The 255,883-nt window shown below is 52.9% G+C and overlaps 6 protein-coding genes across 8 annotated transcripts; 2 read left to right on the top strand and 4 right to left on the bottom strand.

Annotated features, from left to right (window-relative positions):
• The first annotated feature begins 1,482 nt into the window (after window positions 1–1,482).
• On the top strand, window positions 1,483–16,288 carry IL10RA (interleukin 10 receptor subunit alpha). The gene is made up of 4 exons (XM_075604224.1): window positions 1,483–1,685; window positions 7,635–7,779; window positions 8,387–8,514; window positions 15,306–16,288. Exons 1-4 carry the CDS (start codon window positions 1,557–1,559, stop codon window positions 15,993–15,995), a joined length of 1,092 nt encoding a protein of 363 aa, XP_075460339.1. The 5' UTR covers window positions 1,483–1,556; the 3' UTR covers window positions 15,996–16,288.
• An 18,680-nt stretch (window positions 16,289–34,968) lies between these two features.
• SMIM35 (small integral membrane protein 35) lies at window positions 34,969–91,305 on the bottom strand. Its single transcript, XM_075604223.1, has 4 exons — window positions 91,223–91,305; window positions 37,394–37,504; window positions 36,604–36,637; window positions 34,969–35,144 (listed from the first exon to the last, which is right to left on the bottom strand). Exons 2-4 carry the CDS (start codon window positions 37,500–37,502, stop codon window positions 35,027–35,029), a joined length of 261 nt encoding a protein of 86 aa, XP_075460338.1. The 5' UTR covers window positions 37,503–37,504; window positions 91,223–91,305; the 3' UTR covers window positions 34,969–35,026.
• Window positions 84,583–136,827, top strand: LOC142497007 (transmembrane protease serine 4-like). Its single transcript, XM_075604213.1, has 13 exons — window positions 84,583–84,840; window positions 104,304–104,352; window positions 106,205–106,588; window positions 106,997–107,149; window positions 111,346–111,475; window positions 114,789–114,899; window positions 116,593–116,633; window positions 126,313–126,475; window positions 127,633–127,796; window positions 129,421–129,519; window positions 130,347–130,480; window positions 131,412–131,567; window positions 136,177–136,827. The coding sequence occupies exons 1-13, from the start codon at window positions 84,838–84,840 to the stop codon at window positions 136,186–136,188; spliced, it is 1,599 nt and encodes a 532-aa protein (XP_075460328.1). The 5' UTR covers window positions 84,583–84,837; the 3' UTR covers window positions 136,189–136,827.
• On the bottom strand, window positions 135,517–220,051 carry SCN2B (sodium voltage-gated channel beta subunit 2). Of its 2 annotated transcripts, none has more exons than XM_075604216.1 (5): window positions 219,826–220,051; window positions 213,737–213,897; window positions 212,874–213,084; window positions 211,107–211,303; window positions 135,517–135,628 (listed from the first exon to the last, which is right to left on the bottom strand). In XM_075604216.1, the coding sequence occupies exons 1-5, from the start codon at window positions 219,890–219,892 to the stop codon at window positions 135,611–135,613; spliced, it is 654 nt and encodes a 217-aa protein (XP_075460331.1). In that variant the 5' UTR covers window positions 219,893–220,051; the 3' UTR covers window positions 135,517–135,610. The 2 variants fall into 2 exon arrangements, with proteins under 2 accessions (XP_075460331.1, XP_075460329.1); XM_075604214.1 differs by lacking the exon at window positions 135,517–135,628 and adding an exon at window positions 203,763–203,902 and having other exon boundaries at window positions 219,826–220,049.
• On the bottom strand, window positions 147,159–173,847 carry SCN4B (sodium voltage-gated channel beta subunit 4). 2 transcript variants are annotated; one of them, XM_075604196.1, is made up of 6 exons: window positions 173,748–173,847; window positions 172,460–172,608; window positions 152,186–152,358; window positions 151,210–151,438; window positions 149,540–149,669; window positions 147,159–148,740 (listed from the first exon to the last, which is right to left on the bottom strand). In XM_075604196.1, the coding sequence occupies exons 1-6, from the start codon at window positions 173,816–173,818 to the stop codon at window positions 148,656–148,658; spliced, it is 837 nt and encodes a 278-aa protein (XP_075460311.1). In that variant the 5' UTR covers window positions 173,819–173,847; the 3' UTR covers window positions 147,159–148,655. The 2 variants fall into 2 exon arrangements, with proteins under 2 accessions (XP_075460311.1, XP_075460313.1); XM_075604198.1 differs by lacking the exon at window positions 173,748–173,847 and adding an exon at window positions 173,146–173,310.
• Window positions 220,052–247,460: 27,409 nt separating the features above from the next.
• LOC142497009 (myelin protein zero-like protein 3) lies at window positions 247,461–253,020 on the bottom strand. Its single transcript, XM_075604217.1, has 5 exons — window positions 252,834–253,020; window positions 250,334–250,544; window positions 249,903–250,065; window positions 248,731–248,827; window positions 247,461–248,380 (listed from the first exon to the last, which is right to left on the bottom strand). The coding sequence occupies exons 1-5, from the start codon at window positions 252,978–252,980 to the stop codon at window positions 248,363–248,365; spliced, it is 636 nt and encodes a 211-aa protein (XP_075460332.1). The 5' UTR covers window positions 252,981–253,020; the 3' UTR covers window positions 247,461–248,362.
• Between the last annotated feature and the right edge of the window lie 2,863 nt (window positions 253,021–255,883).

The following is a 255,883-nucleotide window of genomic DNA, read 5'->3' as shown; positions in this document are numbered from 1 at the left end:
GGTAGTGATGGCACAGCGACACTGCTCGTGGCTGTGCAGCGTGGGTACTGATGGCACAGTGACACTGCTCGTGGCTGTGCAGCGTGGGTACTGATGGCACAGTGACACAGCTCGTGGCTGTGCAGCGTGGGTAGTGATGGCACAGTGACACTGCTCGTGGCTGTGCAGCGTGGGTAGTGATGGCACAGTGACACTGCTCGTGGCTGTGCAGCGTGGGTAGTGATGGCACAGTGACACTGCTCGTGGCTGTGCAGCGTGGGTACTGATGGCACAGTGACACTGCTCGTGGCTGTGCAGCGTGGGTAGTGATGGCACAGTGACACTGCGCGTGGCTGTGCAGCGTGGGTAGTGATGGCACAGTGACACTGCTCGTGGCTGTTCAGCGTGGGTAGTGATGGCACAGTGACACTGCTCGTGGCTGTTCAGCGTGGGTAGTGATGGCACAGTGACACTGCTCGTGGCTGTGCAGCGTGGGTAGTGATGGCACAGTGACACTGCTCGTGGCTGTGCAGCGTGGGTACTGATGGCACAGTGACACTGCTCGTGGCTGTGCAGCGTGGGTAGTGATGGCACAGTGACACAGCTCGTGGCTGTGCAGCGTGGGTAGTGATGGCACAGTGACACTGCTCGTGGCTGTGCAGCGTGGGTAGTGATGGCACAGTGACACTGCTCGTGGCTGTGCAGCGTGGGTAGTGATGGCACAGTGACACTGCTCGTGGCTGTGCAGCGTGGGTACTGATGGCACAGTGACACTGCTCGTGGCTGTGCAGCGTGGGTAGTGATGGCACAGTGACACTGCTCGTGGCTGTGCAGCGTGGGTACTGATGGCACAGCTCGTGGCTGTGCAGCGTGGGTAGTGATGGCACAGTGACACTGCTCATGGCTGTGCAGCGTGGGTGCTGATGGCACAGTGACACTGCTCGTGGCTGTGCAGCATGGGTAGTGATGGCACAGTGACACTGCTCGTGGCTGTGCAGCGTGGGTACTGATGGCACAGTGACACTGCTCGTGGGTACTGATGGCACAGTGACACTGCTCGTGGCTGTGCAGCGTGGGTACTGATGGCACAGTGACACTGCTCGTGGCTGTGCAGCGTGGGTACTGATGGCACAGTGACACTGCTCGTGGGTACTGATGGAACAGTGACACTGCTCGTGGCTGTGCAGCGTGGGTACTGATGGCACAGTGACACTGCTCGTGGGTACTGATGGAACAGTGACACTGCTCGTGGCTGTGCAGCGTGGGTACTGATGGCACAGTGACACTGCTCGTGGGTACTGATGGAACAGTGACACTGCTCGTGGCTGTGCAGCGTGGGTACTGATGGCACAGTGACACTGCTCGTGGCTGTGCAGCGTGGGTACTGATGGCACAGTGACACTGCTCGTGGCTGTGCAGCGTGGGTACTGATGGCACAGTGACACTGCTCGTGGCTGTGCAGCGTGGGTACTGATGGCACAGTGACACTGCTCGTGGCTGTGCAGCGTGGATACTGATGACACTTTTCCCTCATAGTGACCCTGCCATCACCCTCTCTTTCGCTCCACGTGGATGGAATGGCCCTCATCGTTCAGCTCCAACTGCCCCAGATCTATACGTGGAACCGCACCCTGCGATACGAAGACGTCTTCCCCTATAACCGCGTGTACCTGGCACGCGTACGCAGGACGGCAGATAACCTCACCGTGAGTGTGTGTGTGTGTGTGTGTGGGGGTACCTGGCACATGTGTGCAGGACGACAGATAACCTCACCGTGAGTGTGTGTGCGCGTGTATGTGTACCTGGCACATGTGTGCAGGACGACAGATAACCTCACCGTGAGTGTGTGTGCGCGTGTATGTGTACCTGGCACATGTGTGCAGGACGACAGATAACCTTACCATGTGTGTGTGTGTGTGTGTGTGTGTGTGTGGGTACCTGGCACACATGTGCAGGACGACAGATAACCTCATCGTGAGTGTGTGTGTGTACGTGTGCTTACCTGGTACGCGTACGCAGGGCGGCAGATAACCTCACTGTGCGTGTATGTGGGTGTGTATCTGGCACGCATGCGCAGGGCGCCAGATAACCTCACTGTGAGTGTGTGTGACTGGGGAGTGTGCGTTTGTGTACCTGGCACGCGTATACAGGGCGTTAAGTAACCGCACCATGAGTGTGTGTAACTGGGGTGTGTGTGCGTGTGTGTGTACCTGGCACGCATGCGCAGTGGCAGCAGATAAACTCACTCTGATTGCGTGTAACTGGGGAGTGTGTGCTGTGTTTTTGTGTGTGTGTGTGTGTGTGTGTGTGTGTGTGTGTTTATATATACACACATATACATATATACACACACACACTGTTTGTGCGTGTGTATCTGTGTATACAATAAAGTGTGTATAGGGTGCCAGGTGTCCAGTATTGAACCGGACTGTTCTGTATTTTTATTATATGTCCAGTAAACAATTAGAGGTGATACTGGACATGTGGCCGGTATTACCTCTCTAGGCGTGTGTGTGTATACCGGTATTACCTCTCTGGGCGTGTATGTGTATACCAGTATTACCTCTCTGGGTGTGTATGTGTATACCGGTATTACCTCTCTGGGCGTGTATGTGTATACCGGTATTACCTCTCTGGGCGTGTATGTGTATACCGGTATTACCTCTCTGGGCGTGTATGTGTATACCGGTATTACCTCTCTGGGCGTGTATGTGTATACCGGTATCACCTCTCTGGGCGTGTACGTGTATACCGGTATTACCTCTCTGGGCGTGTATGTGTATACCGGTATTACCTCTCTGGGCGTGTATGTGTATACCGGTATCACCTCTCTGGGCGTGTACGTGTATACCGGTATTACCTCTCTGGGTGTGTATGTGTATACCGGTATTACCTCTCTGGGCGTGTATGTGTATACCGGTATTACCTCTCTGGGTGTGTATGTGTATACCGGTATTATCTCTCTGGGCGTGTATGTGTATACCGGTATTACCTCTCTGGGCGTGTATGTGTATATCGGTATTACCTCTCTGGGCGTGTGTGTGTATACCGGTATTACCTCTCTGGGCGTGTATGTGTATACCGGTATTACCTCTCTAGGCGTGTGTATACCGGTATTACCTCTCTGGGCGTGTGTGTGTATACCGGTATTACCTCTCTGGGCGTGTGTGTATACCGGTATTACCTCTCTGGGCGTGTATGTGTATACCGGTATTACCTCTCTGGGCGTGTGTGTGTACTGCTGCGGCTGAGTTTAATCGAGCATTTGCCCGTTCTCGGCCGCAGCAGTTACCTGGCGCGCGCCGAAGCAGCGGAGGAGAGGCCCGCCGATCGCGGCTTCCCCCTCTCCTCTCCGGGTCCGCCGGGTCCCCCGGAACCCCCTGCCGCCGTCCCTCACATCGCGGGACACCAGGGCTCCCTCGGGGAGCCCTGGACGTGCGTGCAGGGGGCGCAGGCACCCGATGACGCGTGACCGCGCATCGGAGACGCGCGGCACGCCGAGGGGCTGCCACTTGCAAGCCGGGAAATCTCCCGGCTTGCGGTACTGGCCACACTGCAATAAAGTGTGTCGCCAGTGTATACCGGTATTACCTCTCTGGGCGTGGATGTGTATACCGGTATTACCTCTCTGGGTGTGGATGTGTATACCGGTATTACCTCTCTGGGCGTGTGTGTGTATACCGGTATTACCTCTCTGGGCGTGGATGTGTATACCGGTATTACCTCTCTGGGTGTGTATGTGTATACCGGTATTACCTCTCTGGGCGTGGATGTGTATACCGGTATTACCTCTCTGGGCGTGTATGTGTATACTGGTATTACCTCTCTTGGCGTGTTTGTGTATACCGGTATTACCTCTCTGGGCGTGTACGTGTATACCGGTATTACCTCTCTGGGCGTGTACGTGTATACCAGTATTACCTCTCTGGGCGTGTACGTGTATACCGGTATTACCTCTCTGGGAGTGTATGTGTATACCGGTATTACCTCTCTGGGCGTGGATGTGTATACCGGTATTACCTCTCTGGGAGTGTATGTGTATACCGGTATTACCTCTCTGGGCGTGTATGTGTATACCGGTATTACCTCTCTGGGCGTGTATGTGTATACCGGTATTACCTCTCTGGGCGTGTACGTGTATACCGGTATTACCTTTCTGGGCGTGGATGTGTATACCGGTATTACCTCTCTGGGCGTGGATGTGTATACCGGTATTACCTCTCTGGGCGTGTATGTGTATACCGGTATTACCTCTCTGGGCGTGGATGTGTATACCGGTATTACCTCTCTGGGCGTGGATGTGTATACCGGTATTACCTCTCTGGGAGTGTATGTGTATACCGGTATTACATCTCTGGGCGTGGATGTGTATACCGGTATTACCTCTCTGGGAGTGTATGTGTATACTGGTATTACCTCTCTGGACGTGTATGTATATACCGGTATTACCTCTCTGGGTGTGTATGTGTATACCGGTATTACCTCTCTGGGCGTGGATGTGTATACCGGTATTACCTCTCTGGGCGTGGATGTGTATACCGGTATTACCTTTCTGGGCGTGGATGTGTATACCGGTATTACCTTTCTGGGTGTGTATGTGTATACCGGTATTACCTCTCTGGGCGTGGATGTGTATACCGGTATTACCTCTCTGGGCGTGGATGTGTATACCGGTATTACCTCTCTGGGCGTGGATGTGTATACCGGTATTACCTCTCTGGGCGTGTATGTGTATACCGGTATTACCTCTCTGGGCGTGTATGTGTATACCGGTATTATCTCTCTGGGAGTGTATGTGTATACCGGTATTACCTCTCTGGGCGTGTATGTGTATACCGGTATTACCTCTCTGGGTGTGTGTGTGTATACCGGTATTACCTCTCTGGGCGTGGATGTGTATACCGGTATTACCTCTCTGGGTGTGTATGTATATACCAGTATTACCTCTCTGGGCATGTACATATATACCGGTATTACCTCTCTGGGCGTGTATGTGTATACCGGTATTACCTCTCTGGGAGTGTATGTGTATACCGGTATTACCTCTCTAGGCGTGGATGTGTATACCGGTATTACCTCTCTGGGTGTGTATGTACACTACCGACACACTTTATTGAAGTGTGGTCGGTACCGCAAGCCGGGAAATCTCCCGGCTTGCTAGTGGCCGCCCCTCGGCGTGCCGCGCGTCATAGACGCGCGGTCACGCGTCATCGGGAGCATGCGCCCGCTGCACGCGTGTCCAGGGGCTCCCCGAGGGAGCCCTGGTGTCCCGCGATCGCGGGACAGCGGCAGGGGGTTCCGGGGGACCCGGCGGACCCTGCAGCGGTAGGGAGAGCGCCCCGATCGGAGGGCGCTCTTCCGCTGCTTCGGCGTGCGCCCGTCACACTCGGGCGCACGCCAGGCTACTGCTGCGGCACAGAACGGGCAAATGCTCGAATAAACTGTGCCGCAGCAGTATATACCAGTATTACCTCTCTGGGCCTGTACATATATACCGGTATTACCTCTCTGGGTGTGTATGTGTATGCCGGTATTACCTCTCTGGGCGTGTATGTGTATATCGGTATTACCTCTCTGGGCGTGTATGTGTATACCGGTATTACCTCTCTGGGCGTGTGTGTGTATACCGGTATTACCTCTCTGGGCGTGTGTGTGTATACCGGTATTACCTCTCTGGGTGTGTGTATGTGTATACCGGTATTACCTCTCTGGGCATGTATGTGTATACCGGTATTACCTCTCTGGGCGTGGATGTGTATACCGGTATTACCTCTCTGGGCGTGTGTGTGTATACCGGTATCACCTCTCTGGGTGTGTATGTGTATACCGGTATTACCTCTCTGGGTGTGTATGTGTATACCGGTATTACCTCTCTGGGCGTGTATGTGTATACCGGTATTACCTCTCTGGGCATGTATGTGTATACCGGTATTACCTCTCTGGGTGTGTATGTATATACCGGTATTAGCTCTCTGGGCGTGTACGTGTATACCGGTATTACCTCTCTGGGCGTGTATGTGTATACCGGTATTACCTCTCTGGGTGTGTATGTATATACCGGTATTAGCTCTCTGGGCGTGTACGTGTATACAGGTATTACCTCTCTGGGCGTGGATGTGTATACCGGTATTACCTCTCTGGGTGTGTACGTGTATACCGGTATTACCTCTCTGGGTGTGTATGTGTATACCGGTATTACCTCTCTGGGTGTGTATGTGTATACCGGTATTACCTCTCTGGGTGTGTATGTGTATACTGGTATTACCTCTCTGGGCGTGTATGTGTATACCGGTATTACCTCTCTGGGCGTGTATGTGTATACCGGTATTACCTCTCTGGGCGTGGATGTGTATACCGGTATTACCTCTCTGGGCGTGTGTGTGTATACCGGTATTACCTCTCTGGGCGTGTGTGTGTATACCGGTATTACCTCTCTGGGTGTGTGTATGTGTATTCCGGTATTACCTCTCTGGGCGTGTATGTGTATACCGGTATTACCTCTCTGGGCGTGTGTGTGTATACCGGTATTACCTCTCTGGGTGTGTGTATGTGTATACCGGTATTACCTCTCTGGGTGTGTATGTGTATACCGGTATTACCTCTCTGGGTGTGTGTATACCGGTATTACCTCTCTGGGTGTGTGTATGTGTATACCGGTATTACCTCTCTGGGCGTGGATGTGTATACCGGTATTACCTCTCTGGGCGTGGATGTGTATACCGGTATTACCTCTCTGGGTGTGTACGTGTATACCGGTATTACCTCTCTGGGTGTGTATGTGTATACCGGTATTACCTCTCTGGGCGTGGATGTGTATACCGGTATTACCTCTCTGGGCGTGGATGTGTATACCGGTATTAGCTCTCTGGGCGTGTACGTGTGTACCGGTATTACCTCTCTGGGCGTGTATGTGTATACTGGTATTACCTCTCTGGGTGTGTACGTGTATACCGGTATTACCTCTCTGGGTGTGTATGTGTATACCGGTATTACCTCTCTGGGCGTGGATGTGTATACCGGTATTACCTCTCTGGGCGTGGATGTGTATACCGGTATTACCTCTCTGGACATAGTGACCTGACCGGCTGGGGGGGGGGGGGGGGCGGGGGCGGCAGCGGGATTTCCCTTAGCAGGGCTGTTGCTAGGGGGCTGGGCAGCTTCCTCCATCCTGATTGGCTGTTGCTGGGTAATGCAGCAAATCAGGAGGGGTTGTCAGGAGCCTGGGGGTGGGGCCAAGGAGAGGAGGAAACAGCATAGAGCGGTGATAGGTGAGTGTGTGTGACGAGTGTGTGGCACCTTTCACCATTGTGTCCAGTATTTTTAGAGAAGCCACCTGGCACCCCTAGTGTGTATGTGTGTACACACGTTTGTATAGATGTAGTTGGCAGTGTGTGCATGCTGTACATTTGTGGATTGTGTACGTGTGTATAATGTGTATGTACAGTCGGGAATTGTGTGTATACTTTGTATGTCTGTGTTTAGTGTGTGTATACATACAGTACATAGGTCGTGCACTGTATGCACTGTCACAAATGTAATTGCTTACACACTAATAACAGGGAAGTAAATTGACCCTCCTGTGCCTGCATGTGCAGCGCAGTGCACACTGTCAGTGTGTGTATAACCAGTTACTCAGGGACCCGCTCTCTCCTCAGTTCCTGCACATGGCGGATACCCTGAGGTTTCGTATTCCTGATCTGCACAAGGGGAAGGAATACTGTGTGTCTGTACAGCCCGCCATCACCACCCGCGGGAACCTCGGCATCCCCTCTCCAGAGGGCTGTGCCCACCTGCCAGAGGGTAAGACAGGCAGAACCAGTCCTGTCTGATACTAACTCTATATATATATACTATATATACACCCAGGACTGTGTGATCCTGTCCCTGATACTCTGCAGTCAGGTCACTCTACATTACATATACACCCAGGACTGTGTGAGCCTGTCCCTGTAACTCTGAAGTCAGGAGGTCACCCTACATTACATACACCCAGGACTGTGTGAGCCTGTCCCTGATACTCTGCAGTCAGGTCACCCTACATTATATATACACCCAGGACTGTGTGATCCTGTCCCTGATACTCTGCAGTCAGGAGGTCACCCTACATTACATATACACCCAGGACTGTGTGATCTTGTCCCTGATACTCTGCAGTCAGGTCACACTACATTATATATACACCCAGGACTGTGTGATCCTGTCCCTGATACTCTGCTGTCAGGAGGTCACCCCACATTACATATACACCCAGGACTGTGTGATCCTGTCCCTGATACTCTGCAGTTAGGAGGTCACTCTACATTACATATACACCCAGGACTGTTGTGGAGCATTGTTTGTGTCACAGTGTGTAATAGTGTGTGGCACTGTATGTGGCAGGGTGTGACAGTGTGTTTGTGTCCCGCAGGACTGCGCAGTAACGTTATTCTCCTGATGGCAGCAACCGGTATTCTTTCTCTCTTGGCGTTCATGATTTGTGCCAACCTCTGTATCTGTCTGTATATCCGGGGCACCGGGAAGACCCCAAAAGCGTTGGTGAGTTATCTACAGACAATATATGAACTATATATAATACATACTGCAAATACGTCAATGTACACACAGCACAGGTACAGCGCAGGCAGCGGCTGCGCCAGCCTCTCCCTCTCACAGGCAGGGGAGGAGCTGTGAGCCAAGATGGGGGCAGACCCTGGAGGAGGGAGAGGAGTTGGAACCAGGGCTCATGCAAATCTGTGGATAAGAAAGTTTCCCTGGAGGATAAAGTGCAGAAACTTTTTGCAAAAGAAAGAATCAGAAAATGTGGAAAAAGAGATGAATGAAAATGTTGGGCAGAAAGAAGCTGAAATGGAGAATACTGAAAGTCCAGCTCAGAACCAGACGGGTAAGAGAACTGCAGCTAAAACCAGCTCAGGGCCTAATGAAAATAGGAGTAAAAGGCAGGCAGAACATGAGAAAAGGAGACTTGGGATCACAGAATTTGTTATCCAACAAATTAGTAAGGAGATTCACACTAATGCACAGGCAACTGCAGCTATACCTGAGATAGAGACCCTGCATACAGCTGCACCGGAAACAGAGACCCTGTATACAACTGTACCTGACACAGAGACCCTGCATGCAGCTGCACCGGAAACAGAGACCCTGTATACAACTGTATCTGACAGAGACCCTGCAAGCAGCTGAGGGTAGCAGACAGGTGCAGGAATTAGCAGCCACACCCAAGGCAGACACACTGCAAACAGCCCAAGCTGAGAACCTGAATAATGCTGGAAATACACCTGAGACAGACCAGCAATCAGCCCAAGCACAGGAAGAAGTGTCTGAAATGGAAATGGCTGAAGCTGTGGAGAACGCAGCAAAACCAACAGGAGCGGCTGAGCCAGCTCTCCCCAGCAGTCAGCATGGAGTACAAGACGCCCAGGTACATCTTATATGTCCTTTGATGATGCCAGAAAGCGCAGGAATGTAGTCAGACTGCATTATTGTGGAGATATGGTTCCTATACCGGACAGATTTGTTGTAGGAAAGGACTTGATCAAAGTTTCTCTTGGCTTCCAACCCAGTGAGGTTTATGCTTTGTTACATGCCCCTAATAGCAGGAACTATGAAGTCAGCTTTAAGACACCAGAAGGGCTAGAAAAATTCTGGTTTCACTACAAAGAAGTGAAGGATAATCCAGAATGGGAATTTTTTTAAGTTATCCAAGTATCTCGCCTTGTGACCGTGGAAGTGAATATTATCTTTGTGTAACGGGTTTTCTGACCTGGCCTGACCCACCCAATCTCACATTGGCCCCTGTGGTCTAACCAGTCCCCATTACAGTGTGATGTCTGGTGGTGCACCTGTTGGCAACAGGACTCCTGAGTCTCCCGCATAATGGTGTATGGGGATTTGCCAACCCATACAGGCAGCTGAGGTAGTGTGCATGAGTCCTACCTAGATCCAGTGCAGCGCCTCCACCTCATCAGGATCCCGGCGTCCACTTGGGGATGATTCTGATGAGGAACTCCTCTGTGGTGCTTCTCTCTGTGCAATGACTCCACACTTACACACGAGAGTGTCTTTGATCAGATGCATCTTTATTAGTACGGTGGGCCAGCTGCCCTCCACAATGGGGTGTATTTAGCCCTCCATTGTTCACCGTACTTCCCTTTGAAAGGTATATTCCTCCTTAATTAGGGATTCCCTATCCCCGCAGGGATATCTATTCTGTGCCAGGTCCCTGGTCACAGTCTCATTATTCAGCCGCTTATACGTAAGTACTCTTCAGTCCTTCCAGTGCTGGGAAGAAACTACTACCTAATCCTCCAACCACTTAGCAACAACTACTCACTCTTTTTAACTTTTTGATCAGTGCTGTGCCTTATGTATCCTCTGGGGGCTGGCACAACTCTGACATCACTAACCATGGAGTCAGAGCCTGTGACCACTCCCATCCATACATAGGGCACCTCACCAGGGTGTGAGGGCAAACCTCCATGATTACTGCTGGAATCCCCATAACTTACCAGGCCTTACTGTCAGCAGGAGAGATGACTGCAGCCATTTTACAGCATGGTTACATTTGATATTGAGACTGTAGCGGTAGAAGATATACGTTTTTGGCTACAATGGCAGTGTGATGTTGTCTGGTCCAGTTAAAAACATGGATGCTGAAGGTTTCTGGAATGGGGGCTACAAGTTTAAAGTTAAGCTCAGGTACACACACAATGTGGCATGTCACCTCCCAAACGCCATATATATTGGAAGGGAACGCGGGCAATGTTTTTATTGGGGACAGCCTAAAAAGTGTTTTAAATGTGATTTCCCCAGGCACTTAAGCTCAGCATGTGATAAAATCAGGTGCACTTTATGTGGTTCAATTGGTCATCACAGCTGAGTGTGACAAGGACATAGTCTGCAACCTGTGCTATAAATATGGTCATTCCTTTAAAGATTGCCCAGAAGCCAAGCACAACCATTGGAGGCAGAAGGAAATATCTAGTGTACAGAATACAGTATCTCAGTGATAAAAAGAAGAAAGCAGAGTGATCAGAAAGTCTTCAACGTATACCTGTAGAAGAGGTTTTAAAGTCTCTGGGTCTGACATATATACCTCCAGCCCAAAGGGGGTCAGAGGGAGAGCACAGGATCTGAGTTTTGTACCAAACACAGAATTCTACTCAGGAAGGTGATGTATCCCACAAAGATGGCGGCGAACCCTGCAAAGATGGTGTGTGGCGAAAATGGGGGTAATCAGCGCATTAATAAAGGCAGTGTTCTCAGCTGGCTACCCCTATTTCATATTGGGGATGAAGGGGTTAATTTGGTATGCTGTTCCCATGTACCATTCTCCCCTCTATACATTGTTGTCCCTACCTGCAGTGCTAAATAACAGGAGCCGTTCCATTAAGACTGCTAATTTAGGAACGGAGTGAGCCAGCACCCTGATTTTTGGTGTGCAGCCTCAGTGTAACCCCCCAAGAACACATATATTAAAAATATAACTTTGTCATAAGTGAAACATATATTTTTGATGAAGTGCCTTTCTGTTGCAGTTTTAAAATGTACCGGCAGGATGCTATTTTTTTTCTGCCTGCCTTTGTAATGCCTTAAGGAACAAATGTTATGCATACATGAGCCCCCTGGTGGGAGATGCCGATGGGTCTAGAATCGAAGCCGCTGTACTTAGATCTTATCCGCTTGAAGAAATCAGGTAACAACAGCAACAACAACAACACAGGAATGAGGGTTACAGGCCTTTTTAAGGACAAGGGCCTGTGAAGTGTTACATTAGCCTCATCCCATTGGCAAGGAATTATCTTCCTCCTATCAGAACCTGCCATGTCACATGAGCAAATCCTACAGCCAGCCCAGGTAACTCTGAGCATGCTCAGTAAGCAGCTTGGTAGCACTGCTAAGTAAAAAGGGGCCACTCATTTCTGGGGACGCAATGTCTGGAGTTTGGTCCCAAGGTGTGAAATATCCAGGATGAGTAACAGGATCTGCTACTCAGAAACATCCTGATTAAGTGACACTTTAAGACTCTGGGGTCTTTCATCCCCCCCACACGTCCCTAGACCCATCGGCATCTCCCACCAGGGGGCTCATGTATGCATAACATTTGTTCCTTAATGCATTACAAAGGCAGGCAGAAAAAAAATAGCATCCTGCCGGTACATTTTAAAACTGCAACAGAAAGGCACTTCATCAAAAATATATGTTTCACTTATGACAAAGTTATATTTTTAATATATGTGTTCTTGGGAGGGGTTACACTGAGGCTGCAAACCAAAAATCAGGGTGCTGGCTCACTCCGTTCCTAAATTAGCAGTCTTAATGGAACGGCTCCTGTTATTCAGCACTGCAGGTAGGGACAACAATGCATAGAGGGGAGAATGGTACATGGGAACAGCATATAAAATTAACCCCTTCATCCCCAATACGAAATAGGGGAAACCAGCTGAGCACACTGCCTTTATTAATGCGCTGATTACCCCCATTTTCGTCACATGGTGGCGAACCTCAAAGAGATGGTGGCGAACCTCGCAAAGATGGCAATAATGAATGGGAAACAATAACAAATAAAAACAAGACTGCCCAAACTAGCTCAGCTGGAAAGAAAACTACAAAAACTGGAGATAAAGAAACTGTCCAAGAAGAGATCTCGCTGCACAATACATATGAGGTATTAGAGGAACAGAGTTGGGGCGAAAAGATGGATGACTCAGACCCCGATATGTCGGACAGTTAGACCCCACAGCAGTCTGGTCTATTCAGGACATTGAGATGGCCGGACCATCAAATAAGAGAAATCTGCCATCAGAGAGTTCCCCCGGGAGAAAGAAAATGATCAAAAAGAAAAATGGTACTACAAGGGGAAAAAAAGGGCAGTGATTTATTCACTAAATATGCCAAAGTGCCCCTCTCCGCTGAAAGTGGCAACTATTAATGCGATTAGTATCAAGACAAAAAAGACCCGGACCGAAGCCTTTTCTATTCTAAAGGACTTTAATAATGAGGTTTTCTTTTTGCAGGAAACTCGCTTGACCACTACAAGTGAAGTTTTTGTGTGTAGAAGTGTAAGGAATCCGCTTCTGGCTTTGATTCTAGCCTTGCAGACCTCTGCAGTTTACAATATCTCCATCTGGCAATCAATGGCACATGTGCTGCCTCTCATTGCAGCTTCAGTCCTGTGCTCTGTCATTGGAGGAATGCTCACACACCTCCCTCTTGTGATTGGCTCGCCGCCCTTTATATGCTGGGCTCTGGCACTAATTCAGTGCTGAGCATAATCCTACTCTGGATGTTACGGTGTTCTGCCACAAGCCCCCTGGCTTGCCTTGTTCCTGTTTCCTGTGACCTGCTGCTACTGTCCACACAGAGGTCTGTGTACCTGTTTCCTGAGGCTTGCTGCACGATCCCTTCTGCAGAGGCCTACTTTGGACTCCTGTGCTGAAGCACTGGTTTTTCCCTGGCACTGCCCTGCGGTGTTCTTCGGCCAGCCTGCCGTCTCCTCCTCCTACTGAGACCGGCATCATGGGCCATTCCCGCTCCTCGCGCAAGCCCGCTCTCGCTCCTACGCTGAAGTAGAGAGCACCTGTCTACCCATTGCCGAACTCCTGCCTGAACCACGACGATGCTGCCTTCTCCGATCCCGACCCTGGCTTCTCCTCAGACTACGCTGCCTTCTCCAGTCCGGACCCCGGCTTGTTTGACCATGAACTTCGCACTCCGGATCCGGCTCCGAGGCCTAAGGTCGGTGATTATGCAACCCCACCTCAGTCTCGCGGTCCGGTCCCGGTTTGTGGCGAGCACGTCCGTGACAAGAAGGGACTGGATTTGGGGCCCCTGTTTCTGGTCCTTTGGACCAGATAAATGTGATGGTGTAGGCATTGTTTTCAAAGGGATTTCCATTATATGCAGCAAATTAGTTGATATCGTGGTTGAAAACTCTATGACAAAGCTGAGGGGAAACCAATTGTAAATGGCTGGATTGGATCCTGCTTTCGTATTAGATCAGGAGTACGTCAAGGATGTCCACTCAGCCCCTTACTATATGTGTTTACTATAGACCCTTTTTTACATATGATAGAATGTAATCGAGTCATCCAGCCAATACCAAAGATTTGTATAAAATGTATTGCGTATGCAGATGATGCATCTATTCTAATAACATCAAGAAAATGTTATGAAAGTGTACTTTCTGAATTTAAAAAATACTCTGACATCTCAGATTCCCAGATAAATAAAAGTAAGTCCATTGCACTGTGGATAGGAATAAAAGAAAATAAATGTGAGCTCCCATCTGGAATAAAGTACGAGCCTGAAAATATTCACATTTTGGGGATCAAATTTAATAGTCCGGTTTCTGGTGAGCAAAACTTGGAAGAAAAACTTGGCATATGCAAAGCCAAAGTTACCAGGTGGAAACATTGGACATTTCTTTTGAGAGCAGAATCAGGATTGTTAAAACTTTTTCACTGTCTATTTTCATCTATTTAAGTTTTGTATTTCCCCCGCCTGAGAAAGTTGTGGTTTCTTTAAATAATTGTTTTTTTCAGATGCTGTGGGGAAACAGACCCAATTTAGTGAGCAGACACATCACTTGCAGGCCTAGAAATAAGGGAGGCCTTAATATGGTGAACCCAGAGTTATTTTTTAATTTAGTATTCCTATGTTTTAATTTTCAGGGGATTTTCTCACAAAGTATATGGAGAAATTCTTTTAAGGAATGGTTGTCACCAATGTTTGACAAATGGTTTGAGGGGGGAAATATCAAAATAATGACTCAAAATATTGGATATTTACCGGCATATATTATTCGGATGGTTAAAATTATTAGAAAGTCACAAATAACTAGGACTGAAATTGAACAGCTGTCAAGGAAGCAGCTCTATAAAGTATTCGAGGGAGAACTCCCCCAATAAGCCTGGATCTGAGACAATGCCCTGAGACCAGCCATGATGTGGTATTAAAGCAACTTGTTGATCCCAGATTACCGCAGAAAATGAGTTATGTCTCGTGGTTATTATTTCACAGTAAAATGTATGTCAGGCAAAATGTAAAATACAGGAATGTTGATGATAGGAATTGTCTGCGGGAAAACTAATGTTTTAAAAACCATGGAACACTTTTTATTGGAATGTCCATTTTCTATATTTTTATGGGAAATTGGAAGTCATCTAAAAATCCCTAGATAAAGATAAAATGTAATGTTTATGTGATTTTCTGGATGCTGTTCTGAAGTATTGTGTGTTTTTGTAAATAATTGTTTTTTGTATTTAAATTTAAAAAAACGTTTCCCCTCACACACGCACTGACATGTTGCTTCTACTTGTCCCCAGAAATCACTCATTAAGAGGAGTTGGTCCTGGATGGATAAACCCCCGACGCCTACGTCTGACGAGGGCACGTTGCGCTGGGAGAGCGACCTGATTGGTCAGTTCTTGGTGGAGACCAGGTATGCCCCCTCACGCAGCAGCACAGACAGCGGATTCGGCAGCCAGATGTTCAGCGAGAGGCTCTCGCACCTCCCCCCTGCGTCCTCGGACCCCCTGAGAGATGACAGCGGTATCAGCGTCCCAAGCTCAGACACCATCAAAAAGCAAAACCCCTCAGGCTTGGGGGAGGACAGCGGGATCAGCTTGTCCACGGGCTCCCCGTGTCCTGGACGCAGCAGTGTGGGGACCCCGTATGGAGGGAACACGGGTGGTGGCTGCAGTGGGATTCCGGAGGTTGCAAGTCCGGGATATCTGAAGCAAGCTGGACCCGTGGAGGCCCCAAGCTGCGCAGAAGAGGGGGCCCCCGAGCAGACATTGCAGCCGTTATCCAAGGACTATTTCACACAGGGGACACGCTTGGGACACGGGGACACTGACCCCCTGGGGGGCTTCCAGGGGCCGTGGGCTCAGGTGGCTGAGGGCTCCATCTCTGTGCTCCCAGCAGCATTCAGCCCATTTAGCCGGGTGCTGTTGGATTTTGGGTTCATGGCCCCCTCTTTGGGGGATGTGGAAATCATGAACTGTGAGTCCTAACGGGGGGGGGGCGGAAGGGGGCGCGGAGCCCCCGCATCGTGGTCTCGGACACTGAGCAGGGTGGGAGGAGGGGGCCTTGAGCCCCCACATCGTGGCCTCGAACGCTGGGTGGTGGTTGGGGGGGAGTCTGGAATCTTAGGGACCAGTCTCTTTATACTCACGTGTCTCATTTCTCTGCTTCCGGCTGAATGATGCCACGGACGCGCCACGTGTGTAACTCGAACATCGGACAGATTTATTTGTACAGATCCTGCTGATTTATTTATTTTTTGGATAAAGTTTTTTTGTTTTTAGGTTTCTCGTCGGGTATTTTTTATTTAGAAAGAAAAGACTCAAGATTCACAACATTTCATATATGTGAATCTTTCCGGGTCCTCTCGTGCTGGCACTGTGCGCTGGCAGTATGTGCTCACGCTCGCAGTGTGCGCTCACGCTCACAGTGTATACTCCTGATCAGTGTGCGCTCACGCTCGCAGTGTTCACTTCCGATCACAGTGCGAGCACACGCTTAGTGTATGCTCACACTCGCAGTGTACACTCCCGATCACAGTGCGAGCACACGCTTGGTGTATGCTCACGCTCGCAGTGTACACTCCCGATCACAGTGCGAGCTCACGCTTGGTGTACGCTCACGCTCGCAGTGTACACTCCCGATCACAGTGCGAGCTCACGGTTGGTGTACGATAACGCTCGCAGTGTACACTCCTGATCCCAGTCCGAGCTCACGCTTAGTGTATGCTCACGCTCGCAGTCTACACTCCCGATCCCAGTGCGAGCTCACGCTTAGTGTATGCTCAAGCTCGCAGTGTACACTCCCGATCCCAGTGCGAGCTCATGCTTGGTGTATGCTCACACTCAGTGTACACTCCCGATCACAGTGCGAGGTCATGCTTGGTTTATACTCACGCTCGCAGTGTACAGTGCGAGCTCACATTTGGTGTACGCTCACGCTTGGTGTCTGCTCACATTCGCAGTGTACACTCCCGATCACAGTGCGAGGTCATGCTTGGTCTATGCTCGCAGTGTACACACCCGATCACAGTGTGAGCTTACGCTTGGTGTACACTCACGCTCAGTGTACACTCCCAATCATAGTGCACGCTCACGCTTGGTGTATGCTCACACTCGCAGTGTACACTCCTGATCACAGTGCGAGCTCACGCTTGGTGTACTCTCATGCTTGGTGTATGCTCACACTCACAGTGTACACTTCGATCACAGTATGAGCACACGCTTGGTGTATGCTCACACTCGCAATGTACACTCCCGATCACAGTGCGAGCACACGCTTGGTGTACGCTCACGCTTGCAGTGTACACTCCTGATCACAGTGCGAGCTCACGCTTGGTGTACGCTCATGCTTGGTGTATGCTCACACTCGCAGTGTACACTTCCGATCACAGTGCGAGGTCATGCTTGGTGTACGCTCACGCTCGCAGTGTACACTCCCGATCACAGTGCGAGCTCACGCTAGGTGTACGCTCACATTCGCAGTGTACACTCCCGATCACAGTGCGAGGTCATGCTTGGTCTATGCTCGCAGTGTACACTCCGATCACAGTGCGAGGTCATGCTTGGTGTACGCTCACGCCCGCAGTGTACACTCCCGATCACAGTGCGAGCTCACGCTAGGTGTACGCTCACATTCGCAGTGTACACTCCCGATCACAGTGCGAGGTCATGCTTGGTCTATGCTCGCAGTGTACACTCCGATCACAGTGCGAGCTCACGCTTGGTGTACACTCAAGCTCACAGTGTACACTCCCAATCATAGTGCACGCTCACGCTTGGTGTATGCTCACGCTCGCAGTGTACACACCCGATCACAGAGCGAGCTCACGCTTGTAGTGTGAGGGCAGTTTCCTCTGGCCTAGCACATGTGAAATCAAACTCAGGTTATCATTTGTTGGGGGTGGTCCGGGCAGGCTCTAGCAGCCTGGCGCTCGGAGGGGTTCTCATAAACCAAGCACAGAGCAGGAGTAGCTGCAGGGCACAGGTTTTTACCCAGCTGTACAGCACCTTGTTGCACTTCGTATCCCTTTTTATGCCAGAGAAGCCTGCAGGGTGTTTCTGGTCTGTGCAGAACAGCGTTTTTCAACCAGGGGTTCCCGGGGATTCCTTAACAGCCTAGAGTGCCTACCGCGTGGTTTGCCTCCCCACCATACAAACTTAGACGACACAGTTTTTTGTGGAAGTAAAAATGGTCACAGCTTTAGTGTTTAACAATACTACCAAATAACTGTCAGCCATAAACTTAGTCCTTTGTCGTCCCTATTCTCGGTATCTTCCGGCGGGAGGAGCCCTCCTCCGCCCGCCCTATTCTACCGTCAACCCGGGAGACACACTCTCCGCCGTGATGGACACTCTCGCCCCTTACTCACGGCCCCGTCATCCGTTCACCCTGGGTCCCCCTTTTCATGGCCGTCTGGGCCTACCCGCATAGGATAGAGCCCAGCTACCTAAGATTGGTGCCAGGGGTACAGCGACCGACCGCCTGCGTCGGCGCCTCCAGCCCGCACGATCTTTTCAGGGGGACCGTTACCTGGCGGCCCATCCGCATCGGGTGGAGCCCCATTTCGGGTATTTACGGTGTCCCTACGATGACTGGCCTGACAGTTCCGCCAACGCTGTAACGATGGATCTGCTAACAGATTCATAAGAAATGGTTATACACAACACAACATTCTTCATGGGATGGGTGGGTGGGAAAAACAAGATTAATGGACGCTGCCTACCCGCGACGGGTTTAAATAGCCCGCCCTCCTCCCCTCCCCTTGCTGCGCGCGCAACTCCACGCTGCCTCGTGGTGCGGGGGAGGGGAGGGGGCAGCTAATCCCTGCAAACCCTGGAGGTCACGGCGGCCATTATGAGGGCGCCGGGCCCATTTTGGATCCTCTGCCCTTTTAAAGAGCTCCCTGCAATTTTCAGGTCATGAGGGCCGGGGTTCCTTAAACTGCATCTGATCTCAGACGCGCTATTAGAGAGGGTTGGGGTTCCTTAAACTGCATCTGATCTCAGACATGCTATTACAGAGGGTTGGGGTTCCTTACAATGCATCTGATCTCAGACACGCTATCAGAGAGGGTTGGGGTTCCTTACAATGCATCTGATCTCAGACACGCTATCAGAGAGGGTTGGGGTTCCTTACAATGCATCTGATCTCAGACACGCTATCAGAGAGGGTTGGGGTTCCTTACAATGCATCTGATCTCAGACGCGCTATTAGTGATCGTTGGGGTTCCTTACAATGCATTTGATCTCAGACGTGCTCACGTATGGATGTGACCCGTGTATTCTGCCCACGCTCACGTATGGGTATGAACTGTGCATCCTGCCCATGCTCTCATATGGATGTTGTGGAAATATATTTTTAATATTATTAATATATGTATAACTATATAAAAAGCCTTGTTTTGTGTTAGTGTATTAACGCTAGCAGTGAAGCAGTAGAATAGACATTTGAAATAAGTTTTTCTTCTCTGAACTTTCTGTCACCTTATAATAGCCGACTCTGTGCTTATTTTCCTGAGGTGGGACCCTCGAGTTCCTATCTGTTAATTGTCTCTTTGTAGAGTTAGTCAAGAGCTATACAGCTGTTAGCCTTGAAGAGGGAAGATGAGATTGTCAGGCACCACAAGTATTTCTTTGTGTTTAGTCTGCTAAAATATATAGCAAATGTATAACCAATAATGACATCATATAAGACGAGGACTGAGACACCAAATGAAATGATGCATGCCCGCCCCCTGTTTGGGTATAAGTTAGACTGCTTGGGACTATCTCGGCAGTGCCTTTATGTTAGTCAGACAGCAACGTTTGATTTGTATTAAATGCGCTCTTGCATACAGCTGTTTGCAATACAAGTTCTCTACCAAATCGCTTACAGGAAAAGTGACAAGTGTGGACTCAATTTTTCCACGACAATGTGAAACTCGGACCCTAAATGTGAGGCTGTGGAGTATACCATGTAATATTGTGTAACCCTCTTTCCCCTGGCTAAAGAGACTACCAGCACTGCCGTTATACCTGTTGGCTCACAGAAGGCCTGAGGCTCCGCTACTGGGAGCCTGGGGTGACATATCAAACCTCCACCTGCGAGGGATCCCGGCGTAGTGGGAGGAGCCCCTCACAGGAACCAATCTTAATAGTAAACACACACAGTGTATAATAACAACCTTTACTGAACATATATCACAGTACCCTGTACCACACAGTATATATATATGACACGGCATACAGTATACCAATGGAGTGTCCCCAAAGTACATAGGGTGCCAGGCACCAATACCCTGATGTTCTTCTCCCAATGTCAGGCCCACCCAAAAGTGTTGGAGATAGCGCTATCCCGTGAAGTGTTGGTGCACTTAGTTGGATACCTGCCGAGTACTCCAATACTCGGTGCGGCTGACTTGGCGATGGGGATCAGCTGATCCAGCGACGTCACCATTCGCAATGGCGTCTACCTCTGCGTTGGGTGGTCTCTGGTAGGAGGGCCCCACCTTTAAGAGTCTCTCTACTTGGTGGTGATCTGGTCCCAGACCACAGGCCGCAATCACCTGTGCCGGGTCTGCTTGCCATTCCGGTGGCACCCGACACCTCTCTGCAGCGCGCCCGGCAGCTGCAGCAACCTCCCCCTTCGCCCGGATCGGAGGTAAGGGGGGGGGCAAGGGGGACACGGCTACAATTGGTACCTGAGATACAGAGAGATAAAGTGGCTTAGCCAATGCCACAAGGAGACCGGACACTGGGATGTGAACCACACTTCCCTGCTACAAAGTCTGTGTCATGGTTTGGCCAGTGTCGCTGTGTCAGCCAAACTACCAACCTCTCCTCTAACTCGCATCCAGATGGAAAAAGATTGTTTTCACTTGTAGTGGAACTTAAGCAGCCATTTAAATAACCCGTGGGTTGTCTCCACCCTGAGATTTTCTTGTACTCTCCTTTGCACTATTAATGTAATCATGTTAAAGGGAGTTTGCAGAAGTGACTGATCTTATCAATCCATATGAATGTGGTATAATCTCCTGCAGGGTTTGGGGAGACTGAGTGTTCCCGAGTGTACAGGAAACCTCAGAGGTTTGTGTACTGAACCCACCACGTCCTGTGATGTATGAGCAACACCTGACAGCAAGAAGCACAGACCTATTACAACCCACTCGGACACCTACCCCCCCCCCCCCCCCACACACACACAAACACTGAATGAGAGCAGTGTGCAGTGTTAGCAGAGGGAGAGGGGAGCACAGGGCGCAGTGTTAGTAGAGAGAGGGGGGCGCAGTGTGCAGTGTTAGCAGAGGGAGAGGGAAGCGCAGGGCGCAGTGTTAGTAGAGAGAGAAGGGAGCGCAGGGTGCAGTGTTGGGAGAGGGGAGCGCAGGGTGCAGTGTTAGCAGAGGGAGGGGGGGCGCAGTGTGCAGTTCTAGCAGAGGAAGAGGGGAGCGCAGGGTGCAGTGTTAGCAGAGGGAGAGGGGAGCGCAGGGTGCAGTATTAGCAGAGGGAGAGGGGAGCGCAGGGTGCAGTGTTAGCAGAGGGAGAGGGGAGCGCAGGGTGCAGTGTTAGCAGAGGAAGAGGGGAGTGCAGGGTGCAGTGCTGGGAGAGGGGAGCGCAGGGCGCAGTGTTAGCAGAGAGAGAGGGGAGGGCAGGGTGCAGTGTTGGCAGAGGGAGAGGGGAGCGCAGGGCGCAGTGTTGGCAGAGAGAGAGGGGAGCGCAGGGCGCAGTGTTGGCAGAGAGAGGGGGGAGCGCAGGGCGCAGTGTTAGCAGAGGGAGAGGGGAGCGCAGGGCGCAGTGTTAGCAGAGGGAGAGGGGAGCGCAGGGCGCAGTGTTAGCAGAGGGAGAGGGGAGCGCAGGGTGCAGTGTTAGCAGAGGGAGAGGGGAGCGCAGGGCGAAGTGTTAGCAGAGGGAGAGGGGAGCGCAGGGCGCAGTATTAGCAGAGGGAGAGGGGAGCGCAGGGCGCAGTATTAGCAGAGGGAGAGGGGAGCGCAGGGCGCAGTATTAGCAGAGGGAGAGGGGAGCGCAGGGCGCAGTGTTAGCAGAGGGAGAGGGGAGCGCAGGGCGCAGTGTTAGCAGAGGGAGAGGGGAGCGCAGGGTGCAGTGTTAGCAGAGAGAGGGGAGCGCAGGGTGCAGTGTTAGCAGAGGGAGAGGGGAGCGCAGGGCGCAGTGTTAGCAGAGGGAGAGGGGAGCGCAGGGTGCAGTGTTAGCAGAGGGAGAGGGGAGCGCAGGGCGCAGTGTTAGCAGAGGGAGAGGGGAGCGCAGGGTGCAGTGTTAGCAGAGAGAGGGGAGCGCAGGGCGCAGAGTTAGCAGAGGGAGAGGGGAGCGCAGGGCGCAGTGTTAGCAGAGGGAGAGGGGGCGCAGGGTGCAGTGTTAGCAGAGGAAGAGGGGAGCGCAGGGCGCAGTGTTAGCAGAGAGAGAGGGGAGCGCAGGGTGCAGTGTTAGCAGAGGGAGAGGGGAGCGCAGGGCGCAGTGTTAGCAGAGGGAGAGGGGAGCGCAGGGTGTAGTGTTAGCAGAGGGAGAGGGGAGCGCAGGGCGCAGTGTTAGCAGAGGGAGAGGGGAGCGCAGGGCGCAGTGTTAGCAGAGATAGAGGGGAGCGCAGGGTGTAGTGTTAGCAGAGGCAGAGGGGAGCGCAGGGTGCAGTATTAGCGCAGAGCGCGCAGGGTGCAATGTTAGCGCAGGGCGCGCAGGGTGCAGTGTTAGCACAGGGCGCGCAGGGTGCAGTGTTAGGACAGGGCGCAGTGTTAGGACAGGGTGCAGTGTTAGCGCAGGGTGCAGTGTTAGCGCAGGGTGCAGTGTTAGCGCAGGGTGCAGTGTTAGCGCAGGGTGCAGTGTTAGCGCAGGGTGCAGTGTTAGCGCAGGGTGTAGTGTTAGGACAGGGCAGGGGTTAGCACAGGGTGCAGTGTTCCATCTTTGGGCCTCAGCGTAATTTTAATACAATATTTTGACTGAGAACAGGAAGAGAAACTTGGGTTAAAAGAAGACGGATTGAATTTCACAGAAATGGGAAGTGTACTGTACAGGATGTTCCTGGGTGAGAGGACGCAATGTTCTCGTACATACGAGTAGTGCTACTTAACCCCTTAATACTCTCCCACTGATACTATGAGATTTGTTTGGTTCGAATGGAATTATATATAATGTAGAGTGACCTGACTGCAGAGTATCAGGGACAGGCGCACACAGTCCTGGGTGTATATGTAATGTAGGGTGACCTGACTGCAGAGTACCAGGGACAGGCTCACACAGTCCTGGGTCTATATGTAATGTAGGGTGACCTGACTGCAGAGTATCAGGGACAGGCTCACACAGTCCTGGGTGTATATATAATGTAGGGTGACCCCTGACTACAGAGTATCAGGGACAGGATCACACAGTCCTGGGTGTATATGTAATGTAGGGTGACCTGACTGCAGAGTATCAGGGACAGGCGCACACAGTCCTGGGTGTATATGTAATGTAGGGTATTTTTTATTTATAAAAAAACAAAACATATTTACAACATATCAATACAAAAGCAACAAACTTAAATTAAAATGTACATTTTTTTCAGAATATTTACACTGTATACAGAAAATATTTACACACTTATATCTGACACCCGCCCATCTTCTCTCCCAGGACTTTATATCCCACCTGTCTCTCTCCCCCTGCTTTATTTTCTTTACCTGCTCTATAACCTGTTCCCCTGCACAGGTTACAGGCACGAGATCCCGCTCTGTGGGGAGAAGACTGCGGGTGATCCACAGCCTGTATTTCACAAGTGCATTGATTAACACCCCTGTGCTACCGCTGTAACCCTGCAAGTGATCCCTAAACACACCGTACACTTAATTCACAATAGTTTTGACCCTTTAAATCTGGCATCCGTAATGAGGCAGCCATGTCCTCCCACATCTCCACTGCGTAGGGGCACTCCAGGAGGAGGTGCTCCATCGTCTCCAAGATCCCAGCACAGGAACCTCGGGGGCAGTTCCTATCCGCTATGTTTTTATATTTTACATTTGCTCTTACATAAAGACGCCCACGGAAAGTCACCCAGACGGGATCCTGAACCCCAAGAAGCCCATATTCTGCTCAGTACTACCCAGTACAATGTATTCCTGGGAACAGAAGTAATTTCCAGAGCAGTTATTTTACATATATTTAAGATTTTGTACATAATCCTCATATATTCTAGCATATATACACCTTTTACAATAATTCTTTTAACATGTTTGCCATCTAGTCAGTTTTTAAGGGGGGACACCCACTTCCTAAAATATATATGCCAAAACTGGTCATCTCTGTTGAGAAAATTCTGCAAATTAAAACATTCAAAAATGAGAGAGAAAAAATAATTCAGGGTTCACCATTCCCAAACCGCTTTCTCTCTCGGCAAATAAGTAATGTCTCGCTTTAACACGTTCAAACGATTTCCCCAGAGCAATTGGAAAAAAAAGGCTATATAAAGTAACAGTAATTTCCGCAGGGGGAGGAAATACAAAACTTAAATACACAAAAATAGGTATCAAAAAAACCTTAATCATTTTAACTTTTTCTCTAAAAGAGAATTTCCACTTCTTCCACCGTTCTACCTTTACCTTACAGATGTTCAGCTTCTCCTTCCAGTTGTGAACACCAGAATTCTCTTTTCCAAAATAAATCCCTAAAACTTTAAAAGAGGCATTGTCTATCTGAATATCCTCAGGTAGACTAAAGGGGGTTTCCTCTTTTCCTAACCAGCAGGCCACAGACTTATCCTGATTCACCAGGGAGTTGGAAACATTTGAGTATTTATTTATTTCCTCGTTAACACCTTCAAATGAACTTTTTGAGGCAACATAAATACAAACGTCGTCTGCATACGCCTGGCACTTAACTCGCCCCTCGTGTTGGGAACCCTCACAGGGTACGGCTTGGATGAGACTGTTCTGCTCCAGGTGTCTTAACAAGGGGTCTATGGAGAAGATATATAATAGGGGGCTCAGCGGGCAGCCCTGTCTAACACCCGACTTTATGGGAAAAGATTCCCCTACCCAGCCATTAATGACCGGTCTTCCATAAGCTCATTCATACAGCAGAGCCAGTTTCTCCACAAAGGTATCTGGGAAACCATATCTTTCCAGAGTTTTAAAAAGATAGTCATGATCCACCCTATCGAAGGCTTTGGCCTGGTCAAGATTTAACAGGTACCCCGATAGACCTCCATTCCTGCCCATCTCAAACATCTCCCTGATGTTAATTAAGTTATTAGCGATGTTCCTTCCCTTAATGGCACAGGATTGGGAACTCGTTATCATCTTCTCAGCGATGTTACTCATCCGATTTATAAGGATCTTCGCTAAGATTTTATAATCACTGTTTAGTAAGGCTATTGTCGCCAACTTTTTAATTCTTTCGGATCCCCTTTCTTATATAATAAGGTTAACAGGGATTCCCGCTGAGAGTGAGAGAGACCTATCCCCCCCAGAGAAGCATTATAAACGTTTGACAATATTTCAGCTAAAACCTCACGGAAAACTTTATAAAATTCAGCAGTGATTCCATCTGCCCCGGGGGTTTTATTACCTGAGAGGGTCTTAATTGCGTTAGACACGTCCCTTGCTGTGATTGGGGAGTCTAAGCCTATCAGGTCATCCTCAGAAACTGATGGGACGTTAATAGATCCCAGATAATTGCCCATTTCTACAGGATCAATAGGTTTTTTGCTAAAAAAAAACTCTGCATAGTATTCAGAGACAACGTTAAGCATCTCATCTTTACTAGTTACACACACACCCTGTGCATCTTTTAGGCCACATATAACCTTCTTTTTAGTTCTGGTTTTACAATTTTCAAAGGGATCTGGTGAATAAATCCCACAGCCACCAAAATCCTTCTCGTTTGTTAAAGAGGATAACCGTTCATATTGTAATAACCTCATACTTTCCTTAACACACCTATACTGCTCAGAATTCACTTCTTGGCCATTCTGCATTCCCGTATATAATTGAAGCAATTTAGAATGGAGGACCAAATATTTCTTGTACCTCGCCTGGTTTGTTAGACCTGAAGTTTTCTTAAAAAATCTTTTAATGTCTTTTTTAGTGACCTCCCACCAATGCACTATATTGGGATACAGAACTTGTGTGGATACACAGTCCTTGAAGAACTGTAGGAAACCTTCTCTTACAGTCTCCTCCTGTAACATGGAGGAGTTCAGCTTCCAAACACTGCGGCCTAGAATCACAGAGGAGTCTAAGTGTAGGGTTATCCGTAGAATAGCATGGTCAGAATATTCTACAGGTGACAATCTGCAGCTGGCAGTATCTACATTACTCCTAACATATAACCTGTCTATTCTGGTTTTTCTCTCCCCACATACATATGTGTATCCTGGAGTATTTGGGTTGTGAAATCTATAAACATCACTTAAATTAGCCTGTTTACACATATCATTTAGGAACACTATATCATATTCCAATACTTCTCTACCGCTGCCACGGTCTAGATTCGAGGTCACACAATTAAAATCACCCCCTAGAACGAGACATTTGGATGTAAATAAAAAAGGTTTAACCAAACCAAACAAATCCCTTCTTTGTTTTTTCGTTTGGTAGCCATACACATTAATTAATCTGTGCTTGACATTCTGGAATGACACATCTAGGATAAGACATCGGCCTGGGCTCAGGTCAATCACTTTTTCACACTGGAAGTCATATCCCTTGAATAGAAACCCCACCCCATCACACAGGTCTGGGCCTTAGGACCAAAAAGATGCACCGCTTGTCCATTCCGTGGAAACTGCCGAAATTTCCCTAAGGGACGAGACTCTGGTTTCCTGCAGGAATAAAATGTCAAAATCAAGGTCCTTGAAGGCGTTATATGCCAGCGATCGTCTCTTCCTGGTTTTTATGGAATTGACATTTGAAGACCCTACTTTTAAAGGGGTGAGGGAGGGATGTGTCATTCTGAGTTGATATTGTTACAGTCCACATGTCCTCTATTTGTGCTTTTTCGTTTTCCCTTTGCCAGGCGATGACCCTCTTTTGTTGGAAGGCGGCCTCATCTCCACGTCCTGTGAAGCTATAGGTTTTTCACTTTTACTGTCTGTTTTTTGGGTAATGGTTGTACCTATGACAGTGGATCCTGTGGGGGCTTCCACCTCCATTCTGTTGATATTTTGAGGAGATGGTGCCTCATGGGAATTCTTAGTTTCTTCTGCATCTGGTGCTTCGTGGGTACTCGGTTCCCGTTCCCAGCTGTTCCTCTTCTTCCTGATCATCCACCCTATCAGACCAGAACTTTTGTAGTGGCTGAAACATGTTACGTATCTTTAGGCGGTCAATCACTGCAGTAAGGTAACTTTTTTGAATTCTTGGACAAGCTCAGCTGTACAAGGTTTGTCCTTACTTGCTGACTTTGCAGCTGTGGGATTTTTCTTCCGGGACTTCTGAACTTCCCATGTGGATCCTCCTGCTTCCTCACCATCAGCCTCTGCTTCTAGATGTTCTGGAGCAGGGAGTGCCTTCTGGCTTTGTTCTATTTTATTTTCAAGAGGCAGTTCCATCTCCCGTTCCCTCCTGGGTTACTGTTCCCTCTTGGGAGTCTTTGTTCAGTGTGGTCTGAGAAGAGAGGGGATTACTTCTTGTGTCCTCTCTTTCTACTGTGATTTGACTGCGAAGTTCCTTTAAAACCTCCTCAATCAGGCGCAAACCCATGGAGTCCCTCCTCTCTGCAGCTGGCATCTTTGCCTCGGAGTGCAGGTCTCTATCCACCTCTGTTGTAGGGTGCTGCAGAACATACTCCTGTGCTTGATTGTGTTGGGCATGGAGACACACATTGTATGAATGCCCACTTCTTGAGCATAAGTTGCACAAAATGTTGTTCTTACATTCATTTCGGTGATGCCCCAAATCTTTGCATAGGCTGCATCTGATCTCGTTACACCCTGATGAAGTGTGATCTTGATCCGCACTTAAAGCAACATTTGAGCTGCCCACGGTAGAAACACCTTCCTCTTTCATTTCCAATGTATAGGAAGTTTGGTAAGTGTGTCACAGTGTTGTCTGCACACACCAGTTTCACCTCAAACTGATATCCTCCATTCCAGTATTCACCATTGTACAGCTTCCTTGGTCCTTTGAGGATGTCACACTGGCGCTTCAGCCAGTACTCAATGTCAGCCACTGGGATAGATTCGCGGTCAAAGATGATATTCACCATCACAGTCCCAGGCGTAGATATCGCTCCTAGTGGGAGCTCAACAAGACACAGCCTCTCTCTGCAAGGGTGACCTCCTGACTGAAGAGTATCAGGGACAGACTCAGACAGTCCTGGGTGTGTATATATATATATATATATATATATATATATATATATATATATACATATATACCTTGTGATGAGATGACGGTTCGGTATTTCTAGCTGTTTTCTGTTACAGAACAGCAATGTATTGAAATGGAATTAACAGAACAATGGGGAGAAAGCTCCACCGTAGACCCCTCCCCCGTAACCCCCCTCTCCCGTAACCCCCCTGTCCCTCTCTCCGTACTCCCACGCTCTCCCCTCCCCATACTCCCACCCTCTCCCCTCCCCCGTACTCCCACCCTCTCCCCTCCCCCGTACTCCCACCCTCTCCCCTCCCCCATACTCCCACCCTCTCCCCTCCCCCGTACTCCCACCTTCTCCCCTCCCACATTCTCCCTCCCCCGTACTCCCACCTTCTCCCCTCCCGGTACTCCCACCCTCTCCCCTCCTACGTACTCCCACCCTCTCCCCTCCTACGCACTCCCACCCTCTCCCCTCCTACGTACTCCCACCCTCTCCCCTCCTACGTACTCCCACCCTCTTCCCTCCTACGTACTCCCACCCTCTCCCCTCCCCCGTACTCCCACCCTCTCCCCTCCCCCGTACTCCCACCCTCTCACCTCCCACGTACTGCACCGACACACTTTATTCGAGCAAATACCCGGTATGTACCTGGCAGATACCTGGAATGCGCCGCTCCTCACCTCTGACAAGCCCCGTTGCATTTGCCTTCCCAGCCTGGGTTCATGCCTGGCTGATCTGTTAAATGATAATGATTAGGATTTAATAGGCTGCAATGCTTCGCGTGTCTACCAGATGGCATAAATTCATGAATTGTAATGCAGTATATATATATGTACTGTGCAGTATTGCAGCCAGCGGGAATAAAATGCTTCAATCCCTGCCGGAAAATAACTCAATGCACTCGGGCAGAAAACAGTCACAAACCTCAATACACCCGGGTATACCCGAATTCGTGGGACTAGCCGAGCTCGAATAAAGTGTGTCGCCAGTGTACTCCCACCCTCCCCTCACCCACGTACTCCCACCCTCTCCCCTCACCCGTACTCCCACCTTCTCCCCTCCCCCGTACTCCCACCTTCTCCCCTCTCCCGTATCCCACCTTCTCCCCTCCCCCGTACTCCCACCTTCTCCCCTCCTACGTACTACCACCCTCTCCCCTCCTACGTACTCCCACCCTCCTCCCTCCCCCGTACTCCCACCCTCTCCCCTCCCCCGTACACCCAAACTCCCCTCTCCCACGTACTCCCACCCTCTCCCCTCCCCCATACTCCCACCTTCTCCCCTCCCCCGTACTCCCACCTTCTCCCCTCTCCCTTATCCCACCTTCTCCCCTCCCCCGTACTCCCACCCTCTCCCCTCCAACGTACTCCACCTTCTCCCCTCCCCCGTACTCTCACCTCCCACCCTCTCCCCTCCCCCGTACTCCCACCCTCTCCCCTCCCCCGTACTCCCACCCTCTCCCCTCCCCCGTACTTCCACCCTTTCCCCTCCCCCGTACTTCCACCCTCTCCCCTCCCCCGTACTCCCACCTTCTCCCCTCCCACGTACTCCCACCCTCCCACGTACTCCCACCTCCCACCCTCTCCCCTCCCACATACTCCCACCCTCTCCCCTCCCCCGTACTCCCACCTTCTCCCCTCCCCCGTACTCCCACCCTCTCCCCTCCCCCGTACTCCCACCCTCTCCCCTCCCCCGTACTCCCACCTTCTCCCCTCCTCTGTACTCCCACCTTCTCCCCTCCCCCGTACTCCCACCTTCTCCCCTCACCAGTACTCCCACCTTCTCCCCTCCTCCGTACTCCCACCTTCTCCCCTCCCCCATACTCCCACCCTCTCCCCTCCCCCGTACTCCCACCCTCTCCCCTCCCCCGTACTCCCACCCTCTCACCTCCCACGTACTCCCACCCTCCCCTCACCCACGTACTCCCACCCTCTCCCCTCATCCGTACTCCCACCTTCTCCCCTCCCCCGTACTCCCACCTCCCACCCTCTCCCCTCCCACGTACTCCCACCCTCTCCCCTCCCCCGTACTCCCACCCTCTCCCCTACCCCGTACTCCCACCCTCTCCCCTCCCCCGTACTTCCACCCTTTCCCCTCCCCCGTACTTCCACCCTCTCCCCTCCCCCGTACTCCCACCCTCTCCCCTCCCCCGTACTCCCACCCACACCCCTCCCACATACTCCCACCCTCTCCCCTCCCCCGTACTCCCACCCTCTCCCCTCCTACGTACTCCCACGCTCTCCCCTCCTACGTACTCCCACCCTCTCCCCTCCTGCGTACTCCCACCCTCTCCCCTCCTACGTACTCCCACCCTCTCCCCTCCCCCGTACTCCCACCCTCTCCCCTCCCCAGTACACCCAACCTCCCCTCTCCCATGTACTCCCACCCTCTCCCCTCCCCCGTACTCCCACCTTCTCCCCTCCCCCATACTCCCACCTTCTCCCCTCTCCCTTATCCCACCTTCTCCCCTCCCCTGTACTCCCACCCTCTCCCCTCCCACGTACTCCCACCTTCTCCCCTCCCCCGTACTCTCACCTCCCACCCTCTCCCCTCCCCCGTACTCCCACCCTCTCCCCTCCCCCGTATTCCCACCCTCTGCCCTCCCCCGTATTCCCACCCTCTGCACTCCCCCGTACTCCACCCTCTCCCCTCCCCCATACTTCCACCCTCTCCCCTCCCCCGTACTTCCACCCTCTCCCCTCCCCCGTACTCCCACCCTCTCCCCTCCCCCGTACTCCCACCCTCTCCCCTCCCCCGTACTCCCACCTTCTCCCCTCCCCCGTACTCCACCTTCTCCCCTCCCCCGTACTCCCACCTTCTCCCCTCCCCCGTACTCCCAACTTCTCCCCTCCCCGTACTCCCACCTTCTCCCCTCCCCAGTACTCCCACCTTCTCCCCTCCCCCGTACTCCCACCCTCTCCCCTCCCCCGTACTCCCACCCTCTCCCCCGTACTCCCACCCTCTCCGCTCCCCCGTACACCCGCCCTCTCACCTCCCACATACTCCCACCCTCTCACCTCCCACATACTCCCACCCTCTCCCTCTCCCCGTACTCCCACCTTCTCCCCCCCCCCGTACTCCCGCCTTCTCCCCTCCCATGTACTCCCACCCTCCCACGTACTCCCACCTCCCACCCCCTCCCCTCCACCGTACTCACACCTTCTCCCCTCCCCCGTACTCCCACCTTCTCCCCTCCCCCATACTCCCACCTTCTCCCCTCCCCCGTACTCCCACCTTCTCCCCTCCCCAGTACTCCCACCTTCTCCCCTCCCCCGTACTCCCACCCTCTCCCCTCCCCCGTACTCCCACCCTCTCCCCCGTACTCCCACCCTCTCCCCTCCCCAGTACTCCCACCTTCTCCCCTCCCCCGTACTCCCACCTTCTCCACTCCCGTACTCCCACCTTCTCCCCTCCCCCGTACTCCCACCTTCTCCCCTCCCCCGTACTCCCACCTTCTCCCCTCCCCCGTACTCCCACCTTCTCCCCTCCTACGTACTACCACCCTCTCCCCTCCTACGTACTCCCACCCTCCTCCCTCCCCCGTACTCCCACCCTCTCCCCTCCCCCGTACACCCAAACTCCCCTCTCCCACGTACTCCCACCCTCTCCCCTCCCCCATACTCCCACCTTCTCCCCTCCCCCGTACTCCCACCTTCTCCCCTCTCCCTTATCCCACCCTCTCCCCTCCCCCTTACTCTCACCTCCCACCCTCTCCCCTCCCCCGTACTCCCACCCTCTCCCCTCCCCCGTATTCCCACCCTCTGCCCTCCCCCGTATTCCCACCCTCTCCCCTCCCCCGTACTCCCACCCTCTCCCCTCCCCCGTACTCCCACCCTCTCCCCTCCCCCATACTTCCACCCTCTCCCCTCCCCCGTACTTCCACCCTCTCCCCTCCCCCGTACTTCCACCCTCTCCCCTCCCCCGTACTCCCACCCTCTCCCCTCCCCCGTACTCCCACCCTCTCCCCTCCCCCGTACTCCCACCTTCTCCCCTCCCCCGTACTCCCACCTTCTCCCCTCCCCCGTACTCCCAACTTCTCCCCTCCCCCGTACTCCCACCTTCTCCCCTCCCCAGTACTCCCACCTTCTCCCCTCCCCCGTACTCCCACCCTCTCCCCTCCCCCGTACTCCCACCCTCTCCCCCGTACTCCCACCCTCTCCGCTCCCCCGTACACCCACCCTCTCACCTCCCACATACTCCCACCCTCTCACCTCCCACATACTCCCACCCTCTCCCTTTCCCCGTACTCCCACCTTCTCCCCTCCCCCGTACTCCCGCCTTCTTCCCTCCCATGTACTCCCACCCTCCCACGTACTCCCACCTCCCACCCCCTCCCCTCCACTGTACTCACACCTTCTCCCCTCCCCCGTACTCCCACCTTCTCCCCTCCCCCGTACTCCCACCTTCTCCCCTCCCCCATACTCCCACCTTCTCCCCTCTCCCTTATCCCACCTTCTCCCCTCCCCCGTACTCCCACCCTCTCCCCTCCCACGTACTCCCACCTTCTCCCCTCCCCCGTACTCTCACCTCCCACCCTCTCCCCTCCCCCGTACTCCCACCCTCTCCCCTCCCCCGTATTCCCACCCTCTGCCCTCCCCCGTATTCCCACCCTCTGCCCTCCCCCGTACTCCCACCCTCTCCCCTCCCCATACTTCCACCCTCTCCCCTCCCCCGTACTTCCACCCTCTCCCCTCCCCCGTACTCCCACCCTCTCCCCTCCCCCGTACTCCCACCCTCTCCCCTCCCCCGTACTCCCACCTTCTCCCCTCCCCCGTACTCCCACCTTCTCCCCTCCCCCGTACTCCCAACTTCTCCCCTCCCCCGTACTCCCACCTTCTCCCCTCCCCAGTACTCCCACCTTCTCCCCTCCCCCGTACTCCCACCCTCTCCCCTCCCCCGTACTCCCACCCTCTCCCCCGTACTCCCACCCTCTCCGCTCCCCCGTACACCCGCCCTCTCACCTCCCACATACTCCCACCCTCTCACCTCCCACATACTCCCACCCTCTCCCTTTCCCCGTACTCCCACCTTCTCCCCCCCCCGTACTCCCGCCTTCTCCCCTCCCATGTACTCCCACCCTCCCACGTACTCCCACCTCCCACCCCCTCCCCTCCACCGTACTCACACCTTCTCCCCTCCCCTGTACTCCCACCTTCTCCCCTCCCCCATACTCCCACCTTCTCCCCTCCCCCGTACTCCCACCTTCTCCCCTCCCCAGTACTCCCACCTTCTCCCCTCCCCCGTACTCCCACCCTCTCCCCTCCCCCGTACTCCCACCCTCTCCCCCGTACTCCCACCCTCTCCCCTCCCCAGTACTCCCACCTTCTCCCCTCCCCCGTACTCCCACCTTCTCCCCTCCCGTACTCCCACCTTCTCTCCTCCCCCGTACTCCCACCTTCTCCCCTCCCCCGTACTCCCACCTTCTCCCCTCCCCCGTACTCCCACCTTCTCCCCTCCCCCGTACTCCCACCCTCTCCCCTCCCCAGTACTCCCACCTTATCCTCTCCCATGTACTCCCACCCTCTCCCCTCCCCGGTACTCCCACCCTCTCCCCTCCCCCGTACTCCCACCCTCTCCCCTCCCCCGTACTCCCACCCTCTCCCCTCCCCCATACTCCCACCCTCTCCCCTCCCCCGTACACCCGCCCTCTCACCTCCCACATACTCCCACAATCTCACCTCCCACATACTCCCACCCTCTCCCTTTCCCCGTACTCCCACCTTCTCCCCTCCCCCGTACTCCCACCTTCTCCCCTCCCCCGTACTCCCACCCTCTCCCCCGTACTCCCACCCTCTCCCCTCCCACGTACTCCCACCTTCTCCCCTCCCCCGTTCTCCCACCCTCTCCCCTCCCCCGTACTCCCACCTTCTCCCCTCCCCGTACTCCCACCTTCTTACCTCCGCCGTACTCCCACCTTGTCCCCTCCCCCGTACTCCCACCTTGTCCCCTCCCCCGTACTCCCACCTTCTCCCCTCCCCCGTACTCCCACCCTCTCCCCTCCCCAGTACTCCCACCTCCTCCCCTCCCACGTACTCCCACCCTCTCTCCTCCCCCGTACTCCCACCCTCTCCCCTCCCCCGTACTCCCACCCTCTCCCCCGTACTCCCACCCTCTCCCCTCCCACGTACTCCCACCTTCTCCCCTCCCCCGTTCTCCCACCCTCTCCCCTCCCCCGTACTCCCACCTTCTCCCCTCCCCGTACTCCCACCTTCTTACCTCCGCCGTACTCCCACCTTGTCCCCTCCCCCGTACTCCCACCTTGTCCCCTCCCCCGTACTCCCACCTTCTCCCCTCCCCCGTACTCCCACCCTCTCCCCTCCCCAGTACTCCCACCTCCTCCCCTCCCACGTACTCCCACCCTCTCCCCTCCCCCATACTCCCACCCTCTCCCCTCCCCTGTACTCCCGCCCTCTCTCCTCCCCCGTACTCCCGGCCTCTCACCTCCCACATACTCCCACCCTCTCACCTCCCACATACTCCCACCCTCTCACCTCCCACATACTCCCACCCTCTCACCTCCCACATACTCCCACCCTCTCACCTCCCACATACTCCCACCCTCTCACCTCCCACATACTCCCGCCCTCTCACATACTCCCACCCTCTCACCTCCCACATACTCCCACCCTCTCCCTTCCCCCATACTCACACCTTCTCCCCTCCCCCCCGTATTTTCACAAGTGCCCTATTGACCAGGATACTGGGTGCTTTGGCTCCCATGGTCTCCTCTCTCTCCCCCCATCATATCACACCCCACTGTCGTGGAACTGGGAGTAACGGTACCCAGACAGAGACCCCGGGCCCCGCATGGAGCCGCTCACTGTGAAGGGGGGAGCCAGTTCCGTATCTAGGGACTTCATATGCCTGCAGGCGAGAGAGGGAAAGAGAGTGAGGGGGGGGGGGCGAGGAGGAGGTGGGGGAACGAGGAGGAGGTAGGGGAACGAGGAGGGGGTGGGGGAAAGAGAGTGAGGGGGGAACGAGGAGGAGGTAGGGGAACGAGGAGGGGGTGGGGGAAAGAGAGTGAGGGGGGGACGAGGAGGAGGTGGGGGAAAGAGAGTGAGGGGGGGGCGAGGAGGAGGTGGGGGAACGAGGAGGAGGTGGGGGACGAGGAGGAGGTGGGGGAACGAGGAGGAGGTGGGGGACGAGGAGGAGGTGGGGGAATGAGGAGGAGGTGGGGGACGAGGAGGAGGTGGGGGGCGAGGAGGAGGTGGAGGGCGAGGAGGAGGTAGGGGGCGAGGAGGAGGTAGGGGGCGAGGAGGAGGTGGGGGCGAGGAGGAGGTGGGGGGCGAGGAGGAGGTGGGGGATGAGGAGGAGGTGGGGGATGAGGAGGAGGTGGGGGGCGAGGAGGAGGTGGAGGGCAAGGAGGAGGTGGGGGCGAGGAGGAGGTGGGGGGCGAGGAGGAGGTGGGGGATGAGGAGGAGGTGGGGGGCGAGGAGGAGGTGGGGGGCGAGGAGGAGGTGGGGGACGAGGAGGAGGTGGGGGACGAGGAGGAGGTGGGGGACGAGGAGGAGGAGGGGGACGAGGAGGTGGGGGGGAGAGGAGGTGGGGGGGAGAGGAGGTGGGGGACGAGGAGGAGGTGGGGGACGGGGAGGAGGTGGGGGACGAGGAGGTGGTGGGGAACGAGGAGGAGGTGGGGGAAAGAGAGTGAGGGGGGGGCGAGGAGGAGGTGGGGGAACGAGGAGGAGGTGGGGGACGAGGAGGAGGTGGGGGGCGAGGAGGAGGGTGAGGAGGAGGTGGAGGGCGAGGAGGAGGTGGGGGACGAGGAGGAGGTGGGGGACGAGGAGGAGGTGGGGGACGAGGAGGTGGGGGGGAGAGGAGGTGGGGGACGAGGAGGTGGTGGGGGACGAGGAGGAGGTGGGGGACGAGGAGGTGGTGGGGGACGAGGAGGTGGTGGGGGATGAGGAGGAGGTGGGGGATGAGGAGGAGGTGGGGGATGAGGAGGAGTGGGGAGGGAGAGGGGGGGGAGGTAGAGGGTGAGGAGGGAGGAAGAGGGAGAGGAGGGAGGTAGAGGCAGAGGAGGGGGGGAAGAGAAGGGGGGTGGGGGGGAGAGGAGAAGGGGGTGGGGGGGAGAGAGAAGGGGGTGGGGGGGAGAGAGGAGAAGGGGGTGGGGGGGAGAGAGAAGGGGGGAGAGAGGAGAAAGGGGGGAGATAGGGGGGAGTGAGGAGTGGGGGAGAGGATGGGGGGAGAGGGGGAGAGAGGATGGGGGAGAGGGGGAGAGAGGATGGGGGGACAGAGGAGGGTGGAGAGAGGAGGGGGGAGAGAGGAGAAAGATAGACGTGATATAGAAATATAAACCTCCCCCCACCCCCCACCCCCCACTCACCGGATGTTGTACAGATTGAAAACAAAACTTGTCTCTAAAAATGAAAGACAGAGAAGGAATTAGTGACAAGCCGGAGTTACCCCTTCACTGCCGGAGGCGCCGGCGAGGATTTCCATCATTGGGAGTAAACCCAATGTCATTTATCTACTAAAAGGAACCCACATGTGGGATGTATTTGCAGTTCTGGCCCCCAGGGCATCATCAGTGTGCCACACTCGCCCCATCCCACTGCCACACTCGCCCCATCCCACTGCCACACTCGCCCCATCCCACTGCCACACTCGCCCCATCCCACTGCCACACTCGCCCCATCCCACTGCCACACTCGCCCCATCCCACTGCCACACTCGCCCCATCCCACTGCCACACTCGCCCCACCCCACTGCCACACGCACCCCATCCCACTGCCACACACCCCATCCCACTGCCACACGCACCACAACAACTGCCACACGCACCCCATCCCACTGCCACACGCACCCCATCCCACTGCCACACGCACCCCATCCCACTGCCACACGCACCCCATCCCACTGCCACACGCACCCCATCCCACTGCCACACGCACCCCATCCCAGTGCCACGCACCCCATCCCACTGCCACACTCACCCTATCCACTGCCACACTCACCCATCCCACTGCCACACACACCCCATCCCACTGCCACACGCACCCCATCCCACTGCCACGCACCCCATCCCAGTGCCACGCACCCCATCCCACTGCCACACTCACCCTATCCACTGCCACACTCACCCATCCCACTGCCACACACCCCGGGGTGCTTACCGTAGCAGCAGTGTCCGCTCTGGTACCAGCGGATCAGGACGTAGAGACCAGTGACTCCGAGCATCACTGTCAGACTGCTGCCCAGCACAATGCCAAGAGCGTCCACCATAACTGTGAGAGGAGAGGGGACAGGGACTCAGCGGGCAAATAGAGAGGGCTCTGCCCATATATACAGTACAGACAGAGTACTGCCCATATACACAGACAGGGTACTTCCCATATACACAGACAGGGTACTGCCCATATACACAGACAGGGTACTGCCCATGTACACAGACAGGGTACTACCCATATACACAGACAGGGTACTGCCCCATATATACAGACAGGGTACTACCCATATACACAGACAGGGTACTGCACATATACACAGACAGAGTACTACCCATATACACAGACAGGGTACTACCCATATACACAGACAGGGTACTACCCACCCATATACACAGACAGGGCACTACCCATATACACAGACAGGGTACTGCCCATATACACAGACAGGGTACTGCCCATATACACAGACAGTGTACTGCCCATATACACAGACGGGGTACTGCCCATGTACACAGACAGGGTACTGCCTACACAGACAGGGTACTGCCCCATATATACAGACAGGGTGCTACCCATATACACAGACAGGGTACTGACCATATACACAGACAGGGTACTGACCATATACACAGACAGAGTACTACCCATATACACAGACAGGGTACTACCCATATACACAGACAGGGTACTACCCATATACACAGACAGGGCACTACCCATATACACAGACAGGGTACTGCCCATATACACAGACAGGGTACTGCCCATATACACAGACAGTGTACTGCCCATATACACAGACGGGGTACTGCCCATGTACACAGACAGGGTACTGCCCATATACACAGACAGGGTACTGCCCCATATATACAGACAGGGTACTGCCCATATACACAGACAGGGTACTACCCATATACACAGACAGGGTACTGCCCATATACACAGACAGGGTACTGCCCATATACACAGACAGGGTACTGCCCCATATATACAGACAGGGTACTACCCATATACACAGAGAGGGCGCTACCCATATACACAGACAGGGTACTACCCATATACACAGACAGGGTACTGCCCCATATATACAGACAGGGTGCTACCCATATACACAGAGAGGGCACTACCCATATACACAGAGAGGGCACTGCCCATATACACAGAGAGGGCACTACCCATATACACAGAGAGGGCGCTACCCATATACACAGACAGGGGTACTACCCATATACACAGACAGGGTACTGCCCATATATACAGACAGGGTACTGCCCATATACACAGACAGGGTACTGCCCATATACACAGACAGGGTACTGCCCATATACACAGACAGGGTACTACCCATATACACAGACAGGGTACTGCCCCATATATACAGACAGGGTACTACCCATATACACAGACAGGGTACTGCCCATATACACAGACAGGTTACTTACCATATACACAGACAGGGTACTACCCATATACACAGACAGGGTACTGCCCATATACACAGACAGGGTACTGACCATGTACACAGACAGGGTACTGCCCATATACACAGACAGGGTACTGCCCATATATACAAACAGGGCACTACCCATATATACAGAGAGGGCACTGCCCATATTCACTGACAGGGTACTACCCCATATATATACACAGACAAGGTACTACCCAATATATATATGTAGCCATGCTGTAAAATGGTCTGCAGTTTCCTCTCCTGCTGGCAGTAAGCCTGGTAAGTTACAGGGATGCCAGCAGTAATCATGGAGGTTTGCCCTCACACCCTGGTGAGGTGCCCTATGTATGGATGGGAGTGGCTACATACTCTGAGTCCACCGTTAGTGACATCAGAGATGTGCCTGCCCCCTGAGGGATATAAGGCACAGCACTGCTCAAAGTGAGTGTGTTGGAGTGTGTTGGAGTAAGGAGCAAGTCTGCGTTGAGACTTGGGAATCGGTGGCACACTAGTGCTTTAACTAGTGGCCCTATGTTATGTTAAGTAACATCTAGCTGACAAAACCATACTGTGTCCAGGGACCTGGCACAGGTGTGATCTCCCTGAGGGGAGAGGGGATCCCACTCCATTGGGAGGGCGTACCTTTGAAAGGATAACACAGCAAGATGTGTGGCTAAGAGAAACTCACTGTAAGGGGCAGTTGGCCCGCACCGTAAGCCACAATAAAGCAACCTTGATTCAAGACATCTTCATGTGTGAGTCTGCACTTACTCTACATATGATGGCACCACGGAGGAGTTCCTCATCAGAATCATCCCCACGCAGACGCAGGGATCCTGATGAGGTGGAGGCGCTGCACAGGATATAGGTAGGACTCGCACACACTACCTCAGCTGCCTGTCTGGGTTGGCAAATCCCCACACAACATCATGCGGGAGACTCAGGAGTCCTGTTGCCAACAGGTGCACCACCAGACACAACCATGTAATGGGGACTGGTTAGACCACAGGGGCCAATGTGAGATTGGATGGGTCAGGCTAGGCCAGAAAATCCGTTACATTTGGAGGCGCTGCTGAGAGATGTAGACCTGTCAACAGGACAGGCTTTTGCTAGGCACACTTGGAAACAGGGAGAGTGTATGCTGCCACTTTGTGCTGTGTTGGGACGGAGCCTAGGGGTAGTCAGGGGGCTGATGGAGTATTGTCAGCTCGCAGGGACGACCTAGGGGCCTGAAAGGAGTGGGGGCGAAAGCTGTGGCCGTGCCGTTTCTGTCCTGTCTGGGACCTAGGGGTACTACCCCTGAGGACATTGAGGAGGACATTACAGTAATGTGTGGAGAACATGAGGAATTTGCTTGTCAGTCGGCATACAAACAGTCAAAAGCTACCTCAACCGTCAAAGAGACTGACAGTGCAAACCAAAATGGTGGCTCCCGCTTCCCTGGGGGACCGCGTGGACTAGTTGCAGAAAATTCTGCAAATGCGGGACTTGCAGAGAGTTGGCCAGGAGTGGCACCAACAGGAAAACCCCACCCTGATGGGGGTATTGGGTGAAAGCTGCAGCCGCACCCTCATGGACAATGAATAACTCAGCCCCAGTACTGGGTCACCCGATCAACTTATGGGACCTCCCCCTAATCTCCACCAGTGGGAGTGGTTTCCAACTATGCCCAGTGGGAACGGTTTCAGCTGAGCGAGGAGTTGGTGAACCGTCCGCACCCTTACAGAAAGTAGTTCCTGTAATTAATGCCACATGTGGAGGAAAAGACAAAGATAGAATTTGGCCGGGGATGGCACCAAATAAGGAGTGGTGCTCCGGGAGTGGTGGCGCGAAACCAGAAGCCGCACCCCCCAGGACTGTGAAAAGTTCAGCACTAATTCCGGGACATCCTATAAAATTGTGGGACCCTCCCCTAATCTCCACCAGTGGGGGTGGTTTCCAGCTTTGCCAGATGAGGGTGGAGCTAGCAAAGGGAGGGGTTGGCAACTCAACGCCTGCTCGTCAGTCACGAGGAGCCGGTACGCAGATCAGACCACTGCTGCGAGTGCCTCCCACAGTGACTATGGCCTGTAAGCAGGAAGAAGGATCTATGGTGTCCACTCAACCTTACTCGGCACCAGGAGGCTTCTTAGTGATTCGAGTGGCAGGCACTGAGACGGTGGCATGTCTCTGCCTACAGTGCAGACTACCCGGTGGCGCCGTGGGTACAGCTGCACGCTGCCCGCTGCCCGCAATGTGGCCTCCAATACATGTGGCCCATGCCCACTTTTGTGCCAGTCCAGGCCGTCGAGGTAGCGGGAGACGCGGCCATGCTATCGGCGGAGCTCCCCGGCGCGCTCTGGAGGGAAGCTGCGGATCCCGGAGAATGGGGATCGGGGCCGGTTGTCAAAACCGAGCCCGAGGAAAAAGACACTATCGGCCGTAGTGCCGGGCGAGAGCCTAAGCGGCGGTCACCCAGTGGAGTGTTTCTAACAAAGTCGGGATTGGATTCCTCCGATGAGGAACCCGTGGTGTCGTCGGCAGAGGTGACCCGGCAGCCAACGAACTCCTGTGGCGGTAACGGGAGAAAGGTGCCACTTACTGGTGTCGTCTGTGAGAAGAGCCGAGTGTCACCGGTGCAGCGGAAAATGGAGAGGCGGAGTCCCCCGGTTCCGGGGGCCGGCGGTTCCAGTGGCGAGGGCAGATCCACACCGATTCCACGGAGTGGTAAGAGCAGTCCTTGTTCCTACCAGGCTCCGAAGGTGGCATCGGCGGAGGAAGGGCGATGCCAGGCCCAGGCGGTGCGGCAGAAACAAGCTGAACTTCCGGATGTCGTGGTGGAGGAAGAGGTCCCGCTTGGGGGCCCAACCCAAGATGGCGGAGCATCCGGCGCAATCAAGGGCGTCACTTCCGGTGGCCGTGGCAGAGTAACCGGAGAGATGACCGCGCCTCACCGATCGGGCAGCGTTTCCCGATCGCCCGGACCAAAGAAGAGCTGGCAGACCTTGAGGAAAGTCGAGAGCGGTGAGACCCGACCAACGGAGAGCCCTTGTGGCAACTCCGGACAATGTAGCGATAGAGAGCAGGTCGGAACCCCGCGGATACCAACCGTCCGCCCTTATGCCCAACCCCAGGCCCTAGGTAAAGCCCCAGTCCCGGTCACGTGTTCCCATGGGTAGTCCTCAAGTTTGGGAATGTCTGGAGGGTCCCAGGGCACCTCCGAAGAACGGACTGGGGAGAGACTGGAATGTTTCACTTCCGATGACGGGTCGGTGGGTGGAGGGTACTCTCGGGGAGTGTCTGTATCTAGCGACTGCCCTAGCATAGTGAGCGTGACCCTTGCAACTAGGCCCAAGAGGGTGGGGTGGCCTAATTCCCGGTCTACCGGGACATCAGGGGTGTCCTCCTGGGGGGAACCGGAAGGGGATTCCATAGAGTCCGCAAAGGAGGAGGTCAGGGAGACCCGGTGGTGGGCCGCCTTATTTGAGGGTTACGAGGCCTGGCTGGACCGTACTAGGTTCCTGTTGGAAAGAGAGGGTGTGGTAGATTACTGGTGGGCTAGTGGGGAGTCTACTGAAGAAGAACAGGTGAAGGCCTTACAGGAACGGTGGTACCAGATCCGTCACGATATAATAGAACCCATGGGTCCCAGTAAATTGACGGATCCGGTGGAACCCGATGAACCCCTATCATGGGTGCTACCAGGGAAAGCGGGCAACACAAGGTTGATCCGGGCCAGTAGAGCAGAGAGGGCCATCATAACGAAGTGCAAGAACTCCCATGGGCTGGAGTATCCCTATGTCCCTGAACCCCTCATGCAGGAGATCGAGGATAACAGGGACAGGTGGTTGCGGGAAACCATTGAGCATTATATGGTCAACAAAGGGGGCGCGATCACGGGGCGCAAGGCGGAGGAAAGCATTGCGCAACTCATGAGGATATGGGTGGTCGGGAGGTTAAGAAACCCGACCCCCGTCACTACTATTAGGAGAAAACAGAATAGATGTTGCGCGAGTTAGTGCCCTGCTGGTCAGAGAGTGCTTTGTGTGATGCAAATACTGTGAACTCAATAATGTTGTACTAATTATGTTGCATTTTACAGTGTTTCCCGGAGAAGGTATAACAAAGGTTGGGATTCACCAGGGGGAGAATGTAGCCATGCTGTAAAATGGTATGCAGTTTCCTCTCCTGCTGGCAGTAAGCCTGGTAAGTTACAGGGATGCCAGCAGTAATCATGGAGGTTTGCCCTCACACCCTGGTGAGGTGCCCTATGTATGGATGGGAGTGGCTACATACTCTGAGTCCACCGTTAGTGACATCAGAGATGTGCCTGCCCCCTGAGGGATATAAGGCACAGCACTGCTCAAAGTTAGTGTGTTGGAGTAAGGAGCAAGTCTGCATTGAGACTTGGGAATCGGTGGCACACTAGTGCTTTAACTAGTGGCCCTATGTTATGTTAAGTAACATCTAGCTGACAAAACCATACTGTGTCCAGGGACCTGGCACAGGTGTGATCTCCCTGAGGGGAGAGGGGATCCCACTCTATTGGGAGGGTGTACCTTTGAAAGGATAACACAGCAAGATGTGTGGCTAAGAGAAACTCACTGTAAGGGGCAGTTGGCCCGCACCGTAAGCCACAATAAAGCAACCTTGATTCAAGACATCTTCATGTGTGAGTCTGCACTTACTCTACATATGATGGCACCACGGAGGAGTTCCTCATCAGAATCATCCCCACGCAGACGAAGGGATCCTGATGAGGTGGAGGCGCTGCACTGGATATAGGTAGGACTCACACACACTACCTCAGCTGCCTGTCTGGGTTAGCAAATCCCCACACAACATCATGCGGGAGACTCAGGAGTCCTGTTGCCAACAGGTGCACCACCAGACACAACCATGTAATGGGGACTGGTTAGACCACAGGGGCCAATGTGAGATTGGGTGGGTCAGGCTAGGCCAGAAAATCCGTTACACACATTATATATATATATATATATATATATATATATATATATATATATATATATATATATATATATATATATATATATATATATATATATATATATATATATATATAAAGCAGAAAATAGCCGTGTTAGTCCAGTTGCGATAGTGCAGAATAAATTAGTTCTTCAGTATTCGGTGATACCTTTTTTATTAGACTAACAATTTATGTCATAGGACAAGCTTTCGAGAGTTCTCCTCTCTTCTTCAGGTCAAGCAATACTGATATACAAAGGAATCTATGGCTAAAACAGTGTGGAGAGAGGGGGGAAAAAAACAACAGATATTTACTGTAGATAAGGTAGGGTGTTAAGTGTTTGAAGCCAGGGGACAGTGTCAAAGAAAGGTGGGGAGGGGGAGGGATACTGGGGGGGGAGAGAAAGTGTGGATAAGAATAGAGGCAAGCAGGATAATTACAAGCAATTTTGATAGGGTGTGAGAAAACCCATGTCCGCATTAAGTCCTTTGGTTTTGGTGTCAAAGAGTCTTATCATTCTGAGTTCAAATGTTTTCCGTTCTTGGGTGCTTTTAAACATTCCATTGAGGATTTTGATTTTTAGATCATTTATGGAATGATCTGGTTGTGAGAAGTGATGTCCCACAGGTGAGCAGTATCTTCCTTCTTCGTGATGGAGTATAGAGTGTCTGTGCATATTCATTCTTCCTTGTAGTTTTTGGCTGGTTTCCCCAATGTAGCAACCTTGGTCATATTTGTTGCACTGAATCATATACACTAAATTCCTGGATGTGCAGCTGTATGATCCTTTAACATTGAATGTTCTATGGTTGTGACTGGCTGTGGGATCCTGGCAAATATGTTTGCAGAGTTTGCAGCGTTTGTTGCTGCACGGTTTTGAGCCAGTATCCATGTTTTTAAAATCGTTGTGAAGTTTTCTGCTGACTAATTTCTGTTTGAGGTTTGGTGGTTGCCGGAATGCAAGAATGGGAGGTTTGGGAAAGATTTCTTTTAATGTCGCATCCTCTGTCAGCATGGGTTGCAGATCTTTGATTATTTTTCGTATACCCTCTAGGGTAGGGTTGTATGTGGTCACTAGTGGTATGCGTGTGGTAGGTTCTTTCTGTCTGTATTGTAGCAGGTGTTCTCGTGGGGCTTTTATTGCAGATGTAATAGTTTTGGCAATGGTCTTTGGTTTGTATCCCTTCTGTCTGAACGATTCGGTCAGGGTTGTGAGATGCCTGTTTCTGTCTTCAGTGTCAGAGCATATGCGGTGGTATCTTATAGCCTGGCTGTGTATGATACCTTGTTTTGTATGAGTGGGATGGAAGCTGGAGTTGTGGAGGTAACTGCATCTGTCAGTAGGTTTCTTGTATACAGATGTGTGCAGTTTGCCATCTTTCAGTGTTACCGTAGTATCTAGAAAGTTCACTAGGTTTGCCGAATAATCCATTTTGAGTTTAATTGATGGATGGAATGAGTTCAGGGACTCATGGAATTGTTTAAGGTTTTCTTCACCCTCTGTCCATATTATAAACAGGTCATCAATGTATCTGTAGTATTTGTAGGGTTTGTGGAGGCATGTAGTTAGGAATCTTTGTTCAAGATTTGCCATGAAAAGATTGGCATATTGCGGTGCCATCTTGGTACCCATTGCAGTCCCCATTAGTTGTAGGTACATTTCCTTGTTGAAGCTGAAGTAGTTGTGTGTGAGGATGTATTCTATCAGTTTGGTAATTACATCAGCGCTGTATTTCTGATCCATTGGAAATGTTGTAAGGAAATGCAGGCATGCTTCAATACCATCCTTGTGGGGGATGTTGCTGTAAAGGGATTCTACATCCATGGTAACTAGCAGTGTGTTGGATGGTAGTTGGTTGATGTTGTTAAGATTATTGAGAAAATCTGTGGTATCTTGTATGAAGCTTCTCAGGCATCTCACAACCCTGACCGAATCGTTCAGACAGAAGGGATACAAACCAAAGACCATTGCCAAAACTATTACATCTGCAATAAAAGCCCCACGAGAACACCTGCTACAATACAGACAGAAAGAACTTAACACACGCATACCACTAGTGACCACATACAACCCTACCCTAGAGGGTATACGAAAAATAATCAAAGATCTGCAACCCATGCTGACAGAGGATGCGACATTAAAAGAAATCTTTCCCAAACCTCCCATTCTTGCATTCCGGCAACCACCAAACCTCAAACAGAAATTAGTCAGCAGAAAACTTCACAACGATTTTAAAAACATGGATACTGGCTTAAAACCGTGCAGCAACAAACGCTGCAAACTCTGCAAACATATTTGCCAGGATCCCACAGCCAGTCACAACCATAGAACATTCAATGTTAAAGGATCATACAGCTGCACATCCAGGAATTTAGTGTATATGATTCAGTGCAACAAATGTGACCAAGGTTGCTACATTGGGGAAACCAGCCAAAAACTACAAGGAAGAATGAATATGCACAGACACTCTATACTCCATCACGAAGAAGGAAGATACTGCTCACCTGTGGGACATCACTTCTCACAACCAGATCATTCCATAAATGATCTAAAAATCAAAATCCTCAATGGAATGTTTAAAAGCACCCAAGAACGGAAAACATTTGAACTCAGAATGATAAGACTCTTTGACACCAAAACCAAAGGACTTAATGCGGACATGGGTTTTCTCACACCCTATCAAAATTGCTTGTAATTATCCTGCTTGCCTCTATTCTTATCCACACTTTCTCTCCCCCCCCAGTATCCCTCCCCCTCCCCACCTTTCTTTGACACTGTCCCCTGGCTTCAAACACTTAACACCCTACCTTACCTACAGTAAATATCTGTTGTTTTTTTTTTTTCTCCCCTCTCTCCACACTGTTTTAGCCATAGATTCCTTTGTATATCAGTATTGCTTGACCTGAAGAAGAGAGGAGAACTCTCGAAAGCTTGTCCTATGACATAAATTGTTAGTCCAATAAAAAAGGTATCACCGAATACTGAAGAACTCATTTATTCTGCACTATATATATATATATATATATATATATATATATATATATATATATATATATATATACACACACACACACAGACAAGGTACTACCCACATACACAGGAAGCCACATTCCATATATACAGAGAGGGCAATGTATGTATATATAAACACACACTGCACAGCTCCTATATATTCAGACAGGGCACTGCCCATATATACAGAGAAGGAACTGTATACATCTGCACACGCACGCGGGCACGCGCGCGCACACACACAAACTGCAGTGAGAAAAAGTTTAATACCCATTGATATTTACAGAAATTCCATCGTTTTCCCTGATAACCTTCTTCAATCAAAAACAAATCTTTTCTAAAATACCTAATAGTCTTTATATTAACCAATTCCATGTCTTTTGAAACAAAGTGATGTACGAATTAGACAAAAACAATGAGTAATTAAGAGTCAGGGTATGTGCAAAAGTAAGTGAAACCCTGGTTTTATCAGCTAAATTAAAGGGGATAATGAGAATCAGGTGTGTAAATAATTAGGTAGATCTTCAGGTGTGAGTTTGGGAGGCCCCACCCAATATAATGTTCAGAGACTTTGTGAGTTTGGTCTTCACCATACAGGTGTGTGGAAACACGTCATGCCACAATCAAAAGAAATCTGAGGACCTCAGAAAAGCAGTTATTTATTCTCATCAGTCTGGAAAGGGTTACAAAACCATTTCTAAGGATTTGGGGCTCCACCAATCCACTGTCAGACAGATGGAGAAAGTTCAAGACCTCACTCATTCTACCCAGGAGTGGTCATCCTACCAAAATCTCTCCAAAAACTAACTGGCAAATCACCCAGGAAGTCACAAAGAACCCCAGAGTAACATCCAAGGATCTGCAGGCCACTCTCGCCTTGGCTAATATGAGTGTTCATGACTCCGCTACGAGAAAAAGACTGAACAAGAATGGTGTTCATGGAAGGATAGCCAGGAGGAAAAAAATTGCTCTTTAAAAAGATTATTGCTGCCCATCTGAAGTTTGCCAAAGAGCGCATAGATAATCCACAAGACTTCTGGAACAATGTTTTCTGGACAGACGAGTCAAAGGTAGAATTTTTTGGCCTCAATGACAAACATTCTGTTTGGTATCCGGTACGGTACACCTGTGAGCACGTTACCTGCATATGGGACAAGGGTTAATACTCAGCTTGCAAGCTGGCCCACTTTCCACCTCCGCAAAAGGTCCCTCAAATGAGTAATATCTTCCCTAACTGTGTCCCTATATGCCACCTGTCACGGACAGCACACAAGTGGGCACGTGACTTAGATACACAATCAGGGTTAATTCACACGGCTACTCTAGCCAACTCACCTTTCTCCTCTGTAAAGGTACCTCCAATGAGTTAATATTAACCCCTTACTCAATTGCAATCATATCTATACGCTGCCACCACCCGAGAAATACAAATAAAAGATGTAAAATTAATAAATCTGCTAGGGTCTCAGGTCGCTTTTTATGATAGAAAAACTACGCACTTAACACAAAAAATCTGTTGTAGCAAAATGTGTCCGGAAACGTAAATACTCTCTCCAGAGCGTGCCACAGTTAATTCAGAGCCCAAAGCATCACTTATTAAATGTTTTAGATTACAGAAAAAAGGATTTCAAGAAATTACAATAAATGCAGGACAGTTTCTTAAAATATCAGGATAAAACATAAAACAGAAATCCCTATACAGTACATTACCATATGTTATAAGTTTCCTCCCAGAGAGGTCACTGGCGTAGTAATTATGAGAAATCACGTATTTGGTCCAAAACACACCTCTGTTGAAATCTGATTTTTCATAAAACCTGTCTTGTATAGTATTCTTTCCCATTAAAACAGCATAAGCCCGCCCCCAGCGTAAGTCAGCTGTGAGATTGGCAGTTTTCTGACTTAGAAAAAAAAAAAACCTTTTAGAAAACGCCATTTGAATGTTGCCTCGGTATATAACCGCGCTCATAACTGTCCTCCTCTAATACTTACACACACGTGAGTCACGTCAATACATTCAGGCGCTCAACAAAACTAAGTATGATCCTCTTATCCATTTGTAGCTCAAATTCAGGAGTATCTGTCCCTTAGTACCTGGTAGACCTCCCATATCTGGTCTTATTGTGTTCGTCCGCCTGTCATGAATGCAAATATCGAATATACTTCAGCATCGCTGTCAAGTCCATGATTCCATATTCCATATCTTTGGGATGGTAGGGGATAGTTACACCCCCCTAGCACTCCGAACACCCTCCCAGGAATGCTTTGAAACCCTCAAACAGTGACCTGTTTATGTTTGTGTCAGGAGAACCGTAATTTACCTCCAGTTCTGGTAAAACATATGCCCTTATCTCTAAATTCCATCAGTCCTAACACTAGGCCTGGCCAAGGGGGTAACAAGCCATAATATTTTTGTACTTTTTTTTCCTTTATTGGAGATGCATACAGAAATTACATACAGAGGGTACAATCAATGTGATACATAACAGTCCTGGGATAATGGCTCTTAGATTGTGAGGTGGGCGTATTGTCTCAATAAAAGTCTTTTGTTGATTTTTTGGTACGGAAAGCAGGGAGGGGAGACTGAGGGGGGGGGGGTGATAGATGGGAACGACAGGAGAGGGGGAAGAAGGGGGGGAGGGGGGGGGCAGGTTAACCCCTCTCTCTCTCCTTTCGCCTCCCTAGCGTGTAGGCTCTTTGGCGTTGGGACTTAGCCGGGGGGTAGGATTCCGGAGCCAGTCCAGGGCTCCCAGGTTTTATAGAATTGTGGCATTTTCTGTTTTAACATGGCTGTCAGCTTTTCCATATTCATTACTACATTTATTCTGTTGACCACAGTCCTTCTTGAGGGCGCTTTTAGTTGAAAATCAAACTATCAGCCCCCCACCTCCCCATATTCACATTTCTACAAATAAGGCATTTCCTTGGAGCTCTATCCCCGACCTCAAAATTCCCCCCCCTGACCAAATTTGAGTCCCTCTGTCGAGTGAGAGAATACCGGAAAGGACTAATCACAGCAATCTATAGCATATTGGAGACTTCCCTTCCCACACCCACTCATGCTTATATGCAAAGATGGTGCACAGATCTCGGCATACCGCTAGACCTCGAGGACTGGGAGGACATCTGGGACGCAGCCCCTAAAACCTCAATTTGCTCGGTTACAAAAGAAAATATATACAAAATACTATTTCAATGGTACCTGACCCCGAGTAGACTGAGCCAGATCTTCCCCGGCGCAACAGACCTGTGCTGGAGAGGATGTGGACAAAAGGGTGACATGCCCCACATATGGTGGACATGTCCTGAGATTCAGCGGTTCTGGACCAGAGTTCAAGGGCTGCTGGATGAAACCCTGGGCCTGGAGGTGCCCCTGGACCCTCTGACATACGTGCTGGGTAAACCAATAGAGGATCTCCCAGCCCCCGCGGCCAGGCTGACTTCCGCCATACTTACGGCGGCAATATTTTTGTACTTTTAAAATCCAGCTCCAATTAAGTTCTCTTTGCAGCACAGCACAGACCCATGACAAGTCTGGACCGTCATAAACCCAATACATTGTATTTTTAAACCCAAATTGTTGCACCATTAACCTTTGAAGCACCAGGTGGATTAAAACACCCAATATCTCAGGATATTATCATGACATTTGGCGAAAACCAAAACTACGTTCAAACAGAAGAACCTCATCCCAACCGTCAAGCATGGTGGTGGGAGTGTGATGGTTTGGGGCTGATTTGCTACCTTAGGACCTGGACGGCTTTGCCATCATTGACACAGCCATGAATTCTGCATTGTATCTGAAGATTCTAGAGGAGAAAGTCAGGCCATCCATCCGTGAGCTGAAGTGAAAGCGGGTCATGCAGCAAGACAGTGATCCTAAACATACAATCAGATCTACAAAAGGGGGGTCTGCCGGGGTTGGCGTCCCGGGCCCCGTGAGTCAGGGGGCCCGGGCCCCCTGCACGACAGTGCCAATGTTTTAAAACAAAAAAAAATGCCGGCGATCCCCGTGCGCATGCGCAGATGTCTCGGCGCGCATGCGCAGGGTGTCCGATCTTGTTCTTCCGCCCCGAGCAGCAGCAGCCACGTGGACCCGCTCCCAATGCGGGACGGAGGGGAAGCGCCGTGGTGTGCCCACCAATCCAGCTCCCCTCATGCCAACCAGGGGCCGGGGGAAACTAAATGCTAGAGGAGGGGGAAGCAAGGGAAGGAAGCAGCACCATCAAGGTCAGTCACCCATCCACCCACCCAGTCAGTCAACCCTGGCAGTCACCCGCCCAGGCAGTCAAGTCAGTCAACCCTGGCAGTCACCCGCCCAGGCAGTCACCCGCCCACCCAGGCAGTAAAAGACAGTCACCCACCCAGGCAGTTACCCACCCACACACCCATGCAGTCACCCACACACTCATGCAGTCACCCACATAGCCAGGCAGTCACCCACACACCCAACCCTCCCCCCCTGGCCCATACTGAAACCCCCCGAGCCTTTTGTCACATTGGATGTAGCACTGGGTCTTTTGTTGAAAATATTAAAATAAACAGATTGCATTGTAATGTTTTTTCCCGTATTACAATAAGAAGACAGTTAAGTAAAAGATGCGCGCTAAAAAAATTTCCGTGGTGGGTGCGCTATGGGTTGGGGGGGGGGGGGCTGCTCCTTTCATTTGTCCTGGGCCCCATGATTTCTTTTGGCGGCCCTGCACACATATATATACACACATATACACACTAGGGGTGCACAGTGTTTTCCCCCTGCGCCCCCTGCCGCCTCTCCACTCCTCCTTACCTTGGCTCTGGCATTCTGACGTCACTTTAAATGCCTTGGGAGAGAGCGCGGGACCTCTGTAACCGCCACGACCCTCCCCCCCCCTAGAAAATCTCTGCCCCCCAGTTTGCGCACCCCTGCTGTAGCATATACAAGCTTTACAATATATTTCACAGGCAGGTACTGAATCTGGCCTGCAGGTGGCAGCACATTATAATGTATTTCAAATGATTTCCTGTCTGACAGGACCAGTCCTGGGTCAGAACCAGTCCTGGGTTTATATCACTAGCAGAAAGCAGTCGGCGTCGCTTGGAAATGATGAGATTTATAAATGGATAATTACATTTTTTCAGTTCTTAAATAAATAAAAAGGATGTATTGTTATTGTGATGCTGTTGGGTATGTTATATTTATATAAGGAGAGGAGCGACACACACCGGACTTGGAGAGAAGAGACACACACACGCAGGATTTGGAGAGAGGAGTAACACACACACACACACACACACACACACACACACACACAGGACTTGGAGAGAAGAGACACACACACGCAGGATTTGGAGAGAGGAGTAACACACACACACACACGGGACTTGGAGAGAAGAGAAGAGACACACACACGGGACTTGGAGAGAAGAGACACACACACGGGACTTGGAGAGAGGAGACACAAACAGACGGGACTTGGAGAGAGGAGACACACACACGGGACTTGGAGAGAGGAGACACACAAACAGACGGGACTTGGAGAGAGGAGCGACACACACACACACACAGGATTTGGAGAGAGGAGACACACACACAGGACTTGCAGAGTGAGCGACACACACAGGATTTGGAGAGAGAGGAGACACACACACACACGGAACTTGGAGAGAAGAGATACACACACAGGACTTGCAGAGAGGTGCGACACACACACACGGGACTTGGAGAGAAGAGACACACACACACAGGATTTGGAGAGAGAGGAGCCACACAGACACAGGACTTGGAGAAAAAAAGACATACACACACACAGGACTAGAAGAGAGGAGAGACGCACACACAGGATTTGGAGAGAGACACACAGGACTTGGAAAAAGGAGAGACACACACACGGGACTTGGAAAGAGGAGACACACACAGGACTTGCAGAGAGGAGACACACACACACAAACAGGACTTGGAGAGACACACACACACAGAACTTGGAGAGAAGAGACACACACACAGGACTAGGAGAGAGGAGAGACGCACACACAGGATTTGGAGAGAGAGACACACAGGACTTGGAGAGAGGAGCGACACACACACACAGGACTTGGAGAGAGAGGAGCGACACACACACAGGACTTGGAGAGAGGAGACACACACACGGGACTTGGAGAGACACACAGGACTTGGAGAGAGGAGACACACACACACAGGACTTGGAGAGAGGAGACACACACACGGGACTTGGAGAGACACACAGGACTTGGGAGTGGAGACAAACACACACACTGGACTTGGAGAGAGGAGCAACACACACACACACACACACACACACACACACACAGGATTTGGAGAGAGGGGAGTCCACACACAGGACTTGGAGAGAAGAGACACACACACACAGGACTTGGAGAGAAGAGACACACACACACAGGACTTGGAGAGAAGAGACACACACACACAGGACTTGGAGAGAAGAGACACACACACACAAGACTTGGAGAGAAGAGACACACACACACAGGACTTGGAGAGAAGAGAGACACACACACAGGACTTGGAAAGAGGAGCAATACACACACAGGATTTGGAGAGAAGGGAGCGACACACACACACACACACACACACACAGGACTTGGACAGAAGAGACACACACACAGGACTTGGAGAGAAGAGACACACACACACCCACACGGAACTTGGAGAGAGACACACACACACCCACACGGAACTTGGAGACACACACACACACACACACACACACACACACACACAGACACAGGTCAATGTTCGAACCGGTGTATTTGCACAAAATTCCAGGTCTGTTAAAGGAACCTTCATCAGGATTATTCATGTTCGGTTTGCTGCTGTTATTTATCTGTGAAACGGAAGGATCCAGCGCTCCACGGATTTGCAAAAGTATCACATTTATTGCGCCATACCCAACGACCGTTTCGACCCTAGTAGATCTTTTTCAAGTGAAAAGGCACTTTTTGAGCCAGCAGCACCAGTAATACTGTTTTGTTTTTTGACTAATGGTGTGCAGCATATCACTGTTCATTTGGCTGTTATTTATCTGACATGTGCAGTCACTCATATACGCCTGGAGAGATATATATATATATATATATATAGATATACCCACACACAAGTACACACATTATATATATGTAACGGGTATTCCCTCACCCAATCGCAGATAGAGTGTAGGTGCGGAGAACCTAATGTTACCAGGTGTGGTGTTTTACCTGTTAGGCTCACAGGAGGGCTGACCTTCCGCCACGGGGAACCTGGGGCACGTATAATATGAGTAACCTCGTACTCGGTGCAGCGCCTCCACCTGCGATGGCTCCCACCAGAGGGGGAGTGGTTCCTCACAGGACAACATATATATCACTCAACACACAGTATGGAAAACAACCAATGCCTTTACTAGTGCAACCGTACTCATGCATAACAATCAACAGGTGTCCCTCCCTAGAGGAGACACTAATACTGCGTCTCGCAGGACGCTACCCCCTTCAACAGGTGATCCCACCCCGTGTCCAGTAACCCCACATAATATGTCTCCCACCCTTCAGTGAGATAGATATGTGTGACTGCGCAGTCACAGGTCCCGTGTGAATCTAATATAGTATCGTTGGTGCACTTGGTGAGGGTTATCTGCCGAGCACTCCAGTGCCCGGGCCTGCCAAGGAGCTTCACAAAGGATCCGATGGCGGATGAACACAGGAACTACCGTCCGGGGCGATCCCACCCGGATGGCTGCTGCAGCAACAGCGAAGGTCTGAGCCCAAACCTCTGGATGAACGCGCCGCGTCCGCTGGGTCCCTAACTGGCTCTGGATAGTAAGGGGCCGGGTCCCTAACCTGGGGCCTGTCCCTGACACAACTCACACTACTGGGTGGCTCAGGGCTATCTGGGGCCTCGGGGGCTGCTGGCCTAGTGCAGGGAGTCACTGACTCCTGCACCCTACCTCCTTCTGGCGCTGACTGCCTCTCTCCTCTAAAGCCTGTGAAATGTAGCCATATCCCTGACAGGGCAACACTCTAGCCCTATTGGCCATGCTGAGGCACCTGGTGCCCTCCACCCTTAGCCTCCTGGGAATTGTAGTCCCTAGGATGCTATTCCTACATTGGGGCCGCGTGCGCGATTCTCCTGCGCATGCGCATCTCCCTAATGGCGGCCGCAACTCCCTAGCTTCAACCGCGCATGCGCGATCCCGGCGCATGTGCGCGCAACCACAATGGCGGCCCCCGCTAGCCGGGTGCGCCGCCGAGCCTCCTACGGCTCGGATCGCTCCCTGCTTTGGAAACAGCCGGCGGGTCCGTCGCTGGCTCCGGCAGCACCCGCGACCGCGCTGATCCAAAGGAGGGGGGTCTCTGGGAGCCGGAGGGCACCGGGGCTACATATACATACATACATATACACACACACACACACACACACACACACACACACACACACACACACATATCTATATTACGTACACTTCGCCCAGAGAGCAATGCGGGGAATCACTCCTAACTGGTGGGTGAAGTATTTAGATATTTTTTATGACCCGTACAATCTTGTTTTCCCTTTGTTGAGGTGTGAATGTGTAGAGACATATGCGTACACACACAGCACCTCAGAGGTTAGGTTACCGTGTGGATTATCTCACACCGCGTGTTTTTGCAGTGAGAAGCTGGCTAAATGAGCCGCGCCCCTCTCACCTGCACAGGTGACGTGAGAGCTGATAGCTGTGAGCTGGATGCGCCGGCTGTAGGCTGTGTATGCTCTTCAATAGTGACCTACAGGGTATCGAGAATGATACTCGTCATCATTATACAGTGCAGCATGTTCACTATCAGGGGGTGGAAGTGTATAGAGATACTCCATACCATTATACAGAGCGGCGTGATCATTATCAGTGTATAGAGATACTCTGCATCATTATACAGAGCGGTGTGTTCATTATCAGTGTATGGATACCCTGCATCATTATACACCGCGGCATGTTCATTATCAGTGCATACAGATACTCAGCATTGTTATACGCAGCACGCATTGTTGTTTTAACCCTTTGTCCCGCCCTCCCTGACATTTCTGTCACCTCCCTGCGTGTCATCCAAGCCCTGACCTATTTCCAAACGCCGCGAACAACAAGGGCACCAACCCAAATCTCCACTGGAATCTGGCGTGCCACCAGCCCGCAGCGTGACGCATCCCTCGCCAGACTCGTTGCTGACCCGGAACCATGTGACGTCACCCGGCAACTATGTGACCCTCCTGTGTCACACACACACACACCCTGCCACTGACCCGGATCTCGGGGCGCAGGAGCGTGGGCGGGCGCCAATGTTACCCGTGGCCAAAGTGTCCCACAGGACCATTCCATTATTTCATTTACGGTCCCACTACGGCAGGGGTGTCAAGGGCCGTCAACAAGTCAGCTTTGAAGGATATCCCTGCTTCAGCACAGCTGGCTCAATCAGTGGCTCAGTCGAAGACTGAGCCACTGATTGAGTCAACTGTGCTGAAGCAGGGATATCCGTAAACCCTGACCTGGTGGTGGCCCCTGAGGACTGGAGGTGGCCAGTCAACGACCGACTAACTGATTGAGCCACCTGTGCTGAAGCAGGGCTATCCTTCAAACTTGACCAGTTGGTGGCCCTTGAGGACTGGGGTTGTCCATCCTGCGCTCCCATGTTACCAGGACACCTCTCTCTCATCTCATAGATTTAATGAGACTGTGATAGTGCCACTCAGGGCGCAGTGACCTCAATGGGAGTATCTGTGATAATACCCCATCTCATTATAGTAAATAACCCTCGGGGTGAGGGCATGCGGGGAGCGTGCAGGGACAGGCGTGAGATAAACAGGTCAGGCGTGTTCCCATCTTAATAAAGTAGGAGAGCTGCGGAGCGGGTATATGGGGTAATAGGAGGGGTTATAGGGAGGGGGTATATGGGGTAATAGGAGGGGTTATAGGGAGGGGGTATATGGGGTAATAGGAGGAGTTATAGTGAGGGGGTATATGGGGTAATAGGAGGAGTTATAGTGAGGGAGTATATGGGGTAATAGGAGGAGTTATAGTGAGGGAGTATATGGGGTAATAGGAGGAGGTATAGGGAGGGGGTATATGGGGTAATAGGAGGAGTAATAGTGAGGGGGTATATGGGGTAATAGGAGGAGTTATAGTGAGGGAGTATATGGGGTAATAGGAGGAGTTATAGTGAGGGGGTTTATAGGGTAATAGGAGGAGATATAGGGAGGGGGTATATGGGGTAATAGGAGGAGTAATAGTGAGGGGGTATATGGGGTAATAGGAGGAGTTATAGGGAGGGGGTGTATGGGGTAATAGGTGGAGTTATAGTGAAGGGGTATATGGGGTAATAGGTGGAGCTATAGTGAGGGGGTATATGGGGTAATAGGAGGAGTTATAGTGAGGGGGTATATGGGGTAATAGGTGGAGTTATAGTGAGGGGGTATATGGGGTAATAGAAGGAGTTATAGGGAGGGGGTATATGGGGTAATAGGAGGATTTATAGGGAGGGGGTATATGGGGTAATAGGAGGATTTATAGGGAGGGGGTATATGGGGTAATAGGAGGAGTTATAGGGAGGGGGTATATGGGGTAATAGGAGGATTTATAGGGAGGGGGTATATGGGATAATAGGAGGAGTTATAGGGAGGGGGTATATGGGGTAATAGGAGGAGTTATAGGCAGGGGGTATATGGGGTAATAGGAGGAGTTATACACCTGCATGAAACAGCATTCCCTTCTCTGCATCAAATTTTTTTTTTATTATTATTACTACGAAGATTTTTTTTTATATCTTTGTGGTTACTGTGGCATCTCTGGCAATCCCTGGCGGACATTTTATCCTATCCCAGGAGCCCTGTGTTTTTATGTTGCTTTCAGTGCTGAAGGTGTCACGGCGTTAGAAAGGGTGACATCAGCAGTTTCTGGGAAACCCAGAGACATACAAGGTGTTTGTGTGAGTTTGGCCGCACAGAGCGTTTCATGGTGTGGGCGCGGCAGGGGCGCGAAGGTTCACAGGTTACCACGGCTTTGAAATCACGTGTAACCGGGAAACCCGAAATGCTCCAGGAAGAAAGAAACGAAATGACACGTCAGAGAATCTGAGGATTAACACATATCCTTGTTATGACCCGGTGTTAAACTGGGGGCGTGGTGGTGTGTGTGTGAGTGTGTGAGTGTGTGAGTGTGTGTGTGTGTGTGTGTGTGTGTGTGTGTATATATATATATATATATAACTGAGCAGCATGCAAGTATAATCACAGAGCATTAGATATGTGAGTGAGACCGCAATCACCATATGTTATTTATATATTCAATGGTAAATGACAGGTGCTGCAAACTTTATTTATTTATTACTATAATCACAGAGCACCCTGTATATATCACACCATCACACCTGTATATAAAGCGCACCATGCGAGAAACGCGTTAGAGGTTTCTCTTTTAAATAGTTTATGTCCCATTAAATTTTTGTTATTTTTTCACTTGGCCTCCAGTTCTCGTTTTTTCATTGCTGTGCTCCTAGTTTTTCTCCTGCTTACCTGTTCCTGTTACCCCTGTATGCACGCAGCCTATACCGGAGACTTCAAACTTACCTGGATTCTGGATTGTGAGTACGCCGTCCAGTGACTGTTTGCTGCTGATTTGTCACTAAGGGTTATCTGGTACATGCGAGGGTCTGTCGGTTCCCTTAGGAGGACTAAGGGTCCATCGCTTCCAGCTGGTTCCCATTCTATGTGATCTAAGGACTTATTACAGCTACTGCGTTCAGACACTTATGGTTTTGTCTCCGGTATGTTTAGGGTTAATTCAGCCTACGCGTGATACACGCTGTCTTCCAGGTTAGTAGCGTCGGGCTTTGAGGTTTATTCCTCTGCTTTGCTGTATATATCACAGAGCAGTCTGTATATACATGACAGAGCAGCATGCGTATATATCACAGAGAAGCGCGCGTATCTATCACAGAGCAGCGCGTATATATAGAGAGAAATATAGTCACATAGGAGCAGGGCTCGCTCTGTGTATGTGCTATACGGACACTGAGATAGTCACATAGGAGCAGGGCTCACTCTGTGTATGCGCTATACGGGACAGTGAGATAGTCACATAGGAGCAGGGCTCACTCTGTGTATGTGCTATACGGGACAGTGAGATAGTCACATAGGAGCAGGGCTCACTCTGTGTATGTGCTATACGGGACAGTGAGATAGTCACATAGGAGCAGGGCTCGCTCTGTGTATGTGCTATACGGGACAGTGAGATAGTCACATAGGAGCAGGGCTCGCTCTGTGGATGTGCTATACGGGACACTGAGATAGTCACATAGGGGCAGGGCTCGCTCTGTGTATGTGCTATACGGGACACTGAGATAGTCACATAGGAGCAGGGCTCGCTCTGTGTATGTGCTATACGGGACACTGAGATAGTCACATAGGAGCAGGGCTCGCTCTGTGTATGCGCTATACGGGACACTGAGATAGTCACATAGGAGCAGGGCTCGCTCTGTGTATGTGCTATACAGGACACTGAGATAGTCACATAGGAGCAGGGCTCGCTCTGTGTATGCGCTATACAGGACAGTGAGATAGTCACATAGGAGCAGGGCTCACTCTGTGTATGTGCTATACAGGACACTGAGATAGTCACATAGGAGCAGGGCTCGCTCTGTGTATGCGCTATACAGGACACTGAGATAGTCACATAGGTGCAGGGCTCGCTCTGTGTATGCGCTATACAGGACACTGAGATAGTCACATAGGAGCAGGGCTCGCTCTGTATATGCGCTATACAGGACACTGAGATAGTCACATAGGAGCAGAACTCGCTCTGTGTATGCGCTATACAGGACACTGAGATAGTCACATAGGGGCAGGGCTCGCTCTGTGTATGCGCTATACAGGACACTGAGATAGTCACATAGGAGCAGGGCTCGCTCTGTGTATGCGCTATACAGAACACTGAGATAGTCACATAGGAGCAGGGCTCGCTCTGTGTATGCGCTATACAGGACACTGAGATAGTCACATAGGAGCAGGGCTCGCTCTGTGTATGCGCTATACAGGACACTGAGATAGTCACATAGGAGCAGGGCTCGCTCTGTGTATGCGCTATACAGGACACTGAGATAGTCACATAGGTGCAGGGCTCGCTCTGTGTATGCGCTATACAGGACACTGAGATAGTCACATAGGTGCAGGGCTCGCTCTGTGTATGTGCTATACAGGACACTGAGATAGTCACATACAGTAGGAGCAGGGCTCGCTCTGTGTATGGGCTATACAGGACACTGAGATAGTCACATAGGAGCAGGGCTCGCTCTGTATATGCGCTATACAGGACAGTGAGATAGTCACATAGGAGCAGAACTCGCTCTGTGTATGTGCTATACAGGACACAGATAGTCACGGCCCCTTTTATTCTCCAACATCTCCGAATTTTTTCCGGGATTTTTTCCGAATGCCACGCACTTCACCGCACTTCACCCCGTTCATGCTGCATTCTGACCGCATTCATACCGCATTCATGCCGGCGTCACCCGCGGTTGATGTGTTTATTGATAATGGTTCGGATTTAATTGGTTGCAATTCTTCGCGTATCCGCCAGGTGGCAGATATTCATGAATTGTAATGCGCATGCGCTTCAGTAATGTGTCGACTTGCAGTGTTCCATTGTAAATTGGCCTTGGTACTGAAGAATTTCCAATAATGTATCAATTTAGGCTTTTCATATTAAAAAATACATGCACAGTGTCTGGTCTTGTTTTATTGTCCTGAGAGTCCCGACATGAGTGCACAACTGCAGTCCGTGTTCCAAAAACCCGACAGAACGTACGCTTATTTAATATGGGCCGCGATTAATGCAACAGATGATAAGATGGCAACAGTTGTTCAAATTTATCAGTATTTTATCGAAAACATTGACTTTTACAAATTTTCACCAGATGCTCGTGTGTGGAAGCGTGCAATAAGGAAAAAGTTATGTATCGATCCATGTTTTTTTTCGTATTGATCCCGATGTTATTGGAGGGTATTGGTGTGTATCACCGGATTTTTCCCGTATCTATGATCATGGAGACTTCAAAAGGCGAAAGGTCATGTTAAAACCAACTAAGAAACGTCAGTCGCAGGCAAGCAATGCGCCAGCACCGGCTTCCAATAACGGTCCGACCGTCAGTGAAAACCTGGTGACCGACAACCCTTGCTGTCTATCCCCGCCCGGATACCTGCAGCCTGAGCCGGATTTCGCGTACAGATTCCAGCAAGCTTGCATGTACCTAAGCGATTTCCAGCCTGATCAGCTGACTACAGGTGTAGTAGTCCCGCTGTCACCTGTCAACTACGTTTATGATCAAGAATACGGGACTGACAGTGGCTCGGCGCCAGCTGATTGGCAAAGTAAAAAAATTAGGCACGCAGGCGCAGAGAGGTGATGCTCGCCTAGGGACAGACGATTAGAAACACAATGACAAGCTTTACAAAAGGAATGGTTCTGGAGAGGTGTCGATAAGAGGTTCAAATCCTTGAGCGAGCCTTGTGTGTGTGCGTGGGGGAGGGGGGTACAGGGTACAGCTGCATGAAGGATTAGCTGTACTGCAGTTCAAAGAAATTACATTTTCAAAAGGCAGGTCATCATAATAATTTGATCCCTACACCCCCAAATATATAAAAAGCACACAAATCAACCATGTGCAGTCAAACGCAGTGTCGCAGTCAAAAGCTACAGCACAGATTGAATATGGTAATATCGAGATGGTTTAGGCAGGCTTGTGGAAAAATAAAAATAAAAAACGAGGAGAAAAAAATGAACTTCGCAAGCAAGCAGTGAAGTTACAGACGCATGCTATCAAGCAGGAATGTGATTGAAACCAGAAAAACACACATTCAAAGGAATGGTGTGGGAGAGGTGTACAGTACTGTGCTGTAGATAAGATAAGAAGTTGAAATACTGCAGTGCAGTAAATTATCCTGTGTGAGTGCGGGGGCGAGCGAGGGGAGAGCGCTGTATATGCCGAAATGTGATACTGTTACAGTACACGCCTATGCGTTTCAACAATTTTCAAATGAGACATACAGCACTGCACATGCATGTATAAATATGCAAATTTACAATTACTGCGCGCGCACACGCAGACTGTGTACTGACGTAGGCTGAACTGCTAAAGTATTAGACTTTGAAGACAACAGCTCGCGAACGCCCCCCTGAGTTTTTAGACAGTATTGCAGTATTGCAGACAGTGCTAATAAAATGCTAATATTACGAGCGCTAAAATACCGCAATATATTCCGGAGAAAAAAAAAACACACTGCATCTGCCCGCGGTTATCAGAGCGCCGCGGATCCGGCCGCATTAGGATAAAGGCGGCCGCCACTGTAGGAGCAGGTCTCGCTCTGTGTATGTGCTATACAGGACACTGAGATAGTCACATAGGCGCAGGGCTCGCTCTCTGTATGCACTATACAGGACACTGAGATAGATAGACCTAGATCTGTTGCAGAGCTGCAATACACAGCAAATAGTGGTTTGTTTGTTTTTTGTAATAATAGCACCTGCAGAAAACTATGAGCATACAAACAAGTGCAAATATAACTCAAACCATAGAGTAAAGTACATCACCAGGAATGTGTATACTACTTTACCTCTGACCTTTAACTGTAACCAGGTAAGGGGGGGTGGATGCTAACGTAGCATTACGTGCAGCTCACCTGGGAGCACAGGTGAGTGTCACAGGTGAGTGTGGAACGATTACTTGCCATTGCGATAGCTTTTATTTCCCTCATGTTTTTATTTACCAGTTGTTTCACTTTTAGCGTCACAAGAGCGGTAAAGCCCTTTACATTAATTCATTTCCATTTGTCACAGCTTCCAAACCACACACGGTTAATAAGAGAGGGCGTGTTATTATCACACACCCAGACACAGTGCGGTCTGTGGGTTTACGTTGTGTTATCAAAGCATGGTCCTATTATTTTAACCCTTCCTTGTCTTGCAATGACTTTTAAAATCCCAAAATGATGATTAATGCATACATTGGGGTGTGAGTGGGACCCCATCACTGAGCGGGGTCTTGTGAATAAAGAATATTTTTATTTTCTCTGGGAACACTGAATTCCAGCATTGTCGGCTCCTGCTTATCTGTTTGATTAATCACAGCTTCACAATCACCTCGCAAACAAAGACTAGCCGCGGTGAGGACTGCCCAACAGTCTGATCGCCAAAAGACATTATATAAAGGTTGTTTAAAAATAAAATACCGCCAAAGAATTTGTTTAAAAAACATTTATTAATACTTCTACGTGTTTGAGGTGTCAATCAGCGCCTTTAAGCCATTACACGAGTCACGGCTGGGCCATTTCTGTCCTGGGAGGGACTATCGCTTTAATGTAGATAAATTCCTGCGGATAATGTCATTTCTCTCACCCGCTTATTAGTGCGAACATTAGGCATCTCATCCATATTCATACGTGTAGTGTGTGATCCTCTGAGGCTTTCTAACCGCAGGAGAAACCAGCGCAACCCAGAGTTCTGAGCCTCCCGCTGACAGCCACGCTGCAGCTCTGAGCCTCCCGCTGACAGCCACGCTGCAGCTCTGAACATCTCACAGACAGCCACGCTGCAGCTCTGACCCTCCCGCTGACAGCCACGCTGCAGCTCTGAGCCTCCGGCTGACAGCCACGCTGCAGCTCTGAGCCTCCCGCTGACAGCCACGCTGCAGCTCTGAACATACCGCTGACAGCCACGCTGCAGCTCTGAGCCTCCCGCTGACAGCCATGCTGCAGCTCTGAGCCTCCCGCTGACAGCCATGCTGCAGCTCTGAGCCTCCGGCTGACAGCCACGCTGCAGCTCTGAGCCTCCCGCTGACAGCCACGCTGCAGCTCTGAACATCCCGCTGACAGCCACGCTGCAGCTCTGAGCCTCCCACTGACAGCCATGCTGCAGCTGAGCCTCCCGCTGACAGCCACGCTGCAGCTCTGAATATCCCACTGGCTGCAGGACAGTGGCTGGGCACATACTGTTCATGTCTTCACTGGTCACTACTGACCCCGAGTCACTGAGTGTGTCTGCGCCCCTAGTCGTGTCCCAGGCCAGTGGACACAGGCACTGTATATAAACTGTAACTGCCTATAGCTTCAGGTGTTAACATGATAACCAGATCAGGGCTGAATGTATTTAACTGGAATACACATTTCTTCACAAGTGAATAATATCTATTGTTGGGCAACTCGACCCACAGTATCTCCACAAGCTCTGTGTATCCAGTCAGAGGGTCATTATGTGACAGCCAAAGGCATTATTCATGGGGACGGGATCTCTCAACTACGTACCTATTTACATAACAGTAATATAATATATAATCTAGGTAGTGAATATTCAAAGTTACGGTCTAACACAAAACGCTGTACTGTATATTGGATATTATTAGACATCCCACATTGTGCATACATACATAAGTATAGGGAGTGAAAAAGTGTCTGTGTATAAATAGATAGTTGTATATCAATATGACCTATTGATGGTGTAGGAGTGCTCACCTCTAATGGATCCGCCTAAAAAAATCAATACAGATCGTGACTATAGATTAAATATATACCAGGATCCCCGTGATAGCCCCTAAATGTGATAAAACGAATAACCTAAACTGAAAGTATGTTGTGTAGACTGCACAACCGTGTGTATGGATTCAATACCGCTATAAATATGCTGTGGGGGGCACGGGAACAGTGAAGAGACCCCTACTCTCTCCTAAATCCCCTATAGAACACACACGGTGTTCCCCGCACTTCCAATGAATACCAGAGAGTTAATGATGCTTACAAATGCTATTGTGTATTAATAGGCAAAGAACATATTACAACAATATGCAAACGCAAAAAAAGGCAAATAAGTAAATGCATATTCTTGTAATATGTTCTTTTTTTTGTCTATTAATACACAATAGTATTTTTAAGCATCATTAACTCTCTTGTATTCATTGGCAGTGCGGGGAACACCTAATAACTTAAACTATTCTATAGTAAATAGTGTGTATATTGAGGTATTAACTGGTGCATCAAAAAAAGATATTACATGAGTAGAATCAGTGCAATAGGCGCATTTCCCCTCCAAATTCCACTACCTAGGGAAAGGGGAGGAAATGTGTCACTCAAAGGCACCAAAGGGTCTGGCCCCCTCTGCTGCCCACCGGTCGTCGACGCCGGTAGCACCTCTGAAGGGTACTCCAGCCCAAATGCCGGTTGCCCACAGACCTGGCAATTTTTTTTAGGCCCTAAAGTGGACCTAATCACCTCTATCTTCTATCTGCTGATTCTGTCCCAGCAGATCTTTACCCCACTCTTTCCCCCCTCTCCACCCCTCCCACCTCCTCAGTACACCTGGCTCGATACACACAAAAAATACACCCGCCCTAAATGTTTGCTGGGGCACGACGTGTACCCAAAATACAGAATCAAGACCCCCCCCCCCCAGTGGGAAAGAAGGGGTCCTAAGGTCCTACACCACAAAAAAAAATTATGGCCACCACGGCCCCAATTAAAAAACTATCATTAAATGTCAAAGGCCTGAAAAATAACAGAAAAGAGACTGGCCCTGCAAGATATGAAAAAATCAGGGGGAGACATCATATTCCTACAGGAGACCCACTTCACATCATAAGACCCCCCAAATTTATTCAAAAAAGTGTTTCCAATGTGCTTTTTCGCATCATTTAGTAGTAAAAAACGAGGAGTGGCCATATTGATCCGACAAGGCACTCCATTTAATCATGTCAAAACAACAGTGGACCCAGAGGGTAGATTTTTGGTGGAATACGGCTCCCTAGCAGGTTCGGCAATTACCCTGATAAATGTTTATGCCCCGGATGAGAACCAAGTGGAATTCCTAAAAAAGGTTCTCGAGGGCATCGACCCTGGTTACCTGTCATCGGTACTAATAGGCGGGGACTTAAACATGGTCCTAAACCCCACCGAGGACAGGTCAACTGCAATGGGTCACCCCCGCACAGCCCACTCCCAACACATAGGGAAAAGGTTTAGGGGAATACTGAATGAATTCTCATTGGTGGACATATGGAGATCCCAGCATCAGGGCCAGAGGGACTACACTTTTTATTCAGCGCCTCACCAGACCTATTCTCGTATAGACTACTTCCTGGTAACCAAAAACCTAGAGGCTACCACCAATTCGGCCCGATAACCTGGTCAGATCATGCCCCGGTCCTATTGACCTTATCAGTACCATTTGAAAAAAACTATATCCTACTCTTGGAGACTAAACGACTATTTACTGAACCATCCCGAGATAGAGAAAGAGATCAGAACCTCACTTAAGGACTATTTCTTCTTTAACTCTGGATCAGTCTCCTCTCCAGCAATCCTTTGGGAAGCCCATACTAGCAATTAGAGGTAAATTCATCTCAATTGCATCCCATAGGAAAAAAGTCAAACAAAAACTGATTAAGGAGCTTACAGACAATATTATTACACTGGAGCATGCTCATAAAGCCAACCCCTCAAAGAGAGTCTATAAAACTTTAACGGCAGCCAGATCAAAACTTAAGCCCAGCTGGAAGATGTAGAAAAGGCCCTAAAGTGGACAAACCAGCAATACTATGACAAGGGCAACAAGGCCGACAGACTATTAGCTAGCAGGATGAGAGGAATACAGAAGAGATCCCAAATAACGGCGATCAAAAATAGGTCTTGTGAGATACAATATAGCGATAGCAAAACAGCAGCAGAGTTCACCAAATACTATACTGATTTATATAACCTAAGATCCAAAAATGGCCGTCCCGAACCGATAGCATCAGAATTGATAAAACAATACTTAGATAGTTGTCACCTCCCTACATTAACGGAGGAGGAAAATACAGTCCTCAATGCAGAGATATCAAAAGAGGAACTAGAAGAGGTGGTCAAGATGCTCAAACTCTCTAAGTCCCCTGGTCCTGATGGTTTCACCAATGTTTACTACAAGAGATTCCTACCCATACTATTTACGCATCTATTAAAAATGTTTAATCATTTTATGGAGGGGAATCCAATCCCCACCTCAATGTCTGTCGCAAACCTAGTTATCATACACAAGGAAGGCAGAGATCCGATGCAATGTGGAAGCTATCGTCCAATCTCCCTTCTCAACAATGACCTCAAATTATACAGTAAAATACTGGCAAATAGACTAAACCCGATCTTACCGAGACTTATTAATATAGACCAAGTAGGATTTGTCGCGGGCAGGCAAGCCTCAGACAACACTCGTAAGATAATCAATATTATAGACCATGTCAACCTCACAGGAACCAAAGCAATATTCTTGAGCCTAGATGCAGAGAAGGCGTTCGATAGAATCGATTGGCTCTTCCTAGACCACACTTTGCGTAAATTCGGCTTTAAAGACGCATATCTAGAAGGGGTCCGTAGACTCTGCCAAGATTCGTCAGCAATGGTAAAATTACCAGGGGGCAGTCTCCAGAGATTTAATATTAAAAGTGGCACAAGACAGGGATGCCCTTTATCCCCTCTCCTCTTTGCCCTCACCATAGAACCCCTGGCGTCCACAATTCGAAACAATAGGGACATCCAAGGAATAGAAATAGGACAAACACAATATAAGATATCTCTATTCGCAGACGATATAATCTTAACACCCTCCCAACCCCAAATTTCCCTTCCCAATCTCCAAAAAGAACTCAAAGACTTCGGGAAAATATCAGGCTATAAAATTAATAGCGATAAATCCGAAGCGTTAAATCTAAACCTGCCAGAGCCAGAGGTGAAACTCCTCAAGCTAAATTTCAGCTACCGGTGGAGTTCCTCTTGTATCAAATATTTGGGAGTAAAGATACCAAGGAACTACCATTCTCTGTACCAACATAATTACCCGCCCTTATTTCGGAAAATCAAACAGGATCTTGATAAATGGGGAGGATACCAAATATCATGGATCGGGAGAATGATCTCGGTCAAAATGAATATACTCCCCAGATTGTTATATTTCTTCCAGACTCTCCTGATCCACATCCCTGGCTCAGAACTGAAGAATACACAAAAACAGATCTTTCATTTTATTTGGCAGGGTAAAAAACCTAGAATCACCAGGGCAGTTCTGCTTGCCTCAAGGGAGAGAGGGGGTCTAGGAGTCCCAGACATTTCGAGATACTACCAAGCCACCCAGCTGAGACAGGTAGTAGTTTGGAACGCAGACCCAGGCCAATATTGCTGGCTAGATATAGAATCGCAATACGCCGGCACGCCTTCATTGCCAGCATGCCTTTGGTCCCTGAGCAGGGAAGATATGCAGAACAGTAAATTCAAATTGGGACCAATGAAAGATAGGGAGATATGGATGAAATGCAAACTTAAATTTAAATTTAAGCTCACGACCTCTAAATCTCAACTCATCCCAATTATTCGAAATCCCAAATTCCCACCTGGTTGTGAGCCTAGACAATTTGACCAATTTACAGTTAAAAATATCAGAGCAGTTGGCGACCTCCTGAGCTTTGGGCAGTTCCTGAGTTACCAAAGGTTACGAAACAAATATGAAATGGCAGGACTGAACGTCTTCAAGTACCTCCAAATTCGACACTTTATTCAAACACTATCCCCAACTTTGGAATTTCCCCCTCTCACTAACTTTGAACGGCTGTGCAGGGAAACAGCCCACCAAAAAGGTCTTATAACACAAATTTATGCGGAACTGGAAAGAGCAACAGACGCTCCCACCCATGATTACATGCTACATTGGGCAGCAGAATTGAACATAGTTATAGACCGAGAGGACTGGGAAAGTATTTGGGAAGCAGCCTCAGGCACTTCCATATGTACCACAATCAAAGAAAACATTTATTAAATACTGTTCCGCTGGTATCTTACTCCAGTCAGAATAAATCAAATCTACCCCCTGGCCTCCGATCTATGCTGGAGAGGCTGTGGACAAAAGGGAGACATGGCACACATGTGGTGGACATGTCCAGAAATTCAGAAATACTGGGAAACCATACAGTCTATAATTAAAGAGGTCACAGACCTCACCATACCCATTGATCCGCTGACCTACTTGTTGGCCAGGCCAATAGAGAATATTGACCGCCCAACAAGGAAATTAATCTCCTTCATACTCACGGTGGCTAGATGTGCGGTGGCCGCCTCATGGAAGAAGGTGTCTCCCCCCCCCAAGCAAACAGTCAAGAAAAGAATTCAAGAGGAAATGCTCATGGAGAAACTATCAGCCTTCTTGAAAAGGACAACGGTTTCCTTCTACAAAGTATGGGAGCCATGGCTGACTCGTACAGCAAATTAACCTTGCCCCAACCCTCCCCCCCCCCCCCCCCCACCCACAAGTAAGGATAAACGAGACAAAGGAGAGATTCCATACGGGACACTGAGGAGGATGGGACACCCCCCGCCCCCCCCCTCCTTCCTCCCCCCTTCTTTCCCCCTCTCATTTTCTGTTTCCTCCCCCCCCCCCTCTCGCTAGCCCCTATGGCCCATGAAGAAGGGCCGGGGGCATGTTGAGAATGTGTCAATAAAAAAAGAAAACCCTGTATTAGGCTAAGATATATTTGTCACACTGTATGCTGTATCAATGCCTAATAAAAAAATTGAAACAAAAAAAAAAGAAGATATTACAGTATAAGTATGTGGAGGGTGTATTAGTGTTGTGACTTCATGGATTTTAAGGAGATGATAGTATACAGGCATACCCCGCATTAACGTACGCATTGGGACCGGAGCATGTATGTACAGTAAAGCGAAAATGTACTTAAAGTGAAACACTACCTTTTCCCACTTATCGACGCATGTACTGTTCTGCAATCGTCATATACGTGCATAACTGATGTAAATAACGCATGTGTAACAGGCTCTATAGTCTCCCCGCATGCGCACAGCTTCGGTACAGGTAGGGAGCCGGTATTGCTGTTCAGGACGTGCCGACAGGCGCATGCGTGAGCTGCCGTTTGCCTATTGGGCGATATGTCCTTACTCACGAGTGTACTTAAAGTGAGTGTCCTTAAACCGGGGTATGCCTGTAAATGAGAGTACTGTATATACAAGAAAGCAGAATATGTGAATCCTTCATTCAGGCCGCCCGGTGACAGGGTGTGTAGTGTGTATCCGTCTACATTCTTGTTGTAACAGTCTCCTGTTCCAGTCGCCTTTTCTTTGGCCTAGTTCCTGTGAATTTCAAAGTATTACGGTAATATGTTCTCCATGGAGTCCCACCACAAGGCTGGCGATTGGGGTGTCCTTACAGTTTCAGATCGACCCGATATGCTCTAGGACTCTGGTCTTAAGTTTTCTAAATGTCTTACCGGCATATAGCTTGCCACAGTTACAGGTGATGAAATAAATAACCAAAAGTTTAAGTGACAAAGGCGCTCCAACGCTGAATCCCTTCAGTATTGAAATATGTGCAATAAGCAAATGAACAGGATAGGACAAGGGGGTACATAAGATGATGCTTGTAGTAAAGTCCCCAGACGGACCAATGATCCCTGAAGGGCAAGATATGAGGTTGAAAACCCCAATCAAACCCTCATTGGGATGGTTCCTGGACTCACAATAAGTATTCAAAGAGAATAAAGAATAGTACTCACAAATGCCCCTTTCCAATGTCCTGATAGGCGTGCAGCCAGATGAAGAGATGCTGGTCTAGGAGAACAGGTTTTTTCCTTTTTGTTCTCCTAGATTAAATAAATAACACCTGCTGTGGAGCAGTTAATAAATGGAGAGAGAAAGAGAGAGAGAGAAAGAGAGAGAGAAAGAGAGAGAGAAAGAGAGAGAGAGAGAGAGAGAGAAAGAGAGAAAGAGAGAGAGAGAGAGAGAGAGAGAGCGAGAGAGCGAGAGAGAGAGAGAGAGAGAGAGAGAGAAAGAGAGAGAGAGAGAGAGAGAGAGAGAGAGAGAGCGAGAGCGAGAGCGAGAGAGAGAGAGAGAGAGAGAGAGAGAGAGAGAGAGAGAGAGAGAGAGAGAGAGAGAGAGAGAGAGAGAGAGAGAGAGAGAGAGAGAGAGAGAGGCAAAGCAGAGAGTAAGGGTATAATGAGAGGTATAGGGAGGGGTGAGGAGTGGGGAAGCAGAGAGTGAGTAGGGGTATTGTGAGAGGTATAGGGTGAGGTGAGGAGTGGGAAGCAGAGAAAGAGAGTAGGGGTATAGATAGATAATGCTCAGTATATTAAAATTAATTAAAAATGGCATTAACAGTTGAATGAAATGTAAAAAAATATATAATACTTCTGAACTGATGTATTAAAAAAAACAAAAAAAACCCATAAGATTTCACATGTTTTGTTGCTTTTGGAAAGGTCCTAAAGGTGGATAGAGAGGGTGCTAGTCGGGTATTGAGGGGAAGGGCATTCCAGGAGTGTGGGGCAGTCAGTGAGAAAGGTTTAAGGTAGGAGAGGGCTTTAGATACAAAGGAGATCCTCCTTCCCCCATCTCTCCGCATGAATGTATGCTGACGGACAACCCTATTGAAACCTGTATGTGAGATTGCTATTCATTTTTCCATACCATTTTTATCAGACACTCTGTTGCACTATATGTGTATGATTTCTTTTTTTACAGACACCTGGATGTGAGTGCGCTCCCGATCTCCTGCCTCGATATCTCTCTCTGGACTTGGATAGAGTCCTTTTAAGGAGCAGCACCCTTAAATGTATTTCATTTTTCCATTTTATATACACCTTCACAAGTGTGATCCCTTGATAATATAAAACGGTATTTGCGCTTGTTCCTTTGTTCTCACCGTTCTTGTGCTATTGGGTGTATGATAGTGCTTCCAACAGTAATGTGGAAAGAAGTAGTAGGGCCAGGTTTGGGAGGAAGTCTGAGGAGCTCTGGTTTTGCCATGTTAAGTTTAAGTCGGCGGAGGGCCATCCAGGATGATATCGCAGAGAGACTTTCAGAAACTTTGGTTTGTACAGCAGGTGTAAGGTCAGGTGTTGAAAAGTACATTTGTGTGTCACCAGCATAGAGGTGATATTTGACCCCAAGAGATGTGATTAGGTCACTTAGAGAAAGTGTGTACAGAGAAAAAAGAGGAGAGGTCCCAGGACAGGGCCCTGCGGTACCCCCACAGAGAGAGGAGGAGGTGTTAGCAAAATAGACACTGAAAGGAGAGGTAAGAGATCCAGAATAGAGCTTTGTTCTGAATACCAAGAGTATGGAGAATGTGAAGGAGAAGAGAGTGGTCGACAGAATCAAATGCTGTTCAAAACATTGAATTGGGAAGAAAAAGGAATCAAAGACTGCTGAATATATGAGTACCCTACGATTTGCAGATGACACTGTTATTTTTCCTACTAGTCCAGAACTCCTGCAACAAATCGGAGAACTCACCAAAACAAGTAAGAAAGTGGCCTCCATGTAAATCTCAGCAAGACCAAAGTGATGTTTTTCAGAAAGATCTAAATAAATGGAATAGAACTACAAGAAGTCAAAAACGATGTCTACCTTGGCCCGCAAAAATCAATCGATGGGAACCTTGCAAATAAAATCAAGAGTAGAATAAAGAAACAAGACAATACTGGATTTCCCAAAACAAACTGTTTTTAAACACTGGCAAGACTGTGACAATGGTATTTGGGACCAAGGCTACCACCAACAGGACACAATGGGAAGTTAGACAGCTACATAGAGAGCTTCAGATTACGAGTTTCCTCACTACAATCAGCACAGTAGAAATAAATAAAGTACAATCTTTCCCCCATGGAGAGATCTGCAATCAAGGAACTGCGAACCAACCCCAACATCACCATCAAAGCAGCAGATAAAGGAGGCGCAGTGGTGGTTATGGATACAAATAAATACACAGAAGGCAGACAGACAACTCACAGACAACACCTACTACAAGAAACTCACGCATGATCCAACCCAGGAATATACAAAGCAACTCAAGAATCTCATCAAATCATAACCACTTGCAACCAGAATTGGAGCTACTAATACCCAACAACCCAGGAGTTGGGATCTTCTACATGCTTCCCAAAATCTACAAACCAGGAGACCCCGGCAGACCAACTATAACCGAGATAGATACAATCACTGATCAAACATCAGGCCTAGTAGAGAATATCCTAAAACCACTAATCACAAACACCAACACCTTAATACGAGATACAACAGATTCCCTCAATAAACATAACAACATCTAACAACTTCCATCCAGCACACTACTAATGATCATGGATGTAGAATCCCAGTACAGTAACATCCCCCACAAGGATGTTATTGAGGCATGCCTGCAATTCCTTACAGCATCTCACCTGGATCAGAACTACAGCGCTGATGTAATTACCAAACTAATAGAATACATCCTCGCACACAACTACTTCAGCTTCAACAAGGAAAAGTATCTAATGTACAACTAATGGGGACTGCAATGGGCACCAGGATGGCACCGCAATATGCCAATCTTTTTATAGCCAAACTAAAACAAAGATTTCTAACCACATGCCCTCACAAACCCTACAAATACATTGATGATCTCTTTATAATATGAAAAGAAAATCTAAAACAATTTCATGAGTTCTTCAAATCATCCCACCCTCTATTAAGCTCAAAATAGTTTATTCAGAAAACCTAGTGAACTAACAGGATATCACAGTAACACTGAAAAATGGCAAACTACACACTCTGTATACAAGAAACCCACAGGCAGATGTAGTAACCTCCATAACTCCAGCTTCCATCCCAATCATACAAAACAAGGTCAGACACAGCCAGGCTATAAGATATCACCACATGTGCTCTGACACTGAAGACATCAACGGACACCTCACAACCCTGACCGAATCATTCAACAGACACCTCACAACCCTGACCTTATCATTCAACAGACACCTCACAGCCCTGACCTTATCATTCAACAGACACCTCACAACCCTGACCTTATCATTCAACAGACACCTCACAACCCTGACCTTATCATTCAACAGACACCTCACAACCCTGACCTTATCATTCAACAGACACCTCACAACCCTGACCTTATCATTCAACAGACACCTCACAACCCTGACCTTATCATTCAACAGACACCTCACAACCCTGACCTTATCATTCAACAGACACCTCACAACCCTGACCTTATCATTCAACAGACACCTCACAACCCTGACCTTATCATTCAACAGACACCTCACAACCCTGACCTTATCATTCAACAGACACCTCACAACCCTGACCTTATCATTCAACAGACACCTCACAACCCTGAGGCTATCATTCAACACACCTCACAACCCTGACTGAATCATTCAACAGACACCCCACAACCCTGACTGAATCATTCAACAGACACCTCACAACCCTGACTGAATCATTCAACAGACACCTCACAACCCTGAGGCTATCATTCAACAGACACCCCACAACCCTGACTGAATCATTCAACAGACACCTCACAACCCTGACCTTATCATTCAACAGACACCTCACAACCCTGACCTTATCATTCAACAGACACCCCACAACCCTGACTGAATCATTCAACAGACACCTCACAACCCTGACCTTATCATTCAACAGACACCTCACAACCCTGACCTTATCATTCAACAGACACCTCACAACCCTGACCTTATCATTCAACAGACACCTCACAACCCTGACCAAATCATTCAACAGACACCTCACAACCCTGACCTTATCATTCAACAGACACCTCACAGCCCTGAGGCTATCATTCAACACACCTCACAACCCTGACTGAATCATTCAACAGAAGGCATACAAGTGAAAGAATACTGGACATCTTTTTAGATGGGAAATATATACAGGGGTATATCGAAAACATGGGAAGGACGCTGATGCAGGCAGTAATCCGATTGCCAATTCTGGAGTCAGGAAGGAATTATTTTCCCTTTATGAGATATCATTGGATGATATGTCACTGGGGTTTTTCTGTTTGCCTTCCTCTGGATCAATACGGAAGTATAGATATAGGATAAAGTATCTGTTGTCTAAATTTAGCATAGGTAGAACTTGATGAACGAATGTCTTTTTTCAACGTCATCTACTATGTAACTAAGCCCCACGAGAACATCTCATTCACAACAGGAAGAAACCACCACATGCATACCACTAGTGGCTACACACAACCCTACCCTAGAAGGAATGCAAAAAATAATCAAAGATCTGCAACCCATGCTGGCAGAGGATGTGACATTAAAAGACATCTTCCCCAAACCTCCCATCCTTGCATTCCGGCAACCGCCATACCTCAGGCAGAAGTTAGTCACCAGAAAACCTCATAACGAGCACAAAGGTGTTGAGAATGGACAGGACCGTGTAACAGCACACACTGCAAACTGTGCAAACATATATACCAGGATCCCACAGCCAGTCACACACACAGAATATTCAATGTTAAAGGATCATACTGCTGCACATCCAGGAATCTGGTATATAGCAGGGCGTGCGCAAACTGGGGGGCCGTGAGATTTTCTGGGGGGCGCGCGGGGTGCAGAGGCCCCGCGCTTCCCCGAAGGCATTTAAATTCAATGCCGAGGATTGCGCAAGGCCTCTGGAACTTTACTTACCGCAATGTTCCAGTGACGCGTCGCCGTGGCAACCTGGCGTCATATGACGCCGCAGGGTCACGTGATGTCACATTGCCATGGCAATGTGATGTCATGCGATCCGCGACGTCATTTGACGCCGAAGTGGAGCAGGGGGTGAGAGCAGGCAGGGGGCGCAGGGTGAAGAGTTTGCGCACTCCTGGTATCTAGGATTCAATGCAGCAAATGTGACCGAGGGTGCAACATTAGTGAGAGCAGCCAATAACTTCAAACCAGAACACACCATCACAGACACACAATAACACACCATGAAGAAGGGAGATACTGCACAGACACAATAACACACCATGAAGAAGGGAGATACTGCACAGGCACAATAACACACCATGAAGAAGGGAGATACTGCACAGGCACAATAACACACCATGAAGAAGGGAGATATTGCACAGACACACAATAACACACCATGAAGAAGGGAGATACTGCACATACAATAACACACCATGAAGAAGGGAGATACTGCACATACTATAACACACCATGAAGAAGGGAGATACTGCACAGACACACAGTAACACACAATGAAGGGAGATACTGCACACACAATAACACACCATGAAGAAGGGAGATACTGCACAGGCACAATAACACACCATGAAGAAGGGAGATACTGCACAGACACACAATAACACACCATGAAGAAGGGAGATACTGCACATACAATAACACACCATGAAGAAGGGAGATACTGCACAGACACACAGTAACACACAATGAAGGGAGATACTGCACACACAATAACACACCATGAAGAAGGGAGATACTGCACAGGCACAATAACACACCATGAAGAAGGGAGATACTGCACAGACACACAATAACACACCATGAAGAAGGGAGATACTGCACATACAATAACACACCATGAAGAAGGGAGATACTGCACAGACACACAGTAACACACAATGATGGGAGATACTGCACACACAATAACACACCATGAAGAAGGGAGATACTGCACAGGCACAATAACACACCATGAAGAAGGGAGATACTGCACAGACACACAATAACACACCATGAAGAAGGGAGATACTGCACAGACACACAATAACACACCATGAAGAAGGGAGATACTGCACAAACACACAATAACACACCATGAAGAAGGGAGATATTGCACAGACACACAGTAACACACAATGAAGAAGGGAGATACTGCACACACAATAACACACCATGAAGAAGGGAGATATTGCACATACACACAATAACACACCATGAAGAAGGGAGATACTGCACAGACACACAATAACACACCATGAAGAAGGGAGATATTGCATAGACACACAATAACACACCATGAAGAAGGGAGATACTGCACAGACCCACAATAACACACCATGAAGAAGGGAGATACTGCACAGACACACAATAACACACCATGAAGAATGGAGATATTGCACAGACACAAAATAACACACCATGAAAAAGGGAGATATTGCACAGACACAAAATAACACACCATGAAGAAGGGAGATACTGCACAGACACACAATAACACACCATGAAGAAGGGAGATACTGCACAGACACAAAATAACACACCATGAAGAAGGGAGATACTGCACAGACCCACAATAACACACCATGAAGAAGGGAGATATTGCACAGACACACAATAACACACCATGAAGAAGGGAGATATTGTACTCCCAGACTCACACCCGGATCATTCCTTAAATGATTTTAAAATCCAAATCCTCAAAGGAAAGTTTAAAAATCACCAAGAACGGGGAACATTGGAACTCACAAAGGTAATGCTCTTTGTCACACACAAAAAGAGAACGTAAAGCCGATATGGGGTTTCTAACACACTATCGTCATTTTTTGTAATGTTTCTCCTGGCCAATCTGTTCATTTTATAATTCAGCCCCCTCACACCACTCCTTTCCCCAGAGCCCCCTGCACCCCTCCCCACAGCCCCCTGCACCCCCCCTCCTCCCCACAGCACCCTGCACCCCCTCTCCTCCCCACACTCCCCTGCACCCCCCCTCTTCCCCACACTCCCCTGCACCCCCCCTCCTCCCCACACACCCCCCCTCCTCCCCTGCACCCCCCCTCCTCCCCACACACCCCTGCACCCCCCCTCCTCCCCACACCCCCCCTCCTCCCCACACCCCCCCTCCTCCCCACACCCCCCTCCTCCCCACACCCCCTACACCCCCCCTCCTCCCCACACCCCCCCTCCTCCCCACACCCCCTACACCCCCCCTCCTCCCCACACCCCCCCCCTCCCCACACCCCCTGAACCTCCCACTCCTCCCCACAGCCCCCTGAACCCCCCTCCTCCCCACACCCCCCCTCCTCCCCACACCCCTGAACCTCCCCCTCCTCCCCACAGCCCCCTGAACCCCCCATCCTCCCCACACATTCCCCCTCCTCCCCACACCCCTGAACCTCCCCACACCCCTGAACCTCCCCCTCCTCCCCACAGCCCCCTGAACCCCCCATCCTCCCCACACCCCCCCTCCTCCCCACACCCCTGCACCACCCCTCCTCCCCACAGACCCCTGCACCCCCCCTCCTCCCCACAGACCCCTGCACCACCCCTCCTCCCCACACCCCCCTCCTCCCCACACCCCTTTGCACACTGCTGATTGGTACTATTTCTCATGATCTCTTTAATCCATTTATTGCCCTGTCTATTTATTTACTGTCCTTCCGTCTCTGTCTCACCTGCAGTAGACAGTTCTCTTGGTTTTTACACCTGTGTTACGCTCCTGGGATCTCTGTAAGTCCGTATCGCAGGCCGGAGGGAGAGACACGAACTCTCACATGCTCGGCTTATAATACCTATTGGTAGTCCAAATAAAAAAGGAATCGCCTAATATTGAAGTACTCACTTACTCGGCACTAAAAATAACATATAAAGCCACGTTAATTTAATGTAACCATGTATTATCACCATCACTCTGTGGCCGGGACACGTGTGAGAACGAGAGGGAACTCTCACTGTATTACTTCCTCGTAAAACAGTTTATAAATCAAATAATATTTTAAGGGAACCTTCCCCTGAGCCTCAAGACTAAAGTTTTGTACCTGCGTATCCTGCCCGTGCTCACGTGTGGATGTGACCCGCGTATCCTGCCCGTGCTCACGTGTGGATGTGACCCGTGTATCCTGCCCGTGCTCACGTGTGGATGTGACCCGTGTATCCTGCCTGTGTTCACGTGTGGATGTGACCCGTGTATCCTGCCCGTGCTCACGTATGGGTGTGACCCGTGTATCCTGCCCGTGCTCACGTATGGGTGTGACCCGTGTATCCTGCCCGTGCTCACGTGTGGATGTGACCCGTGTATCCTGCCCGTGCTCACGTGTGGATGTGACCCGTGTATCCTGCCCGTGCTCACGTGTGGATGTGTCCCGTGTATCCTGCCCGTGCTCACGTATGGATGTGACCCGTGTATCCTGCCCGTGCTCACGTATGGATGTAACCCGTGTCTCCTGCCCGTGCTCACGTATGGGTGTGACCCGTGTATCCTGCCCGTGCTCACGTATGGATGTGACCCGTGTACCCTGCCCGTGCTCACGTATGGATGTGACCCGTGTACCCTACCCGTGCTCACGTGTGGATGTGACCCGTGTACCCTGCCCCTGCTCACGTGTGGATGTGACCCGTGTACCCTGCCCGTGCTCACGTATGAATGTGACCTGTGTATCCTGCCCGTGCTCACGTATGGATGTGACCCGTGTATCCTGCCCGTGCTCACGTATGGATGTGATCCGTGTATCCTGCCCATGCTCACGTATGGATGTGACCGTGTATCCTGCCCGTGCTCACGTGTGGATGTGACCCGTGTACCCTGCCTGTGCTCACGTATGGATGTGACCCGTGTATCCTGCCCGTGCTCACGTGTGGATGTGACCCGTGTACCCTGCCTGTGCTCACGTATGGATGTGACTCGTGTATCCTGCCCGTGCTCACGTATGGATGTGACCCGTGTATCCTGCCCGTGCTCACGTATGAATGTGACCCGTGTATCCTGCCCGTGCTCACGTATGGATGTGACCCGTGTATCCTGCCCGTGTTCACGTATGAATGTGACCCGTGTATCCTGCCCGTGCTCACGTATGGATGTGACCCGTGTATACTGCCCGTGCTCACGTATGGATGTGACCCGTGTATCCTGCCCGTGCTCACGTATGGGTGTGACCGTGTATCCTGCCCGTGCTCACGTATGGGTGTGACCCGTGTATCCTGCCGTGCTAATGTATGGATGTGACCCATGTATCCTGCCATGCTCACATATGGATGTGACTGTGTATCCTGCCATGCTCACATATGGATGTGACTGTGTATCCTGCCTGTGCTCACATATGGGTATGACCCGTGTATCCTGCCATGCTCACATATGGATGTGACTGTGTATCCTGCCTGTGCTCACATATGGGTATGACCCATGTATCCTGCCTGTGCTCATGTATGGGTGTGACCTGTGTTTTTTGCCCGTGCGCACGTATGGATGTGACCCGTGTTTTTTGCCTGTGCTCACGTATGGGTGTGACCCGTGTTTTTTGCCCGTGCTCACGTATGGGTGTGACCCGTTTTTTGCCCGTGCTCACGTATGGATGTGACCCGTGTTTTTTGCCCGTGCTCACGTATGGGTGTGACCTGTGTTTTTTGCCCGTGCTCACGTATGGGTGTGACCTGTGTTTTTTGCCCGTGCTCACGTATGGATGTGACCCGTGTTTTTTGCCCGTGCTCACGTATGGGTGTGACCTGTGTTTTTTGCCCGTGCTCACGTATGGGTGTGACCTGTGTTTTTTGCCCGTGCTCACGTATGGGTGTGACCCGTGTTTTTTGCCCGTGCTCACGTATGGGTGTGACCCGTGTTTTTTGCCCGTGCTCACGTATGGGTGTGACCCGTGTTTTTTGCCCGTGCTCACGTATGGGTGTGACCTGTGTTTTTTGCCCGTGCTCACGTATGGGTGTGACCTGTGTTTTTTGCCCGTGCTCACGTATGGGTGTGACCTGTGTTTTTTGCCCGTGCTCACGTATGGGTGTGACCCGTGTATCCTGCCCGTGCTCACGTATGGGTGTGACCCGTGTATCCTGCCCGTGCTCACGTATGGGTGTGACCCGTGTATGCTGCCCGTGCTCACGTATGGGTGTGACCCGTGTATCCTGCCCGTGCTCACGTATGGGTGTGACCCGTGTATCCTGCCCGTGCTCACGTATGGATGTGACCTGTGTTTTTTGCCCGTGCTCACGTATGGGTGTGACCCGTGTATCCTGCCCGTGCTCACGTATGGGTGTGACCCGTGTATCCTGCCCATGCTCACGTATGGGTGTGACCCATATTCCTGCCCGTGCTCACATATGGATGTGACTGAGTATCCTGCCCGTGCTCACGTATGGGTGTCACCCGTGTATCCTGCCCGTGCTCACGTATGGGTGTGACCGTGTATCCTGCCCGTGCTCACGTATGGGTGTGACCCGTGTATCCTACTCAAGTACGGATGTAAAACTTGGAGCTTAAATGCGAAGATTGGAGGGATTGGAACTAAACAAAAATTTGTGACATCCCCACACAGGGGAACAAATTAAAATGGCGATGAGCCGGACGTTTCGCAAGAAGAAATCACCATCGTTGGACAGAGATGGAACACGACTGGATTCCAAGAGATTAAAACACCCAAAGTAAGATTAGATGAGGGAATATGTGGGAGCGACGTGGAGAAGAGAGGATGTAACCGCAGGACCTGGGAGATCACTGGGGAGATTTCATCCAGCAGTGGGGAGACACGGGCTGGGGAGGATGGGATGAGGGAATGTGTGGGAGCGACGTGGAGAAGAGAGGCTGTAACCGCAGGACCTGGGAGATCACTGGGGAGGCTTCATCCAGCAGTGGGGAGACACGGGCTGGGGAGGATGGGATGAGGGAATGTGTGGGAGAGACGTGGGGAAGAGGCTGTAACCGCAGGACCTGGGAGATCACTGGGGAGTCTGCATCCAGCAGTGGGGAGACACGGGCTGGGGAGGATGGGATGAGGGAATGTGTGGGAGAGACGTGGAGAAGAGAGGCTGTAACCACAGGACCTGGGAGATCACTGGGGAGACTTCATCCAGCAGTGGGGAGACACGGGCTGGGGAGGATGGGATGAGGGAATGTGTGGGAGCGATGTGGAGAAGAGGCTGTAACCACAGGACCTGGGAGATCACTGGGGAGTCTGCATCCAGCAGTGGGGAGACACGGGCTGGGGAGGATGGGATGAGGGAATGTGTGGGAGCGATGTGGAGAAGAGAGGCTGTAACCACAGGACCTGGGAGATCACTGGGGAGTCTGCATACACAAATATACATATATACATACATACATACACACATATACATATATACACACACACAGCTGTGGGAAAAATAAAGTACACCCTCGTTGAATTCTATGGTTATACATATCAGGACATAATAACAATCATCTGTTCCTTAGCAGGTCTAAAAATTAGGTAAATACAACCTCAGATGAACAACAACACATGACATATTACACCGTGTCATGGTTTATTTAACAAAAATAAAGCCAAAATGGAGAAGCTACAGTATGTGTGAAAAATTAAGTACACCCTTACTGCTTCCATAGGAATTAAGATGCTAATTAGAAGACAGGTGCTGCTAATCAAATGCCCTTGATTAATTAATCATCAGCAAGTGTGACCACCTCTATAAAAGTCGAAGTTTTAGCAGTTTGCTGGTCTGGAGCATTCAAGTGTGTGTTAACACAATGCCATGGGAGGAAAGACATCAGCAATGATCTTAGAGAAGCAATTGTTGCTGGCCATCAATCTGGAAAAGGTTATAATTATCATTCTACAGTGAGAAAGATTACTCAAAAGTGTAAAACATTCAAGACAATTGCCAATATTCCTAGGAGTGGACGTCCCAGCAAATTCACCCCATGGTCAGACCATACAATGCTCAGGGAAATTAAAAAAAAAACAAGAGTTACATCTCAGACTCTACAGGCCTCGGTTAGCATGTTAAAGTTCATGACAGTACAATTAGAAAAATTGTTTGGAAGGGTTGCCAGGAGAAAGCCTCTTCTCTCTAAAAAGAACATGGCAGCATGGCTTAGGTTTGCAAAGTTGCATCTGAACAAACCACAAGACTTCTAGAACAATGTCCTTTGGACAGACGAGACCAAAGTGGAGATGTTTGGCCATAATGCACAGCGCCACGTTTGGCGAAAACCGAACACAGCATATCAGCACAAACACCTCATACCAACTGTCAAGCACGGTGGTGGAGGGGTGATGATTTGGTCTTGTTTTGCTGCCACAGGACCTGGGAACCTTGCAGTCACTGAGTCGACCATGAACTTCTCTGTATACCAAAGTATTCTAGAGTCAAATGTGAAGCCATCTGTCCGACAGCTAGAGCTTGGCCGAAATTGGGTCATGCAACAGGACAATGATCCCAAGAACACCAGCAAATCTACAACAGAATGGCTGAAAAAGAAAAGAATCAAGGAGTTGCAATGGTCCAATCAAAGTCGAGACCTTAAACTGATTGAAATGCTGTGGCTGGACCTTAACGCTGCAGTTCAGGCTCCCGTTTTTTTGTTTTTTTTTAGTTTTTTTTTTTAACTTCAATAGTTTCATGTGGGCAATCTCTACTTACCTAAAAAAAACTACATAGCTGCCGGTCAATTCGTTCTCCGTCTATTGATCGGCAAAGTTTGGCGACATCTTTAAATATGGGGAATGTAAATCATTGCTATAGGAACAAGCATGCTTGTTAAAATAGAATACAAGAAAATTGGTCTTTCAAAGTTGTTGTTTTTTAAACAGAAAATGCTAAAAGTATTTTTTCTTACTACAGAATTGATTTATTAAAAAAAACACACATGCAGGATATTGCCTGAACTGCAGCTTTAAGAGAGCTGTGCATAAACAAATGGCCACAACCCTCAATGAACTGAAGCAAAGTTGTAAAGAAGAGTGGGACAAAATTCCTCCACAACGATGTGAGAGACTGATAAATTCATACAGAAAACTATTACTTCAAGTTATTGCTGCTAATGGTGGTTCTACAAGACATTGAATCATAAGGTATACTTAGTTTTTCACACATGGCTTCTCCATTTTGGCTTTATTTATGTTAAATAAATCATGGCACGGTGTAATACGTCATGTGTTGTTGTTCATCTGAGGTTGTATTTAACACATTTTTAGACCTGCTAAGGAACAGATGAATGTTATTATGTCCTGATATGTAAAACCATGGAGTCCAAAGAGAGTGTACTTTCTTTTTCACACCACTATGTGTGTGTGTGTGTGTGTGTGTGTGTGTGTGTGTGTGTGTGTGTGTGTGTGTGTGTGTGTGTGTGTGTGTGTGTGTGTGTGTGTATATATATAGATATAGAGACAGAGAGAGAGACAGGTACGTGTACATTTAAAGTTATAGTGGGTAAAAAGGCGACAAGAAACCTCCATCGTATACCGTATAGCAAACACAAAGATCACCTGTGAGCACACTCACATGTCTTAGACCAGGGGAGTGCAAACCTTTGGCGCGCCGCCCCCCTGCCAGCTCCCACTTACGCTCGTGCCCCCTTACCGTACTCGGCGGTGTCATATGACGCAGCGGGATCATGTGACCCCATTGTCATGGAGACGTGCGTGTGACATCACTCCGCATGACACCGCGGTGTCATTTGACGGTGCGTTGCCATGGCGACGCATCGCAGCAGCCTTCAGAATCGCGGTACGTTCAGGTTGCAGAGGCCTCACGCGATCCCCCGGCATTTAATTTTATCGCCTAGGGGGAAAGCGCGGGGCCTCTGCAACCGCCCACGCCCCCCAAACAAAAAATCCTGCGCCCCACTTTGCGCATCGCTGTCTTAGACAGGTCTGCAACCCTGCCCTTCACCGTTATCACCTACCATACAGTGCTTACACTGGAGCAAAGGATTCTGGGAAACGACATGCAAATGAGCACTATTATTATTGTTTAGCATATGTAATACTAATTTCCTTTTCTTTGTAACAAAGTTAGTTGCACATCGCAGGAGGCCTCCAGGCTGTGCTCCGTGTTCTGAGGCTATTTCCTTTAAGGAACAGGCCGTTGTGCCGGTAATCTCCCCGCTCTGCAGCCTTTCACATGTCCGGGTGAATCACTGCGGAAGGAGCTCGGCGAGCGAGCAGTCCAGGGAAGGGCTGGTGTCGGGGATTCCGGTTTGACGACTTTCACTCCTGCTCCCTTTTATAGAAAAGAAGCATAGTCACCGCACAGTGTGGAAGACAGACGAGGTGAGGGAGCCGGGAGCAGAGGATCTCCCAAAACGTAGGGTCTTGGAATTAAAAAAAAACCGCCTGGCAGCTGGTCTCTGAAGTGGGAGAGGTGGAGAGAATTCTCACTGTGATCCCTGAGGGTTGGGACGTACTACTATGGTAAGTCTGGCTGGTTTTTCAACATTAAATACAGAGGTGTGTGTGTCACCTGTTGGGCTCTGGGACCTCTAGGACATTGAACTCCACAACAATGTTTTGGGGTCCTTCGTGGGAAGGGGGGTGGCAAGGTTGCCCGATAGCCAGCGCCCCCAGCAGCTCTAGGCTGCAAAACTGGATGCACAAACTTTGAAAGGAACAGCAGTGAGTGTCCGTCCGCCTGCTCACCCTGTGTCTGCGGTACTCGCTGTTAGAGCGAGAGCAGCACTTTTCTGTACATAGAATAAATCCGAGATTCGGGCGCCAGTTATTACACGATTTACAGTGACCCCGATGCGCCCACGGAGCCTCAAAGACAAAGGGATCGGCATCATTCTGAACAGGTGGAAACCAGTGTCCAAGGATTTCCATCCGCTGACCCCCCTCAATCCCCCCCCCCCCCGCCCAATCTCCCCGCCCCCCAATTTTTTACCCTCCAAATCTCTCACCCACCCAATCTCTCGCCCGCCTGCTCCCACAGACACCCCTCAATCACCCACCCAATCTCTCGACCGCTCAATCTCCCCGCCCCCCACTTCTTCACCCTCCCAATCTCTCGCCCACCCAATCTTTCACCCTCCAAATCTCTTGCCTTCCTGCTCCCGCGGACACCGCTCAATCTCCATCCCAATCTCTCACCCACCCAATCTCTCACCCTCCTGCTAACACCCCTCAATCGCCCCCCCCCAATTTCTCACCCTCCCAATCTCTTGCCCACCCAATCTCTCACCCAACTGCTCCCACAGACCCCCCTCAATCTCCCTCCCAATCGCTCGCCCTCCCAATCTCTCGCTGACACCCTGCAATCTCCTTCCCAATCTCTCGCCCACCCAATCTTTGACCCTCCCAATCTCTTGCCTTTCTGCTCCCGCGGACACCCCTCAATCACACACCCAATCTCTCGCCCTCCTGCTGACACCCCTCAATTTACCCCCCCCAATTTCTCACCCTCCCAATCTCTCACCCAACTGCTCCCACTGACCCCCCTCAATCTCCCACCCAATCTCTCGCCCTCCCAATCTCTCGCCCTCCTGCTCCTGCAGACACCCCTCAATTTCCCCCCCCAATTTCTCACCCTCCCAATCTCTCACCCAACTGCTCCCACTGACCCCCCTCAATTGCCCTCCCAATCTCTTGCCCTCCTGCTCCCGCAGACACCCCTCAATCTCCCTCCCAATCTCTCGCCAATCCAATCTCTCGCCAATCCAATCTCTCGCAGACACCCCTCAATCTCCCTCCCAATCTCTCGCCCTCCCGATCGCTTACAATACTGGAATACAATGCATTACAGGGCGATATAACTTGATGAGGAATACAATGAAGGTGGCATTTGTGGTGATCGCAAGATGGAATACAAAGATATATAGACGATATATACAGAAACACACAATTAGTGATGATATTTATCTTCAAATGCCAAATGCAATGATAGAACAATATGTTTAGAATGGGGTGAGAGAGTAGATATAATAGCCGCACTCACACAGCCATGTGTGAGACCACTTCACATCTGTATAGAAAACATGTTATGTCAACAATGGGGAGGAGTTATAGGAAGCAGTTAGAGGAGCAGTTAAGGGAGGAGTCAGGGCCACCAACAGGGGGGGGCAGCCGGGACAGATGTCCCGGGCCTGGTGTATGCGGGGGGCCTGGAAAGCCGGGCTGCAAGTTGGGCCAGACCCCGGCTTTCCCTCAGCTGCGGGCCTCTTCCTCACTCTGTCCCACGCCGAGCTTCCTACACTGGCACATGACGGGCCTCTCTGACATCAGCACGCCGGAAGTAAGCTGGGCCTCAACTTCCGGCACCCGCCGGCAAGAGAGGGAAGCAAGGCGTGTGCTGGGAAGCTCGGCGTGGGACAGAGTGAGGAAGAGGCCTGCAGCTGAGCGAGAGCCGAGGCCCGGCCGCGACAGGACCAAGTCTATTTTTTTTATATGTATTGAGGGGGGGAGGGAGGGTATTTTTATATGTATTGGTGGGTGGGTGTATTTAGGTGGGTGGGGTCTTTTGGTACAGATATGTATTTTGTGGGGGGGGGGAGATTGAGTGAGAGTCGGGTAACTGACAGAAGCTGGGGTGAGTGAGAGAGGGGGTGAGGGAGGGAGTGAGGAAAAAAGGAGTAAGAGTGAGACGCAGGGGAGATAAATACATGGCAAGACGGGGGGGAAAGAGGGGGGTCGTGAGGTGTGAAATGGGGGGCTCGCAATACCGCCGAGGGGAGACCCAGACATAACTCTAGTCCTGGACCCCGGGAAATCTGTCTGCAGCCCTGCTGAGAGGAGTTATAGGGAGAGCTGTGATGGTCGGGGTAAGTGTGACTGCGTTTAATAAAGCTCAATCCCAGCATTAGCTCTACCTGTCAGTACTACATCTGTACTATGTTTGTATATATATATATATATCTGTATTGTAAATCTGGTCCCAGCACTTCAGGAACCAGGTAACCCCTGGTTATGTTATGTTCAGCTGGAATGTTGCAAAGTGTCTGTGATCTTTCCAAGTAACTCTTTGCATGTAACTGTGTTTGGTGAAACAACAATCAGGGGCTGGGTCATATTGCAAACACCTGGGGGGAGGAAGACCCCTAGCTAGATGAGATAAGATCAGCTCCGCTTTAGCTGTGAGCTCAGAGTTCTTTAGCAGAGGCAGCTGGAAAGAAGCTGGGAGTAACCGGGAGAAGTTGCAGAAGATCCAGCAGGAATAAAGAACAGGAAAAATCTCTTTAGGGCGGTCTCTGTAGCTATGTTTATAGGGTAACCCCAGTTTTCCAGTTGTAAGTGTGTGTTGATTTGCTGTAAATAGTGTGATAGACCTGGTCTCCCGTGACAAGCAGTTAGGGGAGGAGTTTCAGCCTTGACTGCTGACACTTTTTACCACACACTGCTAGGAGTCTGTTTTTCTTTCATTCTTATCTTCAGTAATCAGTGATCAGTGATCAATGTGATTATATTGTGTGTTTATTTATTATTACGTAATTCAGAGATTTGAACGCTCTGTGATAGATACACGCTGCTCTGCGATAGATACGCGCGCTGCTCTGCGATAGATACACTCTGCTCTGCGATAGATATGCGCGCTGCTATGATAGATACGCGCTGCCCTGCGACAGATACGCGCTGCCCTGCCTACTAACTAGCAGGGACAGTTTTTGTGGGGCTCACACCACCATTGTTCTATTGGTCTATGTATGTCATCTGTACTAATATCTGTGTGTGTTATCAGTGACAATCTTTGCTACTGTTTTGCCTTTCAAACCCATCATTGATGTATGGTTCACAGTGAGCTAGAGTTCACACACACTTCAGTGCCTCCAGTGGGTGTATATATTTTATATAGCGCATCCACTACAGCTAGCCTTCACTGCCTTAAACCATAGGCATTGACTTTGTGCTATCTGTTTTTCATAGTGCTTATGTTTATTTTTCCAGTGTTTTGGATTAACATTCTGGCAATTTGCCCTAATAGCACTCATTGTATTCAGTTCATTCCATTCACCATATACTCTGGTACCATTTTTAACCAACACTAATAACGCATATTCAAATACTATTTCTAGGTTTGGTTCAGATTATTCTTGTGTTGTTGCTTTTTTACCAGGGTGACCTACCCCTCAGATTTTGAGTGCATCAGTAGGGCCTTATCTGTATGTATTGTGTCTTTGCATCATACAGAGTTCTCTGTGCTCTGATTAGTCTCCCTGTCCTATTGCACCAGTCTGATTTAGTGATCTCAGCGGTCACACTAGGTTGAGCGGGTGCAATCCCTTTCTGTTCTCTGATTATATTGTGTGTTTATTTATTATTACGTAATTCAGAGATTTGAACGCTCTGTGATAGATACGCGCTGCTCTGCGATACATACGCGCTGCTCTGTGAGACGCGCTGCTCTGCGATAGATACGCGCGCTGCTCGGCGATAGATACACTCTGCTCTGCGATAGATACACGCGCTGCTCGGCGATAGATACACTCTGCTCTGCGATAGATATGCGCGCTGCTATGATAGATACGCGCTGCCCTGCGACAGATACACGCGCTGCTCGGCGATACATACGCGCGCTGCTCGGCGATACATACGCGCGCTGCTCGGCGATACATACGCGCGCTGCTCGGCGATACATACGCGCGCTGCTCGGCGATAGATACGCGCTGCTCTTTGGTAGAGTGTTTTTTGTTTATTGAAGATCAGTCCTTTATCTGATATATTAGTCACTAGCGCTACAGGTGCCAAGCTCTGCCCAGTTATGGGCCGGGCGTGGCAATCACCAGTCCTGCCCATGTTTATAAACACCACGGGCTCGCTCTGTCGGCCATACAGCCGGAGGGGGGGGGGGAGGGAGAAGGGGGGAGGAGGTGAGAGAAGAGAACCCAGGGAAGAGAGAGAGGGAGCAGGCAGAGGGAGAAGAAGCAGCAGCCTGGGAGGGGAGAGGGAGCAGAGCAGCCTGGGGGAGAGGGAGATGGGGATAGAGAGCAGCTGTTACCATTTGATTTGCAAAACATAGGTGCAATCTTTTATACAACACCAACAGACAGACTGTATGTGTGAAGAGCACAGGATGCAGGGTGTAGTAGTAGTGTGGGGAGCACAGGGTGTGGGTGTAGTAGTGTGGGGAGCACAGGATGCAGGGTGTAGTAGTAGTGTGGGGAGCACAGGATACAGGGTGTAGTAGTAGTGTGGGGAGCACAGGGTGTGGGTGTAGTAGTAGTGTGGGGAGCACAGGATGCGGGGTGTAGTAGTAGTGTGGGGAGCACAGGATGCGGGGTGTAGTAGTAGTGTGGGGAGCACAGGATGCGGGGTGTAGTAGTAGTGTGGGGAGCACAGGATGCGGGGTGTAGTAGTAGTGTGGGGAGCACAGGATGCGGGGTGTAGTAGTAGTGTGGGGAGCACAGGATGCGTGGTGTAGTAGTAGTGGGGAGCACAGGATGCAGGGTGTAGTAGTAGTGTGGGGAGCACAGGATGCGTGGTGTAGTAGTAGTGTGGGGAGCACAGGATGCGTGGTGTAGTAGTAGTGTGGGGAGCACAGGATGCGGGGTGTAGTAGTAGTGTGGGGAGCACAGGATGCGGGGTGTAGTAGTAGTGTGGGGAGCACAGGATGCGTGGTGTAGTAGTAGTGTGGGGAGCACAGGATGCGTGGTGTAGTAGTAGTGGGGAGCACAGGATGCAGGGTGTAGTAGTAGTGTGGGGAGCACAGGATGCGGGGTGTAGTAGTAGTGTGGGGAGCACAGGATGCGGGGTGTAGTAGTAGTGTGGGGAGCACAGGATGCGTGGTGTAGTAGTAGTGGGGAGCACAGGATGCAGGGTGTAGTAGTAGTGTGGGGAGCACAGGATGCGTGGTGTAGTAGTAGTGGGGAGCACAGGATGCGGGGTGTAGTAGTAGTGTGGGGAGCACAGGATGCGTGGTGTAGTAGTAGTGGGGAGCACAGGATGCGTGGTGTAGTAGTTGTGTGGGGAGCACAGGATGCGGGGTGTAGTAGTAGTGTGGGGAGCACAGGATGCGTGGTGTAGTAGTAGTGTGGGGAGCACAGGATGCGTGGTGTAGTAGTAGTGTGGGGAGCACAGGATGCGTGGTGTAGTAGTAGTGTGGGGAGCACAGGGTGCGGGGTGAGCAGAGCGGAAGGGAGGAGCAGGACACTGACAATCCCAAAATTGCGTTTTATAAACATACAGGGACATCTCACCCCAAGTATTAGCAACTCCACATAGTGCCTGAGGCAAACGTACTCTCTGCCCCTTCGCCTGCTCCTCTCTGCCCCTCTCCTCCTCCTCTCTGCCCCCTCCTCCTCCTCTCTGCCCCCTCCTCCTCCTCTCTGCCCCCTCTCCTCCTCCTCTCTGCCCCCTCTCCTCCTCCTCTCTGCCCCCTCTCCTCCTCCTCTCTGCCCTCTCCTCCTCCTCCTCTATGCCCTCTCATCCTACTCTCTGCCCCCTCTCCTCCTCCTCTCTGCCCCCTCTCCTCCTCCTCTCTGCCCCCTCTCCTCCTCCTCCTCTCTGCCCCCTCTCCTCCTCCTCCTCTCTGCCCCCTCTCCTCCTCCCTGCCCCCTCTCCTCCTCCTCCTCTCTGCCCCCTCTCCTCCTCCTCCTCTCTGCCCCCTCTCCTCCTCCTCCTCTCTGCCCCCTCTCCTCCTCCTCCTCTCTGCCCCCTCTCCTCCTCCTCTCTGCCCCCTCTCCTCCTCCTCTCTGCCCCCTCTCCTCCTCCTCTCTGCCCCCTCTCCTCCTCTCTGCCCCCTCTCCTCCCCTCTGCCCCCTCTCCTCCTCCTCTCTGCCCCCTCTCCTCCTCCTCTCTGCCCCCTCTCCTCCTTGTGTGTGTGTATTGTTAGCCTATTGCAGGGTGCCCCCGCCCTGGGTGGCTGTACCTGTTGTGTGCGAGTCCGGACGCCGGTGACCGGCTGGCAGCCTCTCGGTGTCCTGGGTACCACGAGAAGATGCAGGGAGAGGATGGTTGGCACGGCTACGAGATGCTGGGGACCCAGGGATTTGTTTGCACGGTGACCTAGCAACACTGGGCTCACTTTTTCCTCCATGACGCTCCCCCCTTAGGAAATTGGGACGCTGTTACACAAAGCTGCGGCACTCTGGGGAGAGGGTACCCACGGTGGGGTGTGCAGAGTATTAATGCTCCCACCCCCTCCCCAGCAGCTTGTTGCGCATTGCTGCCAGACCGCTGTGCAGTGTCAGTCAGCAAAGTATACTGGTACGAAGTATCTCTACAGAGTGCATCTAGCTACAAGTGTCTGTGTGTGTGACACTGACAGACTGAGGGAGCCCCTCTCCTTTGTGTGTGTGACACTGACAGACGGAGGGAGCCCCTCCCGTGTGTGTGTGTGTGTGTGTGACACTGACAGACTGAGGGAGCCCCTCTCGTGCGTGTGTGTGTGTGTGCCATTGACAGACTGTGGGAGCCCCTCGTGTGTCAGTGACACTGACAGACTGAGGGTGCGCGTGTGTGACACTGAGACTGAGGGTGCGTGTGTGTGTGTGTGTGTGTGTGACACTGACAGACTGAGGGAGCCCCTCTCCTGTGTGTGTGACACTGAGGTAGCCCCTCTCGTGTGTGTGAGACACGGACAGACTGAGGTAGCCCCTCTCCTGTGTGTGTGTGTGTGTCTGTGACACGGACAGACTGAGGTAGCCCCTCTCGTGTGTGTGTGTGTGTGTGTGTGTGTGTGTGTGTGTGTGTGTGTGTGTGTGTGTGTGTGTGTGTGTGTGACACTGAGGTAGCCCCTCTCCTGTGTGTGTGTGTGTGTGTGTGTGTCACGCACAGACTGAGGTAGCCCCTCCTGTGTGTGTGTGACACTGAGGTAGCCCCTCTCCTGTGTGTGTGTGACACTGACAGACTGAGGGAGTCCCTCTCGTGTGTGTGTGTGTGTGTGTGTGTGTGTGTGTGTGTGTGTGGCACTGACAGGCTGAGGGAGCCCCTCTCCTGTGATTGACACTGGGTGGTAGGGGAGCGCAGACATGGGCGTCCGCAGGAGGGGGCGCTTGCCCCCCCCTGGATCACTCGCAGCCCCGAGATCCCGCAGGGCAAGCGGGGTGTCCTGCCTGCTGCCTGTGGGCCTGCTCCCCCTCCCAACGTGGGACAGAGGGTGGGGACCCAACCCAGCATCCACCGCGCGCGTGCGCCAACCCAGGTTCCCCCGCACGTGCCTCCTGTCCCAGGCAGCAGCCGCAGGGGATGCTGGAGCCGCCTGCCAGTTTGACGTGTCCCCCCCCCCAGCCCACCTCTGCGCGCCAACCCAGCAGCTGCTGCGGGAGATGCTGCAGCCGCCCGCAAATCTCGCCCCCCCTAGCCACCCACCTCCAGGCGCCAACCCAGCAGCATCCGTGAGGGATGCAGCTGCCCACCGCCAGTCTCGCGCCCGCCTCCATGCGCCAACCCAGCAGCAGCCGCGGGGGATGCTGCAGCCGCCCGCTAGTCTCACCCCCCCCCCCCCCCCTCCCAGCACTCGGGAATGAGGTGGCTCTCATTAGTAGCACTACCAATGAGTTAAAATTATGCCCCCCCCAAAAAAAAATTCTGCGGACGCCCATGAGCGCAGATATCACCAACAAATGAAAAATAGAAAACGTACAGATAGTCGGGAACAGGAACGCTAGAAATTATCTATGAGATGTGCACTCACATTTCAAAATTGGAATAAAGCCATTCCAAATTCAGTTTGGTGTATAAGTGCTGGGTGGGGTGTGAGTAGATCAGCTCAGGTCTGGTGACTGGTCCTCAGTGGCATGAAGTTGTCAAATGCAAATAACACAAAGGGGACACACCATAGTGCCATCTATGTGTATTTAGCAGATGTAACACATATGAGAAAGAAAAAACACTTACATAAATCGTAAGGGTACTGGCATGTAGTACTGGCATGTAGTACTGGCATGTAGTACTAAAGATGGGATCAGTTTCTCTGATCTCGGCTGTCGTGCACCATCCTCTGTAGTCCGGCGTCTCCCCGTCTGCAACACTCCCGGTCTTCCGGTATCGTCACTTCCGGTAATTGGAACGCAGGACGGCAATGGACCGCATGGAACACGGGCTAATGCAGGCGGACGCTGATTCTCAGCAAGCAAGCAAACAGGCGGCAGCAATGTTGGCAGTGGCAGTAATGACTCAACGCGTTTCGCACAGGTTTCCGGCAATTGGAATGCAGGACGGCAATGCACCGCATGGAACACGGGCTAATGCAGGCGGACGCTAATTCTCAGCGAGCAAACAGGCGGACAGCCATGTTAGCAGTGGCAGTAATGACTCAACGCGTTTTGCACGGGTTCGGCTTCGTCAGGAATCATGATGATTTCTGTGACGCATCTTTAATAAATAGTGTCCTTCAGTGTCCTCATTGGTCAATTGTCCGATTACACGTTTTGTGCAAATGGATATTCTCTAATACCCAGGAATACAACCTAATATAATACCTGAGATACCATTTGATGTACCAAAGCGCACAGTGACATAACAGGGGTAAAAATGACAATTATTTAATGCTCAATGCGGAATACTAACAATTGAGGGAAACTTTATTTAGGGTTAAAACAAATATTTAAATGAAAATCGATTAATAGGGCTAAAATATAATAGTTCACTAATACAATAAATAATTATACATTCAATAATATAAAAAATATCAAGAATTTATGGAATATGATGGGAGGGTATCAGTACGCAGTGGTAGTATAGATATACACAGAGGTGGTATAGATATACACAGAGGTGGTATAGATATACAGAGGTAGTATAGATATAGACAGAGGTGGTATAGATATACACAGAGGTGGTATAGATATACACAGAGGTGGTATAGATATACACAGAGGTGGTATAGATATACACAGAGGTGGTATAGGTATACACAGAGGTGGTATAGGTATACACAGAGGTGGTATAGATATACACAGAGGTAGTATAGATATACACAGAGGTGGTATAGATATACACAGAGGTGGTATAGATATACACAGAGGTGGTATAGATATACACAGAGGTAGTATAGATATACACAGAGGTAGTATAGATATACACAGAGGTGGTATAGATATACACAGAGGTGGTATAGATATACACATAGGTAGTATAGATATACACAGAGGCAGAGCTGGTCCCAGCTGTTTTTGGGAGGTTAGTGGCCCCTCCCCACCAAGGTTTAAGCTCGCCCCTCCCCACTTTCCAAGTTGGCAGGTCAGTTTCATTTTGCTGGGTTACTGTAACGCTTGCGCTCACCACGAACAAGGCGGGACCCCGATACTGAGGTGGGAAAGTATGAAACTGCGCACCCACCGCAGCGGAGGCTCGCCTGGAGGGTGGATAGTCAAGATCGCCGCGTCTGGGTTGGAGAGAGTGGGTTAGTCGTAGTACTTGCCAAGGCCGTAGGTAGGTGCCAGGTGGATAGTCAGAGTCCGGAGTGCCGTGGTCTAGGGTTGGAGCCAGGAGAGTAGTCGAGTGTCCGTTAGCCGTGGTCAGGGATGGAGAAGAGCGGACGGTCAGAGGCAAGCCGGGGTCAGTAATCCAGAGAATGGTCCAAAGTCTAGCCGGGTCGGTACACAGGGAGACAAGCAGCAACGAAACACAGATAGGAGAGAACATGGGGGTGTACTGCTTCCCCAATTAACCAGTGCTACAGAGCTGATTTCCACCTGAATGATAAAGATGTGTTGCTTTGTCCGGAAGAACAAACTGTATACAGGAGCATATCAATGAACAAACCCCTAGTTGGAATGTGGTTCTGGCGGCGACTATGAAGGGTTATCTGGAAGAGGTCCTGAAACCCACCCAGACCCCATACACGTCCCGCTGCTATGTGACCCACAATACCTGGGGATGCTCCAAAAGTAATGAATGAAATAACTCACACGTGTCTTCACAGTTCACCCGGCTTTATCTTGGTTCTTGCGTGCACCAGGCTGTGTGAGAGTACAGGCAGGGGATCCTCACCGGGGAGGAAGAAACAGCGGGCACCGCCGCGCCACACGTGCCAGAGGCTGGGCATAGAAAATTCTTTATTGCAGCATGGAAGTTAAAAAAGAGAGAGGGGAAGGCCCCCCCGCAACCCAAAGGGTTTCTATGCCCAGCCCAGCCTCTGCCATGTGTGGCGCGGCCGTGCCCGCTGGTTTCCCTCCCCGGTGAGGACTCCCGGCCTAAACACAGATAGGAGCAGGGACAAGGCAGGCACAGGGACGTGGGAACACAGGGTCACCTATGACTACGCTCAGCCAAAGAACGAGTGGGACGGCTGAGCATATATAGTGAGGGAAGAGCACTGGAAGTGAGGGGAGGAGCAGAGGTGCGAGTGCAACGGAGGCAGGGGTAGGCTGTAGACGGTGCAGGAGACAGGTGAGGGTGATTAGAGTTGACGCGCAGCTGGAGAGCGGTGCACACGCATCACGTGTGCGCGCCGCACGGGACGACCGCGCGTCGCAAGTTTTAGGGGCGGAGCCAAGCTCCGTGGAATTATTGAAAGCCCAGCGTGGGCGCGCGCGCTGTAAGGTGCGCGGGAGACTGCACAGCATGGGGCAGAGAGGAGGCATGCCGCGGAGGACGCGCTCTCGGGTTCTTGGGAGCTGAAGGCTGTATAGCAGGAGGTGAGGAGGGAGCGCGCCGCGAGGGACGCGCTCCCCGATTCCTTACAGATACGACAGATCCAACGCGGATCATTCTTCCCCTAATTATACAGGTAAATAAGAATTCTAACTCAGGGAGTGCTAGGACCTGCTAACGGTGGGGTCGCCAGGTGGCTTGTCCAAAAATACTGGACACAATGGTAAAAAATGCACCCCCACCCCCGAATACATATAAAAAATACCCCCACCATCCCAATAAATATATACCCCCACCACACCAATAAATATTAAATATACCCCCACCGCCCATATACATATTAAATATATCCCCACCGCCCATAGACATATTAAATATACCCTCACCGCCCATAGACATATTAAATATACCCTCACCGCCCATAGACATATTAAATATACCCTCACCGCCCATAGACATATTAAATATACCCTCACCGCCCATATACATATTAAATATACCCCCACCGCCCATAGACATATTAAATATACCCTCACCGTCCATATACATATTAAATATACCCCCACCGCCCAGACATATTAAATATACCCCCACCGCCCATACATATTAAATATACCCCCGCCGCCCAGACATATTAAATATACCCCCGCCGCCCATAGACATATTAAATATACCCCCGCCGCCCATATACATATTAAATATACCCCCGCCGCCCATAGACATATTAAATATACCCTCACCGCCCATATACATATTAAATATACCCCACCGCCCATAGACATATTAAATATACCCCCACCGCCCATAGACATATTAAATATACCCCACCGCCCATAGACATATTAAATATACCCCCACCGCCTATAGACATATTAAATATACCCCCACCGCCCATATACATATTAAATATACCCCCACCGCCCATATACATATTAAATATACCCCCACCGCCCATAGACATATTAAATATACCCCCACCGCCCATAGACATATTAAATATACCCCCACCGCCCATATACATATTAAATATACCCCCACCGCCCATAGACATATTAAATATACCCCCACCGCCCATATACATATTAAATATACCCCCACCGCCCATATACATATTAAATATACCCCCACCGCCCATATACATATTAAATATACCCCCACCGCCCATATACATATTAAATATACCCCCACCGCCCATAGACATATTAAATATACCCCCACCGCCCATAGACATATTAAATATATCCCCACCGCCCATAGACATATTAAATATACCCTCACCGCCCATAGACATATTAAATATACCCCCACCGCCCATATACATATTAAATATACCCCCACCGCCCATATACATATTAAATATACCCTCACCGCCCATATACATATTAAATATACCCTCACCGCCCATATACATATTAAATATACCCTCACCGCCCATATACATATTAAATATACCCCCACCGCCCATATACATATTAAATATACCCCCACCGCCCATAGACATATTAAATATACCCTCACCGCCCATATACATATTAAATATACCCCCACCGCCCATAGACATATTAAATATACCCCCACCGCCCAGACATATTAAATATACCCCCACCGCCCATAGACATATTAAATATACCCCCACCGCCCATAGACATATTAAATATACCCCCACCGCCCATAGACATATTAAATATACCCCCACCGCCCATAGACATATTAAATATACCCCCACCGCCCATATACATATTAAATATACCCCACCGCCCATATACATATTAAATATACCCCCACCGCCCATAGACATATTAAATATACCCCCACCGCCCATAGACATATTAAATATACCCCCACCGCCCATAGACATATTAAATATACCCCCACCGCCCATATACATATTAAATATACCCCCACCGCCCATAGACATATTAAATATACCCCCACCGCCCATAGACATATTAAATATACCCCCACCGCCCATAGACATATTAAATATACCCCCACCGCCCATAGACATATTAAATATACCCCCACCGCCCATAGACATATTAAATATACCCCCACCGCCCATAGACATATTAAATATACCCCCACCGCCCATATACATATTAAATATACCCCCACCGCCCATAGACATATTAAATATACCCCCACCGCCCATAGACATATTAAATATACCCTCACCGCCCATATACATATTAAATATACCCCCACCGCCCATAGACATATTAAATATACCCCCACCGCCCAGACATATTAAATATACCCCCACCGCCCAGACATATTAAATATACCCCCACCGCCCAGACATATTAAATATACCCCCACCGCCCATAGACATATTAAATATACCCCCACCGCCCATAGACACATTAAATATACCCCCACCGCCCATAGACACATTAAATATACCCCCACCGCCCATAGACATATTAAATATACCCCCACCGCCCATAGACATATTAAATATACCCCCACCGCCCATAGACATATTAAATATACCCCATCGCCCATAGACATATTAAATATACCCCCACCGCCCATAGACATATTAAATATACCCCACCGCCCATAGACATATTAAATATACCCCCACCGCCCATATACATATTAAATATACCCCACCGCCCATAGACATATTAAATATACCCCCACCGCCCATATACATATTAAATATACCCCCACCGCCCATAGACATATTAAATATACCCTCACCGCCCATAGACATATTAAATATACCCCCACCGCCCATAGACATATTAAATATACCCCCACCGCCCATAGACATATTAAATATACCCCCACCGCCCATAGACATATTAAATATACCCCCACCGCCCATAGACATATTAAATATACCCCCACCGCCCATAGACATATTAAATATACCCCCACCGCCCATAGACATATTAAATATACCCCCACCGCCCATAGACATATTAAATATACCCCCACCGCCCATAGACATATTAAATATACCCCCACCGCCCATAGACATATTAAATATACCCCCACCGCCCATAGACATATTAAATATACCCTCACCGCCCATAGACATATTAAATATACCCTCACCGCCCATAGACATATTAAATATACCCCCACCGCCCATAGACATATTAAATATACCCCCACCGCCCATAGACATATTAAATATACCCCCACCGCCCATAGACATATTAAATATACCCCCACCGCCCATAGACATATTAAATATACCCCCACCGCCCATAGACATATTAAATATACCCCACCGCCCATAGACATATTAAATATACCCCCACCGCCCATAGACATATTAAATATACCCCCACCGCCCATAGACATATTAAATATACCCCCACCGCCCATATACATATTAAATATACCCCACCGCCCATAGACATATTAAATATACCCTCACCGCCCATATACATATTAAATATAACCCCACCGCCCATATACATATTAAATATACCCCACCGCCCATATACATATTAAATATACCCCACCGCCCATATACATATTAATATACCCCCACCGCCCATATACATATTAATATACCTCCCACATTGTACCTATCTCCAGCAGCACACAGGCAGCACTGGAAAATGTCTCTGGGCCGCCGGGGTGTGGGCTCCGCCCCAGCTGTCCTCTGGTTGGCTGTCTTCTCCTCCAATCAGGGATAGCACACCAGTCCTCCTTGCTCTGCCCGCCACGGTCCCGGCCCTCCCTCTCACTACCAGCCACTAGCGTTTGCCTTACTGCCTCCGCCCTCTCACTGGCTCCGCCCCTGCACCAGCCCTCGCGCTTACTGCCCCTGCCCTCTCACTGCCTCCGCCCCTGCACCAGCCCTCGCGCTTACTGCCTCCGCCCTCTCACTGCCTCCGCCTCTGCACCAGCCCTCGCTCTTACTGCCTCCGCCCTCTCACTGCCTCCGCCTCTGCACCAGCCCTCGCGCTTACTGCCCCTGCCCTCTCACTGCCTCCGCCTCTGCACTAGCCCTCGCGCTTACTGCCCCTGCCCTCTCACTGCCTCCGCCCCTGCACCAGCCCTCGCGCTTACTGCCCCTGCCCTCTCACTGCCTCCGCCCCTGCACCAGCCCTCGCGCTTACTGCCTCCGCCCTCTCACTGCCTCCGCCTCTGCACCAGCCCTCGCGCTTACTGCCCCTGCCCTCTCACTGCCTCCGCCCCTGCACCAGCCCTCGCGCTTACTGCCCCTGCCCTCTCACTGCCTCCGCCCCTGCACCAGCCCTCGCGCTTACTGCCTCCGCCCTCTCACTGCCTCCGCCCTCTGCACCAGCCCTCGCGCATACTGCCCCTGCCCTCTCACTGCCTCCGCCCTCTGCACCAGCCCTCGCGCTTACTGCCCCTGCCCTCTCACTGCCTCTGCCCCTGCACCAGCCCTCGCGCTTACTGCCCCTGCCCTCTCACTGCCTCCGCCCCTGCACCAGCCCTCGCGCTTACTGCCCCTGCCCTCTCACTGCCTCCGCCCCTGCACCAGCCCTCGCGCTTACTGCCCCTGCGCTCTCACTACCTCCTCCCCCTGCACCAGCCCTCGCTTTTACTGCCCCTGCCCTCTCACTGCCTCCGCCCTCTGCACCAGCCCTCGCGCTTACTGCCCCTGCCCTCTCACTGCCTCCGCCCCTGCACCAGCCCTCGCGCTTACTGCCCCTGCCCTCTCACTGCCTCCGCCCTCTGCACCAGCCCTCGCGCTTACTGCCTCTGCCCTCTCACTGCCTCCGCCCTCTGCACCAGCCCTCGCGCTTACTGCCCCTGTCCTCACTGCCTCCGCCCCTGCACCAGCCCTCGCGCTTACTGCCCCTGCCCTCTCACTGCCTCCTCCCCCTGCACCAGCCCTCGCTCTTACTGCCCCTGCCCTCTCACTGCCTCCGCCCTCTGCACCAGCCCTCGCGCTTACTGCCCCTGCCCTCTCACTGCCTCCGCCCTCTGCACCAGCCCTCGCGCTTACTGCCCCTGCCCTCTCACTGCCTCCGCCCTCTGCACCAGCCCTCGCGCTTACTGCCTCTGCCCTCTCACTGCCTCCGCCCTCTGCACCAGCCCTCGCGCTTACTGCCCCTGCCCTCTCACTGCCTCCGCCCCTGCACCAGCCCTCGCGCTTACTGCCTCCGCCCTCTCACTGCCTCCGCCCCTGCACCAGCCCTCGCGCTTACTGCCCCTGCCCTCTCACTGCCTCCGCCCCTGCACCAGCCCTCGCGCTTACTGCCTCCGCCCTCTCACTGCCTCCGCCCCTGCACCAGCCCTCGCGCTTACTGCCTCCGCCCTCTCACTGCCTCCGCCCCTGCACCAGCCCTCGCGCTTACTGCCCCTGCCCTCTCACTGCCTCCGCCCCTGCACCAGCCCTCGCGCTTACTGCCCCTGCCCTCGCGCTTACTGCCCCTGCCCTCTCACTGCCTCCGCCCGCCCTCGTGCTTGCTGCCGCCATCTCACTTGCCGCGGTTGCGCTGCCACTGCCTCCGCCGCCGTAACAATGGTAATACCGATTTGATACCGGACAGGAATCAGAATTACCGGCCTGTCCGGGTGAAAACCGGACACCTGGCAACCCTAGCTAACGGTCATACCTTGAAGTGGCAGCAGCTTAAGACGCTTTGGCCAAAGAGTTAAACTAAGTGATCCTTTTTCAAGAGATATACAGTATAGGTATTATTGCTCTGTGTATTTTTGTCACATTGGAAGTAACTTTGGGCTTCTTTATTTGTTTTTTTTGTTGTATACATTTAGCCACGCCCACTAGCACTCCTTTTGACACTTATATACACATATATATAAATATATATATATTGCGTGGTAATGTTTGGGGTTTCTCAGAGCTTGTTGGGTATCTAACTGCATTGTTGTATTTTTCATTTTTTGGTGATATCTGCGCTCCCCAATCTCCACCGCCCAGTGACACACACACACGCGCACACACACGCGCGCACACACACGCGCACACACACACACACACCACTGATTTGAAGAGGCTTCTGGATCAGCCTCTAAAAGGGGTTTGAGCTGCATTTTGTATTATCACTATTTGGAGCACTATATTAATATATTCGATTACTATATATTTATATCACATTAATTATATTCTATATAACACTTCCAGATAAGAGCATCTTATTCACTTTACTTCTATTCACTGTGTGTGTCACTGACAGACTGAGGGAGTCGTGTGTGTGTGTGTGTGTGTGTGTGTGTGTGTGTGTGTGTGTGTGTGTGTGTGTGTGTGTGTGTGTGTGTGTGTGTGTGTGTGTGTGTGTGACACTGACAGGGGGAGCCCCTCGCGTGTGTGTGTGTATGTGTGTGTGTGTGTGTGTGTGTGACACGCACAGACTGAGGTAGCCCCTCTCGTGTGTTTGTGTGACACTGGCAGACGGATGGATCCCCTCTCCTGTGTGTGATACTGACAGACTAAGGTAGCCATTCTCCTGTGTGTGTGTGTGTGTGTGTGTGTAACACTGACAGACTGAGGGAGCCCCTCTCTCTGTGTGTGTGTGTGTGTGTGTGTGTGTGTGTGTGTGTGTGTGTGTGTGTGTGTGTGTGTGTGTGTGTGTGTGTGTGTGTGTGTGTGTGTGTGTGTGTGTGACTCTGACAGACTGAGGGAGCCCCTCTCGTGTGTGTGTGTGTGTGTGTGTGTGTGTGTGTGTGTGTGTGTGTGTGTGTGTGTGTGTGTGTGTGTGTGTGTGTGTGTGTGTGTGTGACAGGGGGAGCCCCTCGCGTGTGTGTGTGTGTGTGTGTGTGTGTGACACTAACAGACTGAGGGAGCCCCTTTCGTGTGTTTGTGTGACACTGGCAGACGGAGGGATCCCCTCTCCTGTGTGTGATACTGACAGACTAAGGTAGCCATTCTCCTGTGTGTGTGTGTGTGTGTGTGTGTGTGTGTGTGTGTGTGTGTGTGTGTGTGTGTGTGTGTAACACTGACAGACTGAGGGAGCCCGTGTGTGTGTGTGTGTGTGTGTGTGTGTGTGTGTGTGTGTGTGTGTGTGTGTGTGTGTGTGTGTGTGTGTGTGTGTGTGTGTGTGTGTGTGTGTGTGACTCTGACAGACTGAGGGAGCCCCTCTCGTGTGTGTGTGTGTGTGTGTGTGTGTGTGTGTGTGTGTGTGTGTGTGTGTGTGTGTGTGTGTGTGTGTGTGTGTGTGACACTGGCAGACTGAGGGAGCCCCTCTTTTGTGTGTGTGTATGTGACACTGACAGACTGAGGGATCCCCGTGTGTGTGTGTGACACTGACAAACTGAGGGATCCCCGTGTGTGTGTGACACTGGCAGACTGAGGGAGCCCCTCTCCTGTGTGTGTGTGTGTGTGTGTGTGTGTGTGTGTGTGTGTGTGTGTGTGTGTGTGTGTGTATGTGTGTGTGTGTGTGTGTGTGTGTGTGTATGTGACACTGACAGACTGAGGGAGCCCCTCTCCTGTGTGTGTGTGTGTGTGTGTGTGTGTGTGTGTGTGTGTGTGTGTGTGTGTGTGTGTGTGTGTGTGTGTGTGTGTGTGTGTGTGTGTGTGTGTGTGTGTGTGTGTGTGTGCCACTGACAAACTGAGGGATCCCCGTGTGTGTGTGACACTGGCAGACTGAGGGAGCCCCTCTCGTGTGTGTGTGTGTGTGTGTGTGTGTGTGTGTGTGTGTGTGTGTGTGTGTGTGTGTGTGTGTGTGTGTGTGTGTGTGTGTGTGTGTGTGTGTGTGTGTGTGTGCCACTGACAAACTGAGGGATCCCCGTGTGTGTGTGACACTGGCAGACTGAGGGAGCCCCTCTCCTGTGTGTGTGTGTGTGTGTGTGTGTGTGTGTGTGTGTGTGTGTGTGTGTGTGTGTGTGTGTGTGTGTGTGTATGTGACACTGACAGACTGAGGGAGCCCCTCTCCTGTGTGTGTGTGTGTGTGTGTGTGTATGTGACACTGGCAGACTGAGGGAGCCCCTCTCGTGTGTGTGTGTGTGTGTGTGTGTGTGTGTGTGTGTGTGTGTGTGTGTGTGTGTGTGTGTGTGTGTGTGTGTGTGTGTGTGTGTGTGTGTGTGTGTGTGTGTGTGTGTGTGTGTGTGTGTGCCACTGACAAACTGAGGGATCCCCGTGTGTGTGTGACACTGGCAGACTGAGGGAGCCCCTCTCGTGTGTGTGTGTGTGTGTGTGTGTGTGTGTGTGTGTGTGTGTGTGTGTGTGTGTGTGTGTGTGTGTGTGTGTGTGTGTGTGTGTGTGCCACTGACAAACTGAGGGATCCCCGTGTGTGTGTGACACTGGCAGACTGAGGGAGCCCCTCTCGTGTGTGTGTGTGTGTGTGTGTGTGTGTGTGTGTGTGTGTGTGTGTGTGTGTGTGTGTGTGTGTGTGTGTGTGTGTGTGTGTGTGTGTGTGTGTGTGTGTGTGTGTGTGTGTGTGTGTGTGTGTGTGTGTGTGTGTCACTGACAGATACGCCCCTAACTCTCAGGCCTCCTTTCTCCCTTTCTGCAGAGTGCGCGAGAGGAAGATGCTGACATAGAAAGTCCCCTGAACAGGGCAGGTAAGCGCGGCCGCGGGTCTCCTCACAGGCTGAAATAATAATAATAATACTATGTGAATGTGTCTAATTGCGCTTGCGTTGCAATATATACAATGGGCGGTTTCAGGGTACGCTACACGTACGCGGCGAACATCTGCGCAGCCCGATTGTGGGTGCAAAAAATGCAAGATAGAAAATGTGTGTCCAGGAGACAGAGAAGGGGGGTTCCAGTGACTTTACTCATTGGGGGGCTGTCTCCTTCATTGGGGGGCTGTCTCCTTCATTGGGGGGCCGTCTCCTTTATTGGGAGGGCAGTCTCGCTGTTTGGGAGGGCAGTCTCCTTTATTGGGAGGGCAGTCTCGCTGTTTGGGAGGGCAGTCTCCTTTATTGGGAGGGCAGTCTCGCTGTTTGGGAGGGCAGTCTCGCTGTTTGGGAGGGTCTCGCTGTTTGGGAGGGCAGTCTCACTGTTTAGGAGGGCAGTCTCGCTGTTTGAGAGGGCAGTCTCCTTTATTGGGAGGGCAGTCTCGCTGTTTGGGAGGGCAGTCTCCTTTATTGGGAGGGCAGTCTCGCTGTTTGGGAGGGCAGTCTCGCTGTTTGGGAGGGTCTCGCTGTTTGGGAGGGCAGTCTCGCTGTTTGGGAGGGCAGTCTCGCTGTTTGGGAGGGTCTCGCTGTTTGGGAGGGCAGTCTCGCTGTCTGGGAGGGCAGTCTCGCTGTTTGGGAGGGCAGTCTCGCTGTTTGGGAGGGCAGTCTCGCTGTTTGGGAGGGCAGTCTCGCTGTTTGGGAGGGCAGTCTCCTTTATTGGGAGGGCAGTCTCGCTGTTTGGGAGGGCAGTCTCGCTGTTTGGGAGGGCAGTCTCGCTGTCTGGGAGGGCAGTCTCGCTGTCTGGGAGGGCAGTCTCGCTGTCTGGGAGGGCAGTCTCGCTGTCTGGGAGGGCAGTCTCGCTGTTTGGGAGGGCAGTCTCACTGTTTGGGAGGGCAGTCTCGCTGTTTGGGAGGGCAGTCTCGCTGTTTGGGAGGGCAGTCTCGCTGTTTGGGAGGGCAGTCTCGCTGTTTGGGAGGGCAGTCTCGCTGTTTGGGAGGGCAGTCTCGCTGTTTGGGAGGGCAGTCTCGCTGTTTGGGAGGGCAGTCTCGCTGTTTGGGAGGGCAGTCTCGCTGTTTGGGAGGGCAGTCTCCTTTATTGGGAGGGCAGTCTCGCTGTTTGGGAGGGCAGTCTCGCTGTTTGGGAGGGCAGTCTCGCTGTCTGGGAGGGCAGTCTCGCTGTCTGGGAGGGCAGTCTCGCTGTCTGGGAGGGCAGTCTCGCTGTCTGGGAGGGCAGTCTCGCTGTTTGGGAGGGCAGTCTCGCTGTTTGGGAGGGCAGTCTCGCTGTCTGGGAGGGCAGTCTCGCTGTCTGGGAGGGCAGTCTCGCTGTTTGGGAGGGCAGTCTCGCTGTTTGGGAGGGCAGTCTCGCTGTTTAGGAGGGCAGTCTCGCTGTTTGGGAGGGCAGTCTCGCTGTTTGGGAGGGCAGTCTCGCTGTTTGGGAGGGCAGTCTCGCTGTTTGGGAGGGCAGTCTCGCTGTTTGGGAGGGCACTCTCGCTGTGTAGGAGGGCAGTCTCACTGTTCAGGAGGGCAGTCTCGCTGTTCGGGAGGGCAGTCTCGCTGTTTGGGAGGGCACTCTCGCTGTGTAGGAGGGCACTCTCACTGTTTGGGAGGGCAGTCTCGCTGTTTGGGAGGGCACTCTCGCTGTTTGGGAGGGCACTCTCGCTGTTTGGGAGGGCAGTCTCACTGTTTGGGAGGGCACTCTCGCTGTTCAGGAGGGCAGTCTCGGTCAGTCAGAATGTTTCCATTAATTGTCACATTCGCTCCCCATCTCATTTGAGATTTGCTTCTTATTCCAGGTGCTGAGGACGGATCAGAAAGAGCAGCCTTGCCCCCTGAGACTACGAGACCCACAGCCCCGGCCACGAGACCCACAGCCCCGGCCACGAGACCCACAGCCCCGGCCACGAGACCCACAGCCCCGGCCACGAGACCCACAGCCCCGGCCACGAGACCCACAGCACCGGCCACAAGACCCACAGCTCCCACACGGGCTGCGGGTCCTACTCGAACCCCTGGTCCTGTCCGAGGGACCCCTAGACCTGCCAGGGACCCCAGGTTGGGTGTCGGCGCTCCCCCTGTGAGGAACAAGAGGAGTCGTGGCTCTGTGGTTAAGAAATACTGTGTCCCGATCACGGCTGTTGTCCTGATTCTGGCTTCAATCGTTGTCATATCCATACTGAGTGAGTGCAGAAATACTGTGACACTGTGTGTGTGTGTGACACTACTGAGAGACACTAACACAAAGTGTTTATTTCAATGTGTCTCTCAGTAGTGTCAGAATGTATCTTATGGAATAGCACCGCTTAGTAAATACGGGCATGTGTCGCTGTGCATGTGTATATTTTACTGTGTGTACCATTGCGTGTTGTGTATTCCTTTCACCGTGTGACACAATATCTGTGTCCCTTTGTGGTTGTCATTGTGTGCATGTTAAAACCCAATGTTCATATCAATTAGTTCCAGCTCCTCGGGGGCGGTCCAACTCCTAGCTCCACCCCTAGGGGCAGTCCCTTGTACTAGCCCCACCCCCGCAGATCTTTTTTATTGGTTGCTGTGCCTGCACTCCCTGATTTTCCGTTCTTTTGTAGTTAAGGTGGTCCTGGATAATTATTACCTCTTCTGCCTCAAGTCCTTCAAGTTCATCCCCTTGGACAAGTGGTGTGATGGCGAGTCCGACTGTGCGGGCGGCGAGGACGAGCAACGCTGTGTGCAGCCCGCCGAGATTACCACGACCTCTCAAGGTGGGTGCCACCCACAATGCATCGCTGCCAGCCTGCAAAAGGGTGAAAGCAGCAGTGACCCAAAATAATTAAATTGATGGTTTTATTAAAGATGGCGGACATCTCAGAGTTGCTTTGTAACAACACCTTCATTGCTGCGAAGAAGAAAAAGGGGTAGTGTAGTGCGCACCAAATCAGCTATGTTAAACTTTCACAGCCAGGTGCTGAAAGTGATAGGAAAATAAAAATATATAGATATATAAATATATACGGTATATGTAACTAGGACCATGAAAAAGACAGCAGGTATATTAAGATGACTCAAAACATCCACTGGTGCAAATGTAAAGAAAAAGATATAAGCGCAAAAAACATGTTCCAAAATAGAAAAATATTTTATATAGAAATAAAAGAAACACAAATGAGTGCTATGAAAAACACTAGATTAGTTAAGCAAACATAAAATGAAAACGATACAAAGTTACCAGAGGCTCCTTGTGCGTTGTGAATGCAGCTGTTAGCAAAGGCAACAAAAAGTAGCAGTACTGTGATTCAAGCAATGCTGATAGGGAAAGCCCCCGCTCTCAGCTCCTCAGGGCAGGCAGTTCCCGTCTCAGTAGTTTGCAGTGCAGACCAGCTGATCCACCTCATGTCTGGCTCCACTCACCACCGGATAGGGAATGCACCCGCTCCCGGCTAACTGCCCTCAGCTAGTACCGGTCAGGGAATGCACCCGCTCCCGGCTAACTGCCCTCAGCTAGTACCGGTCAGGGAATGCACCCGCTCCCGGCTAACTGCCCTCAGCTAGTACCGGTCAGGGAATGCACCCGCTCCCGGCTAACTGCCCTCAGCTAGTACCGGTCAGGGAATGCACCCGCTCCCGGCTAACTGCCCTCAGCTTGTACCGGTCAGGGAATGCACCCGCTCCCGGCTAACTGCCCTCAGCTAGTACCGGTCAGGGAATGCACCCGCTCCTGGCTAACTGCCCTCAGCTAGTACCGGTCAGGGAATGCACCCGCTCCCGGCTAACTGCCCTCAGCTTGTACCGGTCAGGGAATGGACCCGCTCCCGGGTAACTGCCCTCAGCTAGTACCGGTCAGGGAATGCACCCGCTCCCGGCTAACTGCCCTCAGCTAGTACCGGTCAGGGAATGCACCGCTCCTGGCTAACTGCCCTCAGCTAGTACCGGTCAGGGAATGCACCTGCTCCCGGCTAACTGCCCTCAGCTAGTACCGGTCAGGGAATGCACCCGCTCCCGGCTAACTGCCCTCAGCTAGTACCGGTCAGGGAATGCACCCGCTCCCGGCTAACTACCCTCAGCTAGTACCGGTCAGGGAATGCACCCGCTCCCGGCTAACTGCCCTCAGCTTGTACCGGTCAGGGAATGCACCCGCTCCCGGCTAACTGCCCTCAGCTTGTACCGGTCAGGGAATGCACCCGTTCCCGGCTAACTGCCCTCAGCTAGTACCGGTCAGGGAATGCACCCGCTCCCGGCTAACTGCCCTCAGCTAGTACCGGTCAGGGAATGCACCCGCTCCCGGCTAACTGCCCTCAGCTTGTACCGGTCAGGGAACGCACCCGCTCCCGGCTAACTGCCCTCAGCTAGTACCGGTCAGGGAACGCACCCGCTCCCGGCTAACTGCCCTCAGCTTGTACCGGTCAGGGAACGCACCCGCTCCCGGCTAACTGCCCTCAGCTAGTACCGGTCAGGGAATGCACCCGCTCCCGGCTAACTGCCCTCAGCTAGTACCGGTCAGGGAATGCACCCGCTCCCAGCTAACTGCTCAGCTTGTACCGGTCAGGGAATGCACCCGCTCCCGGCTAACTGCCCTCAGCTTGTACCGAATAGGGAATGCACCCGCTCCCGGCTAACTGCCCTCAGCTAGTACCGGTCAGGGAAGGCACCCGCTCACGGCTAACTGCCCTCAGCTAGTACCGGTCAGGGAAGGCACCCGCTCCCGGCTAACTGCCCTCAGCTAGTACCGGTCAGGGAATGCACCCGCTCCCGGCTAACTGCCCTCAGCTTGTACCGGTCAGGGAAGGCACCCGCTCCCGGCTAACTGCCCTCAGCTAGTACCGGTCAGGGAATGCACCCGCTCCCGGCTGACTGCACTCAGCTTGTACCGGTCAGGGAATGCACCCGCTCCCGGCTAACTGCCCTCAGCTAGTACCGGTCAGGGAATGCGCCCGCTCCCGGCTAACTGCCCTCAGCTTGTACCGAATAGGGAATGCACCCGCTCCCGGCTAACTGCCCTCAGCTAGTACCGGTCAGGGAATGCACCCGCTCCCGGCTAACTGCCCTCAGCTAGTACCGGTCAGGGAATGCACCCGCTCCCGGCTAACTGCCCTCAGCTTGTACCGGTCAGGGAATGCACCCGCTCCCGGCTAACTGCCCTCAGCTTGTACCGAATAGGGAATGCACCCGCTCCCGGCTAACTGCCCTCAGCTAGTACCGGTCAGGGAATGCACCCGCTCCCGGCTAACTGCCCTCAGCTTGTACCGGTCCAATATTTTTCTATTTTGGAACATGTTTTTTGCGCTGGTGACTTTTTCTTTAGATTTGCCCCCTCATTGCTTCGTTACTGAGATAACCTGGGTATAGACATTATAGGATCTGTGCGGAGTTGTAGGATATTTTTTAGCCACTGCGGGTTATATGGATCTTGAATGACATGTCTCCCACATGTGTGTGTGTCCTATCCCATGTTCCGCCCCTCTTGTGTTCCCCCCATCTCCCTGCCTCCCGTGTTCCCCCCCTCTCCCTCCATCCCGTGTTCCCCCCCCCTCTCCCTCTCTCCCATGCCCCCCTCTCCCTCCCTCCCGTGTTCCCCCCCCCTCCCTCCCTCCCGTGTTCCCCCCTTTCCCTCCCATGTTCCCCCCTTCACCCTCCCGTGTTCCCCCCTCTCCCTCCCGTGTTCCCCCCTCTCCCTCCCGTGTTCCCCCCTCTCCCTCCCGTGTTCCCCCCTCTCCCTCTCTCCCGTGTCCCCCCTCTCCCTCCCTCCCATGTTCCCCCCCTCTCCCTGCCGTGTTCCCCCCCTCTCCCTCCCGTGTTCCCCCCCTCTCCCTCCCGTGTTCCCCCTCTCCCTCCCATGTTACCCCCTCTCCCTCCCTTGTTCCCCCCCTCTCCCTCCCTCCCGTGTCCCCCCTCTCCCTCCCGTGTCACCCCTCTCCCTCCCGTGTCCCCCTTCTCCCTCCCGTGTCCCCCCTCTCCCTCCCGTGTTCCGCCCCTCTCCCTCCCGTGTTCCCCCCCTCTCCCTCCCGTGTTCCCCCCCTCTTCCTCCCGTGTTCCCCCCTCTTCCTCTCGTGTTCCCTCCTTCTCCCTCCCGTGTTCCCCCCCTCTCCCTCCCGTGTTCCCCCCCTCTCCCTCCCTTCCGTGTTCCCCCCCTCTCCCTCTCTTCCATGTCCCCCCTCTCCCTCCCTCCCATGTTCCACCCCTCTCCCTCCCGTGTTCCGCCCCCTCCCTCCCATGTTCCCCCCTCCCGTTTTCCCCCCTCTCCCTCCCTTGTTCCCCCCCTCTCCCTCCCTCCCATGTACCCCCTATCACTCCTGTGTTCCCCCCCTCTCCCTCCCTCCCGTGTCCCCCCTCTCCCTCCCGTGTCCCCCTCTCCCTCCCGTTTCCCCCCTCTCCCTCCCGTGTTCCGCCCCTCTCCCTCCCGTGTTCCCCCCCTCTTCCTCCCGTGTTCCCCCCCTCTCCCTCCCATGTTCCCCCCCCTCTGCCTCCCCTGTTCCCCCCCTCTCCCTCCCGTGTTCCCCCCCCTCTCCCTCCCCTCTCTCCCTCCCATATTACCCCCCCTCGCCCTCCTGTGTTCCCCCCCTCTCCCTCCTGTGTTCCCCCCTCTCCCTCCTGTGTCCCCCCCCCTCTCCCTCCTGTGTCCCCCCCCCTCTCCCTCCTGTGTCCCCCCCCCTCTCCCTCCCGTGTTCCCCCCCCTTCTCCCTTCCGTGTTCCCCCCCTCTCCCTCCCGTGTCCCTCCCCTCTCTCCCTCCCGTGTCCCTCCCCTCTCTCCCTCCCGTGTTACCCCCCCTCTCCCTCCCTTGTTACCCCCCTCTCCCTCCCGTGTTACCCCTCCCCCTCTTCCTCCCGTGTTCCCCCCATCTCCCTCCCGTGTTCCCCCCCTCTCCCTCCCATGTCCCTCCCCTCTCTCCCTCCCGTGTTACCCCTCCCCTCTCCCTCCCGTGTTACCCCTCCCCCCTCTCCCTCCTGTGTTCCCCTGTCACAGTCCGACTCTCGGAGGCTGGATCCGTCCTGCAGCTGTATATAACGTCCAGTCGCAGTTGGAGTTTGATTTGCTCGGACAACTGGGAGAGCGGCCGCGCGAAGGCCGTGTGTGCACAGCTGGGGTTCCGCGGGTATATATCTATACAGAGAATATAGAATAACAAAGTGCGCAATTAAAACACTATAACCAGACAATGTACCATTAAGTGCTGCCAATGTGTTAATACTATACACAATAGTAATGGAAATATAGACAGGAGAGAAAAAACACAGGCGCAAATAGTGATAAGTGAAAACTGTTGCAAAGTATCAGGGAAGAATTAATAGCATATGGACAAAACCAATGAAGATGAATCTGAAATAATAAAAAAGAAGCAAAATATGGTGAAGTACAGTAAGCTTGTATTCTTCAGAATGCGCAAAAGACAAAAGGCTACTTACAAAGTAGCAGATAAAACAGGCATGTAGGATATCAAGATCCTCGCCTCACTGCTGATCTGTATGGCAGCTAGTTGGTTCTGGCTCCACCTGGAACGCAGAGACTCCGCACAGGCTCAGATGTGTCTGCAGCTGCCTCCAGTGTTGTCCTGGCTATCTCTCCAGTCTCGCGGAATTGCGAGTATGACGTCAGCGCGTTGTTGTATCCGTTGAAGGGAGGAATCGGCATACACTGTCCAGCTAATACTAGACCAATATTGCCAGATAGAGCTAAGAACTCAGAGAGTCAGGGAGACCTTAAGGAAATGTTATTCCAGCCTCCACCCTACGCGTATCGCCTACCCCTGATGAAGTCTTTTTCAAGATGATACGCGTACGGTGGAGGCTGGAATAGCATTTCCTTAAGGTCTCCCTGACTCTCTGAGTTCTTAGCTCTATCTGGCAATATTGGTCTAGTATTAGCTGGGCAGTGTATGCCGATTCCTCCCTTCAACGGATACAACAACGCGCTGACGTCATACTCGCAATTCCGCGAGACTGGAGGGATAGCCAGGACAACACTGGAGGCAGCTGCAGACACATCTGAGCCTGTGCGGAGTCTCTGCGTTCCAGGTGGAGCCAGAACCAACTAGCCGCCATACAGATCAGCAGTGAGGAGAGGATCTTGATATCCTACACGCCTGTTTTATCTGCTACTTTGTAAGTAGCCTTTTGTCTTTTGCGCATTCTGAAGAATACAAGCTTACTGTACTTCACCATATTTTGCTTCTTTTTTATTATTTCAGATTCATCTTCATTGGTTTCGTCCATATGCTATTAATTCTTCCCTGATACTTTGCAACGGTTTTCACTTATCACTATTTGCGCCTGTGTTTTTTCTCTCCTGTATATATCTCATATATATAAAACTGAAAAGTATTTGATTGTTAGTAGATGTAGGGATTCTCATTGGTCCCTCTGTCCGCCCGCCCCCATGGCCCTCCTCCCCCACGACTCTTATTGGCCAAGAGGTACGCTGACATAACGGACACACCTACTCCACAGTGACACACACACACACACACTGCGGAGTCACACAGTGACCTTGGTAAGTTTAACCTACCTGAGACTATCACCCCTGCGGAGTCAGCACCATGTCTGCCGCTACCCCCTCAAATTTTGCGCCTTCACGACTGCTCCACGCTCCACGTTCCCGTCAGCAATTTCACCCTCTCTCCGCTCCGCACACAACATTTCCAACTTCACCTCATCATCACACTCAAAATGTCCGCCTTCCCGCCCGATGAACACTCCCTTCCCGGGTCACCCACCCACCCTGTCCCCCACCCAGTCCGTCAGTCACCCACCCTGTCAGTCACCCAGTCAGTCACCCACAAAGTCAGTCACCCACCCACCCACACACCCAGTCAGTCACCCACCCCCCCAGTCAGTCACCCACCCCCCCAGTCAGTCACCCACCCAGTCAGTTAAGTCAGTCACCCACCCAGTTACCCACCCACCCAGTCAGTCACCCACCCAGTCAGTCAGTCACCCACCAATCCAGTCAGTCACCCACCCACCCAGTCACCCACCCAGTCAGTCACCCATCTAGTCAGTCAGTCACCCACCCAGTCACTACGCTCCCGCCCACCCGCACCCCCCACCAATCCCCACACGCACCCCCCAGTGAGCCACCACCGCCTAGCTGTCAAGGGGGGGAGAAGCCCAACCCTGTCACCCGCCCCCCAAAATTACATCCCGGGCAACAGCGGGTATATCAGCTGGTATATATATATATATATATATATATATATATATATATATATATATACAGTGTTCGACAAACCTATACATTTGCTCGCCCCGGGCGATTGGATTTAACCCCCGGGCGAGTAAATATTGGCCCAAGCAGCACACGTTTGGTACTAGGTGGCGAGTAGATTTTTTTGTGTGGCGAGTAGATTTTTTGGTGATTTGTCAACCACTGTACACTGGCGACACACTTTATCGCAGTGCGGCCAGATCCGCAAGCCGGGAGATTTCCCGGCTTGCTAGTGGCCGCCCCTCGGCGTGCCGCGCGTCATAGACGCGCGGTCACGCGTCTTCGGGAGCCTGCGCCCCCTGCACGCGCGTCCAGGGCTCCCCGAGGGAGCCCTGGTGTCCCGCGATCTGCGGGACGGCGGCAGGGGGTTCCGGGGGACCCGGCGGACCCGGCAGCGGGAGGGAGAGCGCCCCGATCGGAGGGCGCTCTTCCGCTGCTTCGGCGCGCGCCCGTCACACTCGGGCGCGCGCCAGGCTACTGCTGCGGCACAGAACGGGCAAATGCTCGAATAAACTGTGCCGCAGCAGTATATATACACACACGCACATACATATACACGCACATACATATTTATGCACAGACACACACATATACATGCACATACATACAGATATACACCGTAATGCAGATACACGCCTGTACACACACACCTGTACAGATACATACCTGTACACACACACAGATACGGATACATACCTGTGCACAGACATAAAGATACATACAGATCGATAGATACATACCTGTAAACACACACACAAACACACACACCTGTACAAACACGCTGTACAATCACAGTCCAACTTTATGATGAACCTGTGCTAGGCTAGTACAGGCTGCCCTCTAGTGGCAGAATAAGGCTGCAATAATCACAAATTGTGACTGACCCCTAGTGGCTCACATAGGACACAGCAGCAGGACTGATACCCATCAAATGCACTCACTCCCCCACTGCCATATGCACTGTTATTAACCCTCCCCCCACACACACTTTAATACCAGGTACCCCAGAGAACGTTAATGGGATCACACTCTTACAAACATCACTTACCCCATAGATTTTTATAGGAAGAACCTCTAACACACAGCAGTTACCCCATAGCTTGCAGTGGGACGCCCCTACTCTGCATACCCGCTGCCCCAGTATTATACGTGCTGAGATAGACAGAATAAGATCATCTTCACCGACCCCACTGTCTGTTCCCCAGAGACCCCGTATCCTCCTCAGTGCCCATCACAAATGTAATGAATGGGACGTCCATCTTCAGCAATGTGCAAGTGCAAAGTGACCTCGGGATCCAGGTCATTCCCATCGGAGGGTAGGTACCAAACCCTTCATATAAGGATATCCCAAATCCTATAGGGACACGGCAACATCCCGGCATAAGGATATCCCAAATCCTATAGGGGGGCAGCAACATCCCGGCATAAGGATATCCCAAATCCTATAGGGAGACGGGAACATCCCGGCATAAGGGTATCCCAAATCCTATAGGGACTATAGGGAGACGATAAAATCCTGACATAAGGATATCCCAAATCCTATAGGGACTACAGGGAGACGATAAAATCCTGACATAAGGATATCCCAAATCCTATAGGGACTACAGGGAGACGATAAAATCCTGACATAAGGATATCCCAAATCTTATAGGGAGACGGCAACATCCCGGCATAAGGATATCCCAAATCCTATAGGGACTATAGGGAGACGATAAAATCCTGACATAAGGATATCCCAAATCCTATAGGGGGCGGCAACATCCCGGCATAAGGATATCCCAAATCCTGACCTAATGGGTCGGTACCAAAGCTTTCACCCAGGAGAGTCTGGAATCCTAATTTCTAGGAATGATTATCAGACCTGGGGGCTTCCTTGCACATATTGTCCATGAGACTGGCAGGGCAATGTGGCACTGCAGGAGTTATGTTCCCTTAATCCAGTGGACAGTGCAGTGAGCGAGTTTATTTAAAGTACCCTGCAGGATAATTCAATGGCCTTTATAATGCTGGTTCTGACCCGAGTGACTTTATACCCGGCACAATGAGCGGAAGTTTATTTACCGCCTCTGGCAGTGAAGCGGTTAATTGCAGGGCTGGAGGGTCTCGGCGGTTCACATGTACACAGCGCGGGTGTGGGGGGGTCTCTCACATGTACACAGCGCGGGTATGGGGGGGTCTCTCACATGTACACAGCGCGGGTGTGGGGGCGTCTCTCACATGTACACAGCGCGGGTGTGGGGGCGTCTCACATGTACACAGCGCGGGTGTGGGGGCGTCTCACATGTACACAGCGCGGGTATGGGGGGGTCTCTCACATGTACACAGCGCGGGTGTGTTGCGTCTCTCACATGTACACAGCGCGGGTGTGGGGGCGTCTCACATGTACACAGCGCGGGTATGGGGGGGTCTCTCACATGTACACAGCGCGGGTGTGGGGGCGTCTCTCACATGTACACAGCGCGGGTGTGGGGGCGTCTCTCACATGTACACAGCGCGGGTGTGGGGGCGTCTCACATGTACACAGCGCGGGTGTGGGGGCGTCTCACATGTACACAGCGCGGGTATGGGGGGGTCTCTCACATGTACACAGCGCGGGTGTGGGGGCGTCTCTCACATGTACACAGCGCGGGTGTGGGGGCGTCTCACATGTACACAGCGCGGGTGTGGGGGCGTCTCACATGTACACAGCGCGGGTATGGGGGGGTCTCTCACATGTACACAGCGCGGGTGTGGGGGCGTCTCTCACATGTACACAGTGCGGGTGTGGGGGGGTCTCTCACATGTACACAGCGCGGGTATGGGGGGGTCTCTCACATGTACACAGCGCGGGTGTGGGGGCGTCTCTCACATGTACACAGCGCGGGTGTGGTGGGGTCTCTCACATGTACACAGCGCGGGTATGGGGGGGTCTCTCACATGTACACAGCGCGGGTGTGGTGGGGGTCTCTCACATGTACACAGCGCGGTTGTGGTGGGGGGGTCTCTCACATGTATGTTTCCATCCTGCAGGAGGTGCCCGTCAGGCAGCGTGGTGTCTCTGCGATGTTCCGGTGAGTACATGTTCCTGGGATAGGATACCACAAAGTATCACTGAGACCTCACACAGAGCATGCAAGGACTTCCATGGGGTGTTACTGGCACAGTCATCCCAGCAGCACGGGGTCAGTCTCTCCTAGGGGCAAAGGGTACTAATGGCAGTGACAGGGTTAAGGGGTCAGTCTCTCCTAGGGGCAAAGGGTACTAATGGCAGTGACAGGGTTAAGGGGTCAGTCTCTCCTAGGGGCAAAGTGTACTAATGGCAGTGACAGGGTTAAGGGGTCAGTCTCTCCTAGGGGCAAAGGGTACTAATGGCAGTGATAGGGTTAAGGGGTCAGTCTCTCCTAGGGGCAAAGGGTACTAATGGCAGTGACATGGTTAAGGGGTCAGTCTCTCCTAGGGGCAAAGGGTACTAATGGCAGTGACAGGGTTAAGGGGTCAGTCTCTCCTAGGGGCAAAGGGTACTAATGGCAGTGACAGGGTTAAGGGGTCAGTCTCTCCTAGGGGCAAAGGGTACTAATGGCAGTGACATGGTTAAGGGGTCAGTCTCTCCTAGGGGCAAAGGGTACTAATGGCAGTGACAGGGTTAAGGGGTCAGTCTCTCCTAGGGGCAAAGGGTACTAATGGCAGTGACATGGTTAAGGGGTCAGTCTCTCCTAGGGGCAAAGGGTACTAATGGCAGTGACAGGGTTAAGGGGTCAGTCTCTCCTAGGGGCAAAGGGTACTAATGGCAGTGACAGGGTTAAGGGGTCAGTCTCTCCTAGGGGCAAAGGGTACTAATGGCAGTGACAGGGTTAAGGGGTCAGTCTCTCCTAGGGGCAAAGTGTACTAATGGCAGTGACAGGGTTAAGGGGTCAGTCTCTCCTACGGGGCAAAGTGTACTAATGGCAGTGACAGGGTTAAGGGGTCAGTCCCTCCTAGGGGCAAAGTGTACTAACGGCAGTGACATGGTTAAGGGGTCAGTCTCTCCTACGGGCAAAGTGTACTAACGGCAGTGACAGGGTTAAGGGGTCAGTCTCTCCTAGGGGCAAAGTGTACTAATGGCAGTGACAGGATTAAGGGGTCAGTCTCTCCTAGGGGCAAAGTGTACTAATGGCAGTGACAGGGTTAAGGGGTCAGTCTCTCCTAGGGGAAAGTGTACTAATGGCAGTGACATGGTTAAGGGGTCAGTCTCTCCTACGGGGCAAAGTGTACTAATGGCAGTGACAGGGTTAAGGGGTCAGTCTCTTCTACGGGCAAAGTGTACTAACGGCAGTGACATGGTTAAGGGGTCAGTCTCTCCTACGGGCAAAGTGTACTAACGGCAGTGACAGGGTTAAGGGGTCAGTCTCTCCTAGGGGCAAAGTGTACTAATGGCAGTGACAGGGTTAAGGGGTCAGTCTCTCCTAGGGGCAAAGTGTACTAATATCAGTGACATGGTTAAGGGGTCAGTCTCTCCTAGGGGCAAAGGGTACTAATGGCAGTGACAGGGTTAAGGGGTCAGTCTCTCCTAGGGGCAAAGGGTACTAATGGCAGTGACAGGGTTAAGGGGTCAGTCTCTCCTAGGGGCAAAGGGTACTAATGGCAGTGACATGGTTAAGGGGTCAGTCTCTCCTAGGGGCAAAGGGTACTAATGGCAGTGACAGGGTTAAGGGGTCAGTCTCTCCTAGGGGCAAAGGGTACTAATGGCAGTGACAGGGTTAAGGGGTCAGTCTCTCCTAGGGGCAAAGGGTACTAATGGCAGTGACATGGTTAAGGGGTCAGTCTCTCCTAGGGGCAAAGGGTACTAATGGCAGTGACAGGGTTAAGGGGTCAGTCTCTCCTAGGGGCAAAGGGTACTAATGGCAGTGACAGGGTTAAGGGGTCAGTCTCTCCTAGGGGCAAAGGGTACTAATGGCAGTGACAGGGTTAAGGGGTCAGTCTCTCCTAGGGGCAAAGTGTACTAATGGCAGTGACAGGGTTAAGGGGTCAGTCTCTCCTACGGGGCAAAGTGTACTAACGGCAGTGACAGGGTTAAGGGGTCAGTCCCTCCTAGGGGCAAAGTGTACTAACGGCAGTGACATGGTTAAGGGGTCAGTCTCTCCTACGGGCAAAGTGTACTAACGGCAGTGACAGGGTTAAGGGGTCAGTCTCTCCTAGGGGCAAAGTGTACTAATGGCAGTGACAGGATTAAGGGGTCAGTCTCTCCTAGGGGCAAAGTGTACTAATGGCAGTGACAGGGTTAAGGGGTCAGTCTCTCCTAGGGGAAAGTGTACTAATGGCAGTGACATGGTTAAGGGGTCAGTCTCTCCTACGGGGCAAAGTGTACTAATGGCAGTGACAGGGTTAAGGGGTCAGTCTCTTCTACGGGCAAAGTGTACTAACGGCAGTGACATGGTTAAGGGGTCAGTCTCTCCTACGGGCAAAGTGTACTAACGGCAGTGACAGGGTTAAGGGGTCAGTCTCTCCTAGGGGCAAAGGGTACTAATGGCAGTGACAGGGTTAAGGGGTCAGTCTCTCCTAGGGGCAAAGGGTACTAATGGCAGTGACAGGGTTAAGGGGTCAGTCTCTCCTAGGGGCAAAGTGTACTAATGGCAGTGACAGGGTTAAGGGGTCAGTCTCTCCTACGGGGCAAAGTGTACTAATGGCAGTGACAGGGTTAAGGGGTCAGTCCCTCCTAGGGGCAAAGTGTACTAACGGCAGTGACATGGTTAAGGGGTCAGTCTCTCCTACGGGCAAAGTGTACTAACGGCAGTGACAGGGTTAAGGGGTCAGTCTCTCCTAGGGGCAAAGTGTACTAATGGCAGTGACAGGATTAAGGGGTCAGTCTCTCCTAGGGGCAAAGTGTACTAATGGCAGTGACAGGGTTAAGGGGTCAGTCTCTCCTAGGGGAAAGTGTACTAATGGCAGTGACATGGTTAAGGGGTCAGTCTCTCCTACGGGGCAAAGTGTACTAATGGCAGTGACAGGGTTAAGGGGTCAGTCTCTTCTACGGGCAAAGTGTACTAACGGCAGTGACATGGTTAAGGGGTCAGTCTCTCCTACGGGCAAAGTGTACTAACGGCAGTGACAGGGTTAAGGGGTCAGTCTCTCCTAGGGGCAAAGTGTACTAATGGCAGTGACAGGGTTAAGGGGTCAGTCTCTCCTAGGGGCAAAGTGTACTAATATCAGTGACATGGTTAAGGGGTCAGTCTCTCCTACGGGCAAAGTGTACTAATGGCAGTGACAGGGTTAAGGGGTCAGTCCCTCCTAGGGGCAAAGTGTACTAATGGCAGTGACAGGGTTAAGGGGTCAGTCTCTCCTAGGGGCAAAGTGTACTAATGGCAGTGACAGGGTTAAGGGGTCAGTCTCTCCTAGGGGCAAAGTGTACTAATATCAGTGACATGGTTAAGGGGTCAGTCTCTCCTACGGGCAAAGTGTACTAATGGCAGTGACAGGGTTAAGGGGTCAGTCCCTCCTAGGGGCAAAGTGTACTAATGGCAGTGACAGAGTTAAGGGGTCAGTCTCTCCTAGGGGCAAAGTGTACTAATGGCAGTGACAGGGTTAAGGGGTCAGTCTCTCCTAGGGGCAAAGTGTACTAACGGCAGTGACAGGGTTAAGGGGTCAGTCTCTCCTACGGGCAAAGTGTACTAACGGCAGTGACAGGGTTAAGGGGTCAGTCTCTCCTACGGGCAAAGTGTACTAACGGCAGTGACATGGTTAAGGGGTCAGTCTCTCCTAGGGGCAAAGTGTACTAATGGCAGTGACAGGGTTAAGGGGTCAGTCTCTCCTAGGGGCAAAGTGTACTAATATCAGTGACATGGTTAAGGGGTCAGTCTCTCCTACGGGCAAAGTGTACTAATGGCAGTGACAGGGTTATGGGGTCAGTCCCTCCTAGGGGCAAAGTGTACTAATGGCAGTGACAGGGTTAAGGGGTCAGTCTCTCCTAGGGGCAAAGTGTACTAATGGCAGTGACAGGGTTAAGGGGTCAGTCTCTCCTAGGGGCAAAGTGTACTAATGGCAGTGACATGGTTAAGGGGTCAGTCCCTCCTAGGGGCAAAGTGTACTAATGGCAGTGAAAGGGTTAAGGGAGCAGTCTCTCCTAGGGGCAAAGTGTACTAATGGCAGTGACAGGGTTAAGGGGTCAGTCTCTCCTAGGGGCAAAGTGTACTAATGGCAGTGACAGGGTTAAGGGGTCAGTCTCTCCTAGGGGCAAAGTGTACTAACGGCAGTGACAGGGCTAAGGGGTCAGTCTCTCCTACGGGCAAAGTGTACTAACGGCAGTGACAGGGTTAAGGGGTCAGTCTCTCCTACGGGCAAAGTGTACTAACGGCAGTGACATGGTTAAGGGGTCAGTCTCTCCTAGGGGCAAAGTGTACTAATGGCAGTGACAGGGTTAAGGGGTCAGTCTCTCCTAGGGGCAAAGTGTACTAATATCAGTGACATGGTTAAGGGGTCAGTCTCTCCTACGGGCAAAGTGTACTAATGGCAGTGACAGGGTTAAGGGGTCAGTCCCTCCTAGGGGCAAAGTGTACTAATGGCAGTGACAGGGTTAAGGGGTCAGTCTCTCCTAGGGGCAAAGTGTACTAATGGCAGTGACAGGGTTAAGGGGTCAGTCTCTCCTAGGGGCAAAGTGTACTAATGGCAGTGACATGGTTAAGGGGTCAGTCCCTCCTAGGGGCAAAGTGTACTAATGGCAGTGAAAGGGTTAAGGGAGCAGTCTCTCCTAGGGGCAAAGTGTACTAACGGCAGTGACATGGTTAAGGGGTCAGTCTCTCCTAGGGGCAAAGTGTACTAACGGCAGTGACAGGGTTAAGGGGTCAGTCTCTCCTACGGGCAAAGTGTACTAACGGCAGTGACAGGGTTAAGGGGTCAGTCTCTCCTACGGGCAAAGTGTACTAACGGCAGTGACATGGTTAAGGGGTCAGTCTCTCCTAGGGGCAAAGTGTACTAATGGCAGTGACAGGGTTAAGGGGTCAGTCTCTCCTAAGGGCAAAGTGTACTAATATCAGTGACATGGTTAAGGGGTCAGTCTCTCCTACGGGCAAAGTTTACTAATGGCAGTGACAGGGTTAAGGGGTCAGTCCCTCCTAGGGGCAAAGTGTACTAATGGCAGTGACAGGGTTAAGGGGTCAGTCTCTCCTAGGGGCAAAGTGTACTAATGGCAGTGACAGGGTTAAGGGGTCAGTCTCTCCTAGGGGCAAAGTGTACTAACGGCAGTGACAGGGTTAAGGGGTCAGTCCCTCCTAGGAGCAAAGTGTACTAACGGCAGTGACAGAGTTATGGGGTCAGTCCCTCCTAGGAGCAAAGTGTACTAACGGCAGTGACAGAGTTATGGGGTCAGTCTCTCCTAGGGGCAAAGTGTACTAATGGCAGTGACAGGGTTAAGGGATCAGTCTCTCCTAGGGGCAAAGTGTACTAATGGCAGTGACATGGTTAAGGGGTCAGTCCCTCCTAGGGGCAAAGTGTACTAATGGCAGTGAAAGGGTTAAGGGAGCAGTCTCTCCTAGGGGCAAAGTGTACTAATGGCAGTGACAGGGTTAATGGGTCAGTCCCTCCTAGGAGCAAAGTGTACTAATGGCAGTGACATGGTTAAGGGGTCAGTCTCTCCTACGGGCAAAGTGTACTAATGGCAGTGACAGGGTTAAGGGGTCAGTCTCTCCTAGGGGCAAAGTGTACTAACGGCAGTGACAGAGTTATGGGGTCAGTCTCTCCTAGGGGCAAAGTGTACTAATGGCAGTGACAGGGTTAAGGGATCAGTCTCTCCTAGGGGCAAAGTGTACTAATGGCAGTGACATGGTTAAGGGGTCAGTCCCTCCTAGGGGCAAAGTGTACTAATGGCAGTGAAAGGGTTAAGGGAGCAGTCTCTCCTAGGGGCAAAGTGTACTAACGGCAGTGACAGGGTTAATGGGTCAGTCCCTCCTAGGAGCAAAGTGTACTAATGGCAGTGACATGGTTAAGGGGTCAGTCTCTCCTAGGAGCAAAGTGTACTAATGGCAGTGACAGGGTTAAGGGGTCAGTCCCTCCTAGGGGCAAAGTGTACTAATGGCAGTGAAAGGGTTAAGGGAGCAGTCTCTCCTAGGGGCAAAGTGTACTAACGGCAGTGACAGGGTTAATGGGTCAGTCCCTCCTAGGGGCAAAGTGTACTAATGGCAGTGACGGGGTTAAGGGGTCAGTCCCTCCTAGGGGCAAAGTGTACTAATGGCAGTGACAGGGTTAAGGGGTCAGTCTCTCCTAGGGGCAAAGTGTACTAATGGCAGTGAAAGGGTTAAGGGAGCAGTCTCTCCTAGGGGCAAAGTGTACTAACGGCAGTGACAGGGTTAATGGGTCAGTCCCTCCTAGGGGCAAAGTGTACTAATGGCAGTGACGGGGTTAAGGGGTCAGTCCCTCCTAGGGGCAAAGTGTACTAATGGCAGTGACACGGTTAAGGGGTCAGTCTCTCCTAGGGGCAAAGTGTACTAATGGCAGTGAAAGGGTTAAGGGAGCAGTCCCTCCTAGGGGCAAAGTGTACTAACGGCAGTGACAGGGTTAAGGATCACACCAGGGTGATTGACACCTTTATTGCTACTAAGTGTTTCTTAATCATCTGTTAAAGTTACTTTGTAAACACTCCAGCTGTTCCTTTTGTGTGTGAGAATTAAGACAGGCAAAGCCCCCCCTCTCTCTCTCTCTTCCTGTCCCTGTCCCTCCCCCTCCTTTCCCTCCATCCTTCTCCCCCTCCTTTCCCTCCCTCCCACTCCCCCTCCTTTCCCTCCATCCCTCTCCCCCTCCTTTCCCTCCCTCCCCCTCCCCCTCTTTTCCCTCCCTCCCCCTCCCCCTCTTTTCCCTCCCTCCCCCTCCCCCTCTTTTCCCTCCCTCCCCCTCCCCCTCTTTTCCCTCCCTCCCCCTCCCCCTCTTTTCCCTCCCTCCCCCTCCCCCTCTTTTCCCTCCCTCCCCCTCTTTTCCCTCCCTCCCCCTCTTTTCCCTCCCTCCCCCTCTTTTCCCTCCCTCCCCCTCCCTCCCCCTCTTTTCCCTCCCTCCCCCTCCCTCCCCCTCTTTCCCTCCCTCCCCCTCCCTCCCCCTCTTTTCCCTCCCTCCCCCTCTTTTCCCTCCCTCCCCCTCCCTCCCCCTCTTTTCCCTCCCTCCCCCTCCCTCCCCCTCTTTTCCCTCCCTCCCCCTCCCTCTCTCTCCCTCCATCTCTCTCTCCCTCACCCTCTCTGTCCCTCCCCTCCCCCTCCTTTCCCTCCCCATCCTTCCCTCCCCCTCCTTTCCCCTCCCCCTCCTTTCCCCTCCCTCCCCCTCCTTTCCCCTCCCTCCCCCTCCTTCCCTCCCGCCCCTCCTTTATCCTCCCTCCCCCTCCTTTCCCTCCCTCCCCCCTTTCCCCCCTCCCCCCTTTCCCTCCCTTTCTCCCCCTCCCTCCCCTCCCTTTCTCCCCCTCCCTCCCCTCCCTTTCCCCCCCTCCCCTCCCTTTCCCCCCCTCCCCTCCCTTTCCCCCCCTCCCCTCCCTTTCCCCCCCTCCCCTCCCCCCCCTCCCCTCCCTCCCTTTCCCCCCCTCCCCTCCCTCCCTTTCCCCCCCTCCCTCCCTTTCCCCCCCTCCCCTCCCTCCCTTTCCCCCCTCCCCTCCCCCCGCTCCCCTCCCTCCCTTTCCCTCCCCTCCCTCCCTTTCCCTCCCCTCCCTCCCCTCCCTCCCCTCCCTCCCTCCCCTCCCTCCCCTCCCTTTCCCTCCCTCCCTTTCCCTCCCTCCCCCTCCCTCCCTCCCCTCCCTTTCCCTCCCTCCTTCCCCTCCCTCCTTCCCCTCCCTCCCCCTTCCTCCCCCTCCCTCCCCCTCCCTCCCCCTTCCTCCCCCTCCCTCCCCCTCCCCCTCCCTCCCCCTCCCTCCCCTCCCTCCCTCCCCTCCCTTTCCCTCCCTCCCTCCCCTCCCTTTCCCTCCCTCCCCTCCCTCCCTCCCCTCCCTTTCCCTCCCTCCCTCCCTCCCCTCCCTTTCCCTCCCTCCTTCCCCTCCCTCCCCCTCCCTCCCCCTCCCTCCCCCTTCCTCCCCCTCCCTCCCCCTCCCTCCCCTCCCTCTCCCCCTCCTCCCCCCCCCTCCCCTCCCTCCCTTTCCCCCCCTCCCCTCCCTCCCTTTCCCCCCCTCCCCTCCCTCCCTCCCTTCCCTTCCCTCCCTTCCCTCCCCTCCCCTCCCTCCCTTTCCCCCCTCCCCTCCCTCCCTTTCCCCCCCTCCCCTCCCTCCCTTTCCTCCCTCCCTTTCCCCCCCTCCCTCCCTCCCTTTCCCCCCCTCCCTCCCTCCCTTTCCCCCCCTCCCTCCCTCCCTCCCTTTCCCCCCCTCCCTCCCTCCCTTTCCCCCCTCCCTCCCTCCCTTTCCCCCCCTCCCTCCCTTTCCCCCCCTCCCTCCCTCCCTTTCCCCCCCTCCCTCCCTCCCTTTCCCCCCCTCCTTCCCTCCCTTTCCCCCCCTCCCCTCCCCTCCCTTTCCCCCCCTCCCCTCCCTTTCCCTCCCTCCCCTCCCCTCCCTTTCCCCCCCTCCCCTCCCCTCCCTCCCTTTCCCCCCCTCCCCTCCCCTCCCTCCCTTTCCCCCCCTCCCCTCCCTCCCTTTCCCCCCCTCCCCTCCCTCCCTTTCCCCCCCTCCCCTCCCTCCCTTTCCCCCCCTCCCCTCCCTCCCTTTCCCCCCCTCCCCTCCCTCCCTTTCCCCCCCTCGACTCCCTCCCTTTCCCCCCCCTCCCCTCCCTTTCCCCCCCTCCCTCCCTCCCTTTCCCTCCCCTCCCTCCCCTCCCTCCCCTCCCTTTCCCTCCCTCCTTCCCCTCCCTCCCCCTCCCTCCTTTCCCTCCCTCCCCCTCCCCCCCTCCCTCTCCTCTCCCTCCCTCTCCCCCTCCTCTCCCTCCCTCCCTTCCCCTCCTTTCCCTCCCTCCCTTCCCCTCCTTTCCCTCGCTCTCCCCCTCCTTTCCCTCCCTCCCCCCTCCCCCTACTTTCCCTCCCTGCCCCCTCCCCTCCCTCCCTGCCCCCTCCCCCCCCTCCCTGCCTCCCCCCCCTCCCTGCCTCCCCCCCCTCCCTGCCTCCCCCCCCTCCCTGCCTCCCCCTCCTCCTCCTTTCCCTCCCTCTCCCCCTCCATCCCCTCCCTCTTCCCCTCCATCTTCCCCCCTCCCCTCTCCTCCCCCCTCTCTCTCCCTCCCCCCTTCGCCTTACCTTTATTGGCTGTGACAGGCGAGGGTAACAAGCTCTCCCTTATTTAGAATCCGGCTTGCACAGTAATTCATTTCCATATGTTTGAAAATGGCTAAATCTTTGTTATTAGTACGGCTAAATTGTTGTCTTGCCAGCTGTGTGGGAGTGCACCATTAAAAGAGACTAGCACCTCTCTCTCACCCTCTATATCTTAATCTCCCCCTCTCTCCCCCCCTCTCTCCTCCTCTGTTCTCCTTCTCTCTCCCTCTCCTCCTCTGTTCTCCCACTCTCTCCCTTTTCCTACCCCTCCCCTAATCTGTTCTCCCACTCTCTCCCTTTTCCTCCCCCTGTCTCTGTCTCTCCCCCTCTGTTCTCCCACTCTCTCCCTTTTCCTCCCCCTCTCTGTGTCTCCCCCCTCTCCTCCTCTGTTCTCCCCGTCTCTCCCTTTTCCTCCCCTCTCTGTCCCTCCCCTTCTCTCCCTTTTCCTCCCTTCTGTGTCTTTCCCCCTCTCCTCCTCTGTTCTCCCCCCTATCTCCCTTTTCCTCCCCCTCTCTCTGTCTCTCCCCGTCTGTTCTCCCCCCCTCTCCCTTTTCCTCCCCCTCTCCTCCTCTGTTCTCCCCCCAGCCTGTGGTGCCAGTCAGAAGCGGCAGCGGATTATCGGGGGTAGCAGCACCCCCATACAGAACTGGCCGTGGCAGGTCAGCCTGCAGTACATGGGTCAGCACGTGTGCGGGGGAAGCATCGTCACCCCGCGCTGGATCCTGAGCGCTGCACACTGCTTCCCCAAGTGAGTCCCACATGCAGAGCACACGCACAGCATGTACAGAGCAAACGCACAGCACATGCAGAGCACACGCATAGCATGTACAGAGCACACGCACAGCATGTACAGAGCAAACGCACAGCACATGCAGAGCACACGCATAGCATGTACAGAGCACACGCACAGCACATGCACAGCATGTACAGAGCACACACAGCATGTACAGAGCACACGCACAGCACACGCAGAGCACACGCACAGCACACACAGAGCACACGCACAGCATGTACAGAGCAAACGCACAGCACATGCAGAGCACACGCATAGCATGTACAGAGCACACGCACAGCACATGCACAGCATGTACAGAGCACACACAGCATGTACAGAGCACACGCACAGCACACGCAGAGCACACGCATAGCATGTACAGAGCGCACGCACAGAGCACACGCACAGAGCACACGCACAGCATGTACAGAACACACGCACAGCATGTACAGAGCAAACGCACAGCACATGCAGAGCACACGCATAGCATGTACAGAGCACACGCACAGCATGTACAGAGCAAACGCACAGCACGTGCAGAGCACACGCATAGCATGTACAGAGCACACGCACAGCACATGCACAGCATGTACAGAGCACACACAGCATGTACAGAGCACACGCACAGCACACGCAGAGCACACGCACAGCACACACAGAGCACACGCACAGCATGTACAGAGCAAACGCACAGCACATGCAGAGCACACGCATAGCATGTACAGAGCACACGCACAGCACATGCACAGCATGTACAGAGCACACACAGCATGTACAGAGCACACACAGCATGTACAGAGCACACGCACAGCACACGCAGAGCACACGCATAGCATGTACAGAGCGCACGCACAGAGCACACGCACAGAGCACACGCACAGCATGTACAGAACACACGCACAGCACATGCAGAGCACACGCACCGCATGTACAGAACACACGCACAGCACACGCAGAGCACACGCATAGCATGTACAGAGCACACGCACAGAGCACACGCACAGCACACACAGAGCATTATTCCTGGAGGTTACACTGTATGTGCTGCACTGACACAGTAGTCCTAGAGGTATAGGTAACCCTACCTCACACCAGCCCTCAAGGTTTCACCCTCGTCCCCATGTCTCCAGGGGTCAGAAGCAGGTTGACCGCTGGCGTGTCCAGGCGGGGGTCTCCAGCCTCACGTTCACCTTCGCCTCCTTCGTGGACAAGATCTTCGTGCACTCCCTGTACGTGGCTGAGAAACAGCACGACATCGCTCTGCTCAGACTCAAGGCTGATCTCAGCCTGTCAGGTGAGGCTCAGTACTGCTCTACACCATGCCACCAAGTCCCGTCCCCGTACACTCTCATGGGACCCCCTCAATACACAGTATCATGGGACCCCCTATACAGTATCATGGGACCCCTCTATACAGTATCATGGGACCCCCCCTATATAGTATCATGGGACCCCTCTATACAGTATCATGGGACCCCCCCCTATATAGTATCATGGGACCCCTCAATACAGTATCATGGGACCCCCCTATACAGTATCATGGGACCCCTCTATACAGTATCATGGGACCCCCCTATATAGTATCATGGGACCCCTCAATACAGTATCATGGGACCCCCCTATACAGTATCATGGGACCCCCCTATATAGTATCATGGGACCCAACCATACAGTATCATGGGACCCCTCTATACAGTATCATGGGACCCCCCTATATAGTATCATGGGACCCCCCTATACAGTATCATGGGACCCCCTCCCCATACAGTATCATGGGACCCCCCTATACAGTATCATGAAACCCACCCATATAGCATTATGGGACCACCCCCATATAGTATCATGGGACTCCCCCCCCCCCCCCCCATACAGTATCAGGGACGCCCTATACAAGAAATGAAAAGTTCTCACGGAGGCCTCTCCCCCCCCCCCCTGTTCTCACGGAGGCCTCTCCCCCCCCTGTTCTCACGGAGGCCTCTCCCCCCCCCTGTTCTCACGGAGGCCTCTCCCCCCCCCCCCCTGTTCTCACGGAGGCCTCTCCCCCCCCCTGTTCTCACGGAGGCCTCTCCCCCCCCCTGTTCTCACGGAGGCCTCTCCCCCCCCCCCTGTTCTCACGGAGGCCTCTCCCCCCCCTGTTCTCACGGAGGCCTCTCCCCCCCCCCCCCCTGTTCTCACGGAGGCCTCTCCCCCCCCTGTTCTCACGGAGGCCTCTCCCCCCCCCTGTTCTCACGGAGGCCTCTCCCCCCCCCCCTGTTCTCACGGAGGCCTCTCCCCCCCCTGTTCTCACGGAGGCCTCTCCCCCCCCCCTGTTCTCACGGAGGCCTCTCCCCCCCCCCCCTGTTCTCACGGAGGCCTCTCCCCCCCCCCCCCTGTTCTCACGGAGGCCTCTCCCCCCCCCTGTTCTCACAGAGGCCTCTCCCCCCCCTGTTCTCACGGAGGCCTCTCCCCCCCCCCCTGTTCTCACGGAGGCCTCTCCCCCCCCCCTGTTCTCACGGAGGCCTCTTCCCCCCCCCCCTGTTCTCAAGGAGGCCTCTCCCCCCCCCCCCCCTGTTCTCACGGAGGCCTCTCCCCCCCCCCCCTGTTCTCACGGAGGCCTCTCCCCCCCCCCCTGTTCTCAAGGAGGCCTCTCTCCCCCCCCCCCTGTTCTCACGGAGGCCTCTCCCCACTCCCTGTTCTCACGGAGGCCTCTCCCCCCCGTTTTCACGGAGGCCTCTCCCCTCCCCCCCCCCGTTCTCACGGAGGCCTCTCCCCCCCCTGTTCTCACGGAGGCCTCTCCCCCCCCCCCTGTTCTCACGGAGGCCTCTCCCTCCCCCCCCTGTTCTCACAGAGGCCTCTTCCCCCCCCTCCCTGTTCTCACAGAGGCCTCTCCCCCCCCTCCCTGTTCTCACAGAGGCCTCTCCTCTCTCCCCCTTCTCCAGCCTCACTGCTGCCAGTCTGCATGCCGGGGTTCGATACAATCGTGCCGGATGATGCCAAGCTGTGGGTGACGGGCTGGGGGTACACCGCGGAGGGAGGAAGTAAGCAATGAGAATACAGAAAGGGAAAGCCCTGCCACGTAGCTATCGCTGCCACAGTAAATATCACTGCCACGTAATATCACTACCACATACTATTGCTCTCACGGTATATATCGCTGCCAAGATAATATCACTACCCTGTAATATCGCTGCCACAGTGTATATAATTGCTGCAACGTTATATCACTATGACGTATCGCTACCCAATGTATCACTAACCACATATCTTTCTCTCACTGACTTCACTCCCTCTCCTTCTCTATCACCCTCTCCCCTCCTTCCTCTTTCCCCACTATCTCCCTCCCCCACTCCCCTCCCTGCATTCCCCCCTCCCTCCTTCCCCCCTCGTCCCTCCTTTCCCCCCCTCCCTCCTTCCCCCCTCCTCCCTCCTTTCCCCCCCTCCTCCCTCCTTTCCCCCCCTCCTCCCTATTTCCCCCCTCCTTCCCCCCCTCCTCCCTCCTTCCCCCCCTTCCTCCCTCCTTCCCCCCCTTCCTCCCTCCTTCCCCCCCTTCCTCCCTCCTTCCCCCTCCTTTCCCCCCTCCTCCCTCCTTCCCCCCCTCCTCCCTCCTCCTCCCCCCCTCCCCCTTCCCCCCCTTCCTTCCTTCCCCCCCTTCCTTCCTTCCCCCCCTTCCTTCCTTCCCCCCCTTCCTTCCTCCCCCCCTTCTTCCTTCCCTCCTTCCCCCTCCCTCCTTTCCCCCCCCTCCTTCCTTTCCCCCCTCCCTCCTTCCCCCCCTCCCTCCTTCCCCCCCTCCCTCCTTCCCCCCCTCCCTCCTTCCCCCCCTCCCTCCTTCCCCCCCTTCCTCCTTCCCTCCTCCCCCTCCCCTCAGCCCTGGCCTCTCAGCTCCAGGAAGTTGCCATTAACCTCATCTCCAACGAGATCTGTAGCCAGGAATACACGGGCCAGATCCACAGCACCATGATGTGTGCCGGGCGCATTACGGGTGGCGTGGACACCTGCCAGGTATACCTCTAACTCCTCCGGTACCACGGAATGGCCCAATCACAATGCTCCATTCTGCTCCGTATGACATCACTGCTTGGCCTTTTCAGGCTGGGAGCTCTCTGATTGGCTCCGGTTGACCCCGGCACTAGAGGTCACCCGGGGATTTCCGCATAACGGCGGCTAAAAACGTCCCCGTTTATTTCTTTTTATAGGTTTGAAGCAGGGGGTCTCCAGAGCGGAGCCCCCTTCATTCCAGCTCCGGGGACCCCCTGATTCCCGAGGTACACTCCTCCGTAGGGGCTGCCGGTATCGCGTATAAATTTATAGGTTTAAAATGTCCCGGTCACGTGGACCAATAGGAAACCGGGACCTGAACATTGAAACTGCAGAGAGATACGGAGGTGTGTGTCTCCGGAATCAGGGGGTCCCCGCAGCGGGAATTAGTGGGGTTCAGCCGGAGGCCCCGGCTTCAAACCTAGTTAATAAGAAAGAAAAAGATTTTGGGACCGGTTCGGATTATTACCCCATTGAACGTCCGGTCCGTGGCGGTTTTTCGTGGGAGGGCAGGGGGGAGACGGGTTAGGGCCGTCCCGCTAATCTCTACGCGGCACTTTACATCTCAATGGGAATATCCGATCTGTCCCATTATAAGGGGAGACAAAAATCGCTTTTTAACTCCTTGGCTGCCACAGGCTCCATAAAGGGTTAAAAGGCCCAAAGTGCTTTAATAGCAGCATATAATGTTAGTGGGTTATAAAGGGTCAAACGGTGTTAATAGGGTCCTAAAGGGTTAAAAGAGCCGTACTGAGGTAATAGGGCCATAAGGGATTAATAAGACTTCTGTTTATAGGGGTTAATTAGCTCTTAATGAGGTAATAGGGCCGTGGTAAGGGCCACGTCCCTCTGGGTCACTACTTGCCCTCCTGATACGCCCTCTCTCTGCCCACAGGGTGACAGTGGGGGGCCCTTGGTGTGGCTCGGGGACAGCTCCCGCTGGGATCAGGTTGGCATCGTGAGTTGGGGGGACGGCTGTGGGCGCCAAGGCAAAGTCGGGGTGTATACCAAGGTGACCTCGTACCTGGACTGGATCTATGGGGTGATGAAGGTGAGGCTGGCACTACCCGCGGTGTGTGTGTGAGGGGGAGGAGGGCACTACCCGTGGTGTGTGTGTGTGAGGGGAGGCTGGCACTACCCGCGGTGTGTGAGGGGGAGGCTGGCACTACCCGTGGTGTGAGTGTGTGTGAGGGGGAGGCTGGCACTACCCGTGGTGTGTGTGTGAGGGGGAGGCTGGCACTACCCGTGGTGTGAGTGTGTGTGAGGGGGAGGCTGGCACTACCTATGGTGTGTGTGAGGGGGAGGCTGGCACTACCCGTGGTGTGAGTGTGTGAGGGGGAGGCTGGCACTGCCCGGTGTGTGTTTGAGGGGGATGCTGGCCCTACCCGTAGTGTGTGTGAGAGGGGGGGTGGCTGGCACTACCCGTGGTATGTGTGTGAGGGGGAGGCTGGCACTACCGTGGTGAGTATTCTGTAAGCCAGGGTCATACGCAAGATGATTTAGCCCAGATAGTGTCAACTCGGCCCTCTTTTCCAAGCACGACAAGGTCTGTTTCTTTTCTTTACTTTATTTGTGGGAAGCAGGTGAAAAAACAGTCACTTGTGTAGAGATGTAGATGTAGGGATAATGTATCTCTGTGTGTGCTTGGTAGTTAAAGGCAGGTGAAAAGATAATCCTACCATACAGGAGTTTAGAGCAGTGCTCACTCATCCAGAGGTAATGGTGGAAAAGGAAGTGAGGGGCAAGGGTCACACTAAAATGGAGTGAGACTGCACTACTGTCAGCAAAAAGACGGGAGAAAATGGGAAAGTCCATTAACTGGAGGACTGGAGATGTTGCCAGAGCAACCAGGGGTGTGACAGCTTGGAAGGAAAAAGGCTACTTAATGTATCCATTCCATCTGCACTGGGAGTAAACTGCAAGGAAAGTAAATCCACGTACAGCTAGCATGCAGAACTGCCAAGGGAGAGGGGGGCTGAACAGAAAAGGCAGACAGGGGTATTTATGTTCCATGACAGTGAGTGTGAGGGGAAGGCTGGCATTACCCGCAGTGTGTGTGAGGGGGAGGCTGGCACTACCCACGGTGTTTGTGAGGGGGAGGCTGGCACTACCCGCGGTGTTTGTGAGGGGGAGGCTGGCACTGCCCGCGGTGTTTGTGAGGGGGAGGCTGGCACTACCCGCGGTGTTTGTGAGGGGGAGGCTGGCACTGCCCGCGGTGTTTGTGAGGGGGAGGCTGGCACTACCCGTAGTGTGTGTGTGAGGGGGGAGGCTGGCACTACCCGCGGTGTGTGAGGGGGAGGCTGGCACTACCCGCGGTGTGTGAGGGGGAGGCTGGCACTACCCGCGGTGTGTGAGGGGGATCTTTTTTATTTTAAATACAAAATACAAATATTTACAAATACACACAATACTTACAGAATAGCATCCGGAGAATCACATAAACAATACATTTATCTTACAGAGATTCCCTTTTCAAAGATATCTAAACGCCTCTCTCCAACCTCTCAGATTCCCCCTGCTATATACACTTTACTGATTGATTTATTTATCTAAGTAAACTAGCAAATTTCCTGCAAAAAGAAAATCTAATTCTTAATGTCCTTTAGACTAGAAAAGACTTGAGTCTGTATCTTTTCCCCTTAAAACTATTCACATTAATTAGTTGCCACTTTCAGCGGAGAGGGGCACTTTGGCACATTTAGTGAATCACCACCACCCTTTTTTTTTCTTTTTAGCACCATTTTTCTTTTTGACCATTTTCTTTTTCCCGGGGCTACTCTCAGATGGCAGATTTCTCTTATTCGATGGTCCGGCCATCTCAATGTCCTGAATAGATCCAGACTGCTGCGAGGTCTGACTGTCCGACATATCGGGGTCTGCGTCATCCATCTTTTCACCCCAACTCTTTTCCTCCAATACCTCATAGGCATTATGCAGCGAGATCTCTTCTTGGACAGTTTCTGTAGTTTTCTTTCTAGCTGAGCTGGTTTGGGCAGTCCTGTTTTTACTTGTTATTGTTTCCCATTCATTATTACCATCCTTGCGGGGTTCGCCACCATCTTTGCAGGGTTCGTCGCCATCTTTGCAGGGTTTGCTGCCATCTTTGCAGGGTTCGTCGCCATTTTGCAGGGTTCGCTGCCATCTTTGCAGGGTTCGCTGCCATCCTTACAGGGTTCGCCGCCATCCTTGCAGGGTTCGCCGCCATCCTTGCAGGGTTTGCCGCCATCTTTGCGGGACTCGCCACCATCTTTGCTCAGATCGCTCCTGTGTTCTCCGTCTGACCCCCTTTGGGCTGGAAGTGTATATGTCAGACCCAGAGATTTTAAAACCTCTTCTACAGGTGTAAGTTGAAGACTTTCTGATGACTCTGTGGTATTCTCTTTATCACAAGGAGATGCTGTATTCTGTACACGAGACATTTCATTCTGCGTATAATGGTTGTGCTCGGCTTCTGGGCAAACTTTAAAGGAATGACCACATTTATAGCACAGGTTGCAGACAATGTCCTTGTCACACTCAGAGCTGTGATGACCAATAGAACCACATAAAGTGCACCTGATTTTGTCACATGCTGAGCTTAAGTGCCTGGGGGAATCACATTTAAAACATTTTTTAGGCTGTCCCCAATAAAAACATCGCCCGCGGTCCCTTCCTATATATATGGCGTTTGGGAGGTGACATGCCACATTGTGTGTGTATCTGAGTTTAACTTTAAACTTGTAGCCCCCATTCCAGAAACCTTCAGCATCCATACTTTTCACTGGACCGGACTGAACATCGCACTGTCTTTGCAGCCAAAAACATATATCTTCTACCGCTACAGTCTCAATATCAAAGATAATATTCACTTCCACGGTCACAGGGCGAGAAACCTGGATAACTTTAAAGAATTCCCATTCTGGATTATCCTTCACTTCTCTGTAACGAAACCAGAATTTTTCTAGCCCTTCTGGTGTCTTAAAGCTGACTTCGTAGTTCCTGCTATTAGGAGCATGTAACAAAGCATACACTTCACTGGGTTGGAAGCCAAGAGAAACTTTGATCAAGTCCTTTCCTACAACAAATCTGTCCGGTATAGGAACCATATCCCCACAATAATGCAGTCTGACTACGTTCCTGCACTTACTGGCATCATCAAATGAAATATAAGATGTACCTGGGTGTCTTGTATTCCATGCTGACTGCTGGGGGGGAGCTGGCTCAGCCGCTCCTGTTGGTTTTGCTGCCGTTCCTGCTTCAGCTAAGGACTTTGCTTTTGCCGCTCCTGTTTCTGTTAAGTGCTTTGATGCTGCTGCAGGCTGTATGGATTTCTCTCCCACTTTAGGAATCTCCATTTCTTGCACCTCAAAAGCCTCTACTGCTTCAGCCATTTCTATTTCAGACACTTCTTCCTGTGCCTGGGCTGTTTGCTGCTCTGTCTCAGGTGTATTGCCAGCATCATTCAGGCTCTCAGCCTGGGCTGTTTGCTGTTTGTCTGACTTGGGTGTGGCTGCTAATTCCTGCACCTGTCTGCAACATTCAGCTGCTTGTAGTGTCTCTGTATCAGGTACAGTTGTATGCAGTTTCTCTGTCTCCGGTGCAGCTATATGCAGGGTCACTGCGTCAGGTACAGTTGTTTGCGGGGTTACTGCGTCAGGTACAGTTGTTTGCGGGGTCACTGCGTCAGGTGCAGTTGCTTGCGGGGTCACTGCGTCAGGTGCAGTTGCTTGCAGGGTCTCTGTCTCAGGTGTAGCTGTATTTGCCTGTGCATGTGTGTATGTCCTTGCTAATTTGTGGGATAACAATTTCTGTGACCCCAAGTCTCCTTTTCTCATGTTCTGCCTGCCTTTTACTCTTGGCTTCATTAGACCTTGAGCTGGTTTTAGCCGCAGTTCTCTTACCCGTCTGGTTCTGAGCCGGACTTTCAGTATTCTCCATCTCAGATTCTTTCTGCCCAACATATTCATTCATCTCTTTTTCCATATTTTCTGACTCTTTCTTTTGCAAACATTTCTGCACTTTAGCTTCCAGGGAAACTTTCTTATCCGCATTCAGATTAGCTTGAGACCTGGTTCCCACTCCTCTCCCTCCTCCAGGATCTGCCGCCATCTTGGCTCACAGCTCCTCCCCTTCCTGTGTGTGAGGGGGAGGCTGGCACTGCCCGCGGTGTGTGAGGGGGAGGCTGGCACTACCCGCGGTGTGTGAGGGGGAGGCTGGCACTGCCCGCGGTGTGTGTGGGAGGCTGGCATTACCCGTGGTGTTTGTGAGGGGGAGGCTGGCACTACCAGTGGTGTGTGTGTGAGGGGGAGGCTGGCACTACCCGTGGTGTGTGTGTGAGGGGTGGAGGCTGGCACTACCTGCGGTGTGTGAGGGGAAGGCTGGCACTACCCGCGATGTGTGTGTGAGAGGGAGGCTGGCACTACCCGCGATGTGTGTGTGATGGGGAGGCTGGCACTGCCCGCGGTGTGCGTGTGTGATGGGGAGGCTGGCACTGCCCGCGGTGTGTGTGTGAGGGGGAGGCTGGCACTGCCCGCGGTGTGCGTGTGTGAGGGGGAGGCTGGCACTGCCCGCGGTGTGTGAGGGGGAGGCTGGCACTGCCCGCGGTGTGCGTGTCTGAGGGGGAGGACAGTATCCATCTCTCTCGACCTTTAATCTTCTCTCCTCCTCTTGTGATTTTTCAGCTCCAGTTGTGACCTTGTGCAGGACACGCCCCCTGCGGCTCAGGCTCCTCCCCACGCGCCTCCAGAGGACCCACAAGGACCTGACAAGGGTCCCAGGGAGTTTACCCTGCAGCAGAACTCCTGCCAGGGTGCAATGCTCTGCAGGCCTGTGCTGCTTCATGGACTGGTGCTCTGCAGGCCCGGAGCATGATGGGTGTTAAATGCTCTGCAGATCTGTGCACAAATAATGCCACCACACGTGGCTCTCGCCCTACATAACTCCGTGGTCTCAACCGCAGTGCGCCGGCGGGCGCTGATTATCCTTTTATATAAGGGTATTTTTAGTAAAGCACGATCCTGCCCCTTACCCCGTTATTTATAACTCCCCCCCCCCCCCCCCGCAGGAAAAGGACGTGCCGCTCCGGGTGATCCGGGGGCGGAATCTCCGCACACCGCAGCCTCTCTCACCATGAACCGCCGTTCCATGCCATATAAGTTCTATAACATATATCGTCTCGGGATATCATAGCCGGTGTGCCCGGGAATTAGCACTGTCATGTACAATATGTAGCTGGCCCTGCCAGCGCTGCAGGGGTTAATAAGACGCAGATACCGCGACCCGTGGAATTGTAGGTACAGCGTATGGTTTTGAATAAATTTATATATATATATTGTGGTAAAAACGTGTGTGCGCGACGAGGGTGTGATGTACGCAGGAAAGCGGGGGACACGGGGAGGGGAACACGAACCCTCCACGCACTGCCACTGTACCTGATCTCCGTGGCGCCCCCCCCCCACGCACTGCCACATTGTACCTGATCTCCGTGGCGACCCCCCCACGCACTGCCACTGTACCTGATCTCCGTGCCCCCCCCCCTGTACCTGATCTCTGTGGCGAGCCCCCCACGCACTGCCACTGTACCTGATCTCCGTGGCGATCCCCACACACACTGCCACTATACATGATCTCTGTGGTGACCCCCCACGCACTGCCATGGTACCTGACATCCGTGGCGACCCCTCCACACACTGCCACTGTACCTGATCTCTGTGGCGACCCCCCCACGCACTGCCACTGTACCTGATCTCTGTGGCGACCCCCCCACGCACTGCCACTGTACCTGATCTCCGTGGCGCCCCCCACGCACTGCCACATTGTACCTGATCTCCGTGGCGACCCCTCCACACACTGCCACTGTACCTGATCTCTGTGGCGACGCCCCCCAATGCACTGCCACATTGTACCTGATCTCCGTGGTGACCCCTCCACACACTGCCACTGTACCTGATCTCCGTGCCCCCCCCCCCACGCACTGCCACATTGTACCTGATCTCCGTGTTGAATGTGAAAAGGAAGTGCCAGTGTATTGTGGGTAACAAGATAGCCTGGGGACAGACCATCTGTCAGCAAGGCAGAGGGGGAGAGAGCAGACTAGCCCATTCTGATAGAAAAGCTGAGGTTGCTGTAGCAACTCACTGGCATAATGCAGAGACAGGGATTGCAACACTGTGTCTAACACACAGGCACTGTGAGTGTACAGAGCAAAATACATGCAGCTGGAACTGAAAAACTGACAAGCAGAAGCTGCAAAGGAAAGGGGGGGGGGGTGAAACAGAGATGTGATTCTTGTTCCATGACACTCCCGTCTGGTATCTGGAGATACCACTATAATAAAGTATGTGGAACATATGTGCAATGCAAACATAATATAACAATGCAAAAGTCCATGTCCACATAGCGATGTGATACCGGCTGGCATCACTGGCTTCAAAGTCCCTTGGCCAAGGTTCTTGGGCAAAGGATGCAAAGTGGATGCACCGCTCCAGGTTAGCTGGGTGCACCACAGTGTCTCTCTTGGTGAAAGTCTCTGGCACTGTTTCCTTTTGAACTTATGGAAGAACAGTCCTTTTGTCTCTGTAGTTTTACCTACGGAGTGCATCCCCTTGTAGGTATGCCAGTTGTGGCAGCCTGTCACTCTAACACCTGGCGTTTGGCAGAAGGAGATGGAAGACTAGTTGTCGAATCTAGTCCAGTAAAGAGGGCGTCGTTTGGGGAGACTCCCTGGAGCTGAGCACTGGGGCTGAACACTACACGGATTTGATCGGGTTCCTGAGGGTGGTAGACCCCAGATGATTGGAGGTACCACCATTCTTCACCTTTCTTTATTAGAGGTGCTGGCTTTGCGTGGCCGGTAAGGAATATCTTCTGGATGAAGGCCACAAAGTTGTTTTTGGTCTCCGGTTCCCTTTGTAGGTCGCAGAGGTGCGAAGTGAACCTAGAGATGGCATGTTCTCCATTGTTTGGGAGGCACCTTCTTGGTGAACGTAATGGTAGCGGGTTCACCCAACTGCCCGGTCTGTCTTTGACGAGCTCCTTGACCGTTAACATCAGGAATCCTCTATCTCCCATCGATGGTGTTTGGTTGTCGTCGTCCCTTGTGGTCTGGAACGCTGTGCACCCTAAGTCCTCGGTGCATTCCTCTTGCACGAGAACGTCTCCACGTATTTTGGTGATACGCCTTTGCATCTCTTTTTTGACTGCCGTCAGGAGGTTGTTTTCTCCTAGGACAGGACGAAGAACAGTCTCTTTTGTCCTTGTAATTTCCTTTGTGAAATGTTTCTGCGACTGTCTCTTTTTTGACATGTGAGAGGACAGTCTTTTTGCCACTGTGGCTTCACCTGCAGAGCGCAATCTTTTGCGGCTATGCCAGCTGTCACCAGCCGTGACAGCTTGCTGCCTTATCGCTTGATACTCTGTGGAGAGGAATGGCTGTACGTCTCAGCTGTGTCATTGCTCTCCAAGGAACTGTCTGATTGTTTCTTTTCCTTTGGGAGATCCTTTTGTCGGTCACCTTCGAGAGGTTACTTTCTTCCTTCAGTGGAGTCGACTCATTATCCTTGGTTGTCTTAACCACTAAGCATCCTAGGCCATTGTCACATCCCCCTGATGTGAGGATGTTCTTGTCGATCTCAAGGGTATGACCTTGTCTCTTCAATTCACTTGGCCCTCCTGTCACTTGGAGATGGCCAAGACATGGTTCAGAGAGGGATGTGTATCCAAAATTCTGTTATCACCGTTCTGCGGGCGTCAACATAGTCTTGTCCGTGCCCTTTGTCAGTGCACGCGTTGCCCACTATCACCCATCCTAGGTCAAGTCTTTGGGCGTATGGTGCGTTGTGGGGTCCGTTATGCTGTTTAAGGACTTTATGTACCCTCAAGATGTCCCTACCGAGCAGCAGCAAGATCTTGGCGCCTTGTTCTACCGGCGGGATGTAGTTGGCTATTCCTCTGAGGTGCGGGTGATGACGTGCCACGTCTGGTGTGGGAATCTCGTCCCTGTTTGTGGCCATGTGGTTGCACTCGATGAGTGTGGGGAGAGCTATCTTCACTCTGTTATCCACTGAACGTATGACGTAACCGCTTGCTCTTCTCCCTGTTGTCTCAGTTGACCCTGCACAGGTTCTGAGGGTGTAGGGTGAGGCAATGTCTTGTGAGTTGAATAAGTTGAATAACTCCGTCTTCGCCAATGATCTGTTGCTTTGATCGTCGAGGATTGCATACATCCGAATAGCCTCCTCAGGTTGTCCCTGGGTGTGCACTGCGACAAGGCATATTTTGGAGCAGGACCTTTTGTCACTTCCTTTTCCGCAAACCTCGGTGTGCTGAGACGTGAAAGATGTTGGCTCTCCTTCTCCTTTCTCCCCGCCATGCTCCGCTACGGAGGATGGGTTGTTGAGTTGGTGGAGTGTCAGCGCCTCTGGATGTAAAGATGTTACGTGCTTTTCACTTTTGTACACTGCACATTTGATTTCTTCTTTACAGTCTCTGGCTAGGTGAGTCGAGTAACCTCTTGCGTTCCTCTAGGGACTTCATCCTGAACCCAAAGCACCTGTTAAGTGGGTGTGGCTTCTTGTGTATGGGACATTCCCTGTGTGGGTCCCTTGGTTCCTCGTCTCCGGCGACCGACTGATCGGGAGTAGTTTGGGTCGTGGGAGACACGTCCGTCCTGTGGACCGAAATGGGTGTTTGGGTGTTACCGTATCTCGCCACTGGTCTCTTATTCCTCAGGCTGCTTGCACTGTGTGTGGTTTGCGCACCCAAGATGAAACTGGGATCGTTTCTTGTCCTTGCCGCTTCGCGGATGAAGCTCAAGAAGAATGAGAATGGGGGGAAGGCGACTTTCTTCTCCCTTTTGTATTTGGAGCCTTGTGAAATCCACCTTTCTTGGAGGTTGTAGGGTAGCTTCTCCAGGATGGGTCTCACTCCACGAGCTGAGTCTAGGATGTTGAGACCTGTTAAGGAATGGTCTTTTCTTGCAAACTCCAGCTCTTGCAGCAGGTCCCCGAGCTCTCATAACTTCGAGTAGTCTCTAGCTGTGATCTTGGGAAAGCTGTCGACTCTTTTGTAGAGCGAATCCTCGACTGCTTCGGGGCTACCGTAGCACTCTTCTAGCCTTTCCCACACTAGGTCAAGACCTATTTGGGGGTGGTTTGCGTTTGCCGTCTGAAGTCTCTTCGCGTGCTCCCTGGATTCGTTTCCCAGCCATTTGGATAGCAGGTTGAGCTCTTCCCTTGCTGAGAAGCCCAGGCTGTTGATTGCGTCCTTGAACGTGAACTTCCACGTCCAGTAGTTCTCAGGACGGTCGTCAAAGTTGGTGAGTCCTGTTTGCACCAGGTCACGCCGGATCATGTACTTGGCTATGTCTGTCAGGCCTGAGGCATCGGCGTGTTGGTCACGTTCTGAGGTAGTTGCTGGCAGGGTCCGTGCGGTCGCCTCTTCCTTGGCGTGGACGTGTGATGACTGCTGGTCAGTGTGAGGGGCTGTTTTCTCCCGTGTAAGTGTACCTGGAATGCGAGCCTGTTGTGGTGCATCCGTGTGCGCGCTGGCGTATGGATCACTGTTGCGGCTGTGGCTATCCCAGGCAGCGTGTACCATTGAAGGAGCAGCGTCTTCTCCTCGTGGACCTAGCAAGTCTTCGGTGTCTGTGGAGTCACTCCCTCCGTGTTGATATGGTGCGCTGGTGTTTATGCTGAAGAGGCTCCTCACGTAGTCTTCAGTGCGTTGGATTGGATCCTCTGAGGCTATCCGTCTGTACGGTTGCTCCCCGCCGTCCTGTCGCGCAGCTGCTTCTAAGACTTCGGCTTGGGCTAAGGCGGCAGCGGCGTCCTCTTCTTTGCTTAGAGCTTCTAGATCCGCGTCCAGTTCGGCCTTTCTACGCGCAGGGGCGGCATTGGTGGCGGTGGCAGCGGCGGCGTCATTGGCAGCATTGGCGGCGTTCTGCTCATCCTCTTCTATGCGTGCTCTTTCTGCCCTTACGGCTGCCTCTCTCCGACCATATTCGGCCCTGGCACGTGCGGCCTCTGCGGAGGCTCGCGCCTTGGTTGCGCTTGCGCTGAACACGTTAGATTGCGCTGATCTTGCTGACCCTGATGAATCCCTGGATGTGCTGGAGCGCTGTGATGCAGTTTCCAGCAAAAGGTCTTTTCTCTGGTCTTCGGCCTCAGTGATAGTGGTCTGCACAAAGCCATCGCGCTCCAGGTCAGTTGCCTCCTGCTGGTCGCGTTCGCTGAGGGTTTCCTCCGTGTTGATTCTTTTCAGGTAGGCGAGATATGTAAAAAAACACAGCGCACAACGCTCATAGTGCATTAAAAATTATATTAATAACCACAAAATAAAGGTGAGTATTAAGCGTACATTTAGATAGAAAAAACAATCATTTCAGGGTTAATGTTACCCAAGCACCAACGGACGCCAAATGAGATGTCGTGGCTCTCTCCTTCTCAATCCCTCAGCCTCGGGGTAGGGCCTGGGTGGTCTTCCGATCGGTTAGCTGTTAGTACAGCCCTCAGCCTCAAGGTAGTACTTAGGAGGTCTCCAGTTCAACTGAACAGCAGTACAGCCAATTCGCCGTGCCAAGCAACAATGTCTCTCACTGTTCCAGTCTCTGTAACAGCGGAGCACACGCTGTGGGGCGTCTGGATTCGGCGCTTCCGGGTTCGTGACATCACACGATCGCGACTGAGCGTCGCAAGTCAGCAAAAGCACCGGGGTGGTTGGTAGTGAGGGTTCACAAGTAGTCTTTAGTCCAACGCCTTTCGAGACCACAGGGGTCTCTTCATCATCTTCCCTGATGAAGAGACCCCTGTGGTCTCGAAACGCGTTGGACTAAAGACTACTTGTGAACCCTCACTACCAACCACCCCGTGAGAACCAGCCCGGTGCTTTTGCTGACTTGCGATGCCCAGTCGCGATCTTGTGACGTCACGAACCCGGAAGCGCCGAATCCAGACGCCCCACAGCGTGTGCTCCGCTGTTACAGAGACTGGAACAGTGAGAGACATTGTTGCTTGGCACGGCGAATTGGCTGTACTGCTGTTCAGCTGAACTGGAGACCTCCTAAGTACTACCTTGAGGCTGAGGGCTGTACTAACAGCTAACCGATCGGAAGACCACCCAGGCCCTACCCCGAGGCTGAGGGATTGAGAAGGAGAGAGCCACGACATCTCATTTGGCGTCCGTTGGTGCTTGGGTAACATTAACCCTGAAATGATTGTTTTTTCTATCTAAATGTACGCTTAATACTCACCTTTATTTTATGTTTACTAATATAATTTTTAATGCACTATGAGCGTTGTGCGCTGTGTTTTTTGTATTTCTGTTTGCTATTAGGGGGTATTTGAGCCATCCCTGGTGCCACAGCTGCAGACGCTCCATATACTCTACGTGTTTAAAGGTCACCCTTTTTTGTATATCACTATATCACCTCACTTTTATTGATTGTAGTAGCGCACTTTATTTTTTCACACTTTCACACAGGCGAGATATGTGTGTGACAGCATTTGGTAGCGTTTGTGACTTGACCTCTATCGCTTGCCTAATCTGTTTCTCCTGATCGCTAGTACTTGCAACGTTACATATTTCACGATCAGTGTCCTCCCAGGCCTTCTCTAGTTTAGCACGGTGCGCTTCAATGTCATTCTCATATTTTTCGCGGGGATTTTGTGTCAGTGTGACTGTCCGTTTAGGCCTTGCGTCTGCCTGCGCCTGTTGCAGTTGCGCAGCGGTCTCTGTGTCTGAGTGGTCACTCTCCTGCGTGGTATCTGGTGAGGCTCTGAGTTCTGCCATGCTGTAGGTGTGTGTAGGCCTTTAGCCAGTGCGTGTGGCGTGCGGTCTGTTACCTGTGTCAGCGATGGGCGACTGTCTCAGATGATGCCGAGCGGTGTCCTGCAGCGTTCAGCGTAGGGGTAGCTGTACTCGCAGGTGTCCGGTGGCTCTGACCTGTGTCCTGGCGGGTGTCCGGTGGCGTGGCCCTTGGTGGTGCTAGCCATGGGGACGTGCGCAGGGGGTAGGTGAGGTGTTAGCTCCTCACTATGGGGCTGTGCAGAGGGTGACTCAAACAGAGAAAAGACAATCAAGTTCTGTCTGCAAAGCTGCTGCCTTGTGTGCAAGGTTGTTTGCTGGCTGTGTGCAGTGTAAACTGATAGCTGTACTGCTGCAGGCTGTGTGCAGTGCAAGCTGATTGTTGTTAGTAAGGCCTAGGACCCGCAGCGCCCGGCGGCGCGGGCGGCCACACGAGAGTTCCCCACCAGCAGGGGAATCCTCCCGAGCCGGTCCCGGTCCCCCCTGGCTGCATAGCTCACTACACGCTGTGACGCGTCAGCCGCTAGGGGATTCAAGAGAATTGTAATCCCTAGCGTCGACGCGTCACGTGGTGTGGCTGTGAGCCAATGAGGGGAGGCTTCGGGGAGCGGGGAGAAGTGTGGAGGGAAAGCAGCGTGAGTGCCTGTCTGTGTGTGTGTGTGTGTGTGTGTGTGTGTGTGTGTGTGTGTGTGTGTGTGTGTGTGTGTGTGTGTGTGTGTGTGTTACACATACCAATATATACGGATGCTGTTAATATTTGTAAAGAAATAGATGATTCCGAAGGGCTCAAACAGAAGATCATGAGCTTGGATGTCAGGACGGGGTAGCGGGTCCCTCCGCTTAAACCACGCCCCCTCCCTCCCACTCCAGCCCCCTCCCTCCCACTCCAGCCCCGGCTCCCGCTCCCTACAGACTGCATATCGCGGTCTGTGTATGTCAGCGCCCCGCCTGTCTGCAGTGCGGGCGCGCTGACTGAGGGAGCGGGGCCTTAGCCTAAGGCTGCTGCTTGTCAGTCTGCAGAGACTGCTCTGTGTTAGCATAAAGTCTTTGAGTAGCAGCTTCTGTATGTATATCTCCAAGACACACGGTCTCCCTTTTCACTATTGTGAGGCCAGAGTCATGTTTAGTATGAATAGCCCAGATGGGTTCAACTCATTCCTTTTACAAGCACAATCAGTTCTTTGTCTTTCTTCACTTTATTGAGAAAAGCATGGATTAACAAAGGCACTTGTGGATGATGGTGTTGGGAGAGAATGTCTCTATGGTGAGTGCGCTTGATAGTGGGGAAAGGTGAAAAGGATGAGGCCCTGCCAGTAGAGCAAATTACAGAAGATACTCACTCAGCCAGTGTTGAATGTGAAAAGGAAGTACCAGTGTATTGTGGGTAACAAGATAGCCTGGGGACAGACCATCTGTCAGCAAGGCAGAGGGGGAGAGAGCAGACTAGCCCATTCTGATAGAAAGGCTGAGGTTGCTGTAGCAACTCACTGGCATAATGCAGAGACAGGGATTGCAACACTGTGTCTAACACACAGGCACTGTGTGTGTGTACAGAGCAAAATACATGCAGCTGGAAATGAGAAAGTGACAAGCAGAAGCTGCAAAGGAAAGGGGGGGGGGGGGGGGTGAAACAGAGATGTGATTCTTGTTCCATGACAATATTTATTCATTATTAGTGCACCAGTTCACGTTATCACATACAGCACATTTGTATAGCGCTTCCCAATTGCTTTTTGTTTACTTTATTTATCTATAAACTGTGTGTGTGTGTGGGTGTATATATCTATCTGTGTGTGTATATATTTGTGTGTATATTTGTGTCCAGGAAACAGTTGTGAGTTTCCCTGTTCTGAGACAGCCAGCACTCCCCAGTGTAAGTCCAACCGCGCTTTAACCGGGGTTGCGCTAATTTTTTTTTTTAAATGGCCGCCGCGCGCCCGATCGGGAGGGGGGGATGAGGTGGCCGGTAGCCCTACACGTCACCCAGCAGCCCTACACGTCCCCTCGCACTTCCCCTAGCAGCCCCACATCGATCCCCCCCGCCAAGTCCGATTTCCCCCCCCCGCCAGCCACACTTTGATCCCCCCCCCGCCAGCCACGCTCCGATCCCCCCCCCCGCCAGCCCCGCTCTGATCCCCCCCTGCCAGCCCCGCTCTGATCCCCCCCTGCCAGCCCCGCTCCGATCCCCCCTGCCACGATCCCCCTCCGCCAGCCCCGCTCCGATCCCCCAGCAACTGACACCAAAGGTAGAGAGGTAGGGGGGGGCTATGAGTGTGTGTGTGTGCAGTGTGTTGTGAGTGTGTGCAGTGTGTGTGTAAAAACATTTTTTTTTCATATTCGGGGTCCACGCTCAAACCGCGTTATAAGCGGATCGCGCTATAACGGGTTTGAGCTGTTATATATATATATATATATATATATATATATATATATATATATGTAATAGTTGTCCCATGGACTGTTGAAAAAAGTGTGTGAAAATAAAGCATGAGCTTATGTGACTAGTGCAATTAAAATCTGGCTAAAGACAGTATCATAGTTACATTTACTATAAAGTGAAACAGGGTGCACAAATTCCCTGGTGTGAATATAATACAATTTACACATATATAAATCTCTCTGTCAGCCTTACACATTCACCTACCATTCAATGGAGGGTGATGTCCAGACTGACACTGTGTCAGATTGATAGTAATCTTAGTGTTTCAGATTAGATTACAGCAGTTTAACACATTTACAATCTATCAAGGAAGGTGTCTCATTTAATGAGCACGAACCTCCCACTGCTGGATGAAGTCTCCCCAATGATCTCCCAGGTCCTGCGGTTACAGCCTCTTCTCCAGGTCGCTCCCACACATTGTCTCCTCCCATCCTCCCCAGCCTGTGTCTCCCCACTGCTGGATGCAGACTCCCCAGTGATCTCCCAGGTCCTGCGGTTACAGCCTCTTCTCCACGTCGCTCCCACACATTCCCTCATCCCATCCTCTCCAGCCCGTGTCTCCCCACTGCTGGATGCAGACTCCCCAGTGATCTCCCAGGTCCTGCGGTTACAGACTCTCTTCTCAACGTCGCTCCCACACATTCCCTCATCCCATCCTCCCCAGCCCGTGTCTCCCCACTGCTGGATGAAGCCTCCCCAGTGATCTCCCAGGTCCTGCGGTTACAGCCTCTTCTCCACGTCGCTCCCACACATTGTCTCCTCCCATCCTCCCCAGCCCGTGTCTCCCCACTGCTGGATGAAGCCTCCCCAGTGATCTCCCAGGTCCTGCGGTTACAGCCTCTCTTCTCCACGTTTCCTCATCCCACCCTCCCATCTTCCTTTAGGTCGTCTTGGTATTTTAATCTCTCTTAGATATCCAGTTCCATCTTTGTCCAACGATGGTCATTTCTTCTGGCGCTCTGTCCGTCCCACCGCCATTTTAATTTCTCCCCTCGTTTGATGATATCACAGACTTTAGTTTGGTTTCGAACCCATTTATTCTCTTTCCTGTCTTTTCGGGTGAATACCCAGCATGCTTGGTAATACTCCATACTTCTTTGCGTTGCCTGAAGTTTCTGCGTTATCTTTGCATGTTGGGATTGATCCAGTAGGAAGGGGGACTACTATGTGCTTTTGCACATGCACCCGCACTACTGCAAGCCCCCTTGCTCTCACACACACTCACACATTACTGCCAGCGCCCTCGCACGCTGCTCTGCACACGATTGTGATAAATCTCCCTGCGTTCTCCCTCTTTAATGTCATTTGTCTCTGCGTTCGCCGACAGCTGCCTGTAAACAGCTGGGTGAGGGTGACTCTGGATGAATGGCCACGCTGGGTTCTCACCGGTGTCATACTCTGCACTGATATACACAACCGTACTTATTAAATACTAAGCTCTTTATTTCAATCATTAAAGGAAGCAGTGGCAGTGTCCGGCCTGCAGGGGGCGCCCATATTCGTTGTGGGCACCTGCTAATGGCGGACAGTCCTGGATCTAGTACAGTGTCCTCGTGATTACAGACCGGATAGAGGGGTGCAGGAACACCCCACCCCCAAATATATCACCCCGTTCAGTGCCAGAGAGGACAGCGATGTGTGAGGGGCCCTGGGGCAGTGCCGTGGCCCCCCTCTGTCCCCCTTTATTCTCTGTTAGGCACAGAAAACTGCTGAGAGCTGCAAGCTGCTGTGCCTCCCTCATTGCACACGCATGTGCAAGCTCTCGCACACACACGACTGCAAGCGCCCTCGCACACGCACCGGTAAGCTCTCGCACACACACGACTGCAAGCGCCCTCGCACACGCACCGGTAAGCTCTCGCACACACACCACTGCATGCGCCGTCGTGCAAGCACTCGCACACGCACTAGTGCAAGTGCCCTCATACACGCATGGCAAGCACTCACACATGCACTACTGCAAGCGCCCTCGCACACACAGGCAAGCAGTCGCACACTACCGCAAGACCCCTCACTGCACACACACAAGCACTCGCACCACTGCAAGCACCGTCGTGCAAGCACTCACACACATACAACTGCAAGCACCCTCGCACATGCACTACTGCAAGCACTCACACACTACTGCTAGCCCCCTCACTTCACACACACAAGCACTCGCACTACTGTAAGCACCCTTGCACACGCACTACTACAAGCGCCCTTGCACACACACGGGTAAGCTCTCGCACACACACTACTGCACACACTACTATGTGCTTTTGCACATGCACCCGCACTACTGCAAGCCCCCTTGCTCTCACACACACTCACACATTACTGCCAGCGCCCTCGCACGCTGCTCTGCACACGATTGTGATAAATCTCCCTGCGTTCTCCCTCTTTAATGTCATTTTGGGGGAGTCGAGTTTGGGAGGCAGGAATATTACACGTGCACCCCTTTATCCCAGTGCCTATATATAGAGCAAGGCCTGCAGGCACACGCGTGTGTGTATATACATAGGAAGATGCACAAGCGTGTGTATTATACATAGGAAGATGCACACGCGTGTGTGTGTGTATATACATAGGAAGATGCACACGTGGAAGTACATCTCTGCATGCCATATACATATAGAATGATATTATGAGGGGACACGGGGTACAATGTCCAACGTTGTTAACAGGAGCAGAGTGATACTCCTCATTACTGTTACTATACAGAGTATGTTGTGTAGAAGTGTAGATACTCGGTATCATTATACAGGACGCGCTGCTTTCCCTGCCCTTGAGGTGATGGCAATAAGTGGCACAAAGGGCCCCAGCTGTGAGGTTCCTGCAATGCCAGCGTCACTCGGGGGGGGGGGGGGGGGGGGGGCTTCCAGTTTCCTTTCTGGGGGCGTCCAGTGTCCCTTCTGGGGGGGGGTTTCTTGGGGGGGCTCATGCTTTGGACTTGGCTTTGCTTTCAGGTTTGGAAGCGTTGTCTGTGTTATCGTTCACGGACGAGCTCACGAGGCATTCCTTCCTAGGGACACAGACTGATCAGTGACAAGGTGACAGGCATACGTGGAGGGGGGGGGGAGGGAGTGTATGGGGAGGACGGAGAGAGGTGGGTAAGGGAGAGAAGGATGGAGGGGAGGACGGAGAGAGTTGGGTAAGGGAGAGAAGGATGGGGGAGAGAGGGGAGGACGGAGAGTGGGTAAGGGAGAGAAGGATGGGGGAGAGAGGGGAGGACGGAGAGAGGTGGGTAAGGAGAGAAGGATGGGGGAGAGGGGAGGACGGAGAGAGGTGGGTAAGGGAGAGAAGGGAGGATGGAGAGAGTTGGGTAAGGGAGAGAAGGATGGGGGAGAGGGAGGACGGAGAGTGGGTAAGGGAGAGAAGGATGGGGGAGAGAGGGGAGGACGGAGAGTTGGGTAAGGGAGGAAAGGATGGGGGAGAGAGGGGAGGACGGAGAGAGTTGGGTAAGGGAGAGAAGGATGGGGGAGAGAGGGGAGGATGGAGAGAGGAGGGGGAGAGTTGGATAAGGGAGAGAAGGATGGAGGAGAGAGGGGAGGACGGAGAGAGTTGGGTAAGGGAGAGAAGGATGGGGGAGAGAGGAAGAGGAGTAGTTGGGTAAGGGGGAGAAGGATGGGGGAGAGAGGGATGGGAGGAGGGAGAGAGTTGAGTTAGGGAGATAAGGATGGGGAGGAGGGAAAGAGTTGGGGAAGGGAGAGAAGGATGGGGGAGAGAGGGATGGCGAGGAGGGAGAGAGCGAAGGGGGGAAGAGAGGGGATGAGAGAGGAGGAAGGGGGAGTGACAGGGGAGATTAAAGCCCCGCCCCTCACTTCTTGTCACGTTTCCTCTTGATGATGAGGCAGATGACTTTCTTCATGATGAGGATAAGAATGAGTAACCCGATCGCCCCCCCCACCGCAGCCCCGATGATCTTCGTGATGGTGTTATCCACAACCTTAACTGTGGGGGGCGACAGAGAGCCCAGTCAGAGAGAACCCCAGAGAAACCCCCAAATCCAGAGCACAGCCAGAGATACCCCCAATATCTGGGAGCCCTAGAAACCTGACCCCCAAATACTGAGCGCAGGACGTGCTGATTTCTAGGAGGGAGACCCCTCAATTGTATAAAATGCCAATCGCGCGCAGAGCCGGTCACTCGCGCGCAGTGCCGGTCACTCGCGCGCAGAGCCGGTCACTCGCGCGCAGAGCCGGTCACTCGCGCGCAGAGCCGGTCACTCGCGCGCAGTGCCGGTCACTCGCGCGCAGAGCCGGTCACTCGCGCGCAGAGCCGGTCACTCGCGCGCAGAGCCGGTCACTCGCGCGCAGTGCCGGTCACTCGCGCGCAGAGCCGGTCACTCGCGCGCAGAGCCGGTCACTCGCGCGCAGAGCCGGTCACTCGCGCGCAGAGCCGGTCACACGCGCGCAGATCCGGTCACTCCCGCGCAGAGCCGGTCACTCGCGCGCAGAGCCGGTCACTCGCGCGCAGAGCCGGTCACTCGCGCGCAGAGCCGGTCACTCCCGCGCAGAGCCGGTCACTCGCGCGCAGAGCCGGTCACTCGCGCGCAGAGCCGGTCACTCGCGCGCAGAGCCGGTCACTCGCGCACGTCCCGGCTCTCCCACCCTCTCCCCCCAATCGGTGGCCCTGGCACATGCTGAGCTGGTCACACACATCCCAGCTGTCCCCCCCATCCGTGGCCCTGGCTGTGTCACGCACTGAGCTGGTAACACATACGTCGTCCCCCCACCCCCCATCCGTGGCCCTGACTGTGGCACGCCCTGAGCTGGTAACAGATACGTCGTCCCCCCACCCCCCATCCGTGGCCCTGACTGTGGCACGCCCTGAGCTGGTCACACACACGTCGTCCCCCCACCCCCCATCGGTGGCCCTGGCTTTGGCACGCCCTGAGCTGGTCACACACGTCCCAGCTCTCCCCCCCATCGGTGGCCCTGCTGTGGCACCCGCTGAGCTGGTCACACACACGTTCCCCCCCACCCCTCCCCCCATCGGTGGCCCTGGCTGTGGCACCCGCTGAGCTGGTCACACACGCGTTCCCTCCCACCCCCCCCCCCCCATCGGTGGCCCTGGTTGTGGCACCCGCTGAGCTGGTCACACACACGTCGTCCCCCCACCCCCCATCCGTGGCCCTGGCTGTGGCACGCGCTGAGCTGGTCACACACACGTTCTCCCCCCCCCCCCCCCATTGGTGGCCCTGGCTGTGGCACCTGCTGAGCTGGTCACACACACGTCGTCCCCCCACCCCCCATCCGTGGCCCTGGCTTTGGCACCCGCTGAGCTGGTCACACACACGTTCCCCCCCCCCCCCATTGGTGGCCCTGGCTGTGGCACGCGCTGAGCTGGTCACACACACGTTCCCCCCCACCCCTCCTCCCATCGGTGGCCCTGGCTGTGGCACGCGCTGAGCTGGTCACACACACGTTCCCCCCCACCCCTTCTCCCATCGGTGGCCCTGGCTGTGGCACCCGCTGAGTGGGCCACTCACACTTTTCCACGACGGTGAGGTAGAGCGTGGCATTGTGCTTGGCATTCTTCTCCTTCTTGTTGGTGACGTAGCAGGTGTAGCGCCCGGCGTCGCTGAAATCCACGTCTTTGAGCAGCAGGGAAAGGTTGTAGTCCTTGGCCGCGCTGCTTGGGATCAGCTCCACGCGGTCACTATATGTCCCCACGGACCGGGGCTCCGACTGCTTGTTCTTCAGGGTCCCTTTATACAGCTGGGGGGAGGCCGGGGGGGGGGGGGGAGAACGAGGTGAAGGGGGGAGAAATGGGGTTAACAGAGAGAAGATAGAAATCGGGGTACAGGGGGGTGAGGAAGGGAGAAGAGTTGGAAATAAAGAGGGGGGGGGGAGAGAGAATAGAAACCATGCAAAGTCCCGATACTTTGGGGTGGGCCCCCTGATGTTTTCTGGGGGCTAGTCGTATTACTTGGGGGACATTCTTATATTTGGGCGGAGGATTGATATATGCAAAAGGCAGCGGTGCTCAAGCCCCCCCACAAACAGGTCAGGGTTTCAGGATATTCCTGCTTCAGCACAGGTGGCTTAATCAGTCCCTGCTTCAGAAGAGGAAGCTCAGTGGCTCAGTCTTCAACTGAGCCTCTGATTGAGCCACCTGTGCTGAAGCTTTGATAACCTGAAAGCCGGACCTGTTTGGGGGGCTTGAGGACTGGTGTTGACGCCCTGTCTTAAGTGGCCGTTTTCAGCGCCCACGGTATGTCGTGGCTCTGGAGGTTTGTTTATATTCGGGGGTGGGGGGTCCTGTGTTTGTGGCTGGCTGATTTCAGAGGGTCCAGAGGGGGGGGGGGGGGGGGGGTCTCAGGGTGTCTATATTGAGGAGTTGTGAATGTATTTGTGGAGTAGGGAGGAGGGTGTTGGTTCCGCCGTTTTGGGGTCCCGCTGTTTTGGGGTCCCGCTGTTTCGGGGTCCCGCTGTTTCGGGGTCCCGCTGTTTCGGGGTCCTCACCACCTGATGCTGGTCAGTGTTGTTGAAAGCCCAGGAGAAGGTGACGTCTTCGAAGCCCATACAGGTGGAGAAGACACAAGGCAGCATGATGTCCGTGCCGTTCCGGGCGGTGATCTGCGGGATCTTACCCACGGACACCTCCAGGGGGAAGCAGGCGGGGGCAAGGAACAGCGCTGGGGGCAGATAACATGTACAGGGGGTATTATATATATATTCATATAAAAATATTACTTGTGGGCACATTCACATGTCTTAGACAGGTCTGCAACCCCGCCTTTCACCATTATCCCCAGCATACAGTGCTCCCACTGCAGCAAGGGATTCTGGGAAATGACATGCAAATGAGCACACAGTGCCACCTTTTGTCTTAAATCCATTATTACAGGGAAAGCCTAAGCCAATGCTCGCTGTTTTAAACACAGCCTGGGATGAGATGCACAGCCAGTAACCCACTCACAGACAGCTATTTCGATCTTTTGGGTCTCATCAGTGTGAGGCTGGTTATACTGGCTGGCCACGCACGCACACACGCACACACACACGCACGTATATTTTCTGTAGTCATACAGATGTATTTGTTTTCTATGCTATGCTGCCCTCTAATGTTTCGTTTAAGGATGTGCGTCAGAATCGGTTATTGTTGTAGCCGGGTCCCCCCTGCTCCCCGGTCCCCCCTGCTCCCCGGTCCCCCCTGCTCCCCGGTCCCCCCTGCTCCCCGGTCCCCCCTGCGCCCCGGGTCCCCCCTGCGCCCCGGTCCCCCCTGCTCCCCGGTCCCCCCTGCTCCCCGGTCCCCCCTGCTCCCCGGTCCCCCCTGCGCCCCGGTCCCCCCTGCTCCCCGGTCCCCCCTGCTCCCCGGTCCCCCCTGCTCCCCGGTCCCCCGTTTTCCCCACCCGTACCTTCGCCATTGAACAATTTAACATTTTGGTTCTCGAAGGAACCTTTCTCAAGAGATGTGTGTGTACACACGGGCGTGTGTATGTGACTACATGTGTGTGTATACATGGGTGTCTGTATACGTGTGTGTGTGTGTGTGTGTGTGTGTGTGTGTGTGTGTGTGTGTGTGTGTGTGTGTGTGTGTGTGTGTGTGTGTGTGTGTAGTAATGCAGTAATGCAGTATCCGCCCGCATGGGACAGCTCAGCAATTAGACGCATTTACAATATTGATCTGTCTGCATGAGAACTGACTCAGCATCCCCAGCACCGCGTCCCCAGCACCGCGCCCCACGCCCCACGCCATCCCCTGCACCGCGCCCGCAGCACCCCCAGCACCGCGCCCCGCAGCGTCCCCTGCACCGCGCCCTGCAGCATCCCCAGCACCGCGCCCCGCAGAGTCCCCAGCACCGCGCCCCGCGCCATCCCCTGCACCGCGCCCCGCAGCGTCCCCAGCACCGCGCCCCGCAGCGTCCCCAGCACCGCGCCCCGCAGCGTCCCCTGCACCGCGCCCCGCAGCATCCCCTGCACCGCGCCCCGCAGCGTCCCCTGCACCGCGCCCCACAGCGTCCCCTGCACCGCGCCCCGCAGCGTCCCCTGCACGCGCCATCCATTGCACCGCGCCCCGCAGCATCTCCTGCACTGCGCCATCCCCTGCACCGCGCCCCGCAGCATCCCCAGCACCGCGCCCCGCAGCGTCCCCTGCACCGCGCCCCGCAGCGTCCCCTGCACGCGCCATCCCCTGCACCACGCCATCCCCTGCACAGCGCCCCGCAGCATCCCCTGCACCGCGCCATCCCCTGCACAGCGCCCCGCAGAATCCCCTGCACCGCGCCCCGCAGCATCCCCTGCACCACGCCCCGCAGAATCCCCTGCCCCGCGCCCCGCAGCATCCCCTGCACCGCGCCCCGCAGCATCCCCTGCACCGCGCCCCGCAGCATCCCCTGCACCGCGCCATCCCCTGCACCGCGCGCCGCAGCATCCCCTGCACCGCGCCCCGCAGCATCCCCTGCACCGCACCGCGCCATCCCCTGCACCGCGCCCCGCAGCATCCCCTGCACCGCGCCCCGCAGCGTCCCCTGCACGCGCCATCCCCTGCACAGCGCCCCGCAGCATCCCCTGCACCGCGCCATCCCCTGCACAGCGCCCCGCAGCATCCCCTGCACCGCGCCATCCCCTGCACAGCGCCCCGCAGAATCCCCTGCACCGCACCGCGCCATCCCCTGCACGCGCCATCCCCTGCACAGCGCCCCGCAGCATCCCCTGCACCGCGCCATCCCCTGCACAGCGCCCCGCAGCATCCCCTGCACCGCGCCATCCCCTGCACAGCGCCCCGCAGCATCCCCTGCACCGCACCGCGCCATCCCCTGCACCGCGCCCCGCAGCATCCCCTGCACCGCGCCCCGCAGCGTCCCCTGCACGCGCCATCCCCTGCACCGCGCCCCGCAGCGTCCCCTGCACCGCGCCATCCCCTGCACAGCGCCCCGCAGAATCCCCTGCACCGCGCCCCGCAGCATCCCCTGCACCACGCCCCGCAGAATCCCCTGCACCGCGCCCCACAGCATCCCCTGCACCGCGCCATCCCCTGCACTGCGCCCTGCAGCATCCCCTGCACCGCGCCCCGCAGCGTCCCCTGCACCGCGCCCCGCAGCATCCCCTGCACCGCGCCCCGCAGCGTCCCCTGCACGCGCCATCCCCTGCACAGCGCCCCGCAGAATCCCCTGCACCGCGCCCCGCAGCATCCCCTGCACCACGCCCCGCAGAATCCCCTGCCCCGCCCCCCGCAGCATCCCCTGCACCGCGCCCCGCAGCATCCCCTGCCCCGCGCCCCGCAGCATCCCCTGCACCGCGCCCCGCAGCATCCCTTGCACCACGCCCCGCAGCATCCCCTGCACCGCGCCATCCCTTGCACCGCGCCCCACAGCATCCCCTGCACCGCAGCATCCCCTGCACCGCGCCATCCCCTGCACCGCGCCCTGCAGCATCCCCTGCACCGCGCCCCGCAGCATCCCTTGCACCGCGCCCCGCAGCATCCCCTGCACCGCGCCATCCCCTGCACCGCGCCCCACAGCATCCCCTGCGCCGCAGCATCCCCTGCACCGCGCCCCGCAGCATCCCCTGCACCGCGCCATCCCCTGCACCGCGCCCTGCAGCATCCCCTGCACCGCGCCCCGCAGCGTCCCCTGCACCGCGCCCCGCAGCGTCCCCTGCACCGCGCCCCGCAGCATCCCCTGCCCCGCGCCCCGCAGCATCCCCTGCACCGCGCCCCGCAGCATCCCTTGCACCACGCCCCGCAGCATCCCCTGCACCGCGCCATCCCTTGCACCGCGCCCCACAGCATCCCCTGCACCGCAGCATCCCCTGCACCGCGCCATCCCCTGCACCGCGCCCTGCAGCATCCCCTGCACCGCGCCCCGCAGCATCCCTTGCACCGCGCCCCGCAGCATCCCCTGCACCGCGCCATCCCCTGCACCGCGCCCCACAGCATCCCCTGCGCCGCAGCATCCCCTGCACCGCGCCCCGCAGCATCCCCTGCACCGCGCCATCCCCTGCACCGCGCCCTGCAGCATCCCCTGCACCGCGCCCCGCAGCGTCCCCTGCACCGCGCCCCGCAGCATCCCCTGCACCGCGCCCCGCAGCATCCCCTGCACCGCGCCCCGCAGCGTCCCATGCACCGCACCATCCCCTGCATCGCGCCATCCCCTGCACCGCGCCCTGCAACGTCCCCTGCACCGCGCCCCGCAGCGTCCCCTGCACCGCGCCCCGCAGCATCCCCTGCACCGCGCCCCGCAGCATCCCCTGCACCGCGCCCCGCAGCATCCCCTGCACCGCGCCCCGCAGCATCCCCTGCACCGCGCCCCCCAGCATCCCCTGCACCGCGCCCCCCAGCATCCCCTACACCGCGCCCCGCAGCATCCACTGCACCGCGCCCCGCAGCATCCCCTGCACCGCGCCCCACAGCATCCCCTGCACCGCGCCCCGCAGCGTCCCCAGCACCGCGCCATCCCCTGCACAGCGCCCCGCAGCATCCCCTGCACCGCGCCATCCCCTGCACAGCGCCCCGCAGCATCCCCTGCACCGCGCCATCCCCTGCACAGCGCCCCGCAGAATCCCCTGCACCGCGCCCCGCAGCATCCCCTGCACCGCGCCCCACAGCATCCCCTGCACCGCGCCCCGCAGCGTCCCCAGCACCGCGCCATCCCCTGCACCGCGCCCCGCAGCATCCCCTGCACCACGCCCCACAGCATCCCCTGCACCGCAGCATCCCCTGCACCGCGCCATCCCCTGCACCGCGCCCTGCAGCATCCCCTGCACCGCGCCCCGCAGCATCCCTTGCACCGCGCCCCGCAGCATCCCCTGCACCGCGCCATCCCCTGCACCGCGCCCCACAGCATCCCCTGCGCCGCAGCATCCCCTGCACCGCGCCCCGCAGCATCCCCTGCACCGCGCCATCCCCTGCACCGCGCCCTGCAGCATCCCCTGCACCGCGCCCCGCAGCGTCCCCTGTACCGCGCCCCGCAGCGTCCCCTGCACCGCGCCCCGCAGCATCCCCTGCCCCGCGCCCCGCAGCATCCCCTGCACCGCGCCCCGCAGCATCCCTTGCACCACGCCCCGCAGCATCCCCTGCACCGCGCCATCCCTTGCACCGCGCCCCACAGCATCCCCTGCACCGCAGCATCCCCTGCACCGCGCCATCCCCTGCACCGCGCCCTGCAGCATCCCCTGCACCGCGCCCCGCAGCATCCCCTGCACCGCGCCCCGCAGCATCCCTTGCACCGCGCCCCGCAGCATCCCCTGCACCGCGCCATCCCCTGCACCGCGCCCCACAGCATCCCCTGCGCCGCAGCATCCCCTGCACCGCGCCCCGCAGCATCCCCTGCACCGCGCCATCCCCTGCACCGCGCCCTGCAGCATCCCCTGCACCGCGCCCCGCAGCGTCCCCTGCACCGCGCCCCGCAGCGTCCCCTGCACCGCGCCCCGCAGCATCCCCTGCACCGCGCCCCGCAGCATCCCCTGCACCGCGCCCCGCAGCGTCCCATGCACCGCACCATCCCCTGCATCGTGCCATCCCCTGCACCGCGCCCTGCAACGTCCCCTGCACCGCGCCCCGCAGCATCCCCTGCACCGCGCCCCGCAGCATCCCCTGCACCGCGCCCCGCAGCATCCCCTGCACCGCGCCCCGCAGCATCCCCTGCACCGCGCCCCGCAGCATCCCCTGCACCGCGCCCCCCAGCATCCCCTGCACCGCGCCCCCCAGCATCCCCTACACCGCGCCCCGCAGCATCCACTGCACCGCGCCCCGCAGCATCCCCTGCACCGCGCCCCGCAGCATCCCCTGCACCGCGCCCCGCAGCGTCCCCAGCACCGCGCCATCCCCTGCACAGCGCCCCGCAGCATCCCCTGCACCGCGCCATCCCCTGCACAGCGCCCCGCAGCATCCCCTGCACCGCGCCATCCCCTGCACAGCGCCCCGCAGAATCCCCTGCACCGCGCCCCGCAGCATCCCCTGCACCGCGCCCCGCAGCATCCCCTGCACCGCGCCATCCCCTGCACTGCGCCCTGCAGCATCCCCTGCACCGCGCCCCGCAGCATCCCCTGCACCGCGCCCCGCAGCATCCCCTGCACCGCGCCCCGCAGCATCCCCTGCACGCGCCCCGCAGCATCCCCTGCACGCGCCATCCCCTGCACAGCGCCCCGCAGAATCCCCTGCACCGCGCCCCGCAGCATCCCCTGCACCGCACCCCGCAGCATCCCCTGCACCGCGCCCCGCAGCATCCCCTGCCCCGCGCCCCGCAGCATCCCCTGCACCGCGCCCCGCAGCATCCCTTGCACCACGCCCCGCAGCATCCCCTGCACCGCGCCATCCCTTGCACCGCGCCCCACAGCATCCCCTGCACCGCAGCATCCCCTGCACCGCGCCATCCCCTGCACCGCGCCCTGCAGCATCCCCTGCACCGCGCCCCGCAGCATCCCTTGCACCGCGCCCCGCAGCATCCCCTGCACCGCGCCATCCCCTGCACCGCGCCCCACAGCATCCCCTGCGCCGCAGCATCCCCTGCACCGCACCCCGCAGCATCCCCTGCACCGCGCCATCCCCTGCACCGCGCCCTGCAGCATCCCCTGCACCGCGCCCCGCAGCGTCCCCTGCACCGCGCCCCGCAGCGTCCCCTGCACCGCGCCCCGCAGCGTCCCCTGCACCGCGCCCCGCAGCATCCCCTGCACCGCGCCCCGCAGCGTCCCATGCACCGCACCATCCCCTGCATCGCGCCATCCCCTGCACCGCGCCCTGCAACGTCCCCTGCACCGCGCCCCGCAGCATCCCCTGCACCGCGCCCCGCAGCATCCCCTGCACCGCGCCCCGCAGCATCCCCTGCACCGCGCCCCGCAGCATCCCCTGCACCGCGCCCCGCAGCATCCCCTGCACCGCGCCCCCCAGCATCCCCTGCACCGCGCCCCCCAGCATCCCCTACACCGCGCCCCGCAGCATCCACTGCACCGCGCCCCGCAGCATCCCCTGCACCGCGCCCCGCAGCATCCCCTGCACCGCGCCCCGCAGCATCCCCTGCACCGCGCCCCCCAGCATCCCCTGCACCGCGCCCCCCAGCATCCCCTGCACCGCGCCATCCCCTGCACAGCGCCCCGCAGAATCCCCTGCACCGCGCCCCGCAGCGTCCCCTGCACCGCACCCCGCAGCATCCCCTGCACCGCGCCCCGCAGCATCCCCTGCACCGCGCCCCGCAGAATCCCCTGCACCGCGCCCCGCAGCATCCCCTGCACCGCGCCCCGCAGCATCCCCTGCACCGCGCCCCGCAGCATCCCCTGCACCGCGCCCCGCAGCATCCCCTGCACCGCGCCCCGCAGCATCCCCTGCACCGCGCCCCGCAGCATCCCCTGCACCGCGCCCCGCAGAATCCCCTGCACCGCGCCCCGCAGCATCCCCTGCACCGCGCCCCGCAGAATCCCCTGCACCGCGCCCCGCAGCATCCCCTGCACCACGCCCCGCAGAATCCCCTGCACCGCGCCCCGCAGCATCCACTGCACCGCGCCCCGCAGCATCCCTTGCACCGCGCCCCGCAGCGTCCCCTGCACTGCGCCATCCCCTGCACCGCGCCCCGCAGCGTCCCCTGCACCACGCCCCGCAGCGTCCCCTGCACTGCGCCATCCCCTGCACCGCGCCCCGCAGCGTCCCCTGCACCACGCCCCCCAGCATCCCCTGCACCGCGCCATCCCCTGCACAGCGCCCCGCAGAATCCCCTGCACCGCGCCCCGCAGCGTCCCCTGCACCGCACCCCGCAGCATCCCCTGCACCGCGCCCCGCAGCATCCCCTGCACCGCGCCCCGCAGCATCCCCTGCACCGCGCCCCGCAGCATCCCCTGCACCGCGCCCCGCAGCATCCCCTGCACCGCGCCCCGCAGCATCCCCTGCACCGCGCCCCGCAGCATCCCCTGCACCGCGCCCCGCAGCATCCCCTGCACCGCGCCCCGCAGCATCCCCTGCACCGCGCCCCGCAGAATCCCCTGCACCGCGCCCCGCAGCATCCCCTGCACCACGCCCCGCAGAATCCCCTGCACCGCGCCCCGCAGCATCCCCTGCACCACGCCCCGCAGAATCCCCTGCACCGCGCCCCGCAGCATCCACTGCACCGCGCCCCGCAGCATCCCTTGCACCGCGCCCCGCAGCGTCCCCTGCACTGCGCCATCCCCTGCACCGCGCCCCGCAGCGTCCCCTGCACCACGCCCCGCAGCGTCCCCTGCACTGCGCCATCCCCTGCACCGCGCCCCGCAGCGTCCCCTGCACCACGCCCCGCAGCATCCCCTGCACCGCGCCCCGCAGCATCCCCTGCACCGCGCCCTGCAGCATCCCCTGCACCGCGCCCCGCAGCATCCCCAGCACCGCGCCCCGCAGCATCCCATGCGCCGCGCCCCGCAGCGTCCCCTGCACCGCGCCATACCCTGCACCGTGCCCCGCAGCATCCCCTGCCCCGCACCCCGCAGCATCCCCTGCACCGCGCCCCGCAGCATCCCCTGCACCGCGCCATACCCTGCACCGCGCCCCGCAGCATCCCCTGCACCGCGCCCCGCAGCATCCCCTGCACCGCGCCCCGCAGCATCCCCTGCACCGCGCCCCGCAGCATCCCCTGCGCCGCGCCCCGCAGCATCCCCTGCGCCGCGCCCCGCAGCATCCCCTGCGCCGCGCCCCGCAGCGTCCCCTGCACCACGCACTGCAGGGAGTGTCCTGCGCACTGCATCCTCTGCACCACGCACTCTAGTGAGTGTCCTGCGTACTGCACCCACTACACCACGCACTGCATCCACTGCACCAGAGGGAGAGTGTCCTGGCCACTGCATCCTCTGCACCACGCACTGCAAGGAGAGTATCCTGGGCACTGTATCCTCTGCGCCACGCACTGCAGAGGGAGTGTCTTGGGCACTGCTTCCTCTGCGCCACGCACTGCAGGGAGAGTGTCCTTGGCACTGCATCCTCTGCACCATGCACTGTAGTGAGTTTTCTGCGTACTGCATCTTCTGCGCCACGCACTGCAGTGAGAGTGTCCTGGGCACTGCAGCCTCTGCACCACGCACTGCAGAGAGTGTCCTGGGCACTGCATCCTCTGCACCACGCACTGCAGAGTGTGTCCTGGGCACTGCATCCTCTGCACCACGCACTGTAGGGAGAGTGTCCTGGGCACTGCATCCACTGCACCACGCACTGCATCCACTGCACCACGCACTGCAGGGAGAGTGTCCTTGGCACTGCATCCTCTGCACCACGCACTGCAGTGAGTGTCCTGGGCACTGTATCCTCAGCACCACGCACTGTAGGGAGAGTGTCCTGGGCACTGATCCTCTGCACCACGCACTGCAGGGAGTGTCCTGCGCACTGTATCCTCTGCACCACGCACTGTAGTGAGTGTCCTGCGTACTGCATCCACTGCACCACGCACTGCATCCACTGCACCACGCACTGCAGGGAGAGTGTCCTGGGCACTGCATCCTCTGCACCACGCACTGCAGGGAGAGTGTCCTGGGCACTGTATCCTCTGCACCACGCACTGCAGGGAGAGTGTCCTGCGCACTGCTTCCTCTGCACCACGCACTGCAGGGAGAGTGTCCTGCGCACTGCATCCTCTGCACCACGCACTGCAAGGAGAGTATCCTGGGCACTGTATCCTCTGCACCACACACTGTAGGGAGAGTGTCCTGGGCACTGTATCCTCTGCACCACGCACTGTAGGGAGAGTGTCCTGGGCACTGCATCCTCTGCACCACGCACTGTAGGCAGTGTCCTGGGCACTGCATCCTCTGCGCCATGCACTGTAGGGAGAGTGTCCTTGGCACTGCATTCTCTGCACCACGCACTGTAGTGAGTGTCCTGCGTACTGCATCCTCTGCACCACGCACTGCAGGGAGAGTGTCCTGGGCACTGCCTCTGCACCACGCACTGCAGAGAGAGTGTCCTGGGCACTGCTTCCTCTGCACCACGCACTGCAGGGAGAGTGTCCTGGGCACCGCAGCCTCTGCACGACGCACTGTAGGGAGAGTGTCCTGCGCACTGCATCCTCTGCACCACGCACTGCAGGGAGAGTGTCCTGGGCACTACATCCTCTGCACCACGCACTGCGGGGAGAGTGTCCTGCTGTTCCTGTACTGACCCCAATCACAGCGCACCCTGTTGCGCCGCTATTCCTGTGTGTGACCTTGTCAGGGTCACCCCCACTCTCCCCCCCCTCCCCCCGGCACTGCAGGAATCTCTGAGTAAATAATTCAGTGCTGCGTTGGGATAATTATATCATCTGTGAAACTGGCGGAAACCCGAGAGACAGAGCCCTGAAAATAAACCCCACAATAATCCCCTACCATCTGCATTTACCAACCTGCTAATAACTCCATCCTCCCTCTTTCCCCTTTCCACCCCCCCTTTTCCCCTTCCACCCCCCCCCTTTTCCCCTTCCATCCACCCCCCCTTTCCCCTTCCATCCCCCCCTCTTTCCCCTTCCACCCCCCCCCTTTTCCCCTTCCATCCACCCCCCCTTTCCCCTTCCATCCCCCCCTCTTTCCCCTTCCATCCCCCCCTCTTTCCCCTTCCATCCCCCCTCTTTCCCCTTCCATCCCCCCCTCTTTCCCCTTCCTTCCCCCCCCCTCTGTCCCCTTCCATTCCCCCCCTCTGTCCCCTTCCATCCCCCCCTCTTTCCCCTTCCATCCCCCCCTCTTTCCCCTTCCATCCCCCCCTTTCCCCTTCCATCCCCCCCTCTGTCCCCTTCCATCCCCCCCTCTTTCCCCTTCCATCCCCCCCTCTTTCCCCTTCCATCCCCCCCTTTCCCCTTCCATCCCCCCCTCTTTCCCCTTCCACCCCCCCTCTTTCCCCTTCCATCCCCCCCCTCTTTCCCCTTCCATCCCCCCCTCTTTCCCCTTCCATCCCCCCCCCTCTTTCCCCTTCCACCCCCCCCCTTTCCCCTTCCATCCCCCCCCCTCTTTCCCCGTCCATCCCTCCCTCTTTCCCCTTCCACCCCCCCCCTCTTTCCCCCTCACTTCTGAAGAAGGTTTCCTTGAGAAATAACGGGTAAGGGGTTTGGGGGTTTTGCCGGCACTTTCTGGCACTAAATGGTTTAAGTGAAAGAAAATTTGTAACTGCGCTCTAAGGAGGTGATCACAGTAGGATTCTATCAATTCAGAACTCACATTCTTCCTGAAATAAACAGGCGTGTAACCCAAACCCAGGTGGGTAATGCATGGTGTGGTGTATTCTGGTAGATCTTCCCTCCCTCGGGGTTCTTGGGGGTAGCAGGATGTCCCTCAGGATGATGTAATGGCAGCCGTATATATATGAGAAAACGGAAAGCCAAACATAGTGTGTACCATAAAAAATAACAACATGCAATCACTAAAACACTTTGAAGCGACAACAGCGAAACGCGACAACAGCGCCCTGCTGACGCCACTCACCTGTACTGGTCTGCACCTGAGGTCCCCCCCCCCCCCCATTTGGTGAATTCACCCGCACCGCGATACCGGAAACGAAACGCCGGCAAACTGGAAGTGACGCGACGGGAGACTCGCGCAGAGCGGGTGAGAATTGGGAGGCAGAGTTCGCTTTTCCTATGTGCCCAGCACATCGGTTATTGATGTAAGCATACACCTATATGGTGTTTTAGTGATTAAATGTTGTTATTTTTTATGGTACACACTATGTTTGGCTTTCCGTTTTCTCATTTATATACGGCTGCCATTACATCATCCTGAGGGACATCCTGCTACCCCCAAGAACCCCGAGAGAGGGAAGATCTACCAGAATACACCACACCATGCATTACCCACCTGGGTTTGGGTTACACACCTGTTTATTTCAGGAAGAATGTGAGTTCTGAATGTATAGAATCCTACTGATTTGGAGACACATCTATAAGAGACTGTGTTGCACTATTGTATCTATTTTTATTCCACATATCTACCACTGAATGAGTTGCGCTCCCCTTCAATTTCCACACTCAATGGTTTAAACCAGCAGGGACACGGGAAACCCCAATAGGTTCCCAGCTGGCCCTCCTCCCATCCTACAATTATTTACATAATTGGACGTTTCTGTGTCTGAGTTTATAGGATGAAGCTTCTATCCTACAGTATTTTCCATGCATGCAACACGGATCATACTGTTTCCTGGCCGGCTGTCAGTGGCATGTTCAGAGCCGAGCGCTGCTCTTTGTCCCTTTTACACGTGATCAAGATATATACACATATACACACACACACACACACACACACACAATGAAAGCAGCCAGGATAAGTACAGTGTATCACTGCACTGCACTGTGTGTACTCACACACACAGCGTCTCCGATACAATGATTTATAAGCAGAATCCTCTCACACAGTTACACACTCAAAGTTACACACACACACAAAGTTACACACACACACAAAGTTACACACACACACACACAGTTACACACACACACACACAGTTACACACACACACACACAAAGTTACACACACACAGTTATATACACACACATACAGTTAAACACACACACACAGTTACACACACACACACAGTTATACACACATAGCATACTGACGGTGGCACCAAAATAAGGTGTCAGCTCTTCAGGAGAGAGAGACAGAGCCTCACCCCTTCCTGCGCTTCATCCTGCGACTCCTCGCTAAGCACCAGAACAAAGTGCCCCGAATGGATTGAAAACTCATTAGCAGCTATTTAAAGCAGCTACTAACGAAGGAGCAGGGACTTACTGATGCACCCAACGGGGTTAACCTGCGCTCTGCCAGTGAGTAACATGCCTGAGTCTCGGAGAGAATCATGATTGTGTCAGGGTGTGCCAGTCTGGCAGTGCAGGGGTTAACACAACGACAGGTACCAAAGTGAGTCGTACCTCCGCTCTCGCTGATCTCCTGCAAGTGTCGCTCATCTGGAAGCAGTCTCAATGAATTTCTGTGAGTCTCGCTCACCTTGAAGCGGTCTCAGTGAGTTTCTGTGAGTCTCGCTCATCTGGAAGCAGTCTCGCTCATCTAGAGGCAGTCTCGATGATTTTCTGTAAGTCTCGCTCATCTAGAGGCAGTCTCAGTGATCTCCTGTGAGTCTCGCTCACCTGAAGACACTAACTCATTACCCATGGAGACTGTGATGGCAGATACAATAGATTTGCTCAAAATAAGGTTGGACATCTTTTTAGAAAGGAAAGGTATACAAGGATATACCAAATAAGTATACATGGGAAGGATGCTGATCCAGGGAATAATCCGATTGCCAATTCTTGGAGTCAGGAAGGAATTTATTTTTTCCCTAATGAGATATCATTGGATGATATGTCACTGGGGTTATTGTTTTCCTTCCTCTGGATTGATATACAGAACTGTACGTACGGATATACTGCTGCGGCACAGTTTATTCGAGCATTTGCCCGTTCTGTGCCGCAGCAGTAGCCTGGCGCGCGCCCGAGTGTGACGGGCGCACGCCGAAGCAGCGGAAGAGCGCCCTCCGATCGGGGCGCTCTCCCTACCGCTGCCGGGTCCGCCGGGTCCCCCGGAACCCCCTGCCGCTGTCCCGCGATCGCGGGACACCAGGGCTCCCTCGGGGAGCCCCTGGACACGCGTGCAGGGGGCGCACGCTCCCGATGACGTGTGACCGCGCGTCTATGACGCGCGGCACGCCGAGGGGCGGCCACTAGCAAGCCGGGAGATTTCCCGGCTTGCGGTACCGACCACACTTCAATAAAGTGTGTCGGTAGTGTAGGATAAAGTATCTCATGTCTAAATTTGGCATACAGCAGGTTGAACTTGATGGACGGATGTCTTTTTTCAATCTCATCTACTATGTAACTATGTTACTCATCTGGAGGCAGTCTCAGTGATTTTCTGTGAGGCTCGCTCACCTGGAGGCAGTCTCGCTCACCTGGAGGCAGTCTCAGTGAGTTTCTGTGAGGCTCGCTCACCTGGAGGCAGTCTCAGTGAGTTTCTGTGAGGCTCGCTCACCTGGAGGCAGTCTCAGTGATTTTCTGTCAGGCTCGCTCACCTGGAGGCAGTCTCGCTCACCTGGAGGCAGTCTCGCTCACCTGGAGACAGTCTCGCTCACCTGGAGGCAGTCTCGCTCACCTGGAGGCAGTCTCAGTGATTTTCTGTCAGGCTCGCTCACCTGGAGGCAGTCTCGCTCACCTGGAGGCAGTCTCAGTGAGTTTCTGTGAGGCTCGCTCACCTGGAGGCAGTCTCAGTGAGTTTCTGTGAGGCTCGCTCACCTGGAGGCAGTCTCGCTCACCTGGAGGCAGTCTTGCTCACCTGGAGGCAGTCTCGCTCACCTGGAGGCAGTCTCAGTGAGTTTCTGTGAGGCTCGCTCACCTGGAGGCAGTCTCAGTGAGTTTCTGTGAGGCTCGCTCACCTGGAGGCAGTCTCGCTCACCTGGAGGCAGTCTCAGTGAGTTTCTATGAGGCTCGCTCACCTGGAGGCAGTCTCAGTGAGTTTCTGTGAGGCTCGCTCACCTGGAGGCAGTCTCGCTCACCTGGAGGCAGTCTCGCTCACCTGGAGGCAGTCTTGCTCACCTGGAGACAGTCTCAGTGAGTTTCTGAGTTTTGCTGATTTTTAATCTGACAAAATACTGAACTTTTCCAATAAAATTGGGGGGGGGGCATTAATCGCACTGGTTTGGGTCCTGGGGGGTTACTGTTCTATTCCTTACACGCCCGCCAGCGTTGCCACCCCTCTGGGTTTCACCCTAGACTACGGGTTTTGTCCACGTATCTCTGGGCCCCGGGTTTACCTGGTAAACCGCGGGCGGCGGCGGCACCGTCTCCCAGCATCTCCCCCTGCATATGCTCTGCGGTGCCAAATGGCGCCACGTTGCCATGCCACGGGAACGTCACGTGACATCACGTGACGTGCATTGCCATGACAACTAGACGCTACGTGACACCGTGCAGCCATACTGAAGGGAGTTGCAGGGGGGGGGGCGGGGGAACGCCAGCGGTAAGTGCTATATATATTTTTTTAATCTACGGGTTGGCTTTCAGCCGAAGGTGGCGCCCTGCGCCCCGCTGGTAATCATGCAACACATGAGGGGCGCGATAGAGACACGTATGTGTGGACACTTTATCCCCATCCCGTTCTCTATCACTCCACCTCTTTATCCCTCACTAAGATACCCTCCTACCCCTCAACTCTCTCCCTCCCTGTCTCTCCCTCCCCCTGCCTCTCTCCCCCCCATGCCCCTATCCCTCCCTGTCTCCCCCCTCCCCCCCTATCCCCTGTCTCTCTCCCCTTCCCTCCCTCCCCCTGTCTCTCTTCCTCCCTCCCCGTCTCTCTCCTTCCCTCCACGTCTCTCTCCTTCCCTCCCCGTCTCTTTCCCTCACCTCCCCGTCTCTCTCCCTCCCCCCCCCCCCCCCACCGCATTCAGTTCATTTAGTGGGGGGGCATTGTCAGCTTTGGCTAAATTTAGATGCACAACATAGATTCAGAAACAGAAGATAAAAGAGGCGAGAGAGAGAGAAAGAGAGAGTGGGAGAGAGAGTGGGAGAGAGAAAGAGAGAGGGAGGGAGAGAGAGAAAAAAACTGGTTGAGAGAGAAAGAGAGTGGGAGAGAGAAAAAGAGAGAGAGAAAAAGAGAGTGGGAGAGAGAGTGAGAGAGAGATAGAAAAAGAGAGTGGGAGAGAGAGAGAGTGAGAGAGAGTGGGGGAGAGAGTGGAGGAGAGAGAGTGGGGGAGAGAGAGTGCGGGAGAGAGAGAGTGGGGGAGAGAGAGAGAGAGAGTTGGGGAGAGAGAGTGGGGGAGAGAGTGGAGGAGAGAGAGTGGGGGAGAGAGAGTGCGGGAGAGAGAGAGTGGGGGAGAGAGAGAGTTGGGGAGAGAGAGAGTTGGGGAGAGGGAGAGAGTTGGGGGGAGAGAGAGAGTGAGTGGGCGGGGGAGAGAGATGTTTTTCTATCATTCCAATAAAGCTGATTTGATTGATGGACAGATATACACACACAGATATATAGATATCTATATAAACAGAAATTAGTCAGCAGAAAACTTCACAACGAACTTAAAGACACTGATAATGGCACAAAACCGTGCAGCAACACACGTTGCAAATGCTGCAAACATATATTGCCAAGATCCCACAGCCAGTCACAACCATGGAACACTCAATGTTAAAGGATCATACAGCTGCACATCCAGGAATATAGTGTATATGATTCAGTGCAACAAATGTGACCAAGGTTGCTACTGCACCGACACACTTTATTCGAGCAAATACCCAGTATGTACCTGGCAGATACCTGGAATGCGCCGCTCCTCACCTCTGACAAGCCCCGTTGCATTTGCCTTCCCAGCCTGGGTTCATGCCTGGCTGATGGGCGGCTGATCTGTTAAATGATAATGATTAGGATTTAATAGGCTGCAATGCTTTGCGTGTCTACCAGATGGCATAAATTCATGAATTGTAATGCAGTATATATATATATACTGTGCAGTATTGCAGCCAGCGGGAATAAAATGCTTCAATCCCTGCCTGAAAATAACTCAATGCACTCGGGCAGAAAACAGTCACAAACCTCAATACACCCGGGTATACCCGAATTCGTGGGACTAGCCGAGCTCAAATAAAGTGTGTCGCCAGTGTACATTGGGGAAACCAGCCAAAAACTACAAGGAAGAATGAATATGCATAGACACTCCATACTCCATCACGAAGAAGGAAGATACTGCTCACCTGTGGGACATCACTTCTCACAATCAGATCATTCCATAAATGATCTAAAAATCAAAATCCTCAATGGGATGTTTAAACGCACCAAGAACGGAAAACATTTGAACTCAGAATGATAAGACTCTTTGACACCAAAACAAGTGGACTTAATGCAGACATGGGGTTTCTCCCACACTATCATAATTTGTTGTAATGGTCCTCCGTGCCATCGTGCCAAACCCATTAAAAGCTGTTTGTAACCTTCGTTAGAAAGGCTCTGCCATTAACTTCAATAATAAGAGAGAAGGAGTGGCTCGGTGAGTAAAGACACTGACTGGCACTGAGTTTGTAGCCTGGTTCAATTCCCGGTGTCGGCTCCGTGTGACCTTGGGCAAGTCACTTTATCTCCCTGTGCCTCAGGCATCAAAAACAAAGATTGTAAGCTCCACGGGGCAGGGACCTGTGCCGGCAAAATGTCTCTGTAAAGCGCTGCGTAAAACTAGCAGCGCTATACAAGTACATGCTATTATTATATTAATAACAGCCCATTCTCTGCCGGTTAAGCAATTATGGTTTATTTAAACACTGTTTATGCTGTTGGGACAGTGAATAAAAGTGATCATTTACTTTGTGAAAAGTTTACCGTGAAGGGTTCTGGGTTCACCTGTAATCTTCCTGTACAGGGGTGGTTGGAAACGCCACGGGGAATCACCACGAATCACGATTGTTTAGCGCAGTAAATTTGCTGATTAACTGATTGTAACGGTTAAATATTTCTGGTTTATTTCAGTAGGAATTTCTCACTGACAAGGCGCCAATTCTCTCTCTCCTAGATTCGTTTGCATTCCCATCACAGGCGCGACACACGTGACACACATGCGGTGAAGTTGCTTTATCTGGCCGCCTACACAAACACGCTCACTGCTCCGTCCACAAAGAGGGGCTACTGTAGCTCATTCGTGCGCACACTGCTGTGGCTAGCAGTCACAGCTTCGCAAGCGCGCACACACACGCGATCCCAGCGGTGCCTAACCATTAGCCATGTCGTTGTCCGAGCGAGTAGTTCAGCTCCAGGCGGAGGCACTGAGCCGGGAGGAAGGCTGGTTGGACCGGCAGCTGGCCGGCCTGCCAGGGAACGGACAAGGCCATGGGCGCGGTCAGAGCCAGGAGAAGGTCAATACACCTCCACCGGTGCAGACGCTTGGCCGTTGCCAAGCTACGAGGGAGCGCCAGGGAAGGCAGCCGCCTGCCAGGCATGCAGGCGGAGGGGACATCCTGCAAAGGGTGCGGGGACGGGCTGCGACGGGCACAGTTAGCGGGAAGAGGCCGCTGTTTGGGCGGCAGCCTTCTGCAATGGTAGCAGGAGGCAGGGTGACACGGAAATACTTGGGACTAATTGGTAGTGGGCCTTTACGATCCTGGCTGGGGGGATTGGGGAGAGGGCCCCCCACTTATGTTCATCATTAGTTAAGTATCTGAACATGATTGGGTTTGTGTTCTGGAGGCACATCGGCATGGGCTGGTGGGCATATGATGAGAAGTTCAGGCAAAAAATGGCGGTACGGAAGATGTCTTGGGACATGAAGGATATGGATCTTTGGATCGAGTGTATCAAGACAGAGAGGCCGACCCCCTTTCGAGGGAGGGGGAGCGACGTGGGAGGTAATACGGGGGAATGGGCACACAGGGCGGGATCCAGTCGGGCGTTTGTTGGACATTCAACATTCAACGATTCATGTTCAACAACTGCCGTTTCAGGCACGCGTGCTCCGCCTGTGGGGGTCAGCATGCCCGTGCCTAGTGTTTCAGGCACGCGTGCTCCGCCTGTGGGGGTCAGCATGCCCAGGCCTAGTGTTTCAGGCACGCCTGCTCCGCCTGTGGGGGTCAGCATGCCCGGGCCTAGTGTTTCAGGAAGGGCGGACACGGTTCTAGGGGAACAGGGCAGGAGGCTGGTCAGGAAGGCGGCGTCCCCGGTAATCACGAAAGTATGGCACCATGGCTGGGAAGGTACCCCAATAGGGAGGCGGCCCGGCTGCTTTCGTTGGCCAGTGAGAAGACAGTGCGTCCGACGGCGCTCCTTCTCTTTCTGGGGACTCCCAGCCGAGAAGCTGGTCACGTTGAAAAAACTGTTGCGGGGGTTCATGGCCCTAAAGAAGACCTCACTGCGTCATTTTCAATTGCTGATTGCGCTTGAACCTAGCGGTCAAGGTGCGGCATGTTCCTGGGGTTGCGAATAACATTGCCGATTCTTTATCCCGCTTACAGGTGGCTGACTTTCGGAAGTGGGCGCCAGAGGCAGACCAAGTGGGCGTGCGGTGCCCAGTGGACTTGTGTGCATTTGGGACGGTCCAGTGACCGCTGCTAGGCTTACCAGGGCGTCGGATATGCCCGGCAGGGTTGTTAGAAGAATATGTAGGCTTCAGGCCTAACGGGTCGGGCCCACTGCTAGTACACGCGAATGGGGAGCCGTTATCTAGGTTTCAGTACCGCGGGGTTTCCGGGCATGCCTTGGTAAAGCACAGTGGGAGTGGCGAGTGGGCAGGGTCATTTAAACGTGACTTCCGGGAGCCCACTCGCAACAACGGCCGGGTCACGTGGGCCTGGCCTTGAGGGTTAAGGGGTCAGCGGTTCAAGGACCATCTGACCTTTCAACCTTCAGGTGAGCGCTCTGGCTGGGACTGGCATTTACACGATTATTTAATGATAAATAAAAAAGCCGCGGCTGTTATACCTCCAGATCCGCTCTCTGTGTCGTTATTTGTACGTATCTACGTGGGTTCTGGGTAACTAGGGGAGGGGAGCTTCCTCGCAGCCTCCCTGATCAAGATATATACACACTCACACACACACACACACTCACAGATATACACACACTCACAGATATACACACACACTCACACACACACAGATATACACACACTCACAGATATACACACACACTCACACACACACAGATATACACACACACACACACAGATATACATACACACACACTCACAGATATACACACACTCACAGATATACACACACACACACACAGATATACACACACACACACTCACAGATATACACACACACTCACAGATATATATACACACACACACACACACACACACACTCACACACACACACACACACAGATATACACACACACACACACACACAGATATACACACACACACACTCACAGATATACACACACACACACTCACAGATATATACACACACACACACACACACTCACAGATATACACACACACAGATACACACACACACACACAGATATACACACACACACAGATATACACACACACACACACACACTCACAGATATACACACACACACACACAGATATATACACACACACACTCACAGATATACACACACACACACTCACAGATATACACACACACACAGATATACACACACACACAGATATACACACACACACACAGATATACACACACACACACTCACAGATATACACACACAGATATATATATACACACTCACAGATATACACACACTCACAGATACTGTATACACACACACACACACACAGATATATTATACACACACACAGATATATACACAAACACGCACAGACACACACACACTGTCACACACAGTATGCAGCGTAAGGGATACATGAGATGCATTGCACAGAAGTGTAATAATACGAAGTCACATGGTGACATACACACACACACACACAGTGTCACACACACACAGTGTCACACACACACAGTCACACACAAACAGTGTCACACACACACACACAGTGTCTCACACACATACACCCCCCGTGTAATAATACGCACAGTCACATGATGACATACACACACACAGTCTCACACAGAGTCACACACGTGTAATAATACACACAGTCACATGGTCACACACAGTCTCACACACAGTATGCAGCGTAAGGGATACATGAGATACACAGTCACACACACACACAGTCACACAGACAGTATGCAGCGTAAGGGATACATGAGACGCATTGCACAGAAGTGTAATAATACGCACAGTCACATGTTCTCACACACACACGCACACACACACACACGCACAGCAATAAGGCGTTAGTGACCCCTCTGGCAGTGAATCAGTTCCATGCCTCAGAGACAGATATACAGAAAGCACTCAGCAATGTAACCCCTTTTACTTACCCAGCATGGCGACGATAACCCACGCCTGGCAGTGCCGGTAGAGGTTACGTCTGCGGGGAGAAAGCCCTCCATCCCAAGGAGGCAGGGGCATTCTGGCGGGCGAGGTCAGAGGGTGGGGGTGACCCCAAAACAGCAAAAAGATGGGGGACCTTGCAGCAGAGAGTCACAAAGTTGATGTCATTAAGTGAAGCCCCATCTCTCACTCTCTCCAAGGCTGTCTCTCTCACTCTCTCCAAGGCTGTCTCTCTCACTCTCTCCAAGGCTGACTCTCTCCAAGGCTGTCTCTCTCACTCTCCAAGGCTATCTCTCTCACTCTCCAAGGCTGTCTCTCTCACTCACTCCAAGGCTGTCTCTCTCACTCTCCAAGGCTGTCTCTCTCACTCACTCCAAGGCTGTCTCTCTCACTCACTCCAAGGCTGTCTCTCTCACTCACTCCAAGGCTGTCTCTCTCACTCACTCCAAGGCTGTCTCTCTCACTCACTCCAAGGCTTTCTCTCTCTCACTCTCTCCAAGGCTCTCTCTCTCTTACTCTCTCCAATGCTGTCTCTCACTCTCTCCAAGGCTGTCTCTCTCCCACACTCTCTCCAAGGCTTCTCTCTCCCACACACTCTTCAAGGCTGTCTCACTAGTGTATATCTCTATCACACAGAGACTCTCTCCATCACACTCTTCTGTCCTCACGTTACCTGGGGCTTTCTCTTCCGCGCTCTCTCTCCTCTGTCTCTCTGCGCTCTCTCCCTTATCTCTGACTGCTTCCCCCCTTATCTCCTCTGAGCTCCCTCTTCCTACCCCTTATCTGTGGCTGCTCCCCCTTACCTCTGTGCTCCCTCCCTCTCCCTTATCCCTGTGCTCCCTCTCCCTTATCCCTGTGCTCTCTCCCTCTCCCCCTTACCTCTGTGCTCTATCTCCCCCTTATCCTTGTGCTCCCTCTCCCCCTTACCTCTGTGCTCTCTCTCCACCTTATCCTTGTGCTCCCTCTCCCCCTTACCTCTGTGCTCTCTCCCCGTTATCCCTCTGCTCCCTCTCCCCCTTATCTCTGTGCTCCCTCTCCCTCCCCCTTACCCCTGTGCTGCCCCTTACCCCTGGCTGCCCCCCCTTACCCCTGTGCTCCCCCTTATCGCTCCTGTGGTCCCCCTTACCTCTGGCTGCTCCCCCTTACCCCTGGCTGCTGCTCCCCCTTACCCCTGTGCTCCCCCTTACCCCTGTGCTCCTCTTTACCCCTGGCTGCTCCCTCTTAACCCTGTGCCCCCCCTTATCTCCCCTGTGCTCCCCCTGCACAGATACATACAGTAGTGCTGACTCTGAGTCCTCATCTCTGCAGCTCTGCCGGGGGCGGAGCCTGTCACAGGCCCCGCCCATTCCTTGGCTGCCGCATGAAGCAAGGACAAGCTCCTGAATGATGCAATGTGATACTCTGTGTCACTATGCAGCGCGGCATGGTCATTATAAGGCTGCGCTTATCGTGCCGGCGACGCAATGGTCAGGCTGCGGTCGCTGGAAAAATCAAATAGAGATGACTTCCAGCGATCGCGACCAATCCGTCGTGTCGCCGCGCTTACTATAAGCGCACGCGACGGCGGCAATGCATTTATTTTGACACAACGTCGTGTCGCAGTCTAAGAGATACTCAACATCATTATACAGTGCAGCATGTTCATTATCAGTGTATAGATACACAACATCATTAAATAGGGCAGCAGAGAGGGGGGAGAGACAAGAAGGGGGGAGAGACACGAAGGGGGGAGAGAGATGGAGGGGGGGAGAGACAGATGGAGGGGGGGAGAGAGATGGAGGTGGGAGAGAAATGGAGGAGGGAGAAAGAGATGGAGAGGGTGAGAGAGATGGAGGGGGTTGGAGAGATGGAGGGAGGGGAGTGGATTAGGGAGGGAGATGAAGTGGGAGGGAGAGAGATGGAGGGGGAGGGAGAGATGGAGGGGAGAGGGAGAAAGATGGAGGGGGGGGGGGGAGAGAGAGATGGAGGGGGAGGGAGAGAGATGGAGGGAGGGGAGAGAGATGAAAAGGGGGAGAGATGGATGGAGAGGAGAGAGAGTGAAGGAGGGGAGAGAGAGATGGAGAGCGGAGGGAGAGTTGGAGAGGTGGGGAGAGAGATGGAGGGGAGAGAGAGATTGAGGGCGGAGAGAGATGGAGGGGTGTAGAGAGAGCTGGAGTGGGGAGAGAGATGGAAATGGGATAACGATGGAGGGAGGAGAGAGCGATGTTAGGGGGAGAGAGATGGAAGGGGGAGACAGATGATAGGGGAAAGAGATATGAAGGGGGAGTGAGATGGAGGGGGGGAGAGCGATGGAGTGGGGGAGATAGATGGAGGGGTGCAGATAGATGGAGGGGGGAGGGAGAGATGGAGTGGGGAGAAGAGAAATGGAGGGGGGAGAGAGATGGAGGGGGATAGAGATGGAGAGGGAGAGAGATGGAGGGGAGATAGAGAGATGGAGGGGGAGAGAGAGATGGACGGGGGAGAGAGAGATGGAGATGATGGGTAGAGAGATGGAGGGGGTGGGGAGAGAGATGGAAGGGGAGAGAGATAGAGGGGGAGAGAGATGGAGGGGGAGATAAATGGAGGGGGTGGGACACAGAGATGGAGGGGGAGAGAGATGGAGGGGGAGGGAGAGAGATGGAGGGAGGGGAGAGATGGATGGAGAGGAGAGAGAGAGATGGAGAGCGGAGGGAGAATTGGAGAGAGAGATGGAGGGGAGAGAGAAATGGAGAGCGGAGGGAGAGTTGGAGAGAGAGATGGAGAGCGGAGAAAGAGATGGAGGGGGGAGATAGAGATGGAGAGGGTGGGGAGAGATGGAGGGGGAGAGGAAAAGTGACGGAGTGGGGAGAAAGATGGAGGGGGAGGCATAGATGGAGGGGGAAGGAAAGAGATAGATGGAGGAAGGGAAAAGATAGGGGGGGGGGAGATATGGAGGAGGGAGAGATGGAGGGGGAGAGAGAGTTGAAAGGGGGAGAGAGATGGAGTGCGAAGAGAGATGGAGGGGGAAGAGAAATGGAGGGGGAAGAGAGATGGAGTGGGGAGAAAGAGATGGAGGGGGAGAGAGAGATGGAGTGGGGGGAGAGTGGTGGAGTGATGGGAAGAGAGATGGAGTGGGGGAGAGAGAGATGGAGGGGGAAGGGAGAGGGAGTGGATTGGGTAGGGAGATGGAGGGGGAGAAATGGAGGGGAGAGAGATGGAGTGGGGAGGGAGAGAGATGAAAGGGGGAGAGATGGAGGGCAGAGGGAGAGATGGAGAGGTGGAGAGAGAGATGGAGGGGAGAGAGAGATGGAGGGGGATAGAGATGGAGAGGGAGAGAGATGGAGGGGAGATAGAGAGATGGAGGGGGAGAGAGAGATGGACGGGGGAGGGAGATGGAGATGATGGGTAGAGAGATGGAGGGGGTGGGGAGAGAGATGGAAGGGGAGATAGAGGGGGAGAGAGATGAAGGGGGGAGAGAAATGGAGGGGGTGGGACACAGAGATGGAGGGGGAGAGAGATGGAGGGGGAGGGAGAGAGAGTGGATTGGGGAGGGAGATGGAGGAGGAGGGGGAGAGAGATAAAGGGGGGAGGGAGAGAGATGAAAGGTGGAGAGATGGGAGGCAGAGGGAGAGATGGAGAGGTGGAGAGAGAGATGGAGGGGAGAGAGAGATTGAGGGCGGAGAGAGATGGAAGATGGGGAGGAGAGATGTAGGGGAGAGAGATGGAGGGGGATGATAGGGGAAAGAGATATGAAGGGGGGAGAGAGAGATGGAGGGGTGGAGAGAGATGGAGGGGGAGTGGGGGAGATAGATGGAGGGGGGAGGGAGAAATGGAGGGGGAGAGAGATGGAGGGGGATAGAGATGGAGAGGGAGAGAGATGGAGGGGAGATAGAGAGATGGAGGGGGAGAGAGAGATGGACGGGGGAGGGAGATGGAGATGATGGGTAGAGAGATGGAGGGGGTGGGGAGAGAGATGGAAGGGGAGAGAGATAGAGGGGGAGAGAGATGGAGGGGGGAGATAAATGGAGGGGGTGGGACACAGAGATGGAGGGGGAGAGAAATGGAGGGGGAGGGGGAGAGAAATGGAGGGTGAGGGAGAGAGAGTGGATTGGGGAGGGAGATGGAGGGGGAGGGAGAGAGATGGAGCGGGGAGGGAGAGGGAGTGGGAGTGGGTTGGGTAGGGAGATGGAGGAGGGAGGGAGAGAGATGGAGGGGGGAGATAGAGATGAAGGGGGAGAGAGAGATGGAGGGGTGGAGATAGATGGAAGGGTAGAGATAGATGGAGGGGGGAGGGAGAGATGGAGTGGGGAGAAGAGAAATGGAGGGGGGGAGAGAGATGGAGGGGGATAGAGATGGAGAGGGAGAGAGATGGAGGGGAGATAGAGAGATGGAGGGGGAGAGAGAGATGGACGGGGGAGGGAGATGGAGATGATGGGTAGAGAGATGGAGGGGGTGGGGAGAGAGATGGAAGGGGAGAGAGATAGAGGGGGAGAGAGATGGAGGGGGGTGAGAAATGGAGGGGGTGGGACACAGAGATGAAGGGGGAGAAAAATGGAGGGGGAGGGTGAGAGTGGATTGGGGGAGGGAGATGGAGGGGGAGGGAGTGTGATGGGGGGGGTGGGAGTGGGAGTGGGAGTGAATTGGATAGGGTGATGGAGGAGGGAGGGAGAGAGATGGAGGGGGGAGATAGAGATGAAGGGGGGAGAGAGAGATGGAGGGGTGGAGATAGATGAAGGGGTGGAGATAGATGGAGGGGGGAGGGAGAGATGGAGTGGGGAGAAGAGAAATGGAGGGGGGGAGAGAGATGGAGGGGGATTGAGATGGAGTGGGAGAGAGATGGAGGGGAGATAGAGAGATGGAGGGGGAGAGAGAGATGGACGGGGGAGGGAGATGGAGATGATGGGTAGAGAGATGGAGGGGGTGGGGAGAGAGATGGAAGGGGAGAGAGATAGAGGGGGAGAGAGATGGAGGGGGGGGAGAAATGGAGGGGGTGGGACACAGAGATGGAGGGGGAGAGATTTGGAGGGGGAGGGAGAAAGAGTGGATTGGGGAGGGAGATGGAGGGGGAGGGGGAGAGATGGAGGGGGAGGGAGAGGGAGTGGGAGTGGATTGGGTAGGGAGATGGAGGAGGGAGGGAGAGAGATGGAGGGGGAGGGAGAGGGAGTGGATTGGGGAGGAAGATGGAGGAGGAAGAGGGAGAGAGATGGAGGGGGGGGAAGAGAGATGAAATTGGGAGAGATGGATGGAGAGGAGAGAGATGGAGGGGAGAGAGAGCTGGAGGGGGAGTTGGAGAGGGTGAGAGATGGAGGGGGTGGGGAGAGAGATGGAAGGGGGAGAGAGATGGAGTGGGGAGAGAGGTGGAGGGGGGGGAGAGATGGAGTGGGGAGAGAGATGGAGGGGGGGAGATAGGTGGAGGAGGGGGGAGTGAGATGGAGTGGAGAGAGAGATGGAGGGGGAAGAGAGATGGAGTGGGGAGAGAGATGGAGGGGGAAGAGAGATGGAGGGTATGGGGAGATAGCGATGGAAGGGGGAGAGAGAGATGGAAGGGAAAGAGAGATGGAGGGGGGAGAGAAAGATGGAGGAGGGGAGAGGTAGATGGAGGAGGGGAGAGGGAGATGGAAGGGGAAGAGAGATTGAAGGGGGAGAGAGAGATGGAAGGGGGAGTGAGAGATGGAAGGGGAGAGAGAGAGATGGAAGGGGGAGAGAGATGGAAGGGGGAGAGAGAGATGGAAGGGGGAGAGAGATGGAAGGGGGAGAGAGATGGAAGGGGGAAAGAAAGATGGACGGAGGAGAGAAAGATGGAGGAGGGGAGAGAGAGATGGAAGGGGGAGGGAGAGATGGAAGGGGGAGGGAGAGATGGAAGGGGGAGTTAGAGATGGAAGGGGGAGAGAGAGATGGGAGGGGGAGATAGAAATGGAAGGGGGAGAGAAAGATGGAGGGTGTAGAGTGAGAGAGATGGAGGGGGAGAGAGAGGTGGAGGGTAGAGGGTGAGAGAGATGGAGGGGACAGAGAGATGGAAAAGGAGAGAAGGAGGGAGGGATGGGGAGAGAAGATGTAGGGTGGAGAGTGAGAGAGATGGAGGGGGAGAGAGAAGTGGAGGGTAGAGGGTGAGAGAGATGGAGGGGAGGGGACAGAGAGATGGAAAAGGAGAGAAGGAGGGAGGGATGGGGAGAGAAGGAAGGATGGAGGGATGGAAGGAGGGACCGGGGAAAGAAGGAAGGAGGGAGGGATGGATGGAAGGAGGGACGGGGGAGAGAGTTGTACATGGGACAGTCACAGGACAGAATGAGAGGATCAATGTCCTGGAGCCAGATTTACTGTGAAGAGGGAGAGAGAGGGAAGAGAAGAGGGGGAATGGGGAGAGGTGAGAGAAGAGGGAGAGAGAGGGAAGAGAAGAGGGGGAATGGGGAGAGGTGAGAGAAGAGGGAGAGAGGGGAGAGAAGAGGGGGAATGGGGAGAAGAGGAAAAGAGGAGAGAGAAGAGGAGGAATGGGGAGAAGAGGGGGTAGAGAGGGGAGAGAAGAGGGGGAATGGGGAGAAGAGGGGAATTTGGAGAAGAGGGAGAGAGGGAAGAAGAGGGGAAATGGGGAGAAGAGGGAGAGGGGAGAGAAGAGGGGGAATGGGGATAAGAGGGAATATAGAGGGGCGAGAAGAGGGGGAATGGGGAGAGGGGTAATGGGGAGGAGAGGGGGAATGGGGAGAAGAGGGAATAGAGAGGGGAGAGAAGAGGGGAAATGGGGAGAAGGGGGGATGGGGAGAAGAGGGAATATAGAGGGGCGAGAAGAGGGGGAATGTTGAGAAGAGGGGGAATGGGAATAAGAGGGAGAGCGGGGAGAGAGGGGACAAAAGAGGGGCAATGGAGAGAGAAGATGTGGAATGGGGAGAAGAGGGGATAGAGCGTGGGGAGGAGGGGGAATGGGGAGAAGAGGGGATAGAGAGGGGGAAGGAGGCATAATGGGGAGAAGAGGGAGTAGAGAGGGGGAGAGGAGGGGGAATGGGGAGAAGAGGGAATAGAGAGGGGGAGAGGAGGGGGAATGGGGAGGAGGGGGAATGGGGAGGAGAGGGAATAGAGAGGGGGAAGGAGGGGGATAGAGAGGGGGAGAGGAGGGGGAATGAGGAGAAAGGGGAATAAAGAGGGGGAGAGGAGGGGGAATGGGGAGAAGAGGGAGAGAGGACTAGAAAAATAAGAGAAAATCAGAGAAAAGAAAGATTAGAAAGTGAGATCAGAATAGAGGAGTGAAAGGAAGAGCAGAGAGGGGGGAGGGAGATGGGAAGAGTGATGGGGGGGAGAAGAGAGGGTGAGGGGAGGCAGAAAGGAAGGAGTGGAGGATAGAAAGGGAGGGAGAGGGAGGTATATTGGGACAGTGTCACAGAGCGGGGACTCCTGGCAAGATGCAGACTGCAGCACACACAGCCTATTACTGGTAAGTTCCCTTCCCTTTGCAGAGCAATGTCAGGCCAGGTTGCAATGTGCTGCAGAGCAATGTCAGGCAAGGTTGCGATGATCTGCAGAGCAATGTCAGGCAAGGTCGCGATGCGCTGCAGAGCAATGTCAGGCAAGGTCGCGATGTGCTGCAGAGAAATGTCAGGCAAGGTCGCGATGTGCTGCGGAGCAATGTCAGGCAAGGTCGCGATGCGCTGCAGGTTTCTGACAAGTTTGTCTGAAGTTACCAGTTACTCTTAACTCCTTCTCTGCCAGAACAGCCAGCGTCACGAGGCAAAGGTGGGCAGGGGAACTGCACTCTGGCACTGCAGAGGTTAATGTATTTACTGCAATGCTCTGCAGAGGTATTCATGTCTGCACATGTACTGTATAGCATAGCAGTGTGTATGTATGTGTGTATAGCAGAGCAGTGTGTGTGGGTGTGTACTGTATAACAGAGTAGTGTGTGTATAGCAGAGCAGTGGGTGTGTACATGTGTATAGCAGAGCAGTGTGTGTACATGTTTATACCAGAGCAAAGTGTGTGTATAGTAGAGCAGTGTGTGTATAGCAGAGCAGTATGTGTATAGCAGAGCAGTGTGTGTATAGCAGAGCAGTGTGTGTATAGCAGAGCAATTCATGCCTGCACATGTATAGCAGAGTAGTGTGTGTGTGTGTGTGTATATGTTTATAGCAGAGCAGTGTGTGTACATGTGTATAGCAGAGAAATGTGTGTACAGTATGTGTGTATAGCAGAGCAGTGTGTGTACATGTGTATAGCAGAGCAGTGTGTGTGTACATGTGTATAGCAGAGCAATTCATGCCTGCACATGTATAGCAGAGCAGTGTGTACGTGTGTATAGCAGAGCATTGTGTGTGTGTGTGTGTGTGTGTGTATAGCATTGTAGTTTGTGTACATATGTATAGGAGAGCAGTGTGTGTGTGTATATGTTTATAGCAGAGCAGTGTGTGTACATGTGTATAGCAGAGAAGTGTGTGTATGTGTGTATAGCAGAGTAGTGTGTGTGTATAGCAGAGCATTGTGTGCGTGTGGCAAAGAAGTGTGTGTATGTTTGTATAGCAGAGCAGTGTGTGTACATGTGTATAGCATAGCAGAGCAGTGTGTATAGCAGAGCAGTGTGTGTGTGTAAGTGTGTATAGCAGAGCAGTGTGTGTATATGTGTATAGTACAGCAGTGTGTGTATGTGTGTATAGCACAGTAGTGTGTGTTTGTGTACATGTGTATAGCAGAGCAGTGTGTTTGTACATGTGCAGAGCAGAGCAGTGTGTGTGTACATGTGTGTAGCAGAGCAGTGTGTGTCTATAGCAGAGCAGTGTGTGTGTGTACATATCTATATGCAATACAATGTGTATGAATCAGTGTTATAATGAGGTTCTGGGTCTCTCTGTGTGCACTGTGACCCCAGGCAGTGTTATAATGAGGTTCCAGGTCTCCCTGTGTACTCACTGACCCCAGGCAGTGTAATAATGAGGTTCCAGGTCTCCCTGTGTGCGCTGTGACCCCAGGCAGTGTTATATTGAGGTTCCGGGTCTCCCTGTGTGCGCTGTGACCCCAGGCAGTGTTATATTGAGGTTCCGGGTCTCCTTGTGTGCTCTGTGACCCCAGGCAGTGTTATAATGAGGTTCTGAATCTTTCTGTGTGCCCTCAGACCCCAGGCAGTGTTATAATGAGGTTCCAGGTCTCACTGTGTGCGCTGTAACCCCAAGCAGTGTTATAATGAGGTTCCAGGTCTCCCTGTGCGCTGTGACCCCAGGCAGTGTTATAATGAGGTTCCGGGTCTCACTGTGTGCGCTGTGACCCAGACAGTGTTATAATGAGGTTCCAGGTCTACCTGTGTGCTCTGTGACCCCAGGCAGTGTTATAATGAGGATCCAGGTCTCTCTGTGTGCCGTGACCCCAGGCAGTGTTATAATGAGGTTCCAGGTCTCCCTGTGTGCTCTGTGACCCCAGGCAGTGTTATAATGAGGTTCCGGGTCTCCCTGTGTGCTGTGACTCCAGGCAGTGTTATAATGAGGTTCTGGGTCTCCCTGTGTGCGCTGTAACCCCAGGCAGTGTTATAATGAGGTTCCAGGTCTCCCTGTGTGCGCTGTAACCCCAGGCAGTGTTATAATGAGGGGCCAGGTCTCCGTGTGTGCTGTGACCGCAGGCAGTGTTATAATGAGGTTCTAGGTCTCCCTGTGTGCGCTGTGACCCCAGGCAGTGTTATAATGAGGTTCCAGGTCTCTCTATGTGCTCTGTGACCCCAGGCAGTGTTATAATGAGGTTCCAGGTCTCCCTGTGTGCGCTGTGACCCCAGGCAGTGTTATAATGAGGTTCCGGGTCTCCCTGTGTGCTCTGTGACCCCAGGCAGTGTTATAATGAGGTTCTGGGTCTCCCTGTGTGCTGTGACCCCAGGCAGTGTTATAATGAGGTTCCAGGTCTCCCTGTGTGCTCTGTAACCCCAGGCAGTGTAATGAGGTTCCGTGTCTCCCTGTGTGCTCTGTAACCCCAGGCAGTGTTATAATGAGGTTCCGGGTCTCCCTGTGTCCTCTGTGACCCCAGGCAGTGTTATAATGAGGTTCCATGTCTCCCTGTGTGCTCTGTGACCCTAGGCAGTGTTATAATGAGGTTCCGGGTCTCCCTGTGTGCTCTGTGACCCCCAGGCAGTGTTATAATGAGGTTCCGTGTCTCCCTGTGTGCTCTGTAACCCCAGGCAGTGTTATAATGAGGTTCCGGGTCTCCCTGTGTGCTCTGTGACCCCAGGCAGTGGGATAATGAGGTTCCGGGTCTCCCTGTGTGCGCTGTGACCCCAGGCAGTGTTATAATGAGGTTCCGGGTCTCCCTGTGTGCGCTGTGACCCCAGGCAGTGTTATGAGGTTCCGGGTCTCCCTGTGTGCTCTGTGACCCCAGGCAGTGTTATAATGAGGTTCCAGGTCTCCCTGTGTGCTCTGTGACCCCAGGCAGTGTTATAATGAGGTTCCGGGTTGCCCTGTGTGCTCTGTGACCCCAGGCAGTGTTATAATGAGGTTCCGGGTCTCCCTGTGTGCTCTGTAACCCCAGACAGTGTTATAATGAGGTTCCGGATCTCCCTGTGTGCTCGGTTACCCCAGGCAGTGTTATAATGAGGTTCCGGGTCTCACTGTGTGCTCTGTGACCCCAGGCAGTGTTATAATGAGGTTCCGGGTCTCACTGTGTGCTCTGTGACCCCAGGCAGTGTTATAATGAGGTTCCGGGTCTCCCTGTGTGCTCTGTGACCCCAGGCAGTGTTATAATGAGGTACCGGGTCTCCCTGTGTGCTCTGTGACCCCAGGCAGTGTTATAATGAGGTTCCGGGTCTCCCTGTGTGCTCTGTGACCCCTGCCAGTGTTATAATGAGAAGGAAGACACTCGGGCGCATACATGTTACTGATGAAATGAAGTATTATGTATACCAAGTTATCTCCAGAATGAGCAGATAAAACAATATATTTATATAATAACAACAAATATTTATTTAAAATATACTAAAATAAGCACAAAAAATTCCCATATGTGGAAGTAAATTAAATATGGAGACCTGTAATTTGATTAAGCTTAATCAAACCCGCATTAATGCATGAATATAACAAGACAAAATATATCCAGAACCTGAAACGGGTCCCATATATATTGGACTTTTTCTGGTGTTTAAACTAGTCTTAACAACAACATTGGATGCAAATTGGGTTAGTTTTACACGCAATAAACACCACTTTGAATACTTGTCTCTTGTGTCTGGAGAGTTTTGTATTACAGTCCATGTGAGTTGTTTGTATCAGACGTTGCTGTGACCTGGTAGCCTGAAGTTTCCTGTGTTGTCCTCTTGGAAATAATTGTGGATATTTTGCAGAGTCTGACACGTGTAAGTAGGATGCTGGAGTGCTGGCACTAGTGGAGATTATTGGTGTGCTGTGATATTTGGAATGGATGATGATCAGATATATAATGAGGTTCCAGGTCTCACTGTGTGCGCTGTGACCCCAGCCAGTGTTATAATGAGGTTCTGGGTCTCCCTTTGTGTGCTGTGACCCAAGACAGTGTTATAATGAGGTTCCATATCTCCCTCTGTGCGCTGTTGTCACAGTAGCTTATGACAAGATATAATGAACACCAAATATCTGGGTTGAACTGAACAAGGCTTAGATATAATAAAATATATTTATTCCTTAAAAAGGTGAACACAGCAATATAGTACAATTAACAGACAAGAAGGTAACACTTACTTAGGGTTGGGGGATGGAGAAGTAACAACTAGCAATTCTCCAGCAATCTGGTGACATTCCAGGTGGAATCAGAAGCACAACTAAAAACTGTAGGGTTGACACAGTTTATATACCTGTGTAACCCTATTCTTAACATTGAATACAGACTATTGGTGAACAATTATCTGTATCCAATCCCTAACGTGGAGACACAGATTAACCCATGCCCCCCAGCTAATTAGCCTATGTGTACTGGGACTCTATGGGTAGCCCCCATAATTAAATCAGGGGCAACGACCAGTCTACCAAATGAAGTATCTGCATTGTTTGTAGGTGTAGACATAACACTTACAAACCACTCCAGTTTGATGATTCTCTACCCTCAGGTAACAATTAGAGTGGCAGAGTCTGTTGATTAGTACTTGGTCAGTTGATTAGTACTTAGTGTAAACAATCAGGCAGTTAACTTTTGATCACAGTGCTTAGGCTCAATCAGCCGGCTGCCCTTCATGACCTATTAGCATAGCAGATGGAGTCTTCATTGTCAGAGCAGATCCAAAATACCATACATATACACTTTAATATCTACACATATTAATAAGTTCCATTCTGGTGGGCTCAGTGGGTCGAAATTTGCCAGTTTTTAATGCCTACAGTGACTCCACACATTGGCCAAATATCAACTCTCTGCGACCTCCAGAACTGGAGATACAGAATGCACTTTAAAACACTAAAATACAGGATTATAATGAAACATGGGAACAGGGGAACATACAGTTTCCTGACATGACAAGGTGTAAGCCACATTCCTGGACCGCAGTCCAGTTAACCCCTTGCCTCCCTGGTGAGGTCAGGGGGTGGCCATATGGGGTGCAACCCCTTTAATACTGGGCCAACCCCCCTCTCCCTCTACACCTCCCCTTCTTAATGGGTGACCTGTGGCCCACTGGCCCTAACGGGGAGTGGGGCACTGCTGGCACCCTTAATGAACTCAGTCTCAGAGGGATAGTCCTGACGTGAAAGTCCATCAGCATTGCTGTTTTCACTACCCTTTTTGTGCTGAATAGTAAACTCAAACTCTTGCAAGGCCAAGCTCCATCTTAGCAACTTTGTATTCTCCCCTGATGCCCTCTGCAGCCAACTCAGGGGGTTGTGGTCTGTGAGGACCGTGAAAGCCCTTCCATACACGTAGGGCTGGAGTTTTTTGAGTGCCCACACAATGGCCAAGCACTCTTTCTCAATGGTGGCATAGGCCACTTCTCTGGGGAGTAGTTTTCGGCTGAGGTACACCACAGGGTGCTCTCTGCCGTCGTCCCCCACTTGGCTCAACACAGCCCCAATGCCATAGTCCGAGGCATCAGTCTGTATGAGGAAATGTTTGGTATAGTCTGGTGCCGCCAGTATGGGGGCCCCAGCAAGCGCAGTTTTCAGTTCCTGGAAAGCAGTTTCACAGGCAGGAGTCCAGGTGATAAGCCCAGGCAGTTGCTTCTTAGTCAAATCAGTCAGGGGTTTGGCCTCGGCGCTGTACTGTGGGACAAACTTCCTATAGTACCCTGCGGTGCCCAAAAATGCCATGACCTGTTTCTTGGTTTTTGGAACAGGCCACTGAACTATGGCTTCTACCTTAGCTGGCTCTGGTTTGAGGTGCCCTCCACCCACCCTGTGCCCTAAGTACAGGACCTCTGCCATCCCTACCATACACTTAGTGGGTTTCAAGGTAAGCCCAGCCTCCCTGATCCTATCCAGCACCGTAGCTACATGTCCTAAGTGGGAGCCCCAGGAATTACTTAAGACAGCAATGCCATCTAAGTAAGCCCTGGCATAGCTCTGCATCCCTTCCAGTAACCTATTGACCAGGCGTTGGAAGATAGCCGGGGCATTCTTCATCCCAAATGGCATCACCAAAAACTCATAGAGGCCACTTGGAGTGATGAATGCTGACTTCTCCCTAGCCTCCAGGGTCAGTGGGATTTGCTAATAGCCTTTGCTCAAATCCATAGTGGTCAGATACCTTGCCCCCGCGAGTTCATCCAGTAACTCATCCATGTGGGACATGGGGTAGGCATCCGACACCGTCCCAGTGTTGAGCAAGCGATAGTCCACACAAAACCGGGTGGTCTTGTCCTTCTTAGGGACTAGAACTACCGGGCTTGCCCAAGGACTTTGGGACGGAGTAATTAACCCTAGGGTCAGCATCTCCTCTATCTCCCTTTCCATACTGGTCTTGACCTCTGCTGACACTATAAGCGTGCTTATGCAGAGGCTGCAGATCCCCTGTGTGCACTGGGTGTTTTGTGAGATGTGTGGTCCCTGGCATGTCAGTGAAGAGGGCCCTATACTTAGCTAGCATGTCCGTGGCTTCTACCTGCTGCCTAGCACTCAACTGTGCCCCTATCTCTACCTGCTCCACAGTGTTTCCCTGCCTAGCCTCCCCTAGGAGATCAGGCAGAGCATTGCTCGCCGGATCCTCCAGCATTGGGCTACAAATGGCCATTACTGCTCCAATACTCGGTGCTCTGTATTCTTTCAGCATATTGACGTGATATGTTATATGCCTCTCAGGCTCTACCTGTACAACGTAGTTGTACTCATTCACCTTTCGGATAACCGGGTACGGTCCCGACCAGGCAGCCATCAACTTGTTCTCCCGAGTGGGTTTGAGAACAAGCACCTGCTGTCCTGGGATGAATTCTCTGCTACGGGCATTCCTGTCATACCATTGCTTTTGCTTGGTCTGAGCAGCCCTGAGGTGGTCCTGGGCCACCCCCATGAGCATCTCTAACCGGTCTCGGAGATCTACTACATACTGGATCACTGAAGCAGCAGTAGCCTCCCCTTCCCATCCCTCACGGAATAGGTCCAGAGGTCCACGTACCCTGCGGCCATATAGTAGCTCGAAGGGGGAGAAGCCTGTAGATTCCTGCGGTACCTCTCGGTAGGCAAACAGCAAGTGCTGTAAATGAATCTCCCAGTCTTTCCCCTCCGCCTCTATAAAGGTCCGAAGCATCTGCTTCAGGGTACCGTTAAACCTCTCACATAATCCGTTTGTCTGGGGATGGTAAGGGGTAGTGCGCCGGTGCTGGACACCGCATGCATCCCAGAGACAATGTAACAGTTCGATCATGAACTGCGACCCCTGATCGGTTAGGATCTCACTAGGGAAACCTACCCTAGAAAAAATGTTCAGCAAAGCTGCTGCCACTGTCTTGGGATCTATGGTGCCAAGCGCTACCGCCTCAGGGTACCGGGTGACAAAATCCAACACCGTGAGGATGTAGCGCTTCCCTGACCTGCTAGGAATCATAAGGGGTCCTATAAGATCCATCGCTACTTTCTGGAAGGGTTCCCCTATTATCGGTAGGGGTTTCAGGGGTGCCTTCACACGGTTGCCCGCCTTACCCACTCGCTGGCAGGTATCACAAGAGCGGCAGAAAGTGCCCACATCTCAAGATGCCCCCGGCCAGTAGTAACGCTGTAATAACCGGGCTCGCGTTCTGTTGACCCCCTGATGTCCCGCTAACGGAATAGAGTGAGCTACCCATAACAGTTGCTGTCGGTACCCCTGGGGCACTACTAGCTGTCGCTTACCGGTCAATCCCTCCTCTATCCCTGGGTTCCCTTCTGCTCTATACAGGAGTCCCTTATACCATAGGCAGTGCTCAGTGCCTTCCCCTGCTTGAGATTCGGACGCCCGAAGTCTCACGCCGGCCAGGGTAGGGTCTGTCTTCACTGCCTCCCTAAATTGGGCTCCTAACTCTGGCCACCCCCCAGTCATGTCATTGTCCGGAGAATGGGGAAGGGTGAGGGGAAACAGTAAGTCAGTCTGTGGTTGCAACTGATCCTGGCTTACCTCCCCGGGCTCCTCTGCGCCCTCCGCTAACGTTGGTCCCAAAGGCTGGGGGACTGGCGCCGCCACCATTGCCGCTGTCTGGCTCCGGGTAACCGCCGCCACTGCAGCGGGTTTGGGCACTCGGTCGTAGGTGCAGGTCATCGGACCCAGATCGTTGCCAAGAAGAACATCGGCATCCAAACCGGGTAAAACCCCCACCTCCCGCACACCCTGGCCCTCCCCCAATCCAAAAAGATTCTGGCCACTTGCAGGAAACGTGGCTCTCCGTCGGCCACAGTGATCTGTATCCCAGGGCCTGGGAGTAATTCCTCTGGCCGGACCATATCAGGTCGGACCAGGGTCACTGCAGCTCCTGAATCCATCAAGCCGACTACATGCCGGTCACCGACTGTGACCGGGGTGAGATGTCTGCTCCGGCCGTCCGTCTGCTGCAGGTCCGCGCTGAGATGTCCTCCGCTCCTGGCTGTAGGCACCGATGAAACCGGGACAGGTGTGGCATGGGACATCTCGCTGGGAGTTGGTTCCATGACCGGTCCGGAGTCTTTGGTGGAAGCCACCCGCACGCGGGCTACTGGCTTCGCAGCTGGGGTGCGTTGCCCCTGATGGGGTCCGCCGGAACGCAGGGATTCCGGGCAATCTGGTCTGATGTGACCAGGGCGGTTGCAGTTGTAGCACCAGCGCTCGTGCCGGATCTCCCCCTCCTTTGGTGGACTGCTGCCCGCAGGCGGCCTCTGAGTCCATTGGTGGGTATTGGCAGACTTTCTGGCCGGTGCCGCCGCCACCGCCGCCTTGGCTACTGTTTTGGCGGTCATCAGGGCTCGGCTGGCCACATAGTCGTCTGCAAGCCTCGCCGCCTCCTGGTAAGTCTTGGGCTTCTTGTCGTACACCCAAGCCCTCAACGCCAGCAGGCACTGCTGCATGAGCTGCTCCTGAAAGATGAGGTCCAGCAGGCGTTGGTAAGTCCGTGCCTCATAGCCCTCCACCCAGCGTATCCCGTACAAAGCCATGCGGGTCTCGTAGGTAACATAGGACTCCTGGGGCTGCCTCTCTTCCTGCCGGAATTGACCCCAGTAGGCTTCAGGGGTAAAACCGTACTGAAACAATAACAGTTCTTTCAGGTGTTCATAGTCATCAGCATACTCATCTGGAAGCGCCATCATCGTCTGCTTAGCCAAGACGGACAGTAAGTGGTCCAAACGTGCAACCCTATGCTGGGGAAGCACTTTGTACCGCCGACACTGTGTCTCAAAGTTCTTTAAAAAACTGTTGATCTGATCAGTACCTTCCACGAACTTGGTGAGACTGTGCTGATCCAGTTTCAGTTCATCGTTGTTGGATTGGACAGGGGGGCAATAAGCGGGTCTGTTCACTGCCATAGTGATAAACTGCAGCCGCTCCTCCGGTGTCCCTCTGTCTTCCCACGCAGTAATCAGTGCCAACATTTCAGGGGTGAACGGACTGGTAGCCGCAGCAACCAGTGCCCCTCCTGTTGCACTGCACCCGGGAGGTGCACTCGTTCCCTCCCCGAGATTCCGCCGCTCCGGCACTGGGTTCCTTCCCTGATCTCCGGGTGGCTGTAAAAGGGCAAGCTGAGCCATATCCTGAGGCTCTGCAAGCCGGGCTTCATAGTCACCGATTGCGTCAACCATGTCTGCGACCTCCTAGTTCTCATAGGGCAGTCCATATTCACGGCACTTGTCCTTCAGCTGAGCTTGGGTCCTCATGTTGGATGAGCCTTCAGCCTCGCTCATGGTTCACGGTCGCAGCAGTGAGGTGGTGTTACAACTTGTGTTAACTGTTGCACTACTGTGTGTTCAATATCTTTAGGCCCAGGAACTCGCAATTACTCTCGAGTTCCCACTATATGACAGAGTCCCACAGAACACTGTAATATAGGTTCAGTTCAATCCCACCGCTTGCCACCAGTTAATTATAGAGCTTGTCACGGTAGCTTATGACAAGATATAATGAACACCAAATATCTGGGTTGAACTGAACGAGGCTTAGATATAATAAAATATATTTATTCCTTAAAAAGGTGAACACAGCAATATAGTACAATTAACAGACAAGAAGGTAACACTTACTTAGGGTTGGGGGATGGGGAAGTGTCAGCTAGCAATTCTCCAGCAATCCGGTGACATTCCAGGTGGAATAAGAAGCACAACTAAAAACTGTAGGGTTGACACAGTTTATATACCTGTGTAACCCTATTCTTAACATTGAATACAGACTAATGGTGAACAGTTATCTGTATCCAATCCCTAACGTGGAGACACAGATTAACCCATGCCCCCCAGCTAATTAGCCCATGTGTACTGGGACTCTATGGGTAGCCCCATAATTAAATCAGGGGCAATGACCAGTCTACCAAATGAAGTATCTGCATTATTTGTAGGTGTAGACATAACACTTACAAACCACTCCAGTTTGATGATTCTCCACCCTCAGGTAACAATTAGAGTGGCAGAGTCTGTTGATTAGTACTTGGTCAGTTGATTAGTACTTAGTGTAAACAATCAGGCAGTTAACTTTTGATCACAGTGCTTAGGCTCAATCAGCCGGCTGCCCTTCATGACCTATTAGCATAGCAGATGGAGCCTGCATTGTCAGAGCAGATCCAAAATACCATACATATACACTTTAATATCTACACATATTAATAAGTTCCATTCTGGTGGGCTCAGTGGGTTGAAATTTGCCAGTTTTTAATGCCTACAGTGACTCCACACATTGGCCAAATATCAACTCTCTGCGACCTCCAGAACTGGAGATACAGAAATGCACTTTAAAACATTAAAAGAGGATTATAATGAAACATGGGAACAGGGGAGCATACAGTTTCCTGACATGACAAGGTGTAAACCACATTCCTGGACCGCAGTCCAGTTAACCCTTTGCCTCCCTGGTGAGGTCAGGGGGTGTAGAAGACGTAACAGAGGGCACAACGGATTTTGCAAATTCAAACTCATTTATTGAGCCAACACAACGTTTCGACCGTGAAGGTCTTTTTCAAGTGACAATGGCATAAACAAAATCTATTCTAACAACATATAAATAGTGCCCCAAATCCCCACAATGCAACCTGTTCAATCAGTGTTGATGAAGTCCATGCGCTTAATCAGTCCCTTAAATCAATGTCCAGTGTGTAAACTTGAATAGGTGATCCCCTGCAGCTGTAAGTCCTCCTGTAGATATCGTGATGTTCATGTCCTCCCACTTCCTGGTTATTTGGTATCCATCTTTGTGACGTCATCATTCCGGATCCTCAATGGCTGGAACGCAAAGTCCTCGTGCGTTTCAAGTGCGCGCATGCGCAGTAGATGTACGCTCGATCTCCTTCATCTCCTTCCAATTTGAGACGCCTGAAGTGCTGGCTGCATATGAATCGTTGCACAAGCGTCAGTCTTTAATCATTCTGTGTCCTCAGTAGTTGGAACGCAAGATCCTCATGCGTTTCAAGCGCGCACATGCGCAGTAGATATCCGCTCGATCTCCTTCAAATTGAGATGCCTAAAGTGCAGACTGTATATCAGTCATTGCACTAGCGTTAATCCTTCAAACTGTAGTCCTGCAAGTGTAGGATGGATTGGCTGATCAGCGTTTTTCTTCTATAGAGGTCCTTCCAGGCGTCATCTTCTTTTGTTAATCATTGGGGGGGAGTTATCTTCAATTTTAGAAGTCCACGATATTATAAAAAAGAGGAAAAAATGGGGTGATAAATTAGCACAACACTATATGGACAAGCTGCTAATACATCATTATACTATGAAAAGTGATTAATAATAAAAGTTAAAAAAAGGTTAGTTTTGTCAATTCTTTAAACTACATAGCCCCAGTGGCATACTGACCTGACAGTTCTAATATTTATACAATACAGCAGGCAGTGGCAGCAGCCTATGGAAAAAAAGGAGTTACCTTTCCTCAATGAAACATCCTAATGACAAAAAGTCATTTAGTCCATTAGGGAATACCGTATCTAATGTGTGGATCCAGAATGATTCACGCTGTAATAATAAAACATCCTTTTCCAATCCTGCCCTAGCTTTTTTGAATGACTGATATACAGTCTGCACTTTAGGCATCTCAATTTGAAGGAGATCGAGCGGATATCTACTGCGCATGTGCGCGCTTGAAACGCATGAGGATCTTGCGTTCCAACTACTGAGGACACAGAATGATTAAAGACTGACGCTTGTGCAACGATTCATATGCAGCCAGCACTTCACGCGTCTCATATTGGAAGGAGATGAAGGAGATCGAGCGTACATCTACTGCGCATGCGCGCACTTGAAACGCATGAGGACTTTGCGTTCCAGCCATTGAGGATCCGGAATGATGACGTCACAAAGATGGAGACCAAATAACCAGGAAGTGGGAGGACATGAACATCACGATATCTACAGGAGGACTTACAGCTGCAGGGGATCACCTATTCAAGTTTACACACTGGACATTGATTCAAGGGACTGATTAAGCGCATGGACTTCATCAACACTGATTGAACAGGTTGCATTGTGGGGATTTGGGGCACTATTTATATGTTGTTAGAATAGATTTTGTTTATGCCATTGTCACTTGAAAAAGACCTTCACGGTCGAAACGTTGTGTTGGCTCAATAAATGAGTTTGAGTTTGCAGAATCCGCTGAGCCCTCTGTTCCTTCCTCTATGTACCCAGGACTGACTGCAGGCTGTCGTTCTAACATTGGAGCACCGGTAATTGTATCATTTTTCTCTTTTTAAGGTGTGCAGCACTCCTCTCTATTATGAGGTCTGGGGGTGGCCATATGGGGTGCATCCCCTTTAAAACCGGGCCAACCCCCCTCTCCCTCTACAGCTGTGACCCCAGGCAGTGTTATAATGAGGTTCCGGGTCTCCCTGTGTGCTCTGTGACACCAGGCAGTGTTATAATGAGGTTCCGGGTCTCCCTGTGTGCTCTGTGACACCAGGCAGTGTTATAATGAGGTTCTGGATCTCCCTGTGTGCGCTGTGACCCCAGGCAGTGTTATAATGAGGTTCTGGGTCTCCCTGTGTGCGCTGTGACCCCAGGCAGTGTTATAATGAGGTTCCGGGTCTCCCTGTGTGCTCTGTGACACCAGGCAGTGTTATAATGAGATTCTGGGTCTCCCAGTGTGCGCTGTGACCCCAGGCAGTGTTATAATGAGGTTCCGGGTCTCCCTGTGTGCTCTGTGACACCAGGCAGTGTTATAATGAGGTTCTGGATCTCCCTGTGTGCGCTGTGACCCCAGGCAGTGTTATAATGAGGTTCTGGGTCTCCCTGTGTGCGCTGTGACCCCAGGCAGTGTTATAATGAGGTTCCGGGTCTCCCTGTGTGCTCTGTGACACCAGGCAGTGTTATAATGAGATTCTGGGTCTCCCAGTGTGCGCTGTGACCCCAGGCAGTGTTATAATGAGGTTCCGGGTCTCCCTGTGTGCTCTGTGACACCAGGCAGTGTTATAATGAGGTTCTGGATCTCCCTGTGTGCGCTGTGACCCCAGGCAGTGTTATAATGAGGTTCTGGGTCTCCCTGTGTGCGCTGTGACCCCAGGCAGTGTTATATTAAAGGTTCTGGGTCTCCCTGTGTGCGCTGTGACCCCAGGAAGTGTTATAATGAGGTTCTGGTTCTCCCTGTGTGCGCTGTGACCCCAGGCAGTGTTATAATGAGGTTCCAGGTCTCTCTGTGTGTGCCGTGACCCCAGCCAGTGTTATGAGGTTCCAGGTCTCTCTGTGTGTGCCGTGACCCCAGTCAGTGTTATAATGAGGTTCCAGGTCTCCCTGTGTGCGCTGTGACCCAAGGCAGTGTTATAATGAGATTCCAGGTCTCCCTGTGTGCTCTGTGACCCCAGGCAGTGTTATAATGAGGTTCTGGGTCTCCCTGTGTGCGATGTGACCCCAGGCAGTGTTATAATGAGGTTCCAGGTCTCCCTGTGTGCGCTGTGACCCCAGGCAGTGTTATAATGAGGTTCTGGGTCTCCCTGTGTGTGCTGTGACCCCCGGCAGTGTTATAATGAGGTTCCAGGTCTCCCTGTGTGCTCTGTAACCCCAGTGTTATAATGAGGTTCCGGGTCTCCCTGTGTGCTCTGTAACCCCAGACAGTGTTATAATGAGGTTCCGGGTCTCCCTTTGTGCTCTGTGACCCCAGGCAGTGTTATAATGAGTTTACAGGTCTCCCTGTGTGCGCTGTGACTCCAGGCAGTGTTATAATGAGGTTCCAGGTCCCCCTGTGTGCTCTGTGACCCCAGGCAGTGTTATAATGAGGTTCCGGGTCTCCCTGTGTGCTCTGTGACCCCTGCCAGTGTTATAATGAGAAGGAAGACACTCGGGCGCATCCATGTTACTGATGAAATGAAGTATTATGTATATCAAGTTATCTCCAGAATGAGCAGATAAAACAATATATTGATATAATAACAAATATTTATTTAAAATATACTAAAATAAACACAAAAAACTCCCATATGTGGAAGTAAATTAAATATGGAGACCTGTAATTTGATTAAGCTTAATCAAACCCGCATTAATGCATGAATATAACAAGACAAAATATATCCAGAACCTGAAACGGGTCCCATATATATTGGACTTTTTCTGATGTTTAAACTAGTCTTAACAACAACATTGGATGCAAATTGGGTTGGTTTTACACACAATAAACACCACTTTGAATACTTGTCTCTTGTGTCTGAAGAGTTTTGTATTACAGTCCATGTGAGTTGTTTGTATCAGACGTTGCTGTGACCTGGTAGCCTGAAGTTTCCTGTGTTGTCCTCTTGGAAATAATTGTGGATATTTTGCAGAGTCTGACACGTGTAAGTAGGATGCTGGAGTGCTGGCACTAGTGGAGATTATTGGTGTGCTGTGATATTTGGAATGGATGATGATCAGATATATAATGAGGTTCCAGGTCTCACTGTGTGCGCTGTGACCCCAGCCAGTGTTATAATGAGGTTCCGGGTCTCCCTTTGTGTGCTGTGACCCAAGACAGTGTTATAATGGGGTTCTGGGTCTCCCTGTGTGCGCTGTGACCCCTGGCAGTGTTATAATGAGGTTCCAGGTCTCCCTGTGTGCTCTGTGACACCAGGCAGTGTTATAATGAGGTTCTGGGTCTCCCTGTGTGCGCTGTGACCCCAGGCAGTGTTATAATGAGGTTCCAGGTCTCCCTGTGTGCTCTGTGACACCAGGCAGTGTTATGAGGTTCTGGATCTCCCTGTGTGCGCTGTGACCCCAGGCAGTGTTATAATGAGGTTCCAGGTCTCTCTGTGTGTGCCGTGACCCCAGCCAGTGTTATAAAGAGGTTTCGGCTCTCCCTTTGTGTGCAATGACCCCAGGCAGTGTTATAATGAGGTTCCAGATCTCCCTTTGTGTGCAATGACCCCAGGCAGTGTTATAATGAGGTTCCAGATCTCCCTCTGTGCGCTGTGACCCCAGGCAGTGTTATAATGAGGTTCCAGGTCTCCAGAGGTGGGAGTAACGCCAGCGTGTTAATGAGACACTCAGCCCTCCAACACCTCTCTGGGGTCACCTGATATAATACTTAACCCCTTCACCTGCAAACCCGCGTTGTACCTATGCTCTGCTGTCAGGGGGAGGCTGGCACTGCCGCTGCCCACGCTGTACCTGTGCTGTGTATACATATCATGGTGTAGTAGTGTGTATGAGGGAGAGGCTGGCACTGCTGCTGCCCGCGCTGTACCTGTGCTGTGTATACATGGTGTAGTAGTGTGTATGAGGGAGAGGCTGGCACTGCTGCTGCCCGCGCTGTACCTGTGCTGTGTGTACATGGTGTAGTAGTATGCGTGAGGAGAATCTTTTTTATTTAAATACAAAATACAATTATTTACAAATACTCACAATACTTACAGAATAGCATCCAGAGAATCACATAAACATTACATTTATCTTACAGAGATTCCCTTCCAAAGAGATTTAAACACATTTCTCTCTAACCTCTCAGATTCCCCCTGCTGAACGCTCTTTATATCTGACACACACTTTTTTAGCGATTCCACACATCGGGCGTTCCATAAATGGTATAGATATCACATTAACCAGCACAGGGTTCTATTGTGATGCTGTTTCTGGAAACAGTCCGTATGCTACTTGGGGGTAGCTCTGTTTGGACAAAATAGGGATTTTTAGATGACTTGCAATTTTTTTCCATAAAAATATAGAAAATGGACATTCCAATAAAAAGTGCTCCATGGTTTCTAAAACATTACAGTTTTCCCGCGGACAATTCCTATCATCAACATTTCTGCATTTTAAATTCTGCCTGACATACATTTTACTATGAAATAATAACCACGAGACATCGCTCATTTTCTGCGGTAATCTGGGATCAGAAGTTGCTTTAATACCACATCATGGCTGGTCTCAGGGCATTGTCTCAGATCCAGGCTTATTGGGGGAGTTCTCTCTAGAATACTTTTATAGAGCTGCTTCCTTGACAGCTGCTCAATTTCAGTCCTAGTTATTTGTGACTTTCTAATAACCTTAACCATCCGAATAATATATGGCGGTAAATATCCCATATTTTGAGTCATTCTTTTGATATTTTCCCCCTCAAAACCATTTGTCAAACAGCGGTGACAGCCACTCCTTAAAAGAATTTCTCCATATACTTTGTGAGAAAATCCCCTGAAAATTAAAACATAGGAATACTAAATTAAAAAATAACTCCGGGTTCACCATACTGTATTAAGACCTCCCTTATTTCTAGGCCTGCAAGTGATGTGTCTGCTCACTAAATTGAGCCTGTTTCCCCACAGCATCTGAAAAAACAAATTATTTAAAGAAACCACAACTTTCTTGGGCGGGAAATACAAAACTTAAATAGATGAAAATAGACAGTGAAAAGGTTTTAACAATCCTGATTCTGCTCTCAAAAGAAAATGTCCAATGTTTCCACCTGGTAACTTTGGCTTTGCATACGCCAAGTTTTTCAGATGTAGTGAGGTCCCCTCTGGCTCCCCGGTCCTCCTGTTTCCCCCCCTTACCTCCGCTGCTGTGGGCGATGTTGCTGGCGGGGCGGGCTCGCCGGCAGCTCCCTCTGCAGGGTGCCGCTATGTTGGTGGTGCTCGCGCATGCGTAGAAAGAGTTGCGGCGGCCATTACAAAGTTCGCGCATGCGCAGTACGCTAGGCGCATGCGGCGGCAATAGGACAGGCTCCGCAGGGAACTACAACTCCCATGATGCTTAGGGAGATTACACCAGGTGACCCACAGCAGCCAATAGGGCTCTAGTTTTCCCTGCTGAAGGGAATAGATACATTTGGCGTGCTGGGACAGCATGTCAGTCGGAGCTAGGATGCAGATAGGGGAGGTTGTATGTGGAGGGTGTCAGTGGCCCCTGCTCTAGGCCAGATACCCCCTTGATAGGCCCCAACTCCCTTGAGAAGATTGTGGCTGCTATAGAGACAGGCCCTTAGGTAGGGACACTGCCCCATTAGCTGTTTATGCCAAGGACTCAGCTGCAACATTGCGCAGCAATGGAGAGCAGTGGTCTGGGACCAGATCACCCTGCAAAGCCTAGAGATGATCTTCGTGTGGGACACTCCAGCGGGATACCACCCCACGCGGATGCGGACTCGTTGCGGATGACATCGCTGGATCGGCGGATCCCATCTGTTGTCCAATCAGCGCGTCCGGGTGTGGACACACCCGGCAGGTACCTTCACCACAAGTGCACCAACACATACAGTACAATGGCAGCGCTGACCTGACTTTCTTATCCGCATTCAGATTAGCTTGAGCCCTGATTCCAACTCCTCTCCCTCCTCCAGGGTCTGCCCCATCTTTGCCCACAGCTCCTCCCCTTCCTGTGTGTGAGGGGAGGCTGGCACTGCCGCTGCCCACACTGTACCTGTTCTGTGTATACATGGTGTAGTAGTGTGTGTGAGAGGGACAGGCTGGCACTGCCGCTGCCCGCGCTGTACCTGTGCTGTGTATACATGGTGTAGTAGTGTGTGAGGGGAGGCTGGCACTGCCGCTGCCCACACTGTACCTGTGCTGTGTATACATGGTGTAGTTGTGTGTGAGGGGAGGCTGGCACTGCCGCTGCCCGCGCTGTACCTGTGCTGTGTATACATGGTGTAGTAGTGTGTGAGGGGAGGCTGGCACTGCCGCTGCCCGCGCTGTACCTGTGCTGTGTGTACATGGTGTAGTAGTGTGTGAGGGGAGGCTGGCACTGCCGCTGCCCGCGCTGTACCTGTGCTGTGTGTACATGGTGTAGTAGTGTGTGTGAGTGAGAGGCTGGCACTGCCGCTGCCCACACTGTACCTGTGCTGTGTGTACATGGTGTAGTAGTGTGTGAGTGAGAGGCTGGCACTGCCGCTGCCCGCGCTGTGCCTGTTCTGTGTATACATGGTGTAGTAGTGTGTGTGAGGGGAGGCTGGCACTGCCGCTGCCCGTGCTGTACCTGTGCTGTGTATACATGGTGTAGTAGTGTGTGTGAGGGGAGGCTGGCACTGCCGCTGCCCACACTGTACCTGTTCTGTGTATACATGGTGTAGTAGTTGTGTGTGTGGGGGAGGCTGGCACTGCCGCTGCCCACACTGTACCTGTGTTGTGTATACATGATGTAGTAGTGTGTGTGAGGGGGAGGTTGGCACTGCCGCTGCCCGCGCTGTACCTGTGCTGTGTATACATGGTGTAGTAGTGTGTGTGTGTGGGGGAGGCTGGCACTGCCGCTGCCCGCGCTGTACCTGTGCTGTGTATACATGGTGTAGTAGTGTGTGTGAGGGGAGGCTGGCACTGCCGCTGCCCGCGCTGTACCTGTGCTGTGTATACATGGTGTAGTAGTTGTGTGTGTGAGGGGGGGGGGGGGGGGGTTATTAATATAACACACATAGGATAGTTTTTAGACTCAAAACCTTTTATTACCCCGTAAATAATGATATACAGCATTGTACCCTTTTGAACCAAAGGGGTTACTGATTACACCCCACTCACCCCATAAACATGCTGTACACCCGAGGTGGGCAACCCTGTCGCCAATCGCCACAAGCTTGCAGCTCCCACAGTAAGATAAAAGTTTTCTTGACGGATTAGAATTAATTAATTACAAACTGTCAGGCAGGAATACAAAACACTGTTACACGGTTCTGGCAGTGTACATGTTAACAAGCTTTCTTTCCCTCAGTTAATGACACACAAACACACACACCTCCCTCAGTCTGTCAGTTACACACACCTCCCTCAGTCTGTCAGTCACACACACACACACACACCTCCCTCAGTCTGTCAGTTACACACACCTCCCTCAGTCTGTCAGTACACACACACACACACACACACACACACACGCGCACGCACACACACACACACACACACACACACACACGAGAAGGGGATCCCTCAGTCTGTCAGTATCACACACACACACGAGAAGGGGATCCCGCACGCACACACACACAAGAAGGGGATCCCTCAGTCTGTCAGTATCACACACACACACACACACACACACACACACACACACACACACACACACACACACACACACACACACACACACACACACACACACACACACACACACACACACACACACACACACACACACACGAGAAGGAGGTCCCTCAGTCTGTCAGTATCACACACACACACACACACACACACACACGAGAAGGGGATCCCTCAGTCTGTCAGTATCACACACACGCACGCACGCACGCACGCACGCACGCACACACACACACGAGAAGGGGATCCCTCAGTCTGTCAGTATCACACACACACACACACACACACACACACACACACACACACACACACACACACACACACACACACACACACACACACACACACACACTGAAGAGAGAGGCTACCTCAGTCTGTCAGAGTCACACACACACACACACGAGAGAGAGATGCTACCTCAGTCTGTCAGTGTCTTTCACACACACACACACACACACACACACACACACACACACACACACACACACACACACACACACACACACACACACACACACACACACACACACACACACACACACACACTCAGTCTGTCAGTGTCACACACAAACACACAGAGGACGGACTCTGTCAGTGTCACACGCACACAGGGGAGGGACTCTGTCAGTGTCACACACACGAGTGGCTCTGTCAGTGTCACACACACACAGGGGAGGGACTCTGTCAGTGTCACACACACACACACACTTGTAATTGCTCCTTTATTGAAGGAAATGAAATTCTGGAGCAGGATTAATGCCAATGACAGAGCCCAGAATAGAAGTAAAATCTCAGGAGAGCAGCAAGAACGTGTGACGGGGACAGCAGGAGAGCAGCAAGAACGTGTGACGGGGACAGCAGGAGAGCAGCAAGAACGTGTGACGGGGACAGCAGGAGAGCAGCAAGAACGTGTGACGGGGACAGCAGGAGAGCAGCAAGAAGGTGTGACGGGGACAGCAGGAGAGCAGCAAGAAGGTGTGACGGGGACAGCAGGAGAGCAGCAAGAAGGTGTGACGGGGACAGCAGGAGAGCAGCAAGAAGGTGTGACGGGGACAGCAGGAGAGCAGCAAGAACGTGTGACGGGGACAGCAGGAGAGCAGCAAGAACGTGTGGCAGGGGGACAGCAGGAGAGCAGCAAGAACGTGTGACGGGGACAGCAGAAGAGCAGCAAGAACGTGTGACGGGGGGACAGCAGCAGAGCAGGAAGAACGTGTGGCGGGGACAGCAGGAGAGCAGCAAGAACGTGTGACGGGGGGACAGCAGGAGAGCAGCAAGAACGTGTGGCGGGGGACAGCAGGAGAGCAGCAAGAACGTGTGACAGGGACAGCAGGAGAGCAGCAAGAACATGTGACGGGGACAGCAGGAGAGCAGCAAGAACGTGTGGCAAGGGGACAGCAGGAGAGCAGCAAGAACGTGTGACGGGGACAGCAGGAGAGCAGCAAGAACGTGTGACGGGGACAGCAGGAGAGCAGCAAGAACATGTGATGGGGACAGCAGGAGAGCAGCAAGAACATGTGACGGGGACAGCAGGAGAGCAGCAAGAACGTGTGACGGGGACAGCAGGAGAGCAGCAAGAACGTGTGACGGGGACAGCAGGAGAGCAGCAAGAACGTGTGACGGGGGACAGCAGGAGAGCAGCAAGAACATGTGGCAGGGGGACAGCAGGAGAGCAGCAAGAACGTGTGACGGGGACAGCAGGAGAGCAGCAAGAACGTGTGACGGAAGGACAGCAGGAGAGCAGCAAGAAGGTGTGACGGGGACAGCAGGAGAGCAGCAAGAACGTGTGACGGGGACAGCAGGAGAGCAGCAAGAACGTGTGGCAGGGGGACAGCAGGAGAGCAGCAAGAACGTGTGACGGGGACAGCAGGAGAGCAGCAAGAACGTGTGACGGGGACAGCAGGAGAGCAGCAAGAACGTGTGACGGGGACAGCAGGAGAGCAGCAAGAAGGTGTGACGGGGACAGCAGGAGAGCAGCAAGAAGGTGTGACGGGGACAGCAGGAGAGCAGCAAGAAGGTGTGACGGGGACAGCAGGAGAGCAGCAAGAACGTGTGACGGGGACAGCAGGAGAGCAGCAAGAACGTGTGGCAGGGGGACAGCAGGAGAGCAGCAAGAACGTGTGACGGGGACAGCAGAAGAGCAGCAAGAACGTGTGACGGGGGGACAGCAGCAGAGCAGGAAGAACGTGTGGCGGGGACAGCAGGAGAGCAGCAAGAACGTGTGACGGGGGGACAGCAGGAGAGCAGCAAGAACGTGTGGCGGGGGACAGCAGGAGAGCAGCAAGAACGTGTGACGGGGACAGCAGGAGAGCAGCAAGAAGGTGTGACGGGGACAGCAGGAGAGCAGCAAGAACGTGTGGCAAGGGGACAGCAGGAGAGCAGCAAGAACGTGTGACGGGGACAGCAGGAGAGCAGCAAGAACGTGTGACGGGGACAGCAGGAGAGCAGCAAGAACGTGTGATGGGGACAGCAGGAGAGCAGCAAGAACATGTGACGGGGACAGCAGGAGAGCAGCAAGAACGTGTGACGGGGACAGCAGGAGAGCAGCAAGAACGTGTGACGGGGACAGCAGGAGAGCAGCAAGAACGTGTGACGGGGGACAGCAGGAGAGCAGCAAGAACATGTGGCAGGGGGACAGCAGGAGAGCAGCAAGAACGTGTGACGGGGACAGCAGGAGAGCAGCAAGAACGTGTGACGGAAGGACAGCAGGAGAGCAGCAAGAAGGTGTGACGGGGACAGCAGGAGAGCAGCAAGAACGTGTGGCAGGGGGACAGCAGGAGAGCAGCAAGAACGTGTGACGGGGACAGCAGGAGAGCAGCAAGAACGTGTGACGGGGACAGCAGGAGAGAAGCAAGAACGTGTGACGGGGACAGCAGGAGAGCAGCAAGAACGTGTGGCGGGGGACAGCAGGAGAGCAGCAAGAACGTGTGACGGGGACAGCAGGAGAGCAGCAAGAAGGTGTGACGGGGACAGCAGGAGAGCAGCAAGAACGTGTGGCAAGGGGACAGCAGGAGAGCAGCAAGAACGTGTGACGGGGACAGCAGGAGAGCAGCAAGAACGTGTGACGGGGACAGCAGGAGAGCAGCAAGAACGTGTGATGGGGACAGCAGGAGAGCAGCAAGAACATGTGACGGGGACAGCAGGAGAGCAGCAAGAACGTGTGACGGGGACAGCAGGAGAGCAGCAAGAACGTGTGACGGGGACAGCAGGAGAGCAGCAAGAACGTGTGACGGGGGACAGCAGGAGAGCAGCAAGAACATGTGGCAGGGGGACAGCAGGAGAGCAGCAAGAACGTGTGACGGGGACAGCAGGAGAGCAGCAAGAACGTGTGACGGAAGGACAGCAGGAGAGCAGCAAGAAGGTGTGACGGGGACAGCAGGAGAGCAGCAAGAACGTGTGGCAGGGGGACAGCAGGAGAGCAGCAAGAACGTGTGACGGGGACAGCAGGAGAGCAGCAAGAACGTGTGACGGGGACAGCAGGAGAGAAGCAAGAACGTGTGACGGGGACAGCAGGAGAGCAGCAAGAACGTGTGACGGAGGGACAGCAGGAGAGCAGCAAGAATGTGTGATGGGGACAGCAGGAGAGCAGCAAGAACGTGTGATGGGGACAGCAGGAGAGCAGCAAGAACGTGTGACGGGGACAGCAGGAGAGCAGCAAGAACGTGTGGCAGGGGGACAGCAGGAGAGCAGCAAGAACGTGTGACGGGGACAGCAGGAGAGCAGCAAGAACGTGTGACGGGGACAGCAGGAGAGCAGCAAGAACGTGTGATGGGGACAGCAGGAGAGCAGCAAGAACGTGTGGCAGGGGGACAGCAGGAGAGCAGCAAGAACGTGTGATGGGGACAGCAGGAGAGCAGCAAGAACGTGTGACGGGGACAGCAGGAGAGCAGCAAGAACGTGTGACGGGGACAGCAGGAGAGCAGCAAGAACGTGTGATGGGGACAGCAGGAGAGCAGCAAGAACGTGTGGCAGGGGGACAGCAGGAGAGCAGCAAGAACGTGTGATGGGGACAGCAGGAGAGCAGCAAGAACGTGTGACGGGGACAGCAGGAGAGCAGCAAGAACGTGTGGCAGGGGGACAGCAGGAGAGCAGCAAGAACGTGTGACGGAGGGACAGCAGGAGAGCAGCAAGAACGTGTGACGGGGACAGCAGGAGAGCAGCAAGAACGTGTGACGGAGGGACAGCAGGAGAGCAGCAAGAACGTGTGACGGAGGGACAGCAGGAGAGCAGCAAGAACGTGTGATGGGGACAGCAGGAGAGCAGCAAGAAAATGTCATAGGAGGACAGCAGGAGAGCAGCAAGAATGTGTGATGGGGACAGCAGGAGAGCAGCAAGAACGTGTGACGGGGACAGCAGGAGAGCAGCAAGAACGTGTGAAGGGGACAGCAGGAGAGCAGCAAGAAAATGTCATAGGAGGACAGCAGGAGAGCTGCAAGAAAATGTCATAGGAGGACAGCAGGAGATTGTATACGCGGGTCAGGGGCAGAGGGACAGGTCACTGGACCTCAGGTATGGCTGCCTATAACAAGAGGGGAGAGGGAAAAGGGGGAGAGAGAAAAGGAGGAGAAAGTGAGAAGCTGGGTACAGGAGAAAGAGCACATTTATTTTCAGTGTGTTAATCTCCTCCCCATCCTGCCTCTCCCCCTCACCTGCTCTCTCGCTCCCCTCACCCTGCCTCTACCCCTCACCCTGCCTCTACCCCTGCTTTCTCACTCCCCCTCCACCCTGCCTCTCCCCCTCAGCCTGCCTCTCCCCCTCAGCCTGCTCTCTCACTCCCTCTCACCCTGCTCTCTCACTCCCCCTCACCCTGCTCTCTCTCTCCCCCTCCCCCTGCTTCTTCCACTCACCCTGCTCTCTGTCCCCCTGCTTCTTCCACTCACCCTGCTCTCTCGCTCCCCCTCACCCTGTGTGCGTCTGCAACATTACAAATGGTGCATCAGAACCCCGTGTACATTCACCAAAACCATTTCTGCAACACCCTGCAGACCTCGCAGAAATAAACTTCTCACTGTATACTTACGGTCCACACCTGGAACCTGCCGGTCCACACCTGGAACCTGCCGGTCCACACCTGATACCTGCAGGTCCACACCTGACACCTGCCGGTCCACACCTGGAACCTGCCGGTCCACACCTGATACCTGCCGGTCCACACCTGACACCTGCCGGTCCACACCTGGAACCTGCCGGTCCACACCTGGAACCTGCCGGTCCACACCTGACACCTGCCGGTCCACACCTGACACCTGCCGGTCCACACCTGACACCTGCCGGTCCACACCTGACACCTGCCGGTCCACACCTGACACCTGCCGGACCACACCTGACACCTGCCGGTCCACACCTGGAACCTGCCGGTCCACACCTGGAACTTGCCGGTCCACACCTGGAACCTGCCAGTCCACACCTGGAACCTGCCGGTCCACACCTGACACCTGCCGGTCCACACCTGACACCTGCCGGTCCACACCTGACACCTGCCGGTCCACACCTGACACCTGCCGGTCCACACCTGGAACCTGCCGGTTCACACCTGGAACCTGCCGGTTCACACCTGGAACCTGCCGGTTCACACCTGGAATTCTGTAGACTCGCACTGCCCCCTCCGGATGTTTCAGTGGAAAGGATGAGATTTCCCGGCACGGACAGAGACAGAGGAACCAGTTGGTTAACGTGTCTCGTCTTTAAAGGAGATCGTGGCCCCTGGCACGTTCAGTAATACGTAGGGAGAATGATACGCGATCAGCTGCAGACAAACAGCCACAGACTGCGAGGTCTCTTGGCGAGATCTGGGCTGTCCGGTGAAGAGACGCCAGGTGCAGGAATTGGCTGACGCAGTAACTCCAGCAGAGGAAGCAAAGTCCGGTGGCCAGGGGCAGAATCTGGGACAAACATCACGCTGCTTTCATTGTGGCGGAAGGGTTAAGAACCTGCGCATCTCGGGGGCCACGGTGCCGCCCGTGTACCAAACAGAATTGTTTTGCCAGGTGTTGTTGTTCGGGACCTACCAAAACCTGGAAGAGCACGGCGCGTACGACTCACGCCCCAATACCGTGGTGGGACTTCAAACGACGCAACTGGCTGTTAAATAAAGTTAGGATTCCACTTATCTCGGCCCCAGGAGAAAACGTTTCCATCGTAACCGCGTGTATATTTTCACCATCATCCAATGATGGAGGCAGCACGTGACCCAAGCTGCCGCCTCCGTTACGGTGTCGGGTCGGGTAACCTTACCCGTCCCGTTGTACGTTACCGAGATGGGGGCAAACTTGCTCGGGCTTACTTCCATGAACTTGGGTTTAAAGTACACGACGAGGCGACGGTGGGAAATAGTTTGGTAATCGATACCTTCGGCTAAGCCATCTGTGCTGAAGCAGGGATATCCTGAAAACTTGACCTGTTGGTGGGGCTTGAGGACTGGAGTTGAGAACTACTGACTTGGTCACTGTGAAGAATAAGGATGGGGGAATCTGGTTTGTTTACGGAGCGCAGTTCAACACAAAACCAATCATTCCAGATATTTAACCCCGTACAGAACATCTGATTGCACATCATGGATCTGGCATCCTCACCACATTGGATCTCTGTAACGGCTTTCTCCAAACTCCAGTTAGGGTGTTAATGGCTTTAAGGGGTAAACTACATGGGCTCACGCCCCTCTCCCATCACATGGCATAGAGTGACTTGGCAGGAAAGAAGTCACGCCCACTTTATATCTGGTGACGTGACCATCGGGGTATATGTAGCTCCCCTGAATGTTCTAGAAACAGGTTCCTGGGAGTGACGGTTGCAGGAGCCTCACTGTTAATGATGTAAATATGTTTCCGTGTATAGATAAGGGCACTACGATTAATCTGTCCACGTTTGCTGCTTTATAGTTAGGGAAAGTACCCGACCCAGATAGGTCTGTAGCAATGACCATGACAAATGCAGTTAATCAGATACGATGAAGCCTAAGCCCAAAAGGGGTTCTACAGATGGGAACTTTAGGGCATGGTCGGATTGGCCCAATTGGAAGGTCCGTAGCCGATGCAGACCCAGCCTGCCCAGGGGTGACAGTCAGAGTACAGTCCCGGAATATTGACCGGGAAATAGAATGTCGGCCAATGCCCGCAAGGCGCTCACTAGTAATGGGACACGTCTGACGCTATACAGAAGAGGGACGCTTCAGCGATCCCAAAGAGTAACCAGCCTCAGTACCTCCCTAGGTTATTAAGACGAGGGGACCTAGGGAAGAAGCAACTAGTACAAACACTGTAAGTGTATCACAACTGTGAATAGTGTGAAGTGCGTCTAAGTGTGAAGAGCATTACAGACGGCTGTTAATAAAGCGCCTGTTTGTACTATAAAAGTTGATGGTGCCCTTCCTTATTCCATCAGAAGATCTACGCCCAGCCTGCACCGACACAGCACCCTGACACAGCCTGCACCGACCCAGCACCCTAACACAGCCGGCACCGACCCAGCACCCTGACACAGCCTGCACCGACCCAGCACCCTGACACAGCCTGCACCGACCCAGCACCCTGACACAGCCTGCACCGACCCAGCACCCTGACACAGCCTGCACCGACCCAGCACCCTAACACAGCCTGCACCGACCCAGCACCCGGACACGAGGGGCTGAGCCCAGCCTGCACCGACCCAGCACCCTGACACGAGAGACTGAGCCCAGCCTGCACTGACCCAGCACCCGGACACGAGGGGCTGAGCCCAGCCTGCACCGACCCAGCACCCGGACACGAGGGGCTGAGCCCAGCCTGCACCGACCCAGCACCCTAACACAGCCTGCACCGACCCAGCACCCTGACACGGTGTGGGAGACTAGGCCCAGCCTGCACCGATTCAGCACCTGGACACGAGAGACTAGGCCCAGCCTGCATGGATCCAGCACCTGGACACGAGAGACTAGGCCCAGCCTGCATGGATCCAGCACCTGGACACGAGAGACTAGGCCCAGCCTGCATGGATCCAGCACCTGGACACGAGAGGCTGAGCCCAGCCTGCATGGATCCAGCACCTGGACACGAGAGACTAGGCCCAGCCTGCATGGATCCAGCACCTGGACACGAGAGACTAGGCCCAGCCTGCACCGATTCAGCACCTGGACACGAGAGACTAGGCCCAGCCTGCATGGATCCAGCACCTGGACACGAGAGACTAGGCCCAGCCTGCATGGATCCAGCACCTGGACACGAGAGGCTGAGCCGAGTGTGATGTCTGGAGTGTGAATGCCAAGAAGAGTTGCTTATGAGGTTCGTCCTGGCTGCTCCAGGATCCTCTTGGGCTGGAGGCGCTGCGCTGACCAAAGAACCATCCTTGAGAGCCTGTCCTGATGTGTCCCATTACCATCGCGAAGATCTCCGGCCTTCTGTTCTACCTAACAGGTATGCACCAGCACCAGAACACACCGGTAGCTATATCATCTCACTTAGGGTGGGGGAAAAGGCGCTACATTTGGAGGCGAGATAGCATCAGGACAGGCTTTTGCAGCAAGCGAGAAAAGAAAGGACGCTCCTACTATGCCAAGTCAGAGGGCCCATGGGTGTAGTGTCCATAAAGGACCTTATGGGATCTGAAGGACCGGACTCCCTGCCAAAATGGAGCTACCGCATGGACGCCTCCTCCCCAAGTTACATGCACGGGCAGTGTGTGTGTAATCGCTATTACCAAGAGGTGCAGGGGCAGTTTTCCCAGAGGCTTCACCAAAGGGGACTGTGGCCTGCGCCATGCAGTTGACTCTCTGGCCTATGTTCTGTATATGCGGGCAGGTATCTAGGGAGGGGCGCTTTACCGTCAAGCAGCCAAGACCTCTGTGTGAGGAGCTGCAGCTACTATGGCAGTCCCCACTTGGGAGCTGCCGCGTGGCAATATCACTACTAAGAAGAGGTGCAGGGGCGGTATCCCAGAGGCTTCACCGAAGGGAAGCTGCGGCCTGCACCGCGCTATTATAACCAAGAAGATGTGTGGGTGTAGTGTCCCAAGGGTTCCACCCGAGGTAACGACGGCCTGCACCGTGCTGTTCATTTTTGTCTGAGCGGGCAGGTATCCGAGGAGGGGCGCTTGATCCGCAGGTGACCTGAACCTCCGTTTGAGGAGCTGCAGCCATGCTAACGCGGTCCCCGCCAGAGGGAGCCGCATCATGTTCTTTTCCAATGTAAAATGGCGGTTCCCGCCGCAAACGGGAGACCGCATGGCAACATGTGCAAAGTTGCAAGGCTCTGTTTGCAAATGCCTGGGCTTGGTGCGAAGCCAAGCCGCGCCCTGTTCTGTACAGCCGCACCACTGAATTACCAGCGGGAGGAGCTGAGGGCGTATCTACCTACTGCCGAGCAGCGGATGTGGGGACTTAACCAGAGTCGCACGTGGTAGTATTGCTGGACAGACGCACGCCTACACGCTCCTTTCCAGATAGCTGCGACGATGGCTGAGAAGCAAGGCACTCACTTTGCCCTCCCAGGAGGTCTGCTATTACTTCCCCACGATAGGGAGAACTCGCTCTGGTTGGTCTGCCCGTTGTGCGAACGGGTGGGACCTGCACTGGGATCCACTTCCCGGTGCTCTGAATGCCACCTCCGCGGAGACTTCCAAGACCCTGCTGCACACTGGGGAATTTCCCGATATCAACGGGTTTCTCCAAGGATTGATGGATATGGCTGGGCAGCCATCCGAGACCCATCAACCCAATTTCTGGACACTGCTTCGGCACTTGGTCGGTTCCAAAACCCGGTATAGGAACCGCAGTTCACAAAGAATGGACTCTGGAGCGGGCTCGCTGGGAGCCATGGGAACTGACATCAGCGGTTTCTCCAGCCCTGTGGAAGAAATTTTACCAGCGGACGTACCCAAGTCCACACCAGCCGGCGTGCGACAGCGCGAGTCCCCTTCTGCTATCCAGTCAAGTTTCCGCTACGATCTGCCCATTAGAGGAGGCGAGCCGTTGCCTGGATAGGATCGGCCGAGCGAGGCCCGCCACGCCCTTGGTGCCCCGCTCCCCACAAGACGAGCCATCCACTGCTGGGTCTGTGAGCTTCCGGCAGGACAGCGAGGGTGGGTCCATCGATGAGGTGTCAGACGAGGCCTCCAACGATCCCGAGGTAACGATCCCTTCGTCCAACTTGAGCCCCAACTTCTACCAGGGGATGTCTATCATCGCTGGGCCGATGTCCCTGGAGGAATATCCCAGCTACGGTTGCAGTGTAAAGCCATCTGCGAGGCCCGAGATCGAGCCATGGCCTATGTGGCTGCTGCCTACACCGAGCGCCAGGACGAGGTGATCAGCGTTGAGGGATTTCCGCTAGCGGTACCGGCCGGTACTGCTTCTCTTTCGGATCCTGCACTGCCCCTGCTGCGTTGGTGAGTACCTCTATGAAGAACAGTTTCTTGCAGCAGTGCAGGGCGCGGAAGCAGGGCAAGCGAAGTAGCCCCTCTGCTATCCGGGGCATGGGAGGCCTTGCTAAGCCTCCGGCTGCAGTTGTTCTCGCTCCCGGGTGTAGAGAGTTGCAGGCCATAATGGGGATGACTTCTCTGGTTGCCGGCCAAGTTGGGGTACGGAACTCTAAATACCCCGCAGAACGAGACTTTGAAGCGCTGGACTTGCCCCGTTCTGCCCCATCATCCTGTTCCGACCATTCCCACAGTCCTGAACCTAGTTCCAGAGAATCTGACTGTGACACCAGATACAGGCCCTGGTCCCCTCGACCTGTGTCCCCGGTAATGACTGTGGCCACTTCCCATGTGATGGTTACCCCAAATGTGAGGTCTAAAATATCTGAAGGGATGGACACATTACCAGTGTGGAATCGGTTATGTTATAATGTTATTACCATGTTGTGTTTTTATTATATAAAAATGTGGTGGGATATTATACCCTCATGCGAGGTCATGAGGGATTTCAAAACCAGAGGGACGATGTAGCCAAGTCTCCTTGGGATACTCATTCTCTGGCCCCTCTAGCACTGTAACTCCCAGTAAAGAGTGGGCAGTGTTGGGAGCACATCCTGCAGGGCCTGGTTATATTATTATATTACTTTACCTAATAAAGTTCAGGTGTAGCATGTATTACAAGGGGGGCCTATGACTGATAGGAGGCCGGCTTACAAGCCTCTCCCCTGGGAAGGAGGGGGTTTCCCTCTATAGGTTAGAGTAAGGGTTCTGGGAGTTAGTTCTGTGCTGCCCTCCCTGCTATGAGGACACAGCAGTAAGTCTGTCCTGGACAGGAGTAGGCTGAGGCCTTGCCCTGTTAGGGGGTAAGGTATGCTGATGAGGGGTGTTCAGGGCTTCAAGCCCAGGGCACTACCTTCAGGGAATGGGACCTGTAATATCTATGATGTACCCAACAAACTCCAGTTATGCCCTCTCTGGTGTGATGTCTGGAGTGTGAATACCAAGAAGAGTTGCCTATGAGGTTCATCCTGGCTGCTCCAGGATCCTCCTGGACTGGAGGCGCTGCGCTGACCGACAAACCCTCCCTGATAACCCGTCCTGATGTCTCCCTTTACCACCGCGGAGATCTCAGGCCTTCTGTTCTACCTAACAGGTATGCACCCGCACCAGAATATACCGGTAGCTATATCATCTTAGGGTGGGGGAAAAGGTGATTGATTGATATTGATACATATCAATATATATATATATATATATCAATCAATCAATCTCTGCTTTGTGGTTCTCTGACTCGTTCCCCTTGTGTGTGTGTTCCTGCAGAATAACGCCTCACATACCTTCACTTCTACCCCGGGGTTTCCCTCCCCATCAGTCTTCAGTTCTTCCTCCGTTTTCTGATCCTCGGAGTTTAGAGTTTGCTGTTTTTTCCGTCTCACGCATTTTACGATCACCAGGATCAAAATCACAACCGCGAGAAATCCTCCGACTGTAGCTCCAACCAGAACGGCCACCGTGGAATCCCTCTCAGGGGGCACTGAGGGGAGAAAAGAGGGATGCATACAGGAGAGGGGATCCCTCAGTCTGTCCGTGTATCACACACACACACTAGAGGGGCTCACTCAGTCTGTCTGTGTCACACACACACACACACACACAAGAGGGGCCCTGTAAGAGACGTGTGCACAGGTACGCAATGGAGACCGTTTAAAGTGAAACTAAAATTAGGCTTTATTGCACCTGTCCCTTTAACACAGCAAAACATTCAAAATAAGCCAAAGAATAACCTACTCCGCTTTGGAGAATATCTACACATGTAGTCCAGCCCTCTCTAACTGGGTGGTTAGCTAAGCTAATTGCCAGCCCAAATAAATATATATATTCAGTGTTCGACAAACCTATACATTTGCTCGCCCCGGGCGAGTGGATTTAACCCTCGGGCGAGTAAATATTGGCCCAAGCAGCACACGTTTGGTACTAGGTGGCGAGTAGATTTTTTTGTGTGGCGAGTAGATTTTTTGGTGATTTGTCAACCACTGTATATATTTATATATATTTATATATATAGACCTGCCTAAGACATGTAGATGAGCATAAAGTTGTATTTACATTTGTATATATATATATATATATATATATATATATATATATATATATATATATATATATATCATACGAACCAATCCAAAGACCAATAAAGAGACAGCAGACCGCACGGGGTTAATCCAATGATATATATTCACAACATGAAATACACGTAAACTTAGGTGTATTTCATGTTGTGAATATATATCATTGGATTAACCCCATGCGGTCTGCTGTCTCTTTACTGGTCTTTGGATTGGTTCGTATGATATTTGCTCTCTATGGGACTAGCATCTGCTGTTACAACATTTTCTATTAGAGTGTGCTGACTGAATTTCTTGTGTATATATATATATAATATATATTAATATATATATATATATATATATATATATATATAAACAGTCCCATAAGAAAGTCTTATCTGTAGCTGTAGGGGAAGGCCTCTCTGCTCTCCTGGGTCCGCACCCTTGTGTGCTATAGCAATATCAGGATCCAGGTTTAGAAATCTTGTTCCCTGTGTCTTGCTGTCAGCCTGCAGTCTCTTTGCAGCTCAAGACATCTGTTTGTTCCCCATGTCAGCCCAGTTGTGGACCAGGGAACTCTCTGGTCTGTCCTTCCTGGGTCAGCTCCAATTGTGAGCTCAGGAATCCTCTTCCTGTGTCTCACGTGACACTATTTCACAGAGTTCTGATTAGGCAGGTGGAGCTGGTTGATTGCACACCAGCAATTAACCAGCACACTGCTGGATTAGAGGCAAGTTTCTTAACAGGGATAAGTCCCTGTTACAGGATCCCTCAGTCTGTCAGTGTCACACACACACACACACACACACACACACACACACACACACACACACACACACACACACACACACACACACACACACACACACAGGGCTCCCTCAGTCTGTCAGTGACACACACACACACATAGGAGAGGGGCTCCCTCAGTCTGTCAGTGACACACACACACACACACAGGAGAGGGGCTCCCTCCCTCCGTCTGTCAGTGTTACACACCCTCAGTTAGGACTTTGAGTCGGATTTTGCCGGTCCCCTTGTGCCGGTCCGGCGGGTTCAGCACGTAGCAGTGATACTCGCCCTCATCGTTCAGCTGGACTTCTCGGATCACTACGGACACGTTATTCTTACTGGGGTTCCCGGAAAACTCCACGCGGTTTTGAAACCGATCCAGACGCAGGTTAATAATCTTCTTATCATACTGGATGAACTGCGCGGAACAGAGCGAGAGGAAGAGAGTTTAATCTCGTTCATTTCATCAAAATGATCTGCCTTCCAGCGCTAGGACGATTCTTCGCTGGGCACTGTAGGGGGCACAGTGATTGGGCACAGAAGGTGGCACAGTGATTGGACACTGTAGGGGGCACAGTGATTGGGCACTGTAGGGGGCACAGTGATTGGGCACAGAAGGTGGCACAGTGATTGGGCACAGAAGGTGGCATAGTGATTGGGCACTGTATGGGGCACAGAATTGGGCACAGAAGGTGGCTGAGTGATTGGGCATAGAAGGTGGCATAGAGATTGGACACTGTAGGGGGCACAGAATGTGGCACAGTGACTGGGCACAGAAGGTGGCACTGTAGAGGGCACAGGATTGGACACTAGGGGCACAGAAGGTGGCACAGTGATTGGGCACAGAAGGTGGCACAGTGATTGGGCACAGTAGGTGGCACAGCGATTGGGCAGAGTAGTGGGCACTGTAGGGGGCACAGAAGGTGACACAGTGATTTGTCACTGTAGGGGGCACAGGGATTGGTCACTGTAGGGGGCACAGGGATTGGGCACTGTAGGGGTGACAGGGATTGGGCACTGTAGGGGCACAGGGATTGGGCACTGTAGGGGGCACAGGACAAAACCCTCACCGTCTCCTCGCTGCAGTTCTCGCAGCTCCGGTATGTCCAGTTCATAGAGAACAGTTTGTTATCCATCTTGTAGCAAGAGTTGAAGGAACACGTCAACCGGATGTCGGAGCCATTCAGGGCATACACCGTGCTGGGCACAGAGACTTCCATCCCGCACACCGCTGCTCGGGGACACAGAGAACAGCTCATATACCCACGCAGAGCAATATACACCGTGCTGGGCACAGAGACTTCCATCCCGGACACCGCTGCTCGGGGACACAGAGAACAGCTCATATACCCACGCAGAGCAATATACACCGTGCTGGGCACAGAGACTTCCATCCCGGACACCGCTGCTCGGGGACACAGAGAACAGCTCATATACCCACGCAGAGCAATATACACCGTGCTGGGCACAGAGACTTCCATCCCGCACACCGCTGCTCGGGGACACAGAGAACAGCTCATATACCCACGCAGAGCAATATACACCGTGCTGGGCACAGAGACTTCCATCCCGCACACCGCTGCTCGGGGACACAGAGAACAGCTCATATACACACACAGAGCAATATACACCGTGCTGGGCACAGAGACTTCCATCCCGGACACCGCTGCTCGGGGACACAGAGAACAGCTCATATACCCACGCAGAGCAATATACACCGTGCTGGGCACAGAGACTTCCATCCTGGACACCGCTGCTCGGGGAAACAGAGAACAGCTCATATACCCACGCAGAGCAATATACACCGTGCTGGGCACAGAGACTTCCATCCTGGACACCGCTGCTCGGGGAAACAGAGAACAGCTCATATACCCACGCAGAGCTATATACACCGTGCTGGGCACAGAGACTTCCATCCCGGACACCGCTGCTCGGGGACACAGAGAACAGCTCATATACCCACGCAGAGCAATATACACCGTGCTGGGCACAGAGACTTCCATCCCGGACACCGCTGCTCGGGGACACAGAGAACAGCTCATATACCCACGCAGAGCAATATACACTGTGCTGGGCACAGAGACTTCCATCCCGGACACCGCTGCTCGGGACACAGAGAACAGCTCATATACCCACGCAGAGCAATATACAGCAGTCACACGCAGAGCAATATACACCGTGCTGGGCACAGAGACTTCCATCCCGGACACCGCTGCTCGGGGACACAGAGAACAGCTCATATACCCACGCAGAGCAATATACACCGTGCTGGGCACAGAGACTTCCATCCCGGACACCGCAGCTCGGGGACACAGAGAACAGCTCATATACCCACGCAGAGCAATATACACCGTGCTCGGGACACAGAGACTTCCACCCCGGACACTGCTGCTCGGGACACAGAGAACAGCTCATATACCCACGCAGAGCAATATACACCGTGCTGGGCACAGAGACTTCCATCCCGGACACCGCTGCTCGGGGACACAGAGAACAGCTCATATACCCACGCAGAGCAATATACACCGTGCTGGGCACAGAGACTTCCATCCCGGACACCGCTACTCGGGGACACAGAGAACAGCTCATATACCCACGCAGAGCTATATACAGCAGTCACACGCAGAGCAATATACAGCAGTCACACGCAGAGCAATATACAGCAGTCACACGCAGAGCAATATACAGCAGTCACACGCAGAGCAATATACAGCAGTCACACGCAGAGCAATATACAGCAGTCACACGCAGAGCAATATACAGCAGTCACACGCAGAGCAATATACAGCAGTCACACGCAGAGCAATATACACCGTGCTGGGCACAGAGACTTCCATCCCGGACACCGCTGCTCGGGGACACAGAGAACAGCTCATATACCCACGCAGAGCAATATACAGCGGCCACACGCAGAGCAATATACAGCAGTCACACACAGAGCAATATACAGCGGCCACACGCACATATCACAGAGCAGCACACATCTATCGCAGAGCAGCGCGCGTATCTATCGCAGAGCAGCGCATATCTATCGCAGAGCAGCGCGTATCTATCACAGAGCAGCGCGTATCTATCGCAGAGCAGCGCACGTATCTATCGCAGAGCAGCAGGCGTATCTATCACAGAGCAGCGCACGTATCTATCGCAGAGCAGCGCGTATCTATCACAGAGCAGCGCACGTATCGCAGAGCAGCGCGCGTATCTATCGCAGAGCAGCGCGTATCTATCGCAGAGCAGCGCGCATATCTATCGCAGAGCAGCGCGCGTATCTATCGCAGAGCAGCGCGTATCTATCACAGAGCAGCGCGCATATCTATCACAGAGCAGCGCGTATCTATCACAGAGCAGCGCGTATCTATCGCAGAGTAGCGCGTATCTATCGCAGAGCAGCGCGTATCTATCGCAGAGCAGCGCGCATATCTATCACAGAGCAGCGCATATCTATCGCAGAGCAGCGCGCGTATCTATCGCAGAGCAGCGCGTATCTATCACAGAGCAGCGCGCATATCTATCACAGAGCAGCGCGTATCTATCACAGAGCAGCGCGTATCTATCGCAGAGTAGCGCGTATCTATCGCAGAGCAGCGCGTATCTATCGCAGAGCAGCGCGCGTATCTATCACAGAGCAGCGCGTATCTATCGCAGAGCAGCGCGTATCTATCGCAGAGCAGCGCGCGTATCTATCACAGAGCAGCGCGCGTATCTATCACAGAGCAGCGCGTATCTATCGCAGAGCAGCGCATATCTATCGCAGAGCAGCGCGCGTATCTATCACAGAGCAGCGCGTATCTATCGCAGAGCAGCGCGTATCTATCGCAGAGCAGCGCGTATCTATCGCAGAGCAGCGCGCGTATCTATCACAGAGCAGCGCGCGTATCTATCACAGAGCAGCGCGTATCTATCGCAGAGCAGCGCATATCTATCGCAGAGCAGCGCGCGTATCTATCACAGAGCAGCGCGTATCTATCGCAGAGCAGCGCGTATCTATCGCAGAGCAGCGCGCGTATCTATCGCAGAGCAGCGCGCGTATCTATCGCAGAGCAGCGTGTATTTATCGCAGAGCAGCGCGTATCTGTCGCAGAGCAGCGCGCGTATCTATCACAGAGCAGCGCGTATCTATCGCAGAGCAGCGCGTATCTATCGCAGAGCAGCGCGTATCTATCACAGAGCAGCGCGCGTATCTATCGCAGTCTTATAGTCTTTAGAAGTTTCCTGTATTACTATGGGTGTCTCACTGCTTGTCAGACTCGCACTTGCCCCCATTCTACCTCCATCACCCCTTGTTATTTCCCCATCTATTCTATTTAGTTTGTTATCAGTTTCTTGTCCCTCCTCCTTCTATCCTACTTTAAAATCTCAGGTAAAATAGATACTCAGCATCATTATACAGCGCAGCGTGTTCATTATCAGTATATAGATACTTTGCATCATTATACAGCGCAACGTGATCACTATCAGTGTATAGGTACTCATCACCATTATACAGCGCGGCGTGATCACTATCGGTGTATAGACATACTCTGCATCATTATACAGCGCGGCGTGATCACTATCGGTCTATAGAGATACACTGCATCATTATACAGCGCGGCGTGATCACTATCGGTGTATAGAGATACTTTGCATCATTATACAGCGCGGCGTGATCACTATCGGTGTATAGAGATACTCTGCATCATTATACAGCGCGGCGTGATCACTATCGGTCTATAGAGATACTCTGCATCATTATACAGCGCGGCATGATCACTATCGATGTATAGAGATACTCAGCATCATTATACAGCGCGGCGTGATCACTATCGGTGTATAGAGATACTCTGCATCATTATACAGCGCGGCGTGATCACTATCGGTGTATAGAGATACTCAGCATCATTATACAGCGCTGCGTGATCACTATCGGTGTATAGAGATACTCTACATCATTATACAGCGCGGCATGATCACTATCGATGTATAGAGATACTCAGCATCATTATACAGCGCGGCGTGATCACTATCGGTGTATAGAGATACTCTGCATCATTATACAGCGCGGCGTGATCACTATCGGTGTATAGAGATACTCACATCATTATACAGCGCTGCGTGATCACTATCGGTGTATAGAGATACTCTGCATCATTATACAGCGCGGCGTGATCACTATCGGTGTATAGAGATACTCACATCATTATACAGCGCTGCGTGATCACTATCGGTGTATAGAGATACTCAGCATCATTATACAGCGCTGCGTGATCACTATCGGTGTATAGAGATACTCAGCATCATTATACAGCGCGGTGTGATCACTATCGGTGTACAGAGATACTCTGCATCATTATACAGCGCTGCGTGATCACTATCGGTGTATAGAGATACTCAGCATCATTATACAGCGCGGTGTGATCACTATCGGTGTACAGAGATACTCTGCATCATTATACAGCGCAGCGTGATCACTATCGGTGTATAGAGATACTCTGCATCATTATACAGCGCTGCGTGATCACTATCGGTGTATAGAGATACTCCCGGGTTGGTGCATTGCAGGGATGCTTTGCACCTTGGACTCCCGTCTGCTGCCTCTAGTGGACACATTGTGCATGTGCTGGAGACAGGCTCACATTGCAGAGGAGTCTGTGTACAGTACCATTAGATAATGCAGCTTTGCAGAGTGATGCGTTACTGGCAGCAAAGGGTTAAGCGTGCTACGCAGCCCTCCCGTGGCCCTGATAGGAAGTGCTTGTGACTTTGGCAGACCCCCTCCCCATCAGTGAAAGGGTTAACAGACGCGTATCCCATTATTAAATAATAATGCTCCTCTCCCCTCTTTGCTGACTCAGAATCTCCCAGGAGATGTGCTGTGCTGAGCACGGGTTACCTGGGGAGGAGAAGGAGCCCTATAACTCCTCCTATTACCCCATATAACCCCTCCCTATAACTCCTCCTATTACCCCATATACCCGCTCCCTGTAACTCCTTCTATTACCCCATATACCCCCTCCCTATAACTCCTCCTATTACCCCATATAATCCCTCCCTATAACTCCTCCTATTACCCCATATAACCCCTCCCTATAACTCCTCATATTACCCCATATACCCCCTCCCTATAACTCCTCATATTACCCCATATACCCCCTCCCTATAACTCCTCCTATTACCCCATATACCCCCTCCCTATAACTCCTCCTATTACCCCATATACCCGCTCCCTATAACTCCTCCTATTACCCCATATATAGTCACTCCCTATAACTCCTCCTATTACCCCATATACCCACTCACTGTAACTCCTCCTCTTATCCCATATATAGTCACTCCCTATAACTCCTCCTATTACCCCATATATGGTCACTCCCTATAACTTCTCCTATTACCCCATATACCCCCTCCCTATAACTCCTCCTATTACCCCATATACCCGCTCCCTATAACTCCTCCTATAACCCCATATACCCGCTCCCTATAACTCCTCCTATTACCCTATATACCCACTCCCTATAACTCCTCCTATTACCCCATATACCACCTCCCTATAACTCCTCCTATTACCCCATATAACCCCTCCCTATAACTCCTCCTATTACCCCATATAACCGCTCCCTATAACTCCTCCTATTACCCCATATAACCCCTCCCTATAACTCCTCCTATTACCCCATATACCCCCTCCCTATAACTCCTCCTATTACCCCATATAACCTGAATGATAAATGACAGCATATTATTGATTCAGCGCTGGTAAGAGACGGGGCCGCTGAAGGGGGATATATTCCTTAGGATAATGGGAAACACTCTATGGGGCGCTATTCCCGGGGTTCGCTCTTTCCGCTGTCCCCCGCTCTCTGCGTGTGGCAGGGACACCAGGATAACACATTGTGGGGCAGGGCAGGGGGGGAATCCCCTAAAGAAGCATGAAGATATTAGGATGAGCCTATATGGGGCTCTGTATGGGTATGAGACCAATTAACAGACCGGGAGGCTTGGGTGAGGGGAGATGTGCTTAACCCCTTCACTGCTGGAGGGGCGCTGGACACACAGGCCGCGAGGGGGGGGGGGCAGATGTGCTTAACCCTTTCGCTGCTGGAGGGGAGCTGGACACGCGGCGGGAGGGGGGGGGGGCAGATGTGCACCCAGATGTGCATGCGGAACCGGCCATATAACTTACCCAGGATGCTGAGCCCTATAGAGAGCAGGACTGGCACGGGAGAAGGTGGGCTCGCTCTCATGCCCATAGCCAGGGGGCTGAGGGGAGGGTCTCCGGGTCCTGTATATATATATATATATTTTATTTCCTCGGTTCCAAAGCGCTGGGCTAACGCTAAACCCAATATGGCCGGATCGCTGGATGCGGCAGCAGAGGAGGGGAGACGCGATGGGAAAGGATCATTTTTATGGTTGGTGGATTTTGAGGGAGAATGTGGTAGGGCGAGAAAAACAATCCTTTTTCCATAATCCCACACTCTCTCCAGCCCCAATCCTCATAATTACCCCATCACTGCATCATTTCATATACGTTGTGATTCCTACTACAGAACCAACATGAGAACTCTATAGATGAAATGACAGAGCTTTGCCAACCTCACAGGTCTCTTCTTCACATGTACAGAGCTTTCCTAACCTCACAGGTCTCTTCTTCACATGTACAGAGATTCCCAAACCTCACAGGTCTCTTCTTCACACGTACAGAGCTTCCCAAACCTCACAGGTCTCTTCTTCACACATACAGAGCTTCCCAAACCTCACAGGTCTCTTCTTCACATGTACAGAGATTCCCAAACCTCACAGGTCTCTTCTTCACATGTACAGAGATTCCCAAACCTCACAGGTCTCTTCTTCACATGTACAGAGCTTCCCAAACCTCACAGGTCTCTTCTTCACATGTACATAGCTCTCCACACCTCACAGGTCCCTTCTTTCCGTGTACAGAGCTTCCCAAACCTCAGAGGTCTCTTCTGCATGTGTACAGAGCTTTTCTTATCTCACAGGTCTCTTTTTCACATGTGCAGGCTTTCCCAAACCTCACAGGTCTTTTTTCACATGTACAGAGCTTTCCTAACCTCACGGGTCTCTTCTTCACATGTACAGAGCTTTCCCAAACCTCTCGGGTCTCTTCACATGTACAGAGCTTCCCAAACCTCACAGGTCTCTTCTTCACGTATACAGAGCGTTGCCAACCTCATAGGTCTCCTCTTCACGTGTACAGAGGTCTGCCAACCTCACAGGTCTCTTCTTCACGTGTACAGAGCTTCCCAAACCTCACAGGTCTCTTCTTCACATGTACAGAGCTTTCCAAACCTCACAGGTCTCTTCTTCACATGTACAGAGCTTCCCAAACCTCACAGGTCTCTTCTTCACATGTACAGAGCTTTCCAAACCTCACAGGTCTATCCTTCACATGTACAGAGCTTTCCCAAACCTCACAGGTCTCTTCTTCACACGTACAAAGCTTTCCCAACCTCCCGGGTCTCTTCACATGTACAGAGCTTTCCCAAACCTCCCGGGTCTCTTCACATGTACAGAGCTTCCCAAACCTCACAGGTCTCTTCTTCACATGTACAGAGCTTTCCAAACCTCACAGGTCTATCCTTCACATGTACAGAGCTTTCCCAAACTTCACAGGTCTCTTCTTCACTTGTACAGAGCTTTCCCAAACCTCACAGGTCTCTTCTTCCCATGTTCAGAGCTTCCCAAACCTCACAGGTCTCTTCTTCCCATGTTCAGAGCATCCCAAACCTCACAGGTCTCTTCTTCACGTGTACAAAGCTTCCCAAACCTCATGGGTCTCTTCACATGTACAGAGCTTCCCAAACCTCAAAGGTCCCTTCTTTACATGTACAGAGTTTCCCAACACACACACACACACGTGAAGAAGAGACCTGTGAGGTTTAGGAAATCTCTGTACACGTGAAGAAGAGATCTGCGTGTGTGTAGCCGGGGGAGGGCGCGAGTGTTGCTGGGGGAGGGTGAGCATGTGTGTAGCTGGGGAGGTGCGCGTGTAGTGGGGGAGAGGGCGCGTGTTGCTGGGGGAGGGCGTGCGTGTTGCTGGGGGAGGGCGCGTGCCTGTGTAGCTGGGGTGGTGCGCGTATAGTGGGGGGGAGAGGGCGCGTGTAGCGGGGGGGAGGGCGCGTGTAGTTGGGGGAGGGCGCGCAAGTAGAAGGGGGAGGGCGCGTGTGTAGTTGGAGGAGGGCGCGCATGTAGCGGGGGGAGGGCGCGCGTGTAGCGGGGGGAGGGCGCGCGTGTAGCGGGGGGAGGGCGCGCGAGTAGAATGGGGAGGGCGCGCGAGTAGAAGGGGGAGGGCGCGTGTGTAGTTGGGGAGGGTGCGCGTGTAGCGGGGGGAGGGCGCGCGTGTAGTTGGGGAGGGCGCGCGAGTAGAAGGGGGAGGGCGCGCGAGTAGTTGGAGGAGGGCGCGCGTGTAGCGGGGGGAGGGCGCGCGTGTAGCGGGGGGAGGGCGCGCGAGTAGAAGGGGGAGGGCGCGCGTGTAGTTGGGGAGGGTGCGCGTGTAGCGGGGGGAGGGCGCGCGAGTAGAAGGGGGAGGGCGCGCGTGTAGTTGGGGAGGGCGCGCGAGTAGAAGGGTGCCCTACAAGCTGCCCTTCCTTCCCCTCCCCTGGTACCCCTATCTCCTGCCACCCCCAGTCACCCCTAGTGTGAAACCACAGGGTACAGTCATAGGAACAAATAAGTCAGGGTCAGTCTGCGACTTGGTCTGGCTTACCTCGCTGGTCCCCGCAGAGACCGCCGCCTTCGTTGGTCCCGATTGCAGGGGGACTGGAATGGCCGCCGGCATCATCTGGGCCGGGCAGCAACGGGCTGCTGCCGCAACAGCGCCCCGGCTTGGTACAGGTAAAACGGTGCAGGACAAGGGTCCCAGGTCTTTGTGGAGTAAAACGGCTCCCGCCAAACCAGGTAAAATAACCCCTTCCCACAATCCTTGTCCCTCCCCCCACTCAGAAAGGGCTCCGGCACTTTGCCGGAATCGCGACTCTTCCGCCGCCGTCGCCGCCATGGGCGAGCCCCGGGTAGCTGATGAATGGCCGCTGCTCTCCGCCGCTGTTGCCGATGCAGCCTGGCCAGGTTCTCCAGGACTCATCCCGTGAAGGGTTGTCGCCCTGGCTGGGCGGGAGCCATCAGAGGATGCCGCTAACTGGGTCATCTTTTCCGCAGCTTGTGAGCGTTGGCCCTGAGGGGCTTCTTCGCCCGACCGCGCACGGTCCGGGCACTGGGCATTATTGTGGCCCGTTTGTTGGCAGTGCCGCAGCGCCTGCCGGAGCTTCTCCGCCACCGGTGGACTAACCCCAGCAAGGGGCAACGGAGTCCAGAGCAGAGTTGCTCGAGCGCCGGGCTCATTCCGGAGCTTCTCCGCCGCCGGTGGACTAACCCCAGCAAGGGGCAACGGAGTCCAGAGCGGAGTTGCTTGAGCGCCGGGCTCTGGGAGGGGGTAAGCGGGTCGGTGCGGTACCGACGCCATGAACTGGGTCCACTTCGCTGGAAACCACGTCTTGCCCAACGCACACACCAGTGCTAGCTCTTTCAGAGAAAATGGACAGGCCACCGCAACGGCCGTTACCTCTCCTGGCGCAAGACTTCCGTGGTCTCCGAGACCACCCGCTCCCTCCATGAGTCTCTGCAGTCCCGGAGCTGGGTCCATTCCCTGCTCTCCGGGCGGTTTGATGGTTACGGCGGCTGCAGCGGTGGATCTTTGCTCAGCCTGCCGTGTTTCATGTTCACCGATCGCTGCCTCTCTCTCAGCCTTGCCGGCTGCTGGTCCCCGCGCCGACTTGATGCACTCCTCCGGTCTCGGTGCCCGGCTCCAGTCACATGGATGGCCGGCACTTTGGTTCTGGAGGCAATGCTTCTCACAAGTAGGGGAACAGTGAGGAGGTGCCATATCTTGTGTTATATGTTGTACACTGTATGTTCCCACTATATTACAGTATCCCTCAGTACACTGTAATACAGGTCCAGTTCAGTCCCGCCGCTGCCACCAGTTTTATTAATAGCCTGTGATGGGAGCTTTGTGACAGGCTATGAATAATACACACAAATATAACTGGGTTGAACTGGACGAGGCTTAGATATGATAAAATATAATTTATTCCTTGAAAAAGGTGAACACACGAGATATACAAATAACAGACAAAATATGGACACTTACTTAAAGGTTAGGACAAGAAAGCCATCAGGATACAGGATGGGCCATTTCTTCCATAATTCAGGTTCAGATGTTGACATCACAGCAATACATGAAAATCATACATGAAGACCATACATGAAGACATTTGAGTAAGGACTGACTCTGGTTTAAATATCATTTAAACCCATCTCTTAACCCAAGATGCCGAGTTGGCTAGAAAAAATCTCTTTGAAGCAGATTTTGGCTTCCATTGTAAGTGTGAAGTATCACACTTAAAAACACTCAGTTCCTTGGTTCCTGCCCCCAGTATAAACAATTAGGGCAGTTACCTTTTGATCACTGGCCTATGCTAATTCTTGCAGGATGCTCTCCCTGCCCTATTAGCATAGCAGATGGGGGTCTGCATTTTCAGAGCAGATCCAAAATCCCATATACACTGTAAATAACTTCATAACTTCAGTTCAGTAGTACTTACTGGCACGCGAAACATATTAATACATTCCGTCACGCATGACGCTCCCAATGAGACTAAATATTACCGTGTAATACTAAAATTAAGAGAGATATTAATATCTGTCTCTTAGGACCGGCTAAACATCAGGTGTCTGTAATCCTTATGTGCGAATCAGTCCCACGAATACACATATGTAGCTTTTAGCACGTTCAGCCGAGGACATCTCATAATATTCTTATATTTAATAAGGTCACTCATTCTGTAGCCCCACTCCTAAATCAGGGGTGTCGGGCAGGATACTATGGTTTGTAAGGGTGAGTTATAACACTCACAAACCACTCCAGCTTCCTGCAAACAGGTAGAGTGGCTGAGCCTTTGATCAGGGGTCTGCTTCCTAAACATTTGGTAGCTCTACTGACCATTTGCATTTAGTAGGCAGGCATCTTTGAGGGTAACTTAAACAAAGGGCTATAATCACTATTCAACTATTAACCCTTGCCCTCCCGGATGGATCCCTGTGTTTGTGTGGTGCAGACACAGGAACAGAAACAATACATTTTTAAAGGGGAATAAACATTTGGATACTGAAGCAAGGTAAAAAACACATTGCTAGACCTCAATCCAGTTAACCCATTGCTTCCCAGGTGAGAGTAGAGGGGGGGGGGGCAAATGGGATGTAACCCCTTTAATCCCGGGCCAAATCCCCTCTCTCTTGACAGTAATCAGCAGCAATTGAGACAGCATTCACCCTGTAGTGCCTCGGAGTGAAATTAAGGTTGTAGAGACTGAAAGTACTGCTCCTATCCAAACAGTCTCTGATAATAGAGTGGCCCAATCAGAAGGTGGGGTAAAGCAAAGTAATGGCATTAAGGTAACCCCAGTTCATACAGCACCTCCCCCGGCCTGGAGTGGGAGATCCTTTGTGAGCGCAGTGACCAGAAATGTACAACCTTTAAAAAGGAGGAATGTGGTAAAGTTGAGGTATAAAGGCAGTGAGGAGATGAAGCCTGACAGGATTTTTGTAGGAAAACATCTATTGAAAGAATCCTTGGGCTTCAGAGCAGATGACATTTATGCACTTATCCATGTTCCAGGTTCATGCGAATACAATGTCAGCTTTAAGAGACTTCAGGCTCTGGACTATTTCTGGACAAAATATGAGAGTCTTAAAAATACTGAATTATGGAAGTCCTTTGCAGCTATTCCTGTGTCCAAACCGGAAACAAAGTCGGTAACAATTCTCTTCAGACACGAATCAGTCCCAATATCAGATATTCTGATATGGCTTGGCAGACAATGTGAAGTACTGGCTCCACCTACAAGAATTATTGACGCGGAAGAAATTTGGATTGGAGGTTGGAAAGTGCAAGTCAGACTTTGGCGACATGGCAATATTACAAAGCATTTGCCCAGCTCCTTCTTCATAGGAAGATAAAAAGGAAATTGTTTTTACTATGGTCAGCCAACCTTGTGCCATAGATGTGGTTCAGCCAGACATTTAAGCATGTCTTGTGATGTTCTAAAATGCAACTTGTGCCAGTCCTTGGGCCACGAGAGGGCAAGTTGTACAAACATCAGATGTAATTTATGCGATAAATTTGGACATTCATATACGAATTGCGCAGAAGCCTGGCATAATATTTCAAAAGTATGGGAGCAGGAAGTGGACTTCGAAGACAATGAAGCACTTTACGACCGGGCCCTGAAAGTTGCAGACAGAATATGTCCGGATCCGCCTGCTGATGGGGTTAGTCTGGTTCAGCCTAGGGATGGCGCTTGCTTAGATCCTCCTGGGGACGGAGCTTGTCCTGGACCGCCTGTGGATGCTGTTTGCCCAGATACACTTACAGAAGAAACAATTATTGAGAGTGTAAACGGGGCCCTGGAAATGTCAGAAGACCCCTTAGAAGGAACCTCCTCAAATCTACTCCCAGCAGGGGAACAATCTGGGGAATCAGATGATCCTACTATGGAAACCCAAGTGAGGGAAAATAGTAATAAAGAAAAAGAAAGTGAGCAGCTTTGGGCACAGGGAAAAAAGAAAAGGAAGAAGAGCATGGTAAAAAAAAAACTTGGAGGGACTCTTCGACGTCCTGCAGGTCCCGCTGGTAAAATTCCACATGTAACTATAAAGAACCATTTTTCTGCTCTCAGGAGGAGTTGGTGGCTGTGTGGTGGAGATGGAAGTAAGAGAGACTGCAGGCTGCAGCAGAGGTGTAGGCGTTGGGGAGCCGGAATGCAAGTTACAGGAGAATGGAAACAAAAGAAAACAGCGCACAATGCCAAATAGTGAAGCAAATTCAACAATATATTATAGAATTAAAAAGGGGGTAATATATCTGCGTACATGAAAAAAGTTGGTAAAAGGCATGTAGTGTGTATCACACTGTTTACCACTCAGCAGCTGTTAGCTGTAGATTCAGGTGCTTGCTTCCCTCTGCTGCTGCAGCTCAGTTGATTCTGGGGCAGGACGTCAGTCTTTTCACTCCCAAGGGGATTTCCCTTCATGCAGCCAGGTTCAGCAGCTGGTACTGGGGCTCGGTGAAATCGCTCCTGCTTCCTGGCCGATATGAAGCTGCTCCTGTACCTCGGCAGGTGTATCCTCGGCACAGAGGTTAAAACGCAACTTGCTGGGGTGCCCTCAGCGTGCCACGGTGCCACTCGGTCGCGGGACGCTGTGTAATGACGTCACTGTCTACACAGCAGTGGTGGATTCAATAGGGAAGTTTGAACAGTCTTACAAAGTCTCTCACAAGTGTCCAAAACAGCACACAGGATGAAATAAAAACAGGACAGGCCAATACATAGACAAAGGCCAATGTAAGCAGATATAAGGCAATAGAATGTTACATCCAACTAGTTTCGTAGAATTAACTACTTCTTCAGGGAAAGTAGTTAATTCTACGAAACTAGTTGGATGTAACATTCTATTGCCTTATATCTGCTTACATTGGCCTTTGTCTATGTATTGGCCTGTCCTGTTTTTATTTCATCCTGTGTGCTGTTTTGGACACTTGTGAGAGACTTTGTAAGACTGTTCAAACTTCCCTATTGAATCCACCACTGCTGTGTAGACAGTGACATCATTACACAGCGTCCCGCGACCGAGCGGCACCGTGGCACGCTGAGGGCACCCCAGCAAGCTGCGTTTTAACCTCTGTGCAGAGGATACACCTGCCGAGGTACAGGAGCAGCTTCATATCGGCCAGGAAGCAGGAGCGATTTCACCGAGCCCCAGTACCAGCTGCTGAACCTGGCTGCATGAAGGGAAATCCCCTTGGGAGTGAAAAGACTGACGTCCTGCCCCAGAATCAACTGAGCTGCAGCAGCAGAGGGAAGCAAGCACCTGAATCTACAGCTAACAGCTGCCGAGTGGTAAACAGTGTGATACACACTACATGCCTTTTACCAACTTTTTTCATGTACGCAGATATATTACCCCCTTTTTAATTCTATAATATATTGTTGAATTTGCTTCACTATTTGGCGTTGTGCGCTGTTTTCTTTTGTTTCCATTCTCTTAGTGTGTGTGGGGTGCTGAGCCACCCCTGCGTTTACAGCTGCAGACGCCATTATCCCCAACACGGTTATGTGGCACTTATTATTTAATGTATAATTATCTCACTGTGGGAGTTGTGGTTTAATTTTTTATAAATTTTTTATCACTAAATTGATGGTATAGTCACTGCACTGTATATATTTATAAATTTAAACTTTATAGGTAGTTAGGTAGTAGCGCTCAGTTTTGTTTTTTTGTTTTTTGAAGTTACAGGAGAGGTTGGAGAAAAGGGAAAGAGCAGAACAGAACCTGCTTAAAGAAAAAGAGAACCAAGCTTTATTGCAGAGGTATAACAGGAAGGTAGAAGAATTGGAAGTAGAAAATATACATTTAAACAAATGTCGTGGTCTTGAGAGAGAGGTGCGCAAAGAGCAATTACATCGTCTGCGTAATGAATTAATGCGATTGGAAGGTGAGATTGCTAAAATAGCAGTGGTTCCAATCAAACAGAAACGTTCCCTTTGAAAAACAATTGAAATGCTAACCCAAAGTGCTGAGCAGGGTGCAGAGCAAAATGCTGAGCAGGGTGCAGAGCAAAGTGCTGAGCATGGCGCAGAGCGGGGCGCAGAGCAAAATGCAGAGCAAGGCGCTGATTCATGTTGTGAAACAAGAAGCCAGAACCCCAGTAGGAGTCACATTAAAAGCTCTCAAGAAAATATACGTTTGGAGACGCCTAAAAGAAGTGGGAGAGAAACTAGATCCCAGAACAAGTCTGTGAAGCCTAAGGCCTCGTCCAGGGTTATTGCTTGCTGGCGGAGGCGCGCTAAGGCTGAGGGAAAGCGGGGGCGTGTCAGCGGGCGGGCCAGTGACGTCATAGAGCTGGTTCGCCCTCATTGGGCGAACCGCTCACGTGACCGGCCCTGTGCTCCGGCAAGCGCTTGAATTTAAAATTTACCTAAGACCTACGCTTCCGCGCACTTGCGGAAGCGTAGGCGAGCCCCTACTAAAGTCGTGCTCATTGCGGCTGTAGGGGCTCACTAGTAAGTACCAGCGCGCCTCGCTGACCATGCCCGAGGCCTAAAGATAAAACAGAGAACTTATCCCAGGAAGACTCAGATACTGACAGTTTAATTCAATCAACTGCCAAGAAAACCCCAAAGGGTAAAGCTGCTAAAGAAAAGAAAACAAAGGACCGGCAGCTAAAGGTTTCTACAGAAAAAGGCAACAGCCCTTTAATAGGGTCTAAAGACTTCAAGGAAGGGGACTCACCTCAGGGTGTATCAGACTGTGAGCAAGGATCTGTTCCAGAGCTTCCAGCATCCCAGGGGTTAATAGCAGGTGCAGCAGAACATTTGGTTAAAAGCTCATTGCATGCAAAGAATGCAGCAGACACCTGTGATGTTGGGTTATCTCAGACTCCCACGCTGGGAGAAGTTAAATAAATTACAAAGTACTCTGGAGAGCAGCAAAGCAAGAACCTACAACCGCTGGGAGGAGATCAGCTGGAAATGGAGTTTGTTCCTGAGGGCAGTGAGCCAGAGAACCCATGCTCACCTGGACTTACAGAACTATCCCCCTGCTTATTAGCAGGTCCTGTGATTCAGAACCCCAAGAGGGGAGAACAGCAGGTGGTAATTAGCAGCAATGGAGACAGCATTAACCCTGTAGTGCCTTGGAGTGAAATGAAGGTTGTAGAGACTGAAATTGCTGCTCCTATGCAGATAGTTCCTGATAATAGAGTGGCCCAATCAGAAGATGGGGTAAAGCAAAGTAATGGTATTAAAGTAACCCCAGTTTTCAGCACCTCATTCAGCCTGGAGTGGGAGATCCGTTTTGAGCGCTGTGGCCAGAAATGTTCAACCTTTGAAAAGAATCCTTGGGCTTCACAGCAGGTGAAATGTATGCACTTATCCATGTTCCAGGCTCCTGTGAGTATGATGTCAGCTTTAAGAGACCTGAGGCTTTGGACTATTTCTGGACAAGATATAAGAGTATTAACAATACTGAATTATAGAAGTCCTTTGTAGCTATTCCTGTGTCCAAACCGGAAACAAAGTCTGTTACAATTCTCTTCAGACATGAATCAGTCCCAATATCAGATATTCTGATATGGCTTGGCAAACAATGTGAAGAACTGGCTCCACCTACAAGAATTATGGATGAAGAAGACATCTGGATTGTAGGTTGGAAAGTGCAAGTCAGACTTTGGCGACATGGCAATGGTACAAAACATCTGCCCAACTTTCTTCATAGGAAGAGAAAAAGGAAATTGTTTTACTATGGTCAACCAACCTTGTGCCAGATGTGGTTCAGCCAGACACTTAAGTATTTCCTGTGATGTTCTAAAATGCAACTTGTGCCGGTCCATGGGCCATGAGAGGACAAGTTTTACAAAGATTAAATGTAATTTATGTGATAAATTTGGACATTCCTATCAGAGTTCTGCAGAAGCATGGCATAATATTTCAGGAATATGGGAACAGGAAGCAATTTTGAAGAAAATGAAGCACTTTTTGACCGTGCCTTGAAAGTTGCAGACAGAATTTGTTCAGATCAGCCTGGGAAAGGAGTTTGCGCAGATCCACCTGTGGACAAAGTTTGCCTAGATCTACTGTCAGAAGAAGAATTTACAGACTATGTAGACATGGCCCAAGGAATATTAGAAGATCCCTTAGAGGGAACCTCCTCAAACTCACTTCCAGAAGGAAAACAGTCTGAGGATACAATGGAGGAACTTGCCAAGAGTGTAATCCTGGTGGGCGGTAAAGATAAAAACAGAACGCAGAACTGGATACAGCCTAAAAGAAGGAAGAAGGTTACAGTAAAAAGGTTGGAGGAACTCTTCGACTTCCACCAGGTCCTGCTGGTAAGGTTCCTCCAGTGCCTGTAAAGAACCGTTTTTCTGCCTTAGGAAGGATTGGGGTTCAAGAGCTGAAGACCCTGATGACATAAAGGAACTTTCCTTATCTGAAGAGGAGCATAATATGGATATTTCCATAGTGAAAGACTCGGACATGATCCCACCTTCGGTGGCCACTAAGAGGTTTGGGTCATTGGGGGATAATGTGGGGAAAAGAAAAAGTACTGTTCAGTAATACATTGTTTTTTTTTTGAGTGGCTAAAAAAATGTTTGTTTATAAATTAATCCTTTTAAAGGTAGCAGCTATTAATGTGGTAGTTAAGGCTTTTATTTAGTTTCAATTAAAAATGTGTATAAAGGAAATGTGAAGTTGCTGTTGAGGAAAAAGGTTGGAACAAATGCTGAGTTAATATTTCTATAGTGTAAGTTCGTACATAATGTGCAGGTTTTGTTTGAAATGTTTTTCTATGAAATGTAATGTTGGGAAAAAAATTCAATAAAGAGTTCCTCCTATAACCCCATATAACCCTTCCCTATTACCCAATATAATCCCTCCCTATAACTCCTCCTATTACCCCATATAACCGCTCCCTATAACTCCTACAACTACCCCATATAACCGCTCCCTATAACTCCGATTGCCCCATATAACCGCTCCCTATAACTCCTCCTATTACCCCATATAACCGCTCCCTATAACTCCGCCTATTATCCCATATAACCGCTCCCTATAACTCCTCCTATTACCCCATATAACCGCTCCCTATAACTCCGCCTATTATCCCATATAACTCCTCCAATTCCCCCATATAAACCCTCCCTATAACCCCTATTACCCCATATAACTACAAACTCCTCCTATTACTCCCCATGCTCTTTCACATATATGAAATGTGGGAACCAGATGGCATATAACACTATTACACACACATTTTTCTGCCAACTCAATGGGACAGCACCTGTAAATAAAAATCTGGTGAGGCAGGACATACAACACAGTAATCTCCAGCAAGGCTCACATCTCAGCACCTGCAGATCTCACACATAAATAAAGCGAAGCAGGGGGCAGAGTGTGCCATGAACACAGGGAAAAGGAAGCAGGGGGCAGAGTGTGCCATGAACACAGGGAAAAGGAAGCAGGGGGCAGAGTGTGCCATGAACACAGGGAAAAGGAAGCAGGGGGCAGAGTGTGCCATGAACACAGGGAAAAGGAAGCAGGGGGCAGAGTGTGCCATGAACACAGGGAAAAGGAAGCAGGGAGCAGAGTGTGCCATGAACACAGGGAAAAGCGAAGCAGGGGGCAGAGTGTGCCATGAACACAGGGAAAAGGAAGCAGGGGGCAGAGTGTGCCATGAACACAGGGAAAGGGAAGCAGGGGGCAGTGTGCCATGAACACAGGGAAAAGGAAGCAGGGGAGGGGGGAAAGGAAGCGGGGGGCAGAGTGTGCCATGAACACAGGGAAAAGGAAGCAGGGGGCAGAGTGTGCCATGAACACAGGGAAAAGGAAGCAGGGGGCAGAGTGTGCCATGAACACAGGGAAAGGAAGCAGGGGGCAGAGATGTGCCATGAACACAGGGAAAAGGAAGCAGGGGGCAGTGTGCCATGAACACAGGGAAAAGGAAGCAGGGGGCAGTGTGCCATGAACACAGGGAAAAGGAAGCAGGGGGCAGAGTGTGCCATGAACACAGGGAAAAGGAAGCAGGGGGCAGAGTGTGCCATGAACACAGGGAAAAGGAAGCAGGGGGCAGAGTGTGCCATGAACACAGGGAAAAGGAAGCAGGGGGCAGAGTGTGCCATGAACACAGGGAAAAGGAAGCAGGGGGGTGGGGGAGGAAGCAGGGGGCAGAGTGTGCCATGAACACAGTGAAAAGGAAGCAGGGGAGGGGGGGAAAGGAAGCAGGGGGCAGAGTGTGCCATGAACACAGGGAAAAGGAAACAGGGGGCAGAGTGTGCCATGAACACAGGGAAAAGGAAGCAGGGGGCAGAGTGTGCCATGAACACAGGGAAAAGGAAGCAGGGGGCAGAGTGTGACATGAACACAGGGAAAAGGAAGCAGGGGGCAGAGTGTGCCATGAACACAGGGAAAAGGAAGCAGGGGGCAGAGTGTGCCATGAACACAGGGAAAATGAAGCAGGGAGCAGAGTGTGCCATGAACACAGGGAAAAGGAAGCAGGGGGCAGTGTGCCATGAACACAGGGAAAAGGAAGCAGGGGAGGGAGGAAAGGAAGCGGGGGGCAGAGTGTGCCATGAACACGGAAAAGGAAGCAGGGGGCAGAGTGTGCCATGAACACAGGGAAAAGGAAGCAGGGGGCAGTGTGCCATGAACACAGGGAAAAGGAAGCAGGGGAGGGAGGAAAGGAAGCGGGGGGCAGAGTGTGCCATGAACACAGGGAAAAGGAAGCAGGGGGCAGAGTGTGCCATGAACACAGGGAAAAGGAAGCAGGGGCAGAGTGTGCCATGAACACAGGGAAAGGAAGCAGGGGGCAGAGTGTGCCATGAACACAGGGAAAGGAAGCAGGGGGCTGAGTGTGCCATGAACACAGGGAAAAGGAAGCAGGGGGCAGTGTGCCATGAACACAGGGAAAAGGAAGCAGGGGGCAGAGTGTGCCATGAACACAGGGAAAAGGAAGCAGGGGGCAGAGTGTGCCATGAACACAGGGAAAAGGAAGCAGGGGGGTGGGGGAGGAAGCAGGGGGCAGAGTGTGCCATGAACACAGGGAAAAGGAAGCAGGGGAGGGGGGGAAAGGAAGCAGGGGGCAGAGTGTGCCATGAACACAGGGAAAAGGAAGCAGGGGGCAGAGTGTGCCATGAACACAGGGAAAAGGAAGCAGGGGGCAGAGTGTGCCATGAACACAGGGAAAAGGAAGCAGGGGGCAGAGTGTGACATGAACACAGGGAAAAGGAAGCAGGGGGCAGAGTGTGCCATGAACACAGGGAAAAGGAAGCAGGGGGCAGAGTGTGCCATGAACAAAGGGAAAAGGAAGCAGGGGGCAGTGTGCCATGAACACAGGGAAAAGGAAGCAGGAGAGGGGGGAAAGGAAGCGGGGGGCAGAGTGTGCCATGAACACAGGGAAAAGGAAGCAGGGGGCAGAGTGTGCCATGAACACAGGGAAAAGGAAGCAGGGGGCAGAGTGTGCCATGAACACAGGGAAAGGAAGCAGGGGGCAGAGTGTGCCATGAACACAGGGAAAGGAAGCAGGGGGCAGAGTGTGCCATGAACACAAGGAAAAGGAAGCAGGGGGCAGTGTGCCATGAACACAGGGAAAAGGAAGCAGGGGGCAGAGTGTGCCATGAACACAGGGAAAAGGAAGCAGGGGGCAGAGTGTGCCATGAACACAGGGAAAAGGAAGCAGGGGGCAGAGTGTGCCATGAACACAGGGAAAAGGAAGCAGGGGGCAGAGTGTGCCATGAACACAGGGAAAAGGAAGCAGGGGCAGTGTGCCATGAACACAGGGTAAAGGAAGCAGGGGGCAGTGTGCCATGAACACAGGGAAAAGGAAGCAGGGGGCAGTGTGCCATGAACACAGGGAAAAGGAAGCAGGGGACAGAGTGTGTCATGAACACAGGGAAAAGGAAGCAGGGGGCAGTGTGCCATGAACACAGGGAAAAGGAAGCAGGGGGGGAGAGGAAGCAGGGGGCAGAGTGTGCCATGAACACATGGAAAAGGAAGCGGGGGGGAAGGAAGCAGGGGGGGGAAAGGAAGCAGGGGGCAGAGTGTGCCATGAACACAGGGAAAAGGAAGCAGGGGAGGAGGGAGGAAGCAGGGGGCAGAGTGTGCCATGAACACAGGGAAAAGGAAGCAGGGGAGGAGAAAGGAAGCAGGAAGCAGGGGGCAGAGTGTGCCATGAACACAGGGAAAAGGAAGCAGGGGGGGGGGGGAAGGAAGCAGGGGACAGAGTGTGCCATGAACACAGGGAAAAGGAAGCAGGGGGGGAGGGAGGAAGCAGGGGGCAGGGTGTGCCATGAACACAGGGAAAAGGAAGCAGGGGGCAGAGTGTGCCATGAACACAGGGAAAAGGAAGCAGGGGGCAGTGTGCCATGAACACAGGGAAAAGGAAGCAGGGGGCAGAGTGTGCCATGAACACAGGGAAAAGGAAGCAGGGGGCAGAGTGTGCCATGAACACAGGGAAAAGGAAGCAGGGGGGTGGGGGAGGAAGCAGGGGGCAGAGTGTGCCATGAACACAGGGAAAATGAAGCAGGGGAGGGGGGGAAAGGAAGCAGGGGGCAGAGAGTGCCATGAACACAGGGAAAAGGAAGCAGGGGGCAGAGTGTGCCATGAACACAGGGAAAAGGAAGCAGGGGGCAGAGTGTGCCATGAACACAGGGAAAAGGAAGCAGGGGGCAGAGTGTGACATGAACACAGGGAAAAGGAAGCAGGGGGCAGAGTGTGCCATGAACACAGGGAAAAGGAAGCAGGGGGCAGAGTGTGCCATGAACACAGGGAAAAGGAAGCAGGGGGCAGTGTGCCATGAACACAGGGAAAAGGAAGCAGGGGAGGGGGGAAAGGAAGCGGGGGGCAGAGTGTGCCATGAACACAGGGAAAAGGAAGCAGGGGGCAGAGTGTGCCATGAACACAGGGAAAAGGAAGCAGGGGGCAGAGTGTGCCATGAACACAGGGAAAGGAAGCAGGGGGCAGAGTGTGCCATGAACACAGGGAAAGGAAGCAGGGGGCAGAGTGTGCCATGAACACAAGGAAAAGGAAGCAGGGGGCAGTGTGCCATGAACACAGGGAAAAGGAAGCAGGGGGCAGAGTGTGCCATGAACACAGGGAAAAGGAAGCAGGGGGCAGAGTGTGCCATGAACACAGGGAAAAGGAAGCAGGGGGCAGAGTGTGCCATGAACACAGGGAAAAGGAAGCAGGGGGCAGAGTGTGCCATGAACACAGGGAAAAGGAAGCAGGGGCAGTGTGCCATGAACACAGGGAAAAGGAAGCAGGGGGCAGTGTGCCATGAACACAGGGAAAAGGAAGCAGGGGGCAGTGTGCCATGAACACAGGGAAAAGGAAGCAGGGGACAGAGTGTGTCATGAACACAGGGAAAAGGAAGCAGGGGGCAGTGTGCCATGAACACAGGGAAAAGGAAGCAGGGGGGAGAGGAAGCAGGGGGCAGAGTGTGCCATGAACACATGGAAAAGGAAGCGGGGGGGAAGGAAGCAGGGGGGGGAAAGGAAGCAGGGGGCAGAGTGTGCCATGAACACAGGGAAAAGGAAGCAGGGGGGGAGGGAGGAAGCAGGGGGAAGAGTGTGCCATGAACACAGGGAAAAGGAAGCAGGAGGGGAGAAAGGAAGCAGGAAGCAGGGGGCAGAGTGTGCCATGAACACAGGGAAAAGGAAGCAGGGGGGGGGAAGGAAGCAGGGGACAGAGTGTGCCATGAACACAGGGAAAAGGAAGCAGGGGGGGAGGGAGGAAGCAGGGGGCAGGGTGTGCCATGAACACAGGGAAAAGGAAGCAGGGGGGGGAGGGAGGAAGCAGGGGGCAGGGTGTGCCATGAACACAGGGAAAAGGAAGCAGGGGGGGAGGAAGCAGGGGGGGGAAGGAAGCAGGGGGCAGAGTGTGCCATGAACATAGGGAAAAGGAAGCAGGGGGGGAGGGAGGAAGCAGGGGGCAGGGTGTGCCATGAACACAGGGAAAAGGAAGCAGGGGGGGAGGAAGCAGGGGGGGGGGGAAGGAAGCAGGGGGCAAAGTGTGCCATGAACACAGGGAAAATGAAGCAGGGGGGGGGGAGGAAGCAGGGGGCAGATTGTGCCATGAACACAGGAAAAGGAAGCAGGGGGGGGAGAGGAAGCAGAGAGGCAGAATGTGCCATGGACACAGGGAAAAGGAAGCAGGGAGAGGAAGCAGGGAAGGGGGAAGAGGAAGTAGGGGGGGGGAAGAATGTGCCACGGACACAGGGAGAGGCAGGGGGTGGCAGAACATGCCACAGACACGTGAGTAGGTGAACGTACCATAGACACGGGGGAAGAGGACGCAGGGGTGGCAGAACATGCCACAGACATGGGGGTCGGTGAACGTGCCACAGACACGGGGCAGCGTGGGCCGGTGAACGTGCCACAGACACGGGGACCAATGAACGTACCAGACACAGGGCAGCGTGGGCGGGTGAAGGTGCCACAGACACGGGGAAGAGGTAGTGGGGGGCGACAATACCACGGGCAGGATTATAATAAGATAAGTGGGGTGACAGTAATAACTCAAATAAGAGGCCGCGCTGTCACTGACCCAATAACTCAGATAAGAGGCCGCGCTGTCACTGACCCAATAACTCATATAAGAGGCCGCGGCGCTGTCACTGACCCAATAACTCAGATAAGAGGCCGCGGTGCTGTCACTGACCCAATAACTCAGATAAGAGGCCGCGGTGCTGTCACTGACCCAATAACTCAGATAAGAGGCCGCGCTGTCACTGACCCAATAACTCAGATAAGAGGCCGCGCTGTCACTGACCCAATAACTCAGATAAGAGGCCGCGCTGTCACTGACCCAATAACTCAGATAAGAGGCCGCGCTGTCACTGACCCAATAACTCAGATAAGAGGCTGCGGCGCTGTCACTGACCCAATAACTCAGATAAGAGACCGCGGCGCTGTCACTGACCCAATAACTCAAATAAGAGGCCGCGCTGTCACTGACCCAATAACTCAGATAAGAGGCCGCGCTGTCACTGACCCAATAACTCAGATAAGAGGCTGCGGCGCTGTCACTGACCCAATAACTCAGATAAGAGACCGTGGCGCTGTCACTGACCAAATAACTCAGATAAGAGGCCGCGCTGTCACTGACCCAATAACTCAGATAAGAGGCCGCGCTGTCACTGACCCAATAACTCAGATAAGAGGCCGCGCTGTCACTGACCCAATAACTCAGATAAGAGGCCGCGCTGTCACTGACCCAATAACTCAGATAAGAGACCGCGCTGTCACTGACCCAATAACTCAGATAAGAGGCCGCGGCGCTGTCACTGACCCAATAACTCAGATAAGAGGCCGCGCTGTCACTGACCCAATAACTCAGATAAGAGGCCGCGCTGTCACTGACCCAATAACTCAGATAAGAGGCCGCGCTGTCACTGACCCAATAACTCAGATAAGAGACCGTGCTGTCACTGACCCAATAACTCAGATAAGAGACCGTGGCGCTGTCACTGACCCAATAACTCAGATAAGAGGCCGCGCTGTCACTGACCCAATAACTCAGATAAGAGACCGTGCTGTCACTGACCCAATAACTCAGATAAGAGACCGTGGCGCTGTCACTGACCCAATAACTCAGATAAGAGGCCGCGCTGTCACTGACCCAATAACTCAGATAAGAGGCCGCGGTGCTGTCACTGACCCAATAACTCAGATAAGAGGCCGCGGTGCTGTCACTGACCCAATAACTCAGATAAGAGGCCGCGCTGTCACTGACCCAATAACTCAGATAAGAGGCCGCGCTGTCACTGACCCAATAACTCAGATAAGAGGCCGCGCTGTCACTGACCCAATAACTCAGATAAGAGGCCGCGCTGTCACTGACCCAATAACTCAGATAAGAGGCTGCGGCGCTGTCACTGACCCAATAACTCAGATAAGAGACCGCGGCGCTGTCACTGACCCAATAACTCAAATAAGAGGCCGCGCTGTCACTGACCCAATAACTCAGATAAGAGGCCGCGCTGTCACTGACCCAATAACTCAGATAAGAGGCTGCGGCGCTGTCACTGACCCAATAACTCAGATAAGAGACCGTGGCGCTGTCACTGACCAAATAACTCAGATAAGAGGCCGCGCTGTCACTGACCCAATAACTCAGATAAGAGACCGCGGTGCTGTCACTGACCCAATAACTCAGATAAGAGGCCGCGCTGTCACTGACCCAATAACTCAGATAAGAGGCCGCGCTGTCACTGACCCAATAACTCAGATAAGAGGCCGCGCTGTCACTGACCCAATAACTCAGATAAGAGGCCGCGGCGCTGTCACTGACCCAATAACTCAGATAAGAGGCCGCGCTGTCACTGACCCAATAACTCAGATAAGAGGCCGCGCTGTCACTGACCCAATAACTCAGATAAGAGGCCGCGCTGTCACTGACCCAATAACTCAGATAAGAGGCCGCGCTGTCACTGACCCAATAACTCAGATAAGAGACCGTGCTGTCACTGACCCAATAACTCAGATAAGAGACCGTGGCGCTGTCACTGACCCAATAACTCAGATAAGAGGCCGCGCTGTCACTGACCCAATAACTCAGATAAGAGACCGTGCTGTCACTGACCCAATAACTCAGATAAGAGGCCGCGGTGCTGTCACTGACCCAATAACTCAGATAAGAGACCGTGGCGCTGTCACTGACCCAATAACTCAGATAAGAGGCCGCGCTGTCACTGACCCAATAACTCAGATAAGAGGCCGCGGTGCTGTCACTGACCCAATAACTCAGATAAGAGGCCGCGCTGTCACTGACCCAATAACTCAGATAAGAGACCGTGGCGCTGTCACTGACCCAATAACTCAGATAACAGGCCGCGCTGTCACTGACCCAATAACTCAGATAAGAGACCGTGGCGCTGTCACTGACCCAATAACTCAGATAAGAGACCGCGGTGCTGTCACTGACCCAATAACTCAGATAAGAGGCCGCGCTGTCACTGACCCAATAACTCAGATAAGAGACCGTGGCGCTGTCACTGACCCAATAACTCAGATAAGAGACCGCGCTGTCACTGACCCAATAACTCAGATAAGAGGCCGCGCTGTCACTGACCCAATAACTCAGATAAGAGGCCGCGCTGTCACTGACCCAATAACTCAGATAAGAGGCCGCGCTGTCACTGACCCAATAACTCAGATAAGAGACCGCGCTGTCACTGACCCAATAACTCAGATAAGAGACCGCGCTGTCACTGACCCAATAACTCAGATAAGAGACCGCGGTGCTGTCACTGACCCAATAACTCAGATAAGAGGCCGCGCTGTCACTGACCCAATAACTCAGATAAGAGACCGTGGCGCTGTCACTGACCCAATAACTCAGATAAGAGACCGCGCTGTCACTGACCCAATAACTCAGATAAGAGGCCGCGCTGTCACTGACCCAATAACTCAGATAAGAGGCCGCGCTGTCACTGACCCAATAACTCAGATAAGAGGCCGCACTGTCACTGACCCAATAACTCAGATAAGAGGCCGCGCTGTCACTGACCCAATAACTCAGATAAGAGACCGCGGCGCTGTCACTGACCCAATAACTCAGATAAGAGACCGCGCTGTCACTGACCCAATAACTCAGATAAGAGGCCGCGCTGTCACTGACCCAATAACTCAGATAAGAGACCGCGGTGCTGTCACTGACCCAATAACTCAGATAAGAGGCCGCGGTGCTGTCACTGACCCAATAACTCAGATAAGAGGCCGCGCTGTCACTGACCCAATAACTCAGATAAGAGGCCGCGCTGTCACTGACCCAATAACTCAGATAAGAGGCTGCGGCGCTGTCACTGACCCAATAACTCAGATAAGAGACCGCGCTGTCACTGACCCAATAACTCAGATAAGAGGCCGCGCTGTCACTGACCCAATAACTCAGATAAGAGACCGCGGTGCTGTCACTGACCCAATAACTCAGATAAGAGGCCGCGCTGTCACTGACCCAATAACTCAGATAAGAGGCCGCGCTGTCACTGACCCAATAACTCAGATAAGAGGCCGCGCTGTCACTGACCCAATAACTCAGATAAGAGGCCGTGCTGTCACTGACCCAATAACTCAGATAAGAGACCGTGCTGTCACTGACCCAATAACTCAGATAAGAGACCGTGGCGCTGTCACTGACCCAATAACTCAGATAAGAGGCCGCGGTGCTGTCACTGACCCAATAACTCAGATAAGAGGCCGCGGTGCTGTCACTGACCCAATAACTCAGATAAGAGGCCGCGCTGTCACTGACCCAATAACTCAGATAAGAGACCGCGGTGCTGTCACAGACCCAATAACTCAGATAAGAGGCCGCGCTGTCACTGACCCAATAACTCAGATAAGAGGCCGCGCTGTCACTGACCCAATAACTCAGATAAGAGGCCGCGCTGTCACTGACCCAATAACTCAGATAAGAGGCCGTGCTGTCACTGACCCAATAACTCAGATAAGAGACCGTGCTGTCACTGACCCAATAACTCAGATAAGAGACCGTGGCGCTGTCACTGACCCAATAACTCAGATAAGAGGCCGCGGTGCTGTCACTGACCCAATAACTCAGATAAGAGGCCGCGGTGCTGTCACTGACCCAATAACTCAGATAAGAGGCCGCGCTGTCACTGACCCAATAACTCAGATAAGAGACCGCGCTGTCACTGACCCAATAACTCAGATAAGAGACCGCGGTGCTGTCACTGACCCAATAACTCAGATAAGAGGTCGCGCTGTCACTGACCCAATAACTCAGATAAGAGACCGTGGCTCTGTCACTGACCCAATAACTCAGATAAGAGGCCGCGCTGTCACTGACCCAATAACTCAGATAAGAGACCGCGCTGTCACTGACCCAATAACTCAGATAAGAGGCCGCGCTGTCACTGACCCAATAACTCAGATAAGAGGCCGCGCTGTCACTGACCCAATAACTCAGATAAGAGACCGTGGCGCTGTCACTGACCCAATAACTCAGATAAGAGGCCGCGCTGTCACTGACCCAATAACTCAGATAAGAGGCCGCGCTGTCACTGACCCAATAACTCAGATAAGAGGCCGCGCTGTCACTGACCCAATAACTCAGATAAGAGACCGCGGTGCTGTCACTGACCCAATAACTCAGATAAGAGGCCGCGCTGTCACTGACCCAATAACTCAGATAAGAGACCGCGCTGTCACTGACCCAATAACTCAGATAAGAGACCGTGGCGCTGTCACTGACCCAATAACTCAGATAAGAGGCCGCGCTGTCACTGACCCAATAACTCAGATAAGAGACCGCGGTGCTGTCACTGACCCAATAACTCAGATAAGAGACCGCGCTGTCACTGACCCAATAACTCAGATAAGAGACCGTGGCGCTGTCACTGACCCAATAACTCAGATAAGAGGCCGCGCTGTCACTGACCCAATAACTCAGATAAGAGACCGCGGTGCTGTCACTGACCCAATAACTCAGATAAGAGACCGCGCTGTCACTGACCCAATAACTCAGATAAGAGGCCGCGCTGTCACTGACCCAATAACTCAGATAAGAGGCCGCGCTGTCACTGACCCAATAACTCAGATAAGAGGCCGCGCTGTCACTGACCCAATAACTCAGATGAGACCGCGGTGCTGTCACTGACCCAATAACTCAGATAAGAGGCCGCGCTGTCACTGACCCAATAACTCAGATAAGAGACCGTGGCGCTGTCACTGACCCAATAACTCAGATAAGAGACCGTGGCGCTGTCACTGACCCAATAACTCAGATAAGAGGCCGCGGCGCTGTCACTGACCCAATAACTCAGATAAGAGGCCGCGCTGTCACTGACCCAATAACTCAGATAAGAGGCCGTGCTGTCACTGACCCAATAACTCAGATAAGAGACCGTGCTGTCACTGACCCAATAACTCAGATAAGAGACCGTGGCGCTGTCACTGACCCAATAACTCAGATAAGAGGCCGCGCTGTCACTGACCCAATAACTCAGATAAGAGGCCGCGGTGCTGTCACTGACCCAATAACTCAGATAAGAGGTCGCGCTGTCACTGACCCAATAACTCAGATAAGAGGCCGCGCTGTCACTGACCCAATAACTCAGATAAGAGACCGCGCTGTCACTGACCCAATAACTCAGATAAGAGGCCGCGCTGTCACTGACCCAATAACTCAGATAAGAGGCCGCGCTGTCACTGACCCAATAACTCAGATAAGAGACCGCGGTGTCACTGACCCAATAACTCAGATAAGAGGCCGCGCTGTCACTGACCCAATAACTCAGATAAGAGGCCGCGCTGTCACTGACCCAATAACTCAGATAAGAGGCCGCGCTGTCACTGACCCAATAACTCAGATAAGAGGCCGCGCTGTCACTGACCCAATAACTCAGATAAGAGGCCGCGCTGTCACTGACCCAATAACTCAGATAAGAGACCGCGCTGTCACTGACCCAATAACTCAGATAAGAGGCCGCGCTGTCACTGACCCAATAACTCAGATAAGAGGCCGCGCTGTCACTGACCCAATAACTCAGATAAGAGACCGCGGCGCTGTCACTGACCCAATAACTCAGATAAGAGGCCGCGCTGTCACTGACCCAATAACTCAGATAAGAGACCGCGGTGCTGTCACTGACCCAATAACTCAGATAAGAGACCGCGCTGTCACTGACCCAATAACTCAGATAAGAGACCGCGGTGCTGTCACTGACCCAATAACTCAGATAAGAGACCGCGCTGTCACTGACCCAATAACTCAGATATGAGACCGTGCTGTCACTGACCCAATAACTCAGATAAGAGGCCGCGCTGTCACTGACCCAATAACTCAGATATGAGACCGTGCTGTCACTGACCCAATAACTCAGATAAGAGGCCGCGGTGCTGTCACTGACCCAATAACTCAGATAAGAGACCGCGCTGTCACTGACCCAATAACTCAGATAAGAGGTCGCGCTGTCACTGACCCAATAACTCAGATAAGAGGCCGCGCTGTCACTGACCCAATAACTCAGATAAGAGGCCGCGGTGCTGTCACTGACCCAATAACTCAGATAAGAGACCGCGCTGTCACTGACCCAATAACTCAGATAAGAGGCCGCGCTGTCACTGACCCAATAACTCAGATAAGAGACCGCGGTGCTGTCACTGACCCAATAACTCAGATAAGAGGCCGCGCTGTCACTGACCCAATAACTCAGATAAGAGACCGCGGTGCTGTCACTGACCCAATAACTCAGATAAGAGGTCGCGCTGTCACTGACCCAATAACTCAGATAAGAGACCGCGGTGCTGTCACTGACCCAATAACTCAGATAAGAGGCCGCGCTGTCACTGACCCAATAACTCAGATAAGAGACCATGGCGCTGTCACTGACCCAATAACTCAGATAAGAGGCCGCGCTGTCACTGACCCAATAACTCAGATAAGAGGCCGCGGTGCTGTCACTGACCCAATAACTCAGATAAGAGGCCGCGCTGTCACTGACCCAATAACTCAGATAAGAGGCCGCGCTGTCACTGACCCAATAACTCAGATAAGAGGCCGCGCTGTCACTGACCCAATAACTCAGATAAGAGACCGTGGCGCTGTCACTGACCCAATAACTCAGATAAGAGGCCGCGCTGTCACTGACCCAATAACTCAGATAAGAGACCGTGGCGCTGTCACTGACCCAATAACTCAGATAAGAGGCCGCGCTGTCACTGACCCAATAACTCAGATAAGAGGCCGCGCTGTCACTGACCCAATAACTCAGATAAGAGGCCGCGCTGTCACTGACCCAATAACTCAGATAAGAGGCCGCGCTGTCACTGACCCAATAACTCAGATAAGAGACCGCGGTGCTGTCACTGACCCAATAACTCAGATAAGAGGCCGCGCTGTCACTGACCCAATAACTCAGATAAGAGACCGCGGTGCTGTCACTGACCCAATAACTCAGATAAGAGGCCGCGCTGTCACTGACCCAATAACTCAGATAAGAGGCCGCGCTGTCACTGACCCAATAACTCAGATAAGAGACCGTGGCGCTGTCACTGACCCAATAACTCAGATAAGAGGCCGCGCTGTCACTGACCCAATAACTCAGATAAGAGACCGCGGTGCTGTCACTGACCCAATAACTCAGATAAGAGACCGCGCTGTCACTGACCCAATAACTCAGATAAGAGACCGTGGCGCTGTCACTGACCCAATAACTCAGATAAGAGGCCGCGGTGCTGTCACTGACCCAATAACTCAGATAAGAGGCCGCGCTGTCACTGACCCAATAACTCAGATAAGAGACCGCGGTGCTGTCACTGACCCAATAACTCAGATAAGAGACCGCGCTGTCACTGACCCAATAACTCAGATAAGAGGCCGCGCTGTCACTGACCCAATAACTCAGATAAGAGGCCGCGCTGTCACTGACCCAATAACTCAGATAAGAGGCCGCGCTGTCACTGACCCAATAACTCAGATGAGACCGCGGTGCTGTCACTGACCCAATAACTCAGATAAGAGGCCGCGCTGTCACTGACCCAATAACTCAGATAAGAGACCGTGGCGCTGTCACTGACCCAATAACTCAGATAAGAGACCGTGGCGCTGTCACTGACCCAATAACTCAGATAAGAGGCCGCGGCGCTGTCACTGACCCAATAACTCAGATAAGAGGCCGCGCTGTCACTGACCCAATAACTCAGATAAGAGGCCGTGCTGTCACTGACCCAATAACTCAGATAAGAGACCGTGCTGTCACTGACCCAATAACTCAGATAAGAGACCGTGGCGCTGTCACTGACCCAATAACTCAGATAAGAGGCCGCGCTGTCACTGACCCAATAACTCAGATAAGAGGCCGCGGTGCTGTCACTGACCCAATAACTCAGATAAGAGGTCGCGCTGTCACTGACCCAATAACTCAGATAAGAGGCCGCGCTGTCACTGACCCAATAACTCAGATAAGAGGCCGCGCTGTCACTGACCCAATAACTCAGATAAGAGGCCGCGCTGTCACTGACCCAATAACTCAGATAAGAGACCGCGGTGTCACTGACCCAATAACTCAGATAAGAGGCCGCGCTGTCACTGACCCAATAACTCAGATAAGAGGCCGCGCTGTCACTGACCCAATAACTCAGATAAGAGGCTGCGCTGTCACTGACCCAATAACTCAGATAAGAGGCCGCGCTGTCACTGACCCAATAACTCAGATAAGAGGCCGCGCTGTCACTGACCCAATAACTCAGATAAGAGACCGCGGTGTCACTGACCCAATAACTCAGATAAGAGGCCGCGCTGTCACTGACCCAATAACTCAGATAAGAGACCGCGCTGTCACTGACCCAATAACTCAGATAAGAGGCCGCGCTGTCACTGACCCAATAACTCAGATAAGAGGCCGCGCTGTCACTGACCCAATAACTCAGATAAGAGACCGCGGCGCTGTCACTGACCCAATAACTCAGATAAGAGGCCGCGCTGTCACTGACCCAATAACTCAGATAAGAGACCGCGGTGCTGTCACTGACCCAATAACTCAGATAAGAGACCGCGCTGTCACTGACCCAATAACTCAGATGAGACCGCGCTGTCACTGACCCAATAACTCAGATAAGAGACCGCGCTGTCACTGACCCAATAACTCAGATATGAGACCGTGCTGTCACTGACCCAATAACTCAGATAAGAGGCCGCGGTGCTGTCACTGACCCAATAACTCAGATAAGAGACCGCGCTGTCACTGACCCAATAACTCAGATAAGAGGTCGCGCTGTCACTGACCCAATAACTCAGATAAGAGGCCGCGCTGTCACTGACCCAATAACTCAGATAAGAGGCCGCGGTGCTGTCACTGACCCAATAACTCAGATAAGAGACCGCGGTGCTGTCACTGACCCAATAACTCAGATAAGAGGCCGCGCTGTCACTGACCCAATAACTCAGATAAGAGACCGCGGTGCTGTCACTGACCCAATAACTCAGATAAGAGGTCGCGCTGTCACTGACCCAATAACTCAGATAAGAGACCGCGGTGCTGTCACTGACCCAATAACTCAGATAAGAGGCCGCGCTGTCACTGACCCAATAACTCAGATAAGAGACCATGGCGCTGTCACTGACCCAATAACTCAGATAAGAGGCCGCGCTGTCACTGACCCAATAACTCAGATAAGAGGCCGCGGTGCTGTCACTGACCCAATAACTCAGATAAGAGGCCGCGCTGTCACTGACCCAATAACTCAGATAAGAGGCCGCGCTGTCACTGACCCAATAACTCAGATAAGAGGCCGCGCTGTCACTGACCCAATAACTCAGATAAGAGGCCGCGGTGCTGTCACTGACCCAATAACTCAGATAAGAGGCCGCGCTGTCACTGACCCAATAACTCAGATAAGAGGCCGCGCTGTCACTGACCCAATAACTCAGATAAGAGGCCGCGCTGTCACTGACCCAATAACTCAGATAAGAGACCGTGCTGTCACTGACCCCAATAACTCAGATAAGAGGCCGCGCTGTCACTGACCCAATAACTCAGATAAGAGGCCGCGCTGTCACTGACCCAATAACTCAGATAAGAGGCCGCGGTGCTGTCACTGACCCAATAACTCAGATAAGAGACCGCGGTGCTGTCACTGACCCAATAACTCAGATAAGAGGCCGCGCTGTCACTGACCCAATAACTCAGATAAGAGACCGTGGCGCTGTCACTGACCCAATAACTCAGATAAGAGACCGTGGCGCTGTCACTGACCCAATAACTCAGATAAGAGACCGTGGCGCTGTCACTGACCCAATAACTCAGATAAGAGGCCGCGCTGTCACTGACCCAATAACTCAGATAAGAGGCCGTGGCGCTGTCACTGACCCAATAACTCAGATAAGAGGCCGCGGCGCTGTCACTGACCCAATAACTCAGATAAGAGGCCGCGCTGTCACTGACCCAATAACTCAGATAAGAGGTCGCGCTGTCACTGACCCAATAACTCAGATAAGAGACCGTGGCGCTGTCACTGACCCAATAACTCAGATAAGAGGCCGCGCTGTTACTGACCCAATAACTCAGATAAGAGGCCGCGCTGTCACTGACCCAATAACTCAGATAAGAGACCGTGCTGTCACTGACCCAATAACTCAGATAAGAGGCCGCGCTGTCACTGACTCTAGGGCGGAAATCCCCTAAATAGGAAATTATTCAGAACAGGTTTTTTGAATTTTTTTTATTTTTTACAAAAATAGGTTCTCTGTACAATTTAAATAACGGGCTTTTCTTACCGCCGACTTCATCACTTGGCAATAAAATACGGGGCGCTAGGAATTCATCCCGTCCCCGACACCGAATATATATATATATATATATCTGTACATAAAGCAGTGCGTGGCCGGCCGAGAAACGTGGGCTCTCTGCAGTGATCCGAACCTTTCATCGCGGCAGAGATTTCCGTGGTCCATGGCGGCAGAGATTTCCGTGGTGCGAGAATCTTCCTTTTCCCCATGGAAACACCGTTTTTCTACAAATATTGCCGCAAAAAACAACTAAATATTAAGAACCACGACCTTTCGCCGACCAATAAATATCCACAGATTTCCGGCACTAAGGCGCAAAGGAAAATAAGACCGAACGATAAGAAAATAAAATGCCCTTATTTGCTCCGTGTCTGAAACACGAACAAGTTTCGATTTTCTTTGGGTTTAATTCAAACCAGAGCGAGTCATTATTGGTCTGCCCATTTATCTCTTTGGCCAACAGTGACACTGTAACCCAGGAGGCGCCGCAGTGGGTGGGACCAGGTTCCCGGAGCCGTTCTATGCCTTGTATTCTAGGCTGCAGGAACGTGGAAAACCAGAAGTGGCTCTGAACGTCCGGAGAACGTGGGGGGTTACGTTTCCAGCACTGTATGATGCTGTACCACGGATTGCACACTTTGTGGCTTGCAGGGGGGACGTAAAGTGGACGCTTTGTGGGGGGGGGGGGGGTGGCTTCGGATTTCTGTGTTTCACGTAAATATTCCTTATTTGTGGCGTGACACATTTAAATACGTTTGTGGTCAGTCCACGAGCTTGGTCAGCCTTCTAGGTTGCCACGTGCCCGCTCTGCAGGCCTTGTGTCCCGTCTCGTGGTCAGTCCTCGTCCGAATCCTAAATACAGAAGGAAACCTCGTTATTTCCCAGGGAGAAAAGGAAGGTTTTTATAAAACAGGACTGGCCAACTACAGTGCTCAAGGGCCACGAACCATCCACGTATTAAGGATATCCCTGCTTCAGCACAGGTGGCTCAACTCAAGACTGCACCACCTGTGCTGCAACAGGGATATCCTTAATACCGGACCTGTTGGTGGCTCTTGAGGACTGGATTTGGCCAGTCCTGTTATAAAGGATCTAAAATAGAGTTTAACCCCTTTGCCGTCAGAGAGTTTACCGTGTTTTGCCCCTTATATTAATCATGAAATAATATACAGGACGGCGCGGGAGGGGGGAGGGACACTTACTTCCACACAGCGGAGGCAGGCTCGCATCATGCAGCTCAGGTTCTGCTCCGTGGCAGGCGCGCTCTGCGGTGGCGCAGTGGACGTGTCGTACACACAACTGTCAGGAAGAAGCAGGGTCGGGTTCAGTGGGGAGCACATCGGGTGGGGGAGAAAGAGAGAGCACACCGGGGGAGAGGGGGAAGAGAAAGCACGCCGGGGGAGGGAGGTGGAAGAGCACGCCGGGGGAGGGGGGGAAGAGAGCACGCCAGGGGAGGGGGGAGAGCACGCAGGGGGGGTGGAGGGAGGGGAGTGAGCGGGCAGAGGGGGGGTGGAAGAGCACGCCGGGGGGGGGGGGGGGGAAGATAGCACGCCAGGGGTGGGGGGAGAGCACGGGGGGGGGGGTTGAGGGAGGGGAGAGAGCGGGCAGGAGGAGAGGGAGAGAGCACACCGGGGGAGAGGGGGAAGAGAAAGCACGCCGGGGGAGGGGGGTGGAAAGAGCACAACGGGGGGGGGGGGGGAAAGAGAGCACGCCAGGGGAGGGGGGAGAGCACGCAGGAGGAGAGGGCGAGAGCACGCGGGGAGGGGGGGGGGGTGGAGGGAAGGGAGAGAGCGGGCAGGAGGAGAGGGAGAGAGCACGCCGGAGGGGGGTAAGCGGACAGGGAGAGAGCAAAGCGGGGGAGGGAGAGAGCAAAGCGGGGGAGGGAGAGAGCAAGGCGGGGGGGGGGGATAGAGCATATCGGGTGGGAAAGGGGGCGGGGACGAGAGGGGGAGAGCATACCGGGGGGAAAGGGGGAGAGCACGCCGGAGGGAGAGCACGCCGGGGCCCATGTGTGCGTATCCAAAAACGGTTTTAAAGGCAGCACCATATACAGAGGCCCCGAAAAATGGCAATATATGTCCTTAACTTCCAAAGTCATAAGAAGTTTGAGATTTGCTTTTAGGCTGGTTATATTTTGCTTGTTTTTTTTACCTTACATAAATGCCAAAATTTGGTATAATCCAGCTCAACACGCACACACACGCGCACACACACGCGCACACACACACGCACACACACGCACACACACACACGCACACGCACACACGCACGCACACACACACACGCACGCACACGCACACACACACGCGCACACACACGCGCGCACACACACGCGCGCACACACACGTCCCCCTCACAGGCCTCTGATACTCACTCCTGAGATTCTTCAATGGGGGATTTTAGGCGCTTCTTGCCCCCAGATTTGCCCCTCCGCATCCTCATCGTCATCCTGACCAGCAGCAGCAGGGCGACCAGGGCCGCAGGGGTGAGCACCAGGGCGGCCAGCAGGGTGGCCGTGCTGAACTGGAAGTGGATGCCTGCAGGAGGGGGAAATGGAGGAGGGGGATCCCGTCAGTAGGAACCCCGTGAATTCACCTGCAGGGTCCTCGCAGGTTTAATGAAAGGAAAGAGTCACTAAACCGCACAGTAAAGGGGAAAGGGTTAAAACGTGAGCAGAAGGCCGTTCTATTGGCTTTGTGCAGACACATCGGGGTTGGAATAATGGCAGAAGGGAGTGACATTAGTGACAGCCTGTGCCCCCCGCTCACCTCCCCCCCCCCGCTCACTCCCCGTCCCCCCCCTTACTCTCCACGGTGACGGTGAGCTTGGTCTGCGGCACGTTCCCCTGCACGTCGGGCGGGTTTCTCACGGTGCAGGTCAGCGTCCCGTTATCCGTGAGTCTCAGGTCCCGCAGGGCGATGGAGCCGTCGCCTCGCCCTACGTCCCCGTCCCACGTCACCCTGCCCTGGAAGTGCCCCGCGGTGCTCGGGTAGGCCACGGACTGAAAGTGAAAGATCTGCGGGGCAGAGAAGAGATGGACCAATCAGAGGGCTGCGTTGTGCGACGCTCTTATTTCACCACGAGCTCCGCCTCAGATATTACAAACATTTTAGCGTTGGACCAGTCAGCAAAATCCTTTGTTGAGAATCCTGGCTCAAATCCTGCGTTAAGTAGTGGGATAAGCCAGGATAGGAAGGTAGTAAACCCGTAATTATGCGAGTACTTATTCCAGGTGTGCAAGAGCTCTGGGATTAGGGGATGAGGTGCATCATCTGTAGGTGCAGGAGGTCTTAAATCTTCGGGGATCCAGCATAATGTGTTTAGGTCGAACGATTCCCGATGTCTCTCTAGCGATACCCATAGTTTGAGTCTCATTGGTCAACCGAGTAGACAGGAAAGCTTAGAGGCTGCAAGCCAAGACCCCATGAACCCCCAGATTAGCACCATCTGAAATAAGTATAGGACTCTAGGGAGGACGGTCATTTTGATTATTTATTCTGCCGAGCCACAATATAATTAGTTTGTTCCCGTCTGAGTCTTTTTTTGTTGTCTGCCAATAGCTTGGGGTAATTAAGGGAGTAGAAGTCCTTGATCTGAGAAGAAATATTAATTCCAAGATATTTCAGCTTGTGTTTACTCCACTTAAAAGGGGAGTTATTTGATATCTGATCAACTGTGTTTTGTAGTAGAGATATGTTTAGGGCTTCCGATTTGTTTAAGTTTACCTTGAAATTGGATACCTCCTTGAATGATTCTAATTCTCTCATTAGGTTTGGCATTGTAACAGTTTGTTTTGTTAAGGTCATCAAGATATCGTCTGCATACAAGGCTATCTAGTGTTCGTGTTCACTGATGCGGATCCTGGATATATCATAATTTTGTCTATGGGCTGCAAATGGGTCTAGAGCGTGGGCGAATAATAAGGGTGAGAGCGGGCATCCCTGCCTCGTTCCATTCCTAATATGGAAAGGCACCGATAGGGAGCCTTTTACCTCGCCTTTGGCTGTAGGGGGATTCATATAATGCGTTGATGCACTTCATAATGTATTTGTCGAAGCCTACCTTGCATAGTACAGAAAACAGGTATTGACAATTGATTTTATCGAATGCCTTATCTGTGTCTGTAGACCGGAATGAGGCAGGGATTTTGTTCTGGTGTATGATGATGTACAAGGTTAGCATCCTTTCTAGTGATATTTCTGGCTTCTCTATACGTGATGACACCCACATGGTCCAAGAGGATTAATTTGGTCAGGGAAACGTTTATTCCGTTAGGATAAGGATTTGGTGAAATATTTTTATGTCCACATTGAGAAGGGAGATCGGCCTAAAGCTAGTGCAGGCACATGGGTCCTGTTCTGGTTTAAGGAGAACCGAGATGGGCTTCAAGCATTTGTTTAGGGAGGGACTCACCATTTTCTCTCCAATTTCAAGCCCACTGGAGATTAGTTTGTTTCTATAGATTGTGATTCTAGATTCTATTAGTGAGGAACCAGAAATGTTGTTCGTTGGGACATTGTAGAGAGACGGGTAAAAGGATCGGAATTCTTCCTCGATCAAATGTGGGTTCTGGGTGGCCTGCCCCATCTCCCGCCCTGATATTAATATGTTGGGTATTTTGTTTGCGTCTGAGACTTATAATAATCTGTCTGCCGTGTCTCCTGATTTTCCCAGAACATGGACCTGGCCACGCTGAGGTCCAGAAGAGCCCTCACTTTGTCTCTTAGGTTAATTAGTTTGAATTGAGAATCGTTGTCAGTGTCTGGTGTCACTTGGGTTTGGGATGAAAGGTCCTGGATTTCTTTCAATCGGTTTCTTTTTAGACGAGGAGGAGAGCGTTTGACGAGTTCATCCTTATGACACACGTGCTCCTCCCATATGCAAGACTGATGATTCGGCCGTTGTGTTATTGTGCAAGTAATCTATGAGGGGAAGCCTTAATGTTTCATTAAGCCTGTGTCTTTCAGTAGAGATTCGAGGTCTCCAGTCCCATGCAACGTCTTGATTTCCTTTCTTTGCACAATCTCCAGTTTATTATCGGCCTTCCGGAGATCTGGTCTCCAGAAAGAACCCCCGGACTCTCTGCGAGGTCTCCCCAATGACCGGAAAGTCCAATACTGTAACAATACGTGGCAAACACTGGGCTGATACGGCTGGGCTGTGGCTTTACATAGGAAGGATTTTGTGGGAGTCATGCACAGTATCACTGTTTTTCTGTCACTTCAACCACCGCGGGACATTCCTCCCTAACTGCCAGTGTTCGTGTGTGACACCCAAAGTCACACTGTGACCGCGCCACACTCACCGTGATAGTGGCGTCCCCATTCTCCGGGCGGAAGCTCCAGTTGACCGTGACGCGGTCAGAGGTGGGGTACAGCGTGGAGAAACTGCAGCGGAGCCTCACGGACTGCCCGACCACCCCAAAAACTGCAGCGTCCGAGCGGATCTCCATGCAGGTGACCCCCAAAACACCTGAGAGACAAGACAGAAGGGAGGGACAGTCACTGCAATGTGTCGGAGGTCTCTGCAGCAGAGGAATGGGTTACAGAGGAGCATACGAATGACAAGAACCTCCGGACATTTTGTATTTTAGTATAGTATATGGCTCGGCACCCCAAACCCCACCTTAGCAAACTTGATACCCTCTACATCTCAATATGCCGCTTTGTTCTCCAATGCAACTATAACACACATCACTGCGAAATGCTCAAAGAACTAGATTGGCCATCACTCGAGTCTAGGCGCAAAGTTCACCTTTCCTGTCTTGCCTTCAAATACTTTCTGGACAAGCTACCCGTCTATCTGAACAAGCTCCTCACCCCTACCCCATGCAGCACTTATCCTCTGAGATCTGACTCCAAAAGACTGTTCATGGTCCCAAGGTTCAGCAAAGTATCCGTCCGCTCCTCCTTCTCTTACCGTGCACCCCAAAACTGGAACAGTCTGCCGGAGACTCTCACTGCGACCACCAGTCTAAGTTCTTTCATAAATAAAGCGGTCTCACATTTTAATCTGGTCTGTAACTGTTACATACGCCTATAATATACATTATCTCTCACTGTGCATGCAATGTCCTGTATATACTGTATACCCCTGCTCACTTATGTAACTGTATTTGTAACCATCTATCAGTCATCATAACTCTGTGCCCAGGACATGCGTGAGAACGAGAGGTAACTCTCCATGTGTTACTTCCTGGTAACACGTGATAAATAAATATTTTTGAGAAACACCGCCAGCAACTTCTTTTGGAAGGGATTCCTAAAAATGGCCGTATTATTTATGTTTTTCCCTTTACTTGAATCTCTTTGTTTTTCCGTTTGCTTACTCATTTATTTTACCAGGTCTTACACCCAGCCCACAGCATACCTGGCATTACTGGGGCAGACAGGGCAAGTCCTTCATTGGAAGAGTAGTGGATACATGGAACAGCATCCACACAGAGGGGCAAATATAACCATTTTGTTTGCTTCTTGCGAACCCTTATAAAAAACACACTTTTTTCACACCGCGGGTGTATAACAAGGGTGTTCAGCAAGTTGTGTAACAAAGATAGTGTACAAATATCAGGACCTACCAATATAAACACAAGTGTATTTCCGTGCAACTTCCAAACATCCTAAAGGAGCGTCAGCAGATATCCCCCTCCCCGGATACCGATATCCCCCTCCCCGGATACAGATATCCCCCTCCCCGGATACAGATATCCCCCTCCCCGGATACAGATACAGATATCCCCCTCCCCGGATACAGATATCCCCCTCCCCGGCCCCGGATACAGATATCCCCCTCCCCGGATACAGATATCCCCCTCCCCGGATACCGATATCCCCCTCCCCGGCCCGGATACAGATATCCCCCTCCCCGGATACAGATATTCCCCCTCCCCGGATACCGATATCCCCCTCCCCGGCCCCGGATACAGATATTCCCCCTCGCCGGATACAGATATTCCCCCCTCCCCGGATACAGATATTCCCCCTCCCCGGATACAGATATTCCCCCTCCCCGGATACAGATATTCCCCCTCCCCGGATACAGATATTCCCCTCCCCGGATACAGATATTCCCCCTCCCGGATACAGATATTCCCCCTCCCCGGATACAGATATTCCCCCTCCCCGGATACAGATATTCCCCCTCCCCGGATACAGATATTCCCCCTCCCCGGATACAGATATTCCCCCTCCCCGGATACAGATATTCCCCCTCCCCGGATACAGATATTCCCCCTCCCCGGATACAGATATTCCCCCTCCCCGGATACAGATATTCCCCCTCCCCGGATACAGATATTCCCCCTCCCCGGATACAGATATTCCCCCTCCCCGGATACAGATATTCCCCCTCCCCGGATACAGATATTCCCCTCCCCGGATACAGATATTCCCCCTCCCCGGATACAGATATTCCCCCTCCCCGGATACAGATATTCCCCCTCCCCGGATACAGATATTCCCCCTCCCCGGATACAGATATCTCCCCCTCCCCGGATACAGATATCCCCCTCTCCCGGATACAGATATCCCCCCTCCCACGGATACAGATATTCCCCCTCCCCGGATACAGATATTCCCCCTCCCCGGATACAGATATCCCCCTCCCCGGATACAGATATCCCCCTCCCCGGATACAGATATCCCCCTCCCCGGATACAGATATTCCCCCTCCCCGGATACAGATATTCCCCCTCCCCGGATACAGATATTCCCCCTCCCCGGATACAGATATTCCCCCTCCCCGGATACAGATATTCCCCCTCCCCGGATACAGATATTCCCCCTCCCCGGATACAGATATTCCCCCTCCCCGGATACAGATATTCCCCCTCCCCCGGATACAGATATCCCCCTCCCCGGATACAGATATCCCCCTCCCCGGATACCGATATCCCCCTCCCCGGATACAGATATCCCCCTCCCCGGATACAGATATCCCCCTCCCCGGATACAGATATCCCCCTCCCCGGATACCGATATCCCCCTCCCCGGATACAGATATCCCCCTCCCCGGATACCGATATCCCCCTCCCCGGATACCGATATCCCCCTCCCCGGATACCGATATCCCCCTCCCCGGATACCGATATCCCCCTCCCCGGATACAGATATCCCCCTCCCCGGATACCGATATCCCCCTCCCCAGATACAGTGCCACACTTAGCCCTTTAAACATGTTACTCGTAGTAATTATAATAATATATATATTCCTTTTAGCCCCGAAAGTCTCCTATTATTTTCTTAATTAAGACAACAATTAATTGGTCCCAAATGAATGGCTAATTACTGGGCTGGCAGGACGGGTTTGGGGCAAATCTTTTCTGTGTGTGATGCTCTAAACACAAAATCCCAAATT

The sequence above is a fragment of the Ascaphus truei genome, chromosome 6 (assembly GCF_040206685.1).
Source record: "Ascaphus truei isolate aAscTru1 chromosome 6, aAscTru1.hap1, whole genome shotgun sequence".
In the NCBI taxonomy this organism is placed as follows: Eukaryota; Metazoa; Chordata; class Amphibia; order Anura; family Ascaphidae; genus Ascaphus; species Ascaphus truei.
This window is presented reverse-complemented; position numbering and strand designations above follow the sequence as displayed.

Excerpts from the sequence above, each read along its gene's own strand:
- IL10RA (XM_075604224.1), top strand. The coding sequence starts at position 1,557 with ATGGCCCTCATCGTTCAGCTCCAACTGCCCCAGATCTATACGTGGAAC. Across the intron at positions 1,686-7,634 it reads GGACGGCAGATAACCTCACC|TTCCTGCACATGGCGGATAC; the intron begins GTGAGTGTGTGT and ends CTCTCTCCTCAG. Across the intron at positions 7,780-8,386 it reads CTGTGCCCACCTGCCAGAGG|GACTGCGCAGTAACGTTATT; the intron begins GTAAGACAGGCA and ends TGTGTCCCGCAG.
- SMIM35 (XM_075604223.1), bottom strand. The coding sequence starts at position 37,502 with ATGGTGGACGCTCTTGGCATTGTGCTGGGCAGCAGTCTGACAGTGATG. Across the intron at positions 36,638-37,393 it reads GAGCGGACACTGCTGCTACG|AGACAAGTTTTGTTTTCAAT; the intron begins GTAAGCACCCCG and ends TTTCATTTTTAG. Across the intron at positions 35,145-36,603 it reads TTCAATCTGTACAACATCCG|GCATATGAAGTCCCTAGATA; the intron begins GTGAGTGGGGGG and ends TCTCGCCTGCAG.
- LOC142497007 (XM_075604213.1), top strand. Across the intron at positions 104,353-106,204 it reads AAGTCCCCTGAACAGGGCAG|GTGCTGAGGACGGATCAGAA; the intron begins GTAAGCGCGGCC and ends TTCTTATTCCAG. Across the intron at positions 116,634-126,312 it reads GGTGTCTCTGCGATGTTCCG|CCTGTGGTGCCAGTCAGAAG; the intron begins GTGAGTACATGT and ends TTCTCCCCCCAG.
- SCN4B (XM_075604196.1), bottom strand. The coding sequence starts at position 173,818 with ATGGGCGGGGCCTGTGACAGGCTCCGCCCCCGGCAGAGCTGCAGAGAT. Across the intron at positions 152,359-172,459 it reads GGTTATCGTCGCCATGCTGG|CGCTGTTCCTTGCCCCCGCC; the intron begins GTAAGTAAAAGG and ends ATCTGCCCCCAG. Across the intron at positions 149,670-151,209 it reads CCTCACCGTCGTGGAAAAGT|TTAAGGTTGTGGATAACACC; the intron begins GTGAGTGGCCCA and ends CGCCCCCCACAG.
- SCN2B (XM_075604214.1), bottom strand. The coding sequence starts at position 219,892 with ATGGGCATGAGAGCGAGCCCACCTTCTCCCGTGCCAGTCCTGCTCTCT. Across the intron at positions 213,898-219,825 it reads TATAGGGCTCAGCATCCTGG|CGGTGTGCGGGATGGAAGTC; the intron begins GTAAGTTATATG and ends GTCCCCGAGCAG. Across the intron at positions 213,085-213,736 it reads AGAACTGCAGCGAGGAGACG|TTCATCCAGTATGATAAGAA; the intron begins GTGAGGGTTTTG and ends TGTTCCGCGCAG.
- LOC142497009 (XM_075604217.1), bottom strand. The coding sequence starts at position 252,980 with ATGGAGATCCGCTCGGACGCTGCAGTTTTTGGGGTGGTCGGGCAGTCC. Across the intron at positions 250,545-252,833 it reads ATGGGGACGCCACTATCACG|ATCTTTCACTTTCAGTCCGT; the intron begins GTGAGTGTGGCG and ends TCTGCCCCGCAG. Across the intron at positions 248,828-249,902 it reads CCCATTGAAGAATCTCAGGA|TTGTGTGTACGACACGTCCA; the intron begins GTGAGTATCAGA and ends TCTTCCTGACAG.